Source organism: Mastigoproctus giganteus, chromosome 1 (assembly GCF_048544385.1).
Source record: "Mastigoproctus giganteus isolate SK-2022 chromosome 1, ASM4854438v1, whole genome shotgun sequence".
Lineage (NCBI taxonomy): Eukaryota > Metazoa > Arthropoda > Arachnida > Uropygi > Thelyphonidae > Mastigoproctus > Mastigoproctus giganteus.
Window position 1 is genome coordinate 138,108,246 of NC_143575.1, and position 288,358 is coordinate 138,396,603.

At 39.4% G+C, this 288,358-nt stretch overlaps 1 protein-coding gene across 1 annotated transcript; it reads right to left on the reverse strand.

Moving 5' to 3' along the window:
* Positions 1–45,730: 45,730 nt before the first annotated feature.
* On the reverse strand, positions 45,731–170,335 carry eEF1beta (elongation factor 1-beta). Its single transcript, XM_090382291.1, has 7 exons — positions 170,180–170,335; positions 152,254–152,370; positions 132,762–132,855; positions 120,034–120,097; positions 100,811–100,936; positions 68,485–68,552; positions 45,731–45,884 (listed from the first exon to the last, which is right to left on the reverse strand). Exons 1-7 carry the CDS (start codon positions 170,257–170,259, stop codon positions 45,798–45,800), a joined length of 636 nt encoding a protein of 211 aa, XP_090238417.1. The 5' UTR covers positions 170,260–170,335; the 3' UTR covers positions 45,731–45,797.
* Positions 170,336–288,358: the final 118,023 nt, after the last annotated feature.

Consider the following 288,358-nt stretch of genomic DNA (forward strand, 5'->3'; position numbering starts at 1 on the left):
GTAGATCCGACTTGTTGAGCAGGCGCGACATTCACTGTATCTGCCGGTTCACAGAGAAGTAAGATATCATCGCGCATTGCAGTGTTATCAATTAACATATAGTAATAGAGGCATGTGATGCAAGAAAGCAAACGTATGAGCTTATGTAGCATCAGCCAAAAAAAAAAAAAATTTACACAATCATTCCCTCTAAATATTTGTCCAGTTATTCCTCGAATCCATTCAAGCTATCAACTTCCAAAACGAAAGATGGAAGCTCGCTCCAGCAATCAACCATCCGCCGGCTAGAGGCAAATTTCCGCACATTCATTTCACAGCTGTCCCTCCTCAACCTGAACCTATGTCCCCCTAGGTTCGCAATCTGACCAAGTGGAAGAACCCCATCAGAACCCAGCATGCTCAACCCATGCGTAAGGTCGTTGTCCTTCTGTGGGCGATACTTACCTTTCTGTCATAAGGTTCTTCTGCGGGAACAATACACTTATAACCAGAATGGGCCTGTATACCCATTAAATTTAAGTACAAAGATATATGTACTTAAATATATGCTGAGGAAATTCGGCATAGTTATTTCTTAATTGGTAACACTGCAATGTGCAAAGTGTACAAATTAACCCCAGGAGCTCACATCTGGTGAGTATGGGCTTGGCACATCCAGGGTACTGAGCTGGATTCATCATTCTTCTCTTTCTTGGTGATTCCTTTCTACTTCTGACTCCTCTCTCAGAGTAACTCGGGATTTTTTTTTTTTTTTTGGCTGTTGCAGCATAAGCCTCAAGCTTCCGTGCACCATGTAGCTAATAATAATAATAATAATAATAATAATAAAATAATTATTACAAATATATACACTGGCGTTCAAAGAAAGTGCATCACCCATTAAAATTGTAATTGTAGTCCGAATAACGTAAGTATATGGCAATATTTCTTACAGATTGCATCAGATAAGACTGACACTCAGGGTCAATGACGTAATATTGCATCAGCTGTTACTTTCAGCTATATAAGCACGCTCTGCAAGAGTTGCAGTCATTCCTTGCTTGTGTCAGGATGGCGAGTTACTTGCAATTGACACTACGAAGAAAGAGTGCTGTTGTTGCTTTACGTGAGGAAGAATGTTCTTCCCATCATACTGCTTATAGAGTGTCTTCTGACCAGTCTACAGAGAGCAGATTTCTTTCCAAACTCAAGAATACTGGTTCTGCTGATAGGAAAAAGGAACCGGATGCAAACGAGTTTCTACGTCAAAATAGGGCTGCGTTTAGAAGCGCTTATGCCTTAAAAACTGTAAAGCTTCTTCGTCTGAGCTGAAAATAGAATGGGAAGAACATACAGGAGTGGTAGCAAGTGCAATAACAGTCAGAAGACTCCTCTTCAAAAATGGACTTTTAGCCCGTCGTCCTAAGAAGAAGCCCCTCCTCACACAAAAAATAAAAAAAGGCCCGATTAATTTGGTGTAAGAAGCATTTCAAATGGACCCCCAAGCAGTGGAAGTCGGTTATTTTCTCATATGAGAAGAAATTCAATCTGCATTGCTCTGATGGGAGACAAACGATTCGCTGTAGACGTGGTGAAGAATACCATCCAGACTGTATGGTGTCTACAGTAAAATTCCCTAAAAGCCAAATTATATGGGGTGCGTATCGTGCTCGTTATCAGTAAGTCGGAAAAACCAAGAACATTTAAAATTCTTTCTAATTTTCCTGTTTTGTATAAAAATGCCTGGATAGATGTTTCTGTTTTCCGAGATTAGTTTATATTTTTTTTATTTAATTAATCTTATTTAATTTAATCGTAAGGTAAGATTAAATTATTTTATCTTACCAGAAAAATTATTCGGTTCGATTATCCGGAAAATTTGGCTATCCGGAAGAGGTTGGCATAAATTATTCCGGATAACTGACGCTCTACTGTATTTGTATACACTGGTGTTCAAAGAAAGCTCATCATCATCTGTGCGTCCCAGTAGCATTTGCACGCACAGCAAATGTAATTCCCTCTTTTCTAATCTTAAAACCTGATGGAGGCATTTCTCTTTCAGTGGCTAGGGTTTTTTCTCGGTAATGCTTTCCATAATAAGCCCATCTCATCAACATTATAAATCTTTTCTTTCTCATAATTTGCTATAACTCAAGCAAACTTAGTTTTAAAGGACACCGCTGCCGATTTCGTCTGCAGAAAGTTTCTCGCCTGAAATATCTAATTCACGTATATTGTAGGACAGACAACTTGAGTAGTCGAAACCCGCTAATTAGCTGGTCTCGACTACTCAAGTCGTCTGTCCAACTGTCTAATCAAGTTTCGAGACTTTAGGACCTCCACATATTTTTTTTACTCTACGTCACATATCAAAATTTAGCTATTTCATGTTTCATAACCGCTAAAATGTGTCGGCAAATGCTTCAATTAGCGGGTTTCGAAGACCCAAGTTGTCTGTCTAATAAAGTTTCAGACTTTATGACCTCCACATATTTTTTTTATTCTAGTTCACGTATACCGTGTCTCAGTTTAAAGTTTTTCAGCCAACCTGTGCTTGCCTTAAAATCTTCATTACCTCTTATTTTAATTAAAATCCAATGCTTTTTCGCACAACATTGGGACATTGTTCACCTAACTTGTCAGATGATAATGGTTGTCAGATGAACTAATGAGACATGTGGCAGAGAAGAAAAATGCATGGGATACATACAAATTAATGGGTGACATGGAAGCCTATGATAGATATAAGTTGGTCTGTAACCAAGTCACAAAGGAGATTAGGCAGGCAAAGGCAGACTACGAAAAATCCTTGGCAAAGGATGCAAAGAAAAACAGAAAAGAGTTCTTTACATACTTGAACTCGAGAAGGAAAGGGATGAATCAGATTGGTCCACTGGATATTGATGGTTCAACAGTTGAGGATCCTGCTCAGGTGGCTAACAATCTAAACGAGTATTTTGCATCTACATTCACGCATGAGGAGTTATTCAGGAAGGAGAATGATGTAGGTAAAGTAAACATTGGCAGTGAGCTGGATGATTTTGTAATAACTGAGAGGAAAGTGGAGGAGAGATTGTTGAGGATAAACATAAAAAAGGCACCTGGGGTGGATGGGATCTATCCAGTTATATTAAAGGAGGCAGCAAAGGAAGTATGCAAACCCCTAGCCATAATTATGAGAGCTTCTTTGGACTCAGGGGAGGTACCCATAGACTGGAGATGTGCAAATGTAACCCCAATTCACAAAGGAAGATCAAAGGCTGACACAAGTAATTATAGACCTGTTAGTTTAACTTCTGTTCCAGGTAAATTAATGGAGGCACTGGTTAAAGAAGCACTGCAGGATCATCTAGACAAGAATTAAGTTATAGCTCAGACGCAGCATGGTTTTGTTAAGGGCAGGTCTTGCCTGACCAATTTGATTGGATACTATGATGTAGTCACAAAAGAACTGGATGCAGGGAATAACTTTGATATTATATATTTGGATCTTAGAAAGGCTTTTGATACTGTTGCACATGGAAGACTGCTGCACAAATTGGAGCAGTGTGGCATTGGAGCCAAATTGCTGCTATGGATAAGGGGATGGTTGAGTGGCAGAAGACAGAGAGTGGTAAGCAATGGACACTGCTCAACGTGGACTAATGTTATTAGTGGAGTTCCTCAAGGTTCAGTGTGGCTCCATTGTTGTTTTCGGTGTTTATGAATGATATTGATGATGGGATATCAAGTTTAATGTCTAAGTTTGCAGATGATACAAAGGTTGGCAGGGTCGTTAAGGACACTACTGACGCTATGCTGCTGCAACAGGATCTGGAAAGGTTGAACAGATGGGCTGAGAGGTGGCAAATGAAGTTTAACTTTGACAAATGTAAAGTACTACATATGGGAAACAGTAACCCCAGAGCAATGTATCAACTCTGCGGTACTACACTGACAGTGGTGGAGAATCAAAAGGACCTGGGGGTAATTGTGCAGGCAGATATGAAGTTCTCTGAGCAGTGCAGACGAGCTGCAAGAGTAGCTCATGGTGTCTTGTCAATGATATACAGGAATTTTTCTAGCAGGGATAAGGAGGTGATTATTCCCTTGTATAAGGCAATGGTTAGGCCACATCTTGAGTACTGTATACAGGTCTGGAGGCCGCATTTCAAGAAGGATGTAGAACTGATGGAACGGGTACAGAGAAGGGCAACAAGATTAGTAAATGGAACAAAGGGTTGCTCTTACGAAGAAAGGCTTAAATTTTGCAAATTACAGAGTCTGGAGACTAGGCACCGGCGAGGTGATCTGATAGAGGTGTATAAGGCTTTGAATGGTTTGAGCATGCTCAATGCCAATGGGATTCTTCATCTTTCTCAGAATAATCACCTCAGAGGGCATAAATTCAAATTGAGGAAGGACGGATGTCGGATAGATATGCGGAAATTTGCTTTTGGCCAGAGGGTGGTTGGTTGGTGGAACCGACTTCCATCACTTGTTGTTGAAGTTGATAGCCTAAACAAATTTAAAGCTCAACTGGACAGGTATTTCGAACGAAAGGAGGGGTGAAATGAGAGAGGGGTTTTTTTTTTTTTTTTTTGGCTGATGCTGAATAAGCTTGCTTTCTTGCATCATATGCCTCTACTAATGCTAATGCTAATGCTAATAACTTTGCTTCTGAAGAAACCACAAATAAAGTGCACTCTCTAAAGCGGCATTTTCAGTTTCGACATCGTCTTTTTCCTGCGAGATCCTCATTTACTGTCCATAATCAAACACAAATTCTGTTATAGTATTGGATTGTTTCTTGATGTCGTAAATTCTTGAAGTTCCCACATGGAGAGATTAGCATTAGTAGAGGCATTTGATGCAAGAAAGCAAGATTATGCAGCATCAGCCAAAAAAAAAAAAAAAAAAATAAAGTAAAATAAATAAATAAAAAATAACCACTTCCACTTCACCCCTGTGTTCGTTCGAAATACCTGTCCAGCTGAGCCTTAAACTTATTTAGGCTATCAACTTCCACGACAAGGGATGGAAGTCTGTTCCACCTACCAACCACCCGCTGGCTAAAGGCAAATTTCCGCACATCTATCCTACATCTGTCTTTCCTCAATTTGAATTTATGCCCTCTCAGGTGATTATTCTGAGCAAGAGGAAGAATCCCATCAGCATTGAGCATGCTCAAACCATTCAAGGCTTTGTACACCTCTATCCGATCACCTCGCTGGTGCCTAGTCTCCAGACACTGTAATTTGCAAAACTTAAGCCTTTCTTCGTAAGAGCACCCCTTTGTTCCGTTCACTAATCTTGTTGCCCTTCTCTGTACTCGTTCCAGCAGCTCTACATCTTTCTTGAAATGAGGCCTCCAGGCCTGTATACGGTACTCTAGGTGTGGCCTGACCATTGCCTTATACAAGGGAATGATAACCTCCTTATCCCTGCTAGAAAAATTCCTATATATCATTGACAATACACCATGAGCTACTCTTGCAGCCCGTCTGCACTGCTCAGAGAACTTCATATCTGCCTGTACAACCACCCCCAGGTCCCTTTCATTCTCTACCACTGTCAGTGTAGTACCACAGATTTGATACGTTGCTCTGGGGTTGCTGTTTCCCATATGTAGTACTTTACATTTGCCAATGTTAAACTTCATTTGCCACCTCTCAGCCCATCTGCTCAACCTTTCCAGATCCTGTTGCAGCAGCAGCATAGTGTCAGTAGTGTCCTTGACAACCCTGCCAACCTTCGTATCGTCTGCAAACTTGGACATTAAGCTTGATATACCATCATCAATATCATTTATAAATACAGAAAACAATAAAGGACCCAACACTGAACCCTGAGGGACTCCACTAATAACATTAGTCCACGATGTGCAGTGTCCATTGATTACCACTCTCTGTCTTCTCCCCCTCAACCACCCCTTTATCCATAGCAGCAATTTGCCTCCAATGCCACACTGCTCCAATTTGTGCAGCAGTCTTCCATGTGCAACAGTATCAAAAGCCTTTCTAAGATCCAAGTATATAATATCAAAGTTATTCCCTGCATCCAGTTCTTTTCTGACTGCATCATAGTATCCAATCAAATTGGTCAGGCAAGATTTCCCCTTAAAACCATGCTGTGTCCGAGCTATAACTGAAGTCTTGTCTAGATGATCCTGAAGTGCTTCTTTAACCAGTGCCTCCATCAATTTTCCGGGAACAGAAGTTAAACTCACAGGTCTATAATTACTTGTGTCAGCCTTTAATCCTCCCTTGTGAATTGGGGTCACATCTGCACATCTCCAGTCCATGGGTACCTCCCCTGAGTCCAAGAAGCTCTCATAATTATGGCTAAGGGTTTGCTTACTTCCTTTGCTACCTCCTTTAATACAAAGTATAACTGGATAGATCCCATCCACTCCAGGTGCCTTTCTTGTGTTTATCTTCAACAATTTCTCCTCCACTTTACTCTCAGTTATTACAAGATTCTCTGGCTTACTGTTAGAGTTGAATACACCTCTGGCATTCCCCTCGCTGAATATCTCCTCGTGTGTGAATGTCGATGCAAAATATTCATTTAGTTTGTTAGCTACCTGAGCAGGGTCATCAACAGTTGACCCATCGATATCAAGTGGACCAATCTGTTTCATCCCCTTCCTTCTAGAGTTTACATAAGTAAAGAACTCTTTGCTGTTTTTCTTCGCATCCCTTGCCAAGGATCTCTCGTAATCTGCCTCCGCCTGCCTAACCTCCTTTGTAACTTGGTTACAGATCAACTTGTATCTATCATAGGCTTCTGTGTTACTTGATAATTTGTATGTATCCCATGCATTTTTCTTCTCTGCCATATGCCTCATTAGTTCATCTGACATCCATTTAGGCTAACCTTGAACAATATTTCTTAGTTGGTATGTAAAGCCTAGTAGCTTCCAAGATAAGTTCTTTGAATGCTTCCCATTTTGAATTTGCTGTTGGTAACATCATCAGTTGATCCCACTGTATAGAATTTAAATACTGTCTCAGTCCATCGTAGTCGCCTTTACGAAAGCAATACCCCTTCCCTTGACCCCTAATGGTAGTTACCTCTTTGAGTAACTCCCACTTCAGAACACTTTGATCACTGCCACCTAGTGGTTCATTTATCTGCAGATTCTTAATGCATGAGTATTACTCCCTCTAGTTCCCTCCCGAACATGCTGATGTAGAAAACAATCATCCAATAAATCCACAAAAGCCTTGCTAGTGTGTGAGTGACCATCCCCCAAATTCCAGTCAATATCTGGGAAATTAAAATCCCCCATTATAAGACTCTCTGATTTACTGGCCCACTATATTTCTCTGTACAGTTTCTTATTATACTCATCAGAGTCATTAGGCCTATAGCACACTCCTACTCTCAATTTTAATTTAGATTTCCTAAGGTTCCACCTTTTCAAATCTATAAATAATTTCCGTTTTTTGTTGCAATGTTAAAACTAAACGTTTTCTTTTTGTTCGTATTTTATCGTAAAAAATTGAGAAAATTAATATATTGCACAGTTTCGAGCCGATATTATTCTTACCGAATCTGGAACTAAATTGTGCTTTATTCCCTAAAAATGAGTAAAATACTTAATTAAAAGGTGTGAAAAGGAAGCGTCCTAATCTGAAATTCACTCATGGTTTCCGAGAAACCCCAGTAGTCTCTGTGATATTTTTGTCTATTCTGAAGATCACATAGAATTCTAGAGGTCACAACCATAAAACAATATATAAGTACTGTACTGTTTGATCCAGAAAGTTTAATAAACAATAAATGATATGTAGCTTTCGGGGTTAAATGTACCCCTTCATCGGCAATTCTAACAGGATATAGGCGTCAGAGACAAAATTTTAAACGAATACAGGGTTGTGCGTGAGATTAAACATTAGCATTAGACGAGGCATACAATGAAAAAAAAGCAAGCTTATGCAGCATCAGCCAAAAATTAATAAAAACAAAAATCTCCCATTTCACCCGCCATTCGTTCAAATGCCTGTCCAGCTCAGCATTAAATTTATTTAGAGTATCAACTTCCACAACAAAAGATGGAAATCTGTTCCACCAATCGACTACCCGCTGGCTAAAGGCAAATTTCCGTAAATGTATTCTACAACTGTTTTTCCTCAATTTGAATCTGGTTCTGTCCTCTGTTCTTTATCTGAGCAAGAGGAAGAATCCAAACGGTATTCAGCTTGCTCAACCCATTCAAGGCCTTAAACACCTCAATCAGATCACCTCGCAGACTACTTTCCAGGCGCTGCAATTTGCAGAACTTAACCTATTCTTGGTAAGAACACCCTTTTCTTCACCTCACCAATCGTTGTCCTTCTTTGTAATCGCTCTACCAACTCTGCATCCTTCAGAAAATGAGGCCTCCAAACCTGTACACAGTACTCGAGGTGTGGTCTGACCATTTCCTTGTATAACGGGATAATCACCTCCCTGTCCCTGCTAGCAAAATTCCTATATATCATTGACAGGACTCCATGACCTACCCTGGCAGCCCCTCTGCACTGCTCAGCGAACTTCATATTTCACTGCTGCACAATTTCCCCCAGGTCTTTTAAACTTTCCACTTCCCTGAGTGTAGTACCACACAGTTGTTACGTTTCTCTTCGGTTATTGCTGCCAATATGCAATACTTTGCATTTTTCAAAATAAAACTTCAGTTGCCACCTTTTAGCCCATTTACCCAACTTATCTAGACCCAGTTGGAGTAGCACTCTGTCCGTACTGTCTTTAACAACACTGCCAACATTTGTATCATCTGCAAATTTGGACAAACCTGATATACCTTCATGAATATCATTGATAAATATACAAAACAAGAATGGGCATCAACACCGAACCCTGGGGAACTCCACTAATAATGTTTGTCCACGAAGAGCAGTATCCATTGATTACCACTCTGTCATCTCCCACCCAACCATCTCTTTATCCATTTTAGCAACTTACCCTTAATGCCATATCTCTCCAATTTATACAGCAGTCTTCCATGTGCAAGAGTATCAAAAGCTTTCCTGAAATCCAAGTATATGGTATCAAAATTATTTCTGGCATTCAGTTCCTTTGTGATGACATCATAGTATCCAATCAGATTGGTCAGACAAGACTTCCCTTTAAAAAACCCATTCTTAACTATTATTGCAGTCTTGTCAAGATTATCCTGCAATGCTTCTTTAACAAGCCAATCCATTATTTTCCCCAGAACCCCAAGTTAAACTAAGAGGTCTATAGTTACCTATGTCACCCTTTGAATCCCCTTTGTGAATTGTTGATACATTTGCACACCTCCAGTCCATGGGGACTTTCCCTGAGTCCAGGGAAGCTCTCTAATTATGGCTAAGGATTTGCATACTTCCTTTGCTACCTCCTTTAATATGACTGGAGAGATCCCGTCGACCCCAGGTGTCTTTTTTAAGTATAATTTCAACAAATCTCCTCCACTTTGCTTTCAGTTATTACAAAATCACTTAGCTCCCTATTAGAGTTTGATACACTTCTGACACAGCCCTCATTGAATAACTCTTCATGTGTCAATATAGATGCAAAATACTCATACAGTTTATCAGCTACCTGACCATGATCATCAATAATCAACCCATCTATGTTCAGTGTGGTCCAATCTGATTCATACCTTTCCTTCTAGAGTTTACATAAATAAAGAACTCTTTGCTGTTTTTCTTTCCATCCATCGCCAAGGATTTCTCGTAATCTGTCTCCGCCTGCCTAACCTCCGTTATAACTTGATTACAGACTAATTTATATCTGCCCTAGGCTTCTGTGTCACCTGATACTTTATATGCACGCCATACATTTATCTTCTCTCTGCCACGAGGCTCATTAGACCATCACATCCATTTAGGCTTAAACCTTGAACAGTATTTCAAGGTTGGAATGAAAAGCCTAGTAGCCTCCAAAATTAAGTCTCTGAAGGCTTCCCATTTATAATTCAACGTTGATAACATCATCAGTTGATCCAACTGTTCAGAATTTAAAAACTGTCTTAGAACCCTATAGTCAACTTTACGAAAGCAAAAGTCCTTCCCTTTACTCTCGATGGTAGTTATATCCCTAAACAATTCTCACATCAGTACATTATGATCACTGTCACCCAGTGGTTCCTTTAACTGCAAATTCTTAATGCATGAATAATCGCTGTTGATAATCAGATCAAGAATATTACTCTCTCCGGTTGCCTCTCGAACATGTTGCTGTCGAAAACAGTCATCGAATAAATTCACAAACGTTTTGCTAGTGCACGAGTGACCAATTCACAAGTTCCAGTCAATATCTTGAAAGCTAAAATCCCCCATTATAAGGCATTCTGATTTAATAGCCGACACTATTTCTCTGCACAATTGCTCATTATACTTATCAGATCCATTAGAATTATAAACACACGCCTACTCTCATTTTTCCTTTCCCAGTGCTTATGTCACACCTAACAGACTCAACATTGCAACGTCCACCAACATCAACTGGATGCACTTCCTTAGATTTTACGTTTCTTAACTAACAGCATAAACCCTCCTCCCTTCCTGTCCTGTCTATCCTTTCTGTACACATTGTACTCCCCATATTCCAATCCTGTACTGCTTATGTCTGTGTGATATTCCAACAATATCCATCTCTGATGTCTTGACTAGCGCTTCCAGCTCATAAAATTTATTAACTATACTCCTGGCATTGGTGTACATGCACTTGTTTCTACTCTTAGTTACTCTAAATCAGCCTATGTGTTTATTCTGGAAATGTCCATTGCCTTGCTTTCCAGGCTGCTGCTCATTCTAATAGAAGCAGTACAAGAATCACTTTTCCCAATGCCTGTGGCCACTTTTAACCTTTTAGTCTAAGTATCCCCCAAGCTAGCAGTTTCCCGACCCCGTAACACTGCCTTGATAGCATCAGCAAATATGCTTGCACCCTTTCTATTTAAGTGTACCCCATCCCTGTAGAAGCAGTCTCTCCTGTCAACAATCACAGACCAGGCTGAAAAAAAAAATTTACCCCTTCAGCCTTGCACAATCTCTCCAGGGCCGAATTGATCGACAAGGCTCTCATCATATACTCCACCCTATCGTGTCTGGGCAGAATTGCAGACACTTTCCCAATGAAACCTAACTCGCGAGTTTTTTTCAACATTGACCTGTACTTGTTGAGTAAATCTCTTACTCTTAATGTCATTAGTTCCAACGTGTACAATATCACCTTTTGTGCCCTTAAGAGATGATATCTGCTCTACAACGTTATCAACTTTTGTCGCTGGCAGACATAGACTGCCGTGTTCCACCTATCCTTCTTGCCTAGTATATTCCCCGTTTTTTTTTTTTTTTTTTCTTATTAAAACTCCAAACACGAAAGGTATCAAAACCTATAGTACTTAGTACCGTGCATGGGTTGAAGGAGAAGTATGGAGGGGGGGATGACGGAAACTTTGCTCTAGAGACTAAACATGGGTTTCACCACTTCAAGCCTCCAATAAGCAAAGTTGTGGTATTTCACCGGTTGATGAAAGTCATCTACCACCTATAGTTTCCCTGACAATAGAGTTACAAACAATAACTAGTTCCTTCAGGACCAGCGCATTCTGCCTTGGAGATTGCCTCTGTGTTCCCTGGTGCACAGGAGTGAACTCTGCCATTGAGCTGGCAGCTGTCATTCGTTGATGACGGTCGGGTGGATCGTGAACTCCTGCCTGCGCTTGCAATAAGCACTTGACTAAAATGTGGATTGGATAATCACAATTGACCAGGTCGTTCTCACTTTGGAAATCTAGGTACACCTAGCTTCATCTAGCTGGAATGGCACCAAACACGGGAGAATAGGGTGCGGATGGTGCTATTCAGATGGCTAGGGGCTTGGCCGGATCTGTAGTTGGTCAACTGCCTGCACCACATTGACTTACGGTATACCGAGGTTTCCAGGTGTGGGCCCACACGTTTTATCAAGACATCCAAGAATGGTAAGGACACGTCAGTTTCGAATTCTAAAATGAACTGGATGAACACTGACAACGAATTTAGGTACTCCAGTAATGTTGTTTCAGAACCACGTGGGATGACAGTGAAGATGTCATCGACGTACCTGCACCATGTTGTAATAGGCACTGGCGGGTACAAGAATATCTGTTCTTCCAATTCCTCCATTGCGATGTTGGCCACGATGCAGCTAACTGGGGCGCCCATGGGAGTATCGTGTACCTGCTTATATAAGGAATCCTCCACGCTGATTGATAAGCATAGGTTGAAGGCGGTACAAATGTCTTCTGTGGTTAGTGATGTTCTGCTTGGTAGATTTGAGTCATTCTCCAGATGCCTCGGGGCAGTTTACGGCCTGTTGAACTGGGATCGATGTAAACAGGGACACTACATCGAGTGACACCATAATCTCGCTGTCTGAGTTCGAGAGCTCTTTAATAAGTTGAATGAACTCGCCGCTGTTAGTGACAGTGTCGGCGGTATTTCTCACGAGGTGTATGGAATCGTGCAATATACTTAGATAGTTCATATGTAGGTGCATTGAGCAGGACACAATGGGCCGGAGGCGATTGCCTGGCTTATGAACCTTAGGTAGGCCATAAAACTGAGGGCAGCAGTTGGCAGCCCGTGGCATGCAGAAGCCACAGATTCGAAGCAGAAAATTTCCCTGATTTAAACCATGCATAAACTACTTTGTTAACGCTTGACTTCAGGCGTCCCAAGACTTTGACAGGCGAATCTGTCACGGGCTCATAGACGTTCGGGTCTTGTAGTAGGACGAGGGCTTTCTCTAGATAATCTGACCGGTCCGATATGACGGTGCGGCGTCCGTTTTCTGCGGTAGTACAACGATGGTGTTGTCTCTTCTTATGGAGGAAAGAGCAGCATGCTGTCGGTAGTTAAGGTTCGAGCGGGCGAGCCGTGTGCATCGGAGGATTGAGGCCGTTTTGAAGCGGATTTCATTAGTAGCTTCTTCTTCAGAAAGACTGGAAATGTTTGCTTCTACTCCCATAGAAAGTTTTGATCGGTGGCTTCGACGGCAAGAGAGCGAACTTCATTCCGGCGGTCAAAACGTTGAGCTGCTCGGCGGTTAATTGTTTGCTGCTGAAATTTAAAACGAAGGAAGCATTATTAGTTGAATCGGTGCTCGTCCTCGAGGGGTGGGCTTCTCTGCACAAATTCACAAATTTACGTTGTTGCCGCGAACGGTAAGCATCAGAGATACAGTTAGCTTGGTGACAAACAGTATGAATATGGTTAGAAAATACCGTAGGTGAGATCCTACCTCTAGTTCTTGTAAGTCTAGACTTGTGGTCGGCTCTCTTGATTTCGTTGTGGAGATGGGTAATAAACATTCGATGTATGCATGCTGAAGTTGAAACATGCACGATCCATGGCAGTGTTGTGGAATGGGGCCTTATAATGGGAAGAATTTAGGAATGATGCGGTTGGATTTACACCTATGCGCAAAAAGCAATGTTGTCTGTTATGAGCTACCGAAATGAGGACTATTGTAACTGAACGCATGTACTGTATACGTTTTGGCCCTAAAAAGAACATATGACGTAAATGGGTCTAGTACTGGATTCCTTGACGATAAATAAGTACTGTACTGTTTGATCCAGAAAGTTTAATAAACAATAACTGACATGTAGCTTTCGGGGGTTAAATGTACCCCTTCGTCGGCCTTCCTAACAGGATAAAGACGTTAGAGACAAAATTTTTAACGAATACAGAGTTGTGCGTGCATGAGATTAAATATTCAACCACTAGGTTGCTGCTCATTTCTGTTGCACGGACGTGAGTGGATTTTCTGCCAGCGTCTATCCTGCTTCAAGGTAGTTGCCTATAAGATAGGGTGTAGCCTTTTGCACTTGCAGCGATTCATAGTTCTTGAATTTCACGAAATGTTAAGTGACTCTAGCCAGAGGCGGTGGCGAAAGTGTCGGGATTGGTCAATCACTTCGTAATCGCGCTTGGGGTTAAGGTCATGATGGGTCAACCAGAAGTGTTCTGTGATTGCGGACTGGTCAGTCTCGCCAAGGCGGTCTTGAAGGGGTTTCAAGCTCTCTCCTATGTAGCAACTGCCACAATCTTTGCAAGTTATGCGGTATACCACCGCGCTGCGAAAAAGAGGGTAACCGGAAACTTCACGATAGAAACCACAGAATTCAAGCTTCTACCTGGTAGCTGCATGCATTTTATGAGGTATTCCCTTAGAATTTTTGAAATATGGCCCGACATGCGCGGATATTAGGGAATATAGGCAGTAGGCATATTGTCACGCGTTGATGACAGTCTCGGGTGGATCGTGAGCTCCTGCACTTGCAATAAGCACTTGTCTAAAATGTTGTTATTTGGTTTTTAGGAGCATTCTCAACCAAGGCCATATTGCTCCGGGGATATGCGGTGGTCATTCCCTGACCTTTCCGCATCCTCCGTATTTGTTGTCAAAAATGTGGGTTGGATAACCACAATTGACCAGGTCCGTACTCATTCTGGAAATCTCGGTACGCCTAGCTTCAGCTGATCTGGAATGGCTCCAAGCACGGGAGAATAGGGTGCGGGTAGTTTACCAACTACAGATTGGGCCACGCCCCTAGCCATCTTAGAGGCAATTATCTTGGAATTGGATAAACGCTGGCAGGAAATCTACAGACGTCCCTGCAATAACAATGAGCAGCAAACTAGTAGTTGAACGTTTAATCTCATGCACACACAACTCTGTATTTGTTAAAAATATTGTTCTAACGTCTTTATCCTGTTAGAATCGCCGATGAAGGGGTCCATTTAACCCCGAAAGCTACATGTCATTTATCGGTTATTAAACTTTCTGGATCAAACAGTACAGTACTTATTTATGTACAGTACTTCATAGTTTGATACTGTACTGTATGTACAGTATCAAACAGTACAGTACTTATAAATTCTTATGTAGTCAGTAAATTGTTTTTTATTCTTTCTGAATACGAAAAAAAAAAAAATACTGTAGGACATACATACACATGCATTGAGTGAGTTTGGTGTGACACAAGCACTGGTACAGGGAAAATGAGCTTAGGAGTGTGTTAAGGCTTAATGACTCTAATGAGTACAACGAACACTTGTACCGAGAAATAGGGTGGGCTAGTAAATCAGAATGTCTTATAATGGGGGATTTTTTAACTTCCCAGATATTCACTGGAACTTGTGAATTGGTCACTCGCACACTAGAAAGACTTTTGTGGATTTATTGGATGAGTTTTTGCAGCAGCATGTTTGACAGGCAACCACAGACTCTTCATCTGGTTATCAGCAATAATTATTCGTGCATTAAGAATTTGTAGATAAAGGAACCACAAGGTAGCAGTGATCACGGTACTGATGTGGGTTTTTACTAAGACATGATTACCATCAGGAGTAAAGGGAAGTGTTTTTGCTCCCATAAAGGTGAGTACAGTGGTCTCAAACAGTTTTTAAATTCTGTACAGTGGGACCAACTGATAATGTTACCAACAGCTAATTGTCAGGGGGAAGCGTTCAAGGAATTAATCCTGGAAGCTACTACACTTTTCATACCGATTAAGAAATATTTTTCAAGGTTTAGGCCTAAATGGTTGTCAAATGAACTAATAAGACTTGTGGCGGAGAAGAAAAAATGCATGGGATGCATATAAATTATCAGGCGACACAGAAGTCTATGGCAGATATAAGCTAGTCTGTAAACAAGTCAAAAAGGAGATTAGGCATGCAAAGGCAGATTACGAGAAATCTTCGGCAAAGGATCCTAAGAAAAACAGTAAAAGCTTCTTTCGTTATATAAACTCTAAAAGGAAAGGGATGAATCAGATTGGTTCACTTGATATCGATGGTTCAAATGTTGATGACCCTGCTCAGATTGCTAACAAACTGAATGAGTATTTTGCCTCTACATTTGCACATGGTGATATTAAGGGAGGAAAATGCCAGACATTTACCAAACTGTAACAGGGTGCTTAATGATTTTGTAATAACTGAGAGCAAAGTGGAGGAGAAATTGTTGAAGTTAAACATAAAGCCATTTGGGGTGGATAGGATCTATCCAGTTATATTAAAGGTGGCAAAGGAACTAAGCAAATCCTTAGCCATAATTATGAGAGCATCCTTGGACTCAGGGGAAATTCCTGTGGATGGGAGATGTGCAAATGTATCCCCAATTCACAAAGGAGGATTGAAGGATGACACGAGTAATTACAGACCAGTTAGTTTAACATTATTGCTGCAGACAAGACTGCAGCAATAATTCAGACACAGCATGGGTTTGTTAAGGGAAAGCCTTGTCTGACAAAATTGATTGGATAAAAGGAACTGTAGGCAAAAAATAATCTTGATATCATATACTTGGATTTCAATAAAGCTTTTGACACTTGCACGTGGAAAACTACTGTACAAATTGGAGTGGTATGGCATTAAGTGCAAGTTGCTGCAATGGATAAAGGGATGGTAGAGTAGGAGATGGTAGAGAGTGGTGATAAATGGACACTGCTCTACATAGACTGTGATTAGTGCAGTCCCCCCAGGGTTCGGTGTTGGCCCAACTGTTGTTTTGTATATTTATATATTGATGAAGGTATATCAGGCTTAGTGTCAAAGTTTGCAGCGATACAAAGGTTGGCTGGGTTGCTAATGTCAGTGTGCTACTGTAACAGGATCTAGAAAATTTGGGCAGATGGGCTAAGAAGTGGCAACTGAAGTTTAACACTAATAAAAGCAAAGCACTGCCAATGGGTAGAAGTAACCCCAGAGGAACGAACCAAATGTGTGGTACTCCACTTAGGCTGGTAAAAAATGAAAAAGTCCTGAGAGCAATTGTGCAGTCAGATGTGAAGTTTCCTGAGCAATGCAGACAGACGGCCAGGTCATGGGGTTTTTCAATGATACACAAGAATTTTGCTAGTAGGGAAAAGGAGGTGATTATCCCTTTGTATAAGGCAATGGTGAGGCCATGCCTTGAGTACTGCGTGCAGGTCTGTAGGCCTCATTTAGGAAGGATATAGATTTGCTTGAACGCGTACAGAGAACGGCAACAAGATTGTTGAGGGGAACGAAGGGGCCCTCTTTCCAAGAGAGACTTAAGTTCTGCAAATTGCAGCGACTGGAGACTAGGCAACTGCGAAGTGATCTAATTGACGTGTATAAAACCTTGAATGGGTTGAGAATGCTGAATTCTGATGGGATTCTTCCGCTTGCTCAGAATAAGGTTCACGACAGGTTGAGCTGGCAGTGACTTGCTAGCTGACTCACAACACTAAAGTGCAGGATGACCACTTTTACTATTGTTCATCACACACACACAGAGCATGCTATACACATGTGATATTTGGTTTATACAAATCCACCATTACAAAGTAGTATCTGTGACCACCGTCATGTCCCAAATTTGCTGCTCTCCAATGCGGTGGCTCACTGGCGATATGGTACGTAAATGACTAATCAGGCAATGTGTTCTAATCAATTAACAACTTGATTTTACAATGTCTGTCGACATATTTTTCTCATTTCTTCCTATAACTATAATACCTTCGTTGCCACAGTAATGAATGAGTAGTGGTGATACATCAGCAAATCAACCAAAATGAAAAAAAAAAAACTTCCCACTTTACCTATTCTTCCTCTTCTATAGTTTGTCTAGTACTTCCTTGAATTTATTCAAGTTAAACACCCTTACAATAAAAGATGAAAGCTTCTTCCACAAACAACCAGTCACTTTGCTAAAAGAAAGCTTTCGCACATCTATTCTGCAACCCACAGATTACTAAGTACGCAGTCGACAAAAATTTAAGCATTTGTTGGCAGTTATTCAACAAATGGCACTAAAAACACTGTGTATTACCACAAGGTACATATTTTAAGAGCCATTTATTGAAATGCTTATTTCTTTTGTGTACACTTAAGGGACAATCGTATATTTTGCAAATATCAATAACTCACATCGAGCATTTTCGTAAGAAGGAACAGAAGGCTGATTGATGTGGTGGGAGTGAAAGATGAGATAAGCACAAGAGGAGGAAATACAAACCGTGCTGCCGACCGGGCTGGCCGAGTGGGTAAAGTACCTGCCCGGCAACCCAAAGGTCGCGGGTTCGATTCCCGCCTCGGGCTTGGATCAAAGTACTGCAAAAACCTTGGGAGGTGCAATATGGCCACAGAAGCCGATGCGCCAACAACCACCAAATCAAAAAAAAAAAAAACAAACAAACCGTGCTGTGGCACATCGGTGGCTACACCACAATTTCTGAATTTCGGTCTTCTCTTTATGCAAATTTGGTAACCCAAGCTTAATATAATAACACTTGCGTACATTTAGGTTACAGAAATTGGCCAAAGTATGAAATGAAAATAAACAACTTGGCTAAATACGTGCAACTCACTGCCAATCCATGCGTTCACCATGTAGCCACCACAAACTGTGCTGTGGTAATGTCTGAAGTGCTCTGCGGTGGCTACAGAAGTTAGATGAAAGTTCTCCTACAACAGCCAATTTACCTAGACAACTGGTATTGGTGCTGATTTCGTTTTTGTACTACCATGGCCGTCTTTCAGTGTTGACTAACCTGTATTAATCTTTGTGTGGAACCATACTTCCTCATATAAAACTGGTTGACTCTTGCCTATATTGCAGTACAGGATGAAGACTCCAGTTTTGGACGGCTCAGTGATGCAGTGTACCAAATAAAAAACAAAAATGCCTAGGTATGGACCTCATTGAGGTCCATCCCCTGGAGTTCTTTCTTGAGGTTTTCAATAGCTATCTGCATGATGGGGTTTTTCCATTGCCATGGAAAGATGCTTTTCTAAGGCCTTAGTTGAAAGGACTATCCAAGCGAAAAAATTATCCTAGATCGTCTCGGTGTATTACCACCCTTCCTGGGTTACAAAAGGTTTTTGAGAGAATGCTTGCAAAAAGATTGTGGGTTATACAGAAACTTCAAATGGTCTGGAAAGCAATATGGATTCACTGAAGGTCATAGGATGCAGTTCTAGCATTGTGAAACCACATATTGAGATAAAAAAAATGTGATTTTCAGAGAGCATTTGACTTCATTCAATAGGACAGCGTTTTCATGAAACTGTGTCTAGCAGGCTGCTCAAATAAGATCTTTTCTAGTGGCCAAGGTCTACTTTATGCATTGTACAGTAACCGTGAAATCATCGGTTGGTTCGACTGTACGAGAGAAGAGCATGGGGTTCCCACAGGAATCGGTTTTTGGCCCCTAATGTGGAATGGGTTGAGCTTACTCGGCAAGGCAGTTAAAATGCTTAGAAGTTATGCTAGATGGTTTGTTAACATTCATTTAGAAGTTGCAGATGTATATGATTAAATACAGAAATTTATTAGAATGATTACCCAGATCACTAGGGTTTGCTGGGAAATAAAAGGCATGGCACTGGACTTGTGTGAATGTGCATTTATTCCGATGGTAATGTATGGGGCCCCTATTTGGTTTGAGCATGTAAATTGAACTGTATTTGTCCCTGAAAGTGCAGCACATAGCTGTATATTGTCTGGTTAATGAGATTGTTTGGCTAAAATTATGAGAATTTGGAATGCTGGAGTTAGAAGTCACACTGAGGTCCTACATGTTAGGTGTTTTCTTGATGTCCCTTGGCAGTTCATGGTGCTGTCAACATTGCTGTGCTGTCATCGGCAACTCCAACTATTGGGTCGGACGCTTGGGAGCTCCAGTTCCTTATACTGATTCATGATTCTAGAACTCCTCCAGCTCCTTGTGCAGTTTGTGATTCTGCAGAGTTCAAGCTCCTTGTGCTGGAATATCTATCTTTGGTAGGCCTCGGACGTCTTAGTTAGTGCTGTGTTTTGTTGTCAGGTAAGTAGGTACTGTTTTTATCTGATGTTACAGTTTTCATAGTAATTAAAATCGCTTTGTCATATGAAAAGCTGCCAAAACGATTTGTTAAAAACCAACTGTTTAATTTTTTTTGTAATAAACCTTGAAATTTACTTCAAATTTTTAAATAACTTTAACATATTTCATAAAATTTTAAGACACATCAGGGCTTACTTCAACATTTAAAAGTATTTTGATATTTATTCCAGAAAATATCCCGTCGAAAAAAAAAAAAAAGAAAAGTTGATGTGAGTGTCACGTTTTTAATAACCGATGGCCAATTACATTTTTTTCTGCATTGATTAATATATGCACTTGTCTTATTTGCAATGAAGCCTTGTTGGTGTTCAAGGAATATGTGAAAAATCACACCACAAAACGACTCAAAATACGATAAATTTCAAAGAGCTGTGTGGAAGCAAAAACTCCCAGAACCCAAAATTTTCAAAGTCAACAACAGATTAGAATTTTACTCATCAAAATTTATCAGCAGTTGTCTTTCAATGACACTAAGGGCTATACTAAATGTGTGCTTGAAGTGTGGCGTTGGCAATGCCTTCCAACGCCCAATTTTGCAGGAAGCAGAGGGTAAAGGCATGGAAACTAACGAGCACTTCAAATGCCTGCCAACGCCTTCAGAGGTGTTACAAGCGCGTATGCCCCTCACCACAGTAATAATGCCTTATCACCACATCAACAGTGGGCTAATCCATTGTTCTAAGTGGACCGAGGGGTCATCAAGAACTACAGTAATTCTAGTAGATAGAGCCTAAGCCCCTTCGTTGCCTTTGTTCATTGCTGTTTCAGTGCGGCTGTATCTTGTGCTATTTCATCTCATAAGTGCTTTGAAGTTTTTAATAATGCCTGGAAAATGTGTTCCTGGATGCCTTGGAAATTATAAAGGTGGCCTGAAAGGACACATCTTTGGTGTTTTCAATATCTCCACATGCCTACAAATTTCTACAGCATTCTGCATTCCTAACATCAAAGACGAAAATATTAACACTTCAGTGGAATATTTGTATGCATTCTTTTCACATTCTAACAAATGTAATTGTTCGCTTATGAATTCAAACACTGTTGCTCTCTTGCTATTAATGTCTCCCACAGTTGAATTCAGTAAACTACAAGCAGGATTTAAAACAAAAGAAATATTATTAACATCACTGCTGTTAGCAATTACTGGTATCTGTTCTAAGATCTCAGTAATCTGATTGATAGAACTATTCACCTCCTTAGGAAGTTTCATTGACTCTGACTTTCCTAAATTATGAATTTCAGTGATCTATACAAATACCGACAACATCAAATCTTTACTAATCACGACCGAATAGGCAATGAAAGGTGCTGGCTGAAATATTAAATATAAAAACACAGTACAGTTATTTTTTGAAATAACTTGCCAGCATTCGGGTATTCTGTTAGTTGTAGGACCGTGGGATATTCTCGAGCTTTTCCATAATCATGTTTACTCTTAATACTATTTTCCAGTGCCTTCACAGGATGGCTCGAAATGAATCTGACATACTTTTAACAATATGAAATATATAAATAAAAGGTTCTGCTCTTCTCTAAACCCAAAAATTCCAGATGACCACCAAGAGAATAATTTTCTGATGTATGCTAAACAGAAATTGGCATTTTTAAATTCTTCAGAATGCAAAATTAGTTTAATGAATGATGAAATTCATCTGAAACGTTGTATTGATTACAAAGGTGGAAATGTACTGGAAATTCTTTTCATAGTACTGATGCAGCTACAAGTGCATATGTATTTATGATTCTAAACTTATTGCCAAATTACAAATATGTCATTTACGTTTTATCCATGAAAAAAGTTACTGCAGAAAAATTACATTGTTTTGAAAAAATTGTAGGCTTGAAGAAAATTGGTTATACTGTTGTAGCAATTGTAAGTGATAACATTTCAATTAACAAAAAAAGTATTTCAGAAAAAATAATTTAAAAATTTCTAATTAATACCATTATCAATATTTTGCTCAATTATTGTAAAAAGAAAAATGATGTATTAAAAGCAACACATAAATGTAAACTTCAAGCATTGAAAATGAGCTAAATTTAAAAGTAAATTAATTTCTGTTCAATTATAGTAACCAAATTATTAGATTTAAAGAATAAATGTACATTAGTTGGATTACAAATTACATGTAAATCATTCAAAATGTAATAAAATAGTTAACTATATATGTGTTGTTTTCATGTTTTCAGAATGTTATGATTAACCCCATGGGCTCACATTTTGTGAATACAGTATGGGCTTGGCACACCCAGGGTCCTTAGATGGATATAATCATTCTTCTCTTTCTTGGTGGTTCCCTTCTACTTTAATCTCTCACTCGCAGGGTAACTCTGGAATTTTTTCGGCTGGTGTAGCATAAGCCTCAGGCTTCCTTGCACCATATAGCTAATAATAACAATAATAATATACAAAAATTATCACACTTAATGAAAAAATATCATTAATAAGTGTGATAATTATTTATTCATTTAATAAATGAATAAATGAGATGAAAAAATATCAAACCTGATATTTTTTCATCTCATTTATTCATTTATTTTTCATATTGTCCCTTGCAAAGTATATTATCTTTCTGTTATGCACAGAAAGTAAAGTAGATTTACATCCAACTCTTGCTTTCACATTTCTGAATTCTGTGCAGCGATGTAGCTTTATGTACCTCTTGTGGCCCACTTAAACGAGGTAGTCAGGCATTACTACGGTGACGAAGGTATGCCTTAATTGGTTTATTATATTTTTGGGAAGATGATGTTTGACACAGGGGAGTTTATTTGTGAGGTGGAAAGGAGGCCTCCCTTGTACAGCACGTCTACTGCACAAGACTACTCCAGCAAAGAAATTGTGGCAAAGTGCTGTATTGAAATTGGAAAAGAAATGTTTCTGAACTGGGATGAACTATATAATGATGAGAAGAATCAGAAAGCTCAGTTCCGAACCTTATATTTATTGTAAATATTACTTCTATTTTAGTACTGTTTCATTAAATACAAGTTTGTTTACTTACAGAGACAATTAGATCGTATGTATAGCTTAGCTTAATTTTCAGCACTCACCTCATAGTAATCCGCTTACCTAGTGGAGAGTTTTACCACATGTATAGTGGTTATAGGATTCTAATAACTTACAGGGATTATGGGTTTAAAATTAAGTTGTGGGCTATAAAAAAATTTTTAAGAAAGGCAAGTGCAGCTTCCATTCTTTGGTTGCCTAATTAAATTAAATTAAATTAAATTAAGAAAAAATAGAAGCTAATAGTCACGCACGAGCACTTTCGAGATTCCTCGTCTTCAGTTAGCTATAGTGGGGGGGGAGAGTCACGCACGAGCACTTTCGAGATTCCTCGTCTTCAGTTAGCTATAGTGGGGGGGGAGAGCGCGCTTGTGTTATATACGGGTTGGGTTCCCGAATCGTGCGCGACTATTAGCTTCTATTTTTTCTTCATTTAATTTAATTTAATTAGGCAACCATAGAATGGAAGGTGCACTTTCCTTTCTTAAAAATTTTTTTATAGCCCACAACTTAGTTTTAAACCCATAATCCCTGTAAGTTATTAGAATCCTATAACCACTATGTATGTGGTAAAACTCTCCACCAGCTAAGCGGATTACTATGAGGTGAGTGCTGAAAATTAAGCTAAGCTATACATACGATCTAGTTATTACATTATAGCACATAAGGACTCCTTAAAAACTGAATGATTATTTTGCATCTACATTCACACATGAGGAATTATTAAGGTTTGAAAATGGCAGAAGGTTATCAAATTGTAGCAGGATACTTAATGATTTTGTAATAACTGAAAGCAAAGTGGAGGAGAAATTGTTTAAGTTAAACATAAAAGCACCTGGGGTGGATGGGATCTATCCAGTTATATTAAAGGAGGCGGCAAAGTAACTAAGCAAACCCTTAGTCATAATTATGAGAGCATCCTTGGACTCAGGGGAGGTCCCCACGGACTGCAGATGTGCAAATGTATCCCCAATTCACAAAGGGGGATCAAAGGGTGACACGAGTAATTACAGACCAGTTAGTTTAACTTCTGTTCTGGGTAACATAATGGAGTCACTGGTTAAAGATGCGTTGCAGGATCATCTACACAAGACTGCAGCAATAATTCAGACACAGCATGGGTTTGTTAAGGGAAAGTCTTGTCTGACAAATTTGATAGGATATTATGATGTGGTTACAAAGGAACTGGATGAAAAAATAATTATATTTGGATTTCAGGAAAGCTTTTGACACTGTTGCGCATGGAAGACTATTGTACAAATTGGAGCAGAATGGTATTAAGGATAAGTTGCTACAATGGATAAAAGGATGGTTAAGTGGGAGAAGACAGAGGGTGGTAATCAGTGGGTGCTGCTCTTCTTGGACTAATGTTATTAGTGGAGTCCCACAGGGTTCGGTGTTAGGTCCACTGTTGTTTTGTATATATATCAATGATATTGATGAAGGTATATCAGGCTTAATGTCGAAGTTTGCAGATGATACAAAGGTTGGCAGGGTTGTTAATGACAGTAATGGCAGTGTGCTACTGCAACAGGATCTAGATAATTTGGGCAGATGGGCTAAAAGTGGCAACTGAAGTTTAACCTTGACAAGTGCAAAGTACTGCATATGGGTAGAAGTAACCCCAGAGAAACGTACCAACTGTGTTGTACTACACTTAAGGTGGTAGAAAATGAAAAAGACCTGGGAGTAATTGTGCAGTCATATATGAAGTTTTCTGAGCAATGCAGACAGGCTGCCAGGGCAGGTCATGGGGTTTTGTCAATAATATATAGGAATTTTGCTAGCAGGGAGTACTGCGTACAAGTCTGAAGGCTTCATTTTAGGAAGGATGTAGATTTACTTGAGCGTGTACAGAGAAGGGCAACAAGATTGGTGAGGGGAATGAAGGGATCCTCTTACCAAGAGAGGCTTAAGGTCTGCAAATTGCAGTGGCTGGAGACTAGGCACCTGCGCGGTGATCTGATTAAGGTGTATAAGGCCTTGAATGGGTTGAGCACGCTGAATTCTGATGGGATCCTTCCACTTGTTCAGATTACGAACCTAAGGGGGCATAAATTCAAATTAAGAAAAGACTGATCTAGATTAGATGTGCGGAAATTTGCCTTTAGCCAGCGGGTGGTTAATTGCTGGAACAAACTTCCATCTGTCGTTGTGGAAGTTGATAGGTTCAATAAATTTAAGGAGGAACTGGACAGGCATTTGGAGGGAATGGTGTGATTTTTTTTTTTTTTTGGCTGATGCTGCATAAGCTCATACATTTGCTTTCTTGCATCAAATGCCACTACTACTACTACTACATCAAATTCAAAATTAATTTGATGTCAAACTGAAATTGTTGAACTACTTTCTGATGCTATTAGCCAAAATATAATAGAATTGGTCAAAGACGCAAAATATTATTCCATTATTTTGGACACAATCCGTGATGTAAATTGCATCTAACAAATGGCAATTATAATCCGTTTCATACATTATAATGAAGCAAGCACAAACGAAATCAGGGAACATTTTTTAGGCTTTTTCCTGTAAATGACACAACTGGACAGGGATTTTATGAATTTATTTTAAGTTATTTATAAACTAAAATTAGACATTTGAAATCTTCGCTGACAGGGATACGAAAATGCCACTAATATGAGGGATAAATACAACTGGCTATAGCAAAAATTAGTGGAAACTAACTCGAGCTTTTTGTGTTCCTTGCTCAGCCCATAGTCTTAATTTAGTCGTCAATGACGCTGCAAAAATTTCATTTGAAACTTAATTTCTTCAGTGTAGTTCAATAATTTTACAATTTCTTTTCTGTATCCATGAAGCGACGGAGTGTGAAAAAAAAACTAACACTAAAACCATTATCTAATACGAGATGGGAAAGTCGATTCGAAGCGATTTGACCTTTAAAATTACAGACCAAAGAAATATATCTTGCTTTAAAAGAAATTGAAAATGAATCAACAAAAGATATGGACACAAGATTTCAGGCTAACACATTGACATCAAAATTAATATCATTTAAATATATTTGTTCTGTTATTGTGTGGCATGATATTTTGAATAAAATTAATGTCATTAACAAAATGCTAGAGTCCCGATTTTAACTTGAGCGAAGCTCTCGAAAATTTAAAAAAAAAATTAAAGATGATTTAAACAAATTTAGAACGGATGAATCAATTGAATCTATCATAAGTTTTGCGATTCAGATTGCAGAAGACAGATATCGAACCAACGTTTCCTGTCAATACAAGACAAAAAGGAAAGAAAAGAAAGAAATTCATCTGTTGATTTGATTAATCAACAGATGAATGCATCATATATTTGCAGACGATACAAAGGTTGGCAGGGTTGTTAAGGACACTACTGATGCTATGCTGCTGCAACATGACCTGTAAAGGTTGAGCAGATGGGCTGAGAGGTGGCAAATGAAGTTTAACATTGATAAATGTAAAGTACTACATATGGGAAACAGTAACCCCAGAGAAACGTATCAACTCTGTGGTACTACACTGAGAGTGGTAGAGAATGAAAAGGACCTGGGGGTAATTGTGCAGGCAGGCTGCAAGAGTAGCTCATGGTGTCTTGTCAATGATATACAGGAATTTTTCTATCACGGATAAGGAGGTGATTATTCCCTTGTATAAGGCAATGATCAGGCCACACCTTGAGTACTGTATACAGGTCTGACGGCCTCATTTCAAGAAAGATATAGAGCTCCTGGAACAAGTACAGAGAAGGGCAACAAGATTAGTGAATGGAACAAAGGGTTGCTCTTACAAAGAAAGGCTTAAGTTTTGCAAATTACAGTGTCTGGAGACTAGGCACTGGCAAGATGAATTGATAGAGGTGTATAAAGCTTTGAATGGTTTGAGTATGCTCAATGCCAATGGGATTCTGGATCTTGTAGCATACTATCATTAACCACCCTGCCAACATTTCTATCATCTTAAAACTTCAACATTAACTTCCTCTTGCTCAGAATAATCTGAGAGGGCATAAATTCAAATTGAGGAAAGACAGATGTAGGATAGATGAGTGGAAATTTGCTTTAGCCAGCGAGTAGTTGGTTGGTGGAACAGACTTCCTTCCCTTGTTGTGGAAGTTGAGAGCCTAACTAAATTTAACTCAGGCTGGACAGAAATGGGAGTGGTTTTTTTTTTTTTTTTTTTTTTTGGCTGATGCTGCATAAGCTTGCTTTCTTGCATCATATGCCTCTACTAATGCTAATATCCAAAATTAAATTTTAAAACATCCCTTTTTTTTTTTAGTATTAATAGATTCTGCTTTAATGTCATATCGAAATTAAGTACACTATCGGATTGGGATGAAAGTGAAATCCTAACATTGTAAAGATTTACAACTAAAACTAACAGATTACTCAAATAACAGTAGTGATATAGATGGTGTATCTCCATTCGAAGAAATAAAATCTTTGCAATGTTTCTTAAATAAAACATGACACCCAAGGATGTTTTGAATTTTATTTATAATCATTTAGTTGATTCTTTTCCAAATATTGCTATTTCTTTAAGAATATATTTGTCATTATCGGTAACAGTTGCTACTACCGAACGAAGTTTTTCAAAATTGAAGAAAATAAAAAAATATTTAAGATCCTCAGTGTCTCAAGAGATATTATCTAATTTATCAACAATTTCTATAGAAAGTGAAATAATAGGAGAATTAGATTTAAATAAAAAAGTTAAAAAGTTTAAAGGGCAGAAAAGTTACAATATTGTATTAAAAAATGATATTTTTCTTGTGACTATTCGTTAGTTTTGGTATTAAAGCATTTATGTAGTGAAAGATTGTTATATGTATGTAGTATCAACATCTTTCCTTTTTGTCCTTCACAAACAGTGACTATTAAATTCTGTACAGTGGGATCAACTGACGATGTTACCAACAGTAAATTCTAAGTGGGAAGCATTCAAGGAATCGTGGAAGCTACTAAAAGTTTCATACCTATTAAGAAATATTGTTCAAGGTTTAGGCCTAATGGTTATCTAATGAACTAATGAGACTCGTAATAGAGAAGAAAAATGCATGGGATGCATATAAATTATCAAGCGACTCAGAAGCCTATGGCAGATATAAGCTAGTCTGTAATCAGGTGACAAAGGAAGTTAGGCAGGCGAAGGCAGATTACGAGAAATCCTTGGAAAAAGATGCTAAGAAAAATAGCAAGGATTTCTTTACTTATATAAACTCTAAAAGGAAGGGGATGAATCTGATTGGTCCACTTGACATCGATCATCGACTGTTGATGATCCTGCTCAGATGTTCCAAATAATGAGCGATGTTTATTGAAGTTGAGTTTTGAATGCGGTGAAAAGGTTTCTATTAACTTCAAAAAACCCCTGGGGCTCACATCTGGTGAGTATGGGCTTGGCACACCCAGGGTCCTAAGCTGGATAACATCATTCTTCTCTTTCTTGGTGACTCCCTTCTACTTTTGTATGTGTGTGTGTCTCTCAGAGTAACTCAACTCGGGAACTTTTTTTTCCTGGTGCAGCATAAGCCTCAGGTTTCCTTGCACCATATGGCTATTAATAATAATAATAATAAAACTGCCTTTATTATTTTCATATAACTGTTTAGATGATCTGCGGAAAGCAATAGATTGTCGGGCTAAAAATTGTATTGCATGAATTATACGTTCAATTACTGAATACCAGTACTTTTTTTTTGCTAAATTCATTCGAAGTTGAGCAAAACTACTACTATTTTTGATGATTATTATTGCCATTACTATTTTCATATAACTGTTCAGATGATCTGCAGAAAGCAATGGATTGTAGTGCATGAATTATATGTTCAATTACCGAATACCAGTACTTTTTTTTGTCTCATACAACGTCTATTCTTGGGAATCAATTGTTATATTTTTTGCTCAATTCATATGAAGTTGGGAAAAACTACTACCATTTTTGATACGAGATTCACTTTTTTCATGTTTACTTAAAATGTGACAAATGTTGACAGTCTTTGCATCCAAATTCGTTAAGTTGTGATTTGCCATCTCCGAAAAGTTTGCAACAAAAAAAATACCGAATCTCTAGAAACTGAGTATACTAGCCATAATCTCAATACTTTTTCTCCATTTGGAAGTAATCTAATATAATAAGAAGTGGAAAATTTCCTTTCTAAATTATCTCTTGGAAAATCCCATTTGATTATTTGAGGAGGATGTACAACTAAATAATCTTTGTTTCATTGTTAAAAATTTTGGCCATGTACCTGGATCTTCTAATTGGGAGAAACTTTTAGAAATGTCATCAATTTCTGTTTGTTTAATCGATTCTGGAACAGTAGTAGATGTTGATGGTACACTCTATTGTATTTGCATTTCTGTTCTACTTGTTTTTTTCTGGTTCTGTTTGATCAATAAATTCTGAAAGAATAACAGTGGACTTTTATGGCACACTCAGTTGTTCTTGCACTTCAGTTCCACTTCTCTCTTCAGATGATTGAAAATTTTCAGAACATGGTATGTGATTTTTCAGTCTTCTTTCTTTTTTCTGAGGTTTCTAAGAACTTGCTTAAAGAACCAGACAACTGGTTGCACAATTCCTCTCATGCGGCCTTCCGTTTTTATTTTGAGCATCAGGAAATTGAATTTTTTTTTCGTATGAGAAAATTCATAGCTACTCAAGATAAAAACGAAGGGATTATAGTCATTCAAAGTAAATATAATTTTTAAATTTCGAAAATTGATCTGAATTTCTGAAAAATATGTTACTCATTTGACAATTTTTGTTATATTAAAAGCACCAATTCATTTTCAAAATTATGTTGGATTCAGAACTACAGTAATTCTTTTGTTATTTTGAGTCGAATTGAAAAATCAATTCTTATAACTAATGAGAGAAACAGAAAAAAATGATAAAATTTTACTTACCATGAGGGAAACGAATAGGAATTCACATAACTATAAATATCAAATAACAAAAATAACGCTTGATAAAGAAAATGGCTTTATTTTTTTACCTCGCCAACTAGAAATGTCATGTAAGGACCAAAGACAATTGCAGATCTACATATATAGAAAATAGATCTTTAACAGATTTCTGTTAGCACAATTCTTTTTATACGAATCTGTGCCTAATAATTAGTAAATATTCTATAAAATTCTATAAATAATATAAATTAACATAATTGTTTAATTTAATGTATTATTAAAAAAAATTATAATTATTTTATAACATTTTTCCTACGACTGCGTATAAAGTACTCATTTTTGGCACGCATCTTAGTGCGTAAAATATCACTTTTTGATAACAGTGCTTAAAAAGTATTTCATGCATTGGCATGTGTGTGTGCGAAATAAATCAATATTGCTGCCACAAATGTCAAATTATATGAAATCCAGTAAAATCTCGTTAATACAAACTCAGTTTCTAAAAAGTACTCATTTATATGAAGCACATACACCATTCCCCGGTAAAAGGATAGGCTTTTCTATGTAAATAGATTTGTTTATTACAAAATTCAGTTAATATGTATTACAAAGTTCTTTTTCACCCGTTATAAATAAATATTATCATTTTGTATGTTTAATACAAATCTTGGCAGAGCGATCCGATTATTGCCCCAGCCCACCTGGCTCCCTACTTCCTGAAGGATGGCACTGACTTGTTAGAAATTAGTTTTGTGTAAACAAAAGCAGTTTATGGTAGCTACGTCAAGTGCACTCTGAAAAACATCTTTCATAAGGATGAGTTGTTAAATTAACAAAAGAATAAAAAGTTTTACTAAGTTGTTTACATGCACTCCCTCGCTCTCCACGGGAATAAGGTCAGTTGCAATTGTTACCCCAGTTGAAAGTCTTTTGCTACCATAAACAGCAATATATTTTTTGTGCCATTTTATCTGAGCTGATGTCTTTTTCGGAACTTGTCTTTAAATTAATTTAAAATTTGTTTATTAGTATTAGCAATGGCCACATGGTGCAAGAACGCCCATGGCTTATATTAAATCGTATCTAGCAGTGTTATGATGACAAAACGTAGACAGACAGAATTAAGCCTGGAAATTAAAAATTATACAAGACGCTGATAGGATGGAAAGAAGCAAAACAAACATTACAAAGGAATACAACATCCCTTTACCTACAATACTGAAAAACCGAAAAAAGACTTGAAGAAGTGTGTGACAAGGAGCAGTGATGAAAAACAGGAAACGAATTCGTGGTGCAAAACATGGAGCTTGAAACAAAAATTTGAGTGATACCAACAAATGTGCATCTAATTTGCTAATATCAGATCCGATTTTGCAAGAAAAGGGAAATTATCTAGTTCAGAAACATGGGATTAGCGATTTCAAATCCTGCAGTCGCTGGCTACAAATGTTTAAAGACAGGAATAACTTCGTTTCGCGAAATATTTGCGGTGAGTCTGGATTAGTCGACAAAGAAAAGGCTACAGACTGGTTGTGTTCTATACGGTCCATCCTTGAAAAATACGTGGCAAAGGATATTTTTAATTTTGACGAGACAGGTTTATTTTATAATTTGCTGTTCGTGGTGGAAAATTAAGTAAACAAAGACTCACTGTTCTGTTATGCTGCAATTCAAATGACAGTACAAAACTACACCCAATTGTGATTGCTAAGTTTTCCAAGCCAAGATGTTTTAAAGCAGTTAACCAGCTTCCCTGTGATTATGAGGCCAATAGAAATGCTTTCCTTGAGGTGAATATTTTTTCCGTCTTGGTTATCAAAATTGGACAGAAGAATGGCTTCAGAAAAAAGGAACATTTTGATGATTCTAGACCGGTGTACAGCACATTTTGCCGAAACACTGAAGTTGACAAATATATGGCTGTTGTTTTAACCCCCAATACCGCCAGTTTAATGCAACCACTGGATTAAGGCATTATTTATTACCCCAAGAGAGCATATAAAGCCCGCCTGATACGGTACTTCATCCGCAACATAGGAGGGAACAATTTGCAGCCAAATTGGAATGTCTTGGATGCTATCCGTAATCTTGTTATTGCTTGGGAAAGTATTACATCAAGTATAATAATCAACTGCTTCAGAAAGAGTGGCTTTGGAGAGAACATAATCGAAAAAACATGGTCCAGCAGACGAATGTGATAGCAACAGTGAGGAATGGATGAATTTGAAGAAGCATATGGATTTTGATGGCGAATTTGAAGAGTTTGTGAAGGAGGATGATGAAATTTCTACCACTGCAATGCCAACACCAGAAGATCTGCTGGGTACCAAACAAAACCATGTTTTTGTTACCAGTGACAGCAAAAGTGAAGAAGACACAATGCCATCTAAAAAAGATGCCCAAAATGCATTGAACATAATAGAGAATGTGTTGGCCTGCCGTAAAGTTGATAAAGAAACAACTATTGCATTTGATAACATGTGTGCTGTAGTTAAAAATGCATATAGGGAAAAAACTGTGCAAACAACATTGGATACGTTCTTTAAATTAGATTAATTTATTAAAAAGTTAATGGTTTGTATGTCTCCTTTTATATAAATATTGTAATTCTTTTTACTGTAATAATTAGATTAATTTAGATTAACTTAAATTAGATTAATTTATTAAAAAGTTAATGGTTTGTATGTCTCCTTTTATATAAATATTGTAATTCTTTTTACTGTAATAATTAGATTAATTTAGATTAACTTAAATTAGATTAATTTATTAAAAAGTTAATGGTTTGTATGTCTCCTTTTATATAAATATTGTAATTCTTTTTACTGTAATACTAAAATATTGTATACATGGTGTCTCAAAAATATTAGTACAAACGTTTAGGGGAGGTAGGTAACATCTAAAGGAATGTGAATTTCATAGGAACCCATAACCGGAAACGTCACCTTAAGTCGGTAGACGGCACGGTAGTTGCCCATGAAGAGCATGCATCAATATACCAACTGTGAGCTGGCAGACTTGCACCTAGCGTATGGATTACCAGAGGACAATGGACGAGACGCTCAACGAATTTATGGAGAATGCTTCCCAGACAGACATGTACTGGACCACTGTTTGTTTGCACGTGTGCATCAAAATTTGTGTGATTATGGATCATTTAAAGGTAACAGGAGTAGTGTGGGCAGACTACGTTCTACGCCAACTCCCGCCATGGAAGAAAGTGTGTTGAATGCCGTCCAGAATAATCCTACCAGCACACGTGCCATTGCCTCTGCCTTAGGAGTCTCGTTGCAGTGTATAGCGTGTCTGGCACAACGATTCCTTACACCCCTTTCATCTCCAAAGGGTTCAGTTACTGCTCTCCCAAGATCATCCTGCACATGTGGCTTTTGCACAGTGATTTCTCCAAGAAAGTGTTCAAGACTTGGTCCAGCCTATGTTTTGTTCACGTATGAGGCTTATTTCACACCGGAAGGCTTATTCAATCAGCACAATGCTCATGTGTGGGCTCACGACAACCCACATGGTGTGCGCCCCCATGCGGTACATCACTTCGCAATAAATGTGTAGGCAGGTATGGTCAGTGACTGCTTAGTTGGCCCATACCTGTTACCATCCCGCATGAACTCCGCTAAATATCGGATCTTTCTTAAACAAGTTCTGCCAGGGTTACTTGATGATGTTCCAGCAAATGTGAGATGCAACATTTGATTTCAACATGACGGGGCACCTGCCCATTATGGAAGGTGTGTTCGTGACCATTTGAACAGGCGTTTTGGGTGTCGATGGATTGGCCGTGGTGGACCCGTTGCCTGGCCCCAACGGTCACATGATTTATCGAGCCTTGATTTCTTTCTGTGGGGGCCCCTCAAATCTATCGTGTATGAATCGCCTGTGGAGATGAAAATGGATCTCGTGGCGAGCCTCGTCTGCGCTGCTGTTACTGTCAAAGAAACTCCAGGTGTGTTCGACCGTGTCCGCCAATCCATGCTGCATTGGTGTCATGCATCTCATGGTGGAACCTTTGACCATCTGTTGTTAGCATCATGAAATGCATCCATCTCGTACTCCATTTTTAATATTATGTCAAATAAATGTCTGCCACTAATTACTGTCTTGCGTAATTTCTGCTTCTTGTGCCTCTGCTACTACTTTTCCGTGACGTATTCGGTTATGGGTTCCTATGCGATTCACATTCCTTTAGATTTGTTTGTTTGTTTGGATTTTTTTTGGCGCATTAGCAACTAAGGCTATAATGCGCCAAGACGATATTTAAAAATTTAACCTCTCGGTGACCTAATTAGTTAGGTCACCATGTCCAGATAAATAATAACAAATATATAAAAATTAAATCAATAAAGAGATAACAATAACATAAATTTTAAATACAATTAAAAACTTTTATTGATTTAAAATAGCTAAAAACAGCAGACACATTGTCATTGTCGGATAAAATCTGACTGAGTGTATAAGGCTCAGTCAGATGACTAAAAGCGGTAAAACGGGTGCTGCTAAAATCTGGACAGTCAATTAAAAGGTGTCTGATCGTTAAGATTGTGCCACAGGACACACACATAGGAGGGTCATCAGCCCTCACATTCCTTTAGATGTTACCTACCTACCCTAAACGTTTGTACCAATATTTTTGGGACATCCTGTATATAAAAATATATACTGTACAATATTTTCATTTCCATTAATATTGCTTTTCTCTTAGTTTATCTTACAAATAAAATAAAATCTTTAAAAAATATATTATTCCTATTACTGTATTGTTAGACAAGGCTTTTGTTTTAATTTATTTTTTATTATTATTTAGATATACAGTATGTACCAAAAAAAAAAAAAAAAAAAAACCGGTAAAATTTTGACTTTTGGGGGCTTTTGTTACTACAAACCTGGTTATTACAAAACATGAAAATTGAAAATTCAATTCCCTTGAACTTTGTATCGACGAGATTCCACTGTATCAACAATTTAACTGATCAATTTGTATTGATTTAAGTTTTTTTTAATTATTTTTGGCTAATACAAAACAAGTTTAGCAAAAAATTTATTATAATTTGTAAGAATTACTGAATCTAATAATTCGTTTGACATGTTCACATTTTTATACCAGCATATAATCACCAAAAAATACTATTAATTGCCAACTCTTGTTAGTTTTTTTTTTTTGGTAGTTGTTGGCACATAGGCTTCCGTGGCCATAATGCACCTCCCAAGGTTATTGCAGTACTTTGATCCAAGCCCGAGGCGGGAATTGAACCCGCGACCTTTGGGTTGCCAGGCAGGCACTTTACCTACCCGGCTAGCCCGGTCGGCCTCTTGTTAGTCGTCTCAATTATGCATGTAATTATAATTTATCAATTATTGTGATCATAGAAAAAATTGAATGCAATTTGTGCGTAAAGGGATGTTTTTGATCTATTGCAACCGTTTCCAAGTTCAATTAACGGCTCGCGCATATACCTTTGCACTCTCAATCAAAAACGCCTCGCCACCTTTACCATATTTATTACATAAATAATTTCAGATATTTCCTTCACGTTGTAACAGACATTCTCTCAGATATGCCAGACAAGCTGTACTTGTTACCTGGGAGTCTAAAACACTAATAAATAAATAAATATATATATATATATATATATATATATATATATTTATTATTATTATTTTTTTTTTACGTAAACCCCAAACGAGAGGTATTAGACCCTATAGTACTTAGTACTGTGCTTGGGTCGGAGGTTGAGAAAACAAAAGAAGATATTTGTTGACATTGGACCTGAACTTCTGTAGACTAATTTTCAGGATACGTGTGAATGAAATTTGTTTCAGAAAACGGCAGTTGAATGAATAGAGGAGGAAGATGAAAAGTTGGTTCTGTGAGTTTGAAGTTGGACAGTAAATGGATGTTGGCTGGTGGTGGCACATGTTCGGACTGTTTTGAAAGAGAGAGTGGGCATTATAGAAGCCAATTCAGAAGAACAGTGACCATGGAAGAATCTGTAGAAGAGGCATGCAGCAGAAACAGTACGTCTATGAGAAAGCGAGTGGGAAGAGACTGTTAGAGATGAATCATTAATTAACCTAACTGCCCTCTTGTGAATGGAATCAAGAAGCCTGAGAGAGGTTTTGGAGGCACCACCCCAGATGTGGGAACAATATTCCATGGTAGGGCAGATTTGCGATTTATACAGAGTGAGCAGCTGTTTGGAAGAAAAGTAACGCCGAGAGCGAAAGAGAAAACGAAGTTTATTAGATGCAGAGGAAGCAATATTTGTAATGTGCTTGTGCCAATAGAGATCAGAAGTCAGGATAATCCCCAAAAGAGATATTATTTTTCCTGGAAATCAGAGTGTCACCAAAGATAAGCTTAGGAGCAGAAGAATCCTTTTTGCGAGATATAAGGACAAGACTGAGTTTTAGAAGGATTGAAATCAACTAAGTTGTCTTTGCCTCACTGGAGAATTACCTGAAGACCAGCATTTAAGGAATTGGTGGAAGATTTTCAAGAAGTTGAAGCTGATTGAGCACGGCAAGGTTTCTCAAAATGGAAAGTTGAATGCAATGTGCTATCATCGGCAAAACTATGGATAGGAGTTCCGGTCAATGGAAGGTCATTAATATACAAGAGGAAAACAGTGGGGGAGAGAACTGAACCTTGGGGGACACCGGCATTAGTGGAGCAGTTAGAAGACAGAGAGCCATCTACCATCACCCTCAGTGAGCGATTAGAGAGAAAACTGGATAACCAATTACAAAAAACAGTTGGCAAACCATAAGATGGAAGTTTGTTTAGAAGACATTTAAGCCAAACACGATCGAAAGCCTTTGAGATGTCAAGAGCAACTACTTGTGTTTCACCGAACTTTTCCATTGAGTTAGTCCATAAATGAGTAACATAAGCCAGAATATCACTAATTGATCGACACTGACTGAATCCATACTGGCGATCGTTGATCAGATGGAAAGTTTCTAGGTAGTTTAAGAGTTGGCGGTTAATGATTTCTCCATTACTTTAGAAAGGGTATAATTGCAATGGGATGATAATTAAATGGGAGGGACTTTTTAGGAACTGGCTGGATATGATCAAATTTTCAAGCAGAAAGAAAAACGCATTTGGAATAAAGTGAAAGAAGGTGGCAATGAACAGGAGGAAGTTCAGGAGCACAGGTTTTGAGAACAAGTGGAGAAATACAATCAGGAGCTTTCTTAGCATCGAGATTCGTCAACATCTTTTTGATGGAAGACCACAGGAGGCATTGAATGGAGCGTGTTGGGAATGGTGGGAGGTGTTTTACCAAGATAATTAATGAGTTGGAAGAAAAATGGGACGCTACCAGGTCTGCTTTATCTTTTGCTGAAATGACAACAGAACCATCTGGTTTTGACTGAGGTGGGAGCAGAGATGGGCAAAAGTTGCAGCCAATAGCTTTGGCAAGAGACCAGAATGCTCGGCTACTATTAGTGCAAGAAGCAAGTTTTCTTCTCTTAGTCTGTTCAAAATCTAGTTTGGACTGATGAATGACTGCTTTACAATTGTTGCGTGCTTTGATGTAGGCAGAAAATTAAGCTGAAAATTGTAAACAAGCCAATTACGATATGCAACGTTCTTCTCTTGAACAGATTTTTTTTTTTTTTTTTTTTTTTTGATTTGGTAGTTGTTGGTGCATCGGCTTCTGTGGCCATATTGCACCTCCCAAGGTTTTTGCAGTACTTTGATCCAAGCCCGAGGCGGGAATCGAACCCGCGACCTTTGGGTTGCCGGGCAGGTACTCTACCCACTCGGCTCTCTTGAACAGATTTAGCACAATTATTGGAAAACCAAGGTTTAGATAAAGATAAAGTTTAGAGAAAAAGATCAAGAATGTTGGCTGTATGGTTGGGACAGATCTGACAGATATAAGACTAGTGATGAGGTGAGGATGAAGGTGTTGAAGGAGGTAAGACCATTATTGTCCTCAGTAAATGTTAAAAGTATCAGATCAATTAGAGATAAGGGAGTTCTTGTTGAGGCAGAGACTGAGAAAGATATTGTGAAATTAAAAGAATGTGTAAAGATTCAAGAGTTGGGAATGAAATATTTAATACCAAAGCCAATATCGCCAAGAATTGTAATCTTTGATGTGGAAGGTGATGTAGAACAGGAGGAATTGATTCAACAGATGTGGCAAAGAAATTTTAAAGGTTGTACTATGGATAAATTTAAGGAAAGTGTGGAAGTGTTATCAGTTAATAAACACAAAGAGACACAATTGAATAATTGGGTGGTTCAATTGAGTTCGGATATTTGGAATATGTTAAGTGGGAAGACTAGATTATATATACGTTGGACAGCTTGTAAATTCAAGGAAGTTTTCTCTGTAGTTCAATGTTATCGTTGTTTGACTTTTGGCCATGTGGCGAAATTCTGTAAAAGAGAGGTAATGTGTGGTCACTGTGGTGAGAGGGACCATTCCTATAAAGATTGTAAAAATAAAAATAAAGATCCAAGATGTTGTTTATGTAGTAATAGGAATGTTGAGGCTGCCCATGTAGCAATTGATAAAAAGTGTCCTGAGTATTTGAAAGCATTAGAAAATTATAAAAGGCGGATCCATTATGGATAAGAAAATCAGGGTACTACAATTGAATGCTCAGAGGTCGAGGTCGGTAGCAGCTCAAATACATAAAGTTATGGAAGAGAATTCGGTGGCGGTGGCCTTGTTGCAGGAGCCTTACTCAGTACAGTCCTGTATAAGGGGTTATCCACAACGATATAGAGTAATCTCTGAAGGTAGGAATCCAATGACAGCTATTGTTCTAAGGGACACAGAAATAGTTGTAACGAAAATTATGTCAATGTGTGGTGAAATGTTCCTCTGTTGTGAAGTTATATGTCAGAGTGGTAGATTTTATGTTGCCACATTATATTGTCCACCTTCATTAGATATAGAACCCTTTGTTGATTATATGGAGAGACTGTGCAGAATGGTGGGTTCTTGTGGCTTGGTCATTGCCATGGATTCTAATGCTAACTCACCACTTTGGGGCGGTGGTTATTCTGATGATAGAGGGTTGATACTTGAAGAATGCCTCGCTCTTAATGGGGTTGAGGTGGTTAATATATATGGCCATATTCCGACTTATTCGACAATACATGGACAGTCCTTTATCGATGTAACGGTTGCAACAACATCTATAATTAGAAAAATTAAGAATTGGAATGTGTACGAAGAATACACCACTAGTGACCATAATGTTATCCTCTTTGAGATAGAAGATAAGGATAATAATAGAATATATTGTGATTTAGAAAGATTTAATGTAAATAAGGTTAGTGATGCCAAGTGGTTGAACTTTGAACACGATTATAGAGACAGAGTGGGTTTGATAAACTGGGTAGGTTTATCAGCAGTCCAATATGTTGGCAAGTTAACCGAATTATTGCAAGATTTGTGTCGGAAGTATTTTAAAATTAGAAGAAGTGTGAATCGTCCTGTTCTGTGGTGGACAAGTGAATTGGGTCGTATGCGGAAAGAAGTTTTCAAGAAGAGGAGAGTATTCCAAAGATTGCGGCGAAGAGGTGATATGGACTTGGTTGAAGAAATGAAGGAACAATATAGAATATCCAGACGTGCCTATACTTGTGCTGTTAACAATGCAAAAATTGAAAAGTGGAAGAAGTTTGTAAATGAGCAGGGATCCAGGGATCCCTGGAATTCAATATATAAAGTTTTAAACAATAAAAGAAGCCTCTCTGAAATTTCGTACTCGATCGGTTCAGGAGAGAATGAAACTTTGTCATGGAGTGATTCTATGAGCAGGATACTGGATGGGCTCCTTCCGGTGGATATGGACAGTCTTGATGAAGAACAAGTATTGATGAAGGCTCAGGTAGACGAATATTATAGTGATGAAATTGAAGAAGATGTTTCTTCACTTGAGGTGATGGAGGCTGTGTCCCGAGCAAAGGATGGAAAATCGCCGGGCCTGGATAAGTTGGAAGTGGTGGTGATCAAGAAAGTGTATAAGATTTTCCCAGAAATAATAGATAATATGTATAAAGGATGTTTAAATGAAGGTGTTTTTCCCCATGACTGGAAGATTGCACGGATAAAATTGTTGGTTAAAGGTGTTGATAAATTATTGAATGAGACAGGGGCATATCGTCCAATTGCTCTCCTATCTGTACTAGGGAAAATATATGAACGGTTAATAATCAACCGATTAATGATTATATATGAAAGGGCAGGTTTAATGTCGAGTAGCCAGTATGGCTTTAAAAAAGAAAGATCGACAGAAGATGCAGCCTATAGCCTGGTGCAGAAAGTGGAATGTAGCGAGAGGAGATATGTCCTTGGTATATTTGTTGATTTCAAAGGTGCTTTCGACCGGCTATGGTGGGATGGAATTATGTACAGAATAGGGATTACAAAGTGTTCAAATAAATTATATAGTGTATTTAGAGAATACTTTGTTAATAGAGAAGTGATTATTAGAAATAAGTATGTACAAATTAATAGGGAAGTATATCGAGGATGTCCACAGGGCTCGGTGATTGGACCCTTTGCTTGGAACATGGTTTTCGATGAATTTTTGAATTCTGAACTATCTGGTATAAGTAAAATAGCATTTGCGGATGATTTGGTACTTCTGGTAGAAGGTGATGCAAGATCACAATTGGAAGAAAGATCAGCTTATGTGCTGAATGAACTTGCAGGATGGACAAGAAAGTATAAACTTGAAGTATCAAGAGATAAAACGACTCAGATGTTATTAAAAGGGAGACTGAGTCAGAATCGTGCCCCTGTTGTGAGGCTTCTGAACGATTCAGTTCGTTATGTGAGAGAAGTGAAGTATCTTGGCCTGTTGCTGGAGGAACGACTGTTTTTTACAAAACATGTTACTTATTTGAAGGACAAAATTAGAACCCTGTACGCGAAACTCCGGAGGATTGTAAGGGTCGATTGGGGAATTAAAGGCCGTTCTGTACATTTATTATATGAATGCTTATTTGTCCCCATTGTAACTTACGCCTCTGGAGTTTGGGTACACAGAGTTCCTCTAGTAAGAATTCAAAAGTATTTAGTACAGGCACAAAGATTTGCCTTACTAGCTATTACTCGAGCATGTCGAACTGTCTCGACGGCGGCCTTGCAGGTAATCTCTGGGAAGGTTCCGGTCCAGTATGTAGTCCTGATGTCTGGTTTACTTTACTATACCAAAAGAAATATTAGAAAAGAGATTATGGGAATCTTTTCGTGCCCTGATGAGGCAAGAAATTATGGACGAGATGATGTAAAACAGGAGAAGGTAAGGATTAAGGAAGAAATAACCTTGATGTGGCAAGAAGACTGGGATCAATCAGACAAGGGACGACAAACATATATGTTTTTACATGGTGTCGATGTTGTGAATAAGAAAAAACCGTGGTTGCAATTCGGTTTGCATGCCACTTTTTTACTGACTGGACACGGACTTGCCATGAGGCTATACCAATTGGGGCTATGAGACCGCGAATGTTGTTATTGTGGAAGTCCAGAGACGGCAGAACATATTATGTTAGATTGTGTGATCTATGAAGATCTGAGAAATGTATTAAGACTGTCTATAGGCGGCCTGGAGAGGGATGCACTTCAGGTCCTGTTCATGGATAAACCGACGTTTCAGTATTTTAATAATTTTGTGCGAGATGTTTTTAGACGGAGATATTACCTAGATAGTAGAGGCCCGCCTCCTAGCGGCAGGGGCGGGAACTCTTCTCATTAGGATCTGTGGAGTTTCTAGGACTCAAAATAGATTTTTTCTAAGAAGAGGCTAAGTGGCCAAAAATTACGTGTTGCGTTGTGTTATAGTTAATTTATATTTTCTTTAATAAAATTGAATTGCAGACTCTGTCATAAATACCCTTTTAGACCTATCCATGGATGGGCTTCGGCCCAGGGAATGGAGGACTCAAAGGAGATACAAAATGGAATGTATGGTTGGGATTGTCTACTATTCCTGTAGGTAAATGAACAATCTGTGCAAGATCATTAGAAATTGCGAAAACCTCAGCAATTCTTGTTCCCAGACATTGTCATTTCAAATTATAGATAATCAAGATGTCACGTCACATCGCATCACTTCTCAACGATAGTAGCCATCATTAGGAACTACACAAAGAGAGGCATCAGAAATTGCAGTCAACTGGAATTGCTTCAACAGGAAATTTCAACCATAAAGGCTATTGCTTCAGAGAACCAATACCCCTCAACATTAGTAGACTGAATCAACAGAACTCACCCTCCCCCTGTGCAGAAGAAGAAAATCTAAAGGATCAGCTCATCATGCCATAGATCCAGGAATCAGCAACATTATAGGAAAAGCAATAAAAACCTACAATATACTTACATTAAATGCCGGAACCCAATCCCTAAAAAACAGAAGTTTTCAACATCAACCATCCAACCCCAGGTCCAATGTACTATCTCCAGTGCTCCTACAAGTCAACCTACATCAATGAATCATATAGAAGACTACAGAAAATACAGGAACACAACAAGTCCCCCAATGTGGTAGAGAATCCACAAATTCAAAAGTAGCCTACTCTTTCCTGCAGAGGCATATGGAACTTTGTTAAAACCTTAGTAGTTTCAACCTACTTGAGGAGAAAGTTTAAGAAGCCTACTTCATAAAATATTTCAGCTCAGCAATAAACAAGCAGTCACCTTCCATAGCACCTATCAGGGCTGTGCAAATGTGTGGTGCAATGGAAGTGCTGCACCAGGGCCCCAATCAAGGGAGCCAAAGTCTCAACAGATAAACGAGACCCCCTTAACCCCTTTTGCATCTGGGCCCCTAAGCACAGCCCTGGAATCCATTGTTTATTACTATTTAATGGGAATGCTAGAAGGCTTTTATAAATGACCAAAACGGTGGCTTTGAAAAAAAAAAAAAAAAAAAAAAAACTCTAGAAATCATTCATATCTGCTTGATCTGAATGATTTCTAAAGCGTTATAGTAATCAACACTATAACACTTGGCACCAGGGGCCTCCAGATATCTGCCTCCTTTTTTCTATCTCTAGAATAGACTTCCAACTTAAAAATAATATCCTTGGCTGCCTTTCTGCTGAAAGGCAGGAAAAGATCACAGAAAAAGATTCTAACAACCCTAAATAACTAAATCCACAGATTTAGTTTCCTACCTTAATGTTGTCACTAGCATACCCAAAGGTAAATATATCCCCTATAATATATCCTGGTGTTCAAAAAAACTTTCTCATAGCAGAAATTAATTACTTATGATATACTAATGGTCTTTGTAAAAATTGTAATTAATACTCGTAATAATGTCGAATGTTATCAAAATTACACAAAGAATTATTCTGTAACCCAAAATGTCCAAAGTTGAAACGAGCAACTATAACACCACCATTGGTAACTTCAACTTTAATTATTTAACATAATTAGATTATTATTATAATTTTTAAAATATTGCAGAAAACTGTACCCAAAAGAAATGTTCTAACCCCACAGACCTGAAGCTGGGAAGCAGTGACTTTCTGAAATGTAACCAGAATTGTTTCAATCATTCAAATTGTAGCATTTCAATAACGAATTACTTAAATCTACATGATTGATTAATTAATTATCCCACAATGATGAACGATCACTTAGATCCCCTCTCTCAATTAATCAGAACCATGAATGTTTTGTTTGATTTAAGAAAATGATGCCTGAGAATAATTTGGGATTTCTTTTAGCTAATTTATAGCTTTAATGCACTCTCCAACCTCTTCATAAAGGAATTTAGTACTAATAATAAACTGTGTACATAATGGTTTACTCTTCCTTCTTCTGCCTTCAAGCGGGTTCAGGGCTCCATTGACACCGTGCTTCTCTATCCTGTGCTTTCATTTCAATTCTGAATAATTTCCTCTTCTCATCCACTCCATCATACCAATTCTTCTCCCAACAGCTCTCTTCCCACACATCTTCCCCTCAACCATTTTCCTCAACGTGCTTTCCCTTCTCCTGCTTTCCTAATCAATACTCGTTACTCACTCTGTCCACCCATTTCACCCTTTCCATTCTCCTCAACACCCACACCATGAAAGCTTCTAGCCATCTGATCTCTTTTCCCAGTGTCCATGTCTCTGAGCCATATAGTCCAACAGTCTATATTAATGTTTTCTCCATTTGCTTTCTTAATTCCTTCTTGAAATTTCTTCTCAATAGTTCTGTTCTATTATTAATGTCTCTTTGCCCATTGCAATTCTTGTTTTTATTTCCTCCAGGCTTTTCCCATTTTCTGTCACTTTGCTTCCCAAGTATCTGTATCTGTTCCAATTTTATTCCATCTAATGTTACATCGATTCTTCTTCCTGGCCACTTTGAAATTAACATTATCTTAGTTTTCTTGCACCTCTAACAATGTCTATTCCTTCTGGTTCCTCTCCATCAATCTGAACTACAGCTGTCTGTCCCATGTAAAGTTCCCAAATTAGTTTTAAATCTTTTTTATCTAGGCCAATCTTTCCTAGGACATCCATCAGCTGCTATAGTAGATTTTTATCACAGAGAGAGAGAGAGAGAGAGAGAGAGAGAGAGAGAGAGAGAGAGAGAGAGAGAGAGAGAGAGAATTTCTATTTAAGCATGTGATGTCTTCAGATTACACAATTTTGGGTCTCTAACAAATCCAGGAAGGTAGAAATATTTTTTTATTTCCTGAGACATTGCAATAGCTAGTTAATCCAAATTTTTAAGTAATCTTGCAAAATAAATTTATCAAAATCAATCTCATACATACATGTTCACAGAGAGTTATTGATTGAGCAAATCCAATCTTTGCTAAAAGTTGGTAAGCAAACATTTCACTCCATATTTCCGCAAATACTGACCATATAAAAGAAGAGGTATATCATATGGAACTACTCTAGGAACTGTTCATATTCAAATGCTGAATAACACACATGGCAGTGAAAATTCCTAAAACTGTTTCGGATATTTCCCAGTTTCATTAGGGCTTGCTGGCCTATGACTGCTGGGATTAAGTAAATCACACTTCCCATCTTCCCAATTTTTTTTAGAGGGGTAAGCAGTAAGTAAGAAAAATGATTTTAATAAGGGCAAATGATAAAGATAATATATTTTTTCAACTGATAGTCACTGAGAGAGAGATTAAAGAGCAAACAAATTTTCATTCAATGACTAATTCAACACATTTTTCTCTACTTGGAGTATGCAATAAGAATATGTGAATACTGCTAGATCTGTGAAGGTTATTTGAAATGAGAACTACCATATGAAGGAAGCATCTCATTTAAAGACTAGAATGAGGCTGTTCACTTTTGGAACAAAATGTCTGAATAACATTGGTATTTTTGATTTTGTCAGTGTATGGTTAAAACTATTTTGTCTAAAATTAACAAAGAAACAGGTCCTTTAACTCTCTTTTTTGAATCCTGAATGTTTTTACTTACATTTCTAGTTTTATTCAAATGCATTTGAATTTTATGAACCTAAAAAAATGGATCTTATATACAAACCAAACAACATCAAAGAATAATGATTAATAAAACAGATGGGATGGATTATTTTTTTAATCTAGCAATAATCATTTTGGCTTGTTGATATTTAATAAGATTCTGTCAGGCAATGTAAACACCCCATTTTACAAAGAGTTTAAATTCAAGTTACCCTAAAGGGTAACTTGGATTTAAACTCCCCTCCCTTGTTCTGGTGTACATATTTTTGTGCATATCAACACTGCAAAAATATTTCCCCACTCGACCTGTTTTATAATAAACACAATCACACAACAAAAAAAAAGCTCTATTTAGAAGAGATAGTGTTAAAAGCTTCTTATATGCCTTTTGTTTAAAATCCTCTAAAAACTTTAAAATCCCACAAAACTGATTGCTGCTTAAAAAGATGTTTACTTACAGTACACAGCATGGAAAATTCTTATTTTGACATAATCAAAAAAAGTACAGGAATAAAAACTAGAATAAACTTCTTTTTAGGATTTATTATTTCAAAACAAGAACTACACTAAGGAAATAATTAAATTTTCTGGAAGGCAGCAACATCTACAGACTGCACATAATCTTCAAAATTTTGTATTTCTTCTTGTAACCAATCAATACTAACCTGAAATAATGAATACATAACATAAATTTATGTGCCTTTTAAACATACAACACATAAAGGAAAAACTATGTATCAAATATATGCTCACCTCTCATTCCTTAAAAGTTTTACTGTATTTCTTCATCTCCATCCACTATATCTCGGTTTTAAAATGTAATAAAATTATCTAGAATTTAATGGTTATTCACTGAAATGCACAATCAACACTTATTATATGAGTATTCACAACCCTTTTACATAAGTGGGCTATGCTCAACAGTGTTACACAGATGGTTTTCAGAGGTCCAGTAAATCCAGTTGTCAAAACATTAGAGTGCTATTGCTATTATACATACACTGGCTGGCCAAAAAAAATGTGAACCATAATTCAGTATCAAATTGGGCTGTCTCTGTTTTGAATAATGGCAAGTGTGTGGTGTGACATGGTTTCTATAAGGTGTTTTAGTGTATTCTGGTCTAATTCTAACCATTCTTCCACCAAAATATTGCACAGTTGAGACAAAGTTGAAGAAAGAGGACTTCATTACCAAATAGCTCTTTCCAGCACATCCCACATATTCTCAATAGGGTTGAGGTCATGGAATGGAGGGACCAGGGAAGATGGTGGAAAGTGTCACATTCTCCAAACCATTCTTGCACAATGTGATGTTGCATTGTCATCCATAAAGTGACCATCATTTGAGATAAAAGTGTTTTCTGCATCAGATGTACTGCAGGGTGCAGAAGATCTGATACAAAATTCAGGTACTTCCTCGATGACATTTGATCTTGGACCCAGTCAATGCCAACAAAACATTCCCTATACCACAATACTACCACCAGATGCAGCACGGCAAGCAGGGTCCATAGTATTGAGGGTCTCGCCACACTCTGCCTACTATAAGTGAAAAAGAATGTGTATTGTGATTTGTCTGACCATAACTTTCTTCCATTGTTCCCCCGCTAATCAAGGCATTCTTGGCACAACTAAGTGGATTTCTATGCTTTTCTCTGAAAAGTGGCTTCTGATCAGGGAGGCAACTGCCAATACCCAATTTCTTCAATTTCATGCTCATAGTATGGCTGAAATATGGCAGTTCTGGGTTTGGTTGAATTCAGATGTAATTTGTTACACACTGGATATCCTATTTTTTCCATACAGTCCTCCTTAGAGAACATCTTTGCTCTTGAAGTACTATTAAAATGCTAAGCATGAGTCAGATTTGTTATATTTCATGCTTCCTTTTGCACTTGTCAATTCTCCAACCAAGGACAACTGCACAGAAATTCTTTTTTTTTTTTTTTTTTATAATAGCATCTAATAGGTTCTCACAATGAAATGACAAGACCAATGCAGAACTATCCATTGCTTCATGTATTTCTTTATCTTTAATGATATCAAGCAGTACTAGAAAAAAATTGAAGTTTGTGCTACCTCAGCATTTATAAGAACGTCATTTTTATTATTATTAGCCATATGGTGCAAGGAAGCCTGAGGCTTATGCTGCACCAGCCAAAACAAAAAAAAAAAAAAAAAATCACATTACTGAGAGAGAGAGAGAGAGAGAGAGAGAGTCAGAAGCAGATGGGAATCACTAAGAAAAAGAAGAATGATGATATCCAGCTCAGGACCCTGGGTTTGCCAATCCCATGCTCACCAGATGTGAGCCGCTGGGATATAATGGGAACGTGTGCACTAATCACATACAGGAATAAAGGACTACTTCACTGGAGTTAAAAAACAAATCTTCTTCAACTGTCTTAGACTCTTCACAACCTTGACAGCAGAAATACCTCTAAACTACCTCGAAACACCACCACTTTGCTTATTGGAGGCTTGAAGTGGTGGAACCTATGTTTAGTCTCTAGAGCTAAGTTCCAGTCAACCCTTCCCTATCTCTTCCATCATGCAGTATGATTGATGACTTTTGAGGTTATGATGAACGTCGTGGCGAGATCCAATATTCCTTACATTTCGAGGGTACAGCTCTAAAACGGTGTGCGCAGGCCGGCTGCTAATTAGTACACCGGACCAAACCTATTGGTAACTCTCTAGGAGGCTTCTGGATCAACTAGTGTATAATCTTGCTACCGCTACTCTGCCAGATAGTGACTGGAGGGAGTCCGAGTAGTGTGTATGCGGGGAGCATTGTCGAGGCCACGTTATGTCAAGGATCTGGGTATATTCGTACAACATGTACGCCATATCCAAAAATTTCATTACTTCATACAGCATGTCCCACCCACTTTTTCTTAATATTGAATGCACTATGAATTGTCAAACTAATAGAGCAACCATATCTGCGAAAAGATCTAAACCTCACAAGGACTTCCTAATTCATTTCACAAATATACGTGGTCTCAATTCTAATCTCAACGATGTCCATTTCCACTTGCAGTCTGCCAAACCCCATGTACTTTTTCTGACAGAATCTCAGTTATCGGTTGATTCAACTACTGCTCATCTCAGATGCCCAAATTATTCGCTGTATGATTCCATTCGCCTCAAAGGTGGTACTTGTGCTTATGTCCATTATGATATTCCCTGTCAGAGACTTGGCAATTTGGAATCTCCTCTCTTTGATCTCTCTGGCTTAAAACCTCTCTACCTCATTGTGTCAAAATCATCTGTTGTCTCTACCGTTCTCCCAACTCCACTAATCACTTGGAGCACTTTGACTTCCTCTCTTTGCAACTTGACTTTCTCCAGTCCAACTTTCCTAACAGTGAGGTAATTTTCCTTGGTGATTTTAATGTTCCCAACTCCAGCTGGCTTCCGTTTTCTAGTCACACCGACCTAGCAGGTCGAGATGCTGAGGTTTTTGCAATTACTAATGATCTAGCACAGATTGTTCATTTACCTATGAGAATACCAGACAATCCTAATCATACAGCCAATACACTTGATCTTTTTCTCACAAACAACCCATCTAAGTACACGGTCGAAGTGAGAGGTCCTTTAGGCACTTCAGATCACAACTTGGTGATTGTCTCTTCTCCAACGGAACCTTTATCTCATGGCTATTCCCAACCACGTGTTGTTTGGCATTACAAGAATGCAAAATGGAATGACCTGAGAGACTTCTTTTCTTCTTTTCCTTGGTCGGATTACTGCTTCAAAACTTCTGATGTCAACGTCTGCTCAGATCGTGTCAGTGAAATTATTCTTGCAGGAATGGAATCCTTTATCCCTCACTCCACTTTAAAATCTCGTCCTTTATCTAAACCTTGGTTTTCCAATAAATGTGCTAAGGCTGTCCAAGAGAAGAATGTTGCATATCGTAATTGGCTTGTTTCTAATTCTTCAGTTTCATTTTCTGCCTACACCAAAGCTCGCAACAATTGTAAAGCAGTTATCAATCAGTCCAAACTAGAGTTTGAACAGGCTAAGAGTAGTTTTGTTTGTTTGTTTGGGGATTTTTTTGGCGCATGGGCGTCTATGGCCATAATGCGCCAGCTAAGAGTACAAAACTTGCTTCTTGCCCTAATGGTAGCCGAGCATTCTGATCTCTTGCCAAAGCTATTGGCCACAACTTTTGCCCATCTCTGCTCCCACCTCTGTCCAAACCAGATGGTTCTGTTATCACTTCAGCCAAGGATAAAGCTGACCTGCTAGCATCCCATTTTTCTTCCAGCTCATGAATTAATGATCTTGGTAAAACACCTCCCACCATTCCCGACACGCTCCATTCAATGCCTCCTGTGGTCTTCCGTCAAAAGGATATCAGAAGGATTTTGATGAATCTTGATGCTAAGAAAGCTCCAGGTCCTGATGGTATTTCTCAACTTGTTCTCAAAACCTGTGCTCCCGAACTTACTCCTATTCTTTGACACCTTTTTTCACTTTCTTATTCCAAAGGTGTTTTTCCTTCTGCTTGGAAATTTGCTCATATCCAGCCAGTTCCTAAAAAGGGTGACAAATCCATCCCATCCAATTATCGTCCCATTGGAATTACTTCTACTCTTTCTAAAGTAATGGAGAAATCAATTAACTGCCAACTACCTAGAAACCTTCCGTCTGATCAACGATCGCCAGTATGGATTCCGTCAGTGTCGATCCACTGGTGATATTCTGGCTTATGTTACCCATTTATGGACTAATTCAATGGAAAGGTTCGTTGAAATACAAATAGTTGCTCTTGACATTTCAAAGGCTTTTGATCGTGTTTGGCTTAAATGTCTTCTAAACAAACTTCCATCTTATGGTTTGCCAAATGTTTTCAGTAATTGGTCTTCCAGTTTTCTCTCTGATCGCTCACTGAGGGTGATTGTAGATGGCTCTCTGTCTTCTAACTGCTCCACTAATGCCGGTGTCCCCCAAGGTTCAGTTCTTTTTCCCACTCTTTTCCTCTTGTATATCAATGACCTTCTTCCATTGACTGGAAATCCTATCCATAGTTTTGCCGATGATAGCACATTGCATTCAACTTTTCATTTTGAGAAAACTTGTCCTGCTCAATCAGCTTGGGGATTTTTTCTTGGGGATTTCTTCTCGAAAATCTGCTACCAATTCCTTAAATGCCGATCTTCAGGTAATTCCCCAGTGGGGCCTAGACAACTTAGTTGATTTCAACCCTTCTAAAACTCAGTCTTGTCTTTTATCTCGCAAAAAGGATTCTTCCGCTCCTATGCTTATGTTTAGTAACACTCCGATTTCTAGGCAAAATGATATATCTCTTTTGGGGATTACCCTGACTTCTAATCTCTCTTGGCACAAGCACATTACAAATATTGCTTCCTCTGCATCTAAAAAACTTGGTTTTTTCTTTCGCTCTCGGCATTACTTTTCTTCCAAACAGCTGCTCGCTCTGTATAAATCGCAAATCCGCCCTGCCATGGAATATTGTTCCCACATCTGGAGTGGTGCCCCCAAAACCTCTCTCAGGCTTCTTGATTCCATTCAGAAGAGGGCAGTTAGGTTATTTAATGATTCATCTCTAACAGAGTCGCTCCACTCGCTTTCTCATAGATGCACTGTTTCTGCTGCATGCCTCTTCTACAGATACTTCCATGGGCACCGTTCTTCTGAATTGGCTTCTATAATTCCCGCTCTCTCTTTCAAAACAGTCCGAACACATGCCGCCACCAGCCAACATCCATTTACTGTCCAACTTTAAACCCACAGAACCAACTTTTCATCTTCCTCATTTATTCATTCAACTGCCGTTTTCTGGAACAACCTTCCTTCATACGTATTTCCAAAATTACAATCTACAGAAGTTCAAATCCAATGTGAACAAATATCTTCTTTCGTCTTCTCAACCTCCAACCCAAGCACGGTACTAAGTACTATAGGTTCTAATTCCTCTCGTGTTTGGGGTTCACATAAAAAAAAAACTAGAATTGTGGTTTCTGGTTTAGTCTACAATTGTAATCAAGGAGGAGTAATGAGCTCAGTATACAGATGTGAGACCTGTTGGAGTGAAAAGTTATGTTTGGATTTTCAAACTTTGGGATAAACTTAAAAGCAACAAGGAAACTGCTTTATTAAAGTCAGAAGAATGGAACATGAACAGACTCTCTGCACACATGCAGATAATAATGCCTAGAATTATCAGTTTGCTTGGTCTGTTTAGGATTGCTTTTACCAGAAGTTTGGAATTTCAAAGTTCCTTTTCTTGAGTTCATCAATTTGCCTTCTTTCAAACCTTTGGGATCATACATGTTCTTTGAGTGGACCATGGTTCAAGAATGTGCCTGCTAAATATGATTAATGATTTATTGTAAACACTCCCCTGGCCTGGTGGTTGTGCCGGGGTATGAACAAGATTATGAATGAACGAATACGAATCTGTACCACTAAATATCGATTACGGTCGTACTTTTCAATTTGGTAATCGAATAGCATTCATATGGGTTTTTCTCATTTCTAGCCTCTTCTTTAAAGACGTTGCCACTGTTCTACCAGGCTTGTTACACATTTAACCAAAGTCTTAAAATCCATTTTTTTTCTCCAGAAACATATTTTAATACACACATTTGGGCATTTTTTCACTGTTGGCAAATGTAACTTGGAAGAAACAAAATTCAAAATTCATCTCAGTGACTGAATTTGTTTTCAGAGATACTGCAGACATAAATAATAAATAATCATCTCCTACCAGTGAGTGGTTCTATTCACTTGCTGCAGATCAAAGATTGCAATAGTGTTTATCTTTTATTAGTTGCTGTAGATGCTAATTTTAAATTCCTGTTTTAGAATAACCAAACACTTTCCTTTTATTTTTTTTTCATGACCAACTTTCTTCTTAAAAAAAAAAAAAATAAATAAAATAAAAAAAGGTACAGATCAAATGCCAACCTGATGTAACTTCAATAGATACCCTTATTTTCAAATTTAAGTTTCTTTTGTGCATTCCATACACAAAGTGACTGCTGCTAGATTAAAGAAACCACACGTTTTCAGGTTACTCAAAAGAAGATGCTAATGCTGTACCCTGTAGCATAACACTGAGTGGACAGAAATCATGGGATACCTACCTAGTAACAGGTAGGCCCACCTTTTGCCTGGATAAGGGCAGTCCACATGGTGAGGCACTGAGTTCCCTAGTTCATGAAAGTGTTCCAAGTATTTCCATCCATAATTGCTGTACATAATTTCATCACATTCCTGGGAGGAGGATCAAAAGCTGAAACAGACCTTTCCAAAGCATCCCAAGATGCTCTACAGGGTTCATGTCTGGTTAACAGGGAGGCCATTCCACAATGGTAAAATCTGTGGAATGCTCTTCAAACCATGTCCTTGTTCCCACGGCTCTGTGGGGGAGGTGCATTGTCCTGCTGGAAGATCCATTGCCCTGTGGGTGCACAATTACCATGAAGGGATGCATTGGTATTGTTATTTCTGGTGCAAGGGCTACTACGGCCATATTGCACCTATCAACGGTATCGAGGTCAGACATGGTGATTACAGAATCATGTCAGAGGCGATCATATAGCTGTATCCCTTTTAGGAAGCAGAAAAATTCTGGAAGATTAGCACCATTGCCTATAATATCATGAAGTGTTAAAGGTTCTTGAAGATTTCATAGAATACTGAATGAGGCTTATTGGGCATCAGTGTATAGCGTACAGTCAATGAGAATGTGTTTGATTATGAGAAGAGAGTTGCAGTGTGTACACTTTGGAGGATTGTCTCCTGTGAGTAGATAAAGATGGGTGAGGTGACTGTGACCGATTGGCACGCTGGATAGAAGGACTTCTTCCTTTCTGTCTACACGGAAACTGGAAGCCCATAACTGTGGTTCAGATTTTATCTGAACGAGCTTGTTCTACAGTTCAGCTTGTCATAGAAGTGTCCACTGTTTCTTGCATACACGTCTTATATAGGATCTGTAGTCAATATATGGAATGTAGTAATCTGTCGATGTTTTGTTGGATGATTGTTTTGCTGCATAATCCGCTTTTCATTCCCTAATATACTTCCAGTGTGGCCTGGGATCCAACAAAAGATGACTACTTGCTAGTTCATGAATATGCATCAGCTGAGTTTTTATTGTTGTTATTACAGGATGTGTTGGCAAGGAAGAATTTTGCAAGGCTAAGAGTGCACTATGTGAGTCTGTATATATTGCACTTCTTTGGAGGGAGAGATGGAGAATATTTTCTAAGGCAAGCTTAATGGCACATAATTCTGCTGTATAACTGCTGCATTCAGTGGGCAGGGAAACAGAGATGGTGTTATAGGGAAAAACAGCTGCAGCCCCGACTCCACTTTCAGACTTTGATCCATCAGTGTATACTTTTGTAAAACATGGATAATTTTGTGTATGAGCAGTATGGCGTTTCTGTATATTGATAATTGCAAGTGAATGTTTTTCCCAGTTTAGGAAATATCTGTGACGGAATGCTTTAACAGAAGACCATGGAGGATCTGCACTGTATGAATCTTGGAGGACTTTGTCAAGATGTATATTCCAGGTTTGTGATAATTGCCTGCAATCTGATGCCAGTAGGTTGAACCGCTCTAGGTTTATTTCTATAGTGCATTGAGAACTGTGGATCATTAAGCATTGGCCTAATGGGGGTGAGTAGTTAGATTTTGAATTTTGGCCGCATAGTTCAGGAGTAACATCTTTCTCCTGAGTTTGAGGGGAGGTTCATGGGCTTCAATATAAAGACTTTGTACTGGCGATGTTCTATAAGCACCTACAGCAATCCTGAGGGCAGAATGTTGGATAGGGGCAAGCTGTGCTAGCACACTTTCCCTAGCAGAATCATACACCGGGGCACCATAATCAAGGTGAGATCTGATTAGGACTCTATACAAGTGAAGTAAGGTGTAACGATCTACACCCCATGATGTAGAAGGGATAACTCTTGGCAAGTTCGTTTTTTTCTGGCAAACAGTCCGTAGATGTTTGATGTATCCTGAAAAGTTCAATTTATTATCAAAAATCACACCAAGAAGAAAAACGCTGTTCACAACAGTGACAGGTTGATTTCTTAAGTGTATTTCTGGATCTGGGTGCACCTTTCATTTGTTACAAAAATGAATTATACTTGATTTCTGATAAGACAGTTGGTAACCATTCTGTGCCATCCATAGTTCGATATTATTAATTGATGTTTGCAGTTGCCTCTCAATAAAGTTCATGTTTTGCGAACTGCAAAAGACAGTCAGGTCATCAGCATAACAGCATGAATTCACTGTATTGGGAATAATTTTGGTCATCTGATTTATTCTTATTGCAAACAAGGTTGTACTAAGAACAGAAACCTGAAGGACTCCTTCTTCTTGTATATAAATGTTTTGAAAGGACTTGCCGATAGAAAACTTGAAAGGTCCTTTGCTGTAGGAAATTCTGTATGAAGTAAGGTAAGTGACCTCTCAGATCCAGGGAATGAAGATCTCTCAGGATACTAAAATGCCAAGAGGTGTCAAAGGCTTTCTCTATATTGAGACATGCCATGACAAGATGTTTATTTTGGATAAATGCATTCCTGATATTTGCTTCTGCTTTGATCATGAGATCCAGGGATGATTGGTTTTTTCTGAAACCAAATTGATTATCAGATATATTTTGGGTATCTGAGGTACCAAGTTAGTCGACGGTGTATTATATTTTCTAGGGTTTTACTTAAGCAGCTGGTGAGAGAAATGGGTCTATAATTATTAGGAATAGGGAGATCTTTCCTGGTTTGGGTATTGCCAGTACAAATTGCCAGTAAAAAGAGTGAAGCCAGGAACTGGGGAATGAATGTTCCATGAATATGCGATTATAGTAGGTCAGTAGCGAAGATAGTGATATTATCTAGGTGCTGTAGCATCATGTAGTATATTCGGTCAGGGCCAGCAGTGCTGTTCTTTGCAGTGGATAGAACCTCTTGAAGTTCTAGCATAGTGAGTGGTTGATTGTACGGTAGAAAGGATTTGGTTCTGAAATTCAGATGGGATTTTTCAGCTGAAGTCTTAATCTTCTGAAATGATGGTTTGTATGCTGTTGATTCAGATAACTATGAAAATACTGTGCCTAGGGCATCTGCAATCTGCAGGAGTGGACAGCTCCAGCCCATTCAAGGTGATAAGTGGGGAGGACAATGGGGGGGGGGATTTTCCATTTAATTGCCCGATTTTTCTCCATATAATTCTTACGTCAGTATTTTTATTAATTTCAGTTGCGAATCGAATCCAGGTCTTTTTTTGCTTTCTTCCTAATATGGCAGGGCTTAGCTGTAAGTTTGTTGTAGTTTATAAGGTTAGCAGTGGTAGGATATTTGTGGAATAAATTCCACACAGTTTTTTTTTCTTTTTTTGCATCTTACAGTCCTCAATTTCACCAATAGTTTCTGCTTCTATGGATGCTTGCTTGTGATTGTGGGATGGCAATAGATGCAGCTGTTAGGATCCGTTTTGTAATATGGTTGGCAGCTTTGTCAATTGGATGATATTCAATGGCCTGATTGTCGAAGGATACATGAGAAGCATATTTTGTCCAATCTGCCTTGAAAAATTTCCATTTTGTGCTGGTTTCTGAAGTTATGCAGTGTGAAATTTGTATTTTACAGATTATTGGGTAGTGGTCACTGTTGAGCAGATTGTCCAGAGCTGCCCACCCAATACTAGGGGAGAGGATCAGAGAGCAGATGGACAGGACTACTGCAGAGGCTGTTCCCACTGGGAGGCGGAGATAAGTTGGTGAGCCAGTATTTAATATGGTTAGATTTTGTCTGTCGACAAGCATTTCAATGAGTTGTCCTCGTGCATCTGCATTGGGAGATCCTCACAATGGATTGTGTCCATTGAAGTCGCCCAATAAACAGAAAGGGGTTGGCAACTGCAGAATGAGATCTTCAAGTTCTTTAAAGGTACAAGGATAACTGGCGGCAGGTAGATAGAAACCAGTGTTAGAGTAATGCCAATCGCTATTCACATGGCAACAGCTTCAATAGCAGTTTGTAGTGGAATGCATTTACAGGGGACACGAGTCTACAAGTATGGCTACCCCTCCATGAGCATTAGTGGTAGCAGGTCTGTCTTGCCAAAAGAGAGTATAATTTTTTATTGAGGGAGACAACTGAGGTGTTAATATGTCTCTTGTAAGCAGATTCCAATTGGATTATAGTTCATAATTATTTCGTGGATGTCGTCAATATTGCTGCAAAAGCCTCTGCAGTTCCATTGGACAATGTTTCTCATTGTTTGGATTTAAATGGAGAAGCTGTCTGTCTGCTTTTTGGAAGTATGTTTCAGGTGGTCAACTTCCATGTTGTCACTCTTTGAAAAAACAGGTCTGGTATCTATTTTGTCTTCTGGATGGATTTCCAGGTCTTATGGAAGTTGCATGAGCAACAGGGTATCATGACTGGCGTGTTACTAGATCTGTTTGAAATCTGTTGCTTTGAGGACTGAGGTAAGGAAGAGAATATAGATCGAGCCCATTCAGAAATAGAGATGCTTGGTGGTACTGATGTATTAGTCTGAACTGATATTGTATGAAATCTTTTAGCAGCATCAGCACATGTATGTTTTGGCATCAGTTGCTGCATTTGTTTTCTTGCTTCTGAAAATGAGACTTTTTTTTTTCTATCTTGTACTTCTGGATTTTCTTTTCATATTTCTGGTCACGTTTTAGAGAAGGTGGTTGCCTTTACAATTAGGGCAGCGTGAGGATTGTGATTTACAATGAGCTTGAGCATGCTCTGAGCCACAGTTAGGGCATACAGCATCACTTCGACAGACTGTTTCAGAGTGTCCGAATTTCTGATATTTATAACATCTTATTGGATTTGGAATATATGGGCGAATGCAGCAGTTCAGATTCCCGGCTTTCACCGATGAAGGTAGGTTTGGTGAACTAAATGTCAGTATGATGCTGCGAGTAGGGATAAGTTTGCCATCTTTCTTCGGCATAATTCTTTTTGCTTGTGTGACCTTCTGATCTTATAATTAGTTTACAATTTCCTCCACTGAGACATTCATTAGGTCCCATTCTGAGATGACACCTTTGGAGGTATTGAGTGTAGCATGTGGTGACACCTTGACTGGAATTCCACCGAATGTGGTGAGTTCAAGAAGGGACTCAGAGTGTTCGGAGCTGGTGGTCTCAACCAGTAGGCTGCCAGATTTAAGACGCCTCACCATTTTCGGGGAACCTGCTACATTTTCCAGACACTTCTGTATGAGAAATAGCGATAGATTGCCTATGGCCTGATTCGTTAAAGAATGCAAGATAGGAAACTTGGATGTTCTACTCTGGAAGCATCTGTCTTCAGTCTCTTTCTGTTGGTTGCGTCATCATCGGGTTGGTGCAAATCCACTGAATTTGGATTTGCTGTCTGAATCAGTGGACAGTTGTCAAAATCCATATTTTGCTCCTTTCGGCCCTGGGGGTTTGTTTTACCACCCAGGTTTCTGGTCCCACCACAGGGAGGCAGGAGCAGTGTCACAAGGTGACCAAGTGGCTGAGTTAGTAAGTTAGTTCTAATAGAAAAAGAAACAGAAAGGTGATTTTCCTTTCTGGGCTTCTGCCTACTTCTTGTAGTGCGAGAGAGCTACTCTGATATAGAAATCAAGAAAATGGTGTTTGAAACTAAAAATAGAAACTGTTCACTTAAATGCTCCTTTTCAAAATGCTTTCAGAAATGCACTAGAATCGCTTGGCATCCGGGGCCTGAAGGAATGCAGATGGTCTGTAAGGATGGTCACGTAACCTGGACTATTCAGAGATGTGTCTAGATGTACAAGAGATCCAAATGCGTGCCAGTTCAACATGCTCCAGACCATTACCGACTGTTCATCTGCCTGAACATTCCCTGTTGAAATGACGGGTGCATAGCTTTGTGCGGTTTCTGTCAGATAAGCACCCTCCCATCCACTCGAAATAACTGGAAATGGGACTCACTGGACCAGGAGACCAGTCTCCAATCATCCAAGGTCCAGTGCCGATGTTCTTTCACCCAGTTGAGGCATAAGAGTCCTGTGTCGCAGTGTTAGCAATGGGACTCTGGTGGGTTGGTGGCTTCCAAAACTTATTGCGGCTAATTATTGACTGATGGTCTTGGTGGATGTTCCTAGCAACTCCCTCGTTGAAGTTGGCGGTGATTTGTGCCACTGTTGCTCTTCAGTTGGCTGAAACAATGCGAGACAGATGTTGACGGCCACGGTCATCCACCACCTTTCTCTGCCCAAGTGCTGTCCACGAAATGTTATTCCGGAAATGGCGCATTCCCGACACACTCTTGATACTGTCAAACAGGGATAGTGCAATTTCTGTACCACCTCCGCGATAGAATGACCCATGGTTTGGGCACCCACTATCATCCCTCTTTCAAAGTCAGTTAACTTGTCCTGTTAACGGTTTGATCACACTTATTTCATGAAAATAAGCTTTAGCCTACAGGCCAGTAAGGCTCCTGGGGGTTGATGTCATATATCCTACAATTTTAAGGGAGATGACAAGTGAGTGATTCCATTTCATTGGAAAAGTGCCAATGTATCTCCAATACATAAAGGCGGTTCTAAAAGTGAAGTGGGAAATTACGAGCCAGTCAGTCTAACTTCAGTAGCAGGGAAAATCATGGAGGCAATGATCAAGAGTGAAATTCAGGATCACTTAGATAGAAATGGAATTCTGAAGGATACTCAGCATGGTTTTGTGAAGGGAAAATCATGTTTAACTAATCTGGTTAGCTATTTTGACAGAGTCACTCAAGAGTTCCACAATGGGACTAAGGGAATAATTTCAACATTGTTTATTTGGATTTCAGGAAAACATTTGACTCAGTCTCATCCCACACGAGCATTACTTTATAAGCTGGAACAGGTTGGAATCACAGGGAAAATCCTTAGATGGATATGGGAGGAGGCAGAGGGTTGTGACAAATGGTTATTCCTCAGATTGAGATGATAAAAGAAATGGAGTTCCCAAGGATCTGTACCGGGACCACTGTTGTTTTTGACTTTCATAAATGACACTGACAAAGGGATAGAGGGAGTGATGTCTAAATTTGCAGAGAATGGTAGAGGAGTTAATGATCACTGCCCAGCAGAGCTTCTTCAGAGTGATCTAGATAGACTTCAGGAATGGTCAAAAAATGGCAGCTATGCTTTAATACAGCAAAGTGTAAGGTATTACACCTGAGGAACAGTAACCTCAAAATAACCTGTACACTTGGTGGAATTTAACTAAAGACGGTAATGGAAGAAAGGGACTTGGGTGTTATGATGCAGTCAGACATGAAGTTCTCTGAGCATTGTAGACAGGTTGCAAGGAAGGCCCATGGTGTCCTATTGATGATTAATCGAACAACTGCTAGTAGAGATAAAGATGTCATAATCCCATTATATAAGGCTACTGTGAGACCACACCAAAAGTAAGACTTTGAATATGTGGGATGCAAACTATGTACCTTAGAGGAGACTTGATTGAGGTGTTTAAGGCTCTGGGAGGCAAAAGTAAAATGAACGAGGATGAAAATTTCAATTATAAATGATTCTAGAACTAGGGACCATAATTTCAAGTTAGAGGGGAAAATGTTTATACTGGATTGCAGGAAGTTTTATTTAGCACAAGTTATAAATAACTTTAAGTTACTTACGGGAGGAGGGAAACGCATAGGATGTCCATTTCCTTTTCTCTTATTATTATTTATTTATTTTTTATTTTTGGTTGGTGCAGCATAAGCCATAGGCTTCCTTGCACTATGTGGCCATTACTAATACTAATCTCACAACTGTATCCATACTGACATAGAATTACTGTCTACGCGAATGCAGTGTATCTATATACCTGCCAGGCGGTGGGTTTGTCCACTAGCAAGAGGGATGGCAGCGTCGCATCCCAGGAACCAGGTATCCCACTGAATTCTGTCCTTTCAGTGTAGCTAACAATAAACAGCACTGAGAATAAGCTGTGTTCGATTAAATTATTATTATTTTTTTTAAATTACAAAGGGTCACAAAAATGGGATGTATATAGCTTGAAATCACTTTATTACTGTTATCTACAGCAATTGAAAATGGTACATTTTTCAGCAGCATCAATAACTCATTTTACCCTTTCATGCAATTTCACTAACAATACCTACTGTTGTTATATATGTAGAATCTTTATTCATTCGAAATTTGCTCTATTGTTATAGTATATTAGATCGTATGGTATAATGTAGCATTATCAACTGATTGATTAAATTTATTAACCATATTCATTTTCATGTTAATCAATTAAATTGAATTTAAATGAAAACCATGCCCCAGATCAGAGCAGCAAACCAATGGGCACAAAGTATTGGGAGTGCTGTGGCTCGGAGGAAAACCTAAGTAGGTGATTCTCCAATGCATCCCAGTCTTAAAAAATGTGCAGCTTGTGAAATGTATGCAGACTTTCTGGAACATGACATGATCTAGCCAAGGAGGATGTCTTTGTGTGTGATAGGTGCAGAGACTGTGAAGAAATTAGGTGCCAACTCAGCGTTCTGATGAGCGTCTATGAGAATTTGAGGTGTAGGGCAAATGCCCTCGAAGAAATTAATATGAGGGGCCCACCAAGCTCTCAGCTGCCCAACTCAATGCCAGAGCTCACTCCTGTGTATCAGGCAGCACAGTGGCAATCTTTTAGGCAGAATACACTGTGTGACTATTGTCAGGGAAATAGAAAATATATTGTGCAAAAAGAATAGGTGGACAAGGACCAGGGCATGTCTGCCAGGGGCAAAATTTCATGACATTGTAGAGTAGGAGATCCGCAGACTTACTAATGAGAGCCTAATCAATCAATTCAGTCCGGAGAGATAGTGCAAGGCTCATTCATGGTGTAGAATTTTTTTTATCATTTTCTGTGCTTGATAACAGGAGAGACTGCTTCTACCGGGATGGGATAGACTGAAAAGGGTGCAAGAATATATGGAAAACTGATAGCTTGGGGGGAGGCACTCACAGACTAATAGATAAAGAGTAGCCGCAAGCAGAGCTGGAAGTGATTCTTGCACTGCTTTTATTGGAATGAGCAGCAGCCCGGAAAGCAAACTGTTGGGGATTTCAAGAACTGCTGGCATTCCTTGAGGGTTGGTCCGTGAGGTTGTCACAGACATTCTCTCATATATATATGCCAGACAAGCTGTACTTGCTACCTGGGAGTCTAAAACGCTGATGGAACTGATATTAGGGTGATACTCAAGTCAAGTAGACCCAATTTCGGCCAAGTCCGGGTGGTCTGTAACAGCCAAATCCTCTGCCTGCAACTTCACAATGGTGGGACTGTTAGAAAACATGGGTATAACCTCCATGTGCAAGCACACTGTGAGTAACCACCCAAGTGCAAACCAACGTAAGCAGGTGTCGAGGTGTGGTGTTCACACCACACAGAGGAGTGCCGCCCATGTGTTACCAGGCAATACTAGGTGGTAGATGACTCTCGTCAACCAGCATAATACCACCACTTTGCATGTGGAGGCTTGAAGTGGTGGAACCCATGTTTAGTCTCCAGAGCTAAGTTCCACTCAACCCCCTCTCATCTCTTCCATCACGTAGTATTACTGATGACTTTTCAGATGGATATCATGGCGAGATCCAATCTTCCTTGCATTTCGAGGGTACAGCTCTAAAATGGTGTTCGCAGGCCGCCCGCTAGTTAGTACACCGGACCAAACCTATTGGTAACTCTTTAGGAGGCTTCAGCATCAGCTAGTGTATAATCTTGCTAACTCTACTCTGCCAGATAGTGACTGGAGGGAGTCTGAGTAGTGTTTATGTGGGGGGGGATTGTCGAGGCCATGTTAGTTCAAGAATCTTGGTATATTCTTACCATGTGTATGCCATATCCAAAAATTTCATTCTTCATACAGCATGTGCCCCCCAACTTTTCTTACTATTGAATACACCATGAATTGTCAAACTAATAGTAAGCTTATCTGCGAAAAGATCCATACCATTCCTAGTTCATTTCACAATATACGTGGTCTCAGTTCTAATCTCAACGATGTCCATTTCCACTTGCAGTCTGCCAAACCAGATGTACTTTTTCTGACAGAATCTCAGTTATCTGTTGTTCAACTATTGCTCATCTCATTTGGCCAAATTACTCGCTGTATGATTACTTTGGCCTCAAAGGTGGTACTTGCATATGTCCATTCTGATATTCCCTGTCAGAGACCTGGTAATTGGTAATCTCTTCTTTTTGTTCTTCTCTGGATTAAAATCTGACTACCTCAATCTGTCAAATTCATCTGTTGTCTCTATCGTTCTCCCAACTCCACTAATCAATTTGAGCACTTTGCAACTTGACTTTCCCTCGCAACTTGACTTTCCCTCAAAACTTTGACTTTCTCCCACCTCTCTCAAAACCAGATGGTTCCGTTGTCACTTCAGACAAGGATAAAGCTGATGTACTAGCATCCCATTTTTCTTCTAACTGATGTATTAATGATCTTGGTAAAACACCTTCCACGGTTTCCAGCACTCTCAACTTCAATTCCTCCTGGGTCTTCCGTCAATAGGATGTCAGAAGGATTTTGACGAATCTTGATGCTAAGATAGCTCCAGGTGCTGATGGTATTTCTCCACTTGTTCTAAAAACCTGGAACAACTTTCCTTCATATGCTCCTGAAATTACTCCTGTTCTTTGCCACCTTTCTCCACTTTCTTATTCCAAAGGTGTTTTTCCTTCTGCTTGGAAATTTGCTCATATCCAGCCAATTCCTAAAAAGGGTGACAAATCTCTCCCCTCCAATTATTGTCCCATTGCAATTACTTCTACTATTTCTATAGTAATGGAGAAATCAATTAACCGGCAACATTTAACCTTCTGTCTGATCAACAAATGGCAATATGGATTCTGTCAGTGTCAATCCACTGGTGATATTCTGGCTTATGTTACCCATTTATGGACAAATTCAATGCAAAAGTTCGGTGAAACAGAAGCAGTTACTCTTGACATCTCAAAGGCTTTCAATAGTGTTTGGTATAAATGTCTAAACAAGCTTCCATCTTATGGTTTGCCAAATATTTTTTGTAATTGGTTATCCAGGTTTCTCCCTGACCGCTCACTAAGGGTGATAGTATATGGCTCTGTCTTCTAACTTCTCCACCAAAGCTGGTGTTCTCCAAGGTTCAGTTCTTTCACCAACTCTTTTCCTCTTTTATATTAATGACTTTCTTCCATTGACCGGAAATCTTCTACATAGTTTTGCTGATGATAGCACATTGCAATCCACTTTCCAGTTTGAAAAACCTTGTCCTGCTCAATCAGCTTCAACTTCTTGAATAACCACTATCGATTCCTTAAATGCCGATCTCCCGGTAATTGTCCAGCAGGGCAAAGACAACTTGGTTGATTTCAATCTTTGTAAAACTCAGTTCTGTGTCATATCTCGCAAAAAGGATTCTTCTGCTCCAATGTTTACCTTTGGTGATACTCCAATTTCTAGGAAATTTGATGTATCTCTTTTGGGATTATGATAACTTCTAATCTCTCTTGGCACAAGCACATTACAAATATTGCTTCCTCTGCATCTAAAAAAACTTCGCTTTCTCTTTCGCTTTCAGCGTTACTTTTCTTCCAAACAGTTGTTCACTCTGTACAAATCGCAAATCCTCCCTGCCATGGAATATTGTTTCCACATCTGAGGTGGTGCCCCCAAAACCTCTTTCAGGCTTCTTGATTCTGTTCAGAAGAGGGCAGTTAGGTTAATTAATGATTCGTCTCTAACAGTCTCTCCACTCGCTGTCTCATAGACGTACTGGTTCTACTGCATGCCTCTTCTACAGATATTTCCATGGGCACTGTTCTTCTGAATTGGCTTCCATAATTCCCACTCTCTCTCTCTCTCTCTCTCTTTCAAAACAGTCCGAACACGTGCCGCCACCAGCCAACATCCATTTACTATCCAACTTCAAATTCACAGTACCAACTCCTTTCATCTTCCTTGTTTATTCATTCAACTGCTGTTTTCTTGAACAACTTTCCTTCATATGTATTTCCTGAAAATTACAGTCTACAGAAGTTCAAGTGCAATGTCAACAAATATCTTCTTTCATCTTCTCAACCGCCAACCCAAGCACGGTACTAAGTACTATAGGTTCTAATACCTCTCATGTTTGGGGTTTATATAAAAAAAAAAAAAAAAAAAATACTGATGTGGGATTTACTTAAAGATGTAACTACTTAGGGGTAAAGAGAAGAGTTCTTGACAGGTTTTAAATTCTATACTGTTGATGTATGTAATTCTATATGTTGATATTCTATACCAAATGACGATGTTACCAAAAGCAAATTCTAAATGGGAAGGATTCAAGGAATTAATGGTGGAAGCTGTTAGGCTTTTCATACCAACTAAGAAATGCTGCTCAAGCCTAAATGTATGTCAGATGAACTAATGAGACTCATGGCAGAGAAGAAAAATGTATGGGATGCATATAAATTAACAGGCAACACAGAAACCTAGGTTAGATATAAACTAGTCTTTAATCAAGTCACAAAGGAGGTTAGGCAAGCGAAGGCCGATTAGGAGAAATCCTTGGCAAAGAATTTCTCATCATGTGACTTTAATTACAGATTAGTTTATATCTGGAGTGCTGTGTCTTGGACTTGGTGAAGAACCGAAGGAGGTGATTCTCCAACACGTCCCAGTCTTAAAAAATGTGCAGCTTCTGAAATATATGCAGACTTTCTGGAACATGACATGAACTGGCCAAGGAGAATATGCATGGTTAGGTGCAGAGAGAGAGAGAGAGAGAGAAGAAGTTAAGTGCCAACTCAGTGTTCTGGTCAGTATCTATGACAATTTCAGGAGGTTACTTATGTAAACTCTAGAAGGAAGGGAATGAATCAGATTGGTCTACTTGATATCGATGGTTCGATTGTTAATGATCCTGCTGAGGTAGCTGACAAACTGAATGAGTGTTTTGCACCTACATTCAGACAGGAGGAATTCTGCGGGGAAGTAACTGCCAGAATTTATGAAACTAATAGGGAGCTAAAGGATTTTGTAATAACTAACAGTAAAGTGGAGGAGAATTGTTGAAGTTAAACATAAGAAAGGCACCTGGGGTGGTGGGATCTATCCAGGTATATTGAAGGAGGCAGCAAAGGAAGTAAACACACCCTGAGCCATAATTATGAGAGCATTCTTGGATTCAGGGAGGTTCCCATGGAATGAAGATATGTAAATGTATCTCCAATTCACAAAGGGTGATGAGTAATTAGAGACCTGTTAGTTTAACTCTGTCCTGGGGAAAAGTAGAGTCACTGGTTAAAGAAGAAATGCAATATCACCTAGACAAGACTGCAGTTATAGTTCAGAGACAGAATGGGTTTGTTAAGGGGAAATATTGCCTGACTAATTTGATTGGATACTATGATGTGGTCACAAAGGAACTGGATGCAAAAAATAAGCTCATGGAGTCAAGTCAATGATACACAGGAATTTTACTAATAGGGATAAATAAGGAGGTAATTATCCCCTTGTATAAGGCAATGGTCAGACACCTTGAGTGCTGCATACAGGTCTAGAGGCCTCATTTTAGGGAGGATGTAGAGCTGCTGGATCAAGTACAGAATTGATGAGGGGAACTAAGGGTTGCTATTACCAAGAAAAGCTTAAGTTCTGCAAATTGCAGCATTTAGAGACTAGGCATCTGCATGGTGACCTGACTGAGGTGTATAACGTCTTGAATGGTTTGAGCAAGCTCAATGTTGAGGATTCCTCCTCTCACGAAGATTACTCACCTGATGGGACAAATTCAAACTGAGGAAAGACAGTTGTAGTATAAATGTGCAGAAATTTGCCTTCAGCCAGTGGATAGTAGATTGCTGGAACAAATTTACACCTGTCCTTGTGGAAGCTGAACGCTTAAACAAATTCAAGCTACAACTGGACAAACTTTTGGAGCAAATGCACGGATGAAATAGGATGTTTTTTTTTTTTTTTTTTTTTTTTTTTGGGCTGATACTCTATAAACTCGCTTTTTTGCATCATATTTCTCTACTAATATGTTCTATGAGAAGATATGCAAATAAATTTTAGGCACATATAACACCATTATCTTTTTTTTTTTTTTTTTTTTTTTTTTTTTACGTGAACCCCAAAACACGAGAGGTATTAGAACCTATAGTACTTAGTTCCATGCTTGGGTCGGAGGTTGAGAAGACGAAAGAAGATATTTGTTGACATTGGACTTGAACTTCTGTAAATTGTAATTTTCAGGAAATACGTATGAAGCAAGGTTGTTCCAGAAAACGGCAGTTGAATGAATAAATGAGGAAGATGAAAAGTTGGTTCTGTGGGTTTGAAGTTGGAGAGTAAATGGATGTTGGCTGGTGGTGGCACATGTTCGGACTGTTTTGAAAGAGAGAGCGGGAATTATAGAAGCCAATTCAGAAGAACAGTACCCATGGAAGTACCTGTAGAAGAGGCAAACAGTACGTCTATGAGAAAGCGAGTAGAGAGACTCTGTTAGAGATGAATCATTAATTAACCTAACTGCCCTCTTCTGAATGGAATCAAGAAGCCTGAGAGAGGTTTAGGGGGCACCACCCCAGATGTGGGAACAATATTCCATGGCAGGGCGGATTTGCGATTTATACAGAGTGAGCAGCTGTTTGGAAGAAAAGTAACGCCGAGAGCGAAAGAGAAAACCAAGTTTTTTAGATGCAGAGGAAGCAATATTTGTAATGTGCTTGTGCCAAGAGAGATTAGAAGTCAGGGTAATCCCCAAAAGAGATATATCATTTTGCCTAGAAATCAGAATGTCACTAAGGATGATTACTTGAACAGCGAAAAACTTTTCCAGTATTTGTGGACTTCATATAAATTTTAAAATGTATGTTTTCACTAACCCTGGTTAAAGAAAAATTTATAAAATTTATGGTTTTGTTCTGTGGGATTTCCATTTCTAAAGTGAACTTAAGTCTGGTATGTATGTCATTAAATGTATCCAAGACATTCTGTACTATATGTTTATTAGTAATTATTAAGATATCATCCTATAAATTCCTAGATACCTACCATAAAATGTTATATTTGGGAGATGCGGCGTTAAATATACCTGTTCGATTTTATTCATATAAATTTCAACAACCAATCCACTCAAGCTAAGCCCCATCGGTAACCTGAATATTTGCTTGTATATTTTAGCTGGGAAATAAATATAATTGGTTTGTACAAGAAATTTAATCAAATAGAATGTTTCATTCCTAGGTAAATTTGACATATTTAAACTAATTGCCTAATCATTGATAAGGTCCCATATTGCATCTAGGGCATATTCTACATGTACATTGGTGTACAAGGAAACAACATCTAAATAGAATAATTCATCATCCCCATTTAGCATTTTTCCTTTTAATTGGTTAAATAACATATCTGAATTCTTATATAAAACAGGGGGGGGATATCATTCGCGAAGGGTTTTTTTTAATTGTTGTGAACACGGAAACAATTCCGAATAAGTTGGTCAGTTAAAAGAAGTTGTGAATGGTTTTAAAGTTTAAATTGTTTGTGAATTGATGAATATTTGTTTTGTGGTTTTAAGATTTTTTGCGACAATTGTTTTTCAATTCTCATGGTAGCATTCGATATTGGTTTTTGGGGGGTTGGTGGCCACTGACTTTCCATGGCTCTTCTCGATGAGCTTGGTGTGATATGAGAATTGAATGCATGATGATTTTAATTAGTAGCTATTTTTAATTTGATTCATTTAAGACTAAGCACGTGGGGTGGGTTCATATTATAATTCATTCATCCGCGACTGAGTGTCGAGAGAATTACAGTCCTACTAAAAAGGTATGAAGTTTGCTCTTATAATTTCAGAATATAATAATAGGACATATTGGACTCCATTGCTCTTTTGATTCTAATTACAAATAACAATGCATATCATGTCATAGAACTGTATCTCTCTAGTACTTTACAAGTTAGAGTATGCTGTAAGTATATTTCCAGTAAAGCAAGAAAAAGTCAAATGATTTTTTTTTTTTGTTTAATTGCAAAAACATCAACTACATAATGATTTTGTAGTTTGACACTAAACCCTCAACTTGGCATTAACAGCCCAAAATAAAAAAGACATCAATACACAAGGTGTATATATAACATGCGGGCAAGTGATTAATAGAAATTAACCTAAGCAACTAATATTAATGTTTCATTAATATTATTTTAAAAAAAAACACAAATTCTTTACCTTTTCATCTTCTACAACACACACAATTTGAAGCTTCTGAATGCCATATGCCAAAGGAACAAGCTTTGCTGTTAGAAAGGGAGGGGGTAGACTATTAGTTAAGGCTAATTATAAAAATGTATGTTTTGTTAATTTTACAATCTTCAAAATTTTTATTAATTTGGAGTTCCTTTAAATAACAATACAGTGTACCCCAACTTTACAATATTAATCTGTTCCAGAAACATCTTATCATGAAAATATTGTAATGCTTGTTATTGTTTGTTATTTGGATTTTAGGAGCATTAGCAACTAAGGCCATATTGCTCCGGGGATATGCGGTGGTCATTCCCTGACCTTTCCGCATCCTCCGTATTTGGTGGTCACGGGCTCGAACCCCGGTCTAATCAAGAAGCGTGTGCTACGCACTGCTGCTCCTGCCCACCTGGCTACGGAGGCGCCATATTGTAATGCAAACCCAATAACACATTAAGTAGGCACACCAGTTAAAATGATCAGTAGTTAGTAGAATCAGCCACTTTATAATCAAATTTCAGAAACCATATTCAAATCATTAAAATGCACTACACTTTTGTTGTTATTGGTCATAAAATCGGTTTTGAACACCTTTGTGATATTTTTCTGGAGGTTACAACCAAAACAATAAAAACAATTTTCAGTTTCTGCTTTTCCATTTATGCAATCTATTATAAACGGGTAGTAAACTCAATTTTATTACAATTGCGATAATACGATAGCTGGAATTCTGTGGGATTTTGTTATTTTAATGAAATGTGTTTCCCTTTCCATGAAATCATCAATTATATAAAAAACAAATACATTTTCAAAATCTTCTCTTCATTTCTACTTTTTATGCTTTGTAAAACTTGTTACTCCATATCTTACCTGCATGCATCATTAGCTGAAATTTCTGTGAGCCGTGTCCTTTGTTATTGACTGCTTATCTTTCTTATTGATTTAAATTTAACAACAACAAAAAAAAAAAAAAAAAAAGTCAGTGAAAAGAAATATCAATAAGTTAGTATGTACATATATTACAGTATTAATTAAGCTATGTACAAAGCGTAAATTTATTTTTGTTTTGCTAACCTGTGGAAAATATTCTGATTTTCATGTATCATTTAATTTTGTTAATTGGTAAAAAAAAAAAAAAAAATATTAATATTAGGGTCACTCGGAAAGTTATTTCATATACCCATGTGTATTGTGTCTGTAAATTGAGCGTGCACTCTGGTTCGATTTGCCTGTTTTACTGGACGAAAGACCCCAGTTTCTGTGGGAAAAACCTTGCTATCTTACGCCTCAGGCCAAATACCTCAGCCACAGATTGAAAAAAAAAAAAAAAAAAAAAAAAAAGTTCCTTGCATTATTGACAGGATTCGAACCTGGACCCTTTCCACCTGGTCTGGAGGAGGACTGTGACGATACCACTGTGCCACCCTCAACACTTAATTGGTAAGGAAATAAAAAGTGTAAAATTGTGCTTTATATCTTTACTTTTATAGCCTGTTTTTCCTCCTATTTTCGTTTATTAGAAACACCATTTAATAGAATTAAAATTCAATCTGCAAACATGATCACAATGACCAGTGCTTACTATTTATTGTATAGTGAATAGCATTTTATGGAGAGTCCATCGTAAAGTGATCTGATCATACAGTGAACCAATCGAAAAGCAGGGGTCCACTGTACTGACAAATACAGTGCAACTCAATGTAACATGGGTGTTTGGGAACAACTTAATCTCTACGCTGTAAGCAAAGCATATTATATAACTATAATGAAAATAAATTTAACTAGTTTCTTTTTTTTTTTCTTTTAAAATTTTTAATATGAATACACAATGGCAAAAAGACAACCTGTTAAGCAAGAGTTTTATACAAGCAAATTTCATTTTACACTTTTTTTCCCTCCCTTTTAGTTTTACTATTTTGCCACCAGTACATGATATGAGCTAAATAGTTTAATGCAAATGCCATTACTGTAGGCATTTATTTTTTTAATAACACTGCACTTAAAAACAAAAACATTAAACAGAAATGTTTCATATACTAAACCCTTTGCAGTCCAGCACATTTTCACTGTCTTCCTTATGTAGTCTAACAATCGAAGAAATGACTAGTGGAAATGTAACGTTCAAAAATGATTTCTTTTTGGACGGGGGGAGGGGGGCTTACATGATCTAATTTATAAACCCATTGCAAAACATTTTAAAAGCTATAATACAATATTTCTGACTAGAACAAAATATTTGCAAAACTTTTGATTTGGATAATTGATATTTTTTTTACTTTAGATCCCCTACTTTGAATCCTTTCATGCTTCATGACCTGTTTTGTGTGAGAGGTAGCCAGCACAGTTCAAGGCAAGTGATGGAATCAATTATCGATTTTACAATTCAATTTATGCTAGTAAATTAGGTTTAAAAAGGTCAGTTTTTTTGTTTTTTTTTAAATTCTCATCAGAAAATCCCAAAGAAATAAAATGTACACATGGTAAATCCTTGAAGTTAATCAAAAAAAAAAAAAAAAACTTCATTATATCACAAGAATTTTGTTGGTTATATCACGTATGTTTCTTTTATTTTAAAATATGTCAAAAAATCGAAGTGTAGCTGAATTGTGCCATTGGTAACAGTTTAGTTGGTACAACTCACTGTCTTCACTCAGCTGGAGAGGTCTGCCTTCAAGTCATATTTGCAACTGGAGGTATTCTTTTATGCTTTATAATTTGGGGCTATAAGTAACCGTTTTCAGGAATTGTGTGCAGTGAACAACGTTTTTTCTGCACGAGTTATTCTGGGGTTATTTCTGCCCACAGAACATAATCTACTTCTGAACACATACAATGTACAGCAAGAGGACTTTTGATGTATGTCATTTTTAATAATGCATGCTTACTAATATTATTTATTTTTATTATTCCCCCTTCCATTTTTTGCAGAAAATAAAAGAAAAAGGAACATACCTTCATTAACTTTCCTTTTCTGTTGTTTCTATAGTCTCTTCTGGCTTCACAACCCTCAACCAGTCCCTGTTACTAAAACAGTTTATGGTTTACACAACTTTCACAGTGATAATAATTTCTGTTCCTCTCACCTATTTTCTGTGCCCATAATTTTCTTCTAGCTTCCCAACCAATTTGTGCTCCTGGAAAAGCATAGGATTCAACTTGAGGTATGTTAAAAAAAAAAAAAAAAAAAAAATTTTATATGGATTAAAGATGTTACAATATAGATGGAAACAAGTGGCACATATTCACTTTCCAACCTGCCTGTGAGAAGGATCTGCATGAATACTTTTATAAAGAACCAATAGATAAAAAATTTATTTTCTTTTTCCTAAATTTCTGAATTCCTTCTTCCTAAGTTACCAAAATTTCTTGTTTCTAAAACCTTTTACTTCATTGATTTTTGTTAATTTCTGATCTCTGTGTGATACATTGAACCATCACACTATTAATTGTCTTGCAACAAACTGATTTGGACCCAACCGCTGAATAACACCCCCCACAAAAGGATATATTACTTTGGGTTATAAACAACACAAAGGGAATTGTACAGTGTGAAGCTTATATAAATATAAACACTCTTAATTCATGCACACTTCACATAACGCCTTTAGCAGTTTTTACTATTCTTTATTCTAATTTTTAATTGAAAAGAATGTCACATACTGCTGTTCACAAACATTTATGTGATACTGAATTAATTACAACTAGCAAATATGGTAGCTGGTTTGCAAAAAATAAAAATTTCATTATCTAATTGAAAGAAACTACCACAGAGGAGAAAACATCTGTGGTTGACACACAGAAACCACTGCAATTTCTGGCTCTGCTCTGTGAGGTATAGAGTTTGCTTCTGCTAGTGTTTCTTGTGAAATTTTTTTTTGCCACAAATTGCATTTTTTTAATGCCCCTCTTGTGGACATGATCACATTTGTGTTATATCCAAATGCTGCAGCACTTTTGCACTATAGTCTAATTGAAAACATGCAATAGAATCATCTAAAGATAGAATAATTCAAAACTTCATTCTAATTTTTAATAAATGCTGATATGATTAACAAACACATCCAATTTCACAATATTATATATATAGTTGTTTTGATGGAATTTAACAACACATAGGCTGTCAGGGACATATTGTGTCTTTCTAATTGTTAATATGAAATACTAATCCATAGCTGAGTGGTCAGGAATGAGAGTGCAGTAGCATACACACTTTGAATAGACCAAAGTTCAAGCCCCTGACTGCTAAAGACGGTCAATCTGCCTACCCACATTGGACTAGCATGGCAGATTACGGTCCATTTTTTCCTCAACAGGAATCGTTGAGGAGCCTTCCTTCCTTCCTGCAGTGGATTGATAATGGCTGCAGTTTATCTTTACCTTACTAACTTTATTGTAATAGCTGTAGCTGTTATATTCTATGATATATTCCTATACAACTTGGGAATGTAAACAGTTCTGTTTTATTAGGATCATCTCTAAGAATCTGCAATAATGTTAGTGATGACTGTGAATTAGCAAATGATTTTAAAATGTTTCAACAGATATTTAGAAACTGGGGACAGTCCACTAATAAATGATGATCAGTTAGTTGTACATGACATGATGTGCATTGGGGAGTGCTGTAATTTATTAATAGATACAGGTGAGTATGCCCAATCCTTAGCCCTCCTAAAATTACTTTTTTCTTTCCTGCTTTTCCTGAAGCTGGATGGCCACAGCTTTGGGTCTGGTTTTATTTGATAAAATTTGTTTCCTGGATAACCTCTCCAGATTAGTGACCAGCCATTATAACATGCTTTACGGATGTGTTTGTAATCAATATACGGAACTTGAAAAGTATGCGAAATATTGTATGCATTTCGGGACTTTTAAGAACTTTGCATGCAGATTACTTATCATTTTAAAGTAAAATCAGTTAGAAACGAACCCTTCCTTCAGAAACACGTTTACTAACAAAAGGAAGTCTCTCTCAATTTGCAAAAAAGTCAAAATTATTCGTGAGTTAGAACGGGGTGCAAAAAACGTTGAAATTTCTGTAAAGGTTTCAATATTTTTGAAATTTTTTGTTGAAATTTTGTTTCAATGTTGTTGAAACAAAATTTCAACATTGTATGCATTTCGGGCTTCTAAGAACTTTGTATGCAGATCGCATTTTAAAGTAAAATCAGTTAGAAACGAACCCTTCCTTTGGAAACATGTCTACTAACAAAAGGAAGTATCTCTCGATTTGCGAAAAAGTCGAAATTATTCGTGAGTTAGAACATGGTGCAAAAAATGTTGAAGTGTGTAAAAAGTTTTCTTTGTACTTTTCAAGTGTATCAACATCGTGGAAGAATAAAGAGGTTTACAAATCAGCACTGACTAGAAAAGAACATAACCGAAAAAAAAATAAATAATAAATAAATAAATAAAAAAAAAAAATAGAAAATGTGACATTATACATTTGTTGAGGAAGCATTGCTTCAATGGTTCACCACACAAAGAAGTGCTGGATTGTCAATAGACAGTCCGATCTTCAAGGCTCAAGCAAAAAAATGCTAAACAAATTGGATGCAACGAATTTGTGGGTAACAACGGTTGGCTGGATCGATTTAAAAACCGACATAACATCATTTATACAAAAATTAGTGGAGGAACTCGATCTGCAGATCCAATAATGGCAAATAAACGGATTGACAGTGTTTTGGCAGAAATCAGGAAAGATTTCAATGACGAAGACATCTACAGCAGTTGTGTTACAGCAACAGGATCTAGAAAACTTTTGCGGATGGGCTGAGAAGTGGCAACTGAAGTTTAACACTGACAAATGCAAAGTACTGCATATGAGTGAAAGTAACCACAAAGGAATGTACCAACTGTGTGGTACTACAATTAGGGTGGTAGAAAATGAAAAAGATCTGGGAGCGATTGTGCAGTCAGATATGAAGTTTTCTGAGCAATGCAGACAGGCTGCCAGAGAAGGGCATGGGGTATTGTCAATGATATACAGGAATTTTGATAGCAGGGAAAAGGTGATTATCCCTCCATATAAGGCAATGCCTCAATGGTCAGGCCATGCCTTGAGGACTGCATACAGGTCTGGAGGCCTCATTTTAGGAAGAACGTAGAGTTGCTTGAGCATGTACAGAGAAGAGCAACAAGATTGGTAAGGGGAACAAAAGGGTTCTCTTACCAAGAAAGGCTTAAGTTCTGCAAATTGCAGCAGCTGGAGACTAGGCACATGTGAGGTGATCTGATTGAGGTATATAAGGCTTTGAATGGGTTGAACACGCTGAATTTTGATGGGATTCTTCTTCTGCTTACTCAGATTATGAACCTGAGGAGGCATAAATTCAAAACGAGGAAAGACAGTTGTAGAATAGATATGCAGAAATTTATCTTTAGCCAGCAGGTGGTTAATTGCTGGAACAAACTTCTACCTGTCATTGTGGAAGTTGATAGCCTAAATAAATTCAAGGAGGAACTGGACAAACTTTTACGAGGGAATGGCTGTGTAAAATTGTTTTTTTTTTTTTTTTTTTTTCTGGCTGATGCTACATAAGCTCATCCGCTTGCTTTCTTGCATCACATGCCTCTATTACTATTACAATGCTGATGAAACAGGACTTTTTATAATTTGACACCTGGCAATACATTAAATACAAAGAGGAAAAATGTGTTGGTGGAAAAAAAATCAAAGGCTTGCTTGACGGTGCTTGTATGCACAAATATGAGAGGAACTAATAGAAAAAAAAAACTGTTTGTTATCAGAAAATTGTGAAAACCTCAGTGTTTAAAAAACATAAGGAAACCTTCTGTGGATTACACTGCAAACAAGAAATCTTGGATGACTTCAGATATTTTTCAGCAATATGTAAGTGATTGGAATAAGGAGCTATTCAAAAAGAAGAAAAATATTTTATTGATGTTTGATAACTGTCCTGTGCATCCCCAGATTCAAAATTTGTCCAATATTATGCTAGTGTTTCTGCCTCCCAATGTGACATCAATTTCACAATCAATGGACATAGATGTAATCAAGAGTTTAAAAGGATTTTATAAAAGATTTCTAGTTCTACATTGGATCAGTCAAAGAGAACAGAAACTTACTGAATATATATCGATATTGGATGCTATAAATTTATTGAATGATATGCAGAACAACGTTATTTTGACATATTGATCATATTGAATTGCTTCAAGAAATCGAAATTAAATTCAAATGAAATTTCAATTGTAGATGAAGAAAACTTTCCATTATCTAAATGGTTGCTATGTAACAACATTGTAGGTTTTAATACAGATAACATCGATAAATCTGTACGAGTCAATGACAACTTTATTAACTAGTGGTCTTCCTACAGAGAGGGACATTGTAGATGCTGTGCTCAACAAAGAAGATAACAACTAAAAGTGAATTAAAATCAGTGGCAACAATCTCAAGGCACAATTGGACACATTGGTCGATTTTTTTGAAGAAACTGAGACAAATAATGAGACTTTTAACGTGTTGAGTGTTTTAATGGGAAACTTAAATATCAAAGTGAAATCTTTAAAACAAACATTGATTTTAAGATTTATAAATAAAGACTAATTGAAATAGTGTTTATTATTAAATAGTATTGTTTTTAATTACAAATAAATTTGTGTTTAATTTTAAGTGTATTGTAGTTTATACAAGCATATTAATACAAATAATATGTAGGTATATACTTATATTATTTTTTTCTCTCTAATATTTCTTTTGTTTTTTGAATCTGTTTTTATCAACTTAAGGATTTAAAAAAATAGGAGATAGATTTAACTCATCACTGATATAAAGTGTTCATTGTTTAACGGTCTCAGGGGTAACCCCATCTCCGCTATCACTGATATAGCGAGTAACGTTTATAACAAGGAAATTTCGTCTGTCCCTTGATGCCCATTATAACCAAGTTCGACCGTGTGTATATATATGTATATATTTGCTTCTAAGGTAGTAATCAATTCTTAGCTTCCTTCTTGCCTTACTCTTCTTTCATTTTTCATGAGAACCTTTTACTACTAGCCTAACATACTGTTGGCCCACGGGCTATCTTGGTTTAAACTATAATATATAATTTTAGCATCCAACCTTTTGCCAGTAAGAGGGCGCTGGCACCATACACTATACCTATATATTATAACACGCACACCACAACGTGGTTTTTTCCCACGTCTCGTCTTTGTGGTAAGTTTGCCTTACTCGTTATACTACGCCGTAAGTAATCAGGAACTGGCCATTCCTTTCTTCTTCATTCAAGAATATATTTTATTTTATCTTATACTTTCCAAATTGGCTGTTTAATTCTATTACAATACCAGGTTCTCTTACTACAAGGGACGGGAAGTTACGCTCCCGGTATGTTCCGACGTAAATTTGCTTTACTACTCTTCCTTCACTTTATCTATATGCTATCTTTTTCTACATTTCATACCTCAAGAACTATTAGAGTAATTCGAGGGGGATTGAGGTACTATTACTTTTCTATCACCCTATTTCCGTTCGCCTTATTTGGCAACAGCTGACGATCTTTTGTCATCCAATAACAGGTTATATAGTATTATTGGTTCTTTACTATCACCATTATTTGCTTTTTACCTTGATCTCGTTGTCTGGGCTATCGGTCGGGCTAAAGTCATCTAGCCTATTAACCACCTTAAATTCGTTTACCTCCCTAACTAATTATCTTCTATCCACTACTATTTTCTAGTTTAATCTTAGCTTAACTTAGTTGTCACCCTTACAGATATCCTTATGATATCTATTTTCCATTCGTCAGGAATAACAGGCAGATGATAACAGAAACTGATAGCTCGCCAATTGTAGGAGGACACATTGTAAGGGTTAGCCCTCGATAAAGTCCTTTGCAACGTGTCTCCCCTATCCTTACTACAATTGGCTTGACATAGCTATTTAGTAATTATCCTTATATATATATATATATGTTTCATTTTTGCTTATAACAATTATGTTTCCCTACCAGGTTATTACCATGGACCAGAGACAGCTATGACAGCTATCACAGCCATTAGTTACCACCTGCTCATTCACACTATGTTCATAGATATTAAGACTGATGTAATGTTTTATCTAGACATTGATGGCACTAATCAGCTCTTCTCTCCCTTGTTAGGTTCTTGTCTAGGTTTTCACTGATTGTATCACCATTATAATTAATTATCTTACGTTTATAACTGTTAACTATTTGTCATATCCACTATATGTATATATATATATATATATTATTATTTAAGATGTTAGTTTTAGTGGTAGAGTCTAATGGTGTATTTATAATCAAAATTTAGCAGGTTATAGTGTATACTGAGAAACCAACCAGTACTATAACGGCCCAAGAAACATAAGAATATATAATATACCACATATGTATAAGTTTAACAAAGGATAGATCTCTTTCTACATTAGCTACGTATTATTATCTTTTTGTAAATTAGCTATCCGTCGGGCTAACAGTCATCTAACAGCCAGCTAACTACTAAATTGGGATATATTAATTTTAGTTACTGTAATATATTTTGGTTTTGTGATCTAATACTACATTACCTTCATTTGGTATTGCTATCTCATACTACATAGCTATATTCTGGACACCGTTAAGCTGGACGATGACTACAGAAACGGATAGCCTGTTAATTATGGTTGATACATTGAGAGGGTTAGCCCTCGAAAAAGTCCCTTTCAATGTATCTATATAGCTATAATTAACATAATTTTATTTTATAATATAATTTTGATATGTAAGGTTTTGCCTTATGTTATATTGCCTATACAATCAGTCCTCGCATAACACGTGTTTACATTACACGAATTCGATCATACACGATTTATAAATAGGGAAACGTTATCTTATATAACACGAACCGAATTCGCTTATGCATGATTCGCCTTTGTGTTTACAAGAAATGGCAGTCGAACGCGGAATCACCTCAACCGAACGCAACACGATAGGAATGAAGAAGATTCTGAAAATGTATTTATGTGTTTTATATCAGTGAAGGGGAAACACATTTCACTATAATAACGTAAAAACCAACACAATTCCAGCTATCGATATAATCGTAAATGCAATTAGATGGAGTTTACTACCAGTTTATAACAGATTCCACTAGCAGAAACGAAACTGGAAATTGTTTTTATTGTTTTATGGTAGTAACCCCCCAGAAATGTGCTTTAGTAAAATGTGGGGTGTTAATAGTGTATCTCGGCCTTTACAGTGTTGTTTATTCAGTTGCTATACGCACACAGCTTTGTTTATGTGTATTAAGCGTGCCTCCTCGTTTTGTAATTGCGCTTTATTCCCTAAAAATTAGTAAAATACTTAAAAGGTGTGAAAAGGAAGCGTCCTGGTGAAGACACTGCAGATTCAGAGTTTGTTTGTTTGTTTGTTATTTGGTTTTTAGGAGCATTAGCAACTAAGGCCATATTGCTCCGGAGATATGCGGTGGTAATTCCCTGACCTTTCCGCATACTCCGTATTTGGTGGTGACGGGCTCGAACCCCGGTCTAATCAAGAAGCGTGTGTTATGCACTGCTGCTCCTTCCCACCTGGCTACGGAGGTGCCTGCAGATTCAGAGAGAGAGAGAAAAAAAAAGCAATATCGATAAACAGAGGCAGACTGGGTCAAAAATTCTTACCCTTGAAAATTTATAGTGGCCTCATACTACGGTTTATGGCCAAAATCACACTGGCCTCCAGCCCACCGGGATTTCCTGGGTAAGGCTTATGGCCAGTCCACCTCTGTCGATAGAGAAAAAAATATGAAAATGTGAAACACTTTGAGCGAAATGAAAGACCATGTGATATTGCACGTGCTACAGACCTAAATGAGGCAACGCCGAGAATTACAAAGAATGCGGAGAAAATAAAAACAACTTTCATAGCAGGAACAACTCAAAATGTAATTAAAATCCATTAGATTAAGACACAAGAATTGGAAGAGATGGAACGGCTGTCATCTGTTTGGATAGAAAATCAAACAAAAAACAAGTTTGCTTACGATAGAAGCAAAAGCATTAGCAATATTTTATTTCAACTATTTTATTTAATATAATAATTTTTTTACGAATAAAATACGTATTTTATTCGTAAAAAATACTTTTTAGTATTAAAATATACTAAAAATACTTTATTATAATATAATAAATAATAAAAAATATTTATTATATTATAATAAAATATATATATTTTTATTACGTATTTTAATCGTTATAAAATACGTTATAAACAGTAAGTATTTTATAACGATTAAAATTACCAGATTATTTATTGTGTTTGGTAATGTTTTGGTTCCAAATGTGTGTTCAATCTTGGGTGGTCAGCACATAACCCCACTTTTCCCATAGGGCCTGTTGTTTATATTGCACGATTTTGCATTGCACGAGGGTTTCTAGGAACACAACTATCGTGCTATACGAGGACAGACTGTATATATTTTTTCCAGGTTGCCTTAGTTGCATACATAGGTTCTTATGTTTCTTGGGCTGTTATATTACCGGTTGGTTTCTCGGTATACACTATAACCTGCTAAATTTTGATTATAAATGCACCATTAGACTCTACCATTAGATTTACCAAACTAACATCTTAAATAATAAAATAATATATATATAGACAGATGTAATGTTAAATCATATAAGATGGCATTAATCGGATCTGTGTTGGTTTATTTATTTATTAAATTAAATTTGGTATATTTATTATATTTAGTTTATTGATTATGCCTTTTACTTACTTTGGATATATATATATATAAAAGCACTGTATATATATATATATATATACACAGTGCTTTTTTTGTAAAAAGATAGGTGCCGGTACTCATTCTTTGCTATCAGGAAAAATTCCGTGCCAGCACGGCTGGCACGCAGTGGGTGTGAGCCATGCCAACTGCTTCTGTCTGTTAAGGAGATCACGTGACACTGGGCGGAGTCAGCACCCATCAATCACCACCGTATCGCTAGCAGTCGGAATGCTGTACCCGATACTGAATCTCTACTATTAATTTTATTAACACAGTTTATTAAGCATCAATTTATTATACAAGTATATAAAAAATAAGTCAAAGGTGAGTCGTATTTAATAAATAAAAAATAAGTAAAATGTAAAAATAAGTACCAAGTAAAAAAATAAGTAAAAATAATTTCATAATGAAGTTCTGGTCGAGATTCAGAAAAGGCTACCCCTTCCAGACTGCTAGCGATACAGCCGTGATTGACGGGTGCTGACTCTGCCCATTGTCATGTGATCTCCTTAATAGATGGAAACAGCTGGCATGGTTGACACGCATTGCGTGCCAGCCATATCACACGCTGTTAAAAAAGATGCCGGTACGCCGTACCGCCACAAAAAAAGCCCCGTATGTATATATATATATATATATATATATATATATATATATATAAACTTAAGTGAGAATAATGATAAAAAATAAATAAAAATGCCAGCAGCATGGCAAGACAGAAGAGCGAAAATTGTGAAATTATACATAACGATCAAACCAACAGGGAGGGAAGAGAATAAAATTATTGCAGCAGAAACTCTCGAAGATAATTTAGAAGTCTAAATACAAAGATAATAAAATATAATCAATTAAATTTTGAATAGCCAATTAAATGAAATTTAACGGGTCTCCCCTCTGACGGGCAACAGGTCCAAATTTATGTGAAATATCACAAGCAGAGATGTGAACAACTACAATAAAATAAAACAAAAACAGACTAACGATTATGCATCATCTCAACAGAGGCCCACAAGGCCAATAATGGTCAGGGAATCACTGCATTTCGATCGCTAGCCAAATCGCCGCAAAGGCGAATGGATCGAAAGATCAGTCCACCATCCGATCCCCAGATCAAATCGCCAATGCAGAGGACTTGAATAGCGGTGGTCCTGATGCAGCAAAAATTAAGAGGGGTGCCTTTAAATTTCATTTAATTGGCTATATTCAAAATTTAATTGATTATAATTTTATTCTCTTCCCTCTCTGTTGGTTTGATCGTTACATATAATTTCACAATTTTCGCTCTTCTGTCTAGCCATGCTGCTGGCATTTTTATTTATTTTTTATCATTATTCTCACTTAAGTTTATACCTCAAACGTCGTGTAGAGGAAAATGCTTTTTGCTGCCTCTGATGTATGCTTTACCCCCTTTTTTATGTAAGATTCGGTTTAATTATTTCAAACATTATTCAAATATAAATATATCACATGACAGTAGTGGGCTGATTTGCTAACGCTGCGCCTGTGCTGCCATCCATAGTTCATGTTTTGCCTATATAATCTGGTTAAGATTACTTTTGTCAGTGGTGTGGCTTTGCATTTGAGTGATTGTATCTGTCCTATTTTTAATCTTCGCTGCATCAGGACCACCGTTATTCAAGTCCTCTGCATTAACGGTTCAATCTGGGGATCGGATGGTGGACTGATCTTTCGATCGATTTGGCTAGCGATCGAAATGCAGCGATTCCCTGACCATTATTGGTCTTGTGGTCCTCTGTTGGGATGGGGCATAATGGTCAGTCTCTTTTTATTTTTATTTTGTTTTATTGTAGTTGTTCACATCTCTGCTCGCGATATTTCACATAAATTTGGACTTGGTGCCCGTCAGAGGGGCGCCGTTAAATTTCATTTAATTGATTATATTTTATTATCTTTGTATTTAGACTTCTAAATTATCTTCAAGAGTTTCTGCTGCAATAATTTTATTCTCTTCCCTCCCTGTTGGTTTGATCGTTATGTATAATTTCACAACTTTCGCTCTTCTGTCTTGCCATGCTGCTGGCATCTTGATTTATTTTTTATCATTATTCTCACTTCAGTTTATATCTCAAGTATCATGTAGAGGAAAATGCTTTTTGCTGCCTCTGATGTATGCTTTACCTCCTTTTTTATGTAAGATTCAGTTTTCAATTATTTCAAACATTATTCAAATATAAATATATATATATATATAGGTAATCCTCGCATAACATGGTTATTAGGTTCCTGTAAAATGCCATGTTGTACGAAACCATGTCATATGGGACTAAGAAAAAGTACAAAAAGGGGGGTTAACGTTCCAAAAGCTAACAAAAATACACCATTCTAGATTTCATGTATCTTCTGCTCTATAAAAAACCAGTAATCAGGATTTGTTTGCTTTTTCTTGATAAATCTTTGTGAATTTCATTGTATGGAACTAAGCATTTTTGAAGCTCCCTTTTGAACTTTGGGCTCCTTTCCTTCAAGAATCTGCATTCAAAAAATAAGATTCTAATTGCTCGGCTAACTTTATGCCTTCCCCTATATTTTTATTGTAAAATTTGGAAGTTTAGAATTTCTACTGTGATATCATCATCTGAATTTATTTGATTTCATCTCCAATGCCATTTGCACCAAATCCACAATGCCGGCTTCCTTTTCTACCAGTAATTCTTGAACATCTTCAGTAATCATATCTTTTTTTATTTTTTTTGGAGCATCGGCGACTAAGGCCATGTTACTCTGTGTATATTGTCTATAAATTGCGTGTCCTGAGGTTGATTTTCTGTTCTGCTGGACGAAAAACCCAGAGTTTCTTGGAGAAAAAACCATACTACCCTCGCCCAACTAACTCAGCCACGTGAAAAAGACCCATAAAATTCCTCCCTTTATCGATGGAATTCGAACTCGGGTCTTTTCCAGCCAGTGTGGGTAGGAGGGCGATTCTATCAACTGTGTTACCCACGAGGGCTTCAGTAGTCTTTTCATCAAAACCTTCCCCTCATACCAACGTAGTAAGTTCTACTATCGCACCGATTCCGTTTACTGCCGTTCGATCATATTTCCTGAACGAACTGACTCTGGCCGTACATTTTTCCACACACATTTAACATTCACTGTTTTACTTCTTTCAGTGATAAACGTTAAAAAATTACATTCAACATAATAGCAGGATTTCCCCCAAATAAAAGCTCAAAAATACCCTGTTATGAGAGGTTAGTCTGCGTGGGTAGCACAGTGGAATCATCACTATCCTCCCCACACCAGGTGGAAAAGGCTGGGTTCCAATCCTGTCAATGACGCGAGAAACTTTAGTGGGCTTTTTTCACTCCATGGCTGAGTAGTCGTTCTTAGACCCCCCCCCCCCATAAACTGGGTTTTTTTCGTCCAGCAAACAGGCAAATCGCAATTTACAGACAAAATAAATATGGGTAGATGTAAGCATTTACAGGGGGAACCCTAATATCATTTTTTTTTTTTTTTTTTTTTGTTATGCGAGGTTTACAGAAATTCTCTAACTGTATTAGAGCTGTTGTTGTTATTTGGTTTTTAGGAGCATTAGCAACTAAGGCCATATTTCTCTGGGGATATGCGGTGGTCATTCCCTGACTTATCCGCATCCTCCGTATTTGGTCGTCACGGGCTCGAACTCCGGTATAATCAAGAAGCATGTGCTACGCACTGCTGCTCTTGCCCACCTGGCTACGGAGGCGCCTCCGTATTAGGGCGAAACCGTGTTGTAGAGGTACCATGTGAGAAAGAAAGAATGTGAATATCCTGTTATAATGAATTAAGTAAAATTATAGGCTGAATTGTAAAGCCAATCAGAGAGGAGTGATCTGTAAAGTACAACTGATCAAGTGAAAATGATTAAATTAATAAAAGCAACAGTAGCCAGTATCAGATATGGGTGGGCTAATTTGGCTATAAGTTGAAAAAGGGGTTGGAGCAAAAATGCAATTAAATCTGATGTTAGCAAAAGTAAATACTGATACATGATCAGGTATCTACACCTGATCATGCATCAAGGATTGCATTTCTATATTTGTCTATAACTGTGGAAGAGAAGAAATTTAAGAATAAACTAAGTGGGATCAAAAGAAAAAAGCAGTACAACTCTCACAAAGTATGGATAAGGTAGTCCCAATGCAGTGTATATTATATAAAATAAATTAAGGTGAATTAAAGCAGAAATAAAAATTAAAAACTAGGTGTTTAGTGTTAAAAAAAAATAATAAAATTGAGGTAGAGAATGCAAATAGAAGTTTGGTGAATATAATTTGATAGAATTTACTGGAATATGTAAATAGAATTTGGTGCTGGCAAATGGTATAAGGATAGGGAAGAGATAAAAGTGTATCTAAACAAATAAAGGCAAATATACCTTTATCATGTATCAATATTTACTTTTGTTAACATCAGATTTAATTGCATATTTGCTCTAACCCTTTTTTCGACTTATAGGCAAATTTGCCCATCCATATCTGATGTTACTGACGCTACTACTGCTTTTGTTAATTTAATTATTTTGACTTAATTAGTTTTACTTTCAGATAACTCCTCTCTAATAGGCTTTATAATTCAGCCTATTATTTACTTCATTCATTATAACATATAGGATATTCACACTCTTTCTTTCTTTCTTACACACACATCTACAATTTCTCATATTTCTGCTTTTGATTTGATTTGATTTGGGTTTTATTGGCGCATTAGCAGCTTAGGCTATAATGCGCCAAGACCAGGTCATGTATAACAGATTACACTTTCAGTGACCTAATTAGTTAGGTCACTATGTCAAAAAATATAACAAATGTATACAAGGTAAATCAACAGAAAATTTTATATATAAGCAAAAACGTTTATTGATTTTAAAAAGCTAAAAACAGCAGACACGTGGTCATTGTCGGATAAAATCTGGCTGAGTGTATAAGGCTCAGCCAGATGACTAAAAGCGGTAAAATAAAAATCACGTTCAGGTCTAAAACGTGGACACACGGTTAAAATATGATGAATAGTTAAAATGGTGCCGCAGTTCTCGCACATAGGACAGTCATCTGCCCTCAGCAGAAAAGCATGTGTAAGATGACTGTGTCCTATGCGGAGACGAGCTAGAACAACTTCCTCTTTGCGGTTCCTGCGCAGACTAGACTGCCAGTATCGGATTACAGGCTTTATCTGATAGAGCTTGTTTGTGACTTGCTCATGCCAAGATTGTTGCCATTGGGACAATAATTTAGTGTGTATTAGCTGCCTGTAGTCTGTATAGGGGACTAACAGGCAATAAGTGTTTTGGGGTTCTGGTGATCTGGCCGCAGCATCAGCCAGTTCATTTCCCCCGATCCCAATGTGGCTTGGGATCCAGCAGAAACGGATGTCGAATGAACACTCAAACAGAGAGTGTAACGTCTGCTGAACCCGGGTCACCATAGGATGAGGATTATATCTCATCCCTCATATTTCTGCTATCCTTTTCCTATAGGAAAAGGATAGCAGAAATTACACAAGATTGGCATTTTGTGTAATTTACACTTCCATCTTCACACTTATAACTGACTTATTAATTCAACCCTACATATATAAATTTTTGCATCCTTCGCACACTCAGGTGCATTTGTCATAACTTATTATTTTTTATCTCTCCACATTTTACTCCATTATTATACTTTGTCTTTCATATTCATATATACACAGGGTGATTCACTACCAGTGCGACAAACTTGCAGAAGGTGTAGGGGGCACGAAGACGAATCGGAATCACTCACATAGCATTGCAGGGTCCGAAATGCCTTTGTCATGCGGTAGAGGACGTTAAACGGGAGGTTGCATGAACAGCGATCCCGCTGGAAGACAGCATTTGCGAACCGGTTCCCAAGGCAGTAGGATGGACGCGTATTCAAACATTCAACTGGCCGACATGCACCTCGCATATGGAGCTGCAGACTGTAACGGGCACGCCGCTCTGCACTTGTACCAGAAACGTTTCCCCACCAGGTGTGCTCCTCATCACATGATTTTCGCACATGTGCACAGAAGGTTACATGAGACTGGTTGTTTCACGAGAGGTACCATGAATCGAGAGCGAACGACGAGGACGCCAGACAATGAGGAGAATGTCCTACGTCTTGCAGAAGGCAATCCAAATACGAGTACTCGAGCGATAGGCCAAAGGTTGGGTATTTCCCAATCCACTGTATGGAGGATACTGTCAACAAACCAAATGAGTTCATACCATCTGCAACGCATCCACCAATTGGAGCCTGCGGGTTATCCACTCCGGAGGACTTTTGCTACTTGGTTTCTTCAACAGAAACGGTTTGCAAATGCTGACTTCCAGTGGGATCGCTGTTCATGCGACCTCCCGTTCAACGTCCTCTACCGCATGACAAAGGCATTCGAACCCTGCAATGCTATGTGATTCCGATTCCTCTTTGTGCCCCCTACACCTCCTGCAAGTTTGTCACACTGGTAGTGAATCACCCTCTATACAGGGTGTCTCAAAAAATACTGGTACAAACGTTTAGGGGAGGTAGGTAACATCTAAAGGAATGTAAATCGCATAGGAACCCATAACCGGAAACGTCACGGGAAAGTAGTAGCAGAGGCACAAGAAGCAGAAATGACACCAGACAGTAATTAGTGGCAAACTTTTATTTGACATAATATTAACAATGGAGTACGAGATGGATGCATTTCATGATGTTACAACAGATGCTCGAAGGTTCCACGATGAGATGCGATGCATGCGTGACACCGACGCAGCATGGATTGGTGGACACGGTCGAACACACCTGAAGTTTCTTTGACAGTAGCAGCAGCGCAGATGAGTCTCGCCACGAGATCCATTTCCGTCCCCACAGGCGATTCATACACGATAGATTTGAGGGCCTCCCACAGAAAGAAATCAAGGCTCGATAAATCAGGTGAGTGCGGGGGCCAGGCAACGGGTTCACAGCGGCCAATCCATCGACACCCAAAACGCCTGTTCAAATGGTCACGAACACACCTTCCATAATGGGCAGGCGTCCTGTCATGTTGAAACCAAATGTTGCGTCCCACATTTGTTGGAACATTGTCAAGTAAACCTAGTAGAACTTGTTCAAGAAAGATCCAATATTTAGCAGAGTTCATGAGGGATGGTAACAGGTATGAGCCGACTAAGCAGTCACCGACCATACCCACCCACACATGGGCATTGTGCTGATTGAATAAGCCTTCCCGAGTGAAATAAGCCTCATCCGTGAACAAAACATAGGCTGGAAAATTCAAGTCTTGAACACTTTCTTGGAGAAACCACTGCACAAAAGCCACATGCAGGATGATCTTGGGGGAGCAGTAACTGAACTCTTTGGAGATGAAAGGGGTGTAAGGAATCGTCGTGCCAGACATGCTGTACATTACAACGAGATACTTCTAAGGCAGAGGCAATGGCACGTGTGCTGGTAGTAGGATTATTGTGGATGGCATTCAACACACTTTCTTCCATGGCAGGAGTTCGCGTCGAACGCGGTCTGCCCGCACTACTCCTGTTACGGGAATGACCACCGCATATCTCCGGAGTAATATGGCCTTAGTTGCTAATGCTCCTAAAACCAAATAACAAACAACAACAACAAACTACTCCTGTTACCTCTAAATGACCTATAATTGCACAAATTTTTATGCAAAGTGCAAACAAACGGTGGTCCGGTACACGTCTGTCTGGGAAGTGTTCTCCTGAAATTCGTTCAGCAGCTCGTCCATTGCCCTCTGCTAATCCATACACTAGGTGCATGTCTGCCAGCTCACAGAATATCAATGCACGCTCTTCGTGCGGCGACTACTGCTTGAATTAGTAAACCAGAAATTTTCTCTCGCGAACTGATGAACAGTGCCGTCTACCGACTTACGGTGCCATTTCCAGTTATGGGTTCCTATGCGATTCACATTCCTTTAGATGTTGCCTACCTCCCCTAAACATTTGTACCAATGTTTTTGAGACACCCTGTATATGGGCAACAATAATCCCAGAATATGTATACCTTGCATTTATCAATTATTATTGCAGAGATTGAGGTTAAAACCTCAATCTCTGCAATAAATAATTACTCACTGACTCCAATATTTTTCCCTGAACCATGTTTAGAGGTCTAGAATTACTTCACCAGCTCATCTCCCTTTGCAAATACAAGAGAATTTTGCATATACAGTAGACTTGATTTACTGGGACATTTCAATACTCCAAATAAAAAAAAAAAAAAATCAACCAGAAATCAAAAAATTCAAGTGATAACTAGAATAGGTATAAATAGATGTTTTGCAACTCATAAATAAGCGACAAGAAGTGATGTTATAAGTCGCATTGGGAGATTAGGGCACCTATTATCTTGCAACCCCTGCGCCTTCACACGTGCCGCTAAAAAAAAAAAAAAAAAAAAAAAAAAGAGAGAGAGAGATGTTTAGTTTGTTTTAGTGCATTGTGTCGATTTTTGTGTTCCGTCGCACCGCAAAAGGACAAATTTTGTTTCATTAATTTGTCAGGGATGTCGGATTTTTTTTTTTATAGTAACTTTTTTTTTGTTTAGAATTTGCGAAAATGATGGGCAAACACAAGAGTTGTGCTTCCAATTAAATAAAAACTTGAAATTATTCAAACGTTTGAAAACGGTGCATCCATTAAATCTCTAAAGAACCATTATAATGTTGGTGACCAAACCATGCATGACATTGTAAAAAAATAAAGGGAAGTATCGCATCGGACACACAGGTAGTGCATGGTAAGTTTTTTCGTTTTTTATCTATCACCACACGTTTTTACTTAAGGCTGCTACATACCTTCAGGTATGCCTGCGTAGGCACGCCTGTACAGGTCTACCGGATGCCTGTAGTGCCTCCACACGCTCCGGCAAAGCTGTCACAGTTCATTCAGTCGGCTGACCATGGCATCAACAGATGACGTTTTAGCAATAGTTGGCTTATTTGCAATGAAGTTTTTTAAATGTAAAATAAAACATAATATATGGTGCAAATAATGGTTGTAAAAAAGAAAAGTTTATTCACATGTGAACTTGCTAAGTGAATTGTAGTTGGCCCCTAAAGATTGGTATAATTATTTGCAGATGAATGAAGAAACTTATTTAGAGCTTCTTTCATTAGTTACTCCAGTAATTAAAAAAAATTGAAAAAATTTCAATATTGGAGCGAGAGCTTCGAGGAATGTCTTGATTGTTCAAAAATCTTAGCAATTTGAAACACCAAAATTTTGGTTGGTATATATCCTCTGTACCCGATCCTGACTTCGATGATGCCTTAACTTTTTTTAAATTCTTTTGATAATTGCTTCATACAAAGGGTACTAGGAAAGTTTTGCAATATGACGCAACAATGAATCACATGAAGCTGCTTGTTGCTGCATGTTGAGACATGTTCATACGTGCATAGTAGCCGCCGCGCCAAGTCGATGGGCTCAGTTATTCATTAGTAGTGAGAGTGTAAAGTGCTTGCGATGGCATCGTGGTCACGAAATGAGATAAGGACAGTTTTGCGGTATAATTTCGTGCGTGGTTTAACCATAGACCAGTGCTTAGAAGAAATGACTCTTGCACTAGATGATGGTTGTCCACATCGTACGATATTCAGGTGGTATAGAGAATTCCAAAGGGGAAATTTCACTCTGGAGGATTCGGTGAGGCCGAGAAGGCCACAAACGTCAGTTACGGAGGAAAACGTTACTGCTGTGAGGAAAATGCTTGACGAAAACAGGCGAGTGACCTACCAAGAGATAGAGGTTTGAGCCTAAATGCACCAGCAATTCGTTCGATTCTGCAAGATCATTTGCACGTGAAGAAACTTTGTTCTCTCTGGGTGCCGCATCAACTGACTGAAGAGCAGATGACACGACGTGTGACTTGGTGCCGGGAGATGTTAAAAAAGTTTGATAAGGGACAATCTCGGTATGTGAACAACATTGTGACAGGTGACGAGACTTGGCTGTACTATTACGATCTGCCGACCAAGGCTCAAAACAAAGTTTGGGTCTTTGATGATGACGACACACCCGTAACTGTCAGAAAATCCCGATCTGTAAAGAAGAAAATGATAGCTGTATTTTTCAAATCGAGTGGAATTGTGGAACGTGTCGTTTTGGACACGCAGAAGACAGTCACAGCTAAGTGGTATACTGAACAATGCCTGCCTAAAGTCATTGGATCTATGAAGAACCTGCGGCCAAAGTCAAGAATAGACACCTGGTACCTCCATCACGATAATGCTGCAGCTCACCGCGCCAAAGCCTGCACCGAATATTTGACCACGACGGGACTGAAACTTCTCGAGCACCCTCCCTACAGTCCAGACCTTGCTCCCTGTGACTTTGCACTGTTCCCGCATGTGAAAATGAAGCTAAAAGGGAGGCGGTTTTCCAGTGATGAGGACCTTCTACGGGCTTGGGACAACGAGTGTGCTTTACTCCCTAGTGAAACTTGGCAGAACTGGTTTAAAGATTGGTTTCGGAGGATGGAGAGGTGTATTGAATGTAGAGGAAATTACTTTGAAAAAATTAAATAAACAAAGCTGTATTGCAAAACTTTCCTAGTACCCATTGTATGTTATTTATTTTCTTGACAACACTTTCTTCGTTGGCAGAATGCTCAACCTCTTTCAATTTTTCCAACAACCTTGAATATGCTGCTTCTTTTTTTGCACGATCATGATATTCTTTGCACTTAATTTGCCATAAGCAAGGTTCACTTCTACAAATCTCTAAAAATTCTTCAATGCACTCTTGATAGCTTCAGGACACCATTTCGTTCCTATAGTACATGCTTTCTGTCTTATCTGCTACGACGTGGCAATTGAACTAACATCTGCCCAGTGTTGCCAGATGATTTCATCAATTTTCCCCTTGATCAACTTAAAATTCCCCTATTTTAGAGAAATTCTCAGAAAAATCTCCCAGATTTATTAAAATAAATTTGACGTGGCACTTGAACTAACATCTGCCCAGTGTTGCCAGACGATTTCATCAATTTTTCCCTAGATCTACTTAAAATTCCGCTATTTTAGAGAAATTCTCAGAAAAATTCTGCAGATTTATTAAAATTTAATAAAATAATTTAGTAATGAATTTTAGTATTGCTGTTATTATAAATTATATTTATTGACACTCTTATATTAAAAGTAAAAATTTACTTCTAATCCAGGCAAATTTTTAATTATTTGGCAACAAAATTAATAGTGAATTTTTTTTTCATACAATTGATGTAATTATTAATGATAGTCGAATAGGGAAATCCCCCAATTGGGCAGTGCGTCTGCCGCATCGCTACACATGTTCTGGTTTACCCGTACAGGCCACTCCGGTTCAGGCAAATGGAATGATTTTTCGTATTTCCTCAGTTGCCTGTGCAGGTCAAAATAACTGTGCAGTGTTATCATCTACACGCTCCAGTGGACCTGTAAGGTGTGCCTGTGCAGACATACCTAACAGGTTTACCTGAAGGTGTGTAGCGGCCATTAGGTTGCTGAACATTTTTCGATACAGTAAGTATCCGACTTACGTTACATTATTTGTATTTTTTTATATATATATGACTCAAGATTTCAATGAAGGGGGGACATATTTTATCATAATAATGTAAAATTCCACAATTCCAGTTATCAGCAGTATCACAAATACAATAAGATCCAGTTTACTATCCATTTATAAAGAATTGCACTAACAGAAAAGCCCAGTAACCTGGAAAGTGCAAATTGTTTTTATTGTTTTATGGTAGTGACTTCCAGAAATGTGCTCCAGTAAAATGTAAGCTCACGTGGGGTGATAATAGCGAGTTTTTGCCTTCAGAGGGAAGGCAAGCCGACCGGGCTAGCCGAGTGGGTAAAGTACCTGCCCGGCAACCCAAAGGTCGCGGGTTCGATTCCCGCCTCGGGCTTGGATCAAAGTACTGCAAAAACCTTGGGAGGTACAATATGGCCACAGAAGCCGATGCGCCAACAACTACCAAATCAAAAAAAAAAAAAAAAAAAAAAAAAGGGAAGGCAAAAACTCGCTATTAAATTAAATTTTCTTTTCAGAAAATTTAATTTTGACTGTCATCGTGGTGCCGACTAAGAGAATAAGTGACAGTGGTACTAGTAAATCTATCAAGAAAAGGAAAGCAATCGAGTTGGATCAGAAAATTAAAATAATAAGGATGTATGAAAATGGCCAAACGTTAACAAGTATTGTGCGGAACTGAGATTTGTCAGTGGCAACGGTGAACACAATCATAAAGGAGAAAGACAGAATACCAGAAGTGGTGAAGCGATCGGCACCAACGAAGTCAACTATAATAACCAAGTTTTATAGCATTCACAGTACAATAACATGCATTTTTGATTCCTTTTATGTTATTTTTTCTTTTCTGCCACTCTGATTACTTCACTGCTGTCTCCAGATAAAGTTTTTAATTGAACTAATTAAAAATATATAACTTTTTCTTGATCCTTCTGAAGATATTATGTGGTTTTTGTAATTTTGGCATATCAGGGATATAGTAGCAATACTTTATTATTCATTCATGAGTTACGTAAAACTTGACTTATGTAAGAAGTCCCGGAACGTATCTCTTACGTATGTCGGATAACTTCTGCTGCAAGTTATCTAAATGTTCTTTAATGAAGTCCATCACCACTTTATTACCAGCAGCAAGTGGCCATACAGTTGGGAACATCCCAAAAATGACCCATTTGCAATGCGTTGTGTCCACAAATTCGGCTTATTCTAAAAGCCTTGAATCTTATCCATACTCATAAAAAGATTTTTGTTCTTGCTTGCATCTTTCGGTCAGCTCATTCAAGTGAATGAAAATATCGGAAAGATATGACAACTTCTTTCAAGGGGTTGACCTAGGTGTTTTTGAAAGATTTATTACTGTTTTCACAGCCAAAATATATAACATAAAATCTGGTATTCTCTCAAAATGGCTGCTGCTCTGTGGGAAGCAATTTCAAATGTTGCACGTTGTGAAGGCACCATATTTGAAATAAGCCTGAAAACAGAAGTAACTAACAGTACTGAATATTTTTTTATTATTATTTTTTAATATTTTAAACTATGCCCGCTCATATATTTCTGCTTATTAACAGAAATATGAGCAGGCACAGTCAGTTTGAAATTTCATGCACTTAAGTCTTTTAAATGGAAGAAACTAAGAGAGTAATGCTTCTGTTTTGTCTATATTTTTTTGTAATTTTTACAAAATTAATTTTTTCTTTGATTTCCAAAAAATTAACGTGTAAAACACACAACTTGTTTAAAAAATATCATTTTTAAAACTTAAAAAGTTTTAAAAATGATAACAACGATAACAACCTAACTAATAACTGACGATAACAACCTAAACTACAATGATGTTGATGGCCTTATGTTGTTGTTTGATTTTTAGGAGCATTAGCAACTAAGGCCATATTGCTCCGGAGATATGCGGTGGTCATTCCCTGATCTTTCGCATCCTCTGTATTTGGTGGTCACGGGCTCGAACCCCGATCTAATCAAGAAGCGTGTGCTACACACTGCCGCTCCTGCCCACCTGGCTATGGAGGCGCCTCAAATGGCCTTGCGAAGGCCCTTATTTCAACAGTTTAGCTTCAGTGGAAATAGAGGTCTCTTCCCATTGCTCATGACCTTTAGCTAAAGTACAGTCAGTTCTGCTACAACACGAATCTGCTCCAACCTGACTGACATATTAGGGAACCATGCGGGTATAACGCGATTTCATCTGCGAGTAACATCAGGTAAACGCAAAACCAAGCGCCAAGCTGAACATAGTAACCTGCGCAGCAATGCATACAAGTTTATTAAGCTTAAAAAATGTCAAATGTGTGAGAGCTATATTTCCCATTTACTGTAGTTGTATTGGTCAGAGACACACTGTTGTCATTCGCTGTATTCACAAGATAACAGGCGATATTGTAGGCCAACTCATGTTTTCAGGAGCTCACATTTTTCAGTTTGAACAGAAATTTCGTGAGGTGTGATAGCATGAGCAGAGAAGTACATTTCTGGAGGTCACTACCATAAAACAATAAAAACAATTTCCAGTTCCCAGTTTATTGGGCTTTTCTGTTAGTGCGATCTAATTATAAAGGTAGTAAACTTGATCTTATTGCATTTGCGATAATACCGATAGCTGGAATTCTGTGGGAGTTTACTTTATTATGGTGAAATGTGTTTTCCCTTCCATGAAATCTTCAATCATATGTGACCTGGACTATGAAAAGGTGGTTAATGTATGAAAAGAAGTTTTTGAGTAAACAGCCATTAAAGTAAACACGATTCTGTGTGAGGAAGACGTCTCTCGCGGGCCTCTGCTTGCGGTGGGCAATAACTTACAGAAACCGCAGCGATATCTGCTTTATTTTATGACATTCACATCGGTCTCTTGTTCCCATGCAAGGAGCAAGACATAGGAAAAGGTTCAAATTGTGTGGTGAGTTTGCTACAACACTACCTGGAAACTTCTCAAGAAGGTGAGAAGTCCTATTTGCAGACAACTGTGTGGGACAGAATAAAAATAATACAATGCTTCAATATCTAATGTGGAGAGTGGCAAAGGAAATGCAGCAGTGTATTCTCCTCAATTTTCTCCTAACTGGTCATACTAAGTTTAGTCCTGATCGGATGTTTGGAATCTTTAAAGCAAAGTATGCTGTCACTAATATTCACACCCCCAAAGACTTGATAAATTGTGTTATTATCCCCCCCCCCTCTCCTGGTGGTCATAGTAAGGCTGTCTCTGCCAAACAAGTGACCTCGTATGAATGGGATGTATACTTGAAGCAATTTTTCAAACAGTTAGCTGGGATTACCAAATACTATCAATTCATGATTTGTCATAGTGGAGTAGTAAAGGCAAGGAAATTTGCTGATAGTAAGGACATTGATGAGTTCACTGTTCTATTAAAACCACTGAATGGGAAGATGCCAAAGGTAATCAAAGCCAGGAGGACTGTCACTGGATTGCCAGTGGTACTTGTATAACAACATCAGAAGCCTACTAACAGATTCTTCCAAAACAGATGAAGTGGCCCACAACTGAATAAAGAATTGAAGAAGAGGAAGAGGGGTGAACATCCAGTGTTAATGTGTGCTATTTGTTCTTAAACTTGATAATTTTGTATGAGTATTTCTGTATGTCTACTTTTTTTAGAGTAAAAATTATGTTGAATTTTTCATTTCTTAAGTTTTCCAGTTTTTATTACCCATCATTAGGTACAAATTGTGAAGCACCGAATTGAGCTAGAGACCTGAAATTGGTTTCAATGGAAAGAGCATACTTTTTTCTACAAAAGTAACCTAAAACCTCGTAATCGATATCTTGACACAATAACTACCTTTTCGTAGTCCAGGTCACACATAAAAAACAAATTTTCAGAATCTTCTTTTCATTCATATTTTTTTAAACTTCCTATTTTTAATGCATGAAATTGTTACTGCATATCTCACTTGCACAATGTGCATGCCATGTTCCTCGTCATTATTTGCTTATCTTTTTTACTGTTTTAAATTTTACAATAAAAAAAAAAAAAAGTCAGTGAACATAAATATTAATTAGTATATACAGCAATAACTTGCTTAGCATGGCTTCAAACAGCATGGGTTTCACTATAACACAGTTTTCAATCATGTTTAAGTCGAAAATTTATTGTGCATATTAATTCACTCATTCAATAGCCTAGACATGTACGCGTACAAATATGCTGCATTGTTGTAGCTTAGGTACACGTACATATATGCTGTGGTGCCAACTCTATTGTCTCACATGCACATGTGCCAATAGCTCCCCTCAAGGCAGCAACGTGATAGTTTTTCAAACTTTTCACTCCGCTATTTTTTTACTCCTTTAAATACAATCAAAAATATATTTGCATCTTGGCTAGAAATCACTGCCTACAACACATTCTGTTTGGCAGCATGTTTTGCCCCATTTGGCAAATGATTTCACTGGTTTTGAATCAAATTCAGACAATTTCCGAAGGCATTGTGAAGATTGGAAAAGACTTGGGATATGAAACTTTGGACACTACCAATGTACATGGACTGCAATGACTTAGATGATGCAACTCTCCTTGAAATTGAAGAACAAACTGCATATGAAGAGGTAAATAATTCTAAAGTGGATAACACTGACGTGGCACCAAAAGAATTTAACAGACGAATTGGAGAAAGTTTTTCGGAAGGGGGGGGGTTGACATAGCCTGCGAGGCAATTATGAATGGAGATCTGGATGTTGAACTTAGCATCAAGTTACAGCAAATTTTACAAGATGGGATTCGATGCAACAAGACTTGTACGCCGAGAAAAAGAAGAGAACTCCACCAGACTTTATTATATTATTGAAATAGTTAAATGAACAATAAAGCTTTTTTCTCATCTCTCATGATGGTACCTTTTTGTTAATAAATTTTTTGCAATATTTTTTATTTCAATTTGTCCTTGATAGCCAATTGGCTATCAAGCACAAATTGTTTATAGATTTATTATAATTTGTTTATAGACTGTTTCTCTGGTATGCATTCAATTAAAATCCATTACAATTATACCTCAATCAGTGTGGTTTCACATAACAGAACAATTTTGGTACCAATTATCAGTGCTATGCAGGGTATTGCTGTATATATTACAGTGCTATATTTACTGTAATATTTATTTATTTATTAGAAATTTCAATGTTTAAACCTATGTTAAAAATTTATTGAGTTTCAAATCTTTTTTAATTGTTTTACTTACCACACTGAAAAAAAATTTTTTTTTTAGTGCTCTGCCACATCTATTTTTCCCATAAGCCCTGTTGTTTTTAACCTGCAAAATGCCATAATTCGGATATTTTTAGGAACACATGTACCACATTATAGCAGAACTGCCTGTTCTACCATACACAACTGCCAACCTTTGACTTTCGGAAAGCAGGTTTTTTAAATCCATGTATTGGACTTGAAAATATATTTAACTGGAAACATTGCATTTTATATACATATTAAGATAAAAACCATAATTGTTCATCAGTAGAATATGCATCCAGACATTAGTGTACCTAGCATTTTTCTATCTATGGATTTAGAAGCCACAAACAAGTGCCTCAAAGAAAACACTGTTTAGACTTTGCTCCCTTCAGAAATGTTGAAACAAAGGCATGATCTTGTGAAAGAAGTCTGACATTGGAAGCAAGCTGCTTTTGATTTAATAATTTTCGTTCTGTCAGGGAATGTCACCACAATGAGATACAGCTTGGAATCACACCAACTTTGAAAAATGGTACATTTTTCAAAGCCATAAATACCTCTCCCTGCCTGCTCAATTTCACTAACAATGCTCTATTTTTATTCTTCAACATCCATGTATTTTGCTGTTTTGCCAAAAAACATTTTCATAGCTGTCAACTTTTGACAGCCAGAGACAGATATTTGTAGGAAGGAAATAGGAAGTTTTCGGGTGTAAACAGGCAAAAACAGGAGTTTTTTTGTTGCAAAAAGGAGCTCTAACAAAAAAGGAGAATTTTATTAAAGGTCACACTGCACTAGAAATGAAACTCCACTGAAATTATCTCCCCCGCCTTGTTGACATTCTTTAATATTCAGTATTCCGTAGCCAAGTGGTCAGGGGCGGGAGTGCAGTAGCACACACTCTTTGAATAGTCTGGTATTCAAGCCCCTGACTGCTAAATATGGTCAATCTGCCAACCTGCACTGGACAAGCATTGAAGATTATTTGCCATTTTCACTCAACATGAATCATTAGGAGGCTTCCATCCTGCAGTGGATTGATAATGGCTGTAGTTTTTTTATTGCTATGAAGTATTATTAAAATGAGAATAACCGGGGATAACTTGTTATATTTCAAGGCTCCTTGTGCTGCCTTAATCAGTTCCTCTACATAGGGGCCACTGTACATCATGATAGTATCTGGGAGGTTCTCACACTGAAATTAATGGAACTGATCTGCAAAATATCTATTTCTTTACCTTCAAGGACATCGAGGTACTGGCAATTTTTCTTTTCATTTGTGAAATAGAATCATTTCAATTTGGTTCAAAAATCTTGTTCTCCAAATAACATTACTGCATTACAAATTGGTTCACCAAATATAATTACATTTAAGTTAAAGTTGAATAATATTTAACTTAATGCTAATAACCCACCCAGCTGGGAAACTTGCTAGCAGACTCCCGATTGCTATAAGGAAACATGCTTTGGTCTTAGCATTTCACAATAGAAAGTCAGCTGACTGCCAAACTAAACCTTTGCAAAACTAATTTATTCACAAAGTCATGCAATGTCTGCTATGGGTCAGCATCCAAATTCAACAGCAAGTATAAACTTCCACTAATGCCTTTTTTTTTTGCTTTTATATGATATGTATAAAAAGCAGATAATGTTCGAGTTTTAAAATGTAAACTTATTTTGGCATTCACAACATACTGAAGGAATGTTGTGAATTAAACAGTAAATTAGAAAAAACCACAAGGAAGGTGGTTTTTTCTAATTTACTGGCAGGAAACGATTGCATTTGTAGACTATTAGCAACATGAGTTGAGAATGTGCAATTTTTCTTATAAATTTTTAATTATATTAATTTTTAAGGAACTATTTTTATTAATCTTTATTGCTTTCTATATTGAGAGAGGATATCATCCCTGGGCTGTAACATATGCATTGCACTTGAAATAAAAACATGCAGAATCCAGTTTCTTTCACAAAATTAACAAAAAATTCACAAGATTTTTTTTTTTTTAAATCCCAGTTATAACAGTTTTGTCATTTCTTGAAAAAATGAAAATAACAGAAAAACAGTATTTTTGCAAAAACATGGAGAAATTCTATGGCAGCAATATCACACAATACTAAGAAGCATAAAAAACCAAGCCAAGGAACATATCAAGCACATACTTCTCAAAAGTGCAATTACTCACTATAACAATAGTATACCAATACTAATCTTATATACCATGACAATTTCTTCAATAGAAATGGTTTCCTCATATGAGTAATTTTATTGTCACTATGACTGCTGGTGTCATGAATAGATGTGCTTGCCTTGTTCAATGAGTATCCTAAAAGCTTTGATACCATTTTTAAACTTATTCAACCACTTGCTGAATTGCTGTTCACTCACATACATTTCACCATACTGAGCCAAAATTCTGTGACAAGTTTTGGGTTTTATTCTCCTGAAATCAAATATAAGAATACAAATCTAGTCATTTTTGCACGATATGCAATTTATTTTGTTTCATAGTTTTTGTGTGAATGACCTTTGTACATACAAAATTTATCTCTCCCTATTTTATAACTAACAGTAATATTGTATTCTGAATGTAAAAATAAAACCAAGAATTGGCTTTGGATATTATACATTTGTGCACAGCAATAGGCTCACTTTTATATAATATAACATTATAATAAAATGACTTAGATGATGCAACTCTCCTTAAAATTGAGAATCAAACTTAAATAACTTTTTTTTATATATATATATAGTGGATTCCGGTTATTTGGGCCACCAGTTAAGCGGGGCAGCCGTTTATTTGGGGCAAATCTTAAAAAACAGAAACCAATCGAGAAAATAGCCAGGGTTTACTTTGCTTAATTGGGACAGCATGCTGTTTAATCGGGGCAGGAGACCGCAGCACTGGAGATTACCCTACGATTGTCTCCGATGGTACCACGTGGTTCGGTCGAAATTCTGGAGGTCACAACCATAAAACAATTAGCAAGTCACCCTGTTTATTGGGCGTTTCTGTTAGTAAAATCTATCATAAACGGACAGTAAACTCGATCTTACTGAATTTGCAACAATACCGACAAATTCTGTGGGTTATTATGGTGAAATGTGTTTACACTTCCATGAAATCTTCAATCATATAAAAAAATTAATTTTCAGATCTTCTCTTGATTCCTATTTTTAAAGCTTTTTAACTCGTTACTCCGTTCTCACTTGCACGTATCGTGTTACTTGCAATTTGTGTGTGCCGTGTTCTTTGTTATTAATTGCTTATCTTTTTACTGTTTTAAATTTTACCCCCCCCAACAAATGTCAATGAACAGAAATGTCAACTAGTTCGTATGTACATATTACAGTACATATTAATTATTCCGATTATCACGTATATTCTTCCGAATTTCACGTATCATTTAATTTTTTAATTGATAAGGTAATAAAGGGTAAATTTGTGCTTAATATATCTTTGCTTTTATAACCTGTGGATAATATTCCTCTTATTTTCGCTAATTAGAATCGCTGTTTAATAGAATTAAAATTCCATTCACAAACGTGATCACAATGACCGGCACTTACTACACATCGTATAATGAACGTATACTTTACTATGTTGAGTTCGTCATACGTGATTTGATTGTACAGTAAACCAATTGTAAAGAAGGAGGGGGGGGGGGTAAATTGTATTTTCAACTATTCACGTGAAACTTCGGATAATTGGGGCAGCCGCTTAATCGGGCCAAAATGCACTAGTCCCGATGTGTCCCAAATAACTGGAATTGACTGTATATAGATAGATCAAATGCAAATACTTACATGCACCCCAAACAAGGCCATCACATTCAATACTCCGTACAAGTTTTTCCATTTCTTTCATATCTGTTTCATCATCCCATGGTTTAACATCCAAAACAACACTCGATTTAGCTATTACTCCTGCTTCTAGATGTGAAAAAATATGGGTGTGGGAGATAAGAGAGAGATTATTTCTTAGTATTAGCCAGATGTATTATTAGTTTCTATTATGAAAAAAATATCCAACATAAAAGACAACTGATATTCTCATTCTGTTTACTTCAAAAGATCACTTGCTTTTGCTGAATTTTACTTATTGTATACACTTTGTCATTACTGTCCTGATAAACATCTGCACAATTTGAAGGAAAAAAAAATCACTAATAAAATAACACTCATTCCTACTGGCTCTAAATGGTTTTTATCCCAACTGTGCCTTAAGATCATGAAACAGGATATAAAGGTTATTAACAACTGAATTACACAGGCTAAAAATTGCTACTCACAGATTCCTTTATTCATATTTAAAGAAATTTATCTGGACACCTTATAGCATATTAAAAAAAAAAAAAAAGGGAAGGAAGGAAGGAAGAAAATGAAATAAAGCAACAACCATCTCTGGAAGAGCAAACACACAGCACCTTATCCAAAGAGACACGTGCCCATACCACAAAAGTACAATAGCTACTTACATAACAAAAACAAGTACAGGGCAATGTGGGGAAAGAGTTGTAAGTTGCGAATGAATTTCAAAGTGTATGCAATTTCACCAAGACACGACAGAAAGGTGCATAGGATGAGAACCTTGTCAATTGATTCGACCCTGGAGAAAAAGTGCAAGGCTTATGGAATAGAATTTTTTCTCAGATTGGTCTGTGCTTGTTAACAGTAGAGACTTATTACAGGGATGGCATACACTTAAATAGAAGGGATGCAAGAATATTTGTTGAGGCAGGTCAGAAAACTACTAGCTTCAGGAGATACACAAAAATACCATTAATTAGAGCTGCAGGTAGAGTGATTCTTGCACTGCTGCTATCTATTTAAACATGCAGCAGTCTGCTAAAACAAGGTGTCAGAGATTTCAATCCCTGTTGTGATTAGTTACCATAATACAGCACATATAAATAAATACACGAGCTGCATTATGATAACCAAGAGTAAGAATACATGCAGGTCTACTTACATGTACAGGTGATCCCTGCTTAACGCTGATAATTCGTTCCGGAAAAACAGAGTGCTAAGTGAATCAGCGCTAAGCGAGCACCACATTCCCATAAGGTAACGTACGTATTTGTGAGTTGTGGTCGGTGCCATAGGATATTTCTTAATCAATAATAAACAGTAGTGAAAAGATGCACAAATGTCGGTCAAAATATTTAATATTCAAATATTCTGCATTACATACGTATAAACTTACGTGCTAACTACTTACGTATAAAAATTAAATTTAAAATTCCAATTAAAATCATGAATTTAATTGATCTAAATTGATTTAATTTAATTGTGGGGAGAGTTGTAAGTTGCGAATGAATTTCAAAGCGTATGCAATTTCACCAAGACACGACAGAAAGGTGCATAGGATGAGAACCTTGTCAATTGATTTGACCCTGGAGAAAAAGTGCAAGGCTTATGGAGTAGAATTTTTTCTCAGATTGGTCTGTGCTTGTTAACAGTAGAGACTTATTACAGGGATGGCATACACTTAAATAGAAGGGATGCAAAAAGGGATTTAATCATTAAAAATGTGTCGATTTTGGGTAGTACTTTGCCCTTCTTCCTTGTAAACTAAAAGGGGTTTTAATTTTAAATCCCCCGCAGCGTTACCACCAACAATAAAGTCAACCGATCCTTCGCCACTTTGAAACCTGGCATGTTTTTTCTTCTTTCAATATGAAACTTCTTTTAGGCATTCATTTCCAAAAAAGTCCTGCTTCATCTATGTTAAAAACTTGTTGAGAAGTATAACCCATAATACCCCTCTTCAATAATTTTAACAAGTTCTTTTTTGAAAGTTTCGGCTCCTTAATCTGCACTTGCGGCTTCTCCCTGGATTTTAAATCTATTCAACCAGCCCTTACTAGTTTTAAATGGTTCCACATTTTTTTTTTTTTTAAGGTGAGTTTTCTTCAGATCATATTGGCTAATCTCTCTCTCTCTCTCTCTCTCTCTTTTTTTTTTTTTTTTTTTTTTATAATATTTCACTTAACTGAATTCTGCATTGGATATTATCTTCAATAAAATTAGTTAAAGTCTCTATTTCAATCCCAATAGCCGGCCTAGCCATTACCAATTTAGTTGCTTGCAGTGGAACAGCTGTCTCTCCCGCTGCTAAAATTAATTCTTTATTTTTTATAATTGTTCTTACAATTAAAATTGCCAGTACTAAATTATGGCACTTGTCGTTGACCGGAATCAATTCGCTTCCAAACATCTAATTTAATTTTCAAATTCAGTCTATTTCTTACATTTATAGTCTTTGTACTGTGTCCAGACATTGCCTTTTCATTCTTATCTGCCATTATTAACTCTTCGAAAATGTAACTATGTTGGTCACATTAATTATATACAATGTTTGAGTAAACTGTCCATTACACACGATGTTTAATACTGTACTGAGTGATGATTAGACTTCCGATAAATGCATATAACGCAAATATTACAAGAAATATACTTGATCACTTTTTTACAATGTTGATCTCGGAACTACGTACAAGTCACCGAGCGTGGGAAACATTTTAATGTTGTTTTGCTATTCATTTTCAAGCTATCGACTCCATCAAATGAAACGATTTCGTTAAATATGATAAAAATGCAATCCGTAAAAGAGTGTTATAGTGATCTGTGAAGTGTAATAGTCACATGGGTCATATGGGTTATAATATAAGAACAGCTTTATAGCGAATCAATGTAAAGCGAACTGCATTATAATGAGGGCCATTATAATTATAATCTTAGGACTATTGTAAATAAATTTGAAGCTGATTAAGTTATCAAATGCAGACATAGGTATACATGGTGTCACTCAGACATAAGCAATGCCGAAATTGAATATGGGAGTATAATGTAAACAGTGACAGACAAGAGAGGAGTTATGCTCTTAGTTAAGAAGCATATTAAATCTAAGACAGTGCATCTAATCAACATGGATTGCCAGTGCAATGTTGAGTCAGTTTAGTGTGATATAAGCACTGGGAAAATGAGAGTAGGAGTGCACTAAAGGACTAATGACTGTGATGAGTATACCAAACAGCTATACAGAAAAACAGTGGGGCTAGTAAATCAAAATGTCTTATAATGGGGGATATTTTAACTTTCCAGATGTTGACTGGGATTTATAGATTGGTAACACACACACACACACACACAAGCAAGACTTTTGTAGATTTCTTTGATGACTGCTTTTTACAGCAGCATGTTAGAGAGGCAACAAGAGGAAGCACCACTCATGATCTGGTTATCAGCGGCCACAGCATACTGATGTGGAATTTACTTGAAGACAATAACCACTATCAAGGATAAATGAAAAAACCTTTTCTTTCAAAAGGGTGACTGACTAGAGAGGTAAGCATTAAGGGAAATAATCACAGACGCTAATAGGCTTTTCATACCAACTGTTCAAGGCTAAATGGATATCAGATGAACTGATAGGACTTGTAGCAGGAAAGAAAAATGCAAGTGATGCATATAAATTATCAGGTGATAAAGAAAAAAACCTAAGGTAGATATAAACTAGTTTGTAATCAAGTCAGAAAGGAGGTTAGGGAATCTAAGGCAGCTTACAAGAAGTCGTTAGCAAAAAATGCAAAGAACACCAGCAGACTATTATGCTTATATTAACAGTAGAAGGAAGCAGTTGAATCATATTGGCCCACTTGTGGTTGGTAGTTCAACTGTTAATGACCTTGCTCAGGTTGTTAACAAATTGAATACATATTTTGCATCTACATTCACACATGAGGAATTTTTTGAGGTTGCAATTCATGTTCAATGAATGGGTTTGTGATAGCTAAAATATGATACATACACTTGAGATTGTAAAGAGTGTAAATGTTTTTGAAACAGCATCAATTACAGTTCCATGATTGGTAGTTGATACAGATCTAGAAGTATTTAACATTAGCTTCAAATTTACTTTCTAAGAAATCAGTCAAAGGTTTGGATTGAGTATCTGCAAAATTAATGGTGAAATCTGTACTAAGTATCACTGGCATTCGGTCACATTTCTTGTGAGACAATTGTTGCAGCAATGCAGCTCCTTCAATCATGTAAGAAAGTAAAATGAAATGGATGAATTCAATGTGTTCGAACTTTTGGTTAGGTGAAATGTAAACAATTACCGACAATATCGTTTGGCCATTAGGAAGCCTATGGCTTATACTGCACCAGCCAAAAAATAATAATAATAAAATAAAATAAAAATGATAATAATAAGAAAAAAAAATAAAAAACAATAAAAATAAAATAACAAAAAATAAAATAATAATAAGAAAAAAATAAAAAAATAATAATAATTAATAAATAAGAGAAAAGGAAATGGAACAATCTAAGCATTTCCCTCCTCCCATAGGTTTATACAGCTTTGAATTTCCCCAAACTATCAGCCTCTACCACCCATGTAGGTAACTTATTCCAGTAATTTATAACTCGCTGGCTAAAATAAAACTTCCTGCAATCCAGTCTAAACATCTCCCCCTCCCCATAGCTTGAAATTATGGCGCTTAGTTCTAGAATCATTTATAACCGTGAAAATTCCATCCTCATTCATTTTGCTTATGCCTCTCAGAGCCCTAGACACCTCAATCAAGTCTCCTCTAAGGTGCCTAGTTTCCAAGCTCTGCAACCCACATATTCGAATGTGTTAGCTTTCAGCTAGCTGCTAAGGCTGAAGTCACAAAATGGAGATCATATATTCCAAGGAGGAAGGACTTGTTTGGCTGATGTGGATATATTATCCAACGTGAAGTTAATACCATGAACCAGCTCTTGAATCCTGATACCATAGGGCCAAATAGCAGTTTTATGTGTATTATATAGATTTTTCCCACCATGGCATATAAACAGATGTCCATGTAGGATGGTCAGGCAGGTATTTTATTTTTTTGGCATATTGTAATGACAATTCATATGGTGCAAGAAAGCCTATGGCTTATGCTGCACCAGCCAAAAAAATAATAATAATAATAATAATAAAAACTGAATAAAACAATGATAAAAAAAATATATAAAAATAAATAATAATAATTAATAAAAGAAAAGGAAATTAAACCTATCATCCTATGCGCTTCCCTGACCCGAAGGTACTATATCCAGATGACCTTTGAATTTCCCCAAACTGTCAGCCTCTACCACCCATGTAGGTAACTTATTCCAGTAATTTATAACTCGCTGGCTAAAATAAAACTTCCTGCAGTCCAATCTAAACATTTCCCCCCTGTAAATTGAATTTATGTCCCCTAGTTCTAGCATCATTTATAATCTTGAAAATTTCGTCCTCATTCATTTTACTCATGCCTCTCAGAGCCTTAAACACCTCAATCAAATCTCCTCTAAGATGTCTAGTTTCCAAACTCTGCAACCCACATATTCGAAGTCTTTCTTCATAAGGACGTCCTTTTGCCTATCTCACCAGGCGAGTTACCCATCTTTGCACCCTTTCAAGAAGCTCGATGTTTTTCTTTAGGTGCGGTCTAACAAAAGCCTTATATAATGGGATTATAACGTCCCTATCTCTACTTTCAAAAGTTCGATAGATCATCGATAGGACACCATGGGCCTTCCTTGCAACCTGTTTACAATGCTAAGAGAATTTCATGTCTGACCGTATCGTAACACCCAAGTCCCTTTCCTCCAGTACTAGGTTTAGTTGAACTCCACCAAGTGAATAAGTTATTTTGGGATTACTGTTTCCCAAGTGTAATACCTTACACTTTGTTGGATTAAAGCATAGCTGCCATTTTTCTGACCATTCCTGAAGTCTATCTAGGTCTCTCTGAAGAAGCTCAGCTTCACAGTGATCATTAACTACTCTACCAATTTTAACATCATCTGCAAATTTAGACATCACGCCCTCTATCCCTTCATCGATGTCATTTATGAAAATTAAAAACAACAGTGGTGCTAATACTGATCCTTGGGGAACCCCACTTCTTACATCAACCCAATCTGAGGAATAGCCATTTGTCACAACCCTCTGCCTCCTGCCCTGAAGCCATCCTGCTATGCATCTAAGGATTTTCCCAGTGATTCCAACCTGTTCCAGCTTATAAAGCAACTGCTTATGTGGGCCTGAGTCAAAAGCTTTGCTGAAATATAAATAAACAATATCGAAATTATTCCCTAAATCTAGCTTGTGAGTGACCCTTTCAAAATAGCAAACGAGATTTGTTAAACATGATTTTCTCTTTACAAAACCATGCTGAGTATCCTTGAGAATTTCAATTCGATCCAAATGATCCTGAATTCCACCCTTGATCATTGCCTCCATGATTTTCCCTACCACTGAAATCAGACTGGCAGGTCGATAATTTCCCACTTCACTCTTAGAGCCACCCTTATGTATGGGAGATACACTGGCACTTTTCCAATCCAAGGGAATCTCCCTAGAGTCTAGTGATGCTCGTATAATTAGCCTCAATGGTTCAATGCACTCACTTGCCACCTCCCTTAAGATTATAGGGTATATTCCATCAAATCCAGAAGACTTACTGGCCTGTAGGATCGAAAGTTTTTTCATTAAATAATCTTGCGAAATTTCAATATCATTAATTACATATTTTTCAACTTCGCTCCCACAATTTTCCATTACCACAAAAGGTTTTTCATTTGTAAATATCGATTCAAAATAACTGTTGAGTTCATCTGCAATGAAAGCCGGTGTATTTAATCCTATCCTTGGTCCTTGAGGTTGTCACAGACATTCTCTCAGATATGCCAGACAAGCTGTTCTTGCTACCTGGGAGTCTAAAACGCTGATGGAACTGATATTCGGGTGACACTCAAGTCAAAGTGGACCCAATTTCGGCAAAGTCCGGACGGTCTATGACAGCCAAATCCTCTGCTTGCACCTTCACGATGGTGGGACTGTTAGTAATCCTGGGTATAACCTTCATGCACAAGTACATGGTGGGTGACCACCCAGGTGTGAACCAACGTAAGCAGGGGTCGAGGTGTGGCCCCCACACCACACGGAGGAACGCTGCCCCTCTATGTTACCAGGCAGTACTAGGTGGTAGATGACTCTCATCAACCGGTGAAATACCACCACTTTGCTTATTGGAGGCTTGAAGTGGTGGAACCCATGTTTAGTCTCTAGAGCTAAGTTCCAGTCAACCCTTCCCTATCTCTTCCATCATGCAGTATGATTGATGACTTTTGAGGTTATGATGAACGTCGTGGCGAGATCCAATATTCCTTACATTTCGAGGGTACAGCTCTAAAACGGTGTTCGCAGGCCGGTTGCTAATTAGTACACCGGACCAAACCTATTGGTAACTCTCTAGGAAGCTTCTGGATCAGCTAGAGTATAATCTTGCTACCTCTACTCTGCCAGATAGTGACTGGAGGGAGTCAGAGTAGTGTGTATGCAGGGAGCATTGTCGAAGCCACATTATGTCAAGGATCTGGGTATATTCTTACCACATGTACGCCATATCCAAAAATTTCATTACTTCATACAGCATGTCCCACCCACTTTTTCTTACTATTGAATACACTATGAATTGTCAAAATAATAGAGCAAGCTTATCAAAGATCTAAACCTCCCAAGGACTTCCTAATTCATTTCACAAATATACGTGTTCTCAATTCTAATCTCAACGATGTCCATTTCCACTTGCAGTCTTCCAAACCCCATGTACTTTTTCTGACTGAATCTCAGTTATCAGTTAATTCAACTACTGCTCATCTCAGATGTCCAAATTATTTGCTGTATGATTCCTTTCGCCTCAAAGGTGGTACTTGTGCATATGTCCGTTCTGATATTCCCTGTCAGAGACTTGGCAATTTGGAATCTCCTCTCTTTGATCTTCTCTGGCTTAAAATCTCTCTACCTCATTGTGTAAAATTCATCTGTTGTCTCTACCGTTCTCCCAACTCCACTAATCACTTGGAGCTCTTTGACTTCCTCTCTTTGCAACTTGACTTTCTCCAGTCCAACTTTCCTAACAGTGAGGTAATTTTCCTTGGTGATTTTAACGTTCACAACTCCAGCTGGCTTCCATTTTCTAGTCACACCGACCCAGCAGGTCGAGATGCTGAGGCTTTTGCAATTACTAATGACCTAGCACAGATTGTTCATTTACCTACAAGAATACCAGACAATCCTAATCATACAGCCAATACGCTTGATCTTTTTCTCACAAACAACCCTTCTAAGTACAAGGTTGAAGTGAGAGGTCCTTTAGGCACTTCAGATCACAACTTGGTGATTGTTTCTTCTCCAATGGAACCTTTATCTCATGGCTATTCCCAACCTCGTATTGTTTGGCATTACAAGAATGCAAAATGGGATGACCTGCGAGACTTCTTTTCTTCTTTTCCTTGGTCTGATTACTGTTTCAAAACTTCTGATGTCAATGTTTGCTCAGATCGTGTCAGTGAAATTATTCTTGCAGGAATGGAATCCTTTATCCCACACTCCACTTTAAAATCTCGTCCTTTATCTAAACCTTGGTTTTCCAATAAATGTGCTAAGGCTGTCCAAGAGAAGAACGTTGCATATCGTAATTGGCTTGTTTCTAATTCTTCAGTTTCATTTTCTGCCTACACCAAAGCTCGCAACAATTGTAAAGCAGTTATTAATCAGTCCAAACTAGAGTTTGAACAGGCTAAGAGTAGAAAACTTGCTTCTTGCCCTAATGGTAGCCGAGCATTCTGGTCTCTTGCCAAAGCTATTGGCTGCAACTTTTGCCCATCTCTGCTACCACCTCTGTCCAAACCAGATGGTTCTGTTGTCACTTCAGCCAAGGATAAAGCTGACCTGCTAGCATCCCATTTTTCTTCGAGCTCATGTATTAATGATCTTGGTAAAACACCTCCCACCATTCCTAACACGCTCCATTCAATGCCTCCTGTGGTCTTCCATCAAAATTATATCAGAAGGATTTTGATGAATCTTGATGCTAAGAAAGCTCCAGGTCCTGATGGTATTTCTCCACTTGTTCTCAAAACCTGTGCTCCTGAACTTACTCCTATTCTTTGCTGCCTTTTTTCACTTTCTTATTCCAAAGGTGCTTTTCCTTCTGCTTGGGAATTTGCTCATATCCAGCCAGTTCCTAAAAAGGGTGACAAATCCCTCCCATCCAATTATCGTCCCATTGCAATTGCTTCTACTCTTTCTAAAGTAATGGAGAAATCAATTAACCGCCAACTCTTAAACTACCCAGAAACCTTCCGTCTGATCAACGATCGCCAGCATGGATTCCGTCAGTGTCGATCCACTGGTGATATTCTGGCTTATGTTACCCATTTATGGACTAATTCAATGGAAAGGTTCGGTGAAACACAAGTAGTTGCTCTTGACATCTCAAAGGCTTTTGATCGTGTTTGGCATAAAGGTCTTCTAAACAAGCTTCCATCTTATGGTTTACCAACTGTTTTTAGTAATTGGTTATCCAGTTTTCTCTCTGATCGCTCACTGAGGGTGATGGTAGATGGCTCTCTGTCTTCTAACCCCAAGGTTCAGTTCTTTCCCCCACTCTTTTCCTCTTGTATATCAATGACCTTCTTCCATTGACTGGAAATCCTATCCATAGTTTTGCCGATGATAGCACATTGCATTCAACTTTCCATTTTGAGAAACCTTGTCCAGCTCAATCAGCTTCAAGTTCTCGAAAATCTGCTGCGAATTCCTTAAATGCCGATCTTCAGTTAATTCTCCAGTGGGGCAAAGACAACTTACTTGATTTCAACCCTTCTAAAACTCAATCTTGTCTTATATCTCGCAAAAAGGATTCTTCTGCTCCTATGCTTATCTTTAGTGACACTCCGATTTCTAGGCAAAATGATATATCTCTTTTGGGGATTACCCTGACTTCTAATCTCTCTTGGCACAAGCACATTACAAATATTGCTTCCTCTGCATCTAAAAAACTTGGTTTTCTCTTTTGCTCTCAGCGTTACTTTTCTCCCAAACAGCTGCTCACTCTGTATAAATCGCAAATCCACCCTGCCATGGAATATTGTTCCCACATCTGGGGTGGTGCCCCCAAAACCTCTCTCAGGCTTCTTGATTCCATTCAGAGGAGGGCAGTTAGGTTAATTAATGATTCGTCTCTAACAGAGTCTCTCCACTCGCTTTCTCATAGACGCACTGTTTCTGCTGCATGCCTCTTCTACAGATACTTTCATGGGCACTGTTCTTCTGAATTGGCTTCTATAATTCCCGCTCTCTCTTTCAAAACAGTCCGAACACATGCTGCCACCAGCCAACATCCATTTACTGTCCAACTTCAAACCCACAGAACCAACTTTTCATCTTCCTCATTTATTCATTCAACTGCCGTTTTCTGGAACAACCTTCCTTCATACGTATTTCCTGAAAATTACAATCTACAGAAGTTCAAGTCCAATATCAACAAATATCTTCTTTCGTCTTCTCAACCTCCAACCCAAGCACGGTACTAAGTACTATAGGTTATAATACCTCTCGTGTTTGGGGTTCTCATAAAAAAAAAAAAAAAAAAAACTATCGCCTTTCCCTTACGTAAAGGTCCGATCTGGTTTGTCCTGCTCTTCTTGGCATTTATATATGTGAAGAATTCCTTATCCCCCCTCTTTGCTCTGTTTGCTAGTGAATTTCTCATAAACTGCCTTTGCCTGTCGAACTTTTTCTGTGGCTCTATTACTGATCATCTTGTAGCTGTTATAGGCTTCAGTACTTTTTATTGCTCTGTAACCTTTGATATAGACTTTGAACAGGCGAAGTATGAAATGCCCCTGTGGCAATCTGGATGGCTCTATGGTGGATTGAGTCACGCCATCAGAGTACAGAATTTCTAGCAGAAAAATAGGCTTGGGAACCATAGTCACGTTTATAGCAGACGAGGGCTCTGTATAGACGCAATAACGTGCTTCTATCTGCTACCCAAAAGTTGGAGAAGATAGCATCGAGCATGTTCAAACCTCATGCATTTTGCTCTGATCTGACAGATATGGTGTAGGAATGCTTTTTGGAATCAAAGATCCCAAAAATTTTGTTTCTGCTACCACAGAAATTGGATTCTGTCCAAGTCTGAGTTCTGGGTCAGGATGTACATTCCATTTGTGGCAGAAATGCACACAAATGGTCTTTTGAGCAGAAAACTTAAACCCATTGGCTAATGCCCAGGAACTAAAGTGGTTGATTGCTTGTTGCAATTGTCGTTCAATAACTCTCATGCTAAAGGAGTGAAAAAAATACTAAAATCATCTGCATACAGATCACTACTTACTGAAGGAGGAAGCTGTTTTGTAATGGTGTTCACTTTCACTGCAAACAGTGTAATACTGAGGACAGAGACTCTCTTTCAAAATAATCGGCATTGGAGAGGAGTTGGTGAAGCCAGAATCAATAGCGAAAACTGTTTATGGAGCAGATACAGCTAAAAAACTAAAAGCAGTATCACTTTCCAATAATACTATTAAACAACAGGTTGATCTCATGTCAGAGAACATTTTAGCTCAACTAGTTGTGGTTTTGAAAAAAAAAAAAAAACTGGAAATTTTGTTGCAGATTGAATAAGCTGTGGACATTACAAATGATCATGGTTTTTGTGAGGTACAAAGGAGAGGGTGTCTTTGTAGAGGAATTTCTCTTCTGTTTTTCATAAAATATGTGAAGAAATGGGAGGTTTCATTCTGAAGTCTGTTGGCTTTCCCAAGGCAAGGTCACAAAATGAGTTCTTGAATTGAGAACTGGAGCAGAAATTTTCAGTGGAGAAAAAGCATCCCTTGTCAAAGAAAAATTCAAGGATGCTGCTTGGCTGACAAAGTTGGCATACCTAGCTGACATCTTCACCCACTTGAATGAATGAACAGAATTTAGATATGCAGGGCAAAAATAAAACCATGGCTGACATCAGTGAAATAATTGCTTCTTTTACACTTGGCCTCTAGAAGGAAAAATAGCTGCCTTCCCAGAAATGAGCATGATGCTGGAAGATTTATCACAGATATCACTTTGTGATGTTCAGTCTGTTTTTGAGACTCATTTGAAAAATCTTCAGGAAGAAATGAATAGATATACACCAGAAAATGTCAACTGTCAACAGTATAGTTGGGTCAGAAACATGTTTTCTGCGAAGGTTAGTAACATTAGAAAAGACATACCAGGATTTTAAGAAGAGCTTTTAGATCTCCAAAAAACCAAATGCAAAAGGAATGCTTTGAAAGCCTCTCTCTCTCTCTTTCAGAATTTTGGGCACAGCTCAAGGATATACCCATTCTATTGCAGAAAGCTGAAAAGACTCTTCTACATTACCCAAAGACATACCTCAGGGTGAACAAGGATTTTCAAGTCTTGTTACAATCAAGGGTAAATCAAGGAACTGTATGGCTCGTCAGCATGATCTGTAAGTTCTGGCATGTCTGCCCTGCTCAGAGAATTTCATATGATTGTACAATTACCCCCAGGCCTTTTTCATTTTCCACTACCCTGAGTACAGTACCACACAGTTGATAAATTTATCTGGGACTGGCTAAATAAAATGAAAAGAACCACCATCATTCATGGCCATCCCTAAGAAAAGTATTTTTCATAGGGATGGGGGGCTCTATGAAGTGCATTTCTTCATGAAAATTTTTGAATTTTTGCAGAAATTAAAACTTCGCATCAATGCTTTTAAAAATTAATTTTCATATTTTTCCTGACTGTCTAAAGTATGCCTGGTCAACCTGCGGCCCACCACATTATTTTTTGTGGCCTGACAGATGATTTTTATACTACTGACTACATCGGTGGGAAATCATTCACTAGCACTAGACATGATAAATAACAAGAAATATAATACTAGACTAGCTTTACTTTTCGAATCCCCACCACTCATTCCCTTCTTCGAACCACAAACTCTGCAGATAGAAGTAATTGATTTACAATGCAACAATGTATTAAAACACATCACGCCACGACATCAAAAATCAACCTTTACAACATATATGAGGGTGGTTCAATAAAGAATCGCCCTGACCGAGCTGCTAGCCTATTGATTCTTGGCACAGGTTTTAGTCCTTCTCTACATAGCCACCGTGCAGATTTACACATTTTTCCCATTGATGGATAAGGCTACGGATACAGTTTTTGTAGAAGTGGTGAGGTTGGTCTTTGAACCATGACTGTTGCAGAAATTAGTGTCTCGTCATCAGGGAAGTCGCCCTGACCGAGCTGCAGAGGTGCTAGCCTATTGATTCTTGGCACAGGTTTTAGTCCTTCTCTACATGGCCACCGTGCAGATTTACACATTTTTCCCATTGATGGATAAGGCTACGGATACAGTTTTTGTAGAAGTGGTGAGGTTGGTCTTTGAACCATGACTGTTGCAGAAATTAGTGTCTCGTCGTCAGGGAAGTGGCAGATTTACACATTTTTCCCATTGATGGATAAGGCTACGGATACAGTTTTTGTAGAAGTGGTGAGGTTGGTCTTTGAACCATGACTGTTGCAGAAAGTGTCTCGTCGTCAGGGAAGTGGCAGATTTACACATTTTTCCCATTGATGGATAAGGCTACGGATACGGTTTTTGTAGAAGTGGTGAGGTTGGTCTTTGAACCATGACTGTTGCAGAAATTAGTGTCTCGTCGTCAGGGAAGTGCCCCCCCCCCCCCAAGAAATTATTTGAGGAAAGGAAACAAGAAGTCCAACTGTGCAAGATCGGGTGAGTAGGCTATGGGGCAGTATTTCATATCCACAAGTGGCCGCTTGTGTTGTTGCAATTTCAGAAGTGTGAACTGGGGCATTGTCTTGAAGCATTCTCACATCTTTGGACAGCATGCCACGCCTACGTGTTTTGATTTTCTTCTATAATTTTGTAAGTTGGCATAATAGGAACCTTTAATTGTTCTACTTTTCGGCAGGTAATCAGTCATTATTACGCCTTTCACATCCCAAAACACTGTTAGCAAGACCTTTCCTGCTGACGCTTGGACCCTTGCCTTCTTGGGGGGGGGGGACCATGATGTTGCCATTCCATTGACTGCTTTTTACTTTCAGGGTTGAAATCACACCATTCCCTCCAAATGCCTGTCCAGTTCCTCCTTAAATTTATTCAACCTATCAACTTCCACAACGACAGATGGAAGTTTGTTCCAGCAATTAACCACCCGCTGGCTAAAGGCAAATTTCCACACATCTATTCTACATCTGTCCTTTCTTAATTTGAATTTATGCCCCCTTAGGCTCATAATCTAAACAAGTGGAAGGATCCCATCAGAATTCAGCATGCTCAATCCATTTTCAAGGCGTATGGTGTATCTGACTTTCATCCTGAGTGATTAGACGAGAGAAAAACTCTTCCTCATTTTTTTGGCACAGGGCTAACAACTCTTGTGATTTCTGTTGTCGATCAGCCTTCTGGAAACCAGTCAATAATATGGGAATCCATCTTGAACTCAATTTCCATAATGGAGTTGGTCATGAAGGACTGTTTCAACAGAGCCCACACTAATCTTCACCTTCTGGGACAATTCATGCACAGATATCCGGTGATCTTCCATGATTAACGACTCATGGGAACCATAGTCCACTTTTCTGATCATGCTGTCATCAATGGCTGAATGGGGACAACCTGGGCTCAGATTCTACCAATGTCTGACCACACCTAAACTGTCTATGCCTGTGCTTCACAATGCTATAGGATGGGGCTTCATCCTTATATACAGCAGTCAACTCCTTGTGGATTTCTTTAGGAGATTTCCCCTTCCCCTTCAAGAACACATACCGGATTACAGCTCTGGCTTCAACTTTGTCCATGATGTTACTTCGTCACATGTTCAACTCTGTAAAAGAAAAACAAATTAAGACACAGGGCTGAAATTTTACACTTTTAGTACAGAGATATGTATGATGCTACACACAAAATATCATGACTCTGTGATATGTGGAAGTAGGCGAGGGCGATTCTTTATTGAACCACCCTCGCATGTGACAGCAGAAAAGTATCCCAAATTAAGATTTTTTTGCACAAAACATTGTTAGCACATTTGGATCCACATATGTTTGTGAAACATTTTTTTCAAAAATGAAATTTATTAAAAGTAAATCTCAAGCTTCAAGGTGTGCAACTACCATTATTGATATTGAAGTAGATTTTTAAAAAAATTGAGTGATTGCAAAGAAAAGCAAATATCTTATTGATGTAGATATATAATAAAAACGAATGAATAAATTAATTTTTAAAGAATTTTATTTTTTATTTTTAAAAGATTGTTTTATTTTATGTGTTGCCTGAGGAAAATTTTTTGTTCGTCAAGGGTGGCCTGCAGAACAATTTGGGTTGGCCAGACCTGGTCTAAAGCATTATTATCAAACAAAATTAAAATTATCAAAGTAAAATTATTATCAAACATTAAACTAAAATTGAAAATAAAAAAAATAATAAACATTACTTCTTTCTATTTCTTTTTTTTTTGTGAAACAATAATATTCTCTGTCAATAAATTTAGCTTTTTCTGAGAAATACAAAATACAGGTTAAAATCCTTTAGTAGGAAGACAGATAAAATAAGTTATAATAAACATTTAAAATAAACATACATTGATATCTTTTGGGCATAGGTTACCCTTCTTCAATTGAAAAACATTGGTACAAAATAATAAAGAATGCCTGGTGTGGTGGTCATGCAGGGTGAATAGGTGTGGACAACAATTATCAGTTGGAAGTAAACATTTGTGGCTGCAATTGCAAAGTTTGGTGCACCAAAGGAGGATGGCTGCTTCAATGATGGGATGGACATTACCTGCTTTGTTCTGGTTAAAAGAATCACAAGATGTAATATGTAGTGATTCTAACCATATGCAACAGCGGTACTGATGAGAATGGTCAATAATCAATGTCGTGCTAGGGGTCAATGTTCTGCTCGGTTGACCAGAAGTGTTTGGCAACAGCTGAGTACTCCACATCAGCAGAGTGGATTGCCCTCTCATGCTCAGCAACTCGATCTTTCAGCTTCTGCCAGATTCACCAATGTAGCAACCATGGCTGGAGATGTGGTACATCAAACCGCTCTGAAAGAGTGGGGGAACCAGTGTCTTTACCTTTGATACAAGGGACCGAAACTTCCTGCCTGGATGCTGCAAGCACTTTATCCTGTAACTCCACAAGTCCTATGACAGTTGCTGTGACAAGTTCGGGTACTATTGGAAAAAAGCAGTCGAGGTTGGCTCAACGTTACGCGTGGTCCTAAAGTTTGATGCACGGTCACGGGATGTTGCATCTATACAAGGTACTAGCGGGGTAACCGCACTTGGCCGGATCTGCCTTCACTCCGGTGATCTCAGTATGTCTTTCATCTGCAGAACTGGAATGGGTCCAGGCATGGGTTAATAAGGCTTGTGCTGTACTAAGAAAGTGACTGCAAGCACGTGCTGACCAATAGTAAATGAACTGGCCAGCACACATCAGTTTGCGATGGACGGAGGTCCTTAGACATGTGTCCTCGCGTTGAAGAAGGATATCCAAAAATAGAAGAACAATGTCCGACTCCACCACCCTTAAGTTGTGCCTGGTAACTCCCTTTACTGGCAAATCCATGGTACAGCTATGGGTGACCCAGTCAGCTCAGTTACGGCTAATATCACCAGGGAGGAACTAGAGAATCGTGTGTTGCGTCTGCCAGACTCCATAGCCTTCTGGTGTCACTACATCGACGATATATTTACTATAATTCCTAAAGTTTGATGTCTCAGTCTGGTCTCCTAGTCAGGAGACCAGCTCTTACAGCACCACCACCACCATCTCTTTCATCCTTCATTCAGTTCACCATTGAGCTGGAATCTGACAATGTTCTTCCATTTTTGGAAGAACATTGTCAGATGTGTCAAAGGTAGAGACACGGGTTCCCCCACTCTTACAGAGTGGTTCGGTGTACCGCATCTCCTGCATGACTGCTACACTGGTGAGTCTGGCAGAAGGCTCAAATATCGAGTCACTGAGCATGAGAGAGCGATTCACTCAGCTAATGTGGAGCACTCAGTCATCGCCGAACACTTCTGGTCAACACAGCACGACATCAACCCCTGGCACAACATTAAGATTATCGACTGTTCTCGTCAGTACTGCTGTCGCGCCTGGTTAGAATCACTGCACATTACACCTTGTCATGATTCTTTTAACCAGAAAAAAGGAGGTCATATCCATCCCATCATTGAAGCAGCTATCCTCCTGAATGATGGGCGTTGGCACACACAGCAAATGGCGGCGCCTCCGTAGCCAGGTGGGAAGGAGCAGCAGTGCGTAGCATACGCTTCTTGATTTAGACCGGGGTTCGAGCCCGTCACCACCAAATACGGAGGATGCGGAAAGGTCAGGGAATGACCACCGCATATCCCCGGAGCAATATGGCCTTAGTTGCTAATGCTCCTAAAAACCAAATAACAAACAAACACAGCAAACCCAAACTTTGAAGTTGCAGCCACAGGCCTCTACTTCCAACTGCTAATTGTTGTCAGCTCCTGTTCACCTCGCATGACCACCATACCGGCATTCTTTATTATTTTGTGCCAATATTTTACAACCAAAGAAGGGCAACCTATGCCCGAAAGCTATCGATGTATGTTTATTATAAATAATTTTATCTGTCTTCCTACCAAATGATTTTAACAAACCTATATTCTGTATTTCTCAGAAAAAGCTGAATTTATTGACATTGAATATTACTGTTTCACGAAAAAAAAAAAAAAAAAATGAAAGAAGTAATGTTTATTTTTTTATTTTCAATTTTAGTTTCATATTTGATAATAATTTTACTCTAATGCTTTAGACAATCAGGTAAATGCATGAAAATTAATTTTTAAAAGTATTGATGCAAAGTTTTAATTTCTACAAAAATTCGAAAATTTCATGAAAAAATGCACTTCACAGTTGTTTTTGTTGTTGTTTGGTTTTTAGGAGCATTAGCAACTAAGGCCATATTGCTCCGGAATATGCGGTGGTCATTCCCTGACCTTTCCGCATCCTCTGTATTTGGTGGTGACGGGCTCGAACCCCGGTCTAATCAAGAAGCGTGTGCTAAGCACTGCTGCTCCTTCCCACCTGGCTACGGAGACGCCGCACTTCACAGAGCCCATTCCCACGAAAAGTATTTTTCATAGGAATCATAGGGATGGCCACAAACATGCATCTACTCATTAAAGTGTTAAATAAGATAGAAAGCCTTGTGGCCATTGATACTGAGAAAAAACTTCAGTCTTCAAGTTGAACTAGGCAGCAATTTATACCTGCCATCACATTCAGAATATAAGGTTATGAGAATATATCCTTGTTTGTTTGGAGGTTTCATGGTGTGCACTTTAAACTTTTACTATGCCCCACAGGAAGAATCTAATGGCATCATGCCTAAGAATGTGACTGGAATTCTTAATGAAGCCACCCAACCCACAAACTGGTAAAAAGTCTTGATTCAAAAATACCTGCATTTCATGGTAATAATGTTGCTGGGTCATTCTTTTAGGTGGAGAATGTCTTTATTGTAAGTTCTGTACTGTATCTGCACTGTAACAGATAAAAAAAAAGTTTTTTTCATGGCATGCTGACTCATCTGGGTGCCACTCTAGATCATTTCTGTTCACTCCCTACAATTTGAAGAAGACATTTCAAAGAAGGACCTTACCAAAATCATTGTAACATTCAATTCTCGCTATGTACATAATTTTTGCAACAAATGTGTCAGACTCCTCAGGGCAGTGAATTACATGCAAACATATATATAATTAACTTCAACTAACTGTAGAATTTTCAGTGTTACTAAAAAACACTTTCTGCTATCCAAATAACCATATCCTCCCTACACACACCTTCCTTTTTACCTAGTCCAAAAACCAATTATGAGTTCATCATTATTCATCAATGGAAACTCAATACATGATATTTCAAATGAAGTCCTAGCATCTGATGCTAAATCTCACAGAAAGTGTGCCAAAATGTGGCAACCTTTTCTGGGACACTGTTAACCTGGAAACATTTAACAAAGGATTCCAAAGATGTCATATAGCAAACATTGTAGCTACAAAATATACTGAGCATAAGAAGTGTTACTTTTTAAAAAATACCTTACTCTTAGCTTTCTTTTCCTGATATTGCTTCAGCCTTTCCTCTTTAAGCTTTTGGGCTTCTGGGTCCTAAGAAGGAAAGGATAAAGAAAAAGTGTACAGAGAATGCACAGCATCCATGTTTAAACATTAATATGCATTAAAAATGCTGATCATTAGATCAGTTCTGGAATACATAAAAATTTTTAGTGATTGATTGAATGATTGCAGCCTATGTAAATTATATGGTTCACACTAAGTTTTTAAATGTAAGCAGGTATAAAAAATTCATCATAAAGATAAACCTAAAATCCTTTTAACATAAAAAAAATAAACAAACAGATACTGAAAAGAAAAGACACAGAAAAGATGTTGCAGTAGGTAAAGGCATGGGTATCTTCAGAAGTGGGGACTTTGATAGTTTAAGGTGCCATGTGGTGTCTATGAATTAGGTGCATTGGCAAGGATTGCAAATGCATTATGGAATACTTTTAAAGCAAAAATCACAGAAGCCATAAATGCGTACATACCATTAAGAAATATTGCAGAACGAGGCTGCCAAAATGGACGACTGTGGTGCTGGCCAACCAAATAGAGCAAAAAAAGATAGCATGGGATAGTTACAGAGCAAGGAAAATACTGAATCCTACAACAGATACAACTTGATCTGTAATAGTAACACAAAAAAAGGTTAGGGATGCCAATGCTGTGTATGAGAAAGCACTGGCTAAGAGAGCAAATAGGGACAAGGAATTTTTCATGTACAGTAGAACTTCCATTGTCCGTCACCCTATTTACCATCAGACTCTGTTAACCGTCACTTAATCCCACTACACCGTAACGCACTGTGGTATTGCCACCATGTGTCACTCAGTCTTTGTTTACAACTCACTGTATACAGTTGTACTTTAACCTCTTGTTTCATATTTTAATAATTATTCAGTTAACCCACTGAAATGACAGAGAAACATAAGCAATTATCACAGAAAATTGAAATAATCAATCGACTAAGACAAGGTGAAAGTGCTACAAGAATAACATTGATTAATGGAACAGGAAGAACAATAGTAAATGACATAAAGCATGATGCAGACAAAATTGAAAACCACATCTCAAAAATGGAAACCACTGACGGTAATGTTAAAAGTCGTAAAACAATGAAGCTTGCTAAAAATGAACAACTGGATACTGCAATGTTTCAATGGTTTGTTCAAAAATGCAGCCAAAGAATTCCATTGTTGGGAACTATAATAATTCCAAAATCCATTGAAATCAATAAAAAACTAGGCAGAGATCCTTCATTCAAGGCTAGCATTGGATGGTTGGACAAATTTAGGCTTTGCCATGGTATTTGACAGTTGTCGAACGAGGGTGAGAAGCTAAGTGCAGACACTACAGGCAGGATTATATGCTGAAAGCCTTGTAGATTAATTCAAGACGTGAGGGAATCTGCAAGTCTCTAGTGGGGGAATTTTTATCAGTGTGGCCAACACTTGTTGTTAGAAGGAATCTATTTTTTAGAGATAGTATTCATTTGAACAAAGGTGGTGCAAGTATCCTTACTGACATTACTTTGAGCAATAAATTTATTCCATAACAGAATTTTTCTCAAAAGTTGTCAATCCCTGTGATAAATACCAGTGATCACAAAATAAAAAAAAAACAGCCTAACCTGCCACTCAGATAAGACAAACATTGTATTGGGCTGCAATTTAATTTCTTATACAGTAAACCCCTGCTATTCGCGGGGGTTACGTTCCTGAGAAATGTCGTGAATACCGAAAACGCAAATACTGAGTTATGGCTCCCATAGTAATAAAGGGGTTCCGTTCCAAAGTATGAAATATAATAAGAAAAACTAGTCTAAAATTTTGTCTATGTATGTATTATATGTACCTTCATAATATGGCTATGTACATAGACAGTACATAGTGAAATGCAAGCATATGGCATCGAAATGAAAATAAGAAACAATTTAATATTAAATGTAATATTTATTAGAAATTTCAAACAAATCTTTCAAACCAGCGCCTTTGCTAGCAAAAAAACTTATCCTGCCGGTGCTATCACCAGTTTTACTAAAGTGTTGATAAAGGAGTTTTGCCTTTTCACGAATGATAAGTGAATTTAACGGAATTTTATTTTGAGTTCGGTCTTCTATCTGCAGATTTAAAGCCTTTTCCATTTTTTCTAATTTAACATCACGAGTTGCAGAGCAAATTTTTGAAGCAATTAGCGCGTTTTCATGGACACTACGGCAGATTTTTACTTCCGATTTTTTGATTGATCATACTGTTGACTCATTGATTTTATAATGTTTGTCACTGAGGAGATACTTTCACCATTAGAAATTTTATCTAATAACTCAATTTTATTCACTAATGTCATCACCTTTGATATTTGCACATTTCTCTTGTTATTCGTAGCCATATTTTTGTAGGAGTTAGAAAGAACTTGTCCACAATAAAGTCACTTTCTTCGATTAACACACTCGAAAAAAAAGTCTGTTTTACACTGCAAAACGGTAGATTTATCATTTTTGTAAGCATATCAATTTATAAATTGATAAATTTATTCAATTTATAAGCATATAAATTAAAAGCAAACGACGAAACCTTCCATGACAAGCGCATAACACATACCGAACAAGGATTAGCGAGAAACATCCATGTTCGTGATTTTGTCACCCCTCTCCCCCAACCCACCGAGCGCTGTTTTGACCGGGAAAGATAATTTTAGCCATGCCCATGTTTTTTTATGGCGGAAAATATTCACGGCGCTTTAAAATTCACATTTTTTTAGGTTTCATTTTATATTAAATCGGTGATCGCGAATACAGGTAAGCGGAGGTTTACTGTATATGGGTACTTTATTCTGTGCATACTGTTCATTAAGTATACATAGAGAATATTTATTCCAAGTACAATATAATTGTATTCCAAGTACATGATTTATTGCTACTAATACATATTGTACATATTTTAAAAAATTACATGAGTTACCTCAATCTTTATCCATAGGATTACTTCTCTTCAAAACTCTTAACTCCAACCTTTTATTATTTTAAAATGGTTTAAAATGATTAAAATTATATACTTTTCATTAAAATACAATTATATGTGTTCAATTCTCTAAGCACATGTATGACACCCTCGGGATCACAGCTGAAGGCCCCAAACCAGACTCCAGAGCTATCCAATTCACCACGTAACCTCGAGAGACTGAAAACATTGTGTCAAAATTTAAAAATAAAAGCTGTTAAAACTATCACAAATATAGGCGATCCCCGAATTACGTAAGGATTGCATCCTGCGGAACTCTGTGTAAGTTTAAATTTCCCTAAAGGCTTATGCAGCACTCGCAACGACTCGATGAATTTGATTGAAGAAAAAAAGAAATGTTCGATGAATATGTAAATAGAATTTTATTTTATTTTTTTTTTATCTCATGCGTAGGAAAAATTACAAGAGTGTGCAATTACAAAATTTTCAAAATTATAAAATTACAAAAAAAAAAAGAGACAGGCATAACATCAGCAAGTTTTACCTTTCAAGCATTGTTGCCAGAATCAACGTCTCCAGGTGATAAGTACGCTGCTGCAGATGTTGAGGGCTGGTTTTTTTTTTTTTTTTTTTAGGAGCATTAGCAACTAAGGCCATATTGCTCCGGGGATATGCGGTGGTCATCCCCTGACCTTTCCACATCCTCCGTATTTGGTGGTCACGAGCGCGAACCCTGGTCTAATCAAGAAGCATGTGCTAAGCACTGCTGCTCCTGTCCACCTGGCTACGGGGGCATCAGGTTGAGGGCTGTGGAAATTTGGAAGTGGTTTTTTTTTTTTTTTTTTTTGAACACATCACAAAATTTCTCTGAAGTTGCCAGTGCTGATTCTGCTGCTGCAGAATCAGCACTGGCAACTTCACTGCATACTTTAACATGGAACCCAGCACAATGCTTGAACCTAATAAACCACCCGTTGCTTGCCACAAACTTGATTTGGGGTTCGCCATACTTATCCTTAATATCCCCATAAATACTCGTTGCTTTTGCTTGAATGGCCGTAGACTCGGGGGCACTCGCTTCTGAATCTGATTTTCCATCCATATTATTAATAGCTTTTCCATCTTCGATATAGCTAGCACCTGAACACTGTTTTGTGATCAGCGTTGATCCTTTAACACGTTCTTTTATATGCACACTGTCCTTTAAAATAGCATTTACTGTTGAAGCAGTGAGACTTAATTCCCATGCAATAGACGACAAACTGTGTCCTGCTTCTTACTTCTTAATTATTTTCATCTTCATTTCTAAATCAATTTTGTTTTGTTTCCTAGCACTACCACCACTTGCACTTTCCGTTGGTTACTTCATCATTATAATAAGTAAATAGAAATGAAGAGAAGATTCTGAAAATTTATGTTTCTTATATGAAACATAAATGTTTATTAAACATAAATTCTTATATGAAACATAAATGTTTCTTATATGATTGAAGATTTCAGTGAAGGGGAAACACATTTCACCATAATAATATAAAAACCCACACAATTCTAGTTTATCAGGATTATTGCAAATGCAATAGGATCAAGTTTACAACCCGTTTATAATTATATGCACTAACAGAAATAATTATATGCCCAATAAACCAGAAAGGTTCTTTGGAAAAATATCAACAAAGCTGTTCAAAATTGATTCGTATAACAGAACATATGATAACAATGAAAAGATAGCACTCCATTATAAAAATGACCTTTTAGAAAGATAAACAGCTTAGTAATATAGTGAAAATTTCAACTTCCAAGGTCTTGGAACGAATTACCACAAAAACAATGTGTTATTGGGTTCACATTGTGATGTTTTCACAATACCTCCATTTAATCCTACAGGATACAAAATACTTTTTTCTAAATTTTTTAAAGTTTACACTGGCCAGCAAAAATCGGCAAAAACTTACGTAAAGTAGAATTTACAGAAGTTGAGTATTACATAAGTCGGGGAGTGCTTGTATTACTAAAATACAATGATGAATGTTAGTCTAAAAAACTACTTTCCTTCCTTAAGGAACAAAACTTTGACATACTGTCGCGATCACAGGTAGGAAACAAACTGTCTAATATGAACTATCCCCATGCTATTTATTACTGAGAGATTACTTGTTAACATGCATGCATGCGTGCAAAGGTCCATGAATCCGAGATTGATATTGGTGATAATCAACAAATGATAAATTTGTTGTCGTATAAATTATCAGAACACCAAAAAACTTTTAGGTAAGGGATTAAACTACAATTTACCCCCACTGGTGCTCCCCAGGAACAGACAGTGGTTGAGAAAGAATATTGTCTTAAAGACAGCCCGAACAAGGATTTATTAATACAACAGATAAACGGAGTTGTAAATGATACGAGAGATTACCTAGATTAACTAGATCTACAATTACCTAAATTAACTAAGAATGAAAGTTTGGAATTAAGGAAATTGCGGGAAAACAATGACTTAACACGTTTGCTGCCGATCACGCACCAGCGCGTGATGTCGCAGCAGTATTGAAGAGCCGATCACGCTCAGGCGCAGGATGCGGCATCATTACCCAGTAGTCAATCACGCACGAGCACGGGATTCATTAGACTTTTGTATGAAGTTGGCATTGTGTTTCTGCTGTGTATATTTGTTTCGGCATCAAGTAAAGGGTGTAAACTATATGTAGTTGTATGTGGTGTTGAAGATTTTGTTACGTGATGTGCGGAAAAGCCTTGTAATATGAGTTGTGCAGATGACAGTTTAGCAGGCCAGTCGCACCCAAAAAGAAGAAAAGTGCAATATAAAAAATCACTTGCAGATGAAGAAATTGCAAAAATGTTGGAGGATTTATCTGACATATATTCCAGTGACGTCAGTTACGACGATCACGAAGATTTTATCCCTCCAAAGGACGCTTCGGATTCAGAAAGTGTAGATGAAGAAGATATTGTGGAAGAGGCTACACTTTCACTGCAGGATTCCAGCAAGCTGGAAAACGTCATGTGGGAAAATGACGTAACATCGATGAAACAGTTTTGTTTCACAAAATCTGAGTCTTTGTTGCAACCCGTGCCAGGTGATAATCCTATAGATTACTTTCATCATTTATTGACCGACAATATCTTGGATGAAATAATTACACAAACAAATGTTTATGCTCATGAAATACTTCTTCCCCGAGAAAATAAAGAACATTCTCAAATAAATGCATGGAAGGACACCACTAGAGATGAAATGCTAGTATTTTTATGATTAATTTTACATATGGGAACCATTTGACTGAACCGCATACAAGATTATTGGAAAACAGATAAGCTGTTCAGATTACATGTGTTCGCAGATAACATGAGCAGGAATCGTTTCTTATTATTACTGCGGGCCTTGCATTTTGCAAAAAATCCAGAAAAGAAAGAGGGTATGTCCACAGGATCAGCCTATATAAAATTTGAAAAATGGTGAATCTGTTCAATGCACGAATGTCGGAAATATATTATCCAGTACGTGAGATTAGCTTAGATGGGTCTATGATATTTTGGCGTGGAAGGCTTGTTTTTCGACAGTACATTCAAAACAAACGCCAAAGTACAGCATCAAGTTATATATGATCACAACGCCTACTGGAATGGTTATCAAATTTCAAGTATATACTGGTATGTTGGATGATTCTGGTGGAAAAGGACATGCACAAAAAGTTGTCATGAACTTACCAGATGGGATGTTAGATGTCAGGCATAGCATATTTATGGACAATTATTACAATAGCTATGAACTCGCTAAGTGTCTCGCTGACAGACAAACCCATTGTACTGGGACAATCAGAAGTAATAGGAAAACATTAACGAAAGTGGTTCGAGAAAAAAAGCTGAAGAAAGAGGAAATATTATCAAGGTGTGCCCATGGTGTAATGATTGCTAAGTGGAAGGATAGAAGAGATGTCAGTTACATATCTACAGAATACCAAAATGATATGATGGAAAAGCAGAGCAAACGAGGCAAACTGAAATCAAAACCATTGCCTATAATTGAGTATAATAGGTTTATGTCAGGCATTGACAACCAAGATCAAATGCTTGCCTATTATCCTTGCAAAAGGAAAACCATTAGGTGGCCTACAAAAATACTTATGCATATTTTGCAACTAATAATGATCAATGCACACCATATCTATAATAAATATTCACATAACAAGGTGCAACTTTATGACTTCTGTTTATCAGTGATCAGATCTTTATTGAAACAGCCATCTGATCCCCCTCATACTGTGCATGATGTACCTGAACTGGAACATGTGCTCAAACCACGGGAAGAAAGAAAAGATGGAAAGATATTAGTAGTAGTAGCAGTGGCATGTGATGCAAGAAAGCAAGTGTATGAGCTTATGCAGCATCAGCAAAAAAAAAAAAAAAAAAAGAAAAAAACACACCATTCCCTCCAAATGCCTGTCCAGTTCCTCCTTAAATTTATTCAACCTATCAACTTCCACAACGACAGATGGAAGTTTGTTCCAGCAATTAACCACCTGCTGGCTAAAGGCAAATTTCCGCACATCTATTCTACATCTGTCTTTTCTTAATTTGAATTTATGCTCCCTTAGGTTCATAATCTGAACAAGTGGAAGGATCCCATCAGAATTCAGTGTGCTCAACCCATTCAAGGCCTTATATAACTCAATCAGATCACCGCGCAGGTGCCTAGTTTCCAGCCACTGCAATTTGCAGAACTTAAGCCTCTCTTGGTAAGAGGATCACTTCATTCCCCTCACCAATCTTGTTGGCCTTCTCTGTACACGCTCAAGTAAATCTACATCCTTCCTAAAATGAGGCCTCCGGACCTGTACGCAGTACTCAAGGCGTGGCCTGACCATTGCCTTACACAGAGGGATAATCATCTCCTTTTCCCTGCTAGCAAAATTGCTATATATCATTGACAAAAACCCCATGCCCTGCCCTGGCAGCCTGTCTGCATTGCTCAGAAAACTTCATATCTGACTGCACAATTACTCCCAGGTCTTTTTCATTTTCTACCACCTTAAGTGTAGTACCACACAGTTGGTACGTTTCTCTGGGGTTACTTCTACCCATATGCAGTACTTTGCATTTGTCAAGGTTAAACTTCAGTTGCCACTTCTTAGCCCATCTGCCCAAATTATCTAGATCCTGCAGCAGTAGCACACTGCCATTACTGTCATTAACAACCCTGCCAACCTTTGTATCATCCGCAAACTTCGACATTAAGCCTGATATACCTTCATCAATATCATTGATAAATATACAAAACAACAGTGGACCTAACACCGAACCCTGTGGGACTCCACTAATAACATTAGTCCAACAAGAGCAGCACCCATTGATTACCACCCTCAGTCTTCTCCCACTTAACCATCCTTTTATCCATTGTAGCAACTTACCCTTAATACCATTCGGCTCCAATTTGTACAATAGTCTTCCATGCGCAACAGTGTCAAAAGCTTTCCTGAAATCCAAATATATGATATCAAAATTATTTTTTGCATCCAGTTCCTTTGTAACCACATCATTATATCCTATCAAATTTGTCAGACAAGACTTTCCCTTAACAAACCCATGCTGTGTCTGAATTATTGCTGCAGTCTTGTCTAGATGATCCTGCAATGCATCTTTAACCAGTGACTCCATTATTTTACCCGGAACAGAAGTTAAACTAACTGGTCTGTGATTACTCGTGTCACCCTTCGATCCCGCTTTGTGAATTGGGGATACATTTGCACATCTCCAGTCAGTGGGAACCTCCCCTGAGTCCAAGGATGCCTCATAATTATGGCTAACGGTTTGCTTAGTTGCTTTGTTGCCCCCTTTAATATAACTGGGTAGATCCCATCCACCCCAGGTGCTTTTCTTATGTTTAACTTCAACAATTTCTCCTCCACTTTGCTTTCAGTTATTCCAAAATCATTTAGTATCCTGCTACAATTTGATAACCTTCTGCCATTTTCAAACCTTAATAATTCCTCATGTGTGAATGTAGATGCAAAATACTCATTCAGTTTGTTTGCTAGCTGAGTAGGATTATCACCAGTCGAACCGTCGATGTCAAGTGGACCAATCAGATTCATTCCCTTCCTTTTAGAGTTTATATAAGTAAAGAAATCCTTGCTGTTTTTCTTAGCATCCATCTGTTGCCAAGGATTTCTCGTAATCTGCCTTTGCCTGCCTAACCTCCTTTGTCACCTGATTACAGACTAGGTTATATCTGCCATAGGCTTCTGAGTCGCTTGATAATTTATATGCATCCCATGCATTTTTCTTCTCTATTACAAGTCTCATTAGTTCATTAGATAACCATTTAGGCCTAAACCTTGAACAATATTTCTTAATAGGTATGAAATTTTTAGTAGCTTCCACGATTAATTCCTTGAATGCTTCCCACTTAGAATTTACTGTTGGTAACATCATCAGTTTATACCACTGTACAGAATTTAAAAACTGTCGGAGAACACTGTACTCACCTTTACAGAAGCAAAAACCCTTTCCTTTACCCCTGATGGTAATTAAATCTTTAAGTAAATCCCACATCAGTACACTGTGATCACTGCCACCTAGTGGTTCCTTTATCTGCAAATTCTTAATACACGAATGATCACTGCTGATAACCAGATCAAGAGAATTACTTTCTCTGGTTGCCTCTCGAATATGCTGCTGCAGAAAACAATCATCCAATAAATCCATAAAAGTCTGACTAGTCTGTGAGTGACCAACCCAAAGTTCTAGTCAATATCTGGGAAGTTAAAATCCCCCATTATAAGACATTCCAATTTACTTGCCCACTCTATTTCTCTGTACAATTGTTCATTGTACTCATTCGAGTCATTAGGCCTATAACACACTCCTACTCTTATTTTTGCTTTCGCAGTGCTTATGTCACACCAAACTGACTCAACAGTTTGAGTCAGTTTGGAATTATATTGAGGAAGCAATGCAAACGTTGCTATTCCGAAGGGGAACATAAGGATACAATCTATATCTGCAGGGTTCGTGAAGGATCACCCGGCTATTGCTTAGATTGTGCGAACATTATACATAAGTAACATTCTTACACATAGTATTTGTAATCTGTATTGGTCCGGTATGAAATAAAACGTATTTCTTAATGCTACCATGTTTTTTGTTTTATTATTTAGATACTATATTATTATGTTTTTGTGTCACATGCCGGCATGTGATGCGGCATTTAAAGCCAAATCTGACCTCCAGTGCCAATCACGCGCTGGCGCGTGAATCTCAAAATCTTTTGGAAACTTTGAAAACTGCTTATACAACACTTGAATATTGATATGGTATACCTAACAATCCCTTATTACCAATTTTCAAGCTTTTTCATTATGGAAACACAGTCGGCTTCTGGCAACAGTCTCCTCCTTCTGTGCCGCACTATTGACGATAGCATGCTGACTCCTGACCAGAAGCGAACGTGTTAATACTTCAGGAAGCGGACAAGGGGGATACAGTAGTTGTGTTGAATAAAACAGATTACACTAATAAACTGTATGATATAATATAAGATAATAAGACTTATCAAGAAGTTGATATTTCTGTATTTGAAGATCTTGAAAACGATACAAATCCCTCACTGACTAGAAAAAAAAAGAAAGAAAGAAAAAAGACTATTTCCATGGCCCAATTAAAAAATCTTAAAAGCCAGAACTAACAAAATACCAACATTTGGACAAGTAAAATTGCATAAGGAGGGCCATCCCATCAGACCCATTGTGTCATATAAATATTTGGCAAAAAAAATATTTGTTTTGTTAGCATCACACTTGTATTATATAATAAAACCAATGAGACAAATATTAAATTTTAGCATAAAAAAATTACAACACATTGTTTACAAATTTAAAGGATAGAAGGATAGGGGAGGGAGACATTTATTCTCTTTGGATGTATTGTCACTATACACTAATGTCAATATTAACTATGCATTAAATACTATATGGGAACTAGTTAACAATAATTCAGTTAATATAAATAAGACTAAATTTCCAAAAGCAGAGATTTTTAATTTAGTAAAATTTTTAGTTCAAGCAAATTACACCGCCTTCCAGAATAAAATTTACCGACAAATATTCAGGTTACTCATGGGGTTAATTTGAGCAGTCTTATTGCCAAAATATATTTAAATAGAATAGAAGAAATATATCTAACACAGTTTTTACCCATTACTTTTTACGGGAGATATTTAGATGATATTCTTATTATATCGGATGAGCAGACAATGGTAACACTTTAGGAATGTTTAACAACGTGCACACGAGGTTAAGGTTTACACTGGAGAAGGAGGATACACAAGCAAAAACAGTAAATTTTTTAAACTACATTAAGAGAGAGTGATAAATTACATTTTAAAAATTTCAAAAGCCAACAAAACACAGGGTTGTTCCTACATTATGACTTGTCATCCTTTCACTTATAAACATTCCATTATTTTAAATCAATTCACAAAAGCATATAAATATATGACGACTCAGATTGCATTAGATTATGAAATTGAAGAAATTACATACAGGTTTTTAAATGGGGGGGGGGGGGTATTCACTAGGTACCATAAACAAAATTAGGTTACAAACCAAAGATAAGATAGAGAATACAGGAAATAACATTTTATTACGATTCCATATGGCCATCAATGGTACAAACAGCTCAATATTCTTTTCAGGACTTTAGAGTAATAGCAAAGCCCACTCAGAAACTTCATTTTGTACTGAAAAGGCGTTCCGCACTCTCCTCTTCAGTTATGGAATTGCATGATGTAATATATAATATTCCATGTGGTAACTGTGACTCTTCGTAGTGGCATCTATGAGGTGCCTTTTGGACACACATCTTAAGCAACATGCGCGTCGGTTAGGGCAATGAGGACCACAGTGTTTGAACTGTCATTCCATTCGATAAACGAGGATCATGTCTTCTTGTTTAATGAAGCCAAGGTTCTGAACGTACAGCACAATAACACAAGGCTTTTAATTGCAGAAACCTTAGAAATGAGAATCAAAAATAACGCAATTAACATGAGATCTTTTCTCATCTCAGATTCGTGGACCTTTGCGTACATGCATGTTAACAAGTAATCTCTCAGTAATAAATAGCGTGGGGAAAGTTCACATTAGACAGTTTGTTTCCTACCTGTGATCTCGACAGTATGTTGAAAGGAAGGAAAGTAGTTGTTTAGACTAAAATTCATCATCATATTTTAGTAATATTCGTGATAATTTTAACAGCATTTATTTTTAAATTTTGACAATGCCTTCAATCACTCAAGGTTACATGGTGAATTGGATAGATCTGGGGTCGGGATGGGGCCTTCAGCTGTAATCCCGGGGGGGTGTCTGGTCATAAATGTGCTTAGAGAATTGAACATATTTAATGGTATTTTAATATAATATATAATTTTATATATTATATAATTTTAATCTTTTTAATCATTTTAAACTGTGTGTAACAAAAGATGGGAGTTGGAGAGTTTCGAAGAGAAGTAATCCTATGGATAAAGATTGCACTAACTCTTGTGTAATTTTTTTAAATCTGATTTAAACATGGGAAATATTGAACCTTAGTTGCTCTTGGTTTTATAGTAAACATATTGTACATATGGAAATTTTTCTTATCAAGGTTACAAAAGTAAACACTTCAAAATGAAATTCTTGAAACACTAAACTACAATTCTAAATATACTAGCCTTTAAAAGGCATGATATGTACCTCTTCATCGGAACCAAAAAGATCAAGATCGTCATCACTGCCTTCTATATCCTTTTTAGGCAAATGTTTTGCATTAGAAGTTTCAGTTAAAAGGCTAGGGACAGAAATAAAAATATGGATTAAAATTACACTAGTGAAGCACAAAAAATAAGAAAATGTTTCATTTGCACTGACAAGTACTCATTTGGATGAAATTAAAGCGATAATTAAAAAAGGCAACATATGAGATGTTATGAAACACTTAGAACTATAATTAAAATCATAAAGGAAATGTCTTCAAACAGGCCTATGGGGGCTGGGAAATTCCATACTGCAATAATTAAAGACAAACACCAGCCAAGGAATAAAAAATTTTTACTATAAAAATAATGTGGTACACTATCAGAAGACTAAAATATTACAATAAATTACGATAAAATAAACTATGATAAAACGTTAAAAATATACTGAAGCAATAAAATTATCAAAAATAAACTGGATTAAAAGCGATATATAGCTTTTGCGATGGATTAAAAGTGATATCGCTTTTAATCCAGTTTATTTTAGATAATTTTATTGCTTCGGTATATTTTTAACGTTTTATCGTAGTTTATTTTATCGTAATTTATTGTAATATTTTAGTCTTCCGATAGTGTATCACATTATTTTTATAGTAAAAATTTTTTATTCCTTGGCTGGTGTTTGTTTTTAATTACTGCAGTATAAAGGAAATGGTTTGATAAAAAATAGTTTTAGCAAAATCTATAGTCCTTTTAAATGAACTATAGTTCATTTTAATATTTAGAAGTTCTTGTAAAGTACTTCTTGGAATGCAATTCTTTATATCTTTCAAGTACAGTTATTTTATATTTCATAATATTAGTGCATCAGTGTGTGCACAGGGCCAATCAGACCACAGTGATTTTTAGCATTTTCATGCTTTTCAAATGTCATATCCACAATGGATTTTTTTTTTTTTTTTTTTTTGGGTAGTTGTTGGCGCATCAGCTTCTGTGGCCATAATGCACCTCCCAAGGTTTTTGCAGTACTTTGATCCAAGCCTGAGGCGTGATTCGAACCCGCGACCTTTGGGTTGCCAGGCAGGTACTTGACCCACCCGGCTAGCCCGGTCGGCTCCACAATGGAAAAGTTCAACCTGCCTTCAAAGGAAGCATATCCTTTCATTTCTCTACTGACATTTCAATAAATCTTTGTTAATTGTTAAGAAAACAGGAAAAATGCATTAAGAAAAGGGATCGATTATGAAACATCACTTAGCATTTTGTTTGGTTGAAAAAGCAACAATACCAAAAATTAGGTTTTTGGTATTGTTGCTATTGTGATTTGTTTACTCTAAATTTGGTTAGAGTTACTTTTCATAAAATGTGTAAAAGATAGATTAGCATTTCATTTGAGAATTTACTTATCCAAACAAGATGAATGCGATTTCTACAAACTTCAACAACATAGCTACCGTAGGGGAAAAAAAAAAAAAAAACAATGCTGCATTTTTTAAAAAACATGATCTCAATAAAAGATCGGAAGAGTTTTCTTGTAACACCTTGGATGCATATATATGATCAGGTAACAAAACCTTAAAGAATCTTATCTAGTAAAAAAAAAAGTAAAGTGCAGCCATTTTATCAACCCACTGCAAGATGGAAGCCTCCTCACCTCAACAATTCATGCTGAGGGAAATGGACCATAATCTGCCACGCTGGTCCAGTGCGGGTTGGCAGATCGACCGTATTCAGCAGTCAGGGGCATGAACCCCGGTCTACTCAAAGAGCATGTGCTACTGCACTCCCGCTCCTGCCCACTCGGCTACGGAGGCCATTAAAGAATCTTATCTACTGCAAGTATAAAGCAGCAAAAACTGGTGTCAATTAGAAATACATCTGTAACAGCTTTATGTTAGACACAAGGCGAAAAAAAGCACAGTCAAATTGTTTTTGGAAAGTGATATTGCTTGAAACTTCCTTGGATGTATATTTGATCTGTTAATAAAATTTTAAGGAAAATTATATCACTTTGTGTTACTCGCATTCTGTTCGTGTCAATTTCTCTGCCAAATTGAATTTCAAATCATGTTTTTATAGTCAATATAGATGGAATGGGCAGATGGAACATTTCCACCACAAAATAAATAAATAAATAAACCCCCAAAGGATCAAGCAAACTTTGTTGCTTAATCTACCACAGTATTTCCTTTAAATATCTCAAGCAGATCGGCTTGCAGGTGCCTAGTCTCCAGAGGTCTTCAGTTCTGCAATTTGCAGAACTGAAGCCTTTCTTGATAAGACCACCCTTTTGTTCCCATCACCAATTCCACTGTCCTTCTCTCTACCTGTTCCAGCATATCTAAAACTTTCCAAAAATTAGGCCTCAGGACCTGTGTACAGTACACAAGATGTAGCTGAACCACAGTCTTGTACAATGAGATAATCACCTCATCTCTGCTAGCAAACTTCTTGCATATCATTGACAAAATCCATTGACCACTGAGCTGTCCTTTGTAGCCTGTGTCTGAACTGCTCAGAGAACTTCATATCTGACTGCACAATTGTACCCATTTTATGTTTCAATTCAACAATTTCTCTTCCACTATTGTCTGTTATCACAACCATTTAGCTCACTGAAGCGATGCCAGAAGTTTGATAAACTTCTGGCATCGCTTCCCTAAAGAATTCCTTATATATGAATAACTTGTGGATCAATGTGATTCAACCCCTTCCTTCTACTGTTAATATAAATAAAGAAGTTTCTGCTGCTTTTCTTTAGATACTTTGAATTTGACTTAGCTTGCTTAACCTCTGTTTATTTTATTCTATTTACTATTTTTTTATGAAAACCCAAAAGGTATCAAAATTTGTAGTACTAAGTACCATGCACAGGTTGAAGGAAATGGGGATGCCAGAAACTTTGCTCTGGAGACTAAACATGGGTTTCACCAGTTCAAGCTACCAATAAGCAAAGTGGTGATATTGCACCAGTTGATAAGTCATCTACCACCCAGCAGTTAGTAGGCATTAGTGTTATATTATTATTATATGATAGTAAAATATTATTAGTGTTATATTACCTCAGTATTAGTAATAGTAGTAATGTGCATGGGGTGAAGGAGATGAAGGTAGGGGGGGGATGGCGGAAACTCTGCTCCGGAGACTAAACATGAGTTTCACCATGCTTAGTGTTGATGAGAGTCATCTACCACCTAGGAGGAAAGTGGTAAAATTCTCTTTTGTAGCAGCTGTTCCTGGCATCCAGGCTCCAAGGATTGCAAGTGTGATGCCTGCTCAACAAAGACCTTCCTGACGTCTTCATATTCCTGACACACATATAAAACAAGTTCCCAAATCCTCCACAAGTTCACAAATGCAGTAACAAATGCAGTAATAGAATGGCCCATGGCCTATGAGAAAGAATGTTGTCTGTAGAGTCAGACTGAACCAATGTGGCATTCCTCTACCTTCCTTGTTCACAACCACATTCAGCATAGTCAAAATTGAAAGACCTGGGGGCAGAACTGTGCAGTCGGAAATTTCTCTGAGAGTGAAGACAGGCTGTCAAGACAGTTCATGGCATTTTGTCAAATAGCATACAGGAACTTTGCTAGCAGGGATAAGGAGGTCATTATCCCATCATACTAGGCAACGGTTATGCTGCACCTTAATTACTGCAAACAGGTCTACAGGTTGCATTTCAGGAATGAAGTAGATCTGCTGGAGCAGATGCAGAGAAGGGCAATGAGAGGTCAGGTGATCTTACCAAGAAAGGCTTCAGCTCTGCAAATTGCAACATCTGGAGGCTAGGCACCTGTGAGGATTTCTGATAGATGTGTTTAAGGCCTTGAATGGATTGAGTAAGCTCAATGCTGATGGTATTCTTCCTTTTGCTTAGACTACACACTTGAGGGCATAAATTCAAACTGAGGAAAGTTGGTTGCAGAACAGATGTGTGAAAGTTTGCTTTCACACATCTGTGTGAAAGCAAAGTTGATTATTGGAACAAACTTCTATTTATTGTTGTGGAAGTGGGTAGTTTGAATAAATTCAAGGAAGAACTACTAAACAAATAACTAGAGGGTGATGTGGGAAGATTTTTTTTGAAGATATGGACTGCAAAGTTGGACTAGACATCTAAAGGGAGTTCTGACTGCGGTATATAAGGTTTTGAAGAAACCGAGTAAAATGAAAAAGTATGGTCTGTTCTTTCTCGTAGTGGAAACCTTAAAAAAAAAGGGACACAAATATAAAATATCACATGAAGTTCACCTTGGGCAATGTGTTGTTAAATACTAGAATGAATGAACGATTAACTTCTGGGAACAGAAATAGTATGAATAATCTGTTTTATTTTATTTTTACTTTTATTTATTTATTTATTTTTGGTGGATGCAGAAAACATCTGCTTCCTTGCATCATTTGGTAATACTAATACTTTAAGCAGAAATATGTACAAATAATTTTGAAATTTTGCTCACTTAAAAAACAGTGTGGGAAATTTTAAATAAACTTGAAAATAAAAGTGACTAATATTTGATATAGGGTGTTTCAGAATTACACGAAACAAATATAGGAGTATATCCTAGAGCCAAAAATAAGGAAATGTTCTTGTAAACTAGAGGTTCCCAAACCCAGGGTCACGTACGTCTTCAGTAGGATTGTGGGAAGGTCTTGAAAAATAATGAGAAAAATAAGAAATATTATTATAATTAATATAAGAAGACCAAATTATAATTTGTGAAGGTCTATAAATCGAAGTATGAATAGAATGTATGGTAAAATTTACTATGGTGCTGGTACTGGCATAATTTTGTGTGTGCGCACGCGCGTGCACCCACAAATTGGGGGAGATGTGCATGCATGTATTAACATTGTGAGTATACCTTATATATGCTTTTGCATATATGCTTCTGTCTCAAGATTTTTTTTTTCTTTTGCAAATCTCAGAGATTTCTATTCTATAATCAAGAAATAAGCAAAATTTTTAATCTAAAAGTTAAGATTGAAAAATTAAAATTGTTTAAAACTGTTTATTTAAACAATTCCCAATCAAACCAATTACAATTCTTTTTTATTTTCGAAATAACAGAAATATTTTTGGAAATAAGAATTTTTTCATCTCTATTTAAACAAAAAAATTTAAGAAATATTTAAAATTATTTTAATATTTAATGATAATTATTATTTGAAATATGGCATTGTCATTTTTTCCCCTTTGTTTAGCATGACTTTTTACCCTGAACACCCAGTGGCTCAGCGAAAACAGAATAGGAGGCAGTGCCATCGAGGCGGTGTTAGGTGGGTCAGAAAACTGCTAGCTTGAGGATTCCCAAACTAAAAGATTAACAGTAGCTGCAGGCAAGTGATTCTTGCACCTCTGCAAGATACAGTAATTAAGAATAGGTGAATGCATACTTTTGCATGTACACCAATGCTAGGAGTATAGTAAATAAATTTGATGAATTTGAAGTGCTAGTCAAGACATTAAAGGCAGATATTGTTTGGATATCAGAGACATGGCGTCACACTGATATGTTATGTTGTTGTTATTTGGAGCATTAGCAACCAAGGCCATATTGCTCGGGGAATACGTGGTGGTCACGGGCTCGAACCCCGGTCTAATCAAGAAGCGTGTGCTACACACTGCTGCTCCTGCCCACCTGGCTACAGAGGTGCCCATCACACTGATATAAGCAGTGTAGAATTGGAATTTGGGGAGCACAATGGGTACAGAAAGGACAGACAGGGAGGAGGGGTTATGCTGTTAGTTAAGAAAAAATCTAAGGAAGTGCATCAAGTTGACACAGATGTTCGGTGCAATGTTGAGTCAGTCTGGTGTGATGTAAGCACTGGGAAAGCAAAAATCAGAGTAGGAAAGTGTTAAGGCCTAATGACTCGGATGAGTACAACAAACAGCTGTACAGAGAAAGAATGGGCCAGTAAACAGACTGCCTACAAATCGGGGATTTTAACTTCCCAGATATTGACTGGAACTAGTGGGTTGGTCACTCACACACCAGCAAGACTTTTGTGGATTTATTGGATGATTGTTTTCTATAACAACACAGAGGAAACCAGAGTGAGTACTACTCTTGATCTGGTTATCAAGAGTGATTATTCAAGCATTAAGAATTTGCAGATAAATGAACCACTGAGGGGCAGTGATCACAGTGTACTGATGTGGGATTTACTTAAAGATATTACTACCATCAGGGGTAAAGGGAAGGGTTTTTGCTTCCAAAAAGGCAACTACAGTAATCTCAGATAGTTTTTAAATTTTATACAGTGGGACCAACTGATGATGTTACCAGCAGCAAATTCTAAATGGGAAGCATTCAATGAAGTAATCGTGAAAGCTAATAGGCTTTTCCTACCGATTAAAAAATACTGTTCAAGATTTAGGCCTAAATGGAGGTCAGATGAACTAATGACACTTATGGCAGAGAAGAAAAATGCATGGGATGCATAAAAATTATCAGGCGACACAGAAGCATATGACAGATATAACCTAGTATGTAATGAAGTCACAAAGGAAGTGAGGCAAGCAAGGGCAGAATACAAGAAATCTTTGGCAAAGGATGCTAAGAAAAATAGCAAGGACGTCTTTATTCGTATAAACTCTAGAAGAAAGGTGTGGAATCAGATTGGTCCACTTGATATCGATGGTTCAACTGCTGATGATCCTGCTCAGATAGCTGATAACCTGAATGAGTATTTTGCATCTACATTCACACATGAGTTAAGTGAGGAAAACTAGGAGTTTATCCAACTGTAACAGGGTGCTTAATGATTTTGTAATAACTGAGAGCATAGTGGAGGATAAATTGTTGAAGTTAAACATAAGAAAGGTACCTGGGGTGGAAGGGAACATCTAGTTATATTAAAGGAGGTGGCAAAGGAGGTAAAAGCAAACCCTTAGAATTATGTGAGCATCTTGGGACAAAGCAGAAACCCTCCATGGATTGGAGACATACAAATGTATCCCCAATTCACAAAGGGCGATCTTAGGGTGACCCGAGTAATTACAGTCCAGTTAGTTTTACTTCTCTTCGGGGAAAATAATGGAATCACTGGTTAAAGATACATTGCAGAATCATCTAGATCAGACGGCAGTAATAATTCAGACGGCATCAGTTTGTTAAGGGAAAGTCATGTCTGACAAATTTGACTGGACACTATGATGTGGTTACAAAGGAACTGGATGCAAAAAATAATTTTGATATCGCATGGAAAACTACTGTACAAATTGGAGCAGTATGGTATTAAGGGTAAGTTGCTACAATGGATAAAAGGGTAGTAGAGTGGGAGAAAACAGAGTGATAATGAATGAATGCTACTCTTTATGGACTAATGTTATTAGTGAAGTCTTAGCATTAGCAGAGGCATATGATGCAAGAAAGAAAGCTTATGCAGAATCAGCAAAAAAAAAAATAAATAAATAAATAAAACCTTCCAGTCACCCCTCCATTCGTTCGAAATACCTGTCCAGCTGAGCCTTAAATTTATTTACATCTGTCATTTCTCAATTTGAGTTTATGCCTTCTCAGGTTATTATTCTGAGCTAGAAGAAGAATCCCATCAGCATTGAGCATGCTCAAACCATTCACGGCTTTATACACCTCTATCAGATCACCTTGCCGGTGCCTAATCTCCAGACACTGTAATTTGCAAAACTTAAGCCTTTCTTTGTAAGAGCAACCCTTTGTTCCATTCACTAATCTTGTTGCCCTTCTCTGTACTTGTTCCAGCAGCTCTACATCCTTCTTAAAATGAGGCCTCCAGACCTGTATTCAAGACAGTACTCAAGGTGTGTACTCAAGACAGTACTCAAGGTGTGGCCTGACCATTGCCTTATACAAGGGAATAATCACCTCCTTATCCCTGTCAGAAAAATTCCTGTATATCGCTGACAAGACAACATGAGCCACTCTTGCAGCCCAACTGCACTGCTCACAAAATTTCATATTTGCCTGGACAATAACCCCCAGTTCCTTTTCATTCTCTAACACTGTCAATGTAGTACCACAGAGTTGATACGTTGCTCTGGGGTTGCTGTTTCCCTATGTAGTACTTTACATTTGTCAATGTTAAACTTCATTTGCGACCTCTCAAGCCCATCTGCTCAACCTTTCCAGATCCTGTTCCAGCAGCATAGCATCAGTAGTGTCCTTAACAACCCTGCCAAACTTTGTATCGTCTGCAAACTTGGACATTAAGCTTGATATACCATCATCAATATCATTTATAAATACAGAAAACAACAATGGACCCAACACTGAACCCTGAGGGACTCCACTAATAACATTCATCCATGATGAGCAATAACCATTGATTACCACTCTGTCTTCTTGCCCTCAGCCACCCCTTTATCCATAGCAGCACTTTGCTATGTGCAACAGTATCAAAAGCCTTTCTAAGATCCAAGTATATAATATCAAAGTTATTCCCTGCATCCAGCTCTTTTGTGACTGCATCATAGTATCCAATCAAATTGGTCAGGCAAGACTTCCCCTTCCCATGGAACTTCGACTGACTTCCCATGCAGTGTCCGAGCTATAACTGAAGTCCTGTCTAGATGATCCTGCAGTGCTTCTTTAACCAGTGCCTCCATTAATTTTCCTGGAACAGATGTTAAACTCACAGGTCTATAATTACTTGTGTGAGCCTTTAATCCTCCTTTGTGAATTGGGGTCACATTTGCACATCTCCAGTCTACGGGTACCTCCCCTGGGTCCAAGGAAGCTCACATAATTATGGCCAAGGGTTTGCTTACTTCCTTTGCTGCCTTCTTTAATATAACTGAATAGATCCCATCCACCCCAGGTGCCTTTCTTGTGTTTACCTTCAAAAATTTCCCCTCCACTTTACTCTCAGTTATTACAAGATTATCTAGCTTACTGCCAGAGTTGAATACACCTCTGGCATTCCCCTTGCTGAATAACTCCTCACGTGTGAATGTCGATGCAAAATATTAATTTAATTTGTTAGCTACCTGAGCAGGATCATCAACAGTTGAACCATTGATATCAAGTGGACCAATCTGATTCATCCCATTCCTTCTAGAATTTACATAAGTAAAGAACTCTTTGCTGTTTTTCTTTGCATCCTTTGACAAAGATTTCTCATAATCTGCCTTTGCCTGCCTAACCTCCTTTGTGACTTGGTTATAGACCAGCTTATATCTATCATAGCTTCTGTGTCACCCATTAATTTATATGTATCTCCTGCATTTTTCTTCTCTGCCACATGTCTCATAAGTTCATCTGACATCCATTTAGGCCTAAGTCTTGAACAATATTTCTTTGTTGGTATGAAAAGCGTAGTAGACTCCAAGATAAGTTCTTTGAATGCTTCCCGTTTTGAATTTGCTGTTGGTAACATCATCAGTTGGTCCCACTATATATAGAATTTAAATACTGTCTCAGACCATCGTAGTCGCCTTTACAAAAGCAATAACCCTTCCCTTTACCCCTGATGGTAGTTACCTCCTTGAGTAAATCCCACTTCAGCACACTGTGATCACTGCCACCTAGTGGTTCCTTTATCTGCAGATTCTTAATGCACGAAGAATCACTACTGATAATCAAATCAAGTATATTACTCCCTCTAGTTGGCTCCCGAATATGCCGATGTAGAAAACAATCATCCAATAAATCCACAAAAGCCTTGCTAGTGTGTGAGTGACCAACCCACAAATTCTAGTCAATATCTGGGAAATTAAAATCCCCTATTATAAGACTCTCTGATTTACTGGCTCTCTCTATTTCCGGTACATTTTCTTATTATAATCATCAGAGTCATTAGGCCTATAGCACACTCCTACTCTCAATTTTGATCTCTTAATGCTTATGTCACACCAAACTGACTCGACACTGCACTGTCCAGCAATGTCGACTGGTTTCACTTCCTTGGATTTTATGTGTTTCTTAACTAATAGCATAACCCCTTCTCCCTTCCTATCTTGTCTATCCTTTCTGTAGACATTGTACTCCCCAAATTCCAGTTCTGCATTCCTTATATCTGTGTGACACCACATCTCTGATATCCCAACAATATCCGCCTTTGATGCTTTGAGCAATACCTCAAATTTATTTACCAAACTGCTTGCATTGGTGTACACGCAAGTATACATGCACCTGTTCCTATTCTTAGCTACCCTAACACAACCCATGTGTTTACTTGTACCCCAATGACTCCCAGCAGTCTCTGAAATATCCTGCATCTTATTTTCCAAGCTGCTGCTGCTGCTCATTCCAATAGAAGCAGTGCAAGAATCACTTTCACCTCTGCCTGTGGCTACTGTTAATCTATTAGTCCTTGTATCCCCCCCAATCTAGCAGTTTTCCGACCCACCTAACACTGCCTCAATAGCATCAGCAAACATTCTTGCACCCTTTCTATTTAAGCGTATCCCATCCCTGTAGAAGCAGTCTCTCCTGTTAACAAGTACAGACCAGGGTGAAAAAAATTCTACCCCTTGAGCCTTGCACAATCTTTCCAGGGCCGAATTGGTCGACAGGGCTCTCATTATATACTCCCTCCTATCGTGTCTGGGCAGAATTGCAGACACTTTCAAATTCAACCCTAATTCATGGCTTTTTTTTCAACAGTGACCTGTACTTGTTAAGTAATTCCGCCGGTCTCCTACTCTTAATATCATTAGTGCCAACGTGCACAACTATATCACCTTTTGTGCCCTTAAAAGGTTGACATTTCCTTATATATATATATCTGTTCATTTCTTCCTGAAGATGCTTTAAATAACTCCCAAAAACAAACTAAACTTCAAAAAGTGATATTTGTGATAAATCTTCCAGCATTACACTCAATTCTGGGAAGTCAGCTATTTTTCCTTGCCTTCTTTTATTTTTTTTTCATCATAGAGGTCAAGCCTTTTCATAAAATAAGCAATTATTTCACTGATGTCAACCATGGTTTTATTTTTGTCCTGCATCTCTAAATGCTGTTCATTCAACTGAGTGAAGATGTCAGCTAGATATGCCAACTTTGTGAGCCAAGCAGCATCCTTGAATTTTTCTGACAAGGGAGGCTTTTTCTCCACAAGGAAAACTTCTACTTCAATTCTCAATTCAAGAACTAATTTCAAGATCTTGCCTTGAGAAAGCCAACAGACTGAAACTACAATTCCCAGTAATGTGATCCCATTTCTTAGACATTTTATAGAAAACAGAAGAGAAATTCTTCTACAAAGTCCCTCTCCTTTGTACCTCACAAAAGCCATGAATTGAGGATCATTTGCAATGTCAACAGCTTCATCAATCTGAATGAAAATTTTTCCAGCTTTTTTCAGAAAAACAACTAGTTGAACTAAAATGTTCTCTGACATGAGATCAATTTGCTGTTTAATAGTATTACTGGAAAGTAGTATTGCTTTTAGTTTTTGGCTGTATCTGCTCCATAAACAGTTTTCTTTGATGCTGACTTCACCAACTCCTCTCCAATGCTGTGAAGCTTTTTTGTATCTAGCAACACTCCATGCCAAAGATTCTCTATCTTTCCAATAGCTGAGTAGTTTTCAACAAGATTAGGATGAACCAAAGACAAATGACATTTCAGTTTATTTTCTTTCGTCAAATTGGTTGCCTGTACTTGTAGGCATTGATTACATAGTGGTCAGACATTTCCAGATGGTTCTCTCAGCTCTGTTAAGCTGTATTTTAAAAATTAGTGGTACTATTAGTAGTGGTATGATGCAAGAAAGCAAGCTCATGCAGCCTCAGCCAAAAAAAAAATATATACACACACATCCATTTGCTCTAAAAGTTTGTCCAGTTCCTCCTTGAATTTATTTAAGCTATCAACTTCCATAACCACAGATGCAAGTTTGTTCCGGCAATTAACCACCTGCTGTCTAACAGCAAATTTCCACACATCTATTCTATAACTGTCTTTCCTCAGTTTGAATTTATGTCCCCTCAGGTTTGTAATCTGGGCAAGAGGAAGAATCCCATCAGAATTGAGCCGGCCCAACCCATTCAAGGCCTTATACAGCTCAATCAGATCACCTCACAGGTGCTACATTTCCTGAAGCTGCAATTTGCAGCACTTAAGCAATTCTTGGTAAGACCCTTTTGTCACCCTTTTGTTCCCCTCACCAATCTGGGTTGTGCTCTGTACTCATTCTAGCAACTCTACATCCTTCCTAAAATGAGGCCTCAAGACCTGTATGCAGTACTTAAGACACAGCCTGACTATTGCCTTAAACAAAGGGATAATTACCTCCTTTTCCTTACTAGCAAAATTCCTGTATATCACTGATAATACTCCATGACCTGCTCTGGCAGCCTGTCTGCACTACTCAGAAAATTTCATATCTGACTGCACAATTACTCCCAGATCTTTTTCATTTTCTACCACTCAGCTGGTATGTTTATCTGGGGGTGACTTCTACCCATATGCAGTACTTTGCATTTGTCAATGTTAAATTTCAGTTGCCACCTGTCCAAATTTTAAATTTTTCTGTCAATGTTAAATTTCTCAGCCCAATTTCCCAAATTTTTAAGATCCTGTTGCAGCAGCACTGCATTACTGTTACTAACAACTCTGCCAACCTTTGTATCATTTGCAAACTTAAGACATTAAGCCTGATTACCTTCATCAATATCATTGATAAATATACAAAACAACAGTGAGCCCAACACCGAACCCTTGGGTAGGATTGAATTTAAAAGTGTCTGCAATTCTGCCCAGACATGATAGGAGGGAGTATATGATGAGAGCCTTGTCGATCAATTTGGCCCTGGAAAGATTGTGCAAGGCTCAAGGGGTAGAATTTTTTTCAGCCTGGTCTGTACTTGTTAACAGAAGGGACTGCTTCTACAGGGATGGGATAAACTTAAATAGAAAGGGTGCAAGAATATTTGCTGATGCTATCGAGGCAATGTTAGGTGGGTCGGAAAACTACTAGCTTGGGAGGATACAAGGATTAATAGATTAACAGTAGCCACTGGCAGAGGTGAAAGTGATTCTTGCACTGCTTCTATTGGAATGAGCAGAAGCCTGGAAAAGAAGATGCGGGATGTTTCAGAGACTGCTGGGAGTCATTGCGGTACAAGTAAACACATGGGTTGTGTTAGGGTAGCTAAGAATAGGAACAGGTGCATGTACACCAATGCTAGGAGTTTGGTAAATAAATTTACCAAATTCCTAGCAAAGAAAAACAGAAAGGAGTTCTTTACTTATGTAAACTCTAGAAGGAAGGGGATGAATCAGATTGGTCCACTTGATATTGATGGTTCAACTGTTCATGATCCTGCTCAGGTAGCTAACAAACTAAATCAATATTTTGCATCTACATTCACACACGAGGAGTTATTCATGAAGGGGAATGCCATAGATGAAGTAAACACTGGCAGTGAGCTAGATGATCTTGTAATAATTGAGAGTAAAGTGAAGGAGAAATTGTTGAAGATAAATACAAGAAAGGCACCTGGGGTGGATTGGATCTATCCAGTTATATTAAAGGAGGCAGCAAACGAAGTTAGCAATCCTTTAGCCATAATTATGAGAGCTTCCTTGGACTCAGGGGAAGTACCCACAGACTGGAGATGTGCAAATGTAACCCCAATTCACAAAGGAAGATCAAAGGCTGACACAAGTAATTATAGACCTGTGAGTTTAACTTCTGTTCCAGGAAAATTAATGGAAGCACTGGTTAAAGAAGCACTGTAGGATTATCTTGACAAGAATTCAGTTATAGCTCAGACACAGCATAGTTTTGTTAAGGGAAGGTCTTGCCTGATCAATTTGATTGGATACTATGATGTAGTCACAAAAGAATTGGATGCAGGGAATAACTTTGATATTATATATTTGGATCTTAGAAAGGCTTTTGATACTGTTGCACATGGAAGACTGCTGCACAAATTGGAGCAGTGTGGCATTGGTGGCAAATTGTTGCTAGGGATAAAGGGATGGTTGAGTGGCAGAAGACAGAGTGGTAATTTATGGACACTGCTCATCATGGATTAATGTTATTAGTGGAGTCCCTCAGGGTTCAGTGTTGGGTCCATTGTTGTTTTCTGTATTTATAAATAATACTGATGATGGTATATCAAGCTTAATGTCCAAGTTTGCAGATGATACAAAGGTTGGCAGGGTTGTTAAAGACGCTACTGATGCTATGCTGCTGCTGCTGCAACAGGATCTGGAAAGGTTGAGCAGATGGGCTGAGAGGTGGCAAATGAAGTTTAACATTGACAAATGTAAAGTATTACATATGGGAAACAGCAACCCCAGAGCAACGTATCAACTCTGGTACTACACTGACAGTGGTAGAGAATGAAAAGGACCTGGGAGTAATTGTGCAGGCAGATATGAAGTTCTCTGAGCAGTGCAGATGGGTGTAAAAGAGTAGCTCATGGTGTCTTGTCAATGATATACAGGATGGTATTTCTCCACTTGTTCTCTAAACCTGTGCCCCTGAGCTTATTCCTGTTTTGTGTTGACTTGTTTCACTTTCTTATTCCAAAGGTGTTTTTCCTTATGCTTGGAAATTTGCTCATATCCAGCCAGTTCCTAAAAAGGGTGACAAATCCCTTCCATCCAATTATCGTCCCATTGCGATTACTTCTACTCTTTCCAAAGTAATGGAGAAATAAATTAACTGCCAACTCTTAAACTATCTGTAATCTTTCATCTCATCAAAGACCACCAGTATGGATTCCGTTAGTGTTGTTCCACCGGTGATACTCTGGCTCATGTTGTCAATCTATGGACAAATTCAATGGAAAAGTTTGGTTAAACTCAAGCCACTGCTCCCGACATTTCAAAGGCTTTTGGTTGTGTTTGGCATAAAGGTCTTCTAAATAAGCTTCCATCCTATGGTTTACCAGTTGTTCTTTGTAATTGGGTATCCAGTTTTCTCTCTCACCTCTTACAGCAGGTGATGGTAGATGGCTCTCTGCCTTCTAACTTCTCTATTAATGCTGGTGTTTCCCAAGGTTCAGTTCTTTCTGTTGTATATTAATGACCTTCTTCCACTGACAGAAATGCTATCCATAGTTTTGCTGATGATAGCAGATTGCTTTCCACCTTCCAGTTTGAGAAACCTTGCCCTGCTCAAACAGCTTCAACTTCTGAAGATCCACTGCCAAATCTTTAAACGTTGAACTCCATGTAATTCTCCAGTGGGGCAAAGATAACTTAATTTCAATCCTTCTAAAACTCAGTCCTGTCTTATATCTCGCAAAAAGGATTCTTCTGCTCCTATGCTTATCCTCAATGACGCTCCAATTTCTAAGCAAGATCTTGGGGATTAACCTGACTTCTAATCTCTCTTGGCATAAAACACATTGCAAATATTGCTTCCTATGCATCTGAAAAACTGGGTGTTCTCTTTCGATCTCGGCATTACTTTTCTACCAAACAGCTGTTGACTCTGTAGAAATTGCAAATCTAGCCTACCATGGAATATTGTTCCCACAACTGGGGTGGTACCCCCAAAACCTCTGTCAGGCTTCTCGATTCCATTCAAAGAGGGCAGTTACGTTAATTAATGTCTCATCTGTAACAGTTTCTGCACTCTCTGTCTCATAGACATTCTTTTCCTGTTGCATACCTTTTCTACAGATACTTCCACGGGCACTATTCTTCTGAACTGGCTTCTATAATTCCCGCTCTCTCTTTCAAAGCAGTCCGAACATGTGCTGCAACCAGTCAACATTCTTTTACTGTCCAGGTTCAATCCCACAGAACCAACTTTTCTTCTTCCTCATTTATTCATTCAACAACTGTTTTCTGGAATAACCTTCCTTCATATGTATTTCCTGAAAATTGCAATATACAGAAGTTCAAGTTTCTAAAAAAAAAAAGTACCTATACATAACAATGATCCTTGAGAATGAAAAATAATTAGATTGGAAAACATATTTAATTAAAAAAAGGTTGTTTATACATTGGTAGAAACAACCTCCATCATTTCTACTACCCATATAGCATGCATACATTGTTTGATTATATCTCATATTGTGAATACCTTCACAACGAGTTGCTGAGGTATTACACTGCTTTGAATAAGTAACGCTTCACCAGTGGAGAAGACTTAACGTTACTTATTCTCGGCAGATACCATCACTCAGACAGCACCGTTTGAAAAATGGTATGGGATAAGATACTCTGTTATCCACATTCTGTCCCCATTAGACTTAGCTAAGGAAAAAAAAAAGTGTGGTAAAGTGAATGTAGTAGTAGGAGAGGAAGAAGAAATGGCATCGAAAAAAGAAATGGACAGTTACTCCTCATACTCACACCACTCAAAAACTCATTGAATAGGCAACGCTTCCCGGAAACTCCATGATTATCAAGCTCTCCAGATGGCACTGTTTCGAAGCTTGTTGTCTTCTCCTCAGTGGGGGCAGGTACCCTGATGTTGCAATAGTAGAGTTATGAAGTATAACTCCACAATACAGGAGACCCCCACTTAACGCTGATAATTTGTTCCGGAAAAACAGAGCGCTAAGTGAATCTGTGCTAAGCGAGCACCGCATTCCCATAAGGTAACATATGTATTTGTAAGTGCCATAGGATATTTCCTAATCAATAATAAACGGTAGTGAAAAAGATGCACAAATGTCGGTCAAAATATTTAATATTCAAATATTTGTACATATAAAATATTCTGCATTAAATACGTATATAATTATGTGGTAACTACTTACGTATCAAAATTCCACTTAAAATAATGAATTTAATTCATCTAAATTGATTTAATTTAATTGATGAATTTAATCAAGAAAAATGTGTGGATTTTGGGTTGGCCCTCTTCTAAATAAATTAAAAGGGGTATTAATTTTAAATACCCCGCAGCGTTACCACCCAACAAATCCTTGATCTGCACTTGTGGCTTCTCCCTAGATTTTAAATCTATTCAACCAGCCCTTACCAGTTTTAAAGGGTTCCACATTTTTTTTTTTTTTTTAGACGAGTTTTCTTCAGATCATCATATTGGCTAATCTCTCTCTCTTTTATAATATTTAACTTAACTGAATTCTGCATTGGATATTATCTTCAATAAAAAATTAATTAAAGTCTTTCCATTTCAATCCTAATAGTCGGCCTAGCCCTAGTTGCTTGCAGTGGAACAGCTACCTTTCCCGCTGCTAAAATTAATTCTTTATTTTTTTATAATTGTTCTTATAGTTAAACTTGCAAGTCTTAAATTATGGCACACATCCACTTGTCGTTGACAGGAATCGATTCGCTTCAAAACATCTAATTTAATTTTCAAATTCAGTCTTTTTCTTGCATTTATAGTCTTTGTACTGCGTCCAGACGTTGTTGCTTTTTCATTCTTATCGGCCATTATTAACGCTTCAAAATGTAACTGCGTTGGTTGCATTAATTATGATACATTGTTCGAGTAAACTGTCCGTTACGCACGATGTCTAATACTGTACTGAGTGATGATTAATCTTTGGATAAATGCATATAACGCAAATATTACTAGCAATATACTTGATCATTTTTTAAAAAAAATGTTGATCTGCTGATTAAAATGCAGTACAGTAACAAGTCACTGTACTGCATTAAATTAGCGTGCGAGAAAATTTCACTGAGCGTGGGAAATGTTTTAATGCTGTTTTGCTATTCATTTTCAAGCCATTGACTCCAGCAAATGAAACGATTTCGTTAAATATGCCAAAAATGCAATGTGTAAAAGAGCGTTATAGTGATCTGTGACAGCGTTATAGTCAGATACGGGTTATAATATAAGAACAGCGTTATAGCGAATAAGTGTAAAGTGAACCGCGTTATAACGGGGCCTGCTGTATGAGAGATGTTTGTGGTGTGCATGGTTTAATCTAAAAACTATTTCTTGACTAAATACCTAAGAGTATGAAAAAAGTTGTTTATGCATGGGTAATGTACTTTCATCATTTCTACTACCCAGGTAGTATGCATGCATCGTTTGATTATATCTCGTATTGCCCATGCATAAACAACCTTTTTCATACTCATAGACATTTAGTCAAGAAACAGTTTTAAATTAAACCATGCACACCATCAAACATCTCTCATATTGTGGAGTCATACTTCATACTGGGTTGCCACTATTGCAACAACAGGGTACCTGCCCACCCAACTATGAGTAAGCCAACAATTTCGAAACAGTCCTGTCTGGGTGGTGGTATCTGCCGAGAATAAGCAACATTAGTCTTCTCCACTGGTGAAGCATTACTTATTCAAAGCAGTGCAATACCTTGGCAACTCGTTGTGAAGGTATTCACAATTTGAGATATAATCAAACAATGGATGTATATTACCTGGGTAACAGAAATTATGGAAGTGCAGCACCCATGCATAAACAACCTTTTTCGTACTCTTGGACATTTAGTCAAGAAATAGTTTTAGATATTTATTTAACATGAAATACTGTAAGATAGTAAAGTAATTTTAAGGAATTGTGGGATATGTGGTTTCTTTCTTTGGCAATTCTTTACTTTTTATTTTATTTTATTATTAGTTATATTTTGTAGTTTACAATAATATACCTATGTAAATCTAAGCACACGCCATTACAGAATTTTTAGTGCGAACCCCCAGGGGGTTCGCAAACCATCAGTTGGGAACCGCTGATATACAAGAATTTTGCTAGCAGGGACAGGGAGGTGATTATCCCATTATACAAGGCAATGGTCAGGCCACACCTAGAGTACTGTGTACAGGTCTGGAGGCCTCATTTTAGGAAGGATGTAGAGTTGCTAGAACGAGTACAAAGAAGGGCAACAAGATTGGTGAGGAGAACAAAGGGGTGCTCTTACCAAGAAAGGCTTAAGTTCTGCAATTTGCAGTGCCTGGAGAGTAGGCACCTGCGAGGTGATCTGACTGGAATGTATACGGCCCTGAATGGCTTGAGCAAGCTGAATGCTGATGGGATCCTTCCTCTTGCTCAGATTAAGAAACTGAGGGGGGGGGGCACAGATTCAAATTGAGGAAAGACAGTTGTAGAATAGATGTGTGGAAATTTGCCTTTAGCCTTTAGATTGGTGTAACAGACTTCCATCTTTTGTTGTGGAAGTTGATAGCCTAAATAAATTTAAGGCTGAGTTGGACAGGCATTTGGAACGAATGAAGGGGTGAAATGGGAGGTTTTTTTTTTTTTTTTTGGCTGATGCTGCATAAGCTTGCTTTCTTGTATCATATGCCTCTACTAATGCTAATGTAATTTAAATATGGCCGGGGGGGACTGTTTCATCCTTAATCTGGCCCTGGGCCAGATTATTTTACTTTAGAACCATAAATTAATATCTACCAATACAAGAATAATAGACAGTGATAAAAACATATTTACACAAAAAACGAAGTTACAAAATAATTAGTTTCAATTTCAGTAAAAATTTGCAAGGAAATTGTAACCTCCTCCAGCATTGGCCATCCAGGAAATAAATGAGAATTTATTTTATTTATATAAATTATTATAAACAATACAGATAAATTCACTGAACTTTATACAAGTTGCATTACTAGTACAATGAAGAAAATCATACTTAAGTTCGTCGTAGGAACCAATATGTTTGTACCACCTCAAGGCATGTGGAAACTTGGTAGCTGGTGGTCCTTGAAGACCAGCATAAATTCTAGCATCTTCTTGCGATGGCCCATATCTAAAATTTAAGATTACTTTTTTAGTCTCTATTCAAAAATACATGATACACTGTGTGCCAAAAGTTTCCACACTGGGACAATAAAATTAATTTAGACTTATATTAGTTACATGTTGGCATTGTCCCCTCCAGAGTTAAGCATTTTGCAATTCTCTGAAGCTTTTTTCCCAAATTTATCAATCCGAGCACTTCTCCCACTGTTTAAAACTTTTCTGGACTACCACTTCACGATGCCGTCCAACACTTCATCACTTTAATCAATTTTCATTTTGGGTACAGGAAAAAATCACAGGGAGACAGGATGACAGAATATGGAGGGTGTAGGACTACAGCAATTTTGTTTGCAGATAAAAACTGCTAAACTCACAAAGCAGTGTGGGCTGGTACATTGACATGATGCAGCACATGCCATTTGTCTAGTGGTTTTCTCCTGACATCCTCCCTCCAACACACTTAGGTCCCTGAAGTATAAAATAGTGATTTACAGTTTGGCCTTGTGGAGGAAACTCCTGGTGAACAATTCCCTAACTGTCAAAGAAAACAATCAACATGCTATTGACTTCTAATCCGAAATACAATCCCTTTTTCGGACATGGAGATGATGAATTTTTCCAATGGAAGGGACTGTCTTTTTTCTAGGTCATAAGCATGTCCAACAGAAAGTTGGTCGTTTGCAGCTTATCTTGCTTCTTCTGCTCTTCTCCAGAGAAAGGTGGTTCTTTTCTGTTTGTCACTTAGCAAACAATGCAAAATTTTGCAGTAATCAATGTTTAAATTTTCAGTTAAAATGTGTCAGCATGTGTACAGTGGGCCTAGAATGTCACAAATTTCATTAATCATAATACCACCTGTCCTCATAGATAACTTGATACACTGTTTCAACATTTTCATCAGTCCAATGGATGACCTCAGCAGTCAATCTTCAACAAAAGTGTGGCTACCTTGGAAAGGCAAATACCACTAAAAAGTTTGTTCAACCCATAGCATCATCATTATCACAATAACCAAATGCTTATTTAAGCATTTTGCAATTCTCTGAAGCTGTTTCCCCAAGTTTATGAAAAAATCTGATGTAAATTTGTTGTTCCATAATGTCTGCCATCTTACTCAGCCACAAAAATCACTTAACAGAAACACACATCAAACCAATTACACAAAAGCATGGTGTTCTGCTGGTGCAAAACTTTCTACACAAACCTACAATGGATTAGTTCAACGGTATTTAAGAGTGCACTAGTATACTACACGTGGTATACTACAGCAGTCCATGTGGCCAGTTCAGAAACTTTTGGCTAGCACCTCATATATGAATGATGAAAATTGTTAGTTTGAAAATAAATGAAAATAAACAGTGTTTTTGGATTATATTGCACTATCCATACAACCAGTACCTCCCAATATCAAAGCAAAATTTGTGATTTTGAGTTGTTTATTCCAGTGCATGGATATCCACGCCAGTATGTAACCATTTTCCTAAACTGTGCTTTACAGATTGGGAGCTCTCCGAAACAATCTGCACAGCTGTTTGCTTAGATATAAGAAAAATTAATCTTATAGGGAAAAAATGCTTTATTCCGTACCCACCCAAAAATCTCATCTATACCTAAACAAAGTGGTCCAAAATTATGAGCTGCAGGGCAGCTAGAGACATTTTGTTGACACACTTAAGAAATTACAGTTTCTTTCTAAAAATCAAATCATGTAACATTACAGTGTTACAATAGTTTGCAAATTCATAGGCATTAAATGATACTTTTGTCTTAATGTTTATAAAATAATTTAGCCATATGAAAAATGAGAAAAAATTTTATTATAAACAAAATTCAAGTTGAATATCAATGCAAAGTTAAATGTTTATGAACCAGCAAAATGGTAGTTTTCACAAGTATAATTATACACTTACTTTATACTCTTAGTTAAAAGAACAAAATCTAAGGTGGTGCAGCAACCAGTGAGGGCTATTGCAATGTTGAGCCAGTTTGGCATAACATAAGCACTGAGAAAACAAACATCATGGTAGGGGTGGGTTACAAGCTTAGAGACTGTGATGGCATAACAAACTGTACAGACCTATAGAGTGGGCAAGAAAATCAGAATCGCTTATAATGGATGGCTAACTTTCCAGATAGTGACTGGAAAGTTAGCCATCCGTGTGGGTTGGTTATTCACATGCTTCTCTAGATTTATTGGGTAATTGTTTCTTACACAAAAGCCCTGGAATTTGAGGAGTACAATGTGTACAGAAAGGACAGACACGGTAGGAAGGGTTATGCTGTTAGTTAAGAAACACACAAAATTTAAGGAAGCGCCACCCGTGTTCAGTGCAATGTTGAGTCTGTTTAGTGAGACAAACACTTCGAAAAGGAAAATGAGAGTAGGAGTATGTTATAGGCCTAATGACGCTGATGAGTACAATGAACAGCTGTGCAGAGAAATAGAATGGGCCAGTAAATCAGAATGTCTTGTAATGGGGGATTTTAACTTTCCAGATATTGACTGGAACTTGTGGATTGGTCACTTGCACACTAGCAAGACTTTTGTGGATTTACTGGATAACTGTTTTCTACAGCAACATGTTTGAGTGGCAACCAGAAGGAGTAATACTCCTTCTGGTTGTAATGCATTAAGAATCTGCAGAAAAAAAAAAGAAATGCCAGTGATCACAATGTACTGATGTGGAATTTACTTAAAGATGTAACTACTCTCAAAGACAAGGGTTACGGCTTTTGCATTTGTAAAAGTGACTTCAGCAGTCTTAGACAGTTCTTAAATTCTATGCAATGGAACCAACTGACGAAATTACCAACAGCAACCTCTAAGTAAGCATTCAGAGAAGTAATTGAAAAAGATACTAAGTTTTTTATACAAACTAAGAAATACTATTAAAATTGATGTCAGATCAACTAATGAGACTCAAGAATGGGATGCATATATATATATATATATATATATATATATTATATGGCAGTACAAAATTCGCTGGTAAATATATTTTAGTTTGCAATTAAGTCACAAAGGAGATTACGCAAGCCTAGCCAGATTATATTTATTTATTTATTTTATGAAAACCCCAAACACGAGAGGTATTAGAACCTAGAGTACTTAGTATTGTGCATGGGTTGGAAGTTGAGAAGATGAAAGAAGATATTTGTTGACATTAGACTTGAAATTCTGTAGATTGTAATTACAGTAGAGCATCGATAATCCGAACTAATTGGAACAGGGGGTAGTCTGGATGTTTGATTTGTTCGGATTTTCAAACTTGTCAAAAATACCGTTTTGGAGACTAAAAGAAATAAAATTTTTAGTTATTAAAGTAAACAAATTAAAGTTTAGAAATAAAATCACTAAGTTGAACTTACGTATTTTTATTCATAGGTAACAAAACAAATGGAACTTTCAGCCACAATAACACAGATGTATAGGCTTTAACGAAAATAATTACTTATTTTTTGCTGCACCATTTTGGAATTTCGTTTCTTAGCTCTCTAACTCTTTTCAGCAAGAGTAGTTGGACAACATTCAGTTTGTTACTCGTACCAAGCTATCGTAGTCTATAGCATGGTGAATTCCTCAATATGCGTAGGCCCAGTGTTGGTGTCATTTTCTTGTTGTCGTCTTCATCCATATTCTTTTTAGAGCCCCAGTTTCTTTTAAATTCACAATTTTGTTTTCATTTAAAACAGAAAACCCTGTTGCATCAATATCATTTTCCATCCACACCTTTGCATTACATCCATTGCAATCTTCAAACCCAGGGTTTGACTGAAACAAGTTGATCATCTCATTCAGTATTTGTCACCCATCTACTTCAGTTCGATTCTGCTCACCTCCTACTGTTTATTTTTCAATAGACAAAGTTTTTTCCAAGCATTTTTAAATTCTTCGCAATAAGTGATTCTCACGCATCAGCTAACATGCAGCACCTGTCCTTGAGACTGAGCTTTTTAGAAAAAGCTACGATGCTTCCTTCCTTGTTTTCTGCTAAAAGTGACGCAACTTATTATTATTTGTAGAATCTCTTCAACTTTTCGATGACTCCCTGGTCCATCAACTGGAGGAGTTGGGTGACATTTGATGGAAGAAACATGACCTCGAATCCATCATCTATTTGTTCAATATTTCCACTGAAGGATGTGATCGCACGTTGTGCAGAATAAGCAAAATTTGCCCATTTTGCCTTCTCATTCATGATACTCCTTGACATTCGGAATAAAATCATTGGTAAACCATATCAGATTACAAAGTGTTGAATAACATATTACAAAGTGTTATGTTTAGTTAGTACTGTATGTATATTAATTCGGCTATGTATGTAAGTTTAAATTTATTTTTATTTTGCTAACCTGTGGATAATATTCTTCTGATTTTAATGTATCACATAATTTTGTTAATTGGTAAGATAATAGAAGTGTAAGTTTGTGCTTTATATCTTCATTTTTATAGCCTTTGGATAATACTCTAATTATCGTTTAAAAAAAAGAAAAAAAACCCCAAATATTAGTTTGTTTTGGTGCATCGCGTCGATTGTTGTGTTCCCTTGCAGCGAGCGCAAAAGGACAAATTTTGTTTAGTTATTATGTCAGAGATGTCAGAATTTTTTTTATAGTAATTTTTTTTTCGTTTAGAAATCGCGAAAATGATGGGTAAACGCAAAAGAGTTGCGTTTTCAGTTAAACAAAAACTTGAAATTATTCAAAAGTTTGAAAACGGTGCATCTGTTAAATCTCTAAGGAATCATTATAATAAAGATGTATTAAAATAGCCGAACATTAACAAGTATTGCGTGGAATTCAAAATTTTTAATAATAATATAGTAGCAATATGTTATTAGTCATTCCCGAGTTACGTAAAACTCGACGAAGTAAGAAGTCCTGGAACGTATCTCTTACGTATGTCGGAGACATTTGTATTTTTGGATTAACTGGGATTTGTTTTTTTACAATCTATTCCGGAAAATCGAGAGTCTACTGTACACGAGTTGGAAGAAAAACAGGATGCCAAAGGAGTTTGGAAGTCAGGGTAATCTCCAATAGAGATATATCATCTTGCCTTGAAATCTGATTGTCATCGAAGATAAGCATATAAAGCAGAATCCTTTTTGCAAGATATGACAGGACTGAATTTTAGAATGCCTAAAATCAACAAGTTATCTTTGCCCCACTGGAAATCAGCATTTAAGGAATTGGTAGTGGATATTTGAGATGTTGAAGCTGTTTGAGCAGGGCAAGGATTCTCAAACTGGAAAGTGGAATGCAATGTGCTATCATCACCAAAACTATGGACAGCATTTCTGGTCAATGGAAAAAGGTCATCAATATACAAGTGGAAAAGAGTGGTAGAAAGAACTGACCCTTGCGGATTGTGTTTGGCTTATTTATGCCAAACACAATCGAAAGCCTTTGAAATGTCAAAAGTAACTGCTCGAGTTGCACCAAACTTTTCCAATAGATTTGTCCACAGATGGGTAATATAGTCAGAAAATCACTAGCGGATAGACACTGGAGGAATCCATACTGACAATTGTTGATCAGATGGAAAATTTCTAAATAGTTTAGGAGTTGGTGGTTAATTGATTTCTCCATTATTTTAGAAAGAGTAGAAGTAATTCAATGGGATGATAATTGGATGGAAGGGATTTGTCACCCTTTTTAGAAACTGGCTGAATATGAGCAAATTTCCAAGAAGAAGGAAAAACAGTTGGAATAATAAAGTGAAAAAAGGTGAGACAGAACAGAAGTACATTTAAGAGCACAGGCTTTGAGAACAATTGGAGAAATACCATTAGTGCCTGCAGCTTTTTAACATCAATATTGTTTAAAATCCTTCTGATATCCTTTTGATGGAAGACCACAGAAAGCATTGTGGAATGGAACATATTGGGAATGGTGGGAGGTGGTTTACCAAGGTCATTAATACATGAGTTGGAAGAAAAATAGAATGCCAGCAGGTCTGCTTCATCCTTGTCTGAAGTGGCAATAGAACCATCTGGTTTTGACAGAGATGGGAACAGACGGGCAAAAGTTGCGGGAAATGGCTTTGGCCAGAGACCAGAATGGTCAACAAGAAGCAAGATTTCTACTCTTAGCCTGTTCGAAATCTAGTTTGGACTGATTAATAACTGCTTTACAATTCTTGCAAGCTTTGGTATAGGCAGAAAATGAACCGGAAGATTTGGAAATAAGCCAATTACAATATGCAACATTCTTCTCCTGAACAGCCTTAGCACATTTATGGTTATTGGAAAACCAAGGTTGACACAGGACAAGATTTTGAGGTGGAGTGTGAAATAAAGGATTCCATCCCTACAAGAATAATTTTAATGACACGATCTGGGCAAATTTTGACGTCAGAAGATTTTAAACAGTAACCCGAACAAAGAAAAGAAATCTCGCAGATCATCCCATTTTGAATTCTTGTAATGCCAAAGAACAAGGGATTGAGAATAGCCAAGAGAAAAAGTGTCCATTGGAGAAGAGACCATCCCCAAGTTGTAATCTGAGGTAACTTACATCGAGGACTACTCACCTCGACCATGTACTTAGAAGGGTTGTTTGTGAGAAAAAGATCAAGCATGTTGGCTCTGTGGTTAGGATTGTCGTCTATTCTGGTAGGTAAATGAACAATCTGTGCGAGGTCATTAGTAATTGGAAAAGCTTCAGCATCTCGACCTGCAGGACCTGTGTGACTAGAAAATGGAAGCCAGCTGGAGTTGTGGACATTAAAATCACCTCACTGTTTGTAAAGTTGGACTGAAGAAAGTCGAGTTTCAAAGAGAGAAAGTCAGAGATCAAGTGATTAGTGGAGGAATAGTGGAGGTGGGGGAACAGTAGAGGCAAGAGATGAATTTGAAAGATTGTGGTAGAGAGGTTTTGAGCCAGAGAAGATCGAAAGAAGGAGATTCTAAATTACTAAGTCTCTGACAGGGAATATCAGAATGGACATATGCATAAGTACCACCTTTGAACTGAAAGGAATCATACAGCAAATAATTTGGGCAACTGAGATGAGCAGTGGTTGAATAAACCAATAACTGAGATTCTGTAAGGAAAAAGTACATGGGGTTTAGCAGGCTGAAGTGGAAATGGAAATCATTGAGGTTAGAACTGAGACTGCATATATTTTTCAAATGAATGAGGAAGTGATTGGGAGGTTTAGAACTTTTGGTAGGTACGACATTCTATCAAATTCATATCTTTGCCTCCATCATTCTCCCACCTCCATTAATCACTTGAACTCTGACTCTCTCTTTGAAACCCAATTTTCTTCAGTCCAACTTTCCAAACAGTGAGGTAATTTTCCTTGGTGAATTTAATGTCCACAATGTTAACATTCAGCTGGCTTCCATTTTCTAGTCACACAGGCCCAGCTGGTCGAGATGCTGAGGCATTTGCAATTGCTGATGACCTCACACAGATTGTTCATTTACCTACTAGAATAGACAACAACAGCCAAAATGCTTGATCTTTTTCATCCAAACAAATCTTCTAAGTATACAGTATAGGTGAGTAGTCCTCAAGGCACCTCACATCACAACTTGGTGATGGTTTTTTTCTCCAATGGACACTTTCTCTCTTGACCATTCTCAATCTCGTGTTCTTTGGCATTACAAGAATGCAAAATTGGATGATCTGCGAGATTTCTTTTGTTTGTTTGGATTACTGTTTCAAATTTCTGATGTTAATGTTTTCTCAGATCATGTCCATGAAATTATTCTTATAGGGATGAAATCCTTTATTCCACACTCCACCTTAAAATCTCAGTCTTTATCTAAACCTTGGTTTTCCAATAAATGTGCTAAAGCTGTTCAAGAGAAGAATGTTGCATATCATAATTGGCTTGTACCCTATCAACAGGTTCATTTTCTGAGTACACCAAAGCTCACAACAATTGTAAAGCAATTATTAATTAGAACAAACTAGACTTGGAACAGTAGTTCCAAGTCTAGTTTGTCTTTCCAAGTCTTTTCCAAACTAGACTTGGAAAAGAAATTTTATATCTCAGTTGAGTTTGGATCAATTAATAGTTGTTTTATAACTGTTGAAGCTTTGGTATGTGCAGAGTATGAAGCTGGACATTTAGATACAAGTCAATTACAATATGCAAAACATACTTAACTTGAACAGTCTTAGCAAAAAACCACCCTTCTGTTTTTCTGGAAACCAATTAGATGAAGAATGAGATTTTATAATATCTACAATGATATCAATGATATCTACATGATATCATTGACACCTAAGCAAACATTAGCAAGAGAAGGGAAATATTTAAAACAGTAATCCAATCAAGGAAAAGAGGAATAAAATCACACAGGTCATCCCATTTTGCATTCTTGTAATGCTAAATGACACAAGACTGATAACAGCCACAAGAGTGAGACTACTGGAGATGAAGATACCACCAAATTGTGATCTGAGGAACCTAGAAGTCTAGTAACATTAACTTTGTATCAAAGAAGGGCTTTTGCTAAGGAAAAAAAATCAAGTGTTGGGCATATGGTTAGGTCTGTCTGGTAGGCAAATAAATGTTATGTGATGTCATTAGTAATCAAATAAACAGCCCATCAACCAGCTGGGTCTGCATAACTGAAAACAGTTGGAGTTGAGAGCATTAAAATCACTAAGAACAACGCTTCACTTAACGTTAGGATGGTTAGACTAGAGAAGCAAAAGTTTCAGAGAAAGGACATCAAAATGTTTGAATGATTTGTAGACATTGGAGAATGATAGGATCAACGGATGGATTTGACAAAATTAAGTAAAGAGATTTTATGTCAGAGAAGATTCCAGATTGGAAAATCTTTGACAAGGAATATCAGTGGACAAGTACCAACTTTGAAGCAAATGACAGCTCAGGTAACCAAAAATTGAGATGGTCAGAAAAAGTAAATGGAGTTAAGCAGGTAATATATGAAAATGAACATAACTGAGAACACATACAAGGTATGTCACAATATTAATGCAACGGATTTTATAAAACGTGACAAGGCAGCACTGTGCATGCATACTGCATGTAGGTTAAACCTCCCTCAACATAATAAAAGTAGTCATCTCGCTGCATTCAGTCTACCAAGTCATTGTGAAGTAAGCAACCATGTACTGACTGTCACATAAACAGGAGCAGAAAAATATATAAAAAAGGATTTTTATAAAAAGGAATGAGCAATTCTCATTGTTAATGCACTCGAAATCATCTAGTAATGTGCAGCCAAGAAGTAGCAGTGGTTGTTTGGTGTTAATTTTTGCTACTCGTTTTAAAAAAAATGCATTTATATTCACTTGTTTTTTGTTCCTTTCTACAGTTTCTTTTTCTTCACTTCAGCTCCAACATATTGTGATGTCAATGTGATATCCATCTGCAATGCACAGGCAAAGAGAGGGGGAAAGCAGTGTGTGGGAGGTACCTTCACCTGCCAATCACTGCCTTCTTCCACTTCCTTGCCAAAGTACGGAGGTGCCTCCATAAACTGGATTTTACCGGGTTCTGCAGGTTTGAACTTAAAAGGTTAAAAACTGGATTATGCATCACAATCCATCCTACCAATGCACAATGTCTGTTATAGAGTTTTTGACCTCCAAAAACATTGCAGTGCTCCCACAGCCACTATATTTCAAGGATCTGTTGTCATGTGACTTTTTTCTTTTTCCAAAGATCAAGAATAACCTGAAAATGCATGATTTTGGGACGACCAACAACATCTAGAGGACCATAATTGATGCAGTGGCCGGCACCATTTTGTGCACTAGAAAGGCAATCACATTAGCATTAGAGTTGCCAACTGTAGTCAGCTGAAAATAGCTGAGCCACAATTCAAAAATAGATCAAATCTATTTATCTATTTAACAATGAAAAAATTTTTTTATTTTTGTAGCTAAAGGGAATTTAAAACGATTGGTGTATATTTTGCGAAAAAAGGCAGGGAAGTCACGTGACCGGTGACCTTCCCTGAATCCACGACTGACTGGTGCTGTTGTTGTTTTGGATTTTAGGAGCATTAGCAACTAAGGCCATATTGCTACGGGATATGTGGTGATCATTTTTTGACCTTTCCACATCCTCCGTATTTGGTGGTGACTGACTGGTGCACTAAAGAAACCCCACAAAGGAGGACTTCCAGCATGGTTCCAGGGACAGGTGATGTGTAGCTTCCCTAGGATGCTACTTTGAAGGAGAGAACTTTCAGTTGTGGAAAATTTTACATTGAAATTCTTTATAAAATTAGTTACATTAATTTTGTCACAGACCTCGTATATTTGCGAAATTAATGAAGACGTTTCTAGGAAGTTTATTAATAGGAACTGGTCAGAAAAACAAACTTCTTGAAAATTCTGTCTGGAGAATATCACATCACTAGCTAATCATAAATACATTGTACTAAATAAATAATTAGTAATTGAATTATTAATGTTTATAGATCGCGAATTTTAATGCCCTTGGGTCTAACATATAGGTGATGTGCAAAAGCATCATTTTAAAGTAGCCATCTAGTAACCATTTGGTCCTTGAGGTTGTCACAGATATTCTCTCAGATATGCCAGACAAGCTTTACTTGCTACCTGGGAGTCTAAAGCGCTGACGGAACTGATATTCGGGTGACACTCAAGTCAAGTGGACCCAATTTCGGCGAAGTCCGGATAGTCTGTGACAGCCAAATCCTCTGCTTGCACCTTCACGATGGTGGGACTGTTAGTAATCCTGGGTATAACCTCCATGCAAAAGTACATGGTGGGTGACCACCCAGGTGTGAACCAACGTAAGCAGGGGTCGAGGTGTGGCACCCACACCACATGGAAGAACACCGCCCTTCTATGTTACCAGGCAGTACCAGGAGATAGATGACTCTCATCAACCGGTGAAATACCACCACTTTGCTTATTGGAGGCTTGAAGTGGTGGAACCCATGTTTAGTCTCTAGAGCTAAGTTCCAGTCAACCCTTCCCTATCTCTTCCATCATGCAGTATGATTTATGACTTTTGAGGTTATGATGAACGTCGTGGCGAGATCCAATATTCCTTACATTTCGAGGGGACAGCTCTAAAACGGTGTTTGCAGGCCGGCCACTAGTTAGTACACCGGCCCGAACCTATTGATAACTCTCTAGGAGGCTTCCGGATCAGCTAGTGTATAATCTTGCTACCTCTACTCTGCCAGATAGTGACTGGAGGGAGTCCGAGTAGTGCGTATGAGGGAAGCATTGTCGAGGCCACGTTATGTCAAGGATCTGGGTATATTCTTACCACATGTACGCCATATCCAAAAATTTCATTACTTCATACAGCATGTCCCACCCACTTTTTCTTACTACACCATGAATTGTCAAACTAATAAAACAAGCTTATCTGCGAAAAGATCTAAACCTCCCAAGGACTTCCTAATTCATTTCATAAATATACGTGGTCTCAATTCTAATCTCAACGATGTCCATTTCCACTTGCGGTCTGCCAAACCCCATGTACTTTTTCTGACAGAATCTCAGTTATCAGTTGATTCAAGTACTGCTCATCTCAGATGCCCAAATTATTCACTGTATGATTCCTTTTGCCTCAAAGGTAGTACTTGTGCATATGTCTGTTCTGATATTCCCTGTCAGAGACTTGGCAATTTGGAATCTCCTCTCTTTGATCTTCTCTGGCTTAAAATCTCTCTACCCCTTTGTGTCAAATTCATCTGTTGTTTCTACGGTTCTCCCAACTCCACTAATCACTTGGAGCTCTTTGACTTCCACTCTTTGCAACTTGACTTTCTCCAGTCCAACTTTCCTAATAGTAAGGTAATTTTCCTTGGTGATTTTCATGTTCACAACTCCAGCTGGCTTCCATTTTCTAGTCACATCGACCCAGCAGGTCGAGATGTTGAGGCCTTTGCAATTACTAATGACCGAGCACAGATTGTTCATTTACCTACAAGAATACTGGACAATCCTAATCATACAGCCAATACGCTTGATCTTTTTCTCACAAACAACCCTTCTAAGTACACGGTCGAAGTGAGAGGTCCTTTAGGCACTTCAGATCACAACTTGGTGATTGTCTCTTCTCCAATGGAACCTTTATCTCACGGCTATTCCCAACCTCGTGTTGTTTGGCATTACAAGAATGCAAAATGGGATGACCTGCGAGACTTTTCTTCTTTTCCATGGTCGGATTACTGTTTCAAAACTTCTGATGTCAACGTTTACTCAGATCGTGTCAGTGAAATTATTCTTGCAGGAATGGAATCCTTTATCCCACACTCCACTTTAAAACCTAGTCCTTTATCTAAACCTTGGTTTTCCAATAAATGTGCTTAGGCTGTTCAAGAGAAGAATTTTGCATATCGTAATTGGCTTGTTTCTAATCGTTCAGTTTCATTTTCTGCCTACACCAAAGCTCGCAACAATTGTAAAGCAGTTATTAATCAGTCCAAACTAGAGTTTGAACAGGCTAAGAGTAGAAAACTTGCTTCTTGCCTTAATGGTAGCCGAGCATTCTGGTCTCTTGCCAAAGCTATTGGCCACAACTTTTGCCCATCTCTGCTCCCACCTCTCTCCAAACCAGATGGTTCTGTTGTCACTTCAGCCAAGGATAAAGCTGACCTGCTAGCATTCCATTTTTCTTCCAGCTCAGGTATTAATGATCTTGATAAAACACCTCCCACCGTTCCCAAGACGCTACATTCAATGCCTCCTGTGGTCTTCCGTCAAAAGGATATCAGAAGGATTTTGATGAATCTCGATGCTAAGAAAGCTCCAGGTCCTGATGGTATTTCTCCACTTGTTTTCAAAACCTGTGCTCCCAAACTTACTCCTATTCTTTGCCTTTTTTCACTTTCTTATTCCAAATGTGTTTTTCCTTCTTGGAAATTTTCTCAAATCCAGCCAGTTCCTAAAAAGGGTGACAAATCCCTCCCATCCAATTATCATTCCATTGCAATTACTTCTACTCTTTCTAAAGTAATGGAGAAATCAATTAACCGCCAACTCTTAAACTACCTAGAAACCTTCCGTCTGATCAATGATCGCCAGTATGGATTCCGTCAGTGTCGATCCACTGCTGATATTCTGGCTTATGTTACCCATTTATGGACTAATTCAATGGAAAGGTTCGATGAAACACAAGTAGTTGCTCTTGACATCTCAAAGGCTTTTGATCATGTTTGGCATAAAGGTCTTCTAAACAAGCTTCCATCTTATGGTTTGCCAACTGTTTTTAGTAATTGGATATCCAGTTTTCTCTCTGATCGCTCACTAAGAGTGATGGTAGATGGCTCTCTGTCTTCTAACATCTCCACTAATGCCGGCGTACCCCAAGGTTCAGTTCTTTCCCCCACTCTTTTCCTCTTGTACATTAATGACCTTCTTCTATTGACTGGAAATCCTATCCATAGTTTTGCCGATGATAGCACACTGCATTCCACTTTCCATTTTGAGAAACCTTGTTCTGCTCAATCAGCGTCAACTTCTCGAAAATGTGCTACCAATTCCTTAAATGTCGATCTTCAGGTAATTCTCCAGTGGGGCAAAGACAACTTAGTTGATTTCAACCCTTCTAAAACTCAGTCTTGTCTTATCTCTTGCATAAAGGATTCTTCTGCTCCTATGCTTATCTTTCGTGACACTCCGATTTCTAGGCAAAATGATATATCTCTTTTGGGGATTACCCTGACTTCTAATCTCTCTTGGCACAAGCACATTACAAATATTGCTTCCTGTGCATCTAAAAAACTTGGTTTTCTCTTTCGCTCTTGGCGTTACTTTTCTTCCAAACAGCTGCTCATTCTGTATAAATCGCAAATCCGCCCTGCCATGGAATATTGTTCGCACATCTGGGGTGGTGCCCCCAAAACCTTCTTGAGGCTTCTTGATTCCATTCAGAAGAGGGCAGTTAGATTAATTAATGAATCATCTCTAACAGTCTCTCTCCACTAGCTTCCTCATAGACGTACTGTTTCTGCTGTATGCCTCTTGTACAGATACTTCCATGGGCACTGTTCTTCTGAATTGGCTTCTATAATTCCCGCTCTCTCTCTCTCTTTCAAAACAGTCCGAACACGTGCCGCCACCAGTCAACATCCATTTACTGTCCAACTTCAAACCCACAGAACCAACTTTTCATCTTCCTCATTTATTCATTCAACTGCCGTTTTCTGGAACAACCTTCCTTCATACGTATTTCCTGAAAATTACAATCTACAGAAGTTCAAGTCCAATGTCAACAAATATCTTCTTTCGTCTTCTCAACCTCCAACTTAAGCACAGTACTAAGTACTACAGGTTGTAATACCTCTTGTGTTTAGGGTTCACAGAAAAAAAAAAAAAAAGTAGCCATCTACCAAAGTAGTTAAATTAATTAATTAAATTGGCATCGTTTTGGTTATATTTTATATTGTGAATACTTTCACGAGTTGCCATAGTATTGTACTACCTCGAATAAGTAGTCGGAGAAGACTACTGTTACTTATTCTCAGCAGATACCACCAACCAGATGGCACCGTTTCAAAGCTTGTTGGCTTCTCCTCGGTGAGTGGGCAAGTACCCTGGTGTTCCAATAGTGACAACCCAGTTATGAAGTATAACTTCACAATATGAGAGATGCCTGATGGTGTGCAGTGATATAGACTATAAAATAAGGACAAAGGCCTCAATGCTACAATGTAGAATGACTAACATATAGGTTAGTGCAAAAGCATCATTTTAATGTAGCCATCTACATAGTCACCACACACCATCAGGCATCTCTCATATTGTGAAGTGACAAGCCAGTTATGCAAAGCCAACAAGCTTTCAATTGGTGCCATCTGGGTGGTGGTGGTGGTATCCTGCTGACAATAAGTAACAAGTGATACTTATTCTCAGCGGCGAAGTGTTACTTATTCGAGGTATTACATTACCATGGCAACTCGTTATGAAAGTATTCAAAATATGAGATATAACCAAAACAGTGCCAATTTAATTGATTAATTTAACTACTTTGATAGATGGATATATGGTTAAAATGATGTTTTTGCACTAACCTATATGTTAGTCATTCTAACTCGTAGCATGTTTTTTTGCCCTTGTGTCTCCAATTCTTACAGCGGCCGAGATACCAAAATATTTAAGAAAATATCACAGCAACAACACTAGCATTAGCAGAGGCATATGATGCAAGAAAGCAAGCTTATGAAGCATCAGCCAAAAAAAAAAAAAAAAAAAACCCTTCCACTTCACCCCTCCGTTCATTCGAAATACCTGTCCACACGAGCCTTAAATTTATTTAGGCTATCAACTTCCACAACAAGGGATGGAAGTCTGTTCCACAAACCAACTACCCGATGGCTAAAGGCAAGTTTCTGCACATCTATCCTACATCTGTCTTTCTTCAATTTGAATTTATGCCCTCTCAGGTGATTATTCTGAGCAAGAGGCAGTATCCCATCAGCATTGAGCATGCTCAAACCATTCAAGGCTTTGTACACCTCTATCAGATCACCTCGCCAGTGCCTAGTCTCCAGACACTGTAATTTGCAAAACTTAAGCCTTTCTTCGTAAGAGCAACCCTTCGTTCCGTTCACTAACCTTGTTGCCCTTCTATGTACTCATTCAAGCAGCTCTACATCCTTCTTGAAATGAGGCCTCGAGACCTGTATACAGTACTCAAGGTGTGGCCTGACCATTGCCTTATACAAGGGAATAATCACCTCCCTATCCCTGCTAGAAAAATTGCTGTATATCATTGATAAGACACCATGAGCTACTCTTGCAGCCCGTCTGCACTGTCAGAGAACTTCATATCTGCCTGCACAATTACCCCCAGGTCCTTTTCATTCTCACTACTGTCACTGTCAGTGTAGTACAACAGAGTTGATACGTTGCTCTGGGGTTGCTGTTTCCCATATGCAGTACTTTACATTTGCCAATGTTAAACTTCATTTTCCCTCTCTCAGCCCATCTGCTCAACCTTTCCAGATTCTGTTGCAGCAGCATAGTGTCAGTAGCGTCCTTAACAACCCTGCCAACTTTGTATCGTCTGCAAATTTGGACATTAAGCTTGATATACCATCATCAATATCATTTATAAAAACAGAAAACAACAATGGACCCAACACTGAACCCTGAGGGACTCCATTAATAACATTAGTCCATGATGAGCAGTGTCCATTAATTACCACTCTCTGTCTTCTACCACTCAACCATCCCTTTATCCATAGCAACAATTTGCCACCAATGCCACACTGCTCCAATTTGTGCAGCAGTCTTCCATGTGCAACAGTATCAAAAGCCTTTCTAAGATCCAAGTATATAATATCGAAGTTATTCCCTGCATATAGTATCCAATCAAATTAGTCAGGCAAGACCTTCCCTTAACAAAACCATGCTGTGTCTGAGCAATAACTGAATTCTTGTCAAGATGATCCTGCAGTGCTTCTTTAACCAGCGCGTCCATTAATTTTCCTGGAACAGAAGTTAAACTCACAGGTCTATAATTACTTGTGTCAGCCTTTGATCCTCCTTTGTGAATTGGGGTTACATTTGCACATCTCCAGTCTGTGGGTACATCCCACAGAAAGTCCAAGGAAGTTCTCATAATTATGGCTAATGGATTGCTTACTTCCTTTGCTGCCTCCTTTAATATAACTGGTAGATCCCATCCACTGCAGGTGCCTTTCTTGTATTTATCTTCAAAAATTTCTCCTCCACTTTACTCTCAATTATTACAAGATCATCTAGCTCACTACCAGTGTTTATTTGATCTATGGCATTCCCCTTCCTGAATAACTCCTCACGTGTGAATGTAGATGCAAAATATTCATTTAGTTTGTTAGCTACCTGAGCAGGATCATCAACAGTTGAACCATCGATATCAAGTGGACCAATCTGATTCATCCCCTTCTTTCTAGAGTTTACATAAGTAAAGAACTCCTTGCTGTTTTTCTTTGCATCCCTTGCCAAAGATTTCTCGTAATCTGCCTTCGCCTGCCTAACCTCCTTTGTAACTTGGTTACAGATCAACTTATATCTATCATAGGCCTCTGTGTCACATGTTAATTTATATGTATCCCATGCATTTTTCTTCTCTGCCATATGTCTCATTAGTTCATCTGAAATCCATTTAGGCCTGAACCTTGAACAATATTTCTTAGTTGGTATGTAAAGCCTAGTAGCTTCCAAGATAAGTTCTTTGAATGCTTCCTATTTTGAGTTTGCTGTTGGTAACATCAACAGTTGGTCCCACTGTATATAATTTAAATACTGTCTCAGACCATTGTAGTCACCTTTACGAAAGTAATAACCCTTCCCTTTACCCCTGATGGTAGTTACCTCCTTGAGTAAATCCCACTTCAGCACACTGTGATCACTGCCACTTCGTGGTTCCTGTATCTGCAGATTCTTAATGCATGAAGAATCACTACTGATAATCAAATCAAGAGTATTGCTCCTTCTAGTTGCCTCCCGAACATGCTGATTTAGAAAACAATCATCCAATAAATCCACAAAAGCCTTGCTAGTGTGTGAGTGACCAACCCACAAATTCCAGTCAATATCTGGGAAATTAAAATCCCCCATTATAAGACGGTAGATTTTACTAATTTCACATATCAAATTGTATTAGTATGTACTGCAAATATAGGTACGATATAAACGAAATACATAAATATTAAAACTATTTTTCATTCTTTTTGATTTTATTTTCTAACGTGAACGTATTTTAGTTGCTGAAAACTAAGCAAAAATTCATAAGATCGAATGTTCTCAAATGGGAAGACCGGCGAATTCGCTAGTACATTAAATCAAATATACAAGCAACAGATACAAATCCAAAGTAATCAATAATTAAACTCGCTACAAACCCTTCTATATAGCTTCTGTCTTCTAAATAATCATTTAGAGATTTAACTCCCGAATCCGTTTTAAGATCACCAAACCGCATTATTACTTTAAAAACCTTAACACTCTGAAACCAAACTACACAAAACCCACACAGCTGCGGCAAAAAGAAACAGAAGAATAAAAATTCCGCATGGTGCGCTATCAGAAACAAAGTTTTATTCAGAACAACCGCAAAAAAAAAAAAAAAAAAAAAATTAAAAAATAGCAATGGTAATTTTTTGTAAAAATTGACATTTGTTATGCCACGGGCATTTGCAAACGGCACCCACTGACTATTCGTAAACGGAGAAAAATACCGTCTTTAAAAGTATTCAAATCTAAGATATTTTCAGGGATTAAAGTAATCTATTCCAACAAGTTTGCACTGATACGAGTTAATAATTAAACGAAAAAAAAAAAATAAAAATATATATATACTGTTACCAGGAACAGATTGATAAACACAAGAGTGGAAGAATGCGAACAATGGTAATGAGAATTAGATTGTGGCATGCATTATCATGAAGTCTCATCAATACCGATTGGAAGAGGCAGGAATGCATTCATCTTCAATTGCATCGATCTTCCCTTCCCCCTCCCACCATATATTTCATCTGGTACGGCGATTTCTGTGGTGTAGATGAAGCCAAGTGGAATGAAGAATGGATGAGTAGTCCTAAGTAACAAATCATGTTCAAATTTGGGGAATGATTGCAGAGGGATCTGTACAGGAATCCTTGTGTATACATTCAGGGAAATGCCACTACGAAACGTTCTACATGCCTTCAACAAGGACACGAAAAAATAAAACAGCAAAATAACGACATTGAGGGCAATCTCTTATGATAGTCGTTCACTACTAGTTTTTGTTCAAAGTAATTTTGCAAAATCGACTCTATTTCGGGTTTCTTATTTTGCCAGTAGTCACACCATAACCATAATGTTGTCAGTTTCTCTACTAATATGCTCCTTGTCTTCCTAGACCCCTCTGATCCATGTCCGACTGTGCATATATCATTTACCCAGCCATTCGTCAACCAACCGATAGCTTCGTCGAGGCATGGCTGGATAAATTTGTCATTAACGAGATGCATTTATGGCCTTTTTAGGTTTCTGATTTCCAGAAAATACTATGTATTCGGTAGTACTGAGCTGAAACACACTCTATGACATTGAAGAAATTGAATTGTTAGCACAGTCAAGAAACTGGAATAGACAGAGAAGATACTTAGAGTAATGATAGCTAAGGAGTTTAAGGAACACATGATAAAAGTTGCAGTCGCTAATGTGTGTGAACACATTTAATGACACAAAAGGATGCTTACAATGGACAGATCACTATGGCGTAAATCCACCAAGGTTACGGACTGTGCTAAACATGGCATTGAGTAGTACAGGTGTCGAATAGCCATCCTGCGATAATTTCCACCAAACCTCTTGCGCGGTCTGCGCGGGTAGCACAGTGGTATTGTCACCGTCCTCCCCACACCGGATGGAAAAGGCCTGGGTTCGAATCCCGTCTATGACGCGAGGAACTTTAATGGCCTTTTTTTCACTCCGTGGCTGAGTTAGTCGGTCTCAGGCGTAGATAGCAAGGTTTTTCTCCCCAGTAACTGGGGTTTTTTCGTCCAGCAAAACAGGCAAATCGACCATAGAACATACGCAATTTACAGACACAAATACGGGCTAATGTATTTAATTACGGGCAACCCTAAAATAATAATAATAATAAACCTCTTGCGCTTTGTCCCGCAGAACTCCACAATCTGCGCTGGCTGCAGGTGGCTCTGTAGATGGCGTCAAATCATGGACTATACGTGCTAGATGGGAATGAAATCGAAAACCTTGCAGGCTAAGACAGAAATGTTGACAAGTAACAAGCTGTCCCTCCCCTTTTTTAGCATTTCTATTATCGTAAGAGCTGAAGTGCGTTGTTTCTTTGTTGTTAGAAAACAGATTCTTTGAGAAATTTTTATTCTCGTGCAAGTGTTCGGGTTGGACTTACTGACGCGATGCGACGATTATGATGTCTTTCTTGCAATAAATGTAATGCTTATTTTACTAATTTAACCCCTTCCCAAAAAAAAAAGTTTAGGTCGCGTTGTTATTGCAATTAATAGAACACCAAGCCTTTCGCAAAAGAGTAATAATTCTTAGTCTAAAAATAAGGACACACGTGAGCAACCTCTCAACAGTTTCTTTTCCTGAGGAATCAAGATAGTTCGTTCAAAAATAAAGGCTTTCAGAGAGCAAAAAGGAGGTAATAACCATGATAACGACTTGTTCAGGATGTAGACTGGAATTTCAGGAACTTCTACCCAAGGGCGGGCCATCCCGAGGGTAAAAGGGGTGCACTGCACATGGGCACCAGCATTCAAGGGAGGGGGGCTGAAAACCTGAAACTTACATACACAAATGAAGAAAATTTTAAAGCGGGTGCCATATTTCAATTGGCATTCGGGCGCCACATACCCTAGGAACGCCCTTGCAGGGACAGCATGCCTGGTATAGAAGCACAAGCCTCAGTACAAAAGGAACAGATTGAGGGGCAGGCAGCTGTTAAGGACGTGAAATGCAGGAGTAGACAGTCCTATAGGCCCTGCATATTGCCAAAAGTATTTGAGGTTGAATGCCATAGTTTAGTCTGGACTAAAACCTTCTTACCATGCCCGAACCAGGTGGTCACACCATAGGAACAAATTGACAAACCCACTGCTTTATAATACAACCACAGGGGGCAAGAGTTAAGATCCCAAGACTGTAGAGATGCAGAAGTGAGAAAGTAAATTTTTCGACTTTCTATGAATGATGTTCCAAGTTTAGTGAATATAAGCTTACTATCAATGGTCAGAACAAGAAATTTTAGGGAGGAAACCATTTGCAGTGATCTGTTTGGAAGTTTTACAATAGGTGGCCTTGAAATATTAAGCAAACCCTTAACCAGTATCCTCTTACTTTTTTGTGAAGGATATGGATAATTTATTTATGGTGGACCACTGAGAGATCTGACATGACTATTGGAAGTAATTTTAAGAGAATTACCCTGGGTCAGCAGAGAGAGAGATCATCCACAAAAGCCAATTTGGAAGTAGGAGGAAAAAGTTTACAAATCTGCAGAGATCCATACAAATACTTGTGCATGGTGGAATCGAAAACTAAATGAGCTTTACAAATCTGTGCATCATGCTCAATGCCAATATCAATGGCATTGCAATTGGCCCCCACCTGAAGTTGAAATCTCCATAATGAATATTTTTCATCAAAAATACTTACACAAAGGCCACTACCAACAGGAAAAAGGAATCTTGGCCAAGTTTTGTTAACAAATTTTGCAATTCCGATCATTGGGGTCTATTGTACAAAATTTCAAGGAATAAATTATAGACATCTCATGTCTTTGGATCTCTTATATCTGATGATTCTGAAACTTCTTGATGGTTAGACTCTACTGAGTTAATTATTGCCAAGCGCTTTCTCCAAAGTAATCCTGCTGATGGTACTGAAACTCATTCTTCTATTAGAACTGCTACACGAATCCTTCTCTTAACGAATTATCGATTGTGACTAAAAACATAAATCTAACAAAATGTCCTGTTATGGATATAACTGAGAATATTTTCATCCTTCGTTTTCTTTGAAACCTCAAGTTCTTCTTCTCCTCCAATACTGGTATTCCCTCTTGACGAATTAGCGATTCTGACTAAAAATATACATCTAACAAAATGTCCTAGTATGAATATGACTGCGAATGTTTTCATCCCTCGCTTTCTTTAAAACTTCAGATTCTTCTGCGCCTTTATAATAAACGCTTAGAGGATGGTTTATTTCCTAAAGTTTGGAAGGTGGCACTGCTGAGACTCATTAAAAAATCTGAGAATCCCCTTCTGACTCTTCCAGGCCTTTATTCCTCCTTGAAAATTTAGGCTAAATTTTACAATGTCTAGCTACAACTTTTTCTTGCTCAAAATTTTGTTTCCATTGTCCAATATGGGTTCAATCCTGGGCGGTCTTGTGAGGATGTCCTCTTTGAGTTCATTCATTTAGAATGTTCTACAGCAAAATACAAGCTGGCTGTTCTTGCAGCCTTCGAGGAGCATTTGACTCCGTCTGGTGGGACAGAGCCCTTGAACATCTGTGCTCTGCCGGGTGTTCCCTTCAAACCTTTTCAGGAGCTACTGTTTGAATTGCTTTATCACAGTGAAGTCTAAGCACATACATATTACCAGACAAATTTTTCAGTTTGTCCCCAGGGCTCAGTTCTGGGGCTCCTCATCTGGAATGCTGTTCTACAAGTTTGGCTTGCCCCATCATTTGAAAACTGTAAGGTCATTGCTTTTGTTGATGAACCAATTTTTTAATTTTCTCAGGTAGTTCTCGAGCTATTATTGAAAACAACACTAACCGGGTGCTGTTGGATCTCCACTGTGCTACCACTTAATCAGGTACACCTATCTAGTAGCGTGTTGAGCCTCCTTTAGCCTACAAAACGTTCCATTTTTTTCCCATTTATTTGTACACACAATTATATACAAAGAAGATATACCGGTATATACAATTTTATATACATAGCATTCTCCTTATACATATATAAGATACTATATTATATATTAACACGTGTGTGTTTTACCTATATCAAGGATGGCTCCTGGGCCTAAATTCCAAGGTGGGCCCATCTCCACCTTGCACGTCTGTGTTGGTGCAGAAACTCTGCAAAGCTTTACATATTAGTGTATGGTGTGGCAGTCCACCTCGCCACCAGGGAGCAGCCAACACCTAGGGAGCCGCTGCCCGCTCCCACGCACAAGGAGTCGAGCCTGGGTCTACTATCACATTTAGTGCCTTATGCACAAATCCGGCACCCACCGGATTTATGCATAACCAGTGGGTGCTGCCTTCAAACCAGTCGGAATTCGTCTAGGCTTGGATTGAACAAGATGCTGAAAACGTTGTGCAGGAATGAAGTACCATGCAGACATGAGTGTGTCACACAGTTCCTTGAGATTCAACGGAGGTGTAGGACTGCGGCAAACAGCTCTTTCCAGCTCATCCCAAAGATGTTCAATAGGATTGAGATCCGCGGACTGAGCGGGCCACTGCAGCAAATAAAAGTCATTGTCATGTTCCTGGAACCATTCCATAGTGATTCAGGCTTTGTGCACCGGCGCATTATCCTGCTGGAAGTAACCATCTGACTGAGGATAAACTGTCAACATGAATGGATGTACTTGGTCAACAACGATGTGACATTCAGACATGAATCTATGGGTATAAATGGACCCAACGTCTGCCAAGAAAACATTCCTCACATCATAACACTGGCCCCACCACCTTGCACAGTAGTCGTCAGACATGACGGGTCCATGGATTCATCTTGTTTTCGCCAAATTCTGGGCCTTCCATCAACATGATGCACCAGGAACTTCGACTCATCAGACCAAGCAACTGTTTTCCAATCCTCGATAGTCCAGTGCTGGTGTTGCTATGCCCACAGGAGGCGTGCTCTCTTGTTCTTCATTGATAACAAAGGTACGCGATGTGGCCGTCGGCTGTTGCAGCCCATTCGCGACAAAGTGCGACTAGTGGTCCGTTACGATATTTTGTTCTGCACACCAATGTTGTATTCTGACGTGTTGTGCGACATTTTGGCCAGTCTGTTTGCTTGCACAATTTTAGTCATTCTCCTCTGACCTCTCTCATCAACAAGCGATTTTCTTCCACAGGAGTGCCGTTGAAATGATGTTTGTCCAGCACGTCTTGCACCTACAACCATGCCACGTTCGTAGTTCGTTAGAGCACTCTTTTCCACATTCTTGCTACAGTTTGTACGCTTAGCTGATACTAGAAAGGTTGTTCTGCTACTTATATCCACAACTGTGGTCATGTGACGCAAGTTGTGGGAAAAACCATTTGTGTGCACAGCAGGGGTGTACCTAATAAAGTGGCAGTGCAGTGTATGTCTTTGGTTCCAAGTTAAGAAACTTAAAATTAGTCTGTCCAAAATGAAGATGATGCTTTTCAAATACAAACATCGACTACCACAAATCAAAATTTATGAACAATGTTTACCCAGCTTCCCTCCCTCATCATCTTCATCCAAGTTTCAAAGTTAAAATGTTTGTCTGAATGGAATCTGTCAAGGAAAACTCTGAATTTTCATTACCAGTATAAAAATAAGGAGAGGCTGTCTGACTCTCTATGGTGACTTGTACTGTTGGAGCATGGTTCGATAGGATAGGTAATTAAATATCAATGAAAACTGAATTCCATTCAGCGGTCTATGTTATTATCTGTTACTCGTGTGTACAGAACCATTTCCACGGTTACCTTCAATTTATTTTATTACTGGCTGTGTCCGACTCGATCTTCTCCTTATCTATTACGGTTTGTTTCCACATTAAAAAGGTGATTTCTACGAGTATACCTGACATTGAAATTAATCTGCTAAAAATATAAATCTAACTGGTATTGATCCCAAGAACAAGCGAAGAAGATGCTTCAATGAACTAATAAATATCTGGCAAACCAGGGAGGTCACTCGGCTCTGCTGTGCAAAAGTTTCATCCTCATGTTACGTTTCTTCTAAATAAAAAATCAAGAGCTTTGTTTTTGTTCAGTCTGGAGATATCCTTCTTGATCACCAAGCATGGGTCTGTAAATGAGAAAGTATTTCTTCTCAGTCTCCATAATATTGATTTCTGTTTCTGCGGCAGTAAAAATAACTGGAGTGTTATCCTACATGATTATGCTATCTACAAAGACCTTTTTTCAAAGCTAACGTTATCTATTCCAGAATACACTCCTTTTTCTCTAAGAGTTTGTTTCAGGTGTTTTCAAGTGCAGGAAGTTTTTGTATAAGACTCAGAATTCTGTATTCTGTTAATGGTATTAATAATGCTACTTAAGGTTTGCTTTTTCTGCTTTGCTTGATTAGCCTGTTTATCTTTTTATTGCTCAGATGGTATTTTTTAACGAGTTCCTATGCCCCCTTTTTTTTCATCTCCCTCGTTTGAGCCACCAGGGAGATTACCCTCATTACAGCAATTGCCCTCCCTCCTGTGGTAAACTGTATTGATGTTTAGCGGCACCAGGAGTTTTCACTCTCTCTAGTGTGGATATCTCTCTAATGAGACAGCCAGTGTATTACAGCAGAAATGGCTTATCTCCCTGAGATAACAGACGAGTACTCAGAAGCAGCTGTCCAAGTGATTGCTGCTTCTGGGTAGCCAAGAGACCAGCACAAAACAACACTCACTATTCATATGAGTGGTCTTTTTTGTACCAAATCAGTACTCTGAACTGGTCATTCCAACATTTATAAATTTACGACTGTCTGTACTCAAGTGAACTGAGGTGGCACTGCAGTTGTATTGTGTGCTTTCTGCAGATTCTGTTCTGCCTTGACATTGACAGCCATTTGTAGTGGACGTGTTCAAATGTTTGAATTTTTTTTTTTTTTTACAGTTAATTGTTATATTATTGAAAATTAAAATGGATATTTTTATAGTTTCATATATTTTTATATGCTAAGGGAAACTAGATTGTATGACTGTCAAAATCCATGAAACAGTTTTGTTTTTATTCAGTGTGATCCCTGGACATTTTGTTTTTATTCAGTGTGATCCCTCCAACATTATTCAGAACTATTTATTAATTTGAGATTTTCTATTATTTTGATGTGAAATTCTGTTGAATACAAGTATACATCAAATGTTCTGGTCATCCAAGAATGAAAATGCACCAACAGAAATTAGTAAAACGTTTTCCACTATGCACTGTAGCAGTTATTATGGCCAAAGGTGGGCCAGCATGCTATTAATATCTTTGAATAAACATGTTTTATTCATAATCACAAATGTTTCAAGAACTTTGGTTGGACACTATGGGTTAAAGTATCTTATATTCAAGATACAGCTTTTTTATTTTGGTGGGGGGGGTAGGATATACACTGAAAGGACAGAATTCATAGGACACCTGGTTCCTGGGCAACGCAGTGCTGTCACCCCTCTCGCTAGTTATCGAACCCACTGCTTGGCAGGTATATAGGTACACTGCATTCATGTAGACTGAGGTCAGTATGGATAAACGTCGTGAGTTAATTGACTTTGAAAGAGGCATGATAGTGAGTACCCGAAGCATGGGTCACTCTATCGCAGAGGTGGTACAAAAATTGCACTATCCCCTTTCGACAGTATCAAGAGGGTATCAGGAATACGCCATTACTGGAATAACATCTCATCGTGGACAGCGCTGTGGGTGGAGAAAGGTGGTGGATGAACGTGGCCGTCGAGGTATGTCTCTCATTGTTTCAGCTAACCCTGTGGTTTTCAACCAGGGTGCCGCAACAACGTTCCAGGGGTGCCACATAATTTGGGTTTAAGTTACTTAAACTTATTATTATTTTTTAATTTATATGTTTATTTCATTATAAAAAGGTGTACGGTATCTTTTTAATTTTTTGGTGATCCATAATTGATGTTTGCTTATTACCTTTATATAAAGAATAAAATTATAAACTGTATACATATAATTTGTATTATGAAATGTAATTTTTATAATCATATTATTGTAATAAATATCATATAACATATTTTTTTAATATTATATATATACAGAGAGAATCGGATCTAACAGGCAGAAAATTGAGTAGGGGTGCCGCAAAATAAAATAAATAATTACTTAGGGGTACCGTTATTATAAAAAGGTTGAAAACCACTGCTAACCGAAGAGTGACAATGGCACAAATCACGTCCAACTTCAACGAGGGAGGTGCCAGAAACATCTCCACCAAGACCATTAGGCGATAATTAGCCGCAATGGTTATGGTAGCCACCGATCCACCAGAGTCCCATTGCTTAAACCACAACACAGGACTCTACGCCTCATCTGGGTGAAAGGACATCGGCACTGGACCTTGGATGGTTGGAGATACGTCTCCTGGTCCAATGAGTAACATTTCAGGATATTTCAAGCAGATGGCAGGGTGCATATCTAGCTGCAACCGCATGAAGTTATGCACTAGTCATGTCAACAAAGAACTGTTCAGGCGAGTGGACGGTCGGTAATGGTCTAGAGTGTGTTCAACTGGCACACTTTGAGATCTCTGGTTCGTCTAGACCGTCTCTGAATGATCCAGGTTACGTGTCCATCCTTGCAGACCATCTGCATCCCTTCTTGGTCATTGTGCACCTACAGGGCAATGGATCTTCCAGCAGGACAATGCACCTTCCACACAGAGCCGTGGTGACTAGAACATGGTTCGAAGAGCATTCCGCAGATTTTACCACCATGGAATGGTCTCGCTGTTCACCGGACATGAACCCTGTGGAGCATCTTTGGGATGCTGTGGAAAGGTCCGTTCGAGCTTTGGATCATTCAGCTAGGAATGCGACGGAATTATGGACAGCGGTGCAGCAAGCATGGATGGATATATCTGTGGAACGCTTTCATGAACTACACTGGTGTGCAAAATTTAGGCCCAGTCAGGTTTTCACCTGTAGCTTCTCATAGGAGTGGCCTGGCTACGGGAAAAGCATACCAAAGGAACCTCGTGAGGTACAAAAATGAAGGAAACAACACCGACACAACAATGGAAACAAAACGCTACAGAGGGACTTTATTCAGAAATGGCAACATTTCTGAATAAAGGTCCTCAGTAGGAGATATAGACACCCCTAATGTTGATTCAGGCTTTCCACCGCCTGTCCATACTTAGAACGTTGTTGATAAGTTCTTGCAGTAACATCGTCCATTCCTCTGTGAGAACCATCTTCAGCTGGCGAACATTTTCTGGTGGGTGTGGACGTGCCACCGGGCGTCTCCCCAGAGCGTCCCATATGTGTTCGATGGGATTTAGATCTGTGGAACGGGCAGGCAATCCACACGAACAATGCCTCACTTTCCAAAAGTATATGACAGCTGTAGTGCGATGGGTGTGTGGCGTTATCATCCATAAACACAAACTCCAGGCCAATGGTACCTCGGAACAGACGCACATGGGGAAGAATTACCTCAGTACAGTAGCGTGCACCGGTTACAGTACCGCTTTCCAGTATCTGGAGTTGTGTACGTCCGTCCAATATAACGCCTCTCCAGACGAGAACACCTCGACCGCCATATTGATCCCTTTAAGTGATGTTTGCGGGATGATACCGTGTGCCAACCTTTCGCCAGATTAGCTGACGTCCATAATCGCTGCTGAGACTAAATCTACTCTCATCAGTAAAGAGTGCCTTAAGTAAAGATTTTGTGGTTGTAACCTTTAGAAATAATGTTGGTCCCAAGTTTTGCACACCAGTGTAGTGCACTCAATGCCTCGCTGTGTGACTGACCTTATCTGGGCGAAAGGTGGGCCTACCCGTTACTAGGTAGGTATCCCATGATTTCTGTTCAATAAGTGTATGCTTGCCTGCAATATACCCTTCATAGGATGTAACGTAACCCTATTACACGTATCTTTCATGGCAATATGTGTTGCATGATTTTTGGCTGGACTAGAAATGGAAAGAATGCATCAGGTAGGATGTCGTGCTGAACAAGGGAAACGGCTGACATACTGCATAAGACTAAAACTACAAAACGGCAATTGGAGATCAAATTACTTAGAATTTATTCCAAGAAATGTATTAATGTCTTTGAATAAACACGCTTTGTTTGCAATTACAAGTTTTTCAAGAACTTTGGTAGGAAAATAAATTACATTTCCTGTAGAAGAATAAGAGAAATTGACAACAATATGATACGTAGAACACTTCCGTATGATACTGTCCAGAAATTAATACGAGTATAACATTAACTCAAAATGATTAGAGTAAAAAATAAATTGAAAACAATTTAAAAAAGGAAGGAAGGAAAATCGTTTTTCAAAATATACTTTAATCTTTAAATTTTTTTAAAAAATTAATACTTTAATTAATTTTTAATTGTGTTCAATTGATTTTTTACAGTATCGTTTTGAGTTAATGTTATATTCGTTTTAATTTCTGGAGAGTGACATACAGATAGGTTCTACGTATCGTATTGAGATAAATTTCTCCGCTGCGCTGATTTCTACTATCAAATTACATTGAATAAATTCTATTTATTAATATTATTGCCGTTTTCTTCATTTCAATTTACTTTTATTTTTTTGTTGTTCATTTGTTTATTTTGTTGTTAAAAAATACACAAATTGTTACTTGGATAAATTAAATAATATTTACAAAGTAAGTAAAAATGTGTTTCCCCTGTTCCCAAATGTACGGAATATAGGCTTGGCACAAGCAGTGTTCTGAGCTGGGTATCATCATTCTTCTCTTTCTTGGTGATTCCCTTCTACGTCTGACTCTCTCTCTCAGGGTAATTCAATTTTTATTTATTTATTTATTTTTTTTTGGCTGGTGCAGCATAAGGCTCAGGCTTCCTTGCACAATAATAATAATAATAATAATAATAATAACAGATAGGAGAATCCCGCACACTGGCACCTGCAGAAAACCCAACACTGGCACCTGCAGAAAACCCATGGGGAAAAAATCTGGAAGTACACGAACCTAAAACAGGAGATCAAAGAGATGTGGCATATGCAACAAGTAATGACCAACCCAATCATCGGGTGAAACCCAGGTATGGTGCCAAAGACCCTATATAACAGTCTAACAGAATAGGTGTCCCAGAGAACACCTACAAGAAACTCCAGAAAGTCGCAATCCTGAACACCTGTAGGATAGTCAGACAGTTCCTCTACCAACAGTAACACCAGACATAACAACAACCATCCTCTGTATTTGGTAGTAATACACGTCACGAGGTGAAACCCTCAATCAGGGAGAAATAATATAAAGAAGATAATAATAATAATAATAATAATAGCGCGATGGCCCAGTGGTTACGACACTGGACTAGCAACCTGATGGACCCGGGTTCGAGAACTGCCTCGGTGGAAACGAACCCGGCTCCATCATGTTGAGAGGCCGGTATAATTAACAGTAATAAATTAGACTAATAATAATAAATAAATTAATAGTAATAAAATATATAAAAAAATAATAAACATCGTGAAAGTTGCTCCGAGGGACCTACCTATCCCAAGGTGCCTGCAGCTAAGGCAGATTGTGGCGCCATCTGGCATCAGCAGCGAGAACTACCACTGGACATCAGCAGAAGGTAAACCATCCATAGATGGATGATGTCCCAGAAAAATATTTCACTTTCAGGCCTTAGGCGGAGGGGTCGGTTTGAAAAATCAGAGACGGTCTTCCAAGGAAGACAGTGGAGCGAGTGGCGCTCTCCCCAGTATGGCTACCACAAGAGAAGGGCAAGATCATCCAGTCCCACCAACTGGAAGTGCTTCTTGTGCAACTGCACTAGTGACCACCCAGGAAGGGAGAAAACGTCAATGCATGAAGTGGAGCATCGAAATGAATACGTACATCACACAAGCATGCTACAAAATAACAAAGCTGGAGACTGATATGACAACTTACAAGGTGAGACTATATACCAAGTGGCAGGAATGATTCCTGGATATTCAGGTCACTGAACAGAGTAGCAGACCAGAGAAGGACCATCAGCACGCCTGATAGCTCCTGGAAAAAATCAAGCAGGACGTGAGCGATCAACTATGAATACGGAAGAAGAGCAAGAAATACAACCCACAGCAGCTGGAGTGGAAACACACGAGATAATGATATTCAGAATGGAGGACGAGTGGAAGAAGGCCTTAACACAATTCGAAGGAATTCACCCCACAAAGACAAGTGATACCAAAGTAAAGGCCGAATAGAACAAATTGGGGAGTCACAGACCATCTGAATCGGCACATAATACCAAATTACCTCAACAGCAATGGTGCAACACTGGAGGCCATTCACACAACAGTGTATTGTGCTGCGGTAGCAGCCACGAGGATTAATGGAAGAGAAGGGAGAGACCAGCAGCAGAAGAACCTAAAACAGAAGGAACCACCAGCTTGGGAAAGAAGATTTCAGCAGAAGATAGAAGAGTCAAGATAGGGCAACTGACCCATACCAACGGGGAAAATAGGAATAAGAAATTAATTGGAAAAGTGAAGAGCATCCTCAAGAGAGACAGTGTCCACAGCAACATGAAACAAAAAATCAAAGAATAGGAGAGTACTTGAGAATGAAGCAGAACCTCCTTGCACTTAGCAAGAGACTACGCCGCTAAAAAGAGAGCTCCCAGAGGAAAATAAACAACCGAATCTTCGATGAGGACCAAAGAGACTTCTGCTACTTCTCAGAAATGACAGGAAAGAAGGGAACAAACCACCTGAGAAGAAGGCGATTGAGGAGTTCTAGGGAAACATATGGAGCAGGGAAGTAAGACAAAACAGCTGAGCCACCTAGATAGAACTAGAACACAAGAAAACGAAGGACGTGCAAGAAATGAGAGAGTAGAAGATTTGGGAAGAAGTAAAACCGACGATGAAGAACTCTCACAACTGGCGAACGAACTCCAGGAATAGATAACATCCACAACTACTGGTACAAGAAGCTCACTTGCACAAGCACCTGGCACAGCAGTTTACGCGAATGAAAAGGCACCCAGAGACAATCTTGAAGTTTCTCACTCAAGGAATCACATATCTGAAGCCTAAAGACGAAGATACAAGAAACCCAGAGAAATAAACGCCGATCACCTGCCTCTCAACAATGTACAAGATCCTGACCAGCTGCATAACCAGGAAGATACGGACCACTTGGAGAGCCAGAACATAATGGCCAAACAGCAGAAAGGATGCAAGCGGCTAAGCAAATGATGCAAGGAGCAATTTTACCATAGATGCCGCGGTTATGGAGCAAGTCTACAAGTGCAGCAACATGTACACAGCCTTCATAGATTACTGCAACGCCTTCGACTCCGTGCCTCATAGCTGGGTAATAAAGGCACTGAACATCTACAAAGTCAATCCAATAGTGACAAACTTCCTAGGAGAAACGATGGCGAAATGGAGTACCACCATTAAAGTCGAAAACATCACAACCAGGCAAATCCCCATTAGGTGAAGAATCTTTCGGGGAGATGCCCTGAGTCCATTGTGGTTCAGTCTGGCACTTAACCCACTATCTACCATGCTCAACAGATACGGATATAACCTCAAAGAAGGAAAGAATAGCCTGTACACCCCACCCACCTGATGTACATGGATGACACAAGCTCTACGCGGGAACCGAGAAGCACCTTCAGCAACTACTCCAGATGACTGAAGAATTCGGCAATGATATTAGGATGGAATTTTGTCTAGACAAATGCAAGACTCACGGACTGCACCAGGGAAAATTAGTCAACCGAAACTTCCAGCTTCAGAGCGGTAAAGAGATCGAAGCCATGGCAGAGGGAGAGGCCTACAAATACTTGGGGATGATGCAGGCTCAGCAGTTACAGCACAAGGAAATTAAAGCTTGCCTGACCGAAAAATATCATCAGAGATTCAGAAGCCTGCTGAAAGCAAAGCTGAACGGAGGGAACACAGTTAAAGCCATAAACACCTATGCAGTCCCAGTGCTAAATCCTTCGGGGTCATAGATTGGACTAACACCGAGCTGGAGGATATCATGAGAAAGAAAGACAAGGACAATGATGACTGAGAGCTGTCAAGACCACCCAAAATCGTGGAGCGACTGACAATTGCCCGCGTAGGAGGAGGACAGGGCCTGATAGACCTCATTGAGCAAAGAAGACAGCGATAGTTAACCTGAAGGATTACTTCCAGAAACACACAGCAGCTCTCCAGCAGGCTATAAGGAAGACAGACAAGCAGTATACCTCACTCAAACTAAGCAAGGAGTCTCTCCAACCAGGAGGTACAAACAAAGCTAGAAAGATGGGCAGAGAAAGCACTCCACGGCAGACAATACAATGATCTCTATCAAGATCACATAGATAAAATTGCTTCCAATGCATGGCTCATGAGCGGGACACTCTTCTCCAAGACTGAAGGATTCATGCTCGCCATTCAAGAACCGGTAATCAATACCATGAACTATAGAAAATACATCGCCAAGGAACCCAGAGTGTCTGATGACAAATGTCGACGATGCCACCTGGCCTCAGAAACGATCCAACACATTACTTCAGGATGCAAGGTGATCACCCAGACTGAGTACACCCATAGACACAACCAGGTAGCCAGGATAATACATCAAAAGCTAGCAAGGAAATACCAGTTGGTCGAAGAAAGTGTACTGTACTACGAGTATGAACCCCAGACAGTACTAGAGATTCCAACCCACAAGCTGTACTGGGACCGCACCATAATAACGGATAGGACAATCCTGCACAACAGACCGGACATAACCCTTGTAGACAAGAAGGAAAAGGTTACCTATCTGATTGACATAACGGTACCCAACATTGGCAACCTGCAGAAAACCCATGGGGAAAAAATCAGGAAGTACACGAACCTAAGATAGGAGATCAAAGAGATGTGACATAAGCAACAAGTAACGACCAACGCGATCATCGTGTCAAACACAGGTATGGTGCCAAAGACCCTACATAACAGCCTAGCAGCAATAGGTCTCCCAGCGAACACCTACAAGGAACTACAGAAAGTAGCAATCCTGAACACCTGTAGGATAGTCAGAGAGTTTCTCGACCAACAGTAACACCAGACATAACAACAACCACCCTGAGTACTTGGTAGCAATACCCATCACGAGGTGGAACCCCCAATCAGGGAGAAATAATATAAGAGCAATAATAATAATGATATCCATACACGATGCAAAAAAAAAAAAAAAAATGGATGTCAATTTTAAAATCAGAAAACTTAGAGAAGATAAAACATTAGAAACTGAAACTACTATTCTACAACTTTCAAATATCAAGTTTCTGCAATAATAAATGTAGGCGGTAAAATGGTGAATCTGCTGTTTGTTCAAATACAGTCGACTCTCGATTTTCCGGGATAGATGATAAAAAAATATTCCCGGATAATCGATTTCTCGGTTAATCCAAAAATATAGTAAGTCCTCGACATACGTAAGAGATACGTTTCAGTACTTTCTACGTAAGTCGAGTTTACCTAACTCGGGAATTATTAATAAAATATTGCTGCTATATCCTCAGAAGAATGAAGAAAAATAGTTATATATTTTTAATTAGTTCAATTAAAAACTTTATCTGGGACAGCAATGAAGTAGCCGGAGTGGCACATAAGAAAAGAAAACATAAAAGGAAGAAAAAATGAATGTTATTGTACTGTAAAAACTGGTATGTATTCCGTTGCCTTGGTTATTATAGTTGACCTTCATTGGTGCCGACCTCTTCTCGTATTCTGTCTTTCTCCTTTATGATTGTGTTCACCGTTACCACTGACAAATCTGAATTCCACACGATACTTGTTAATGTTTGGCCATTTTCATACAGGGCAGAAACACACTATTATCACGTCACGTGAATCTCGTCATAAAAGTAGTACTCTGTGGTCCCTGTAAACTGCGAAGTCGGTCAGAGAAGAAGCCTCGTAACTGTAACGTACGGTGGCCACATTAAAAATTTGATCTCGAGGTATTCATGCTTATGTTTGGGGTAGTCATTCCTCGTTTAGGGGTACAGTACTCGCATTATATCTTAAAAGAAAACCCGAACAATTTTAATAACAACCATTTTATTTCTATATTTTATTGATTTTTATCAGTTCGTGGAATGCAAAATTAGTCAAATTTAAATAAAATTAACCGAATTATATTCCACCGAATTAACCAAATTATATTAACCGAGTTATTATAAAATTAACCGTGCTTTAATTCGTTTAATTTTATTGCAAGAGTTATAAACACTAAAGGAAAGTTTTATAAATATTAACATCAAATGTTTTACATAATTGTTTATAACACACATCAATAAACCTGAATTATTTTATCAAAAAGAAAATATTTACCTAGCAATACTCTTCATTTGAGCGAATTTTCTTTTTTAGTGCATAATGCGTAAAATTCTTTGCTGCTTCATTTTTAGTGCTTCATTTTTTAGTGCATAATGCGTAAAATTCTTTGCTTGACATATTGTGATTGGTTTTCTGCAACAGTTCTCCTTCAACATTCTTATTTCTACTTTTTCCAAGCGTTAACGTTGAGCTCCTCGCTCACTCATTGCATTTGAGGCAAAGCAACAACAAAATTATTATTTTTTTTTCTGTATTACGTACTTCGTACGCATTTAAAATTTTTATACAAACATCTGTGGTATTTTTTAGGTATTTTGTCTTAATATTTTTGTGGAATGATTTCAACAGAACATATTCTTCATACAGAAAATCGATATTGATATCGGGAATTTTAAATAAAAAAAAAGTTTGTTGCCTGAGCCTTAAAACATTACAACGAAATAAAAAAGAAGTCAAGTAGAATGTAAAAGATTACAAAGTAAGCATAATATAAATATTCTACGACCCTCTTTGTAAATAGGATAGAATGTCGCATTTGAGGGTGCATTTCAACAACAACTTTATCGTCAGTTGATTCTTTCTTCCTAAATAATCGTCTCAACAGGGTGTTTTATTCTGCTTTTTTTCAAATGTTAAAAAGAGGGATATCTTGGAAATTTTATTATACTTCCAAAAGGGGTATCTTGGAAATTTTATTATACTTCCAAAAGGGGTACGTCTGGCAACCTGTAACGCTGTATATGTGTCATTCTCTTTGAGGAAAGCTGAAGCGAAATGAATTGCCACAGTTCATGCTCCTCTTCAGATTTTGAAGAAGATCTAGAAAATGCATGCGCTTTTCTTATAACCGATAAAACAAAAGAGTACGCAATGGATACACGACATCAACTGGAAGGGAACAGAAAAAGGCGAATTCCATCATTTACTGCAAGACTTGAAGAAGATGAAAATCGTTTTAGGATGTACTTACGGATGAATAAAGAAGAATTTAATTTCCTATAGTGTACAAAGGGTACTAGGAAAGTTTTGCAATATGACGCAACAATGAATCACAGGAAGCTGCTTGTTGCTTCATGTTGAGACATGTTCATACGTGCATAGTAGCCGCCGCGCCAAGTCGATGGGCTCAGTTATTCATTAGTAGTGAGAGTTTAAAGTGCTTGCGATGGCATCGTGGTCACGAAATGAGATAAGGACAGTTTTGCGGTATAATTTCGTGCTTGGTTTAACCATAGACCAGTGCTTAGAAGAAATGACTCTTGCACTAGATGATGATTGTCCACATCGTACAACGATATTCAGGTGGTATAGAGAATTCCAAAGGGGAAATTTCACTCTGGAGGATTCTGAGAGGCCGGGAAGGCCACGAACGTCAGTTACGGAGGAAAACGTTACTGCTGTGAGGAAAATGCTTGACGAAAACAGGCGAGTGACCTACCAACAGATAGAGGATACTTTGGGCCTAAATGCACCAGCAATTCGTTCGATTCTGCAAGATCATTTGCACGTGAAGAAACTTTGTTCTCTCTGGGTGCCGCATCAACTGACTGAAGAGCAGATGACACGACGTGTGACTTGGTGCCGGGAGATGTTAAAAAAGTTTGATAAGGGACAATCTCGGTATGTGAACAACATCGTGACAGGTGACGAGACTTGGCTGTACTATTACGATCTGCCGACCAAGGCTCAAAACAAAGTTTGGGTCTTTGATGATGACGACACACCCGTAATTGTCAGAAAATCCCGATCTGTAAAGAAGAAAATGATAGCTGTATTTTTCAAATCGAGTGGAATTGTGGAACGTGTCGTTTTGGACACGCAGAAGACAGTCACAGCTAAGTGGTATACTGAACAATGCCTGCCTAAAGTCATTGGATCTATGAAGAACCTGCGGCCAAAGTCAAGAATGGACACCTGGTACCTCCATCACGAAAATGCTCCAGCTCACCGCGCCAAAGCCTGCACCGAATATTTGACCACGACAGGACTGAAACTTCTCGAGCACCCTCCCTACAGTCAGACCTTGCTCCCTGCGACTTTGCACTGTTCCCGCATGTGAAAATGAAGCTAAAAGGGAGGCGGTTTTCCAGTGATGAGGACCTTCTACGGGCTTGGGACAACGAGTGTGCTTTACTCCCTAGTGAAACTTGGCAGAACTGGTTTAAAGATTGGTTTCGGAGGATGGAGAGGTGTATTGAATGTAGAGGAAATTACTTTGAAAAAATTAAATAAACAAAGCTGTATTGCAAAACTTTCCTAGTACCCTTTGTATATTCTAATTAAGGATGAAGGATGACATTCAAGGGCAAAAAACGCAATTTCGAAATTCAATCAGCGCTAAAGAAAAATTAGTTATATGTTTAAGGAAAGTTAAAATACTGCAAGTTTAATTTTGAATAAGGACTTATTCTGTCAAAATAAGAAACAAAAATTTTTAATGAAATAACAACAAAAAACGACTTCTCAATCCTAAAAATTGAACTTGTAAGAAATTGTTATGAGTTGTGGAAATTGAAAGATCGGCTTGTTCGTCCTCTTAATTTGTAATTCTGTTGGTCTATTTTTCTACTTTTGCCATTTTTGATCGTCCCTGTGACTGGACATTTCCGGTGGGTATGCCGAGTAGTTTGTCGAAGTGGAAGCTGCTTCGGAATAGGCACAGGAGCAACATCCTTGATGTTGTTGTCATTTGTTTTCGGATATTCTTACTTGTGCGCTCAAAACAAATTATTTACTTCTAATTTAATTTTCTATTAGCATTTCCTCCATTTTCCTCTTGTCACGCGGTCACACCTAACGAAATTTCTGTTTGAACAGAAAAATCTGACTCCCTGACAATGTCATTCGGCCTTGAAGCCCGACGTGTTATCTTTTGAATACAGCCAATCACAACGGTGCTCTCCGAGCAATATGCTAATTGTTAAATCTAGCACCCCCCCCCCCACACTTTACGTTAGATATGTATACGAGTGAAGTCTCGTGAAGTGACAATAGTGTGTTTCTGCCCTAACGGTCAAAATGAAATTTTCTGAAAAGAACTTCACAGGGGTAAACTCACTATTATCACTCACATTTTACTAAAGCACATTTCTGGAGGTCACTGCTATAAAACAATTTGCACTTTCTGGGTTATTTGGACATTTCTGTTAATGCAATCTATCATAAACGGGTAGTAAACTCGATCTTATTGCATTTGCGATAATACAGCTAGGCTGGAAGTCTCTGATTTTTTTCATTATGGTGAAATGTGTGCCTTTCACCTGAAATCTTCAGTCATAAAAAAAAAAAACAACAAATATAGAAATAACGAACGTAAGTCAGGGACTTACTGTATCAAAAAATAGTCAGCAAACTACGTAAAAAGTATGGCGATAGATAAAAAACAAAAAAACTTACCATGCACTACTCGCGTGTCCAATGCAATGCAACCGTTTATTTTTCACGATTCCGATTTTAAATCTAATAGCTTTCCTTTATTTTTTACGAAGTCGTATATGGTTTGGTCACCAACATTATAATGGTTCTTTACAGATTTGACGGATGCATCGTTTTCAAACTTTTGAATAATTTCAAGTTTTTGCACAACTCTTGCGTTTGCCCATCATTTTCGCGATTTCCAAACAAAAAAAAGTGACGATAAAAAAAAATAATAATAAATTCCGACATCCCTGACATGCATAATGAAACAAAATTTGTCCATTTGCGGTGCGACGGAACACAACAATCGATGCGGCGCACTAAAACAAACTAAACATCCCCCCCCCTTTTTTTTCTTTCCCTTTTTTTTTTTTTTTTTTTGAGTGGCGGGTGTGAAGACCGCGTGGGTTAAAAGATAATAGGGACACTAATCTCCCAATGACGACTTATAAGTTATAACGCTGCTTCTTGTCGCTTATTTACGACTTGCAAAACATCTGTTTATACCTATTCTATTTATTACTTGAATTTTATGATTTCTGGTTTATTTATTATTATTTGGAATCTTGAAGTGTCCCGGTTAATCGAGAGTCTGCTGTACAGGCAGTTTCAGCATACAGTCACACAGGTTTGGCATTTTATGACCAGGCGAGAGAATAATCACAAATTCAAAGATTGGTAAACTGTCATATCCTTTCCGTGAGGTGACAATAGGTGCAAATACCGACTATTGATTGTATTGCGATACGTCTTCGTTAAAAGGACACCTACCAGTTCAATGCCCATGCTAGTGAAATCCTTGTCGTTTACGTGACCTTCAGTGGCAGCTATACAGTACAAGGTTACACGTTCCGCTTTAAGTGGCCATGACTCAATTGTTGATCTACCTCGAAATGTCATTCCAACTACAGTATAGTGGCAATCGATTCATCAGAATCACTTAACAGTTATATTTGGCATAACGATATTCTTAGGACGCTGAGACCTACTTGATATCAAATACTATTTATGTCTAACGGCAGAAATATTGACTTGAAATGCATGTAAAATATAAAGGTTACGCGCGATCGCTATGCGTTTACGTGTGTGGTCGTGTGTTAAAATGGTTAAAAAGAACGGAATAAATCATGTTCCTCCGAAGTTTTTGAATAAGACTTTCGGAACATTTTATTTATGTCCACTTGTTTCAAATGTAGAAAATCAGCTTCCAGAACACATGAGTCACGCGAAAAAAAAATATAACTGGGACATATCGTTTTTAAAAATTATGTATATAATAATATAAATACTGTCGATCATCATTATCTTTGAGATTCATGGCCGCAGGTGATCACACTTTACAGACTTATCGGAATATCTCAGCCTTGTATCTGAATTATGTCTAATTACTACCCCTAAACTTCAATACACTTTCCCTAACCCCGGGGACTCACATCTGGTGAGTATGGGCTTGGCACACCCAGGGTCCTGAGCTGGATATCATCATTCTTCTCTTTCTTGGTGATTCCCTTCTACTTCTCTCTCTCTCCCTCAGGGTAACTCGGGAATTTTTTTTTTTTTTTTTTTTGTGACTGGTGCAGCATAAGCCTCGGGCTTCCTTGCACCCTATAGCTAATAATAATAATAATAATAATAATAATAATAGCAATTTCAATGTTCCAAGCTTTATTTTGTTGATGGGAATTTAAGCTATTTGCTGTTTTTATTCATTAACTAAATAGAGAAATTCCAGCACAAACTTGACACCTTTACTATTGCACGTTGTAAAGAGATGAAACACTTGAACAGAGTGGATCAACTGTATTGCATTTTAGTCGAAATGGAAAACTTTACAAACTGCGAATAAAATATCTTATTTTTAATCAGCAGATACACACATGATTATCGATATGCATGACGAACGGAACGGAGTTCTGGTGCGCTCCAGTCCATTCCCAGCCATGGTCATAATACAATACAAAGTATGGAAAGTTATTCGCGGCCGATTTGCATGTTACGATGGCTGACAAATCGGAATAACTCACGGGCGGGAATCCCCTACTCCCATTGCCCGGGAGCTGGCTACCAACAACTTCGATCAAAGAGGATTTTAGAAATTGTCGACGTGAAATGAATCCAGGCCTCTCCAAACGAGTGAAAAGTGGCGAAACCATTATACTGTCATAGAGAACCGGTAGGAATAAAGTAGTCGCCTGTTTTATGAACCGAAAAAGCACTTTTGACTCCACAAATTCGATTTATGAGCTTAAAATTTGATGGTATGAACTTCTGCACAAGGGCCGCTCCAAAACTAATGCCTCCAATTTTTTTTTTTTTTTTTTTTATTCCGATCAGGTGAGGATAGGGAAGTAATAAAATTAAAAGTGACAAAGCTAAGGGGTTTAAAATAAAATTAATATTGCCTACAAAATTTAATGTGTAAGGTAAAAATATAAATGTTACTGCCAATACCCTGCACTTTTCAACACTACGCCAGGAGACAGGACGCTAGTAGACTGAAGTAGAATGAAAAAGTTAAGATGGGTTGATCAAGTGAGAAATGAAGAGGTTTCGAAAAGGATAGGTGAGAAAAGATGTTTGACTGAAATAATACGAGGATAGAAGAAAAATTAGATTGGACATTAGGTGCGAGGCGAGGGATTGATGAAGGATGCGAGGAAGGAAAATGGCGAGGAGGAAGTGGGTCCAAGGGAGATTGAGGAAATCTATCACCGATAAATTGAGAGGAGATGATGAATATATGAAGATGAAAAGGAGGCCTGAGGATAGGGAATTATGAAGAAGTAGTTGAGTGCATGCGTGAACATGTCTTAGTGGAACATCGACAATAATATAATATCTTTATTGCAGGCAGTAAATAGTTGCATGGATGCCTGATGCAATAATACCCATAACAGTGACAATGCAGAGGTTTAAAATAAAATTAACCAATACAGGAAAAAATTACATAAAATATAGATAAAAACATAAAACGACGATGATCTTATACTGATGCTGCAGGCTAATAGCAGGACACAGCTGGAGACCCATGCAAATCATGCCATTTATGTTCTGCAAGGATGGGCAAATGGGAACCTACTGAACATCTCACTGGAAAAAACACATTCAATACTCCTCAAGGGCTCCCTTGATCCCAGGAGGCCTTCCCAGATCAAGATAAATGGAACAACCATTAAACTCCAAACAGAAGTCAAGTATCTTGGCGTTATCCTCGATAGATACCTCAACTTCACACCGCATCTTAGTTACCTCAGAGTAAAATTCAGGAAACATTCCGGCCTATTCACTAGAGTTACACACAGAGACTGGGGTCTGAAGAAGAGGGCGCTTGCCATCCTCTACAAGGAATTCTTCATCCCGGCACTGGCTTATGCAGCGGGAGTTTGGTACACTAAGGCAAGCACTCCTGTTAACAGAAGGAAATTGGAAACCATCCATCGAATAATTCTCCTCACAACAACCAGAGCATGCTGCATGGTGAGCACCCACGCTCTCCAGGTCCTTGCGGGATGTCTCCCTCTGGACTTGGAGCTTGTTGGCTGTGGGTTGCTGCACCAACACGCCAAAGGAAGGGTAATCACACATAACTATAAGACTTTCACGCTTTTCGCTAGATCCTGTTGCAGTAGCACACTGCCATTACTGTCATTAACAACCCTGCTAACCTTTGAATCATCTGCAAACTTCGACACTAAGCCTGATATACCTTCATCAATATCACTGATAAATATACAAAACAACAATAGACCCAACACCGAACCCTGTGGGACTCTACTAATAACATTAGTCCACGAAGAGCAGCACCCATTGATTACTACCCTCTGTCCTCTTCCACTCAACCATACTTTTATCCATTTCAGCAACTTACCTTTAATACCATTCTGCTCCAATTTGTACAATAGCCTTCCATGCGCAACAGTGTCAAAAGCTTTCCTGAAATCCAAATATATCGTGTGGGACTTTCACTTGCGTATAGTTAGAGTGGGAGACTGAAGACTGGGGGATATAGTCAGAGATAAGTAGCCAATAGGGAACGTAGCTCCAGCTTGCAGTGGGGCATGCCCATGCCCCACCAGAGAGAAGAAAAGGTTGACAGGGGTTGCAGGAGATGGCAAGCCGACTCCCTCCCCACCGGGGAAGGGGGGACTGAATCTCGTCCATGTGTCAGTTGGGTAGGATTTTCATCTGGGTTGAAAGTCCAATCATGTCCATGATTGGACTTTCAACCCAGATGAAAATCTGGGTTGAAAGTTGTGTCAGTTGGGTAGGATTTTCATCTGGGTTGAAAGTCCAATCATGTCCATTTGGTGTCTGTGCAGCGGGTCAGTAGTCTTTATAGATAGGGCAACGCCCAGCTGTGGGTCAAAAGAGTCGGATCTTTACGATCACTGTTTGTGGGATGCGTTCCCATCATAGTGGCGGTCTTTACATGTTCATTTCCGTGCTTTGGACCCATTCTGGGTTGTGTATATTCATTTGCAAGCTATAGGTTGGCCTTGTCTTTGGTAGTCGTGGTTTCTCCGTGGGCCCTAGGGCCTGTCCGGGAGTGAAAGTCAAGATGTTTGGATTCAGTCACAATGGGGAGATAGGGATTCTAGACCTGTTTTTGTTGTGTTGGTTATTCCGCAGGTCAGTACGGCTTGGTGTGGTCGTGCAAGCAGTGAGCTATGTTGGTTCTGGTTGCCCAGAGTTTGCTGGTGGCGGGAGGATTTGCCGTCTGGCGTAGAGGCTCTGGGCAAATTTAGAGAAAAGCTTGTAATTTGCTTCATTCTCCAGTAGATAATGCTCCTGGTTTTTGAGGTTGAATTGTATACCAAATTAAAATCTCTGGGCAGACATTACAACTCAAAACAGAACTAAAATATCTAGGTGTAACCTTCGACTCCCGATTAACATTCTTACCTCATCTTAATTACCTCTCCAATAAAATACGTCGTTATACTGACATGATCGTAAGAATTAGCAGAGCAGACTGGGGTTTGAAGAGGAGGACTCTCATGCTACTTTATAAAACCATCTTCTTACCAGCTGTGTGCTATGGTGCAGCCATATGGTTCCCTCGTGCCATCATTGCACGTAATAAAGCAAAGCTACATACAATTCAACGCAATATCCTACTCACTGTGACTAGAGCATGCCGCACAGTCAGTAATCCTGCCCTGCAGGTCTTAGCAGGCACTCTTCCTCTGGACCTGGAGGTTATTCGTCGCGGCCTTGCATACCGCATAAAGAGAGGAATTCCCACCACCATTCTGGATATAACACTCGATCTAGCTAACGATCCAAAAAACGAAATGAAACAGATTTACTCTAAGCTCTTCCAGCATTGGCAAAGATCTTGGGAGCAAACAACCAAAGGTGAAACAACTAAAAGATTTCTTCCACAAGTTATGATAACTGCACCAAAACCTCCTCCGTGGTACTCACCAGGCCTTCACGTCTCCTTCTTCCTCACTGGTCATGGATCGTTTCGGGCCAAGCTGCATGCCCTGGGTCTCAACGATTCTCCTCTCTGCACATGCGGTGACAATGAAGACTGGATTCACCTCATGTATAATTGCCCTCTTTATGATTTACCCCGAAGTCTCCTAATCACCAAAACTGGAAATATACCCAGTGGGCAGGAACACCTCTACATAATTGACGAAACCAACTACAAAGCCTTCACTACTTTTGCCCAGACTGTATTTGAAATGCGTCAAATTCACCTACAGCAAACTGTTCAACGCACCCCCATCTTATAATGAACCCAAAACTCAATTCACAGAACATATCCTGAATGGAATCAAAGAAAACACAAACAGAATATTGATCTTTGTCATGACCTAACAGGAATCTCTCGACGTTCACAAAGGTAGCTATCTGACAAACCCACGAACCCAAAAAGGACTTTTCTACAATAGCCACAAGAACTCCAAGCAATCCTTGAGCTTCATGAATCCATGTGCCTCCTCTCATCCCCTAAGAGAAGATTATCCAAGTCCCAGTGTGGGACACTGCTCATTGCCTACAAGTCACCCTTGGATGAAGAAGATTAAATTGCTTGACACTGGGCCCCTTGCCCATTGTGGGACCCACCCACTTGCTGGCACCTCTTCTCTTCAAGGTGTATGACAATATCTGATTTTCCTACTTGTGCAGGAACTCATATAAATACTCCTCTGGGAGTGGGACTGGCATTTGACTTATCAAATGCAGGATCATGCTATTAGGCAATCTGACTTTGTGGGTCACTTGACCTCACAACCTTTTCTCTTCTTCCTGAGGTAGGGTGGGCTCCCCCCTGGGGGAGCCCACCCTACCTCACCCTCTCTCTTCTGCTTACCTTCTTTCTTCTCCTCAATCTCTCACCCCTTCTCCTATTTCAAAAAAAAAAAAAAATTATTATTTTTTTATTTATTTATTAATTTTTTATTTTTATTTATTTTATTATATTTTTTATTATTATTAATTTTTTTAGTTTTTATTATTATTATTTTTATTTATTTTATATTATTTATTATTTATTTTTATTTATTTATTTTTTTTTATTTTATTTATTTTTTTTTATTATTATTATTATTTTTTTTTTATTTTTTTTTTTTTTCGGCCCTCCCTGGGAAGCTCAGGCTTACCCCAGGGTCGGCCAGCCAGAGTTCTCTTTCCACATACCTGGTCTGGCTCCCAGTGCCAGTGACGGTAACTAGCAGTCTGTGGTGTTCCACAGACCCTAGGCTAAGCGGCCAGATTGAACAACATAACCCGCACTAAGCAAACATGAACATACACTAACATATGATATCTGGCCTTGACAGTACTGTACTGTCTTACTTCACAAGAGATTCAAATGCGGAGTTGTGCGAAAGCACCGGTGCCGCTTGTCAAAAAACACTATGTCACTATGTATGTGTGATCAGGTGTACACGTAGATCTTTATAGTGCTCACATTCATGCATTATGTTGTCCCGTGTCTCCAGGCAGCCACACACGCACACGCACATGGGATTATCTGTGATGCCAAGGAGGTTCAGTTTGTTGTGGATCGCTCCGTGTCCTGTGAGGAGGTAAGTAGTGTAGAGTCCGGGGCTGAACCATTGCGGATATTGTAGAAACTTTCGAGTTACATCGCTTTTGGTTGAGTCAGTCCAACGTTGGTGCCAGATTGTTTGTAGATATGTTTCCAGTCTTTTCTTCTTTGCCTGTCTGTTATTTATCGGATCTGTGTATGGTCTAGATACATTGTGGCTTTTCCCCCCCTGAGTTGCTGCTGCATTCCTGTGCGGATTACTTCCAAGTCGAGAGGCAGGGTTCCCGTGATAACTTGCAGTGTATGTGCTGATACTGTATTGCATGCTCGGTGATGGTTAGGAGGATCGGTATGTGTATTATGTCCAATCGTCGGCGATTCACCACTGTTGAGGACTTGGGATACCAGACGCCAGAGGCATATGTAATTGCTGGGATGATGGCTGCCTTGTAGAGGAGGGCGAGGGTGCGCCTCTTCAGCCCCCAGTCTCGGCGGAAACTCTGGCAAGCATGGCCACGCAATTTTTAATCTTTGTCTGTATATAGTTGAGGCGGGAGGTAAGCGATCAGTTTCTGTCTAGTACAATTCCAAGGTATTTAAATTTAGTGACAAGCTTAACGGTTCTATCATTGATTCTAATTTGCGGCAGTCTGGTTGGGGTCAGGAAGCCTTTTAGGAGTATGGATTTCGTCTTGCTTGACGAGATGGTCAGGTGGTCCCTCCGCCCAGTCTCGGAGAGTGGTTAGTGCTTCGTTTGCGATGTTTTCCATCTGAGCCCTAGAGTTAGCGGCCAGTACCAGGGAGAGATCATCAGCAAACGCCAGTGATCTGACGTTCTCTAGATCCTTGCAGAGGAACTCGTCAAGCACACAGTTCCATAGAGGGGGCCCCAGTACCGCGCCCTGGGGGAATCTCCGACAGACCCCGTGCTCCACTCTACAGTAGGGAGTATCTACTAAGATCCTTCTGCTACTTAAGTAGCTCCGCATACAGCCATAGAGATTCATTGGTAATTGGGCTGCTCTGAGTCTTCCGAGGACGCTCGGCCACCATAGTGCATCGAACGGCCCCGCAAAATCAATCGAGATGAGGAGGAAATATTTTAGGTCACAACTCTCTGCTAAGTCCAGGATAAGGTCCAGAGCGTCAAGGGTAGACTTTCCAGGTTTAAAGCCGAATTGACTGTTTGCAGTTAAATTTGCTGTGGTGTAGTGTTCTACTATCCTCTGTTTGAACAGTTGTTCAAGTACTTTGCTTAGCACCGAAAGTAGGGCTATTGGTCGATATGATTCTGGTGTCTGTGGCTATTTGGATGGGTTTTTAAGTATAAGTTTCACTCTGGCCACCTTCCAGTCTGAGGGGAACCAGCCAGAGCTGAGGCAGTGGTTGTACAGGGAAACTTTCTTTCCTATTTCCGGCTCCAGCATGTCCAGACCTGGAGTTCTTTTGCTTTTTACTTTGCTTATGGCTGTTTTTAATTCATGGTGAGTGAAGGGCTCTTACATTCGGGTGGTTTGGTAAACTTCGTTGGCCAGACAAAATAGTTGTTCTGGAGTATAATTTCCATTTCGTGGTTTAAAGGTGGTATTTAGGATGTTGTTGATTGAATATTGCCAATTTTTTGTCATAGTGCCTTGCGGGGTGATTGTGGAGGATGTCACCTCCCCTTTGGGCAGTTTATTCATAGTTGTACGATATATTATGCTCCATGGGCTCGAGTTGCCTACAGTTGACACGAGGTGTTCCCGGGACAGCTTCTTCTGCCGCCTGATCATCGCGGTATATGTATTCCTGGCATCCCTGTACTTCAAGTTCTTGTGACCACTACGGGACTGCTCCCGGCTGTGGTGTCCTTGTTTTGATCATCTGGTTTTCAGCACTTGTTATGGTATTTGTTATTTCACGTTGGTGGTGATCCTGTGCGCAGCTCAGTAGCTGATCGGTTTGTGGGTTGTTGGCTTTGCAGATGATAGCCTCTTCGAATTGTTCCCAATTCGCTTTATCTACTGCATTCCTGTTTAGTTTGAGACTAATGACTGGGGCTCGGTGGAGTGATCTTTGCATGTGAAATGCGATAGCTCGGTGGTCGGAAGTGGTCCAGTTCTCTTGAACCTTCCAGGCTACAATGTGACTGGCAAGAGATCTGGTAGCTATGGTGGCTTCCCAGAGGGTTGAACTGAAGATGAGTAGATTAATGGGATGGTTTAGGACAATAAAGCCAGTGTTGGTCAAAATCTCTTCCATGTGTTGACCATTTCTGGATCCCCTGTGTTCCAGGGTCTTGCTGTGCCAGAGGTGAGCGACAGTTTAAGTCAGCGGAGACAAGTATCCTGGCTCCATGTAGCTCTGTGTTGCAGGGAGAATAACCTCGCCCGGACGACAGAACAAGGATATCACACAATTCTCCCAGTGACAAAAGATTATGTATGCACAGGATGCCCACTCAGAATACAAATGGGTGATCTTTGTCATTGTTATATTAGGGTTTCTCGCCACTACAGCCGCCCAGGGTGTCACTCCATCCACCTGGACAACCTTGTAATTGAGCGGGTATCCCCGTACAGCCCCGGCACAGGTGTAACGTTCTTGTAGCAGTATGATGTCAAGATTTTCTTCCTCTGCCTTTTGCCTAATCTGTCCCGCAACGGCAATGGCCCGCTGCGCATTAAGCTGGAGAAATTTAATGCAGCTTGTGTTGTATCTTTTAGGAAGAGTCCCCATAGTGTATCTTTAGTTGTTGTGCGCCTTTTGCTTTTATGTAGACAGGGCATTTGCTGTCTCTGCGTGAGTGTGTGTGAGGGAGTTTCTGCCACTTACAATTAGCACAAACTGGATCGTTTGCTTTGTTCGGGCAGTTTGCGAAGTTGTGCCCCTTCTGAGCACAATTTCTGCATATTGCTTCTTGTTGGGTGCATGTGTGCGTGGTGTGCACGAATCGGCAACACCGGGAACATTTCGGGACAGCGATGTGCTCCTTGTACCAGTTGGAGCTCCTATATATATATATTCTTGTCTGTTTTGTGATCTCTTGCCAGGCCTCAGCTTGAGGGCTCCTGTCCTCTGGTATTGCACTCCTTCCACTGGACGACAAATTGGTGCAGCAGCACTAGATAATATAACCAGTCACAGCTCCTGTGCTTAGGAATGGGTACTAGGCAGTGATCGACCTGGTGTTGATCGCTGTAGACAGAGTTACTTTTTTAACACAGATTTTCCAAGGTAGAGTTCGACTAGCTGCCTAGGTGCCACCCAAAACAAGCACATACATAGTATATCCTTTATTGCCTTTTATAGCTTGCAAGTGAAGCTATATAATTAAAAGAGTTTTTTACGCAGAATGCGATGATTGTAAATAGAAAGTGTTTGTATCTATGTAATAATAATAATAAAAAAAGTTGCCCCACTGATTTTTGGTAGACAGGGCACCTGGGATCCCTGACCAAGTGGTGACAGTCTCCCCTGCATGCTGCCTTATAGTTAGCACATCTGGGTTGCCATCTTGGTTTTAGCACCTTTCAAATTAATGGCCAGTAACAGCACTGTAAATGGAAACATTTTATTATGGCCACGTACTCCCTGAAATGATGGCCGGTCCAGCCGGAATAAACCCTTTCTCGTTGCTGAAGGACATTCCAGACTCTTGGAGAAACTTCAAAGATAATGTGAATATTTGCTGGTGATCGGCTCTTGGTCATCCTTTTCATTACAAGTTCCCTGGCCATGTCGTCAATAAAGAAATTTCGCTTAAATTCTGATTGTATATGTCTTCCACAAGGTGCTTTTTGAGTATGTTTTTATCTATGTCATAAATGATGATTGAGGGACCCTTACTTTAGGGAACTCAGCTTTCACACCTAACTCTGATTGTTCCTTGATGATTCTGCCGTTTTCTTCCGTTATAGCTTCGATAATAACACCTGTTGCGAATTTTCCGCATATTGTGTACCTTCACTGACATCAAATGCGGCTCCAGGTTAGATTCTGGGGTAGATGTGAGAATAACAAGATTTTTGTTTGACGATTGTCGGATTTCGTTTGTTTTTGTCGATTTTCGTTCTGGATTTGTCTTGGTGAGGTTCATCCTCACTGTCTGCGCAAAAAAAAAGCTTAGATTGTTGTTGAGCATATTTTCTTTCTCCTTTGATGTTACATCTAATTTAGCGAGATGTACCTGTTAATTTCTTTTAGAGAGTGGTCCAGCACTCTATGATTTTACCCTAGTAGCAGAGGTTATTCTGCTGGATTGAGACTCATTACTTCCTCTAAATGCAATCTCGTAGCAGCAATTGCGTCCAGTGTGTTTTTAGGACACAGATCGATATTGCTGTCATCATCTGTAGTTTTATTTTATTACTTACATTTTCCTGGGTTTCACCAGAATCGCGAAGCTGTACGGTAGACGTAGTGGATGTGGAGGGCGATTGTATCTCGTTCAACTTCCGCTTTGTCGTGGAACCCAGTTTGTGTTCCGGTTCGTCATTCAAATGCGTGACGTTTACATTTCTGGTACTTACTATATGCTTAAGGGCAATAAACAGTTGCAGATTGGAAGCGTCATGTTCTGAGTCATCTAACATATTTTTTGGTGTGTGGTGATAAAGAGAGTATATTTTCTGTACCTGCAATCTTGTACCAATAGTGGCGCAATCTTGTAACACAAATGATTCACGCTGGTTCAAGGCTATCTGGCAAAATGTCAAAAGTTGTAGCCATGTACAATTTTTACGACTGAAACTCAAAAAACAAATACAGGGTTGTTAAAATTAAAGTATTCCTATGTAGAGGGCTCTGGAGCGAGTTCTAAGGCTCGTACTGAAGAGAAATTTGGACAACAAGTACAATAAAGAATGCGCTTGCCATTTATTGGAAAAAAATAATTAGTAACAAAATTTGTCGCTGTATGGCGCATAACTATCTCAGTTACGATTATGCAAATAACTTACGTTATATGCATAATCGTAAGTTTTTACCACAGCGCCACTACTCAGCTCTACTGTACTGTATAAAAGCAAAGCAGTCTCTTCAAAATCATACAGTAGATGTTTGCCTGCACTACAGCAGCAATGCCAACAACGTTGCAGGAAAAGGCGTTATTAGTGAAGCTGTACTATCAAAACAGCAACAATGCAGCTGCGGCTATCAGAGAATTCCGGCGTCAGAAGCGTGGATCTATGACTGCTTGTGCTGTCCGCAAAATGATTGCGAAATTTAAAGCGACAGGACATCTTGGTGTTCAACCAGGTAGAGGTCGAAAACGGGTGGCCTCCTCTCGTGTTGAAGATGTGGCTATGGCTGTCGTGGATTTATCAAGTCTATCTCCATGTGGTAGCGGGTGTGCCAGCTGTTTCTCGTGAAGTGGACTTCCCGTATTCCACTCTAAGGCGTTGCGGCACTATCCTTACAAGATGCACATGCTACAGCAGCTAAAACATGGTGATGCAGATATTCGTTTCACATATGCACTTCAGTTTCTGGCGCGAATGACAGTGGATATCAACTGGCCATGGAACATCCTTTGGAGTGATGAAGCCCACTTCTGCTTAAATGGACAAGTGAATACGCACAACTGTCGCATTTGGGCAACAGAAAACCCTCGAGTTATCCAAGAGGTCCCGTTGCATTCTCCAAAAGTGACAGTGTGGTGTGGATTTACGGCCACCTTCATGATTGGGCCATTTTTTTTGAACAGGTAACACCGACTGGACCCCGCACCTGTTCCGTCACTGGACAGCGATATTATGAAATGTTGGCAAATTTCGCAATACCAGAGCTGCAACAATGTGGGTGCCTTCAGGATACCATATTCATGGTATATGGTGAGCCACCCCACATCCACCGTTGTGTCCAAAGGTTGATAAGGCAACGCTTTACAGACGAACGGGTCATCAGCCGTTGTTTCCAGACATATTGGCTACCCCGATCACCGGACCTCACTCCATGCGACTTCTGGTTGTGGGGTTTTTTGAAGAATCAGGTGTATCGGGAGGGATGTCAAACTCTGGCAGATCTGAAGGACAGCATTAGATGTCATGTGCTGGCTATTCCAGTTGACCTGTTACGTTCTGCTGTAGAAAATGCTGTTCTTCGAATGGAAACTGTTGTTGACCAAAATAGAGGACACATTGAACAATTGTAGCGCTGTTCAAGAGATTTGTATTTCCACAGCGCCATTTGTGACAAATTTTGTAACTAATATTTTTTTCCCCCAATAAATGGCGAGCGCATTCTTTATTGTACCTGTTTTCTAAATTTCTCCTCAGTACGAGCCTTAGAACTCGCTCCAGAGCCCTTTACATAGGGATACTTTAATTTTAACAATCCTGATTTCCCCACACAAAAATACACAAATTATATTCTAAACTACAGAACTCCTCTTATATATATATATATATATATATATATAATTTGTCAATTTCTGACCACTAACGAGGAATAAATCGTCGAAAGACGAGTCCGCTATTTCAGTGCCATGGGACACGAACGAATCGCAATGATGAAATAACAGAAAATAACAATAAGGAATTTAAGAAAAAAACTAAAGCCTAGTACAGTATAAGACGAACACTCACCTGTTTAACCATCTGGAAATATATTCTTATACTTATCAATATCTATGTTGGCGATTGAAGAATCCAAAAGCATGACGTCGGGGTTCAGCGAAGATCAGAGCTGCTCATCGCGGGAAGAGTCGAACCTCAACGCTGCCGATAACCCAGAAGCCCCCAATGAGCAGGGCTCCAGACACGTCTCCTCTCTTCGACGTCCAACCTGTGCCGGTGGAGAATGGATTTATTCGTATTCAAATTTAGTATACAAAGCAACTGTCACCCACATTATCTGAAAAAGCTGTAGTATAAATCTAACGCATCATTCAGAAAACAGGAAATAATGGTTGACTTTCCCATAATAATACTGCTTTTCAGTTCAGTGAAGACATTAGAAAAGTTGATTTTTAGATATGGCAAAACGCTATTCTCAAAATAAAATACATAAATTTGATTCCGTGGTTGAACAAAATGATTCCCAGTGTTAAGATTGCCGCCGTACCACTGCGATATTAATCCCATTGAATAATATATATGGGTAGATTTTTAAAAAAATATATATTAGAAATTTTAACATTACTAGGGATATATCTATGGGTAGATTGTTAGAATTAACTATTCGTGGCTAACTTCGATCGGCGAAGAAAGTTGGGAAAAATATTGTGCTCATGAATCGAATTTGGAAAAATACTGGAGAAAAGAGGCCGTGATGAGATCTGCGACCCTCTGATAGTACCATTTGACGACAGTGATGAGGATGAAATGGATTAACAGAAAAAAATGGAAATAAATTTAATGAAACAGATTGAATTTTGGTTAAATGAGTAATAGTAATAAAAGGTCTACTTTTTACTAAATCAGAAGTTTTCAACAGCGTTTAAAATATTCGCATTTAACCTAATCACTCTTTATCAGCAAATCAACCATGCCGACTTGGTCATGCGCCCATGAATTCAGGGTCACATTCACTCGGTCGGATAGTAAATAGATTCAACATAAAAAATAATTAAAATCAAATGATTAATTAATAGGCGTAAACCAAATAACAGAATACATTAAGTATAAGGAAGAAACCAAGTAGTGGCCATGAATATGGAGTGGGAAAAAGCGTAAATAAGAGAAAAAGATGATGGGGAGAAACTAATATACAGCTGTTCCCCCCTCGCTATAGCGCGGTTCACTCAGGGCTTGTTCGCTACAACGCTTTGAATACAGTATTTTGATACCTCTTCCCTAGAATTTCGCTCCGTTTCCCCGACACAACGAACATGAATGAGTAACCTGTCTTGGGTTAGGTTACTCATTAGGTATTTGGGTGTATGGGCCATATCGGGAAAAAAAAAAAAGTAGTTTTCTAATCAACTACAATTCATATTACTTGCTTTCAAAGGAGTGTTCATTGCTTTAATCAGTTGATTTATTATTAACGATCGGAAACTATTAGAATTTCCGACCAAACTGTAAAGGCCAAATGTTGCAAATCATTTTCAAATCATGACAAGGAGAAATTTTGAAAGCTGTCTGTTTAATGCCCCAAAAGTTAGTTTTCGCGTTCATCGGTAATTTACAGTGCTGTGTTAATTTTCTATGGCTGTTTGTATTGCCACAAATATCCTGTCTACAAATGAAAAACGTTATGGTCATTTAATGCCAGAGGTTCCCAAAGTGTGGGACACCCCCAGGGCATACTTAGTTTTTTGGGAGGTGCTTGTTGTTTTCATGAAGAAATCTTTTAACGAAATATGGACAAATCATCCCACTCATCCAGGTACGCGATTTTCATTTATTTATTTTATTTTTATTTCTTTGAGATTAAATGCATTGAAGCATATATCAATTTATAAAAGAATGTATATTCATAGATAAATTTTGAATCTGTTTATTTGCCTTGTTCTGGAATTGGGGGCACGTGAAATTTATGAAAAATTTTAATGGGACTCAAGGTTGTTTGGGAAGCTCTGCAGGTGTAAAACATACATATTGGCCACTGCCACTTACCAAGAGGTGAGGTATTTAACACCACGAGCAGACCTGACGGCTCTAAAACTTGCTCCTCGGCGTAATCGATTAACAACATATTGGATCACATCTACCCAAATGAGGAACTGGTGGCACCACAGGAGCAGCAAAATATCATACAGGAAAACTGCACTTACCAAACATATGCAACTGAACAGCATTTTACTCCTGCTGAGATGAGTAAGGCCCTTACCAAAAATGAAGGACGGCAAGACCTCAGGAGCTGATCTCTTCGAAGTAGACATCATCAAAAAGTTTGCTGAGAGTCACCCCACCACTAAGTCTCTTCAACAGATGCCTCAATTTTGGCACCTTCCAACCCCTTGGAAAACGGCTACCCTCAAAGCTGATTCTCAAAGGACCTGACAAGCTTCCCTGCGATCCTGAATCATACCGGCTAATTGGTTTGCTGTCAGTACCGCCCAAACTCTAGAAAGACTCCTTTTATACTGTCTCTCTGCTTACTATGCTGAACACCAGCTCGCTTCACCCCCCCCCCCCCAGTTTAGCTTTAAAACAGGCTTCAGTACCGGAGACGCTATATACAGTCTGATAACACAAGCTACCCAGACAGCCTCTAAATATTCCCTGGCCATCATGATCGACTTTGCTGGGGTTTTGACTGCCTGTGGTGGCCTCACCATAAACTGGGGTTTTTCTTCCAGCAAAATAGACAAATCTACCATAGAACACACACAATTTACAGACATGATATATATGTAAGAAATTACGGGTGGACTTAATATAATAATTTGAATTTGCCTATGGTAGCCCATGCGAAGACTCCGGAGCGAAAATGTTTCAAAAAAGTCTATATAACAGTATAAAATCATACCTCAGTGACAGGAACATCCAGGTCACGAACAAATACCAGACCCCTCACAAGATCCATTTTCCGGGGATGCCCCCAGGGTATGATTGGACCTTTTCTATGGTCCATAGTCATGGAATGAATTCCTGGGGTTTGACTTCGGTGGAGTTAAACCACTGGCATTCACGGACGACCTTGTCCTGCTGGTGAACCCGGACACTAGGGCAGCCTTGGAAACAAAAGCAAACTCAGCGTTGGACAAACTACAAAGATGGGCAGCCACATGCTGCCTCCAGTTTTTTGGCAGGAAAAAAATGTATATCTTGCTAAAAGGAAAATTACAGATCCGACGACCCCCAACTATGAAACTGGACAATACCCCCATTCGCCTGTTTGAAGAAGTTAATACTTGGGTATCTACATAGACTGAAGAATCACGTTTCATCCTCACTTGAAATACTTATCAACTAAAATCCGGAAGTACGCTGCAATGATAAGGCGAGTTAGCAGAGCGGATTGGGGACTAAAGCACAAGGCTCTGTCACTTATCTGCAAAGCCATTTATGTCGCAATCGTCTGCTATGGTGCTACAATCTGGTGTATGAAGCTTTCGTTAGAGAGAAACAAGCGTAAAGTGGATTCGATACAACCATTTATGCTTCTATCTGTAGAGCGTGCAGAACCTTCAGTACCATAGCCAGGTAATCACGGACTGCCTGCCGCTCTACCACGAGGTCATCAGGAAAGGTGTATTCTCACTCGTAGAGAAAGGCATTCCAACGCAGATGCTCGACCTACAACTGGACCTAGTTCCAGTCGACTATGCGGCCACGCATTTTCATGCTCCGCGTTTGGTGATAAGAATATAGTGTTTATAACAGTGTACCATGATGAATCCAATACCAGAAGACTGTTTAGTATATGCGACCCATTGATGGAGCTATCGTACAACTCTCTATGACAGGTAAATTTTTATTATCATTTTTTTCGTCGCATAGATTGTAATCATAACTACGGTATTCCCGAGTAGAGCTCAACCGTGCAAGTAGAAACCTCACCAGGTCAAGGTTGCCAAACAATAGGCCTGATTAAATCCCTTAATCATTAAGTGCGTTAAATTCCCTAATAGCGCCAGCAGCCTGAAGTCTGCAATTAAATCTGTTGAAAGTCACCGTAGCAAATCGTCTTGAAAGCAACTCCTCTTCTCAGCTTAACTGAAAAGTTAGTTGAAACCAGCATTCAAAGTTCACTACAGTAAAATTTGTCAGAGTTCAAATATGCCAAGCCCTACCCAGAAGAATGCCATGTGCGCAGAAAAAGGACTTATAGCCAGTGTCAAAAGCCTGCGTCTCTCACCGTGCACTGTGTCAGCTGCTCACTTAACCTAGGGGCTTGCTGCGTAAATAATCTCTCAAAATTGTCAATTTCTAAGCGAAAATCATACCTGTGCCAATCTTGCAAAACACCTGTACATAAGAAGGTACCACCAAATAAAAGGAAGCGAAAGGAAAGGAAACGCTACCTAATAACCCAACTAAAATAGACAAAGCGAAGCCTCTTTCTGTAACCAACGATGGGAACAGTTTTGTCAGTCCTGCAGTCTTATGCAACTCACCGAACTCCGTAGCAGTCAATGAAATTGAATCTGCATGTGAGGTGCCACCCAACATCGGCGATTCTATGTATGGTGACGTACTATTAAGTTCAAAAATAGACGGGCTGATGCCGAAGAAAACACCCAGAGATTATGAGAATGACAAAATAGTCGGTGAACACAGCCAGCCTGCCGTGTCTACGCCTCAATTACACTTCAAAGCCAGCTTAAGTACGTGGGGATGATATTAGATTATAATCTTTCCTTCAATCAGCATCTCACACATCTAAGGACAAAGATAAGGAAGTATTCTTCACTGTTAGCCCGTGTGGTTCGTTGTGACTGGGGACTTAAACGTCGCATACTCTCCTTATATTATAAAACGACATTCCTGCCAGTTTTAACATACGCCTCTGCATTTTGGTATCACAAGGCATCAACCGCCGTAAATAAACGCATAATTGACTCAATCCATAGAACTATCCTGTTAACCATTACCAGAGCCTGCAGTACCACTAGCACTGTTGTCCTACAGGTCTTGGCTGGAGCCCTTCTCCTTGACCTGAACATCATATAACCTATTATATAACCAAAGGAATGCGTTGCACCCATCTAAACTACACAGTGGATAACAGAGCAACCCACAAAGCTGAAAAGAACAGGCTGCAGAAATACCTTAAAACAAACCTGGCAATACCGCTGGACAAACACAACAAAAGGGGATATCACCAAAAGGTTCATCCTGGACGTAAACAGAGTATACCCCATTCTCCCAACCTGGCTACAACCCGGACTTTATACGTCCTACATCCTTACGGGTCATGGGCTTTCAATGCAAAGCTTACAGCATTAGGAATAGCGGAGGACCCGCGCTGTACTTGCAGGGAACAAGGAAGCTGGGTGCACATTATGTTTGAATGTGCCCGATACGAAGACCTTAGAAGCAGACTAATAACTAGAGTTTACTATCTACCGAGTGATCTTGAGTCACATCTACTAGATACACAAGAGGAATACTTAAGCCTTAACTGATTTTGCCCAGGGATTATTTACCAGGCGCCAAACACAAACCGCTATATACAGAAGACCTTAATGGAATGAGACAAAACAAACATGCAAATAGCAGCGAGACGACACAGAGGAGCCGACTATACTATGGAGACCGAATCAAATACCGTGCAAATACGATATTTTCTGCAAAATGTCAGGAGTTTATCTAATAAGCTCCATCCGCTCCTAACACTTTTATCTCTCAGAGAAACTGACCTCATCTGTTTAACGGAATCCTGGCTATCAAGTGATAGACAAATCGATATACTTCTCAAGGTACCCCTTACAAAAGTATCGGAAACTGCAGGGGGTTGAGAAGTGGAGGGGGGTGTTCAATTATTCTTCCCAATACAATGGAAGGCGACAAGAGTTATACTAAGTCAATCCAACAACTTTGAAGCTTTATGTGTAACACTGGTGAACCGGCAAGTGAGGATGCAACTCTGTTTGGTCTACCTCCCTCCTGGCCACACTGAAGAAACACGGATTAAACTTCAGACCTGGCTAGTTGCTAGCCTAGCCCCCTGCTCAACAAACAGTTGTGGGAGGAGACTTCAATATGCCTGTCCCAAGACATGTTATAGCTCTGCAAGACTTAACATTAACCTTGAACTCTTTGGACCTCAGAACACATATCACACCGCCAACGAGAGCAGGTCAAGCTTTAGACCTTGTTTTCCACAACTTTCCTAACTCTAACAACCTGCCAAACTCTTTCGCATTTTCTTCCGATCACGCACCTATTATCTGTGCCTTCTCTTTATCAACGGTATCAGGAACTCAAGTTAGAAATTATAATTCAGATACCCACTCTCAACTAATATTTTCTACAAAATTCTTGAAACCTGAAATAGTCATCAACCATCTTTCCACTATTAATTGGAATAATTTATTTTCATTATCCACTGAAGAGGCAATTCAATCCTTAGCTGAGCAGTTGAGACATATGGCCATGATTGGTGCATCTAAACAAGTCAGAATTAGCGAGAGAACCCAGCGATGGTTTCATCCGGACATGAAAACCGCCTTTAGACGTAAGCAGAGGGCATATAGAAAATGGATAAGATCAAGAAACAGTACAGACCATGAAACCTTTAAAAGGGAGAGAGCTCACTTCCTGCGCCTCAAGAGAGGGGCACATTAACAGTATATCTTGTCCCAAATTAAGAAGTCCCGGAGAATTTCCTCGAAATACAACAATCACTTTAACATGGAAGGAAAGCTATTTGAGGAGTGGACGCGCATATCTTTTGTCCATCAAGATGCGACCAAAAAGAACCGCAATCCTGACTAGTCTAACTGGGAAAACCCTAAATTCTATGTATGATATAATAGTTACTAAGCAACAGCTCATTGACAACAGCTCAATGGCCTGCCGAACAAGGCTACAACTGGACCTGATGGCTTTCCGCTGTTTATGGTCAAGGTGTGCTCTGTTTACATTGTGGATCCCCTCCTTAACATCTTCCGGAAGATTCTAAATACAGGCGCCATACCTGAACTCTGGAAATCTTATTATGTCAAACCAATCCCTAAAATTGGAAACCCCAAGACTGCTAAAGACTTCCGTCCAATTGCCATAGATGTACTGTATTAAAAGTTTTTGAAAAACTAATACATCCAGTAATTATCCAGCACTGTTTTTCTCACCGACCACCTTACCTCCACACAGTCCTACGCCACAGGTCCACGACCTCAAATCTCCTCGATACTCTTCAGAGCACAAAAGGCCCTGAATGACAGAGCTCAACTGGACATTATTATTATTATTTTTATATTAAATCTGCTTATGATACTGTGTCAATCCCTACCCTTTTATACATCCTAAAATAATATTTCAAGGCATCAAACCAAATAGTCAGCATTCTGGAGTCTTTACCACACCGGAGAGAGCTAATTATAGAAAATGAATCTCACCAAAAAAACTATTTATGCAACGACGAGGGGGGGGTGTCTCAGGGGGGGGGTGATGTCGACCACCCTCTTTACAATTCTTCTTGAACCATTCCTTGCTGCACATCCAAATTTCTGCTCCTTCGCCGATGATTTAAATTTTTTTATTATTTCAAAAGATCCCAAACAGATTCAAGAAATTAATAATCAAATTCAACAACTAATAGATTATTTACAGCTAGCTGGACTCCACTAAACAATGCGAAGTCAGCCCACATGAAAATTACGAAGAGGACATGACAATTAGTAGTAGTTAATGGCGAGACGATTCGAAAAGTATAATCGCATACTGACCTAGGGTTAACGTGGGATGAAGATTTAAATTTCAAAGATCACTTTCTGAAGACAAAGAAGAAGACCTATGCTGCATTCTGGGCTATCCGCCAGGAGCTTGTAGGCTCCCACAACATCAATCTGCTTTGTCAATACATTGATGGGTGTCTCACTCCTATACCTTTATATGCATCTGAAATCTGGTCCTCAGCACCTGCCTCTCTCTGCGTAACAGATTCTTGGTGATGGAATACTGGATTCTGCGGTGGCTGAACCGTTTAGGAGGGAACCCGTTCACTATCTCCAAATCTATTTTTCTAGTCAATCTAGGCATGACCCCCTGGGAGCTCACTGTTCTCAAAAAAATCTGTTCACAATCACTAAGCTGCTAACCCGTCAGATTGATGCCCCATCGATAGAGGATATTATCTCACTTCCCAAAGCAAGTTATAGAAACCACCAGAGCGGGCAACGTCCCCTTAGGATGAAGCTCACTATTCTGGACTCCCTGAAAGGAATGTTCCCGTGTAACACGATTCAACATTTCGACACCTTCTCCATAGATCCAAATAAGTTTGGAGAAAACAGAAGATAGAGAAGCGAAATTATCGATGAAATCTTCACCAAATCACCAGATTACTATAAAATGCTAGCTTTATTTATATGAGAAATGTAAATAATTTAATGCAAATATATAAAGCAAAGCAAATTGTAATGACAGAAAAATATGTAGGAAAACCTGTATTTGTAATTGCAATATTAATTTAATATCAATTTTATTTTTAAAGTTACTGCTATTAAGTGAATGTAATTTTCTAAACAATTTCATTATTTTAAATATCAAATATTTGTATAAAATTGTATACGTTGTATTTAAAATATATATATTTGTACACCTTCCTAGCCCACTGGCTGTTCAGGGGTGAACCTAAAGTTAATAAACAGATAATAATAATAATAATAATAATAATAATAATAATAATACAGACCTTGGACTGACTACAAAATGCACTGGAAAAAGCCAAGTGACAATATATTGTCTAACCACAAGAGGCATAATTTCCGCCAACGCGACAGCCTATTGGCGACTCAAATCCGCACTCTCTTGAGCGGATCTTTCTTTCCAAACTCCTGGGGTGGGGGAGGAGAGGCTTGCCTCTCCTCCCCCATCCCAGCAGTTTGGAATTTTGGAGGGGAGGAGAGGCTTGCCTCTCCTCCCCTCCAAAATTTTCTCACTCTGGTGGGGCACGGGCATGCCTCACTACCTGCAGGGGCCATCTACTCTGTCGGTCCCTTACTTCCAATTCCTTTTCCCCCCAGTCTATAGCCTCACCCCCAAACATTTGTCTTGCACAGCGTTTAGCCCTACATGTCAAATTTAAAAGAGAACATCAAAATTCGCGCCCGAACCAATTTGGTTTTTAAAACTCACTTTTACCGCACAGCCCCACGTCGCATACTATTAATACTAACTTAGGTATCACTAATTTCAACAGCGATTTTTTTTTTTTTTTTTTTTGGTCCTAGCTACTGAAATCCCAGGAAAGTAAGTGGCAGGACCCGCAGGACCAACCTCTGTCAAATACTGCTAACACCCGGCCGGCCTCCCCGTGGCGGGTATTGGTAACGTCGGGTCTCACTAGGGGCCCGGCAGCTAACAGGCCGGACGAACAATGGGCGCAACGTACTACATAGTACATATCCCACGCACTTTTAAATCTCTGGCTTGTCCGATACAGAGAACATACGTGGAGATGGGAGAAATCCCAGGTGCCGTCAGACCCTCAACATACTAATAAGCTATGGGTTGTTCGATGCTTATCAACGGAAAACTATTCCGATTGAAATCTCTCATTTACTTTTTTGTGTTAAATTAAAAAACCAATTTTTTATTGCACTTCGATAGGGCGCTTCTTAAAAAAAAGAGAAGAAATTTTTGTTTATACTCCGGGATGACAACCAAGTCAGTAAAATTTACAATGAATCGTCAGTACAAATATTTATCGTATTTACTAATCACGGGCTTGAACCGCGGTCCACTCAAGGAACACTTGCTATATACTCTCACTCCTGACCACACGGCTACGTCAAGCCTCGTATAAATAACTCTCCTTTTGGCGACAAAAAGGTTGCTAAATAGTTAGTTAATAATTCTATAAAGTGAATGTTATAGACAATATTGGTTTGCTCTATGTTAGAGACAGAGGTTGGTTTCCTTGCCCTTGAAACCAAATTGTTGGTTTCAGACAATATTGAGGGCAAGGAAACCAACCTCTGTCTCTAACATGGAGCAAACCGTCTATAACATTGCTTGTGGGGAGTGCAACTCCTTTTATATATCGATTCTACTCAAAATTATCTTTCGATGCGTTTACAACAACACAAGGCATCTGTGAGGGCGAAAAGAACAGGTGCATCTGAACTTTCCTTTCACACCATTCAGGAGAACCACGTTTTTCGGTTTAACGTAGCTAAAGTAATTAATTCACAGAAAGAATACATAAAACTGTTAATAGCTGAAACACTTGAAATGAAATTAAACTGTTGTTCGATAAATGTACGGAGACCATAGATTATTTTGGACTAGTGGACCTTCATCGATGTGTGAATAGCACGATTCACATTGGTTAAAGGTAATAATCTTGTCGCGATGCGCATATTTTAAAATATAAGAGAGTGGATATTGTTTTTAACTCGTTACTTCTTGTGAGCACGGTTTACAACTGAAATACCTGGTCATGTATTAAGAAGTTCAACCTTAGAATATTTTAATACGGTTTTACTTGAATGTAGTTTTAATACAATTGTCTTCTCTTTCTGGTCTATGAATGCTAATGGATTTAGTTTCGGGTAAGTTGATGTGCATCGGCTGCGCTTGGCTCTTCCTTGGTGGCAGCTGGCAGACTATGTGAATTGAAGACAAGTTTAGTTTTTTATATAATATCATTCAGCAATCCTTCAATAGGGATATGTTCACGGTTTTAAAGATTTTAATACTTAAAGATTTTATATTAAATTAATCGGATTAGTTTGATGTGAGCGTCCGGTCAAGATTGTCTACAATAAATATGATATCGATCTTATATTTAAATACGAGTACTTAAAGTAGGAAAAACTGAGCTTCACTGCTCTTACATTTTGAAATCTTAATAAAAAACGTAAAAAAAAGTATAATTCAACATGTCGAAGACTAATATTGAGCGTTGTAAGGCGCATAGAACACCTATACGTGCAATGCAACCGCCGAAACTACCTTCATTGAGTACAAAGGAGTTTTTTCTAATCATTCTTTGAATTTATTTAAGCTATCACCTTGCACAACAACAGTGGAAGTTTGTTCCGACATTCAACCACCCCTGGCTAAAGGAAAACTTCCGCACATATTTTCTGCAACCGTCTTTCCTCAATTTGAATTCATGTCCCTCGTGCACAGTCTGAGCTAGAGGAAGAATCCCATCAGCACTGAGCTTGCTCCATCTATTCAAAGCCTTAAACACATCAATCAGATCACCTAGCAGGTGCCTAGTCGCCACATGCTGCAATTTGCAGAACTGAAGCCTTACTTAATAAGAGAACCCCTTTGTTCCTCTCACCAATCTCACCTTGCCCTTCGTTGTACTTGTTCCAGCAACTCTTCATCCTTCCTAAAATGAGGCCTCCAGACCTGTGTGCAGTACTCAAGATGTGGCCTGCCCATGCCATTATACAATGAAATAATCACCTCCTTATCCCTGCTAGCAAAATTCCTGTATATAATTGACAAAACATCATGAGCTGTTCTGGCAGTCTGTCTGCACTGCTCAGAGAACTTCATATCTGACTGCACAATTACTCCCAAGCCTTTTTCATTTTCTACTGTTCTGAGTGTAGTACCACACAGTTCATAAATTATTCTGAGATTACTGCTACCATATGCAGTACTTTTCATTTGTCATTGTTAAACTTCGATTGCCATTTCTCAGATCCTCTTTCAGCAGCATACCAGCATTAAACACCCTGCTAACTTATGTATCATCTGCAAAATGAACATTAAGCCTGATATACCTTCATCAATAATAAATAAATTTTCTGTTTATACTCCGGGACGACCAAACAGTCAGAGGAGTTAACAAAATAGACAGAATACAAGAAACAGCACCGTATTCAGCAGTCACGGGCTTGAACCCCGGTCACTCAAGGCACGTGTACTTATGCAACAGCGCGCCTGACCACTAGGCTACGGCGGCCTATCATTGATAAATACAGAAAGCAACAATGGGCCCAACATCGAACCTGGGAAATCCACTAATAACATTATTCCACGAATAACATTGGCCACTGATTACCTCTCTCTGTCTTCTTCTTCCACTCAACCATCCCTTTAGACATAACAGCAACTTGCCCTTAATGCCACACTGCTCCAATTTGTACAGCAGTCTTTTATATGCAATAGTAAAAGCTTTCCTGAAATCAAAGTACAGTACTATATATGATATCAAAATTATTTTTTTCCGTCCAGTTCCAATGGGATCACATCGTAGTATCCTATGCTGTGTCTGACGTATAACTGCCGCCTTGTCTAGATGGTCCTGCATTACTTCTTTTACCAGTGACACCATTATACAGTACTATATATGATATCAAAATTATTTTTTTCCGTCCAGTTCCAATGGGATCACATCGTAGTATCCTATGCTGTGTCTGACGTATAACTGCCGCCTTGTCTAGATGGTCCTGCATTACTTCTTTTACCAGTGACACCATTATTTTCCCCGGAACAGAAGTTAAACTTAACAGGTCTCGTGTAATTACTCTTGTCACCTTTCGATCTCCCTTTGTGAAATGGGGATACATTTGCACATCTCCAGTCCGTGGAATGCCCTCATAATCACGGCTAAGTGCCTGCTTGCTTCCTTTGCTGCCTACCTTAATATAATTGGATAGCTCCCGTCCCTGAGATGCCTTTCTTATGTTAACTTCAACAATTTCTCTTCCACTTTCCTTTCAGTTATTACAATATCATTTACCTTCCTGTCAGAGTTTGATAACCGTCTGGCATCCTCTTCCCTAAAGAATTCCTCATGTGTGAATGTAGATGCAAAATACTTAATCAGTCTGTCAGCAACCTGTGCAGGTCATCAAATCATCAACAGTCGAACCAGCGACATCAAGTAGACCAGTTTGATTCATAAACTTACTTCTGTGTTTACATAAGTTAAGAAGTCTTTGCTGTTTTTCTTTGCATCCTTTGCCAAAGATTTTTCGTAATCTGCCTTCACTTGCCTAACCTCCTTTGGTACTTGATTACAATATGGGTTTGTGTGTGCGTGATGTCACCTGTGATGTTATCTATTGTTTAAAGTGATCAGGTAAATACGAGTATGAATTAATTGTTTGTCATCGTTTTGCCTCGTCGAGCTTGATGTCGTCCATGTACATCAGGTGAGAGAGGATGTACAGTCCTTCCTCCAATCTTTAAGGATATTTCCGTACTTGCTGGTATTGAGCACGGCGAATAGTAGATTGAGTGTTATACAGAACCACAATTAGCTCAGGCACCTCCCTGAAAGATTCCTCTCCTGATGAGAATCGCATTGGCTGTGATGCCCCGACCTTGATTGATGGTGGTCTTCCATTTTTCGATGATTGCTTCTAGGAAGTCTGTCACTGTCAGGTTGACTTTGCAGATCTTCAGTATCTCTGTCAGCTAGCAGTGGGGAACGGAGCCAAAAGCGCTGCTGCAGTCGATGCAGGCCAAGTACAGATTGCGGTGCTTCTTCTAAGCTTGCTCCATAACTATCACAAAATAGCCAACTGCTCCTCGCATCCTTTGGTCATCTGACTGTATCTCCTATGCTGCTTGGCCACGGTGTTCTGCCTCTCTAAGTAGTACGATATCTTCTCAGCTGTGTGCATGTGGTCAGGATCTTGTAAATTTTTGTGGGACAGGTAATCCATCCGTACCTTGTCCTGTTTCTGGTATCTTTGTCTTTGGCCTTCAAGGTAGGTGATTCCTTTAATCAGAGAATCTGGGATTGTTTCGCGGTGCCTAATCATCCAGGTAAACTGCTCCACTAATGTGCTTATGTGTGCAGCTGAACTTGTCACACCAATAGTCGTGGATGTTGTTTATTCCTAGGGTTCACTAGTAGTAGGACTTTTTGATCGCTTGTTGTACACGGCTATGCGGATAGCGTCCATCGTTACTTCGTTGTTGTTAGATATTCTGGTATTCGTCGGTAGAGGTGGTCTGTGACTTGCCACAGGATTCTACTGGGATTCTGCTAGTGTAGTGTGGGTCTTTGTGGGGTATATTCTGGATACTGCAACCTCATCTGTTCCTACTTCGCCTGCTCTGGGTTGTACTTCTTGTTCTTCCTCCTCTAGTTCTAGTTTGGTGTTTTCTGAATTCTTTACTCTTTGTTGGTCGCTCACATACTGCTTGAGGCTTCCAAGATTGCAGGACTATCGGGTTCTTCATGACGGTGGTCCGTCTCTGTGTCTTCGGTGACCTGAGGAGTCGGGAATCGTTCGGACCACTTGGTATGTTGATTTATATTCGCTTTCATACCGGTTTCCATCTAAGTTACTTTGTAGTAGGGTAACACGATGAACGTATTAATTTCGCTGCTCCACTTCATGCGTTGGCGTTTCTTCCTATCCTGGGTGGTCACTTGCTGGACGAAAAAACCGCAGTTTTTTTTTTGGGGGGGGGGAACCTTGCTATCTTTGCCTGAGACCGACTAACTCAGCCACGGAGTGAGTGGAAAAAGCCCATTAACGTTCCTCGCGTCACCGACGGGATTCGAACCCGGGCATTTTCCAACCAGTGTGGAGAGGACGGTGACGATACCACTGTGCTACCGCGCAGGAGTGATGTGTGTGTGTGTGTGTGTGTGTGTGTGTGTGTGTGTGTGTGTGTGTGTGTGTGTGTGTGTGTGTGTGTGTGTGTGTGTGTGTGTGTGTGTGTGTGTGTGTGATGGTAGTGGCTCCAAGGCAATAGCCCATCTCCACCTTCGTTCTCTGTGATGGTGTAGAAACTCTAGACCACTTCGCCACCAGGGCGCAGTCAACACCTGGTGCCTACTATCCTATATGTGCTTATGTGCGCAAAATCCCGGACCCACCGGAAGTAGTGCAATACTGGTGGCTGCCAGCAATTCCGCTCCCAGGTTGCCTAGACCTGGCAGCCAGCAAAAAAAAAAAAAAAAAAAAAAACTGTTGACACAGTTGCCCATAGTAGTACCAGTACCTATTTTTAGGCAAACATGGCACTTAATGCTTAACTTATAGCAATTTAACATTTATCACTACTTAATTAAGTTTACTCATAATAGTGCCGAGTCCAAACAAGGCCAGGGGTAGCACCAAAACGAGTAAAGCTTTTAATATTATATACACTATTTACAATATAAACATTTAGTTGTTGGCAAGACCCAACTCGGGCAAACACAACGGCAACCATCATAGCATCTTACGTCATAGCACCATCATAGCACCTTGGCAAGGTCCAACTCGGGCAAACACAACGGCAACCATCATAGCATCTTACGTTTTATGTCTTCTCCCAAACTGAAGGATTCTTTACAAGTCCTAACCTCAGAGCCAGTGCCGGATTTCCCATTAGGCACTATAGGCACAGTGCCTAGGGCCTACGAAATTTTTAAGGCCTACGAAGGAAGGAAAAAAAACTGTTTTCCAGAACCATTCCTACGCATGATATTTCTTTGCAATCGACTCTAGAAACTTCAATTCAATACACATACGCTTCTCATAGTCAGCATTGCTATGAGGAATTCTAAAATGCCAGACATGATTTGAAATAATTTAATATATTTCAAGCATCCTTCTGCACATGTCAGTTCCCCAACCAAGGACCACTGTACATTCATTCTTTCTTCTTTCAAAATAGTGTTTGGTAGGTCATTTGAATTTGATGGAACTGATCTTGCAAAGTATCTATTTCTTTATCTTCAGTGATACAGAGTACTTAGTTTGTCCATAAAAAATTTCAAATTTGAAAATGATGCACTACCAATTGATGAAATTTGTGCAACCTCGGCATTTATAAGAATATCGTTTTTCAATAGGAAATTGTGCACCATGCAGCAATAAAGTACTTTCTTTCTGAGTAAAATAACAGAATATTCTTTTCTTGTTTTAGCAAATACGCGACGCTGGCAGTATAAATGCCTGTTACTAAGTCAGAATCATCCTTCTGATTCTGTCTAATTTGGTAATCTGTTTCCAAAATGGAAGTGGGAGATTTAAAAACTTGGTATAAGAAATTAAACATCGTATTCTTCAATATATTCAAGAGTATAAACCTCAGTACATGGATATCAGATTCGTTGGACTGAAGAGCTATAGAATTGGCATAACATTTAAAAGAAACAAACAAACTAATTTATTTAATCCAGAAGAGAGGATCACGAACAGATTTTCTGAGCAAGTAGGAATAACATGTCTAGAGTTACCAGCTTGCTAGGTCACTTCAGATTGCTTTTATCAGAAGTTTGCCGTGGAGAACTCATTATTTTCTTTTCTTTCAACCCTTCTTTTGGACCATGCAATTTGACAGTGATCGCTTGTTGTACATTTCAGTTTGTAACTCTCAAAAGTGCTCATATTACTTTTCTTATCACTTCGAACCTCTTCGTTAAACAGACTTGTCAAAAGTTATCAGTATTTTACCATTCTGTTTAAAATAATTACCGGAGATAGTCATTGTATACATATTGTTTACTTCGGTCGCATGTGTTTATTGAAACTGGTTAAGCCTGTCTTTCCTTTTAGCATTTTTTTCAAGATTTTAGCAAGTGTCCACCAAATATTTGTGTCCTGAAGGAGGAGAGAACGGCATGAGGCCTTCTCCCCCCCCCACTTCAGGACACAAATGAATAAGATGACAAGGACAGCCTCAGGGCTGGCCCTAGGCTCTTTTATTCCGAAATGTGCTAAAAAAGGGGGAAAATGTGCCTTCTATTTTAACACTGACTGCGAATCAACTAATGACTCAAATTTCAACTATAATAAATGATAAACCACTTCAAGTGACGGAGCGACTATCACTTCTATTCTTCTAGTTTCGAGAACAGTCGCTAGGTAGCGTATGTGTATTGAATTGAAGCTCCTAGAGTCGATTGCAAAGAAATATAATGCGTAGGAATGGTTTTAGAAAACTATTTTTTTCCCCTTCCTTCGTAGGCCCTAGACACTGTGCCTACAATGCCTAATGGGAAATCCGGCCCTGGTTAAGATAACTTTTCTTTTTCGTGAAGCTTAGAAATGATCTTGACAGCCAAGTCTAAACAGCAGGGCCATTTTTATGACTCAAGGTATCTTGAAGAGGGCGAAGTGTGCAACAGTATCTTTCTTGAAGTGATCATAATCGGTCGATACAAATATAAACCAAGTAATCCAAAGAGAAATTCACAGACAGAAAAAATCCTAGGTAACCTAACGTTTTAAAACATAGTAAACAATCCTATAGGTGTAATTAAATATCAAATGCATATAAAATAAAATACAGTAATAAATTTTCTTTTTAAATCTCAAAACGATCACATACGGTCAGAGAAGTTCAAAGGATAAAGAGTATGCAAGAACATCACCATATATATACTGTATGTTATCAGAAATTTAATTTCTAGTGCCGTGGAAACTTTAAAAAAACCTCCTGCTTTTTCCGAAAATCTCTTTCCATCGACCAGATTTTTCTGAAAATGTTCTTGTTTTGCCCAAAAATTATTTTGTTCTTCTGCTTACATGTTACCGGATCTCCAGCTTTTCTCAAGCAAAATTTGACTGCTATGTACAAACATGTCATCACCGTTGCTGACTCGCTTCTAATTTATAAACAATAACCAGCATCAAACTATCAATTTATATGGGTTTTCACGTCATGAGAATGGTTTTCTCTCAACGTTTCGAGACGCATAGCCTCTTACCATCCCTATCTTCCTGCGTCTGACGCCTATTGGACGCAGAGATATTGAGAGTTTCGTGACCTTTATCACTTAACACAGATATCTGGCACCAGAAAACCTAACAATCCGTACGGCTTCTATATATCTCTGACAACATAATTATAGCCAATAGCATCGTTTAATAATAACCCTTCTTTGATATTTTATTAGTTCTTTCTAGTAAACGCAGCTTTCCGTGTAATACATATAAACAAGCCATTAAAATAGCATTACTTTCCCGCTATTTGGACACCTCAAACTGCTTGTTTGAAATGGAGCATTGCAAGCTATCATCAATAAGCAGTGAACTACACGTGCTATGAATGCTCCATACAATCTTGAGAAAGCCTTTGTACGATAAGCACAGAATTACAGATTGCGTGCTAATTAGCCACTAGAGTGAAAAACATGATAAGACATTTCTTGCGTGCCGGGTAACCAACTATGTAATTAATATGGAGAAGCTCGCATTTGGTAACAGTTCAATAAACTAGTTGCTCATCCCCTTTCAGCTTCACAAACAACTTAAAGAAAAGACGTTACCTGTAAGTGCAACGTCATCACTTTGAACTTCTAGTCACGAAAGTGAGGGCACGCTTTTCCTATCGATTCCGGTGTGCATTTTATATATAGAGGGCTAATAATCTAAGTGACAAACTAATTTTAATGCATGCTTGTTCTGATAAAAACCAAGGAATGCAATTTGCTTGAAGGTAAAATAAGCAGTACAACGGGGATTAATATCATGTTGCTTTTGGATTAAGGCTTTCAATGCTTATTTTAGTTTTATGCAAAGTGAATATTTCTGTAGTAACTAAAAAGAAATTCTTAATATCAAAATTTCACTTGCTCACAATGCATTTTTAGTCTCTTGGCCAAATTTTAATCCATTTCACCATTCAGTTTAAATAAAAACAGTGTAATTCTCTGACCATACGTTGCTATTTCTGTTTGGTATCTTGCAACTTGTGTCCTGGTAATTGTAGATTCCTACCAAATCCACATGCAGCAACCGGAGAATCATATCAGCAAGAGCAAAAAACGTTAAATAGTTTTACCCCCCACACACCCAATGAAAAAACAAATTCTCGGAATAACAAATAAATAAATAAACTGATCTAGAGGCTAGCAAAAAACACCGAAAATACAAATTAAATAGAAAATAATTGCAAAATGATAAATTTTATGCCTGCTAATTTTCAACTGCCAGGTTCGGCAACCAGAATCACCATTCACATCATGATACCTTTCATTAGCAGATAAATGACCTTTTGTTGCTCCAAATTATTATGTAACTTGTTCTTTAATGCAGAGGTTCCCAACCGTTTTTTCATTTTGCGGAGCACTACCCTTCTTCATCCAGTCTTTATGTGGCACACCTGTTCCCTCCTCTCCTTCTGATATGTATTCAATGATAACTATAATCTTCCTTTTAAAACTTTTTTTAAAAATTCCTACCAAATCCACAGGCAGCAACCAGAGAATGACGTACACCGAATTGTATACGATAATTTGCTGTATGATATAACATGATGCATATAACATTTCACTGGATGTAGCAATTTGATGTATAACAAGTTGTTGAAAAACATTGGTAACTAAGACAATCGTTGTAATAATGTAATAATAAGTCGTTGCATAGACCAGAAATTAGAAAAACCAATGAAGTAAAAGGTCTGGGAAACGAAGAGAAATTTTGGTCACTTATACAGGAGGAATTCAGAAATTTAAAAAATAGTAAAAGAAAGAGAAAATAATACATTTTTCAATCAGTTTACTTTGTGTAATGGTATTCGACCGAATCCTACTCATAAATATATTGGAAAGTGGGTGTATATTCCTAAGCTATTACCTAGGCTATTACAGCATGAGTGTCTGTTCATATTTTAAGAACTTTACAATATGAATGGGCTTTCATGCTGAGGATATCAGGCGCATACTCAAGCAATCCATGCTATTCCAGGACAGTGCAATGGTATATGACCCCTTTGAGGACCCCTTTCTTTGGAGGGTCCTAGAATTCTACTAGTTCGACTTTGGCGCCTCCGTAGCCAGGTGGGAAGGAGCAGCAGTGCGTAGCACACGCTTCTTGATTAGACCGGGGTTCGAGCCCGTCACCACCAAATACGGAGGATGCGGAAAGGTCAGGGAATGACCACCGCATATCCCGGAGCAATATGGCCTTAGTTGCTAATGCTCCTAAAAAAAAAACCAAAACCAAGTTCGACTTTAATGATATTGGGCTCGACAAGTCTCTCTAAAACAGCAAAATATAAAATTTCACAAAACTCCATCCAATGGCAGTCAGGTTATTACATGCGGACGGAAGAAGAAAGATATAATAACTACCGACTTTCTGTTGATCTGATTTTAATAAACTTTAGGAGGACCCAAGAAATCTTTCTGAAAGAGCCAAATATTAACGTTTATGAAATCCATCTACTAAGACTCGAGTTATGACATGCGTACGGCCGACAGACAAACGGACATGGTGAAGACGATATTCGCTTTATGGGTTTAAACTTTAGAACAGTGGTCTCAAACTAGCGGCCCGCGGGCCGCATCCGGCCCCCAAAGCAATTTTACACTGCCCGCGAATACATTTCAATTATGTAATTTTTGTAAATACGGTGCTTATAGTTTTAGAGACATAGAGATATGCAGGAGCAGATTAAGGTCGGTTGAGGCCCCGGGCGCAGAAGAAAATATTGGGCCCCTTAAAAAAGAAGAGACAGGGAAAACAAAAATACATGTTAACCATTTTTTTAAATAAATAAAAAATATTATGTACTATTAATGTTTTATTTCCAATAAAATTTGAATATAATATATGTATAATATAATTAATAATACCATAATAATAATCACAAAATTTTGAACTAATATGTTAAACTAATTTGTTGGGGTTTTGCATGGACCCTTCAGAAGTCGGGGCCCAGGGCGTGCGCCCGGTGCGCACGGTGCGCCCGCCGTTAAATCCGCCTCTGGAGATATGGACTGAGCTTATGCGCGCGACTGCTATTGAAGGAAAAAGAGATAGAATGAATAGGTTGGGGTTTTTTGTCTTTGTCACTGTATGCTTGTGTACAGTTTTTTTCGCAGTTGAAAATTAATAAGTCTAAGAAAAGAACCCTATTGACCGATGAGCATATACAATCCATGATGAAGATAGTTTCTAGTAATTTTTCTCCAAGGCTACAAAATCAGAATCGAAACGCCATCAAGTGCCAATTTGTAGTAAGAAATCAAGAAGTTTATAATTATTTACATACAAACATATGTATTTTTTCTGTATGTGTCGAAGAAAAATTTAATAAATAAAAGAAAGAGAACAGGTTGTCATTATTTATTCTCAAGTTTTGTTCCACTTGGAAAGTTTTTATAATTTGTTTATTTTTAGTTTAAGTTAAAAGTAAGTTATTTAGTGGTTAATTCAACATATTAGAATTATTTGAAATAAATGTCAGTCTGAAAATTTAATATTTAGCTGTCAATACGTTTGAATTACAAAGTGTAACCAACAGAAATTTCTTGAAATCTAAAGTACCAACCTTTAGATTTCAGATAGAAAATAAATATAAATTTGAATTTTTTCCTTTCGTTATTATTATTATTATTGTTTATGCATGTTTTGATAAATATTTAATAAGTGATTGGGCATCTAAAGAAAATAGAAAAGAAAATTTAATCGAAAGAAAGAGTCTCATAATTTTAGCCAGGGAGAGAAACATAAGTTTTAGAAATAAAAAGTAAGTACTGTATAGAGAAAAACATTGTAGAAAATACAATTGAACATTATTGAAATAAATTTTCAATTAAACCATGTTCGAGGAAAATTAAAATTTAAAAGTAAAATTTCCAAACTTATTATAAACTTACACGCAACACACCACACACACGCGTCACGCGTAACACCAGGTTATAAAGGGATGGTATCCATACATTAGGGATAAGTACGGTGCAATATATATATATATATATATATATTTACTCTCATTTTGTTAAAAAAAAAAATTCCGGCCCGTCAGCTGCTTTCATATCGTGCATTCGGCCAGCATGCAATTTGAGTTTGAGACCACTGCTTTAGAATATGGTGCGTATCCCATGGATCTTTGCGACAAGAAGTGATTAACAGATCTAGCTGTGCCCACCGGTTGCTGTCTTCGCCAGTGATTGGTACAGGCCAGCGACATCAGGTTAGTGTGTTTCTTTGAACTCGTATTTTCCGCTTAGTTTTCCTAAATATGAAAGGCTAGTACTGTACACTAAAGATCACAAAAGGTTTTTTTTTTTTTTTTTTTTAAACAGACTTTCACTTTCGGCTGTGAAAAATGGTCAGGTTGAATCTGTCCCGAATTATGCCACTAATTCGGGACAGATTCAAGAGAAAAACGGTATCCGCCATCTTTAGTATACGGTACTATACACTAAAGATTACAGACACTGTTTTTCGCTTGAATCCGTCCGGAATTAGTGGCGTAACATAACCTGACCTTTTCACTATCCGAAAATGAAAGTCTACTAACAAAATCACACTTATTTAGATTGAATAGCTCCCGAATAGCATAACCTGTTTCTTTATTTATGAAAATAAAAATATGTCCCTCTTTACAGCTACGGGTTCTAGTGCTACCAATTCTGTTTCATAGAAAATATAACATTGGATCCGAGAAACTAAAATTGTTTCCGTTGTCATTGAAAATTCAAGGTGTGAAAGGCTCAGAATTTCCAAGGACAGTATTTAGAAAAATCCGACTAATTTAGGAAATAACGTATAGTTCACAAAATGTTAAAGGAAATAGAACATTTCTTCCCACAAGTGCAGTACTGTATATGAATTTAATAGAGTTTGTAAGCACTTTTCCATAAAATGTTCAAATATCTGATTCTACTAGCACTGTCAGGCATTGCACTGTAAGGATCATGTCACTTTTATCGCTCTTTGTTTCTGACCGGAAGTGGTTCAGCTCTTGACCTCCAAGTCAATTAAGCATTCTATATAAGGTGTACGCCCGACACTTATTCCCAAGCAAGTTAATTTGTTTTCTGGCTGCACGTATTCTGGGCATGATAGATATTTATTTCTATTTATTTATTTATTTGTTATATCATTTCGCTTCTTCTTTCGCTATTTGCCTTTTTTTTTTGGGTCTTTTCTCGCCTTCCACCAAAACGACCTTGTGCCAGCTGTAGTGCATTCCCTGTGGATACTTCCAAAAATTACGGAAATCAAAGAAACTAAAGTGAGAGGCCGAAGAACAGGAGGAAAAGGCCAACAGAATGCTATTTTATCGGAAGGCGAGAAAAAACTCCCCCAAAAAAAAAAGGTAAATAGCGAAAGAAGAAGCGAAATGATATAACAACCTGAAATCTCGACAAGCACGTGGAAGATGGCTGCTCCAGATAAAAGTAAGGGGAAGCACAATCAAACTAGCAAAACAGATGAAATACCTAGGCATTATGCTAGGTTCCAACCTGTCCTTTAAACAACACCTCTTATATCTGAAGGAGAAGCTGAGAAAATACACAGCACTAGTAGTCAGAGTAACATGCAGAGAGATATGAGGTATGAGGTATATTGAGGGACTAGCGGCTCCTGGGATTTCTCCCATCTCCGCGAATGTTCTATGTATCGGTGACAGTACCCTGTTAAAGCCAGAGATTCATTCAGGTGGGTCATGAGTAGTGTTATATGTTGTGCCCATTGTTTATCCAGCTTATTGTCCGCCGGGCCCCTAATGGGACCAGACGCTGCCCATACCTCGTCACGTGGAAGTTAGCCGGGTGTTACCAGTGAGCCAATTGTACACTGGCAGATCCTGCCACTTACTTTCCTGGGATTTTAGTGGCTAGGACATAAAAGAAAATTAGAACGAGCGCGGTTGATTTTAGTTACATTAAAGTTCATTACACTGTCCAGTTACATTAAAGCGCTAATATGGGGTTTGACGCTGAAGAATGTTTCTGAAGTGCCTAAAAGGTCGGGCGAAAATTTTTTGGCGTATTTTAAATTTGGACGCTTAGGGCCATAAGCTGTGTAAGAGAAAGTGCTGGGAGGGGAGAGTGAAGGCTGGGGGGTGAAATATGAAGAAGAGGGTCGATAGGGTAGGTAATCCCCAATTATTCAGTGAGGCATGCCGATGCCCCACCAGAGGGAAGGAATGGTGTGGCAAGGGAAAGAGGAGACAGCGAGCCGTAACCTCCCCCTCCCTTGCCAGGTGTAGGAGAAAAAAGGGTTGCACCGCACAAGAGAGTGCAGAGCCTTGAGCCAAAATGGCTCCGTCAAGGCAGCAACTTGGAGTTTCTATATCTAACACGCAGAGACTGGGGACTAAACAAAAGAACATTATCCCTCTACTTTAAAGCGATTTTCATCCCAGAAATTACTTATGGAGCCCCAATATGGTACGCCAAAGCAAGAACCACAGTAAATAAAAGAATCCTCAAAACGATACAGCAAAAAATACTCCTCACCATCACCAGGGTGTGTAACATGGTGAGTACCTGCGTGCTGCAGGTCCTGGCAGGAACTCTCCCTCTGGACCTGGAGGTGCCAAGATGTGGGTTGATGTACTACCTGGCAAAGGGAACACCGACCACGTTTGACACTTTTACACTGGACCCTACAAACAACCACCGAGTGGAAAAACAGAAAATTATGGAACACCTGATAGAAACTTGGCAGAGGAGATGGCAAGAGACGACCAAGGGTGAAGTCACACGGAAATTTATATTCTATGTAGACAAGACCTATTGAAAGGCCCTAAATGGTTCTACCCGGGACTGAACACCACCTTCCTCCTGATGGGCCATGGGCCCTTTAACGCAAAACTGAATGTGCTCGGACTGACCAACTTGCACCTGTGGTAATATGGAAACGTTGCAACATATCATGCACAAATGTGAATGCTATGAGGAACAAAGGCCAGTACTCATCACCAGCATACAGTTCATACCAAAAGACAATGAGCATCACCTCCTGGATTCGGAAGATGAGTATACCGCGTTCAGCTGCTACGCCCAGGTCATCTTTAACAGACGGAGAACGGAAATCGCTATCCGAAACAATACGAAAACATCTGAACATCTGGTGCCATTTGACACTAACACACTTTACACTTTACTCCACCCCCGATTGAGAGCCAATATGGCGGCCTTAGTGTCCGGACATGATTTATCGCACTCCTGATTTTTAACGGAATTCAGTAGTTTAAAATGTGCATGTAGTTCAAAAAAGTGTTCAAGCTGAAAGAACTTAACTGGACGATTCCCTAGGTGAGACTATTTTTATATTATACTGGGAATTTAGTAAACTACCAGCGTTTTTATCTGTGTCCTTTGTTGCCAGACCTACAATGGTCACCATGTGGCTGGCGTCAGGGCCATAGAGAGGCACTGATATAAAGCAGTGGACACATGATTCTGCTCTTCTGGGAGCATTTCCACACAAGACTGTTCCCCCCCTCTTAATGACCGAGGGGCATAGCCCAAAACTTCAATAACCATCTGTGTGTCCCCAAAATTCAACCACAGATTTGTGGAAGACATCGTCCGACAGCATTTTCAGTGCCCTACCAGTTCCTCCCAACATGCGCCCAATAAACCGAACTGTCCCGGTTATCCGGAATTGGCGAAATGGAAAGGAAAACAAAAAAAAATTATGGAATCCTTGATGCAGTCACAAAGTGACGACCTCGACTTTATTGATGAGACAGAAGAGATGGATGGCACCTGATCAGGGGCCTTTCAAGCCAAGCGAAAAAATTGCAAGTGAGTGACCCGCTCTCAAACCGAGTCTAAAGGACAGTCCGACCCTACAGCATCTCAAAGGGAAACAAACGACGACAAACAACATGAACCCCCCTCCTGAACCACACTCTTCCAGAGCGCTCAGTCTATGAGAAAACACTCATTTTAAAAACGGCCCTTGAAAATAAATTCAAAGAGAACCCTAACAGTCTCCTCCGGACTGAGGTCTCAAATTGTGACAATATTTCACAAAATGGAGACAATTCTCCATGATACCTACTTAGAAAGGTGTAAGGTGTAAGGTGTAATATTGTTGTCATGCGGCACCAGGGGTTTACCCATCTCCGCGTTGCTTTCTTTGTGGGTGTACCAGTTTCCTGGGAATGCCCGAGGTTTAAAAGTGTGTGGGTATTGTACCTGTGTAATGTCGTGTACCGTTGTTCATCTGGTCATTTAGCCGCTGGACCCCTGCTGGAGCCCAGCGTTGCCCCACCTTCGCCCCGTGGAGGCAGACCAGGAAACACCAGTAGACTACGATTTACTCTGGCAGGTGCTGCCGCTTTATTTCCTGAGATTTCGGCGGCTAGGACGTAAAAAAAAAAAAAAAAAAAAACTTATGTACATGTACACATACAAGCACATACACATATATGCACATATACACAACAGTGATACATAATATATACGCATCCATGCAATCGTAATTACTTTGGATGTTTGCATACAGCACATGTGCATGCATTCATATGGCAGGAGTAGGGCAATGCGTAGGATAATTAGGTCGAGACTGGGCGAAGATTATTTTTGGGCTAGATTAAATTTAGTGTGTAGGGTGCTCGCGTTGTGTATAGATAGAGTGGGGAAGGGGAGGAAGAAGGTTGGACGGGGAAAAGGCAGAAGTATGGGGAACACAGAAGAGATTCCCCCAGGTGGTCAGTGAGGCATACCCATGCCTCACCAGAAGGAAAGGTGGGGTAGCAGGGGAACGAGGCGACTGGTCGTCGCGTCCTCCTGCCAGGAAGGGGTATTAAAGGAGAGCCAGGCTAGTGCTTGGCTCAGGCCGCCAGAACAGCTGCTATTCATCCGTCATTGAGATTTTTTGTCTATCTTCATGGTTGCTTGGTAGGTCATCTTTGGTGTTATGCACATTTTGACTTCTAGCCATTATGTGGCTAGTGTGCATTCAGGTCCCGTCTTCTTCTGTACAAGGCTTCAGAGAACTTTGAGAAGGCAATATATTCCTGCCTCCCGTCCAGGAGGTGTTGTTCTCTATCTCTGGGCAAAAAGGTGATCCGGCTGATGAGTTGGCAGCGGAGGTCATCATAAAGCTGGCATTCATGCATAAGGTGGTGCCAACTCTCCAGCTCTCCACAGCAGCAAGTAGGATCATCTGTAATGCCCAGGGCTGTAAGTTTAGCCTTAAAGGCACCATGTCCTGTTAGCAGGAAGGTCGTGTGAAGTCCCGGCGTGAACCATGCTGGAGCCATTGGATAGAGTTTGCCAACGTTGGGGAAGAATCGTTTGGTGACTTCTCCCTTTGGGGAATTCTCCCATCTGGTTTGCCAGGTTTGCATGAGATGATTTGTAAGTCTCTTTTTCTCAGTCAAACGGTTTGTGGTAGGATCTGCGTCGAAGCCGGCGAAGGTGCAGGCTCTTCCCTTGGAGAGTTCATATAATACTCCACATTTAGCTACTTCGAGGTCTAAAGGTAGGGTTCCAGCCAGCACCTGCAGAGCGTGGGTGCTAACTGTTCTGCAGGCCCGGGTTATAGCAAGCAGCATGGCTCTATGAATAGAGTCGAGGATTCTGCGATTTACAGCCACGGTGGCTTTGGGGTACCATGCTCCGGAAGCATAGGTAGCTATCGGCAGGAAGGCGGCTTTGTAAAACAGCTTGAGGGTCTTCTTTTTCAATCCCCAGTCCCTTTTTGCTACTCTGGTAACAAGGGCTGTATAGCCCCGTATCTTCTTACGGATGTATTTCAAGTGTGCCTGGAAGGAGAGAGTGGGGTCCAGTATTACTCCCAGGTATCTAAGTTCCTTGGACAGTCGTAGTGTGATACCATCAATCTTAATCTGTGGGGGTCTCCTGTAATCTAGGGCACCCTTGAGGAGAATGGAGTCCGTTTTGGTTGTAGAGATCCAAAGGAAGTGGATATTGGTCCACTCTTGTAGGATATCAAGGGCATGATTTGCCTTTCTTTCCAGCTGGATTCTGCTGTTTGCCTCTATCATCAGGATGAGGTCGTCTGCAAAGGCTTGTGAAGACGCCTCTCCAATATCGGTATTTAGGAATTCATCCAAGACGATGTTCCATAACGTAGGTCCTAAAACAGAGCCTTGTGGACAGCCTCTGTTGATTTTTCTGGTGAGTATTTTATACGGAGCATCCACCACGAGTAATCCAAAGCTACTGGAGAGGTAGCTTTGGATTACTCGATAAAGGTTGCCTGGCATCCCACTCGCCCAGAGCCGGACCAGGACGCTCGGCCACCAAAGGGTGTCGAACGCCCCCAGCAAAGTCGATAGAGATAGCCAGGAAGTATTTGTTTTCTGTGGCAGCTGCACGTGTAAGGACGTTTTCTTCAGGGCATCTACAGTCGATGTTCCCGGTCTAAAGCCGTACTGGTTTGGAGACATTAGGTTTGCCTGTAGGTAGTGAGCCTGTATTCTAGTTAACAGGAGTCGTTCCAAGAGTTTACTGCCGACTGTTAGTAGGGCTATTGGTCTGTAGGAAGTCGGTTGGTCTGGTGGTTTTGTCGGGTTTTTAATTATGAGTTTAATATTTGCTTTTTTCCAGTCCTTCGGATATGTCCCAGTTTGGAGACATAGATCGAAGAGGTTCAGTAGCATATCGGGGGCTATCTCCACCACCTTCCTGATGATTTCCGGCTCCAAGTGGTCCGGACCCGGACATTTTTTACTTTTAATAAGGTGCGCAGCCGCTTGTAATTCTTCTATTGTGAAATCCGGTTCCCTGTCTTCTGTTCTGTAGTCATCATTCTCTGTGCACATCTTGATTTGTTGGTATGTCTTTGGGTCTACATGAGGGTGGAAGGTTGCATCCAAATTTATTGTTAACAGATGCCTCCCAAGAATTGGTAGCATCTCCCTGTGGTGTTATGGTGGTTGAAATTACCTCTCCCCTGGGCAGTTTATTAGTGGTTACTTTGTAGACCACCTCCCAGGGGTCAGTGTTGCCAGTGGTTGCGACCAGATTTTCCCACGAGAGTTGTTTACTTCTGCGTATGAGCGAGGTGTACTGGTTTCTGGCCTCCTTGTAGATTTCCCGCAGTGCATCCACTTCAGGGGCAGGCCAGGAGCGTCTGGCTCTGTGGAATGCTTTCCGTTTGTCCTGGACTTCTCTTCGGAGCCTCTGAGCTCCGGACTCCACCATGGTACAGCCCCTGAGGCAGGTTTTCTTCGTTTTATGGCAGCATTCGCTGCTTTAGTAATGATCGCTGTGACTGTTTTTTGGAGTTGGTCAGGGTCTTGATTTGTTTGAATTGCAGCTTGCTGTGTATCTTTTTCTGCTATTAGAGTGTCTCTGAATTGGTTCCAGTTTGCAGTGTTCAGCGCATATCTCTGCAGCAATTTTCTCTCAGGATATTGTCTCTGATGGTCTCTGTTGAGTTGGAAGGTCAGAACCCTGTGGTCGGATGTTGTCCAGGCATCCTGAACCGTCCAGTCTGTTATATTGCCAGCAATGTTCCTAGTGGCTAGGGAGACATCGATGGTTGATTCCCATCGTAGGTTGCAGTAAGTCGGTAGTTGATTAGGTTGGTTTAGCACTGTTATCGTTGATGTTGCTAGGAATTCCTCCAGGCGCTGCCCATTCCTTGTCCCCTGCCTGTCCAGGGTGTGGTTGTACCAAGCTGGTGACCTGCAGTTTACGTCCGCTCCTATTATTAATTTCTGGTCAGGGAGCATATTTGTTACATGTTCTAGGTACCTTGTAGCCATCGTTATGTCTTCTCCAGGGCGGCAATAAAGGGCGACGACGTAGAAGGCTCCCAATGCTGAGATAAGATGTGCACAGACTGCCCAGGCCGTGCAGAGGTGAGTGATCCTGGTAACTGTTATATCTGGGTTTCTGACCACAATAGCGGCCCAAGGGATTTCATTTTCAGGCTGTATGATCTTGTATTGTAGGGGGTATCCCCTTACTTGACTGGCGGCTGTGTATGGTTCTTGGAGTATGATGATATCTATATTTTCGTCCTCGGCTTTCATCCTGACCTGGTCGACCACTGCCCTGGTTCTATGAGCGTTTAGCTGGAAGAATTTGATTACTTTAGTGTTGAATTGTTTATGGTGTGGTGCCATAATCTGTTCTGGATTGGGTCAAGCTCGTATTTTTGGTATATGGGACACATGCTGTCTCTGAGGGAATGGGAGTTGTCCATTTTCTGACTTCTGCAGTTAGCACAAACGGCATCTGTGCTCTTATTTGGGCAGTCGGTGAAGTTGTGGCCATTGCCAGCGCAGTGGCCGCAGGTTCGCACAGCCTGGGAGCATGTGTGCGACGTGTGTCTGAACTTGCAGCAGTTGTAGCATTTGATGATAGCCACATGTTCGCGGAATCGATGGCCACCCCAATATATATAAACTCTTGTCTGATTTATAAGTATTTGCCAAGCTACCGGGCTCAGTTCTACAGACCAGTTAACTGTGCTCGAGGACTTGGTCTTGATGGTGTGCTTGGGTGTCACATGATCATTTAGATTTTGATCTGGCAAATGTTTGGACAGATTTCTATCAAACAATTCTCTTGCGACCTCTTCGGGTTTTATATCCTTATCTAGGTCGTATATAAGGATGGAGGGCCCCTTCCTTCTTGGGGGTTCAGCTCTGAGCCCCAGGGTTGCGATCTTCGGGTTGGCTATTATTTCGTTTATTTCCTCTGTGGTCTCTGTTTCGATGACTACACCTGGATTCCTTCTCTTTCGTACCGATTTTATTTTCGTGGTCCTTAGGTCATCGGAGATTATTATTATTATTTATTATTATTTTAGGGTTTCCCGTAATTAAATACATTAACCCGTATTCGTGTCTGTAAATTGCGTGTGTTCTCTGGTCGATTTGCCTGTTTTGCTGGACGAAAAAACCCCAGTTTCTGAGGGAAAAACCTTGCTATCTACGCCTGAGACCGACTAACTCAGCCACGGAGTGAAAAAAGCCCACTAAAGTTCCTCCCGTCATCGACGGGAATCGAACCCGGGCCTTTTCCACCCGGTGTGGGGAGGACGGTGACGGTACCACTGTGCTACCCACGCAGACTAGGTCATCGGAGAGTTTATCAATTATTGCCTGCTTAATGCCTTCACTAGAATGTTTGTCCACTTTATTAAGGTGTCTCAACACTACAACGTTAGGTTGCCGAGTGGTGGATTTCTCCTTGGCTTGTACTGGTTGAGTGGCTGAGCCAGTGTCCTCAGCGCATCTGCATAGGAGGGAGTGCGCCGTGGCTTATTTTTTGCTCCTCCTTCCTTATAAGCCTCCAGTTTAGCTGTGACTCTTTCAGATTCTAAGTATGTTTGGAATAAAACGGACTCCATTTTATTCCATAAAGTAACAATTTGGCCTCTGAGGCCTGCTGAGATTCTGTTGCTCTGGTCCCTAAATAGGTCTTCTAGGGCTGTCTTGAGAGTGCGTGCTTGATCCACGGGGGATCCCTCTGGGAGTGCAGGGTCCAGGGGGGAATCCTTCGGCTTGGTTTCAACTTGTTTTCCTGGTTGTAGGGAGTCAGGATCATCATGAGCGTCCTTTGGCTGGCTCTGGCTTCTAGTTGCTCTGTCCGAATTAGAGACTATTTGATTTTTATTTTTTCTTTTAGCCAAAGGTGTCGGTTTAACTTCTTGAGTATGGAATTGGTGTTCATGGTTAACTTGTTCACAGTCAGAGTCACAGTCTTTTTCGTGTGGTTCTCCCACCATGTTTGTATCCATTTCGGATTTTCGAAGTTATCCGGATTAGTGAGGTCTAGACGCGTTATTTTGTTTGAGAGCTCTGTGAGCTGTTGGAGGATATAAACCACTAGTCCGTGGGTATATTTGTTGCCGTGTGATCTGCAGGCGAAGATTTGGGCTCTCCCCGACTGGCAGTATGGGGGGGGGGAACAGCCTAGTATATAAGTGGCCCTAGGAAAACGGGGTTACTTTCTCTGGGGGTTTTTCTTGGCGCCAATAACAGTGGTGACATCAGTTTTTGCACTACATGTATATTTGTTAAGATCCATTCTGTCCACGGTATGTCTATTGCAGAGGGGGGGAAAGACACAAAATACATGTTTCACTAGCACAGTAACGGTAATTCAGCACAGATGATGGAACGCTCTTGCAGCTCGGGTTTGGCACAAGTTGGGGTACCTCCCAGTCAAATGCAGGGTATTTACGTGGCCGCCGCTTTATATTGGCGCCTCTCTATATCCTTGCTGCCAGCCACATGGTGACCACTGCGGTCTCGCAAACAAAGGATATAGATGAAAACGCAAAGAGCCTGCTAAATTCCCAGTTGAAATTTAAAAATTTCTTACCATGAGAGTCCACTAGTTGACTTCTTTAGGTCAGAACACTTTTTAGGGCAATAACTATAATTAAAACGCATATTTAAGCACATTTTTCTTTAGCGTTGATCAGCACGTCCGACTAGTAAGGCCATACCTACTTAGAAAGTGTAAGTGTAAGTGTAAGTGTATTTAGGGTTAAACGGCACAAGGGGTTCCCCCCATCTCCGCGTAGTTTACATTGTGGGTGAACCAGTTGACTGGAAAAGCCAGAGATTTAAAAGTGTATGGACTTTGTATATGTGTGATGCCTTGTACCGTTGTTCATCTGGTCATTTAGCCGCTGGGCCCCTACTGAGGCCCAACGTTGCCCCACTTACGCCCCGTGGAGGCAGACCAGGAACCCAGTAGTCTGTTTCACTCTGGCAGGTCCTGCCACTTAATTTCCTGAGATTTCGGCGGCTAGGACCTTAAAAAAAAAAAAAAAAAAAAAAAAAAAAGAAAAAAAAAGAGACAGAAACGCGTCGACGTAGGGGTAGAATCGCTTAGTTTTGCTAGGCCAAGTTATGGGCGTAAGGTAATTTAGATATGTTAGGTTTTTGGGTAGGGCTTTCGCTAGCTTATAGATAGAGAGGGGGGAGGCAGAAGGCTGGGGGGAGAAAGACAGAAATATGGGGCCAATAGAGTAGGTAGCCCCAGTTTTCAGTGGGACATGCCCATGTCCCACCAGAGTAGAAGATATAGGGTGAAGAGGAGAGGAGGACGAAAATGTCCCCCCTCCCCCCAGGGAAGTAGGTTTAAAGGTGAAGGAGGCTAGAGTGCCCTCTTCAGATCGCCATATGGCTATTGGCAGCTATTGTTTCAAGTTTCTTTATTCATGGGGCAAGCTCCGTCCTTGTGCTTGTGTCCCTCATCTTTAGTTGCAGCCTTTACATTGTGCTGGCTGGTGTCTCAATAGTGGTACTTGATGTCAGTCATTGTAGATGGTGATTAATGTCCTTCTCCTGATGAAGAGGTCTTGTGCGAACTGGGATAATGCTCTATATTCATCCTCAGTATCTATGAAATGGGATTCCAATCCTTTTGGTAGGTATCTTATTTTTGTTATAAGTACTCCTCTGAGGTCTTCATATTGTGGGCACTCGTACACTATGTGATTCCAGCTTTCTGTCTCCCCGCACGTACAGTTTGGGTCCTCAGTGAGTCCGAATCCGTGCAGCTTCTCATTGTAGGGTCCGTGTCCTGTTATTAGAGATGTCAAATGGTACCCTGGGAAGTACCAGGTCGGCTGTTTTGGGTAGATTTTCTGGAGGTCAGGTAGATATCTTCTGGTTATCTCACCCTTGGTGGTCTCCGTCCATCTTCTCTGCCATAATTTTAGCAGGTGGTTCTGTAATCTAGTTTTTTCCGTTTTTAGGTTGTTCGCTGGGTCAGTTGTGTAGTCCAGATGTGTGGCCGCCACTCCCCTGGATAGCAAGTATAGCAGACCTGTGCGAACGACCTCCAGGTCCAAAGGAAGCGCTCCAGCGAGTACCTGTAGTGCTGGAGTACTCACTGTACTACACGCACGCGTCGTAGTTAAGAGTATGGTCCTTTGGATCATGTCCAGAATTCTTCTATTCACTGCCAGTGCAGTTTTTGGGAACCAAATTGCTGAGGCGTAAGTAATTGCTGGGAGAAACGTTGTCCTGTAATATAGCGTCAGGGCTCTTTTTTTGAGTCCCCAATCTTTCCTAGTAACTCTGGCTACCAGTGCAGAATAGCTCCTGATTTTTTTTCTTATGTACTTTAGGTGCAGCTGGAACGAGAGGTTGTTGTCCAGCACCACGCCTAGGTACTTAAGTTGGTTTACAAACTTAATGGTGACATTGTTAATTTTTATTTGCGGTGGTCGTCGCAATTGCAGGGTTCCTTTAAGCAGGATTGAAGAGGTCTTTGTGGGTGAAATTGTTAGCTGGTGTTTTGCGGCCCATTGCTGGAGTTGCTGCAGTGCTTGGTTTGCGTGGGTTTCCAACTGGGCCCGGGAATCCGCTCCCACGGTCAATATCAGATCATCAGCGAATGCTTGTGTCCTGACGGGTCCCAGATCCATCACTAAGAACTCATCTAACACCATATTCCACAGGAGTGGTCCCAGCACCGACCCCTGCGGACAGCCTCTGTGTACTTCTCTTGTGACCTTATGGTATTCTACATTGATCTCCACTCTTCTATGTGATAAATAGTTTTCCATGACCTTGAATAGGTTTGTTGGCACCCGTGCCTCCCTCAACCTCGCCAGGACGCTTGGCCACCAAAGTGAGTCAAACGCCCCAGCAAAGTCAACCGAGATGAGAAGCAGGTACTTGTTTCTACATTCTTGTACCGTCCTGAGTAGGTTTCCCAGTGCGTCCACTGTCGAGGTCCCTGGCTTGAAGCCATACTGATTCGCGGCATGGAGTCCAGCTTTTCCGTAGTGAGCAATTATTCTTCTGTGAAGTAGTCTTTCGAATACTTTACTTACCACCGAGAGCAGTGCGATGGGTCGATATGCATCTGGGCTTTCTGGGTTTTTTTGGGGTTTTTTTGGAATTAGTTTTAAGTTGGCCGTTTTCCATGCCTTTGGAAAGTGGCCGGCTTCCAGGCATCTGTTGTATAAGGTGAGCAATAGGTACGGTGCGTATTCAACAGTTTTCTTTAAGATTTCCGGCTCAATCATATCGAGACCTGGGCATTTCTTGCTTCTTACTCGACTAGCTGCCACGCTGAGCTCGTCATTGGTAAAGGGGGGCTCCATTGCCTGATTGGTGTAACTGGCATTGCTCTCGCATATTTCTCTCTGTGCTGTTAGTATCGGCATCGCTGGTTTCTGGTAGATTGTGTCCAGTATATTGTCCATCGACTGCTCCCAGGTCGTGGTAAGGTTTCCCTGCCGGGTCCTGGTTGTGGCATTCACCTCCCCTCTGGGCATTTTGTTGGTGGTTACCTTATAGACTAGGCCCCAGGGGTTAGTGTTTCCTTCTGTGGATACTAAGAGCTCCCAAGAGCGTCTTTTGCTCTTCTTAATGGCATCAGTATAGCGGTTTCTTATCTCCCTATATTGTTGTCTCAGGACTTCGACTTCGTTTGCAGGCCATGATCTGCGGGCCCTCTGAAAGTCCTTCCTTGCTTTTATCGTTTGCCGCCGGAGCATGGCAATTTCTCGAGTCCACCAGGGTACTGCCCCCAGTTGGGGGTGTTTTTTTCTTATTGCTTGGTTACTGATAGTTGTCATCAGTTCCGTAGTAACTTTCTGCAGGTCGTCTGGGCTGTTCAATGGGTTCAGGGTTAGTGGGTTACTGTTGATCGCTGTGGTTAGTAGTTCTTTGAATAGCGGCCAGTCCGCTTTGGCAACTGCATATCTATGGCATCGTTGGTTGATTGTTGTTGCTCTTGTCATTGTTCTTGTTATTGTGCAAGTTATAACTCGGTGATCCGAGGTGGTCCAGGCTTCCTCCACCCTCCAGTCGGCCACGTGGTTCGCCAGGTTCCTAGTGGCTAAGGATATGTCGATTGTGGCCTCCCAGAGGGTGTTACAGAATGTCGGTAACTGGTGTGGCTGGTTTAGGACCGCTAACTGTGATCCTGTCAGGTAATTCTCAAGCTGCTGTCCGTTTGCTGTCCCTTTTCTATCATCTGTAGCGCTATACCATAGCGGGGAGCGGCAGTTTACATCCGCGCCTATTATGATTCTTTCGTTTGGCAGGATGTTCTGTAGGTAGCGTAGGTAGTTGATGGCGATCTCTATTTCTTGTCCCGGTCTACTGTATAGAGCCACCACGTAGAGGGAACCCAGTGCTGTGATGAGTTGGGCACAGGCTGCCCAAGCCGTGCATAGTTGCGTTATTCTTGTTGCGGTAATATTCTTGTTTCTGACCAATACCGCCGCCCACGGGGTGTCTTCTTCTGTGTGGATCACTTTATATTGTAATGGGTAGCCCGCCACCCGCCTTGCATGGACATACGGCTCCTGTAATATAATAACGTCTATGTTCTCTTCATCGGCCTTGACCCGAATCTGGTTTAGAAAGTGAGAGATTAGCCACACGGCTACAAACCTATATGGAATGTGGGGCAAAAAAATTCCACAGCGCAACCCCACATATGCCCAAGCGCTGAGGAATATACCAAACGAGGCAGAGAAATCAAACAAAGTGGAAATCCAACAAAATAAAACATTATTGAAAATGCCGAACATCATCATACTGAGACCCAGCGGAGAAGAGAAACCCTCCAGTGAACAGATAAAGCAAAAAGTCATAAACAATCTCAAAGAGGACTTCGAAGACACTAGGATAAAGTCAATCTGGAAAACAAGAAGTCCTGGTATTGTAATTGAGAGGAAACGAGGAGGAAGCCGAGGGGATAATAACAAACCCCAAGCTAAATGCCCTGGGATTCATGGCAGAGACCCCAAAAAAGAAAGGCCCATCAATAGTTATTTTCGATGTGGACCAAAATCTACACCCACAACTACTCACGGAAGGAATATACAGAAGAAACATAAAAAGCCACCTACCGAATCAAGAAGGGGCAGCACTGCTGACCCCAAAACACAGAACCCAGTCCAAAACAAGTGGAGGATATAACTGGACAGTTGAGCTGATTCCGCCCACCTGGCAGGTTCTAAAAAACCAAAGCAGAATTTTTATCGAGTGGACCTGCCTCCGTTTTAGAGAAGGAGGCATGTGGTCATACCGACGTGCTTTAGATGTTGCAAATATGGCCACACCACTCACACCTGTGCCCAAAAGGAACCAACCTGCGGCCACTGCTCAGAGAGGGGACATGATTTTAAGAACTGCCCCAACAAAACTAAGGAACCCATCTGCACCAATTGCAAAAGCCTCAGAATGGAACATAACCACTCCATCCGAGACTCAAACTGTCCCACCTACCTCAAGGTAAAAGGCACCTACCAAAAAAGAATCGATTATGGGAACACACCATAAAAAATATATTAAGGTGTACTAAAGATACACCAACTAAACGCCCAGAGAGCTCGAACGGTTGTTGAGCAGGTACGACTCCAAGCAGATGAGGATACCGACATTATCATAGTCCTAGAACCGTATACCAATCAGAAACAAGTAAGGGGCTACCCGCTCAATTATAAAATTGTGCAAAGCAACGAAGACACCCCCTGGGAAGCAGTACTAGTAAGAAATCCAGAGATAACAGTTACAAAGATACTATGCCCATATAATATGTTCCACAGGCAGCTACTACATAATAGCCCTCTACTGTAGGCCTCGAGTAGAAATCAACTTTGCCACAACATATCTACAATCAGTACAGAGAACCCCGGCAGGGCATAAAATCTCGATTGGAGCAGATGTTAACTGCCGATCACCTGTCTGGCAAAGTGCAACACCGGACCGCAAGGGAACCTCAAAGGGACGAAACTAGAAGATTTCCTAGCAAATTAAATATTTACAGTCAAAAACCAGTCGTTCTGCTTCCCAACGTATTGTAACATGCTATGGGAAGAAACGATCGACATAACTTTAACATCTAGAAATATAGATGCAAACGTTACCCACGGGACAGTACAAAACGTATGAACTACGTCTGACCCCCGAACCATCACTTACAAAGGAATCAGGCTAGAACAGTCGCCACAAAATTCTTGTCAAACAGATTCGCAATCAGGAAAGCAAATTGGGACGCCTACTGCAATTTCTTATCCACCCAAGGGAGACAGTACATGGAGGAGATGGACAGACGGGAGACCGAAGGCAAAAGGATAGACCCCAACCAGTTTGCACAAGATATAACCTGCATAGCAGCCATGAAAAGGAAAACTCCGATGACGGGAGACATGCTATGGTAGAACCTGGAGCTGCAAAGAATGAGAAGACAAGTACAGGATAAAAGAAAGCAGTATCAAAGGGCACAAAGAACATGGCCCCAGGCAGAAGTCGCGGAATTGAGACAACAATATAGAAAGATCCGAAACCTTTATACAGAAACCATTAAGAAAAACAAGAAAACAACTGGGAACGACTTGTCCAAGTAACGGGAGATACTGAACCCTGGGGAGTGGTGTATAAAATCACCACAAACAAACTCCCCAGAGGCGAAGTGATGATGCAACAAAGACGGCACAAGGAACACTCACTGCAACATGGCAGGATTCAATAAAGAATACACTCAGCAATCTAATCCAAGATCCACCAGGCATACTAAGAGAGGAACAGAAAGCCATCTGCTAAGCAAACGAAGAATATGAGACACAACTAGAGCCCTCTTTCACAGCCAACGAACTTCAAGAAGTGGTATCACAAACCAGGACCAAAAAGTGCCCTGGCCCAGATCTCATCGAGCCGGAAATGGTATACTTTCAACCTCACCTACAATATATAAGGACGAACATAAGACGTTACTCGGCACTGGTGGTGACGGTTAAGAAAAAAGATTGGGGATTAAAAAAAAACAATGCTAATGTTGTATCAAAAAGGTGTACGCAGCATTTTTGATACAACTAAACTTTTGTTGTATCAAAAATGCTGCGGCAGTTTGGTACAGAAAAACGACGCTTGCAGTCAATAGGGGAACTCTGGATATGATACAAAGGACCGTTTTATTAACAACCACACGAGCATGCAGAACAGTAAGCACACCGGTGTTGCAGGTGTTTGTTGGAGCGCTCGCCCTCAATTTTGAGGCTGTAAAATCTGGCTTACTCTTCCCGCATGCCAGAGGGGTCGCTGCCACCTTCCAGGATTTCATAATTGACCCAGCGAGTAGTACAAAAACAGAAAAAGTCCGATTACAGGCCTGCCTACTCCGGGAGTGGCAACAAAGATGGACTGATACAACAAAAGGAGAAATCACACGAAAATTCCTCCCCGACCTCAGCAAAATATACCCCAAGCAACTGGCCTGGTACTTTCCGGGGAAAAGAACTTGACTTCGCTACTTATTGATCACGGCCCCTTTAAGGAGAAGCTGCTTCGGTTCAGCATTGTTGAGGACCCAAACTGCACGTGTGGGGAGATCGAGAACTGGAACCGCTTGGTCTACGACTGCCCAGAATACAAAGATCTCAGAGGCATCCTGATCACAAAGATACACTACTTTCTGAAATTACTTGAATCCCACTTTATTGACACAGAAGAGGGACACAGAGCATATTCTCAATATGTGCCGAATCTCTTCGAGAGGAAAAAAGCTGCTAATTACCATAAATCGTGACTGACGAAAGACCACCACATGTTAAACTATACAAGACTAAAAAATACCATCCAACAGAGTTACTACAGAGAAAAACCCTGACACAAGAAAGTGAAATATACAAGGATGGGGCTAACCCCATGAGCGACTGGACTGAAATCGACTCGACACTGAAGAAAAGAGACAACGCAGCACAGCTGCCTAACACCATTTGGCCACTTGAAGAGGCTCTAGCCTCATTCATCTTTAATACCCCTATCCCAGGTGGGGGGAGAGACAGACTTACTGTCTCCTCCTCTCCCCGCAGTTCCCACTTTCTCTTCTGGTGGGGCATGGGCAGGCCCGACTGTGACTTGGGGTCCCTCCTCTCTTGACTCCATACTTCTGCCTTTTCCCCCGAAATTTTAGTCTCCCCAGCCACTCTACCCGCACAAACGCAAGCGAATGTCCTACACGTCAGAATTGATTTAATCATCTCCAAATTACGTTTTTGCCCATACCCTTGGCCTTTCAAAAATTTAGTGTTATTCCTCATCGAATTTACCAAAAAAAAAAAAAAAAAAAAAATATATATATATATATATACAGGGTGTTTCAAAAATATTGATACAAACGTTTAGGGGACGTAGATAACATCTAAAGTATTGGGAATCGCATAGGAACCCATAACCGGAAATGTCGTCATTAGTTGGTATACAGCGCTGCTCATCAGTTCGCAAGAGGGAAAATTTCTGGTTTACTCAATCAAGCAGTAGTCGCCGCACGAAGAGCATGCATCGCTTTACGAACTGTGAGCTGGCAGACATGCAACTAGTGTATGGATTAGCAGAGGGCAATGGACGAGCCGCTCAACGAATTTATGGAGAACGCTTCCCAGACAGACATATACCGGACCACCGTTTGTTTGCACATGTGCATCAAAATTTGTGCGATTATGGGTCATTTAGAGGTAACAGGAATAGTGCGGGCAGACCACGTTCGACGCGAACTCCTGCCATGGAAAAAAGTGTGTTGAATGGCGTCCAGCATAATCTTACTACCAGCACACGTGCCGTTTCCTCTGCCTTAGGAGTGTCTCGTTGCAGTGTACAGCGTGTCTGGCACGACAATTCCTTACACCCCTTTCATCTCCAAAGGGTTCAGTTACTGCTTCCCAAGATCATCCTGCACATGTGGCTTTTGCGCAGTGGTTTCTCCAAGAATGTGTTCAAGACTTGAATTTTCCAGCCTATGTTTTGGTCACGGATGAGGCTTATTTAATTCGGGAAGGCTTATTTAATCAACACAATGCTCATGTGTGAGCTCACGACAACCCACACGCTTTGCGCCCCCATGCGGCACAACATCGCTTTGCAATAAATGTGTGGGCAGGTACGGTCAGTGACTGCTTAGTCGGCCCATACCTGTTACCATCCCGCATGAACTCCGCTAAATATCGGATCTTTCTTGAACAAGTGCTACCAGGGTTACTTGACGATGTTCCGGCAAATGTGAGACGCAAGATTGGTTTCAACATGACGGGGAACCTGCCCATTACGGAAGGTGTGTTCGTGACCATTTGAACAGGCGTTTTGAGCGTCGATGGATTGGCCGTGGTGGACCCGTTGCTTGGCCCCACACTCACCTGATTTATAGAGCCTTGATTTATTTCTGTGGGGGGGGCCCTCAAATCTATCGCGTATGAATCGCCTGTGGAGACAGAAATGGATCTCGTGGCGAGACTCGTCTGCCCTGCTGCTACTGTCAAAGAAACTCCAGGTGTGTGAGCTCATTGGCGGGAAGGCTTCGTGCTGCGTCGGTGTCATGCATGCATCGCGTCTCATGGTGGAACCTTCGAGCATCTGTTGTAACATCATGAAATGCATCCATCCCGTACTCCATTGTTAATATTATGTCACATAAATGTTTGCCACTAATTACTGTGTTGTGTTATTTGTGCTTCTTGTGCCTCTCCTACTACTTTCCCGTGACGTTTCCGGTTATGGGTTCCTTTGCAATTCACATTCCTTGAGATGTTACCTAGCTCCCCTAAACGTTTGTACCAATATTTTTGAGACACCTTGTATTTTTTTTTTTTTTTTTTAATTTTAGCCGCCGAAATGTCAGGAAATTCAGTGGCAGGACCTGCCATAGTAATTCTTAGTCTACTGGTGTTTCCTGGTCTGCCTGCATGGGGCAAAAGTTGGGCAATGTTAGGCCTCAGTACAGGTCCAGCAGCTAAACGACCAGATGAACAATGGTACACAACACTACACATATACAATATCCATACACTTTTAAATCTCTGGCACTTCCCACCGAACTGGTTCACCCACAATGGAAACAATGCGGAGATGGGGGGAAACCCATGGTGCATTTGACCCTAAACACACTTGACCCCATCCCCTGCGCTTGGTGAACAATGGTGCTAGATGAATTACGTCAAGGAGCCCACAACTACCAAAGACATAGAGATTGGCCTCAGGATGAGGGTAGCAAGACTGCATGCAATATATCTAGCTAAAAAGAACCTGTTCACCAAAGATGTTGCTACGCGGAAGAAAGAAACATGGGCTGGATTCGCAAAGGAATCGGGAGACTCTAACCCTTAAGGTCTCCTATACAAAATAATCAGGAACAAAAGCTATGCAAATGATGTCTTTGGTTCAGTGTCTCTCAACGACCAAGATACCCTCACATGGTAAGGCTCTATCAATGCCATCCCAGATTCACTATTTCCATCAGATGACTTGGAGACAGATACAGCAGAGCACACTCTAATCAGAACAGCGAATGCCAAGTGTCCAGGACCGGACCTAATTGAGTACGAATTCATTAAAAGGTTCTACAAACTGCAATCGACTCAACTCCTCAAATTGTTCAACACGTGCCTCCTCCAAACCCATTTTCCGAGGATCTGGAAAAAGTCTCTTCTCCAGTTAATACCTAAACCAGACAAATCTCCAACAAATCCCAGATCTTTTCGCCCGAATGCGATGCTAGCAAACACGAGCAAAATCCTTGAAAGGTTAATGGCAAAGCGCCGTACAAATCTAGTCCAAATCAAGAACCTCATCTCCCCATCCCAGTACCGATTTACACCAGGTCTCTCGTGCGAAGATGCATTGGTGGACTTAGTCCTACACATAGAAACTTCAAGCTCAAAGTACCAGCTGGCAGTTTTCATTGACTCTGAGGGGGCATTTGACAATGTTTGGTGGGAGAGCGCCTTTGAACGCCTCCGCAAAGCAGACTGTTCGTTCCACATCTATTGGCTATTGAGAAGCTTTTTCCAAGGTAGACACATCACTGTAAGATCCAAACACAACCAAGTGAACAGGAGCAGTAAGCAAGGCTGCCCACAGAGGTCGGTCCTCAATTCATATGTGGAACATTGTTTTACATGACTGGCTCAAGAACACCTTTGAAGACACTAAAATAATTGCCTTCGCGAATGACCTCGCTATTGTCGTCTCAGGGCACCCTCGCCGGGCCCTGGATGTCAAAGACCTCAGAGTCCTGGCAAATCTCACTCAATGGATCAAAAGAAACAAGCTCAAGATCAACACCAACAAAACTAGTATGATGATTTTCGGCAGTAAGCTGGACATCAGGAGGCCCTCCCCGCAGGTTAAGATAAAAGAGGCTGAACTCCCCATAGTCACCCAAACAAGGATCTTAGAAATAATAGTACATCATGAGCTATCCTTCTTACCCCATATTGTGCATCTAAATGGCAAAATCAAAAGATTCTCAGCAGCAATAATGAGAATTTCAAAGAATGATTGGGGACTCTCCAAAAGAACACTCTTATGATATTACAATGCAGACTTCCTTCCAATCACCACCTTCGCTGCTGGAGCGTGGTTCCATGGGGCAGTCCACAGCAAGATCAGGGACAAACTCCAATCAATACAACAGAACATCATCTTAGCAACATATCGTTTCTATAGAACTGCCTCCACAGCAGAGGACCTCTTCCCCTACACCTATTCCTAACCTTCAAAGGCCTGTGTTATCGGTTGGGAAAGTGCATACCAGCTAAAATCCTAGATATACAAAAACCAAACTATTTTAGACCACCCAAATAATTAAATTCATCTGCCGTGCAGTGTGTCTTATGTCTGTTAATTGCATATGTTCTATTTTATTTATTATTTTTTTTTTTTAAACCCCAAACATGAGAAGTATTAGAACCTATAGTACTTGGTACCGTGCTTGGGTTGGAGGTTGAGAAGACGAAAGAAAATATTTGTTGACATTAGACTTGAACTTCTGAAGACTGTAATTTTCAGGAAATACGTACGAAGGAAGGTTGTTCCAGAAAACGGCAATTGAATGAATAAACGAAGAAGATGAAACGTTGGTTCTGTGAGTTTGAAGTTGGACAGTAAATGGATGCTGGCTGGTGGCAGCACGTGTTCCGACTGTTTTGAAAGAGCGAGCGGGAATAATAGAAGCTAATTCAGAAGAACAGTGCCCGTGGAAGTATCTGTAGAAAAGGCATGCAGCAGAAACAGTACGTCCATGAGACAGCGAGTGGAGAGACTCTGTTAGAGAGGAGTCATTAATTAACCTAAATGCCCTCTTCTGAATGGAATCTAAAAGCCTGAGAGAGGTTTTGGGGGAAACAGCCCCAGATGTAAGAACAATATTCCATGGTAGGGCGGATTTGCAATTTGTACACAGTGAACAGCTGCTTGGAAGAAAAGTAACGCCGAGAGCGAAAGAGAAAACCAAGTTTTTTAGATGCAGAGGAAGCAATATTTGTGATGTGCTTGTGCCAAGTGACATTAAAAGTCAGGGTAATCCCCAAAAGAGATATATCAACTTGCCTAGAAATCGGAGTGTCACCAAAGATAAGCAGAGGAGGAGGAGAAGAATCATTTTTGCGAGATATAAGACAGGACTCAGTTTTAGAAGGATTGAAATGAACTAAGTTGTCTTTGCCCCACTGGAGAATTACCTGGAGATCGGCATTTAATGAATTGGTAGCAGATATTCAAGAAGTTGAGGGTGATTGAGCAGGAGAAGGTTTCTCAAAATGGAAAGTGGAATGCAATGTGCTATCATCAGCAAAACTATGAACAGAATTTCCAGTCAATGGAAGAAGGTCAGTAATACACAAGAGGAAAAGAATACGCTTGTGTTTCATCGGACTTTTCCATTGAATCTGTCCATAAATAAGTAACACAAGCCAGAATATCACCAGTGGATCGACACTGACGGAATCCATACTGGTGATCGTTGTTCAGACGGAAGATTTCCAGGTAGTTTAGGAGTTGGCGGTTAATTGATTTCTCCATTACTTTAGAAAGAGTAGAAGTAAATGCAATGGGACGATAATTGGATGGGAGGGATTTGTCACCCTTTTTATGAACTGGCTGGATATGAGCAAATTTCCAAGCAGAAAGAAAAACACCTTTAGAATAAGAAAGTGAAAAAAGGCGGCAAAGAACAGGAGTAAGTTTAGGAGCACTGGTTTTGAGAACATGTGGAGAAATACCATCGGGACCTGGAGCTTTCTTAGCATCAAGATTCGTCAAAATCATTCTGACATCCTTTTGAGGAAGGACCACAGAAGGCATTAAACGGAGTGTGTTGGGAATGTTGGGAGGTGTGTTACCAAGATCATTAATACACGAGTTGGAAGAAAGCGGGATGCTAGCGGGTCAGCTTTATCCTTGGCTGAAGTGAAAATGGAACCAACTGGTTTTGACAGAGGTAGGAGCAGAGATGGGGAAAAGTTGCTGCCAATAGCTTTGGCAAGAGACCAGAATGCTCGGCTTCCATTAGGGCAAGATGCAAGTTTTATACTCTTAGCCTGTTCAAAATCTAGTTTGGACTGATCATGGTCGATTGGTCTGTTTTGCTGTACGAAAACCGCCAGTTTCTGCGGGAAAAACCTCGTTATCTACGCCTGAGACCGACTAGCTCAGCCACGGACTGAAAAAACCCATTAAAATCCTCGCGTCATCGAGGGGAGGATTTTAATGGGCTCAAGAACCCGGGCCTTTTACACCCGGTGTGGGGAGGACGCGCAGACAATCCTAGACATACAAATAAACTTAGAAGTTGACATCAAAAAAGAAAAAGCTCGCTGCTATAATGAGGTACTTAATCTCTGGCAAACCAGATGGGACACAGCCTCGGTGGGGGGGGCACCACTAGGTGCTTTCTCCCATAGGTCACATTCGTAACATCAAAAATAGCCAAGACATGGTTCTCACTCAACTTAGAAACTTCTTTCCTGATAACTGGGCATAGATCTTTAATCAAGAAACTATACCAATTCCGGCTTGTGGACCCTCCTCTCTCCCATGCTCTTCCGGGAAGGCGGAAAACTGGGCACATCTACTCTTCCATTGTGAACTGTACGGAGACTTAAGGCAACAACTTACCAGAACTATAGAAGATTTTTCTCCGAATGCAGTCGATCAAATGATTAAAACACCATTGAAATTGCCAGCAGTCCAGACTTACGCAAGGGATGTCTTCAATAGAAGGAAACAACTTATGGCAGCAGCCAACAATTAGACCAGGAAGACAGGTTATTCTGAGACAGTTCCCTGACACCAGGACCTAAAACACTATTCTGCAACAACTATAAGTTTTTTAGTTTTTTATTATTATATTTTATTGATTTGTTTATCTTATTATTATTATTTATATATTTTATGGCGATTTTCATTGGACTGGGGCTCCTCACCCAGTGTAGCCTACTCATCCCTCTCTCAATTTTTTTTCCCTTTCTTGCATCTCTCCTGGATTGCGACTTCTCTGGGCCATTGAAGTCCTTCTCCTCTCTCTCTCTCTCTCTCTCTCTCTCTCTCTCTTACCTCCCTTCGATCGATTTCATATCCTCCTGAGAATATTCTTTCCTCTGGGAGGAGGGCAAGCAGATAGTCGGGGAGGCCTTGCCTTCGCGGCTAGGGACAAGTACCGGGTAGCTGTCCTCCAGGTGATTGCAGCTTTCAGTTAGTCAAAATGCCAAAGCACAGCACTACACTACAAAACACACACTAAAGCTCACAAACACTTGGATTTTTTTTCTATTCTTCTCCCGTGCGGGATGAAAAACTTTATTATTATTATTTTCTCTCTCCTTCCTTTTCATCTATCCTCCCCCGTGCGGGATCATTTTTTTTTTTTTTTTTTTTTGTTTTGTTTATTACAGTACATACATGGCCTTACCTTGACAAAGTATGTAAAAACTGAACAGAGCAACGAGGCGGAGAATAACTTACGTTCTAGAAGCGGCCCATACAAAAAATACAACATACATATTACCCTCCTTAATATTACTGTCGATCCAACTGCTGACCCATAGAATACGGTACAATTAAAAAAGGCAAACTGGCAACGTTTTCGGACTGAGCTAACAAGAAGACTCCCAAGACACTCCCTTCAGACGATTGTGTACAGATTATTACCACTGCCATAAGATCTGCATGTGATCTCTCCATCCCACGCAGAAGGCCCTACCGATATGCAGTTCCCTGGTGGAATCCCCAACTACAGGATCTCAGAAGAAGAGTCCACCATGCAAGAAAAATGTTCCAGCAGGCTCGATCAAGGCTACCTCCCCATGAGGTAGATGCCGCCAGGGAGGCTTATCGCATTGTCAGAAATGAATACACAAAGCTAATTCGTAAAAGTAAAAAGCAAACGTGGCAAACCCTGGTATCCACTTCTGGGAATAAGGACCCCTGGGGCATAGTTTTCAAGATCGTAACAAACAAGCTGCCGCGAGGAGAGGTACCCGATACGACCCTAAAGATGGATGGCTCCTCTACTTACACCTAGAAGGATAGCATTAACAATATTCTAGACACCATTTATCCCATTGAAGCTGCAGCTATGACTCAACAACAACAAGAAATAGTAGATGAAAATCACAACTATCATCCTGCCTATGTGGAATTCCCCTTCACTAACACTGAGATGGACTTGGCAATAAACAAAATGAAAGTAGGAAAAACACCTGGCGCTGATCTGCTGGAAGTGGATGTGGTTAAAAAAATTGCAGAATGCTATCCTGTTACTCTCCTAAGCCTTCTAAATAGGTGCCTGACAGAAGGCACATTTCCAACATCCTGGAAAACGGCAACCTTGAAATTTATATTGAAAAATCCCGACAAGCCACCACAAATTCCAACCTCCTACCGCCCGATTGCCTTGCTCTCTGTAATGGCCAAGCTACAAGAACGCCTGCTCTTATTTCGCTTAACCGCCAGATATGAAGAACAAAAACTTCCAAGAGACAAGCAATTTGGATTCAAAGCAGGTAGCAGCACAGAAGATGCCATTAACAGTTTAATCACTCAAGCAACTCACACAGCCTTTAAGTACTCCCTTGCAATCATGGTAGACTTCGCTGGGGCCTTTGATCGACTATGGTGGCCCAGTGTTCTTCGGAGGCTTCGGCAATCAAATGTTTCCAACAACCTATACAACAGTTTAAGGTCATATTTAACTGGTAGAAAAGTCCAAGTTACCAACAGATTCCAGACAGTGACTAGGTACATCGATCGAGGCTGTCCGCAGGGCTCTCTGCTTGGCCCTTTCCTCTGGTCTATTGTCCTGGATGAGTTCCTGGGCACGGACCTGGGAGATGTTGAGCCCTTGGCCTTCGCGGATGATCTTGTCCTTTTGGTATGTGCTAACACCAGGACGAACTTAGAGAAAATGGCAAATGGAGCACTGGTAAAACTTCAGAACTGGGCAGCCCTGCACAACCTTACCATTTCAGGAGAGAAAACAAAGTCCATACTCCTTAAAGGCAGGCTACAAATCACAAGACCACCTACAATAAAATTAAACTTTATGCCCATACGGATGCACGCTGAAGTCAAGCTCCTAGGTATCTTCTTGGACTCGGGGCTTACCTTCCACCACCACCTAAAGTATCTAGCCAACAAAATTCAAAGGTACAGTGCTATGATAAGGCGGGTCAGCAGGGCAGACTGGGGGCTGAAGCACAAAGCTCTTACTCTGATATACCAAGCGGCATACGTGCCAATTGTGTGTTATGGTGCTTCCATCTGGTACCGAAAAGCCATCCTAGCAAGAAATAAACGTAAGCTGGATTCAATCCAGAGATTCATGCTCCTTTCAATTTGCAGGGCATGCCACACCGTCAACACCCCTGCTCAGCAGGTATTAACTGGATGTCAGCCACTATACTTAGAAGTGGTTAAAAGAGGACTTTTTTATCACTTAAGGAAGGGAGTTCCATCCAACCCAACTGCTAAATTTTCAACTTGACACCACAAACGGCACCAGGCAGGAAAGACAACGGATAACCAAACATCTACAAGAGATATGGCAACATGACTGGGACACGACAAGAAAAGGGGCCATCACAAAACGATTCCTTCCATCCGTAAGTTCAACTCACCCAGAACCTCGACCCTGGTTTTCGCCTGGCCTCCATGTGACCTTTATCATCACCGGCCATGGATCCTTCCAACAAAAACTGACCGCCATGGGAATCGAGAATGACCCACGTTGCCACTGCGGCGAAGAGGAGTCCTGGGGGCACCTCATGTATGAGTGCCCCAGCTATGACAACATTAGGCTTAAATTCCTCACCACAATACAGAGAAACCCTCGAAATCAAGAATCCACTCTGCTACTCGAGGAAGATACCTATAAGGCATTAACCACCTACGCGCAAGAAACATTTGCACTTAGGCGAGCTAAGATTGCAGAACTCAGAGCCCAAGAACTAAACCGGACCGGCGTGGGATAACTCTCCATTCCCCCGGAAAAACGCAGACATAATCATGCAAACCCTAATAGGGTAGGATCCATTGCAGGCACCATCCAAGGTGCGGGATGCTGGCACTCCTCGGAGTGCGGGATTTAAAAGTCATCGCAAACCCGAAATGGGTAGGATATACTGCTGGCACCGATCTAGGTGCGGGATTGCTGGCACTGACCTCAGTGCGGGATCTACAGGCACTATGCCATTGGCAATTACACAGGGGCACCTGTCCCCTGTGACTTTTAAACCCACACTCTTTCCTATACTTCGCCTAAATTAGGGTGGATTTATTCTCCCCTGTCAACCCACCCAAATTCATTCTCCCTCAAATCCTCTCTTTTTCTATGCCCCTCTCTCTCTCCCCCTTTTTTTTAAATTTATTTAATTATTTAGTCTTTTTTATTATTATTTTTTTAATCTGTTACTTTATTTTACTTATTTTTTTAATTAATTTATTTATTTTATTTTATTATTATTTTTATTTTTTATTTCTTTTTTTATTTATTTATTTCTTTTTATTATTTTTTATTTATTTATTTTATTTTATTTTATTTATTTTTATTTTATTTATTTATTTTTTTTTTTTTTGTCTCTGTCAGGAAGCTCAGGCAACCCTGGCGGAGGCCAGCCAGAGTATAATGGGCAGCATGGCTCACCTCCCAGTGGTGGTGGCGGGCAACGTGGGGTTCCCTTAGGGGCCTTGCGGCTAAGCAGCCAGAGACAGAACAACAGAACACAGCACAACTCTGTCACAAACCAGACACCACACTTTTTCTGGCTTTTACAGAGATTCTGTAAATTCTTCACAAAGTATCATGGTGCAGATGTGGGAAACCACCGGTGGCGCCTTCCACAAAACACTATGCCACTATGCTGACCCATAGAGTGCTTGGCCTTTGGCACTCGCACAGTGGCTCCTGCCCCTGTGACCTTTGATCCCTCTACCCATCCCCTATTTCTCCTTACTCGGGTGGACTGCCTTCTCTATCTGTCCACTTTAGCTTGTTCTTCACATTTAGACCCCCCCCCCCTTCCTCTTGTTCCCCAGGATTTCTCTTCTCTTCTCTTCTCTTCTCTTCTCTTCTCTTTCTCTTTTTTTTTTTTTTTTTTAACTTGGTCTTCGTCCAGGACGCTCAGGCGACCCTGGCGGAGACCAGCCAGAGAATAAAGGGCAGCCTGGCTACCTCCTAGCGGTGTGTGCGGGGGCCTCGCGGCCAAATGCCAGGATACCCAACAGAACCTAACGCAATAATGTCATATACAACAGACAACAGTTTTCTAGCATTTACAGTAGTTCTGTATTCTTCACATCGTACATATGGCGCAGATGTGAGAAATCACAGGTGGCGCCTGACCCTAACACTATGCTGACCCATAGAAGGAAGGTCACGTAAGGTATTAGAGGACAAAATTCAACCCATCTTAGATGATTTGGTGGCATGGGCTGAAATCAACAAGCTCAAGATATCTCCGAGTAAAACGAATTTCATGACATTTAAAAAGCACTTTAATTATGGAAGACCACCAAGAATTCAACTGAATGGTTCACAGATACCTTATGTTCCTCAAAACAAATATCTTGGCATAATCTTCGATGATAAATTAACCTTTCTCCTTCATGTTACCAAACTGAAGGAAAAAATTTGAAATTTTACTGCTTCGGTCATAAGAATCTCCAAAAGAGACTGGGGTTTGAATCAAAAGACCATGAAACTATATTATAAAGCAATATTTCTGCCTATAGTTTCGTACGGAGCAGGTATTTGGCACCAGAACATCGTTAAGGTGAAAATCAAAAATAAGCTACTATCAATTCAAAGGACAGTGCTTCTGGGACTAAATAATACCCCTCGTACAGTATCAAACAATGCCCTCCAAATCCTTGGAGGAGAACTGCCTTTAGATTTATTTATCTTATACCGAGGCATGATTTATAAACATAAGAAAGGACTGCAGGTATCTATTATGGGAACTACAACAGACCCAGTTAGTAACTTGAAGACAGAAGGAAAAGAATATGGAGTGAAATGGTTAGTATTTGGCAAATTAGATGGAATGAGTCTGTGCATGGTGAAGTCACAAAGAAGTATATTGAAAATGTTGAGTTTGCTTCTACTCAACCTTCTGTTTCATGGTTTGCACCAAGCATGTTTACGACGTATTTATTAACAAGCCATGGATCTTTGAGGGCCAAACTTTTCGACGGAGATTTGGAGCCGGATTCTTTTTGCACCTGTGGTCAAATGGAAGACTGGATCCATGTTTTACTGTTTTGTCCGCAATATACAGACCATCGAGTATGGCTACTTAATCAGGTTCCAGGTCTAGCTGAGGACAATGTAAAAATACTAGTTGAGAACAAAACAAACTTTGAGACTTTCCAGACCTTTGCAGAATCGGTCTTTAAGAAAAGACTTGAACTAAGAACTCAAATCCAAAATTGAATATAAATCTGACAGCTGAGAAGTTAATATATGTTTGCATCCCATTAAATATAAATAGAATGACTTGTTGTAAGATATATATAAATTTACTTGTATTGCCAGGATTGAGAGTTAAAATTCTATTATCTTGTACAAATGTAAATAAGTTTATTCGCTAAGTTTATTGGAGTTTTCCAAATTGACTTGTATCTGCTGCTGCTGAGGCTTGGATATTCTTACTTTTTTTTTTTTGTTGTTGTTGCTGGTTTCCAGGTTTGGGCAACCTGGGGACGGGATTGCTGGCACCCACCGGTATTGCACTATCTCCGGTGGGTGCGGGATTTGTGCACAAGGCACTAAAGGTGACAGTAGACCCAGGCTTGGCTGCTTGTGCCTGGGGGCCGGCAGCGGCTGCCTAGGTGTTGGCTGCTCCCTGGTGGCAAGGTGGACGTACGCAAGCGATAAAAAGCTTTGCAGAGTTTCTGCACCAACACAGACGTGCAAGGTGGAGATGGGCTTAGGCCTAGGAGCCACCCTTGATACAGGTAAAACACACACACATACACACACGTGTTAATATATAATATAGTATTTTATATATGTATAATGAGAATGCTAATGAATATAAAACTGTATATATATCTTCTTTGTAAGTTTTTGTATATAATTTGTAAATAACTGTGTGTACAAATAAATGGAAAAAATAAAAAAAAAAATGCTGACCCAAAGAAAGAAAAAGAGAAATGCTGGAATCTTCTAACCAACTGTTGGCAGTCCAGTGGTACTTGTCTACTAAAGGTATTGTAACCAAGTCGTTTATACCTGACATCTCATTTACCTCTTCCAACAATGTACAGAAATGGTTCTTCCCCAGTCTCTGCACATCATACTTAATAACAGGTCATGGATCATTCAATGATCTTACAGTTTAATCTGACCTACAGATTCTTGCTTATACGGTGGCATCGAGGACTGGCAACACGTAATTCACTCTTTCCCAATTTACCAAGACCTTCGGCAACAGATCTCAACTACATCTGTTCACTTTGCTCCTGGAAATGAATACGATTTAATTACAAATAAGGAAACTTGAAATCTTCCAAGAATTTGCAAAAGAAATTTTTAACAGAAGGCGCCAGCTAGCTAATTTCCCTATTATCAGGATATTTGCCTTATAACTGAATTGTGATTTCACCTATCATCATTGACTGTATATGTTTTTCCTCTCTTCATATGATTCTGGCATCAATTCCACTGAGTTTTCTGTTCTGCCATGTGTCGCCCTGGCCAAATCTACCTGAAATTTTATTATGAAACACGGGATACCAGACTTCACCTACTGGTTTCTCTAACGACTCGACTACTGCTGATTGCAACCTATCACTAAGCTACATGACCGCTGCTCAATTCATTATTCTTGGCGTTTTTTTTTTTTTTTTTTAATTTTTGTATTTGCATATATTCATTGTCTTTTTTTAATTATTATTGTGTTTTGTTTTATTTTGAGAATTCTTATTTTTTTTATTTTTATTTATTATTATTATTATTATTGTTGTAAACGAATTCTCTTGATAAATTATATTGTATTGTATTGTATTATTTTATTAATATTATTATTATTTTTTTCATTTTATTTATCAGCTGGTACCACCGGTTTCGGCTCCCAGTAGGACAGGATTTGCTGGAATCCACTGGATAAGATAAGAATCCCGCTCCAGTGGATGCGGGATTCTTATCTTATCACTTTCGTTTGGCAGTACACGTATAGTTGTGGCCAGCCTCCTCCTGGCGTGAACGGGTACTAGGGAGCAGCCATCCTGCTAATCGCTGCTCCCTAGTAGCTAAGTGGCCAGATACAACAAAACAACACACACACACACACACACACACACACACACACACACACACACACACACACACACACACACACACACACACACACACACACACACACACACACACACACACACACACACACACACACACACAATTCACAGACATATTTTTATTATTATATTTAGGCCACCCGAATAATTAAATTCATCTGCCGTGTTGTGTCTTATGTCTGTTAACTGCGCATGTTCTATGGTCGATTTGTCTGTTGGCTGGACGAAAAACCCCAGTTTCTAGGGAAAAAACCTTGCTATCTATGTCTGCGACCGACTAACTGAGCCACGGAGTGAAAAAAGCCCATTAAAGTTCCTCGCATCATCGAACCCAGGCCTTTTCCACCTGGTGTTGGGAGGACAGTGACGATACCACTGTGCTACCGCGCAGATTTGACGTAGACCTAGTTACGTAGATTTAGTGTATAGTATGTTGATGTCAAAAGGCACTAGGGGTTTCCCCCTATCACCGCGTTGGTTTCATTGTAGGTGAACCAGTTCACTGGAAAGGCCAGAGATTTAAAAGTGTATGGATATTGTAAATGTGTAATGTCATGTACCGTTGTTACTTCGCAGACTGGGAAATGGCCAGATACTTGTATCTGGCCATTTCCCATGGTAAAATATGTCTGGTAAAATAAAGGTCAGGTTTGCTGGCTTGTACATCATATTCCTGCCGACTGTAGTCGTTTGAAAAACGGCTTAAATTCACTCTAACACACACAGCAGCCTATCAAAGCAACCGGTGGGCGGAGGGAGACCTGCCCATCACTTCTTGTTGCAAAGATTCATGGGATGCCGAACCATAGTAGTAGTAGCAGTAGTAACAGTAGTAGTGGTGGCATGTGATGCAAAAAAAGCAAGTGTGTGAGCTTATGCAATATCCGCCAAAGGAAAAAAAAAAAATTAACACAACCATTCCCTCTATATATTTGTCCAGTTCCTCCTTAAATTTATTTAACTTATCAACTTCCACAATGAGATGGAAGTTTGTTCCAGCAATTAACCACCCGCTGGCTAAAGGCAAATTTCCGCACATCTATTATGCATCTGTGTTTCCTTAATTTGAATTTATGCCCCCTTAGGTTCGTAATCTGAACAAATGGAATATTCCCATCAGAATTCAGATTTCCAGCCACTGCAATTTGCAAAACTTACGGCTCTCTTGGTAAGAGGATCCCTTCATTCCCCTCGTCAATCTTGTTGCCCTTCTCTGTACACGCTCAAGCAAATCTACATCCTAAAATGAGGCCTCCAGACCTGTACACAGTACTCAAGGCGTGGTCTGACCATTGTCTTATACAGAGAAACAATCACCTCCTTTTCCCTGCTAGAAAAATTTCTATATATCATTGACAAAACACTATGACCTGCCCTGGCAGCCTGTCTGCATTGCTCAGAAAACTTCATATCTGACTGCACAATTACTCCCAGGTCTTTTTCATTTTCTACCACCTTAAGTGTAGTACCACACAGTTGGTACGTTTCTCCGGGGTTACTTCTACTCATATGCAGTACTTTGCATTTGTCAAGTTTAAACTTGAAAATTCTTTAAACTTGCCACTTCTCAGCCCATCTGCCCAAATTTTCTAGATCCTGTTGCAGTAGCACACTGCCATTACTGTCATTAACAACCCTGCCAACCTTTGTACCATCTGCAAACTTCGACACTCAGCCTGATATACCTTCATCAATATCACTGATAAATATACAAAACAACAGTGGACCCAACACTGAACCCTGTGGGACTCCACTAATAAAATTAGTCCACGAAGAGCAGAACCCATTGATTACCACACTCTGTCTTCTTCCACTCAACTACCCTTTTACCACTGTAGCAATTCACCCTTAATACCATTCTGCTCCAATTTCTACAGTAGTCTTAAATGCGCAACAGTGTCAAAAGCTTTCCTGAAATCCAAGTATATGAAATCAAAATAATTTTTTGCATCCAGTTCCTTTGTAACCAGATCTAATAATCAATTCATGACTTTCCCTTAACAAACCCATACTGTGTCTGAATTATTGCTGTAGTCTTGTCTAGATGATTCTGCAATGCATCTTTAACCAGTGACTCCATTATTTTACCCGAAACAGAAGTTAAACTAACTGGTCTGTAATTACTCGTGTCACTCTTCGATCCCCGTTTGTGAATTGGGGATACATTTGCACATCTCCAGTCCGTGGGGGACCTCCCCTGAGTCCAAGGATATGCTGTTATAATTATGGCTAAGGGTTTTCTTACTTCCTTTGCCACCTCCTTTAACATAACTGTATAGATCCCATTCACCCCAAGTGCCTTGCTTATGTTTAACTTCAATTTCTCCTCCACTTTGATAATCCATATTCTAAGTTTTAACCGCTTTATGTATGCAGGGTGTTTGAAAAGTGATGGTCAATAATTTAAAGGTGAACTGTACAGACTACAATATGCAAAAAAAGGCTAGTAAACATGGGTCCTTAAGTGAATCGTTTTCGAGATATTGCACATTTCTAGTTGGGATCCACCACTGACAAGGTGAACTGTACAGAGTTGGGATCCACCACTGACTTGTTTAGGTTAGGTTATGCTCATTCTCTCCCTTTCCCCTCTCTCAATGCTCTGAGACGTACAGGCATACTAGTACTTGTCAAAGGATAGTCAACATGGAAAGAGGTCACAGCAACGAAGAGTATGCGGACATGCTCTTCATGTATGGTAAAACCAACGGCAGTGCATTCGAGGCTACACGTTTGTACCAAGAAGCATTTCCCCGCCGAAGGCAGCCGAACAGGCGCACATTCATCAGGGTACATCAACGCCTTAGAGAAATTGGACGCTTCGCACATGGAGTACGAGCAGGTAAGCCGAGAAGTATAACACCTGATGTTTAGGAAAATGTGCTAGAAAGAACACCAAAATACGATATTTGGGTACCCTGTAAATAATTAGATCTACCAAAATATATTTATTTTGTCTGTTAATTGCGTGAGTTCTCTGGTCGAGTTGCCTGTTTTTCTGGACGGAAAACTCCCAGTTTCTGGGGGGAAAAACTTTGCTGTCTATACCTGAGACCGACTAACTCAAACAGAATGAAAAAAGCCCACTAAAGTTCCTCGCGTCATTGACAGAATTCGAACCTGCGCCTTTTCCACCCGGTGTGGGGAGTACGGTGACGACACCACTGTGCTACTCACGCAGACTGTTAGAAAGAATAGAACAAAATCCATGAACTTCGGTTGTTCTGCAAGAGCGTGTACTGAGTCATAGCAGTGTGTGGTGAATTTTACATCTCCAATTACTATACCCCTACCATATCCAGAGTGTACAAGGTCTCAGCAATACAGACTACTCTCCCAGAGTGAACTTCTGCCAGAGGATGCAACAACAGTGTGTCCTGATCCCCCAATTTTCAAACAACATTTTGGTCACTGCCGAAGCTGAGTTTACTCGTGATGGCATTTTTAATTTTCATAACTGTCATGTTTGGTCTGACGAAAATCCTAATGTAATTCACGAGTCACAACATAAGCAACGTTTCTCGTTGGATGTTTGGGCAGGACTACTAGGAGACCGTCTAAGTGGCCCACACTTTTTTGTCAAACAGGAGAACTGTACCTTCAGTTCCTGCAAAATGTTCTTCCAGTCTTCCTTGATGGTGATAATGTTCCACTTCAGCAACGCCAGAACACGTGGTTTATGCGTGATGGTGATATTTTGCTCGAGTTGTGACTCGGTATCTAACTAGAACATATGGTCAACGGTGGATAGGCAGAGGTGGGCTTGTAATGTGGCTTTCCAGATCGCCAGACTTAAATCCTATGGATTTTTGTATCTGGGGTCATGTAAAAAGCTTGGTGTACACTTCTGACATTAACAGTTGAGGAATTGGCAGCGTCAGGTTGAAGGAGTCTTTCAGCAAATCAGAAATGACCCAGGAATGCCTGAGAGGATTCGCAACTCAGTGCAGAGAAGACTACAAAGCTGCGTACGAATGCAAGGACAGCATTTTTAACACATTTTGTAACATGTAACATCTGTAAAATCCTGTGGTTTTGAAACCAAAAATTAAAAATGTATTATCTTATGTTTAATAAAACCACCGTTAGCAAAGGATTCACAGCTTTTTTGCTAAACTAGTGCTCCCATAGTCAGTGACGGATCTTAACAGAAAATGTGCATTATGTCAAAAACAGTTCATTTGCGGCCCGATGTTCACTGGGACTTTTTTGCTTATTTTAGTTTGTACTTTTCACCATATTTTGTTAAAAACAGTGTCTTTACAGCTATAACAAAATCTACTGAAAGGAAAGGTTTCCGTACAAAATGTACCCCGTGGTGGACAAATCAGCTAACAATTCAACGTCGCAAGGTTCATCATGCTAGGCGCCTTTATCAAAGAGCAAAACGAAATAGACATCCTTTACTTGAGGTCAATTTAAATTATAAAAATGAGAAGAGGAGATATACTAAAGCAATATATAACAGTAAGGTCAAATCTTGGCAGAATTTTGTACAAACAACTGTAAACCAAGATCCGTGGGGTCTTATATATAAAATAACACTGAAACTCTGAACTGGACGCAAACTGTCAATCAAATACTTGAGAGACTTTTTCCCAATGATGATAGAACTCTTGATTATGCCTACCACTCTGGAGTTAGGAAAGAAAATGAGCAATATGATTCTCCCATTTCTACTCCTTTATTTACTATGGAAGAGCTTAAAAATGCAGTATCTTCTATGAGTAACAACAAAAGCCCAGGAACTGATCTACTGGAAACCGTTTTCATAAAAAGATTCTTTTCTATTAAACTAAACCATCTTTTGAAACTCTTCAACAAGTGTCTTGTAACTGGGAATTTCCTTGTTATTTGGAAGTCTGCCCTCATTAGAATAATCTCAAAACCATGTAAACCACCAAGTGATCCTAAATCATACAGGCCTATCGCTTTATTATCCCACTTAGGGAAGATGTAATCAACTTCTTTTGGAAAGTAATTTATCTTCCTCTCTTCAGTATGGATTTAAGCCTGGTTGTAGTTGTGAAGATGCGCTTTTTGAATTGAAAAAGTTAATTGATAGCTCTACTTACAAATATGCGCTGGCGGTTTTTATTGATTTTGAAGGCGCCTTCGACAAATTTTGGTGGGAGAGTGTCTTACGGCGCCTTAGAATCGCTCGTTGTTCTAAACATCTGTTCCTTTTGTTCAAAAGTTACTTTACTGATCGTACTGTTTACATCCAAACCAAACATCAGTCGATATCCAAAGCTATTTCTCGAGGGCGTCCCCAGGGTTCCATTCTTGGCCCTCTTCGTGTGGAACCGCGTCCTTGATGATTGGCTGTCTTCTCCGTCCAACACGGCCGATGTGCAAATGATTGCCTTTGCCGACGATCTCTCCATCTTAGTACATGGTAACTCCAGGTCCCAATTGAAACGAGGGGCTACCTCTGTATTCGATAACTTGCTGGATTGGACTCTGAAAAATAAATTAAGAGTATCATCATCTAAAACCAAGATGATATTTCACGGAAAACTAGACCATAATAGACTTCCGGTTGTCAAATTTAATGCAGTATCTCTGCCACTTGTTACCACTCATAAGCATCTTGGTATTATTTTTGATGAAAATTGTCATTCTTACCACACATCCAGAATCTTTCCAAAAAAGGGGAAAACTTTTATGGCCATGTTATTCAAAATCTCTAGGCAGGACTGGGATTTAAAAAGGGGGAACCTCAGAATTCTATACTACACAGTGTTTATTCCAATCGTTACATATGCAGCCAGCATATGGTTTCACAGAACCAAACTTATTACAGACCAAACTAGACAGTGTCCAAACTAGACCTTTTTGCTAGTTCTCCTGAAAACTTGTAGAACAGTTTCAACCTCATCTTTGCAAGCCATCGCAGGCTTATTACCTCTGGATCTGTATCTTACTTACAAAGGCTTTGTTTACTACATTCGTAAAGGATATCATCTAACTTTTTCCGATTTGACCTATGATCCCACTGCCGATCCAAAGAATGAAAGAGCGAAATGTTGGACTGAGCTTCATAAAAGATGGCAAATGAGATGGAATTCCTCGATCAAAGGCGCAGTGACCTGATAGTTTTATACCTGATATTAAAGTCACTACCTCAAAGAGTAATCAGTTTTGGTTCTACCCAAGACTTGTTACATCATACATTCTAACTGGTCACGGTTCTTTGAACGCTCGTCTTCTTCAATTCAATCTAGCAACATTAGATACCTGTTTCTGCAGCGCCTCCGAAGGTTGGAGTCATGTCTTATTCTTCTGCCCAGTTTACCTAGATTTAAGACAAATATTATCTAGTACAGTGCATAATTTCTCTCCTAGAAATGAAGGATATTTTATTGCAAATCAAAATGCCTTCTCAGCTCTACAGGAATTTGCCACACAGGTTTTCAACAGACGACGCGGATTGCTGAGCTGACTTCCATACTCAACCAAGCTACTTTTTTTTTCTTTTAATAATAATAATTATTTTATCATTTTATCTAATTAATTTATTATTATTTTTCTTTATTTATTTATTTTTCTTAATTTTTTTTTCTTTATTTTATTTTTTTCTTTATTTTCTTTCTTTATTTATTTTTCTTTATTTTATTTATTTATTTATTTTTCTTTATTTTATTTATTTTTTTTCTTTATTTTATTTATTTATTTTTATTTTTTGAAACGTAATAATATTTGTCCATTAATTTTTTTTTTTTTTTTTTGCTAGCCCCTTAGGGGGCAGGATTCGCTGGTATCCAGTTTATTAGAGACGGGATTTTAAACTGTTTCTACGCAGATTTTGTACGCGTTTTTTGCCGCAAAACGATCAGTTTCTATTTCTCTTATATGAATTAAAGCATCTTTTACCAAATATGTGATACACCTGTGGTCACTGTTCCATCTGCCTTTTTTTCCCCCCACACCAATCATTTATCCGTGTTATCATTGATTGTGTACTTATAGTACGATCTATATTTGATTCTCCATTTGTCGAGGAGAATGTTGACAGCTGGCCCACTTCATTCAAAGGCCTATCAAAGGTATGAGAAACTACCCCTGGTATCAGGAAATGCACTGTCCCATGTTGGAGAGTTTGCATTTGTATAATGATGTTCTCTCTTCTTAATACTGTGTACTTTTTTTATATAGTTCAAATACGGCCGCAGCTCAACCCGGAACTGGCAATAGAAAAGCACCATATTCAGTTACCCTAATCTTCAAATGAGTTATAAACATCCGCAATCTGCATAACCACAGTTTGCTTACTTCTCTCAACGGCTGCTTGAGAGTTTTCTCGATGCTGTGCAACCTTGTCTGTCAGAGCAAAATCTCTAACTTTGTTACCAGTCACGCATGTTCCTGCAAGAACCGAACTTCACACCCACATTCCACCATTTTCTTATTTAACTGCAATGCTACACTATATGATTTCTGGCCATTTACCAGTAAAATCTTTAACGCCTTGTCATTACACTACATAATTTTCAGCCATTATTAGTCTTTGACTTATATATTTCATATTGCCTTTTGTAATCAGGACATTCTTTTCCAATAATTGCTGTATGAACTACTGTTCTTTTTATATTTCAGGCTGCACATCATAAATTATAATTTTCCTGTGAGGCTTCGTTGGATCTCCATCTTCAATCCAGCTTCGTTGGATCTTCATCTTCAATCCACCACATGGCTATCCTGCAGCTGCTGAACATCCTGCAAAGAAACTGTTTCAATGACGACACCTTTATTTCTAATTTTCTTCATGGATTTTACTGATTTTTGTTAAAGCCGGTTTTACTTCCTTCTGTAATTTCTCTTCAACCTCCTCACTAGTTTCGGTATTCTGATTCGGCAATGAGAAGACAGTACTTGAGGTTCTGTCTCCTCATTGCCGAAAAGCGTGAGGAATTTTTATGGGCCTTTTTCACAACGTCACTGAGTTAGTCGGTCTCAGGCGAGGGTAGTATGGTTTTTTCTCACCGAAACTCGGATTTTTCGTCCAGAAAATTTACAGAAAGTATATACGGAGCAATATCGAATTAGTCGCTGATGCTCTTAAAATCCTACTACAACTAATACCAATCTACATAGGTTGATAACACTTTTTAGCTGACCAGGGACCCCTGGGCGCCTACCCAATGGTAGTGAAGGCGAAAGCCACTGTGACTAACGTAGACCGGCAGGCCCTCTAAAAACAGGCCTTAGAAGAAACCTTTAAGTTTAAGAAAGTTTAGCCACTCTTTGATCGCACTAGAAATCAGCCAAATAAACGCTTTACCACGGAGAAATATAGCAGTACTCGCTATCGTAGCATAAAGTGCTATCATTAAGTTTACTCACTTTCACACAACAAAATCCATACAGTAAAAGGAACGAGCACAAGGCAACCATCTCACTCGCCTTTGTAAATGGCCGGGCCTGCTGCTGATGATATTGTGATATACATTGAATGATCACTGAATTATGACCACCTACCTAATACATTGTAGATCCTCCTTTTTCCCTCAGTACAGCAGCTATCCGACGTGGCATTGATTCAACAAGATGTCGGAAGCGTTCGAGAGATATGGCCAGCCAAACTGTGTGTAATGCGGTCAGCAATGCAGGTATGGAGGTGATTGGTGTATGCAGACTTGATATGTCTTTCCATAGTGTCCCACAAGTGCTCTATGGGATTGATATCGGGCGAAGTTCGGAGGCCAACCGATATGCTAGAAATCAGAACTGTGTTCCTGAAACCATTCCTGCACAAGTGCCCGATGCTCGGCGCATTGTCATCTTGAAAGACACCATCGCCATTCGGGAAAAGGTGCAACACAGCGGGGTATACAGAGCCACCAAGCAGTTGAAGATAGCGAAGACCACTGATACGTTGTTCCACATGCATCAGGGGTCCAAGTTCCTGCCAGTGAAACATGCCCAACACCATACAACCGCCTCCACCGGCATGCACTTTTGATTCCATGCATGATGGATCAAGAGCCTCTTGTTGTTGACACCAAATCCATCCGTACACGACCATCCACGGTGTGGAGTAAATAACGTGACTCATCCGATCAGCACACCTTCTTCCAGTCTTCTAATGTCCAACTTGCATGCTTTTTGAACCAGGCGAGTCTTTTACGCCGATGAACGTTGGTTAGGAGAGGATGCCGTAGGGGTCATCTGCTGGTGTAGCCCATCCGTGCGAGCATGCAATGCATGGTCATGCCAGATAATGTTCTTGGTTGACACATGTTGTTTTGGGTAGTCAACTGTTCGACAGTGCTGCGCCTGTTCGCCTGTACGAGTCGTCCAACCAGGCGGTCACCTCTAACATCAACCTTTCGCTGACCTTTGTAGTTTTGCCGTCGGGTCGTTGTTTGACTATTTTGACGCCAGTCCTGGTACACTTTAATTACGGCGGCTCTCGAACATCCCACCAGTTCAGCCGTTTGGGAAATCGAGGCGCCAGCTGGTCGAGCACCCACAATCTGTTTTTTTTTTTATAAAAGTCCGATAAATCCTTTCTTTTACCCATCACTCTCGGAATTTTACTACCTACTGAAACACTGACACCTTAGGGCGCCTCCGTAGCCGGGTGGGCAGGAGCAGCATTGCGTAGTACACGTTTCTTGATTAGACCGGGATTCGAGCCCGTGACTACCAAATATGGAGAATTCGGAAAGGTCGGGGAATGACCACCGCATATTCCCGGAGCAATATGGCCTCAGTCGCTAATGCTCCTAAAAACCAAATAACAAACAAACAACTGACACCTTATCTATGCTACGTCGGTCGACTAACTCTGCACTCTCGTACCTCACGTGGTCAACGGGTCGCATTCATTTTTCATAGGGGTGGTCATAATTCAGTGATCACTCATTGTATAAAGCCATGCCGCAACTTGACGTTGTGATTATCCCGCTTCCAGTGCAGTCACGGAATTACTTTTCGAGCGGTAGAATCGGTCAAATCTATCCAAGATAACATTTTCAGGCGCCTCACTACTATAATAGATTCGCATATTTTTCCTGTAGAAATTCGCCAATGAGATGAGTCAGCAATAGGGTAATATTGAGAAAACGTTGCGAGTTAGGATTAAATTTTAAAGTGTCTGGAATTTTTCCCAAGATATGATAGGCGAGAATAGATGATTGAGTGGCTTGTCCAGTGTTTCTCAACCTGTGTGCCGCGGAAAATGCAAATAATAAAAAATTAATAAATCCAAGTTTTATAATAAAAATTAATTCAAATAAAAAAAATTCGTTTATTTACGCTGCATCGATTCAAGCCCCTTCCAGCTGTCAATGTGACGTCACGCTTTGATTCCTAGCACTAGATCTGTTCACCTTTAATCCTTTATTCAGCTTTTGATTCCTAGTAATAGATCTGTTCACCTTTATTCAGCCATTCTTATCATTTGAGAGACTTTTCCAGGATCTTCAGTTCTATAAGTGCAATAGTATTTCTTACTATGCTGTTGTAAGCAGCATAGTAAGAAATTTCCTTTGTTTTTTAAAAGTACTTTTTGCGTTTTTATATTTCTAAAACGTCATATTCAGGTAATTCGTATAGAAACAGGTATTTTCAATTTACTGTATTAGTACATTCTAGAAGTAACAAATTTTTTTAGAAATTATTATTGTTGTTGTTGTTGCTGTTATATTATTTCTCCCATATTGGGGAGTTCCACTCCGTGACGGGAACTGCTACCAAGTACACAGGGTGGTTGTAATGTCTGGTATTACTGTCGGTCGAGGAAATCTCTGACTATCCTACAGGTGTTCAGGATTGCGACTTTCTGGAGTTCCTTGTAGGTGTTCTCTGGGAGACCTATTGCTGCCAGGCTGCTACGTAGAGTCTTTGGTACTATACCGGTGGTTGACACGATGATCGGGATAATCGATACTTCTTGCATATGCCACATCTCCTTGATCTCATGTCTCAGGTTCGTGTACTTCCTACTTTTTTCCTCATGGGTTTTCTGTACATTGCTAGTGTTCGGTACCGCTATGTCAATCAGGTAGATAGCCTTTTCCATCCACAAGGGTTATGTCTAGCCTGTTGTGCGGGATGGTCTTATCCGTTATTAGGCGCGGTCCCAGTACAGCTTGTGGGTTTGGGTCTCCAGTACTGCTTGGGGTTCGTACTTGTAGTATGGTACACTTTCTTTGGTCAACTGGTATTTCCTCGCTAGCTTCTGATGTATTATCCTGGCTACCTGGTCGTGTCTATGAGTGTACTCAGTCTGGGTGATCACCTTGCAAACCACGGTGATGTGTTGGATCGTTTCTGAGGCCAGGTGGCATCGTCGACAAGTGCCATCTGACATTCCGGGCCCCTTTGCGATGTATTTTCTATAGTTTCTGGCGTTGATTACCTGGTCTTGGATAGGCAGCATGAATCCTTCAGTCTCGGGGAAGAGCGTCCGGCTTGTGAACCATGCATTGGAAGCAATGTTATCGATGTGATCTTGATGGAGGTCATTGTAGTGTCTGCCATGGAGTGTCTTCTTTGCCCATCTTTCTAACTTCGTTTCTTGTAACGTCTGGGCGTGATGGGTTTCCTCGCTTAGGTTGAGTGGGGAATACCACTTATCTATCTTCCTTATGGCCTGGTGGAGTGTTGCTGTGTTGTTCTCGAAATAATCCTTCAGGTTAACTATCGCTGTATTCTGTCAGGTCTATCAGGCCCCTTCCTCCCTCTTTCCGAGGTATTGTTATTATCTTCACTGCTGACTTCGGGTGGTGTTGGCGACACTTGGTCATCATTGCCCTTGTCTTTCGCATGATATCTTCTAGCTCGGTGTTAGTCCAATCTATGACCCCGAATGTGTATGTTAGTACTGGAGCTGCATAGGTGTTTATGGCTTTAACTGTGTTCTCTCGCTCAATTTTGCTTTCAACAGGCTTCTGAGTCTCTGATAACATTTTTCGGTCAGGCATTTCTTGATTTCCATGTGTTCTAACTGCTCAGCCTGCATTATCCTTAGGTATTTGTTGGTTTCTCCTTCTGTCATTGCTTCGATCTCTTTACCAGTCAGCAGCTGGTAGTTCCGGCCAACTAATTTTCCCTGGTGCAGTGTGTGGGTCTCGCATTTTTCTAGACCAAATTCCATCCTAATGTCCTTGCTGAATTCTTCGGTTATCCGGAGTAGTTGCTTCTCGGTTACCGCGTAGAGTTTGATGTCATCCATGTACATCAGGTGGGTGAGGGTGTTCAGGTTCTTTCTTCCTTCTTTGAGGTTATATCTATACTTTCTGCCGTTGACCATGGTGGATAGCGGGTTGAGTGCTAGACAGAACCATAGTAGGCTCAGAGCATCTCCCTGAAAGATTCCTCTTCTAATGGGGATTGGCCTGGTTGTGATGTTCTCGACCTTATGGTGGTACTCCATTTCGCCATTGTTGCTCCTGGGAAGTTTGTCACTATCGGATTGACCTTATAGATCTTCAGGGTCTCTATTAGCCAGCTATGAGGTACGAAGTCGAAGGCCTAGCGGTAATCGATGTAGCGATGTAGGTTGCGGTGCTTCTTGAAGGCTTGCTCCATAACTGCGGCATCTATGGTTAATTGCTCCTTGCATCCTTTGCTCCTCCGCTTGCACCCTTTCTGCTGTTCGGGCCATTATGTTTTGACTCTCTAAGTGGTCTGATATCTTCATAGTTATGCAGCTGGTCAGGATCTTGTACATCGTTGGTAGGCATGTGATTGGCCTGTATTTCGCGGTTTCTTGTATCTTCATCTTTAGGCTTCAGATATGCGATTCCTTCAGTGAGAAATTTCGGGATTGTCTACGGGTGCCTTATCATTCGAGTGAACTGCTCTGCTAGGTGCTTGTGTGTGCAAGTGAGCTTCTTGTACCAGTACTTGTGGATGTTATCAATTCCCGCGGTTCGCCAGTTGTGGGTGTTCCGGATCGACTGTTTTACTTCTCGAATCTCCCACTCTCTCCTGTACGCCCTTCGTTTTCTTCTGTTCTACTTCTATCCAGGGTGCTCTGCTGTTATGTCTTACTTCACTGCTCCAGATATTTCCCCAGAACTCTTCGATCGTCTTCTTCTCTGGTGGTCCGTTTCCTGCTTTCTCATGTTCACCCAGTTTTCTGTAGAAGTCTCTTTGAGCCTCATCGAAGATTCGGTTGTTTGTTTTCCTCTGGCAGTTTTCTTTGTATCGGTGTAGTCTCTTGCTGACTGCGAAGAGGTTCTGCTTCAGTGTGTCGAAGTATTCTCCTATTCTCTGATTTCTGCTCTCATGTTTGTTGTGGACGCTGTCTCTCTTGAGGATGCTCTTCACCTTTCCAATCAATTTCTTACTTCTATTACCCTGTTGGTACTGGGTCAACTGACCTATCTGGACTGCCAATTCTTCTATTTTCTGCTGAGATCTTCTTTCCCAAGCTAGCGGTTCCTTCTTCTGGTCTCTCGTTTCTTTTCCATTAATCCTATTAGATGCTATGGCAGCACAGTATACGGCTGTGTGGATAGTCTCCAGCGTTGTACCATTGTTGTCAAGGTAATGTGGCATTATTTGCCGACTGAGGTGGTCTGTTACTCTCCACAGGATTTTATTTGGCTTCTGCTTAGGTATCACGTGGGTTCTCGTGGGGTCCATTCCTTCGAATTCTGTTAGGGCCTTCTTCCACTCGTCTTCTATTCTGGACAGCATGACCTTGTCTCTTTCCACTTCAGCTACTCTGGGTGGTATTTCTTCTTGCTGTTCCTCCTCTGGTTCCATATTGACCATATTCTTTTTTGCTTTGTAGCAGATCAATGACAGCCTACTTGATTTTTTTCAAGATGGCAGGAGCTATTAGGTTCTTCGTGACGATGGTCCTTCTTTGGTCTGCTAATCGCTGTTCGGTGACCTGAATATCCGGGTATCGTTCCAACCATTTGGTGTGTAGTTGCGATCTGTACATTGTCATATCGGTCTCTAGCCTGGTTATTTCATAGTATGCTCGCATGATGTATGTATTCATTTCAATGCTCCACTTCATGCGTTGGCGTTTTCTTCCTTCCTGGGTGGTCACTAGCGCAGGAAACACTTCCAGTTGGTGGGGCTGGATGGTCTTGCCCTTCTCTTGTGATAGCATTACGGGGAGAGCACCACTTGCTCCACTGTCTTGCTCGGGAGACTGTCTCCAACTTTTAAAACCGACCCCTCTGCCTAAGGCCTGAAGGCCAGTGACTTTATCCTGCGCTAGACTCGATGCAGTATGAGTAATATTTATCTGCGACATCATCCATCTATGGAGGTGGACTTGTTTAGGTTCGGCTTATGTCCAGTGGTTTATTTTTTAGTTCTCGCGAGTGACACCAGAGGGCGCCGCTATCTGCCTCAGTCGTCACTCCGACCTTGGGGAAGGTAAGTCCAATGGGGTAACTTTCGCGGTTTTTTTTTTTTTTTATATTATTATTATTATATTGGTCACCTTAATAGAGCCGCGTTCGCTATCATCAATGCGGGATTCGAGCCCGGGTCCATCAGGCTTGTAGTCTAGTGTCTTAACCATTGAGCTATCGCGCCCCTTTTATAGTTATTATTATTAGTAGTAGTACTAGTAGTAGTAGCTATAGGGTGCAAGGGAGCCTGAGGCTTATGCTGCACCAGCCAAAAAAAAATTCCAGAGTTACCCTAAGAGAGAGAGAGAGAGAGAGAGAGTCAAAAGTAGTAGGGAATCACCAAGAAAGAGAAGAATGATGATATCTTGGGTGTGCCAAGCCCATACTCACCAGATGTGAGCCCTGGGTTTATTAGCAATGGATAAATTTTTAGTGAAAGGAAACGAGAAGAGGCAAATTAATAACCCCGAGCTTGGAGAAAATGACAAAAACAAAAACGAGCAACCATCAATATAAAAAAAGAAGAAAACATGTTTTAAATATGATGATGATTATTTGGCGATGGGATTTTCGTATATTGGTAACCAAGATTGTCCACTACATGTGTGGTATGTGGTTTAAAATTGAATCAATGGTACCGAGTAAATCGCAGCATCATTTTTCGACGAAACACGAGAATTTATCGACCAAAACTATGGAATATTTTAAGACTGCAATCCTCTACTACAAAACAAGGTACAGAATTTTATAGTATGGCTAAAATATCTGATAAAGCTCAAGAAGCTGGCTATTTAGTAGCCTAATTGATGGCAAAAAAAAAGAAAAAAAAAAAAAAAGAAATCTCACCTGATTGCAGAAAGTCTGATTTTATCACCATGTCGGGTAATTGCTAAAAGTATTTTTGTAGAGGAAGTTGGAGCGAAAAAATAATGACAGCAGCACTTTCGAACAGCGCAATTAACAGGCGTATAAAGGAAATGTCTGATGATAATGAAGAACAAGTTGTTCAACATATTAATAATTTGGGGCAACTGTTTGCATTGTAATTAGTTAATTCTACAGATATTAGCGGGAAAGCCCAATTAACAGCATTTGTTAGGTATGTCGAAAAGGACACAATTATTAATATTTTTTTTTGTTGTTAAGAACTCACCGAAAGAACAACCGGCCAAGATATTTTCGAAGTAATGAATAATTATTTACAAAATTGTGGTATATTATGGAAGTCGTGTAGTGGTGGCATGTGATGCAAGAAAGCAAGTGTATGAGCTTATGCAGCATCAGCCAAAACAAAAACAAAACAAAAAAAAAAAAAAAAAAAAAAAAATCACGCTATTCCCTCCAAATGCCTGTCCAGTTCCTCCTTAAATTTATTTAACATATCAACTCCCACAACGACAGATGAAAGTTTGTTCCAGCAATTAACCACCCGCTGGCTAAAGGCAAATTTCCGCACATCTATTCTACACCTGTCTTTTCTTAATTTGAATTTATGCCCCCTTAAGTTCGTAATCTGAACAAGTGGAAGGATCCCATCAGAATTCAGCTTCCTCAATCCAATCAAGGCCTTATACACCTCAATCAGATCACCGCGCAGGCGCCTAGTCTCCGGCCACTGCAATTTGCAGAACTTAAGCCTCTCTTGGTAAGAGGATCCCTTCATTCCCCTCGCCAATCTTGTTGCCCTTCTCTGTACACGCTCAAGCAAATCTACATCCTTCCTAAAATGAGGCCTCCAAACCTGTACGCAGTTCTCAAGGCGTGGCCTGACTATTGCCTTATACAGAGGGACAATCACCTCCTTTTCCCTGCTAGCAAAATTCCTATATATCATTGACAAAACCCCATGACCTGCCATGGCAGCCTGTCTGCATTGCTCAGAAAACTTCATATCTGACTGCACAATTACTCCCAGGTCTTTTTCATTTTCTACCACCTTAAGTGTAGTACCACACAGTTGGTACGTTTCTCTGGGGTTACTTCTACCCATATGCAGTACTTTGCATTTGTCAAGGTTAAACTTCAGTTGCCACTTATTAGCCCATCTACCCAAATTATCTAGATCCTGTTGCAGTAGCACACTGCCAGTACTATCAATAACAATCCTGCCAACCTTTGTATCATCTGCAAACTTCGACACTAAGCCTGATATACCTTCATCAATATCATTGATAAATATACAAAATAACAGGAGGACCCAACACCGAACCCTGTGGGACTCCATTAATAACATTAGTCCACGAAGAGCAGCACCCATTAATTACCACCCTCTGTCTTCTCCCACTCAACCTTCCTTTTATCCATTGTAGCAACTTACCCTTAATACCATTCTGCTCCAATTTGTACAATAGTCCTCCATGCGCAACAGTGTCAAAAGCTTTCCTGAAATCCAAATATATGATATCAAAATTATTTTTTGCATCCAGTTCCTTTGTAACCACATGATAATATCTTATCAAATTTGTCAGACAAGACTTTCCCTTAACAAACCCATGCTGTGTCTGAATTATTGCTGAAGTCTTGTCTAGATGATCCTGCAATGCATCTTTAACCAGTGACTTCATTATTTTACCCGGAACAGAAGTTAAACTAACTGGTTGGTAATTACTCGTGTCACCCTTTGATCCCCCTTTGTGAATTGGGGACACATTTGCACATCTCCAGTCCGTGGGGACCTCCCCTGAGTCCAAGAATGCTCTCATAATTATGGCTAAGGATTTGCTTAGTTGCTTTGCCGCCTCCTTTAATATAACTGGATAGATCCCATCCACCCCACGTGCCTTTCTTATATTTAACTTCAACAATTTCTCCTCCACTTTGCTCTCAGTTATTACAAAATCATTAAGCACCCTGCTACAATTTGATAACCTTCTGCCATTTTCAAACCTTAATAACTCCTCATGTGTGAATGAAGATGCAAAATACTCATTCAGTTTGTTTGCTATCTGAGCAGGATGATCAACAGTCGAACCATCTATATCAAGGGGGCCAATCAGATTCATCCCCTTCCTTTCAGAGTTTATATAAGTAAAGAAATCCTTGCTGTTTTTCTTAGCATCTTTTGCCAAAGATTTCTCGTAATTTGCCTTCGCCTGCCAAACCTCCTTTGTAACCTGATTACAGATTAGCTTATATCTCCCATAAGCTTCTGAGTCGCTTGATAATTTATATGCATCCCATGCATTTTTCTTCTCTGTCACGAGTCTCATTAGTTCATTTGATAACCAGTTAGGCCTGAACCTTGAACAATATTTCTTAATAGGTATGAAACTTTTAGTAGCTTCCACGATTAATGCCTTGAATGCTTCCCACTTAGAATTTACTGTTGGTAACATCGTGTGTTGGAATTTGTACCGACGGTGCTCTCCCGATGACAGGAGCACTAAAAGGATTTGAAACTTAGTAAAATGACGCAATTCAAATATTATTAGAACACATTTATACACAGACAAGTTCTAGTAGCGAAGACAGTCGTACCCGCTTGATCAACTTGTACTTGATCAAGCGGTTAAAATGATCAATTATATGAGAACTGGACCACAGAAAAAATACGTATTTTTGGAAAATCATGCGATGAACTTGTGTCTGATCATTTCTCTTTAATAATGCTTACTGAGGAAATGTACTTATGCGTATGTACGAGTTACGTGGGGAAATGCTCTTTTTTTTTTTTTTTTTTTCAATGGAGCAATCAGAATTTTGTGATTATTTAAGTGATAAAATTTTGTACTGTAAATTAGCTTTTCTAGTAGATTTATTGGAGCAGCTTAAATTAAATATCAGTATGCAAGGTCCATAAGGAAAATTTACTCAGTTACTGACAAGTTGTTCGTCATTTTAAAAAAGTTGAGTATATGGAAAAAATATGTAAATTAAAAAAAATTTAGAAATGTTTCCCTTGACTGTCAAAACGAATTTTACTAAAATAATGAATGTAACAGGCGAAACATTAGAGCTGTTAAAGACAAAAATTGAACATTACTTTCCATCCCTTGATACCAAAAAATATTTGTGGGTGGAGAACTATTTGAATCGACAAGAAACCTTCCGACGTTAGAACTTAATCTGCAAGAAAAAGAATTGGCTGAGATCCGTAGTGACCAGTCACTGTAAGTTTACTTTAATAACACTAATATTAGCAAATTTTGAATCGAAATGAATATCCACGAATTTCCGAAAAGGCAATTAGAATTTTATTGCCATTTTGCACTTCCTACTTGTGCGAAACAGGGTTTTCCGCTTTAAACGAGATTAAACAAAAAAAGAGAGGCTAAAGTCGGTAAAAGAGAACTATTTATTATCCATAATAAATCCACGTATTAAAAAACTGTGCCTCCCATCAAACCCAATCGTCTCACTGATTAAAATGTTATATATATATATATATATTTATATAATTATGTTAATTTTTTACATAGTTTCTTTTAAATTTCATGCAATTCATGTATGTTCAAAAAACAACATTAAAGCATTTAAAACAAATGTAATAAATGTATTATTAGATATACCCAACAGAAATAACTTCCAATTTGTGAATATATATAATTTTTATTTATAAAATTTATTTATAGATATTTATAATATATGTTACAAATAAACAGGGTGTGTCAAAAATACACGGCATAACTTTAAGAATGAGTTCTTCATATGTAGACAATAAAAATATTTTTTATCAACATAGTTCCGGAAATGCTTGGTTCCTGAGTTATTAACCGGAATGTCTTATCTCCCGCAGGTGATTTCTTTCATCACAAGGTACTGACAAAATCTGGTGGTTTTCCATTTCGACCATGTACTCAAATCAGGAGCAAGCGGATATGCATTTTATGTACGGTTTGACGGACGGCAATGCTCTGGAAGCTCGTCTTTTGTACCACGAAAGGTTCCCAAAACGAAAATGTCCAGACAGGAAAACGTTTGAAGGTATCCATCGGCGCCTTTGTGAACATGGGACCTTTACACCTCGTGCTGCCGACAGAGGACGACTCCTGTTTGACTGGAGGAGATTTTGGATGTTGTGCATGCCACTCCTGGAATCAGCACACGCAGCATAGCAATGCAACTGGCTGTTCAACGTTCGACTATTTGGAGTGTGTACCAGCAGATTACCCTGCGCGAGTAATGTTCTGCCAGTGGTCCTTGCAGCAGTGTGGTACAACTCCTCACTTTCCTGCCTTAATGATATTCACAGATGAAGCACAGTTCACACGAGACGGAATCCAAAACTTTCACAATCAGCATGTATGGGCTGAGGAAAACCCACATGCAATTCTTCCATCACATCACCAACAGCGGTTCAGCCTCAACATCCGGGCGGGTGTTTTTGGTGATCAGTTATTTGGGCCCATGTACTTCAAAACAAACTCCCAGGGCAGGCGTACAGAAACTTTCTGGAAAACATGCCTGATTTCTTGGACGACTCGCCACTGATCATTCGTCAACAAGCACACTTCATGCACGATGGCGCTCCCGTACATTTCAGCCACCAGCCGCAATTACCTGAATCGAAGGTTTCCTGGTCGGTGGTTAGGTAGAGGTGGACCAACTGCCCGGCCTTTACGCTCACTGATTTAAACCCACTAGATTTCTTCTTGTGGGTCCATTTAAAGTCATTGGTGTATTCGACTGGGTAGCTGATGTGGAAACTCTCAGCAATCGAATTGTGGTAGGTTGTGAGACAATACGAAACATACCAGGAATACCCCCCCCCCCCATTTCTCAGACTTCGTATAGCCCATGTCAATGGCCAAAATCCATCACAGTGGCAACATAGTTTCATCCTCTAATGGACGAGTTAAATCTAGACATTCTTCTCCTTAAGGAACCCTACTACGTCCTTGGAAGTGTCTCTGGTTACCTCCTGGCTTTCAGGAAAATTCATACCACAAGCCATATCTAACTGTAATCATCGTTCTCAATCCAGGATTAGTGGTAACACAGATAGAATCACTTTGCACTCCCCACCTAGCTGCGGCTACAACAGAAGGCAGATTTGGCCGTATTGCGGTCTTAACAGCCTCCTTCCAATTTGATACTGACATCTTCGCGCACATAGATAGACTGGAACAAGCTCTTGACCTCCTGGAGAACACTGATGTCATTATAGCAATAGATTCGAATGCCCGGTCGACAGGATGGTTCAACACATCTACTGACGAGAGAGGAGACATTTTAGATGAATTCATTACCTCACGCGGCCTGGAAATCATCAAGAGACCAGGACAACCAACCACCTACTCTTCGGAAACTGCAGAGTCTAACCTGAACATCACACTGACTTCCGATTCTCTTCGCAATAGACTCCTTCAATGGCAGGTGCTTGACATTGCCACTACTAGCGACCATTGCCTCATCACCTACAGTGTCACTATTCTGCCATCCCTCGTCAAGTGTTTACCCAGGATATTGCAAGATTCTCTACTAAAACAGCGTACTGGGACCGGTTTGACAATGTAATTCAAGGAGTTCTTCATGACCCAACTAGCAACTCCTACCAATCAATGAACAGTGTGCAGAAAACAGACTTTGCGCAGAGTCTGCTTCGCAAAGCTTCAGAGGCTTCCATGAAAAAATGTTCCAGCAACCGAAGATCTGTACCATAGTGGTACAGATGGTGGTAGCAGGAGCTCACTAACCTGTGCAATTCTCTGAAGTACACTCGCAGTGAGTACCAACGCAACCGGTGGACGGAACTTGCTCACATCGCAGAACAGTACAGAGACCGATTCAAAACAGTCCGCTGTGAATATACTAAAATTTACCATGCCAAGCAGAGTTCCAGGCGTTCCCTTGTCAGGACTGAGGGGAAAGGGAATCCGTGGGGTTTAGTCCACAAACTCGTGAGGAATAAGCTGGGATCCATGGATGTCATAAACTCTGTCCACGCTGATGACTCATCTGAGGCTACACACTGGGAAGACAGAATACCGGATTTGGGATGAACTATTATATCAGGATAACACCAACTCTGACACTGACATCCACAGGAAGATTTCAGCAGAAAATTCTAGCTTCCAGCCAGACACTGAGGAGGAACCATTCACAGAGGAAGAAGTGGATGCGGAAATTAACAAAATTAAAAAAGGCAAACCTCCTGGCCTGGATTTTACTGAGGGCGAGACTGCAGTGTCTCTGGGCTATAGTTCCAATGATACTTCTTCAGCTCTTCAACACCTGTCTGAGCGAGGTCAACTTTCCATCACTATGGAAGCATGCTAACCTGAAAAAATCTAAGAATCTAAAACCCTGAGGCTCTTACCAAAGGATCCCACTGGCACCTCCAAGGCAAAACGCCCCATTGTGCTGCTTTCCATTCTCGGCAAGGTTTTTTGAGAGCCTGCTGCTCTTCCACTTCCAACCCCGATATGAAGTCAATTGTTTGGCATCCCCCTTTTCCCCTTTTCAATTTGGATTCAAAACAGGGTGCTTCACAATTGATGCTCTATCTAAAATCCTCAAGTGGCAGAACAGTCGGATGAAACTTACATACTGGCAATCTTCATTGACTTCAAACGAGCTGTTGACACAGTCTGGTAGCCGGGCGTTCTCCAAAGGGCCAGTGTTTAACTGTACCTGGAATTTCTACCACTGCCTCAAAAGCTACTTTTCTAACTGCATGGTCAGCATCAAAACAAAATATCGCTGCATCGCCCGACATCTAACCAGAGGCTGTCCCCAGTGAGCCATCCTGGGGCCAGCTGGTTGGAATATAATTCTCGACGACTGGCTCCTGAGGAACCACCCACACACTACTCAGCTTTCTTATGCCGACGACATGGTTATCATTGGCGAGGGCCCCTCCCGCGCCACTATAGAAACCAGGGCTGCAGTTGTTCTCTCTCTGCCCTGTCTGCATGGGCCATGGAAAATAAACCCAGTCTCTGCTGAGAAGAACAGAACTCTACTATTGAAAGGCAAACTGGATTTCTCCAGACCTATCTACCATACGTTGAAATGGCCGTCCACTGAAAAATTACCGATTGGTGAAGTACCTGGGAGTAATTTTAGACGACCAGAGAACTTTCATCCCCCATATCCAAGCTATAAAAGAAAAGATAAAAAATTACATCACTATGTTAGCACGCTTTACCCGCAAGGACTGGTGTCTGAAAGGACCGACTCTAAGATTTCTGCATTCAGCAATATTAATACCAATTGTCACATATGCAGCTGCAGTATAGTACATAATTATTATAATATATTAGAGCCACCCGTATTTTTATTACATATACCCATTTATGTAACGTGTCTGTAAATTGCGTGTGCTCTCTGGTCGATTTGCCTGTTTGACTGGACGAAAAAAAACCGTTTCTGGGGAAAAAACCTTGCTATCTACGCCTGAGACCGACAACGCAACCACGGAATGAAAAAAGCCCATTAAAGTTCCTCGCCTCATCGACGGGATTCGAGCGCGGGCCTTTTCCACCCGGTGTGGAAAGGACGGTGACGATACCACTGTGCTACAAACGCAGACTGACTACAGTATGGTACCACCGAATACACAACGTCAAATTCAGCAAAATCAACGACTTATTCTACTACAAATTACCCGTGCGTGTAGAACGACCTAAACTGCCGCCCTACAGGTACTTTTTTGATTTTTTTTAAATTATTTATTAGCGTCACCCGTAATTGATTACATCTACCCATGTGTTTTGTCTGTAAATTGCGTGTGTTCTCTGGTCGGGTTGCCTGTTGCCAGTTGCCTGTACGAAAAACCACAAGGGTGAAACTTTGCTATCTACGCCTGAGACCGACTAACTAAGCCGAAGTTCCTCGTGTCATTGACAATATTCGAAACTGGGCCATTTCCACCCGGTGTGGGGAGGATGGTGGTGATGATAATACTGTGCTACCGGCGCAGACGCCCTAGAGGTACTAACAGGCTGCCTCCCTTGGACCTCCAACTAGCTTTTATCGGACTCCCACATGCTTCTAGCAGAATTCTATCTAGTGCTACTAACAGGCTGCCTCCCCTTGGACCTCCACCTAGCTTTTATCGGACTCTCACATGCCATTTAGAAGAATAAAGAAACAGAATTCCTCGCTTTTCAAACCCGTACCAAACTATTATTTTTAGGCCACCAGAATAATTAAATTCAACCGCCGAGCTGTGTCTTATGTCTGTTAATTGCGTGTGGTCTATGGTCGATTTGCCTGTTTTTTTGGACGGAAAATCCCCAGTTTCTGGGGATAAAACTTTGCTATCTACGCCTGAGACTGACTAACTCAGCCACGGAGTGAAAAAGCCCATTAAAATTCCTCACGTCATCGACGTGATTCGAACCGGGGCCTTTTCCACCCGGTGTGGGGAGGACGGTGACGATGCCCCTGTGCTACGGGCGCAAACAACCTCCAAACTACATCACTTCGGTCAGAAACCAAGTTATTGGAATCTAACGATGCCTTTCGTCGTTGCTGGTATCACCTGCAACTTCGTAACACAACTCCTCAACAACCTCGTCCACACAGCAACTGATACCAGCACCGAAAACTCCCAGTTATGACGCTGCAAATTGGACTCCTCTTAATGTTGGCAAAGGGCATACCCCTGGTCGGGTTGATCCTTAGGGCCACCCAACTAGGTGCCCCGCCAACGCCGCTCCGGGTTCGCCATTGTGGCGATCTCTCACGATTTAATTTGAACTTCACCTGTTTTCTTCTCGCTACCCACAGTCCTTCTCCAAGTCTCCCCCCAGCTTTATTTTCAGTGGAACAAACTGATGATGTTAACAGCTGAAATTCTGAATGGGCCATGGAGGTACAGTATTAAGCTTTTTTATCTCAACTAAGAGATACTATTTAAAGTGTAGAGGTAAATGGATAGTAGTTGAACTGATAAAAATAGCGACAGAGAAGAAAAATGCAAGGGATGATTGTAAATTAGCAAAGAACACGAAAACTTAGAATAACTAAAACTAGTCTGCAATAAAGCTACCAAGAGGAAGAATAAGGAAGAGTACGAAAAATCGTATGAATGAAGAGAAACACAACAACGAATTGGCTCATTAGATATGAATGCTATAAAGATGATGACTGAGTTCAGTTTGCTAAAAGATTGTATAAATATTTAGCATCTACACTCAAGCGTGTAAAGTTTTTATGAACGGGAATAGCAGATGTACACTGAGTGGTCAGAAATCATGGGAAACCTACCTAGTAACGGGTAGGCCCTTTCGCACGGAGAAGTTCACCAAAGCTCGAAAGGACCTTTCCACAGCATCCCAAAGATGCTCCATAAAATTGATGTCCGGTGAACGGGGAGGCCATTCCATGTTGGTAAAATCTGAGAAATGCTCTTGGAACCACGTTCTAGTCACCACGGCTCTGTGGGGATCATCGTGCACCCATTGCTCTGTGAGTGCACGATGACCATGAAGGGATGCAGATGGTTTGCAAGGATGAACACGTATCCTGGACCGTTCAGAGATGCGTCTAGAAGTACCAACGTGTACTTCTTGACGCAACGTGTCTAGAAGTACTTCTGGTTCCAACGTGTGCCAGTTTAACACACTACAGACCATTGCCGACCGTCCACGTGCATGAACTTGTTAACATGGCGAGTGCATAGCTTCGTGCGGTTTCTGCCAGATAGGCACCCTCCCATTCACTCGAAATAACTGGAAACGGGACTCATCGGACCAGGAGTCCCGTCTTTAATCATCCAAGGTCCAGTGCCGATGTTCTTTTGCACAGTTGAGGCTTGGAGTCTTGTGCCATGATGTTAGCAGTGGGACTCTGGTGGGTCGGCGGCTCTCGTAACCTATTGCGGCTAATGATCGCCTGATGGTCTTGGTGGAGATGTTTCTGGCACCTCGCTCGTTGAAGTCGGTGGTAATTTGTGCCACCGTCGCTCTCCGGTTGGCTAAAACAATGCGAGACAGACGTTGACGGCCACGTTAATCCACCTTTCTCCGGTCATAGCGCTGTTCATGATGAGATGTTATTCAGGAAATTACGTATTCCCGATACACTCTTGATACTGTCGAACAGGGATAGTGCAATTTCTGTACCACATCCATGGTAGAGTGACCCATGCGTCGGGCACCCACTACAATCCCTCTTTCAAAGTCGGTTAACTAACGACGTTTATCCATACTAACATCGAATTATCGTTTATGTGAATGAGTGTACCTATATACCTGCCTTCACTTCACTTCTATTCAGTAGCGAGAGGGGTGACAGCGTTGCGTTGAGCAGGAACCAGGTATCCCATCAATTCTATCCTTTCAGTGTATACACTTCAATTAGGAGACCTGATTTACCTCCACGGTAGAGTGACCCATGCGTCGGGTACCCACTACAATCCCTCTTTCAAAGTCGCTTAACTCACGACGTTTATCCATACTGACATCGAATTACCGTTTACGTGAATGAGTGTACCTATATACCTGCCAAGCGGTGGGTTCGTTCACTAGCGAGAGGGGTGACAGCGTCGCGTTGAGTAGGAACCAGGTATTCCATGAATTCTGTCCTTTCAGTGTATACCTGATTTAAGTTTTTAAGGCTTTAAATGGATTGAGTGAAGTAAATCCTAATGGCATCCTTACTGTTTCTCGGACAGCACACATAACTATGGGGCCTCGCATTCTGGGTGCTGAAGTGGGCCAACTTGTGGTCGCACCAGATCTACACAACGTCTAGATCTGCACTCTGTTTTCTATAAGTCTGCACTATTTTCTATAAGTAGCTTATAGACCTAGTCAGGATTGTTAGTTTATTCTGAATTGAGAGAACGAGATTTGGAAGTTAATTAATACTTAAGTGTCCGTAGATTTACCGTTCGGAACTTGCCGCCATTGTTATACGGTACGTTATATCCCGAACTAGATAGCGTTAGTATAATATAACATTATCAATTAATCAGTAAAATCTATTAATTTTGTTAAATTTTGTTGTCAATTAAATTGTACTTTTAACTAAATACATATAACGACTTAGATTACAAACGTAACATAATTAATTAATACATAACTTGATACGGAAGTTATATAAACGGAACTCGTATATTACGCGATACTGAAAAATATATATAGCGTTATAACTGTGTTGGGCCGACCGGGCTAGTCGGGTGGGTAAAGCGCCTGCCTGGCAACCCAAAGGTCGCTGGTTCGGTTCCCGCCTCGGGCTTGGATCAATGTACTGCAAAAACCTTGGGAGGTGCACTATGGCCACAGAAGCCGATGGGCCAACAACTACCAAAAAATAAAATAAAATAACTGTGTTGGGATACAGGTTAGGGTAATAATTTTGTACTGAAATAGAAATTAAATTGAAATCATGACTCAGACCAGAGCAGCAAAGCAAAAGGCGCAAGCTAATGGGAGTGCTGTGGCTCAAAGGAGAACTGCGGGGGGCATAGTGTTAGGGTCAGGCGCCACCTGTGATTTCTCACAACTGCGGGGGGCAGTTGCCCTTTGAATTACAGCCTTTTAAAATGCACTGCTTGCAGGATGTTTGTGGACAATCGGGTACAGGACATGATGTGTGTGCGCGATGCAAGGAGTGTATCGAAATCAGGCGACAACTCAGCGTTGTTATGGGCCTATATGAGAGCTTGAAGGACAGGATGGATACCCTCGAAGGATTAAAAATGAGGGGCCCATCAAGCGCTCAGCTGCATACACCAACGCCAGAGCTTGCACTTGGTCATCACGCAACACAGCGGCAACCCCCCAAGGGAGAATGCGCTGGTCCCAAAGGAATTAGTAGTTGGTGACTCTATTGTCAGGGAAACATGCTTTGTAAAAAGGATAGGTGGAACAGGACCAGGGTATGTCTGCGAGAGGCAAAGGCTGATGATGTTGTAGAGCGGATATAATCTTTTAAGGGCACAAAAGGTGATATAGTTGTACACGTTGGCACTAATGATATTAAGAGTAGGAGACCGGCGGAATTACTTAACAAGTACAGGTCACTGTTGAAAAAAAAGCCGTGAATTAGGGTTGAATTTGAAAGTGTCTGCAATTCTGCCCAGACATGATAGGAGGGAGTATATGATGAGAGCCCTGTCGATCAATTCGGCCCTGGAAAGATTGTGCAAGGCTCAATGGGTAGAATTTTTTTCAGCCTGGTTGCTACTTGTTAACAGGAGAGACTGCTTCTACAGGGATGGGATACACTTAAATAGAAAGGGTGCAAGAATGTTTCCTGATGCTATCGAGGCAGTGTTAGGTGGGTCGGAAAACTGCTAGACTGGGGGAATACAAGGACTAATAGATTAACAGTAGCCACTGGCAGAGGTAAAAGTGATTCTTGCAGTGCTTCTATTGGAATGAGCAGAAGCCTGGAAAACAAGATGCAGGATATTTCAGAGACTGCTGGGAGTCATTGCGGTACAAGTAAACACATGGGTTGTGTTAGGCTAAGAACAGGAACAGGTGCATGTATAATACCGTGTACACCAATGCTAGGAGTTTGGTAAATAAATTTGATGAATTTGAGGTATTGCTCGGAGTATCAAAGGCGGATATTGTTGGGATATCAGAGCCGTGGTCTCACACAGATATAAGGAATGCAGAATTGGAATTTGGGGAGTACAACGTCTACAGAAAGAATAGGAAGGGAGGAGGGGTTATACTATTAGTTAAGAAACACATAAAATCCAAGGAAGTGAAGCCAGTCGACATCGCTGGACAGTGCAGTGACGAGTAAGTTTGGTGTGACATAAGCATTGGGAGATCAAAATTGAGAGTAGGAGTGTGCTATAGGCCTAATAATTCTGATGAGTATAATAAGAAACTGTACAGGGAAATCGAGTGGGCCACTAAAACAGAGAGTCTTATAATGGGGGATTTTAATTTCCCAGATATTGATTGGAATTGGTGGGTTGGTCATTTAAACACTAGCAAGGCTTTTGTGGATTTATTGGATGATTGTTTTCTACATCAGCATGTTCGGGAGGCAACTAGAGGGAGTAATACTCTTGATTTGATTATCAGTAGTGATTCTTCAATCATTACGAATCTGCCGATAAAGGAACCACTAGGTGGCAGTGATCACAGTGTGCTGAAGTGGGATTTACTCAAAGAGGTAACTACCATCAGCGGTAAAGGGAAGGGTTATTGCTTTCGTAAAGGCGACTACGGTGGTCTGAGACAGTATTTAAATTCTATACAGTGGGATCAACTGATGATGTTACCAACAGCAAATTCAAAATGGGAAGCATTTAAAGAACTTATCTTGGATACTAGGCTTTACATACCAACTAAGAGATATTGTTCAAGGTTTAGGCCTAAATGGATGTCAGATGAACTAATGAGACTTATGGCAGAGAAGAAAAATGCATGGGATACATATAAATTAACACGTAACACAGAAGCCTATGATAGATATAAGTTGATCTGTAATCAAGTTACAAAGGAGGTTAGGCAGGCGAAGGCAGATTATGAGAAATCTTGGGCAAGGGATGCAAAGAAAAACAGCAAAGAGTTCTTTACTTATGTAAACTCTAGAAGGGAGGGAATGAATCAGATTGGTCCACTTGATATCGATGGTTCTACTGTTGATGATTCTGCTCAAGTAGCTAACAAACTAAATAAATATTTTGCATCGACATTCACACATGAGGAGTTATTCAGCGAGGGGAATGCCAGAGGTGTATTCAACTCTGGCAGTAAGCTAGATAATCTGGTAATAACTGAGAGTAAAGTGGAGGAGAAATTGTTGAAGATAAACACAAGAAAGGCACCCGGGGTGGATGGGATCTATCCAGTTATATTAAAGGAGGCAGCAAAGGAAGTAAGTAAACCCTTAGCCATAATTATGAGAGCTTCCTTGGACTCAGGGGAGGTATCCATAGACTGGAGATGTGCAAATGTGACCCCAATTCACAAAGGAGGATCAAAGGCTGACACAATTAATTATAGACCTGTGCTGACACAATTAATTATAGACCAGTGCTTCCACTAATTTTCCTGGAACATTAGTGGAAGCACTGGTTAAAGAAGCACTGCAGGATCATCTAGACAAAACTTCAGTTATAGCTCGAACACAGCATGGTTTTGTTAAGGGGAAGTCTTGCTTGACAAATTTGATTGGATACTATGATGCAGTCACAAAAGAGCTGAATGCAGGGAATAACTTTCATAGTATATACTTGGATCTTAGAAAGGCTTTTGATACTGTTGCACATGGAAGATTGCTGCACAAATTGGAGCAGTGTGGCATTAGAGGCAAAGTGCTGCTATGGATAAAGGGGCGGTTGAGGGCGAGAAGACAGAGTGGTAATCAATGGTCACTGCTCATCATGGATTAATGTTGTTAGTGGAGTCCCTCGGGGTTCAGTGTTGGGTCCACTATTGTTTTCTGTATTTATAAATAATATTGATGATGGTATATCAAGCTTAATGTCAAAATTTGCAGATGGTACAAAGGTTGGCAGGGTAGGTAAGGACACTACTGACGCTATGCTGCTGCTGCAACAAGATCTGGAAAGGTTGAGCAGATGGGCTGAGCGGTGGCAAATGAAGTTTAACATTGACAAATGTAAAGTACTACAAATGGGAAACAGCAAATACAGAGCAACGTGTCAACTCTGTGGTACTACACTGGCAGTGAATGAAAAGGAACTGTGGGTAATTGTGCAGGCAGATATGAAGTTCTCTGAGCAGTGCAGACGGGCGGCAAGAGTAGCTCTTGATGTCTTGTCAATGATATACAGGAATTTTTCTAGCAGGGATAAGGAGGTGATTATTCCCTTGTATAAGGCAATGGTCAGGCCACACCTTGAGTACTGTATACAGGTCTGGGGGCCTCATTTCAAGAAGGATGTAGAGCTGCTGGAACGAGTACATAGAAGGGCAACAAGATTAGTGAATGGAACAAAGGGTTGCTCTTATGAAGAAAGGTTTAAATTTTTGCAGATTACAGTGTCTGGAGACTAGGCACCGGCGAGGTGATCTGATAGAGGTGTATAAAGCCTTGAATGGCTTGAGCATGCTCAATATTGATGGGATTCTTCCTCGTGCTCAGAATAATCATCTGAGAGGGCATAAATTCAAATTGAGGAAAGACAGATGTAGGATAGATGTGCGGAAATTTGCCTTTAGCCTGCGGGTAGTTGGTAGGTAGAACAGACCTCCATCCCTTGTTGTGGAAGTTGATAGCCTAAATAAATATAAGGCTCAGCTGGACAGGTATCTCGAACGAACGTAGGGGTCAAGTGGAAGGGTTTTTTTTTTTTTTTTTTTTTGGCTGATGCTGTAGAAGCCTGCTTACTTGCATCATATGCCCCTACTAATGCTAATGCTCTGCTCCAACGTGAAATACATGCCCACAGTTCATAGATCCCATGTGCTAAAAATAAAGGCATTCTTTCACCTGTGCTCAGCTAAGCATTACCACATCAACATCTGGAACACGGTTGGTTGGCGTTTACCAGGCAGTTATCTCCGCAGTAGCCCCTCCTTGTGCTGAATGCTCCAGAGGTTACAGAATTTCAAGAGACATTTCCCAAATGTGACTCTGGACACTCTCAACTCGCTCAACATCAACATCGACCTGTGGTATATCGACAAGGCATATTGTGATGGCATCTTCGCTTATCGTTCTGTTTGTAAAGGACAATTATGTAAGTGACGGTCCTAGTTAGTCAAATTCCTACTAATATATGTATGGTCTTGATCTTCCAGAAAATATCAGATCAGTTATTTATTTATTGTTGTTGTTGAAGCTGAACCAGAAAATCTCCTCTAATCTTTTACAAATGCTTATGAGAAGGAACTTTCCCGACGTTTGGAAGAGAGCATTGTTAAAAATAATTCGAAAGTCACACAAAGCTTTGCAGGATGCTAAATCATACTATCACATTGCCATGTTAA

What these genes read in the sequence shown, in the direction of transcription:
- eEF1beta (XM_090382291.1), bottom strand. Translation starts at nt 170,259, where the DNA reads ATGCGGTTTGGTGATCTTAAAACGGATTCGGGAGTTAAATCTCTAAAT. An exon ending in GACAGAAGCTATATAGAAGG is followed by an intron (nt 152,371 to 170,179) that starts GTTTGTAGCGAG and finishes CTTAAATTTTAG; the next exon opens with ATATGGGCCATCGCAAGAAG. An exon ending in GTGTTGTAGAAGATGAAAAG is followed by an intron (nt 45,885 to 68,484) that starts GTAAAGAATTTG and finishes TCATTATTTCAG; the next exon opens with GTTAGTATTGATTGGTTACA.